Source organism: Spermophilus citellus, assembly GCF_964194105.1.
Source record: "Spermophilus citellus genome assembly, chromosome: 17".
NCBI classification, from domain to species: domain Eukaryota; kingdom Metazoa; phylum Chordata; class Mammalia; order Rodentia; family Sciuridae; genus Spermophilus; species Spermophilus citellus.
The window spans coordinates 72637914-72898750 of record NC_138199.1 but is presented as its reverse complement, the minus strand read 5'-3'; the positions used below and the strand labels follow the sequence as shown (position 1 = coordinate 72898750).

The window sequence follows — 260837 nt, the reverse complement described above, 5'->3', positions numbered from 1 at the left end:
ACTTTGACCTTCCGTGTTTGGTACAGAAGCATTCTTCAGTCCTGATTTTCATACTGACATGCAAGTTGTAGATTGAGCAAATTTCAGCGAAGAAGTGTGTACAGCTCACAACCCTAGGACAAGGACTTGGAGACAGATGGTGGGTCACATTAGCTTGACCTAGGTGTTAGGTGAAATTATTTGGATTTTTTTTTTTTTTTTTTGGTACTGGATTGAACCCAAGGGCTCTGTACCATTGAACCACATCCTCAACCCTATTTTGTATTGTATTTAGAGAGACAGGGTCTCTCACTGAGTTGCTTAGTGCCTCTATTTTTGCTGAGGCTGTCTCAGCCTCCCAAACCACTGGGATTACAGGTGTGCGCACTGCACACAGCTAGGTGGGCTTTGAAACTCCTGCCTCTGCTGGGATTACAGGCACATGTCACCATGCCTGGCTTCCCCCCCCCCTCCATATAACAATAATTGAACCCAGGGGTGATTTGCCACTGAGCTACATCCCCTTTTATTTTTTGATACAAGATTTATACCAAGGCTGGCCTCCAATTTGGAATTCTCTTGCCTTGGCCTCCTGAGTTGTTGGGATTGTAAGCATGCATCACCACGCCTGACTATTTGGGCAGTCATTAATAGGACAGTAGGGCTGGGATTCAACTCAGTGGTAGAACATATGTTTACATGTACAGGGTGCTGGACCAATCCCCTGCGCACGCACACACAAAAGACGGTAGGCCTACAGGGCAGGTGGGATGGTGTGGACACAGTTCCTGGAGACAGCTCAGAAGGCACCTGAGCAGCCCTCTGCTGGGGTTTGTGAGGCCTTGAAAGCAGCTGCACAATGCTTACCCTCTTCTGTTCACTCCGAAGGCTTTCATTTGTCTTTTAAGGAGCACCATGGATCTCCTGAGTTGCAGTAGTGCCCAGAACAGAACCTTGGAAAACCAAGAGGCCAAGTTCACATTAGCTTAGGAAGTAGGAAGCTGGGTGGAGCCTCCCAGTCACCCAGCTCGGCTTTCTCTCCTGGCCAGTCAACTGCACAGTATGCCCAGCCTCAGTGTGTGTATGCATAGCTGTGTGCTCGATGCTGGCATGTAGTATGTAAGCGACGTGTGGTTAGCCATGTGTACCAGGGACTGAACTTGGGTGCTTAACCACTGAGCGACATCCCCAATCTTTTCTATTTTTTACTGAGACAGGATCTCACTAAGTTGCTTAGGGCCCTGCCAAGTTCTGAGGCTGGCCTTGAATTTGTGACCCTCCTGCCTCAACCTCCCAAGCTGCTGGGATTACAGGCTTGCACCACTGCTCCCAGCCTGCACAGATTCCTTACTGTCCATATGCTGCCTCCTACCCTGGCTTCCCCAATGGACGGTAAGCCCTACAGGGCAGGAATTCAGTCACTGTGGCTTCCCTAGAATAAATAGTTCCTGAAACAGATGGGCTGCTCCACAGTATTTACCATCTGAGTTAAGAATCGTATGTCCCAGACACTACAAGGCCCATGGTGCCACATTCCCAGTCTTATGTGCAGAGAAAGCCAAGCAATGACACCTGCCATGGGGCAGCAGCTCTTGCCTGCCAAAGGTCAAGGAAGACCGGCGGACAGGAGTGATGACTGCAGACCTGGAACGGTGCTCTGGAAGGAGTATATGCCAGGTGAGACGAGCACCCGCCCCCAGAAAGGGCTGTGTGCAGAGAGGAAGAGACAAGGGGGCCCTAGAAGATGCTGGTGCACCAGGTAGAGGCCAGACCTAGTGGTCCTGGAAGCACAGGAAGGAGCTAGAAATGCACAGGCCCCTGAAACAAGTCCGTTCATTTGTTTGGGTTTGGTTTTGGAGTCTTTGTTTTGAGTTTGGTACTGGGGATTGAACCCAGGAGTGCTCTATCACTGAGCCACATCCCCAGCCTTTGTTATTTTTATTTCCAAACAGCGTCTCACTAAATTGTTCAGGCTGTCAGCTTGCTATCCTTCTGCCTCAGCCTCTTGAGTCACTGGGATTACAGGCATGTGTCATCGTTCCTGTCCATTTCTTTGTTTTTAAGAGAAGCTTTAGACCTTGAAGAGTTTTTGTTTGTTTGTTTTAAATATTTTTTTAGTTGTTGATGGGCCTTTGTTTTGTTTATTTATTTATATGCGGTTCTGAGAATCAAACCCAGTGCCTCACACATGTGGGCAAGCGCTCTGCCACTGAGCCACAAACCCAGCCCTAGATCTTGAAGTTTTGCTTAAAGTTTCAAAGCTATTTGTTACTACCATAACATATTCCAAATCCTTTTTGCATCTCCAAGTGAGCACTCTAAGGTTTATATTCAACCTGATAAAAGACAGATAGCCAGGCTCGGTGGTGCACACCTGTAATCCCAGCAACTCATGAGACACGAGAATCGGGAGTTCAAAGCCAGCCTCAGCAATAGCGAGGCCCTACACAACTCAGTGAGACCTTGTCTCTAAATAAAATCCAAAACGGCTGGGGATGTGGCTCAGTATTCGAGTGCCCCTGAGTTCAATCTTCAATACCAAAAAAAAAAAAAGAAAAGAAAAGACACAGATAACAACGGCAGCCCCAGATGTCCTCAGGGACCAATTCAGACCTGTATCTGCATTCTGCTGGGACTTTACAGCCCCCAAGTCCCCCTCACCATCCCAGGAATCTGAAAATGAAAATCGAGTTTTCTTCATGAAAGGGCTCATCCCTGTTTGAGAGGCAGAGCTTCTATCTTTAGTTGTTCAATACGTCATTAAGTGCCCCCCACACACAGTTTGAGTCAGGTTTTGCACCACGATACAGATAGCAGAAAAAAAATGGGTACTATATTCATTCACACACACACACCTGAAGAAACACCTCAGTATGCTAAACCCCCTCAAGGATGGAAAAATCATAAAAATCATTTCTGAGGTGTGAGACTGCTGAACATGATTTCAGCAAATTTGCCTAGCCTCTTAATGCATCAGAACGTGGAAAGACTATTATGTGCCTAGCCTTAAACTGCAGTCACGGGCTTCTCTCTCTTACCTGCTGATGCTAGGCTGGCTAGGTCATGGATTTTGTTTATGCCCTAATTGTAAGCATACATGAGCAGGAGATATGTCTCAAAATTTACTTCTATGCTTGCCTTTTAATTTCTTCCCATTTTTTCTTCTTAGACACTGTAACTATTTATAGCTCTTGAATTGCCTCCTTTGCTTACAAATTCTTTGCTTTACTATCTACTAATGCAACTTCTGTTCAATCCTGTATCACCATTTTAGGTGCACAACAAGTCATCATGAACTGGGTTTGGAAGCTACCTGCATAATTACATCCTGTGATTTATATTGACCCCTGGGTCTTTTTTGACACCTACCTATGAACCATTTTTGTTTTCACTCTTTTTTTTTTTTTTTTTTTTTTTTAGAATTTTTAATATTTATTTTTTAGTTCTCGGCGGACACAACATCTTTGTTTGTATGTGGTGCTGAGGATCGAACCCGGGCCGCACGCATGCCAGGCGAGCGCGCTACCGCTTGAGCCACATCCCCAGCCCTGTTTTCACTCTTAGGTTCCTTTTCTAAGGTGATCTTAGGTTCCTTTCTTACTGCTTGAATGTAGTCTTCCTCATTTTAACATGGCAATCCATAACAAAATAACATGATTCCAGAAAATAATCAACAGGGTAGGACCTTTATGTGTTGGAAAGTGTGGAACATGAAAGTCTTATGGTAAACTTTACAGTAAATGTTAGGAAATTCTTCCCAGGTTTATTTATTTTCTAGTCTCATTATGTATTCATTATATAAAACAGCTTTAGCCTGGCATGGTGGCACAGGGCTATAATCTCAGTAACACAGGAGGCTGAAGCAAGAGGATCATGAGTTCAAAGCCAGCCTCAGCAATTTATTTACGTATTTATTTATTTTTGGTGGGAGGTACTAGGGATTGAATTTAAGGGCACTCAACCACTGAGCCACATCCCAGCTCTATTTTGTATTTTATTTAGAGACAAGGTCTCACTGAGTTGCTTAGGGCCTCGCTATTGCTGAGGCTGGCTTTGAACTCGTGATCCTCCTCCCTCAGCCCCCCAAGCTGCCGGGATTACAGTTGTGTGTCACTGTGCCCAGCCAGCCTCAGCAATTTAGCAAGGTTCTAAGTAGCTTAGTGAGATCCTGTCTCAAAATATAAGACACTGGGTTGTGGCTCAGTGGTAGAGTGCTTGCCTTGCACATGTAAGGCCCTGGGTTAGATCCTCAGCACCACATATAAATAAACAAATAAAATAAAGATATATATATACACACACACACATACATACATAAAATATATATACACATAAAAAGGGCTGGGTTTGTGGCTCAGTGTCCCTGGGTTCAATCCCCAGTACCAAAAAAAAAAAAAAAAAAAAAAAAGAAGAACAGCTTTATTCAGTTACAACTAACATATCATACAAGTCACTTGTTTAAAGTGAGCCATTCGGGCTGGGGATGTGGCTCAAGCGGTAGCGCGCTCGCCTGGCATGCGTGCGGCCCGGGTTCGATCCTCAGCACCACATACCAACAAAGATGTTGTGTCCGCCGAGAACTAAAAAATAAATATTAAAAATTCTCTCTCTCTCTCTCTCCTCTCTCACTCTCTCTAAAAATAAATAAATAAATAAAGTGAGCCATTCAATGGTTCTTAGTAATTTTTAGTTATGCAATCATGACCACAATCAATATTAGAACATTGAAAGAGTTTTGAGCAGAGGAGCAGACAGGATCCTGTCCAGCAAACAGTGGGGAAGGAGCCCTGTGGAGACAATGCTGTGTCCTGTGGGAGAGGCCGGTCATGATGACTAGAAGGCTCCTTGCTTGGGCAGTGGAACTGTGGCTGCTGTTGTAGGCCTGGGGGACCTCAAGGAGGAGCCTGGGGGCAGGAGGAGAAAAAAGGTGAACTTGTGCCTGAGGATGTGCCTGGGAAGCAGGGAGGTGCATTCACCTGAAGGCCAGGAGAAAGCTGAGCAAGGGCTCCAGCTCAGGGCTGGTCCGCATGTGTGTCACCCTGAGGTCAAGGCCATGGCAAAGCCTCCTGCTCCTCAATCCATGAGGAAGCACTGTTCCTGAGGAAGCAGGAAGCCACAACGGAGCTGGAGACAGGAGGCAAACCAGGAGCAGGCAGTACCCAGAAGCCCAGGCTCCAGGAAACACTGGTGCCATCACTGCCTAGGCGAGAGCCTCTTCCTGTCTTCCCCCTCCGCCCTGTGTCTTCCCCAGAGAGTGGAGAGGACAAAGTCCAGACTCCAGGCCCACAGGAACAGGAGAGGGGAGGCCTAGACCTAAGGCTTTATTCTTGGCTGTGTGACCAGGGCCTTCAACATTCCATCCCCTGCCTTCAAAAATCTAAAAGCTAAACCAGGCCTGGGAGTGTCGCTCAGGGTAGAGTGCTTGCCTAGCAAGAATGAGACATGAGGCCCTGGTGTTCCATCTCCAGCACCTCCAAACAAAGAAAAGAACAAACCAACTATAACGTCGCTGGGTTGGTCTGAGGGTCCACCATGATCTGTCGTTGATAAGATCAGGTGCTGACTCCGATCTTGGCATTCAGTTTGCACCTGGTCTAATTCTCCAACTTTGGCCTGCCCAGTCCTTCTGGACCTTGGCTTTAGCCAGAATCTGCTTTTCTGTCAGATCCTAAGCAAAGGCCTCTTCTGACCCCTCTTCCCCCTCCAGAGTGTCCTCTCTACCTCTCTGCCCTGTCCTCTCTGTCTCTGCCCTGTCCTCTCTGCTTTTCTACTTATCCCTCACCTGTCAAGAGACCTGACTCAGGCTGGAGAAGTAGCTCAGTGACAGAGTGCTCGCCCAGCATACGCAAGGCCCTGGGGTCAATACCCACTTCCAGAGAGAGAGAGAACGAGAGCCGACTCCACAAACCCCTCTCTCCTGAACAATCCCGGACGCCCACTCCTCTGTAGTCTCAAAGCCCAAGTGCATGGCCCTCCTCCAGGTTATGTGTCTCTGCTCACTGAGGAGCTGCTCTCCAACCTGTCCTGCATTGTCCTGCCCTCTGGCCTCATTACTGTGTTGCTGGTGGCCCGGAGCAATAGGGGAGTGGTCAGGACCCTGGACTCTACAGTAGCCTTGGGCAGATTGCTTCCTAGGCATTTAGAACACGTGCCCTTTCTAAGTTTCGGGTGAAGAAACTTCACTGATAAGAGAAACTGAGGATGATTGACAAGATGACACAGGGTGATGCCTGAGTCACTAGCAGGAGGCGGGCTCCTCAATGCTAGCTCCCCTCAGCTGAAACGGGCTCATCCCTGGGCTTGCTCCATTGCCTTGTGTACGTATTTGTTTGTTATTTAAAACTTCCATCCATTTTGAGAGTTGTCCTGTGATCTGTGGGAGGTACGGATCCAGCTCTCTTTTCCAGATGGCTGCAGAGCTATGCAGATTGTATTTAGCGTAAGGACCAGGGGTGAGCAGAGCTCAGTGACAGAGCACTTGCCTAGCATGCATGAGGTCCTGGGTTCCAGCACCACAAGGAAAAAAAAAAACACACTCTGATTTGAGAGGATGCAAGTCACATACCAAGTTCTGGACATCAGGGTCCTGATCCAGGGCCTTCCGTTCTGTCCCTCTGTCCCTCTGTTCCTGGCCAGTGTGGGCAGCTATGCTAAGTCCCAAGGCAGCAGGTTTGGATCTCCCATTCTTTCCTCCTTGTTCCTCCTTCTCCTAGATTTTCCTGGCTCTATTTGCTTGTTTAGGTTTTCAATGTAAACTTTGTCTTGTTCCAAAAAAAAAAAAAAAAAAAAAGATACAAAGAAACCCTTGGTGTTTTTGTTTGGATCCTGTTCACTTTGTAAACTCCCTTCAAAAGAAGTGACGTCCGAATGATGTTGAGTCTCCCTGTCCAGGAACCCAGCAGGTCTTCCTGGTCTCCTGTCCTTTGGGAACGTCTCAAAGTCTTCCTCATAAACCTTTGGCTTGTCTCTTGTGATGTTCATTCCCAGATATGTAGTCTGCTTTGTTGATGTTTTAAATCAGAACTTCTCTCACATCCTGTTGTCTGGCTGGCTGTTTTCTGCGTGTGGAAGGGTATTGATTTCTTACTCCCCTGCTAAATTATCTGACTGCACTGGTTTGGTGGTTGATCTCACACAGACAGAATTGTGAGTAAACATCATGTTTAAGCTCTTCAACTAGATGAGCTCCAGGAAGCTTTCTCTACTGCTTGTATTTATTGGGGGGAGGGGAGGGCAGTACTGGGGATTGAACTCAGAGGCACTCAAACACTGAGCCACATCCTCAGTCCTATTTTGTATTTCATTTAGAAACAGGGTCTCACTAAGTTGCTTAGCACCCCGCCATTACTGAGGCTGGCTTTGAACTCCTGATCCTCCTGTCTCAGCCTCCTGAGCAGATGGAATTACAGGCATATGCCACCACACCCAGCTCTCCACTGCTTGTAGCCCTTCTTGTACCACCAAGATGTCATTAAGGGAGCGAATAACTGCTGCTAAGAGACAGCACTTTGTCTCAGTGTGGATGACTGCTTATTCCTATAAGTAAGTCTGTTTAAATCTGTCAAAAAAGTCTTACTTGAACAAAATTTAAAGCATTTTTTTTAGCTTGACCCAGTAGTACACAATCAAAATCCCAGCAACTCAGGGGGCTGAGACAGGAGGATTGCAAATTCAAAGCCAGCCTCAGAAACTTAGTGAGATCCTGTGTCAAAAAATTAAAAGGAGTGGGAATGTGGCTCAGTGACAGAGCACCCCTGGGTTCAATCCACAGTACAGACAAAACTTTTTTTTTTTTTTTTTGAGGAAGGGCTATGAGTCTTTTGCCAACATTCTCTGACTGATGTTTATTCCTCTCAGTTCTGGAGGCTGGGAAGTCCAAGGTCAAGGTGCCAGTAGACTCGGTTCTTTTTCTTTTCCTTTCCTTTCATTTCATTTATTTATTTGCTTGTTTGTTTCTTTGTTTGTTCTTTGGAATCCACGTTATTCTAAGTCCTTAGGGCCTTGCTCAGTTGCTGAGGTGGATCTCAAATTTGTGATCCTCCTCTCTACATCTTCCATGTCCTTGGGATGACAACTGTGTACCATTGTGCCAGGCAAGACTCAGTTCTTGGTGAGGGCTCTCTTCCCGGCTTGCACATAGCTGCTTTCTTATCACGTCCTCACACAGCAGAGAGCAGAGGTGAGGGAGAGGGAGAGGAAATGAAGGCACTCTTCCTCTTCTAATGAGGGCACTTATCTCATTATGAAGTCCCCACCATCGTGATCTCATCTAACCCCGTTTAACACTCAAAGGTCCCACCTCCTAATACAATCACATTGGGTATTAGGACTTCATCATTAAAAAAAAAAAAAAAATTTTTTTTTTTTTGGTACTGGGATTGAACCCAAGAGTGCTTTACCACTGAGCTACAACCCCAGTCTTTTATTTTTTACTTTGAGACAGGGTTTTATCAAGTTGCTTAGGGCCTTGCTAAATTGCTGGCCTCAAATTTGTAAATCCTCCAGCCTCAGTCTTCTGAGTCGCTGGGATTACAGTCATGCTTCACCCCATAAATTCAGGGCAATTTTGGCAATTTAGCAAGACCCTGTATCAAAATAAAATTTTAAAAAGAAATAAAAATATTAAAAAGGATTGGGGATAGAGCTCTATGGTAGAGTGCTCTGGGTTCACTCCCCAGTACTGCTACATACATACATACATACATCTTTTTTTTTTTTGGATACAATACAGGATTTATTGGTGTTGTGTGTGATTAAGAAGGGGACAGTACAGTGGAAGCCCTCACGAATGCAGGGCCCGCCACTTGTCCAAGGGACCACGATTGGGGATATATTTGACCCCACAGCCATCAGGAATAAGCCGCTTCTCAGCCACCATGTCTTCAAATTCATCAGCATTAAATTTGGTGAAGCCCCACTTCTTTGAGATGTGGATCTTCTGGCGGCCAGGGAACTTGAACTTGGCCCTGCGTAGGGCCTCAATCACATGTTCCTTGTTCTGCAGCTTGGTGCGGATGGACATGATGACTTGGCCAATGTGAACCCTGGCCACTGTTCCCTGGGGTTTCCCAAAGGCACCCCGCATACCTGTTTGGAGCCTAGATGGGGGACATCATGAGATTAGAAATATGAACATCTACTCAAAGTGCTGTCTCCAAGGTCCCTTAGGGCAACCCATATAAGCAACAGGCTGCATACACTACCAAGGAGATTGCTGTTTGCAGCCATTGCACACTGGGCCACATACATACATCTTATCTAGTAGCTCTGGATAAAAATCCCCCATTCTTTCTCTTGAAAGAGGTAGGATAGGAGAAATAAGAATGGGTAGAAAGGAGCCAGGTGAGGTGGAGCATGCCTGCAATCCCAGTGGCTCGGAGGCTGAGACAGGATTGAAAGTTCCCAGTCAGCTGAGCAGCTCAGGGAGACCTTGTCTCTAAATGAGATACAAAATAGCGCTGGGGATGTGGCTCAGTGGCTGAGTGCCCCTGAGTTCAAGCCCCAGTACCCACCCACCCACCCCCAAAAAAGAAAGAATGGGTAGAAAAGACTAATAGGGAGGGAAGAGAAACTGTAATCGTAAATCTAAGAAGCTCCACGACCACCTTTGTCTTCTCCCCAGGCCTGTTTCCCACCAGACATAAAGTCTTTAAAGAGCCCTTGAATCTCAGAGTCTGGTGCCTCTAGATGGCTAATGACTGCACACCTTTCTTGCTTATACAACGTATTTTCTTTAGACTAAAAAAGCCAAGGGAGGGCTGGGATTTTGGCTCAGTTGGCAGAGCACTTTCCTGGCACATGTGAGGCACTAGGTTCGATCCTTGGCACCATATAAAAATAAAATAAAGGCACTGTGTCCATCTACTAGAAAAAAAAATATTTAAAAAAAAAAGCCAAGGGAAAAATACCATTAGATATTGATGGGCATATTCCAAATTTATCCATTGACTGGATGATATCAACCTAGAGATTTGAAAGATGACAACCAGGTCATTGTGACCCACCCTAAGCTTCATGACTAAGAAAACTGAGTTCACCAGGTTGACATCACCTTCCTCCCCACTCAGGTTCAGGATTCACGATTTACCAAATTTTCTTTAAAAGAAGAGCCTAGGGCTGGGGATAGAGCTCACTTGGTAGAGTGCTTGTCTCATATGCACAAGGCCCTGGGTTCAATACCCAGCACAAAGAAAAAGAAAGTCATTCTGTCCATGTACAACTACGAAAAATATTGAAAGGAAGAAGAGAAGAGCCTAGCTATGCACAGTAGCCCCAGAAATTTGGGAGCCTGAGGCAGGAGGATCACGAGTTCAAAGCCAGCCTCAGCAATGGCAAGATGCTAAACAACTCGGTTAGACCCGTCTAAACAACTCAGTGAGACCCTGTCTCTAAATAGAAAATACAAAATAGGGCTGAGGATGTGGCTCAGTGCGACTGCCCCTGAATTCAATCCCTGATACCAGAATAAATAAATAAATAAGAGTCTAGCCAAGCATGGTGGTGCTCACCTGTAATGCCAGCCATTTGGGAGGCTATGGCAGGAGGATAGCCAAGTCTAAGGCCAGCCTCAGCAATTTAATGAGATCCTAAGCAACTTACAGAGACCCCATCTCAAAATAAAAAATAAAAGGGCTGAGGATGTGGCTAAGTGGTTAAGCGTCCCTGGGTTCAATCCCTGATACCACAACAAATACATAAATAAGAGTCTGAGAGCCACAAGCACACCATGCTCTAGCCCCTGCACTCCTTCTCCCTTGAAGTACAAATTCTGCTCTATTGTTTGCTTTCCTGAATAAATTTCTCTACTTTCTTGAATAAATCTTTGTGCCTTTTTTGACATGTCCTGAAATTTCTTTTGGTGGCTTAAGAACCTGCCAGGACTGGGCTGAGGTCCTTCTTCTGCCTTCGGGGGTTTCTCTCAGACCTCTATCAGGTGATATTTCCATCCTTCCTCCCTCTGGAGCTCCTGCTGCTTTGGACAGCTAACAACTCTTTTTGGCAGGGGAGTGGGGGTACCAGAGTACTGAGGGTTTAACCCAGGGGTGCTTAACCACTGAGTCACATCCTTTTTCTTTTTTATTTCGAGACAGGGTCTTGCTTAATTGGTTAGGGCCTTGCTAAGTTGCTGAAGCTGACCTCAAACTTGCGATCCTCCTGCCTCAGTTTCTTGAGTTGCTGAGATTACAGGTGTGCCCAACTGTGCCTGCCCTATCTTGGACAAGTATGAGGTCTCCTCTGCTCACCTTGACCCACCCCTGACCCGGGAGTTCCTGAAGGTTGGTATTTTGTAACTTCCTTATTCATATTTCTGTTTCCAGCACCTGAGGCAGGCAATACTGAAAATGTTCAGTAGACACTGGGAAGGCACGGATGGATGACACAGTACCCCACATGGCTCAGAGTGACATGACTTCCTTTTCTGCATCCGCCTCTGCCCATGGAGGTATTTATAGGCAAGGGAATGTGGGAGTAGAAAGAATTCTGTGCATAGGAGAGCTGAACAGAGAAAAACTGCGGGGGCATCCTTGGATGTTTTTCCTTTGTTCACCTCTGAGGTGGGGATACACATGCTGGAGAGGACCTTGGATTTCAGAGACAAAAGTGATGTGGGCATTGACCTCTTGGGGGACAGGCATGAATGATAGTATATAAGGATTAGATTGAGCTGCCAAGAAAGTAGCAGAGTTCCACACTAATATTGGTTTCAAAGAAAGGGTGACTTCAGAGCTAAGGTGCTAAGAAAGAAGGTAAAGTAGTACATGAAAAGTACATGGGCATCCAAAAAAATAGAAAATGATGCACACTGACAAGGACGTGCAGGAATCAGAAGCCTGTGTGGGGCTGGGGGAATGTGAAACGTTGCAGCTACTTTGGAAAACAATTTGGTGGTTCCTCTACATGCTAAACAGAATTCCCACTAACCCAACATTCCACTCCCCAGTATCTACTGAAATAACTGAAATAGGGTTTGGTGATGCACATCTATAATCCCAACTCCTCCTCGGGAGGCCAACGCAGGAGGATTGCAAGTTTGAGGCCATGGAAATGTGGCTCAGTGGTAGAACAATTGCCTGGAAAGTTGAAGGCCAGCCTGGGCAACTTTTTGAAAACTTTAGCAACTTAGCCAGACCATGTCTTTTTTTTTTTTTCCTTAATTGTTTTTTTTTTTTAAAGAGAGAGAGAGAGAGAGAGAGAGAGAATTTTTAATATTTATTTTTTAGTTCTCGGCAGACACAACATCTTTGTTGGTATGTGGTGCTGAGGATCGAACCCGGGCCGCACGCATGCCAGGCGAGCGCGCTACCGCTTGAGCCACATCCCCAGCCCTCCTTAATTGTTGATAGACCTTTATTTTATTTATTTACACGTGGTGCTGAGAATCGAACCCAGTGCCTCACACATACCAGGTAAGTGCACTGCAGCTGAGACTGAGCCCCAGCCACTAGACCATGTCTTACAGCAAAAAAATTAAAAAAAAAAAAAGGACTGGGGATGTAGTTCAGTGGTAGAGTACTTGACTAGCATGCACAAGGCCCTGGATTCAATTCCCTATACTGCAAAAGAGAAAGAAGGAAGAAAGAGAGAGAGAAATAAAGAAAGAAAAAGGAAGGATAAATGTTGTATGATTGCAATTTACATGAAATATCTAGAATAGGTAAATCTATAGAGACCAAAAGTAGGTGAAAGGTTAGGAGAGAATGGAGGAAGGAGAGAACGGGAAGTTATTGCTTAATGGGTAGTTTCTATTCGAGATCATGAAAAAGTCTAATAGTGGTTTAAAAAAATAGTGGGCTAGGGTCATACCCAGTGGTAGAGTGCTTGCCTGGCATGTGTGAGGCACTGGGTTCAATTCTCAGCACCACATATAAATAAAGGTCCATAAACAACTAAAAAAAATATTTTAAAAATAGTGGTATACATTGCACCATTATGAATGGAATTACTGCCACTGGACTGTACTTTTGATTTCATGGATTGATTTATTTGCAGTACTAGAGATTAAACCAGGGGCACTTTTCCATTGAGCTATATATCCCCACAACTGCAGCCCTTTTTAAAACAATATATTTTTAATTTTTTTATTTGTTTATGTATATATGTGTTTTGGTACTAAGCATTGACTCCAGGAGTTACATCCCTAGCATTTTTATTTTTTTGAGACAGGATCTCACTAAATTGCTAAGGATCTTGCTAAATTGCTGAGACTGGTCTCAAATTTGTGCTCCTCCTACCCAACCTTCTGAGTCGATGGCATTACAGTTCTGCACCATCACACCAGTTTTTTTTTTTTTAATATTTATCTTTTAGTTATCAGCGGACACAACATCTTTGTTTGTATGTGGTGCTGAGGATCGAACCCCGGCCGCACGCATGCCAGGCGAGCGCGCTACCGCTTGAGCCACATCCCCAGCCCATCATCACACCAGTTTTTGCAATTTTTTTTGTGTGTGCCAGGGATAAAACCCTGGGGGCTAATCACTGAGCAGCATTCCCAGTCCTTTTTATATTTTATTTATCTAAAAAAAATTTTAGTTGTAGGTAGACATGATTTATTTATCTATCTATCTATCTATTTATTATGTGGTATTGAGGATCGAACCCAGTGCTCGATGAATGCTAGGCAAGCGTTCTGCCACTGAGCCACAACCCCAGTCCCTCTTTTTATATTTTCTTTTTTTATTTTTTTAAAGAGAGAGTGAGAGAGGAGAGAGAGAGAATTTTTAATATTTATTTTTAGTTCTTGGCGGACACAACATCTTTGTTGGTATGTGGTGCTGAGGATCAAACCCAGGCCGCACGCATGCCAGGCGAGCGCGCTACCGCTTGAGCCACATCCCCAGCCCCTTTTTATATTTTCTTAGAGACAGGATCTCACTAAGTTGCTTAGGAGTTGATAAATTGCTGGAACTTGCTTTGAACTCCCAATCATTCTGCCTCAGGCCTGACTATACAAACATTTTTGTAGAGATGTTTTCATTTCTCGTGGATAAATACGTAGAAGTAGGATTATTGGATCATAGATGTACATATTATTAACTGCATAAAAAACTGCCTGACCTTTGCCCAAACTGTGTCATATTATATTCCCATTGACAGCTGCTCAATATTCTTGCTAGGGTAGACATGGTGGCACATGCCTCTAATCCCAATGACGCAGGAGGCCAAGGCAAGAGGATCACAAAGATTAGATTTGAGACCCCTCCACCTGCTGCATCTTTTATCTTGAGGTAGAGTTGATTTAGCTGGTCCCATTCCCTAAGTTTTCTTTCTGAAGAATGAAACTTTATCAGATTGAAGAATCTGGATTGCTCAAAACTATATAGACGAGGCTGGATGTGGTGGTGCACACCTGTCATCCCAGCAGCTCAGGAGGCTGAGGCAGGAGGGCTGGGGATGAGGTAAAGCACCAGGGATTCAATCCCCCAGAACTAATAAATAAAACAAAACAAAGCAAAAGTCAATTTTAAAAGACTATACAGCAATTGCCCTAGAACTTTCTTATTGTAGACAGTTTAATTACAGTTGTAGGGAGGTTTATGCTGGGGATGTGCTCAGGGGTGGAACTCCTGTGCCTCTTCTGCCACCCACACTCAGCTGCCACTGCAGCTCTTTCCCGTACTCATCTCTCCCAGGGACTTCTGGCCTCTGTGGCTAGCTTGGGATGACACTTCATATGCACTGTGGCACCCAGATAATTTGATTCTGCCTGCTTTTTCATTTCCAGTAGAAAGCAAATTCTTTCTTTGAATTGGTTTATTTTCCTGATGCACTTAAGTTATTTCTCTCTTTGGTTGACTTTAGATCAAAACTAAAAATATTTATCTAGAGTATGAATTTAGGGGCTGGGGTTGTGGCTCAGTGATAGAGCGCTTGCCTAGCTTGCCATGTATGAAGCATAGGGTTCAATTCTCCGCACCACATATAAATAAATGAATATTTTTTTAAAAATGTGAATTCAGTCAGGTACAGTGGTGCACACTTGGAATCCCAGTGGTTTGAGAGGCTGAGGCAGGAGGATGATGAGTTCAAAGCCAGCCTCAGCAATTTAGCGAGACCTGTCTCCTCCTCTCTCTCTTTAAAAAAAAAAAAGGGGGCTGGGATGTGACTCAGTGGTTAAGCACCTCTAGTTTCAATCCCTGCTACAAAAAAAAAAAAAAAAAAAGACAAAGTACATCAAATTACTAACAGTGGTTATAGTAAGATGGCAGGGCAATAAATGGACGGCTTTATGTTTCCTCCAAATTTCAGTTCAATCCCAGGGGCATTTAACCACTGAGTCAGGTTCCCAGCCCTTTTTACTTTTTATTTTGGGACAGCATCTTGCTAAGTTTCTTAGGCCCTTGCTAAATTGCTGAGTCTTTGAACTTGTGATCCTCCTGCCTCAGCTTCCCCACCTGCTGGGGTTACAGGCACGTGTCATTGTGCCCAGCACTTGTGTTACTTTTTTTTTTAATATTTATGTTCTTTTTTAGTTGTAGTTGGACACAGTACCTTTATTTCATTTATTTATATGTGGTGCTGAGGATCGAACGCAGGGTCTCGCACGTACTAGGCGAGCACTGTACCACTGAGCCACAACCCCAGCCTCAACTTGTGTTACTTCTGTAATAAAATAATTTTTTAAATTAAAATATCTCAGGGCTGCATCGTGGCTCAGTAGAAGCACACGCGTTTGGCATGTGTGAGACCCTGGGTTCAATCTCCAGCACCACATAAAAATAAATAAAATAAAGGTACTGTGTTCATCTACAGTTTAAAAATTTTTTAAAAAAATTTTTTAAAAAATGCCTCAAGGGGGCTGGGGTTGTAGCGAGCTTGCCTAGCATGCATAAGGCACTGGGTTCGATTCTCAGCACCACATAAAAGTCCATCAACAACTAAAAAAATATTTTTAAAAAACCCTCAAAATCTGAAAAAAAAAAGAAGAAGAACGAATAAAAAATAGTTATTAACTCAGAGTACCTCTGAGTCACAGGTTTTAAAAATCTTTATCCTTAGCTGGGCATGGTAGTGCATGCCTGTAACTCCAGCAGCTTGGGCCACTGAGGCAGGAGGATCTCGAGCTTGAAGCCAACCTCAGCAACTTAGGGAAGCCCTATGCAACTCAGTGAGACCCTGTCTCTAAATAAAATATTAAAAAGGGCTGGGGATGTGGTTCAATGGTTAAGTGCCCCTGGGTTCAATTCCTGGTACCAAAAAAACAAAACAAAACTTTATCTTCCAAGTTTCCATCATGAGATTCTTAAAATAAAAACAAATTGTTTCAAATATTGGAAAAACTAGTCAGGTATGCTGGCTCAAGTCTATAATCCCAGTAACTCAGAGGCTGAGGCAGGTGGATCACAAGTTTAAGGCTAGCCTCAGCAATTTATTGAGACCCTGCCTCAAAATAAAAATTTTAAAAAAGGACAAGGGGTGTAATTCAATGGTGGAGTACTTTCCTCGCATGTGTGAGGCCTTGGGTACAATCCCCAGTACTGTCAAAAAACAACAACAACAAAAAAAAACCCTAATGGCAAAAGTCCAAGTGGATTGAGCCAAGAACCAATACCTTAAACTCCAAGTGAAGGAGGCTGCACTGTTTATTTCAGAGTCTGGCTGCGCCTTCATTTATCCCCGGACTCTCCTGGAGTGTCTTACCAGATGGCACTAGAGAGGCAGAAGATGTGTTCCCTGCTCACTCTCCAGGAGGTCCCAGATGCTAAGAACTGGGCAACTCGTGCTCACTGGCACAAGGTCCTAAGTGCTCCTGTAAGGTGTGTGCAGAGAACTGGGAAGCCACAGAAGGCTGCAGGCCCTCCCAGAGGTTAGAACTGGAGAGGGTCTGATACCTGGGGACGGTGGCCTCTCAGATGGGCCTTGGGGGACTGATGAGGGGAGAGTGCCAGTGACAGGCAGAGGGAAGGACCTCTCCGGGAGAAAATCCGTGTGTCTTGAGAGTGATGAAATGACCTCCCTGACCTGCTGTGGATTCTAGGAACCCCCCAGGCCCATTTTCTCTGTAAGTCCAGAAATGCCCCTTAGCCACAGATACATTGAGCCCTTGAGCCCTGACAGATGCCTGAAGCCGTAAGACAGCAGAGAACCTGCTTCTTAGATTTGGGACTCCCAGAAGTACCCTGAGTCAGGCAGAAGCATAAGTCGTGGGTCTGTGGAAGAAGACAGTTTGTGGTTGACCTGGACACGCCAACCCTTCCGCCAGGCACAGACACTTCCATCTTGAAGACAGGGCTGCACCCACTCTCTTCCTCTGTGAAACTGGGTGCAGGGTGGAGAAGGGCTTCCCACAGTCAGAGCAGAAAAGACCTTCTCAGGGAACCTCAGAAATGGGTAAAGAGTAACATGCTGATAATCTGGTCAGAGAGAACCAAATGCTGAAAACCAGAGAGCTTGAGCCTTGCCAGCAATCTCAAGATCCCTCCCTTTGGGGCTGAATCCACCCTCCCAACAGCCCCTGACACTGGGGTCTGCTGAGAAGTGCAACACGGGAGGTTGAAATGCTTAAAGAAATCAACTCTTAAAAGTCACTGGACAGTGAATATTTTTTGGTTAGTTTACTGGTGTTTGAGTCATTTGCTGAGTGAATCTGAAAGACCAAAAAAAGGAACTACCAGAAACACTCCTATCTTTGGCCTCCACAGCCTGTCAGAACTTCCTCTATAATCCTCCAACAGTGGCTGTTTTTTTTTTTTTTCATGATTTTCTCAGCATTATGGCCCTAAAGTTTAAAACAAAATAATAACTAAAATGATGGAAATTTACAGCCATGAAAAAACCTGCACATGCAGTTTATTAGCAACTTCATTTATAAATGTTAAAACTTGGAAGCTTGGGCTGGGATTGTGGCTCAGCGGTAGAGCACTCACCTAGCACCGGTGGGACCCGGGTTCAATCCTCAGACTCAGCACCACATTAAAATAAATAAATAAATAAATAAGGCATTTTGTTGTGTCCATCTACACCTAAAAAATAAATTTAAAAAAAAAAACAAAAACTTGGAAGTAACCAAGATGCCCTGCATCCTGACGGGGCTTTTCTTTTTTGGTGCTGGGGATCAGACTCAGAGCCTCACAACTGCACTCTGTCACTGAGCTCCACCCCCAGCCACACACAATGGAACGTTATTTGGCACAAGAAGACACAGAAGGGCCTTAGAAGCCATTGGTAAGGAAAGAAAGCAAGCTCCAAATGGGCAGGATTCCTAAGTGTTCACTGGCATGCCCAGCATCTAAAACACTGTCTGGCCAAAGCAGATCCTTAATAAATATAAGAAAAAAAAAAAGATGGAAAAGAGGCGCTTCATCTCATCCTAAGTCATGAGGAAGCAGAAAGAAACAAGGGCAGCCTTGGACATCAGCTAGGGGGTGGATCTCCAGTTCACCATCAATCCCAGGCTCATGCTTGGCTGCTTGATTAGGATGAGTGTCCTGAGGAAGAAGTCATCTACATTTTAAAATAAGCCTCCTAGATGATTTATTTTTTCCCTCTCTCCCTCCTTTCCCTCCTTCATTTCTTTTTTATGGTGCTTTTTTTAAGGGCCTTACACATGCTAGGCAAGGCAGGGGCTCTACCACTGAGCTACTTCCCAGACCCTTCTGTATGGTTCCTGTATCAGCTGAAGCTGAGAACCACTTGGGATGCCTACTAAAAATGCAGATTTGTTTAAATATTCATTTTTTAGTTGGACACAATATCTTTATTTATTTTTATGTGGTGCTGAGGATCAAACCCAAGGCCTCCCATCCCAGCCTGCAGATTTGTTTTTTTACACCTGAGGTAGTACAGGAGCAGCAAGGTTTGGACACCTTGAAGTTCAGCTTCTTCTTCTTCTTCTTTTTTTTTTTTTTTTTTTTATTAAAGAGAGAGGAGAGAGAGAGAGAGAGAGAGAGAGAGAGAGAGAGAGAGAGAGAGAGAATTTTTTAATATTTATTTTTTTTTTAGTTCTCGGCGGACACAACATCTTTGTTGGTATGTGGTGCTGAGGATCGAACCCGGGCCGAATGCATGCCAGGCGAGCGCGCTACCGCTTGAGCCACATCCCCAGCCCTTCTTTTTTTTTTAATATTTATTTTTTAGTTGTAGTTGGACACAATATCTTTATTTTCTTTATTTATATGTGGTGCTGTGGATGGAACCCAGGGCCTTGCACATGCCAGGCAAACGCTTTACCACTGAGCCACAACCCCAGCCCCTAACTCTGGTCTTATGGACAGTCACAGCAGAGCTAATCTCATTCAACAATGAGGCTCATTCACCTCCACATCAGCCCCAGCAGCTGTTAAATACTAACTCCATTTAGTCTAGGCCAAAGAGAAATTTCCTCCCTCTGAGGAGGCGGGGGAAGTCCAGGAACTTTTAACAGGTCTGTTTAGGGTAAGTGTTGATGAAGTCACAGAAGGTTCACTTCCCCAAACTGACGGGAATCCATTATTTTCCGGTTTCTCTTTATGCATGACATGATTTACTAAATATATGTAACTTAAAATGAAATGACCAGATTTCAAAAGGTCAAAAACTAGAACCAGGGCAAAAACCCAGGAAAACTGGTACCTGCTCCTAATCCCATTGGAACTCAGCTACAAATTTGCCATCTGACTGTAACAGACCTTGGATATATCACCCAGCCCCTCTGGGCTCCAGTTGGACTAAGTGATCTCTGTGATCTTTCCAGTTCTGATGATCTGTGGTTCCCTGAGTCCAGTTCAGTTTACAATTAGTCTGTGGTCAAAGCCTTTAATGACTTTTCTGTTGGATGAACACTGGGGAAGTCTTTGTAATTGTGAGCTTGGTGGAGAGTAATAGCACATACCTGTAATCCCAGTGGCTAGGGAGGCTGAGGCAGGAGGATCACAAGTTTGAGAGGTCATTTAGTGAGACCCTCAGCAATTTAGTGAGACCCTGTCTCAAAAAAAAAAAAAAAAAAAAAGACAAATCACAAAGTCAGGCATGTCTGGAATTCCATCAACCCAGGAGGCTGAGTCAGGCATGCAAGTTCAAACCAAGCCTCAGCAGTTTAGCAAGACTCTATCTCAAAATTTAAAAAAATTAAAAAAAAAAAAAAAGCTGGGGTGGGGGGTGCTGGGGATGTGACTCAGTGGTAAAGCACCCCTGGATTCAATTCCCAGTGCCAAAAGGGGTAAAATAAACTTTTCAGCAAAAAACAGATTTCCAGGGGCCGGGGATAAAGCTGAGTTGGTAGAGTACTTGCCTAGCATGCACAAGGCTCTGGGTTCAATCCTCAGCACTAAAAAAAACCAACAATAAAAACAAAACAAACAGTGTTCCACATGTTGGGATAATTAATATCTTCAGGGCTGGGGATGTGGCTCAAGCGGTAGCGCGCTCGCCTGGCATGCGTGCGGCCCGCCGGGTTCGATCCTCAGCACCACATACCAACAAAGATGTTGTGTCCGCCGAGAACTAAAAAATAAATATTAAAAATTCTCTCTCTCTCTCCTCTCTCACTCTCTCTTTAAAAAAAAATTAATATCTACATACAGGGGGAAAAATAACTTTAATCCATATCTCACAAAAAGTAACACAAAATGGATCAGACTCCAAATTGTAAAAAAAAAAAAAAAAAAAAAACCCTAACATTTATATTAGAAAATATACGAGAGGGGCTGGGGATGTGGCTCAAGCGGTAGCGCGCTCGCCTGGCATGCGTGCGGCCCGGGTTCGATCCTCAGCACCACATACAAAGATTAAAATTAAAAACGTCTCTAACCCCGTGCAGGGTAGCACACCTGTAATCTCGGCCACTTGGAGGCTGAGGCAGTAGAACCGCAAGTTTAAGGCCAGCCTGGACAACTTAGACCCTATGTCAAAAAATTGACATACACACAAACTTTGGGAGTAAAACACCCGCGTATAGGTTCTGGGCTTAAGAATCCAACTGTTGTCTCTCCCTCTCCTCCAAGGTTTTTGATGATCGGGGTTCTGATACAAAGAGGGTTTTAGGAATGCGGGGCAACTTCAGGGCGCCCTAACTTTCCACACCCTGCCCGCTGACTTTCCAAACTTCAGGGATCCCAGCGACCTCTAACGTCTCAGTACGCCTACTTGACCCGCCTTCTAGCGATGCATCAGGATCATGCGCGCGCACGCTCAGTAGGACTACATCTCCCAGGAGGCTCTGCGTCTCGCGGGTCGGGTAGGAAGCCCTTGAGAGCGGAAGACTACATTACCCAGTGATTCCTTGCGGGAGGCGCTGGCTGAGTCTCAAACGAACAACCATTGTTCCAGCCTCTGCCGGGCGCTGCGCGGTGATTGGCCTAGAGGTCCGTCAGTTTGTTCCAAGCGCTTTACAGTTTTGCTGTTAGACTGCGTGAGCAGGGCGGGAGTGCCGAGCGCGGGGAGTCTGCCAGCGCCCGCTGAGTAGGTGAGTGACCTCTACCACCTCCCTCCTCGCGGTCCTGTTGCGGACCTGCACACTCGCTCTCCCGGGCGGACCGCGGGCAGCACACACAAGCTGGTACTCACGCGGAGGCGGGGACTGGGACTGTACTCAAGGGCACACCTGACTCTAGAGGCATCTTCAGGGGACGCTGGAGGTAAAACTCCGTACCCCTCCTCCCCCGCACTTGCGCACACGGATCCCACATGGAAGGCGAGCTCTCTGACTTGGGGAAACAAGACACCTTGAGGCACACCTGGACACTGGTATCCCACGTGGGGGACCTCTGCAGAGTCCCTCAGCTGAGCACATGAGCGCCCAGGCACTCACCACGGTCACCTGTGTACTGGAGTACTGGGGTCTTCCTCGGAAAAGAAGCAGGGTGGAGAAGGCAGCTGTCACAATCCCACCCCACCCACTCTGCCACGCTCACCAGCAGTCTCCTGGTCTCTGGGTGCTACCTTATATCATGCATATTAATCATGTTTTTGTTCTTGGTATTTGATACTGGGCATTTAACCCAGGTGTACTTTACCGCTGAGCTACATTCCCAGTCCTTTTTATTTTTTGAGACAGTTTCTCACTCAGTTGCCCAGGCTGTCCTCTTGCCTCAGCGTCCTGAGTTACTGGGATTACAGGCTTGCACCACCTTGCCCAATGATAGCTCTAATTTCTTGAGCTCAGGTCTATATTATATCCAGCTATACAGAACTGCTTATTAATAAAAATCTCCACACACCCCAGCCTTCCCATCACCTTTCACTGTGCTTGTGAATCATGCAGTTATATCCTGAGCTTCCAGAGGAAAGAGCCTGATATCCTCCTGGTGACTCCTGAGACTAAGCCAGAACACCTGCCACTTGGGCTTACCCCTGTTTCTCTCCAAGAATGCAGGAAACAGATACTGTTCCGGGTGACCTGAACAGTCCCAGGGAAATACTGGGAGAGGTTTAACCATTAGGTCAGGTCACCTGCCTCTCACAGGTGCCTGGGAGGGGGTCCAGGGTGGGTGACAGGAGAAAAAAAATCAATGATGGGTTGGGGAAGTGGAGGGTCACTATGTAGGGCAGTGGCCTCCCCATTACTACAAGTATTCAAGAACTAGGTTAATTCTGAAGCCCATTCTCAAGTCATTACATATTTAGTTTTAGTTTAGTTTTGTTTTAATGCCAAATTAAAACAATATAGAACTACAGAGAGAGAGAGAGAGAGAGGTATCTTCCTTCTGCCCTTCTCCCAGGGCTAATTTACCAACCACCTGTCCTATATGTGCATTGTTACAGATTTTGTTTCTATATTTTATGCAACTATATGGGGCGGATTTAGATCTTGCTGCTTTTCTTTAATAAAAAAAACCATATTTCAGGCATACTATACTGAAACCTGTTTTGTTTTTGGTACTGGGGATTGAACTCAGGAGCGCTCCACCACTGAGCCACACCCCAGCTCCTCTTATTTATTTATTTGGAGGGGTAACAGGGAATGAACTCAAGGGCACTCAACTACTGAGCCACATCCCCAGCCATATTTTGTATTTTATTTAGAGACAGGGTCTCACTGAGTTGCTGGGCTGGCTTTGAATTTGTTATCCTCCTGTCTCAGCTTCTCGAGCTGCTAGGATTACAGGTGTGTGCCACCGTGCCCAACTGGACGTAATCTTTTAAATATTTCAGTTACCAACTTTAATCTCCCACACAGCATCCTCCCCAGCCCTTTTAATTTTTTATTTTTTAAAAATTTTTATTTATTTTTTTGAATTTTAATATTTATTTATTTTTTTTCTTAGTTCTCGGCGGACACAACATCTTTGTTTGTATGTGGTGCTGAGGATCGAACCCTGGCCGCACGCACGCCAGGCGAGCGCGCTACCGCTTGAGCCACATACCCAGCCCTTAATTTTTTATTTTGAGACAGGGTCTAGTTCAGTTGCTGAGACTGGCCTGGGACTTACCATCCTCATACCTTAGCCTCCTGAGTCACTGGGGCTATAGGCATGCACCACCACACCTGGTTTGGTGAAATTCTTACAACAACATAAAAATATGCTTATGACATTCACATTCTGTAAGCCAGAATATGGAGACAAAACCCCAAAAAGGAATATATGAAGTTAAAAATATTAAGATGGCAGGTTCTTTTTCTATTATCTCTTCTAAACTTTCTGTAAAGTTATAACTTCCATAATCTACAAATTCTTTGGGTTTGTTGGTTTTTTCAGACCTCTGCTAATCTCTGTGGTTCCAATATTAGTATATATGCTGCTGAAACAAGCAGTAGAAATTCTTTGGTTTTTAATCATTTATTCACTGACAGTTTTCTAAGCCTTTGCTGTGTCCCAGGCACTGTGCTGGTCTCCGGGGATGTAGATGTAGATAGGTGGCTGGGTCTTGCCCCTGTGGGTCCTCCTTCCTGTGGGCAGAGGTGGAGAACACATACTAGCAGTTGCTGGTGCTAGAAGAAAACAATGGCATCTCCAGGAGGGGATGCTCTGTAGTTAGAGCTGGTGGACCAGAGGAGCTGCCCTAGGGAAGAGAAGGGGCTGGGAGTGGGGCTGCCATTCGGACACTAGGAATTGTGCCAAGAGGTAAGGCTTGCAGTTAGGTGTCCCCACAGCATTTTGTGGAAACTGGTCAGAAGCACTGAGACCTCCCTGGTTAGGTACAGAAGGGAAAATGGTCTGGGGTGAGGCTGAAGGGGTCAGTAGGTCTGGCCCAGGTGGGGCTGGAACATTGTTTCATAGCATAGTACAGCTCCACTGTGCTGGGTGGGTCTAAGGTGTGTGTAAAGAATGGGAAACAGCCAGGTGTAGTGGCGCACACCTGTAATCCCAGTGGCTCAGGAAGCTAAGGCAAGAGGATCACTAGTTCAAAGCCAGCCTCAGCAACAGTGAGGCGCTAAGCAACTCAGGGAGACCCTGTGTCTAATAAAATACAAAATAGGGCTGGGGATGTGGCTCAGTGGTCGAGTGCCCCTGAGTTCAATCCCTGGTACCACCCGGGGGGTGGGGGGGAAGAATGGAAGGCAGAGTGAGCCATTTACCTCAGTGGTAGAGCACTTTTCTGGCATATGTGACCCTGGGTTCAATCCCTAGCATTGAAAAAAATGTAAAAAAAAAAAAAAAGAAGAAGAAGAAGGGAAATGCCAAGGGGCTCAGGGGTCACTTGGCTTCTCCTTTGGATAGTGAGGTGCTTGTAGATAATCCTTGTTCTCTGACACCATATGACTGACAGCCTCCCTGGGAGTGGGGCACATTACCTCAGGCAGGGTTTACCATTTAGTTGTCAGAGGTCATTGGAAAACCACCTGATCTCTGGACATGAATGATTTCTTATCAAGCCTGTTCATTCAGTCCCCAGATATTGAGCACTTACTATGATGGGCTCTATTCTAGTGCTGGAAGGGCAGGGGTGAACAGATGAGATGATGAGTTTTGCATGGTGGGGGGACAAGAAACAAATGTACAGTTATCAATATCTCATAAGGCTTCAAAGAAAAAGACTGGTGCTATTTTAGAAGGATTGGGCAGGGAGGGCTGCTTTGAGGAGGTGATGTTTGAAAGACCTTAAGAAACTTTCCTTCATATTTACTCCTTGTTTCTTGCACATAGCTTGATACTGATGGACGTTGGATGGACCAGAAGCAGGGATGGTGGGCTATGACCCCAAAGAAGATGGTAGGAGTAACTCCAAGTTTGAGGTGGCAGTGGCAGGGTCTGTGTCTGGATTTATCACTCGGGCACTGATCAGCCCGTTGGATGTCATCAAGATCCGTTTCCAGGTACCCTTTCCCCTTTTGCCTTGTGAGGGATTGGAAGACAAATTCAGTTTTTCTTGCAAAAGCAGTTTCTGAAACACAATTTTGTCAAGGTGAAGTGATTTGTTGCCCTCAAACTTTTATGAAATTTCCCCTTCTCACCCCACCCCCTCCGCCATTATCCTGACCTGTTCACTTTTTTTTTTTTAAAGAGAGAGAGAGAGAGAATTTTTAATATTTATTTTTTAGTTCTCGGCGGACACAACATCTTTGTTGGTATGTGGTGCTGAGGATCGAACCCGGGCCGCACGCATGCCAGGCGAGCGCGCTACCGCTTGAGCCACATCCCCAGCCCCTGACCTGTTCACTTTTGATCCCCAGCTTCAGATTGAGCGCCTGTCTCGCAGTGACCCCAATGCAAAATACTATGGGATCCTACAGGCTGGGAGGCAGATTTTGCAGGAAGAAGGCCCAGCAGCATTCTGGAAAGGACACATCCCAGCCCAACTTCTGTCCATTGGCTATGGAGCTGTCCAAGTAGGTGGCAAGGACCTGACCAGGCCCCTGGGGTCATGTTGCTCAGTGGAGGAGCAGAGGGAGGGTGAGGAGAGGCAGCTCCCATGCTACTCGCTTGAGGAATGTGACATCAGACTGAACTATACCTTGGCATTCCCTTCTCTATATCCCCAGGTCCATCTCAGTGACAAGTGTTGTACCTAGGAGACTGACATTCTGCCCCAGGCAGCTTGGCAAAGGGTGATACTAATGCCTTTCATTTTTCAAAATACCATCATCGCGCGCGTGTGCTTCATTTGAATTTCACAGGGGCATTGAGAGGAAGGTAGAGAGGTGTTGTGTGGACCACAGGGAGGTTACGTGAGCTGACGAGGCCATGTGGCCTACCCATGGTGGCCTTGGAGTAGAACCCAGGCTTCTTGACTTCTGGTCATTTGTTCCTTCATCTGATGCCAGTTTGTGTCATGGCATACAGTATATAGTTGTATGGTGGTTGCGGTGGTAATGGGCAGCCCTTGCAGTCTGTGGGCCTGGCCCCTATTTTAAGCATTTATATATACTATCTCATAGCTTTCCTGTGAGGCAGGTTCTGATGTCACTCCTAGTTTTCATATGAGAAGACTGAGACTGAGACAGAGCTTTCTTAATCCAACCAAAGTCACTCATGAGAAAGTGGCAGAGATAGGGCTAGAGATCTAGCTCAGTTGGTAGAGTGCTTGCCTCACATGTACAAGGTCCTGGGTTCAATCCTCAGCACCACAAAACAAAACAAAACAAAACAAAAAAACAAAGGTGGCAGAGATAGGATCCCCACCCAGGCAGTCAGTGCCAGAGTAATCCCTGCCTCCTCTTTGAATGACATCATAGTCCTGGCTCAAGTCTGATGCTTACCGGGCTGACACATGCCCTGTCATTCCATCTCCCCAGCTGGTACACAAGGAGGCATTGCAGTGTGGTGAATGAAGACTGCACCCTGACGACATAGGGAAGCTGAAGTGGCTGGGGGTGTCACCCTGTGAAACACTCTTCTGATAACAGTCTGAGGAGAGTGATTCTCAGACATTGCTGGTGCCAGCTGTTAGGGGGTCCTCTGCCAAGAATCACATGATGTCCATCTTTCCTAGTTGTCAGAAAACTAAGTGAACAAGTGGAGTTTTCTGATATAAAATTTTCTCCCTGGTGTGTGTGTGTGTGTGTGTGTGAGAGAGAGAGAGATAGTTGGTTGATAGGATAGAACCCAGGGCCTCACACGTGCTAGGCAAGGCTCTAATGCTGAGCTACACCCCCAGCTATCTCTGAATGCTTTCTTCTTCTTCTTTTTTTTTTTTTTTTTAAATATTTATTGTTTAGCTATAGGTGGACACAATATCTTTATTTTATTTTTATGTGGTGCTGAGGATTGAACCCAGTGCCTCATGCATACTAGGCGGGTGCTCTACCTCTTGAGCCACAACCCCAGCCCCTCTGTCTGCTTTTTTAATTCTTTGGTGTCTGACTCTACTTTAATGATTTATGAGTTTGTTTTTCTTTTTTACATGCATTGTGCTTAGAGATAAGGCATTTGAGTTTTACATAATTATAAAAGTATTTCTTGTGTTTGGTCACTGCTCAAGGAGTGTATTTCCTCAGCCCTTTCCCCCTCCCTGGGGAAAGGGAAGCACTTGCCTGGCATGTGTGAGGCACTGGGTTTGATCCTTAGCACCACATTAAAAAATAAATAAAATAAAGGCATGTTGTCCATCTACAACTACAAAAAAAAAAAAATGCTTCCCCAAAATGCTTCCCAATATACCACCTGCCACCCTTCCCTGGGTGGCAGGTGGTATATTGGGAAGCATTTGGTCTGAACCCTCACTCATCTTTTGGGCCATCAGTGATTTTCACTCTTTCTTGCAGTTTTTGTCCTTTGAGCTGTTGACTGAGCTGGTCCACAGAGCCAGCCTGTACGACGCCCGTGAATTCTCGGTGCACTTTGTGTGTGGCGGTCTGTCTGCCTGTGCAGCCACCCTCACCGTGCACCCTGTGGATGTTCTGCGCACCCGCTTTGCAGCTCAGGGTGAGCCCAGGGTAAGTGGCCAGGGCCAGGCATGGACCTGGATGAGGAAGGTGATGCAAAAGTTGGGGGTTTTGATTTTGGAGGAGGCCGAACTGGGGCAAACCTGGGTTCTCAGTGCAGTGGCCAATTTGTCAAATCTGTAACTGGTCAGCACCATGCAGATGCTCCATGTCCTGAAGGAATCCTCATGGATTCCCTGGGGAGACAGAAACTAGGGATGTGAAACAGAACAAATATGTGCCCAGTAGTGGGTTGGATGAAGATAGGCATCTGGAAAAGTAGGACTTGAAAACTTCTGCGTCTATTATTGTAAGGGTCTCCTTTGTTTCCACAAAGAATGGGTTGGAGGGAATGGGGTAGTTGAGTCAAGCTCAAGGAAGGACTTGCTGAGACAGACCAGGGGGTTAAACCCTGAAATAGTTTCTAGCATAATGTCTCTTTCCTGGTCATATTTAAGAATAGCTCTGTGTGTTGGGGCTAGGGTTGTGGCTCAGTGGTACAGCACTCGCCTAGCTTGTGTGAGGCTCTGGGTTCCATCCTCAGCAGCACATAAAAGTAAATAAAATAAAGATATTGTGTCCATCTACACCTAAAATATTTATATTAAAAAAATAGCTCTGTGTGTGTGTGTGTTGTTCTCAACAAAGAAAGAATTTCCCACTGTCTCCCTTCTGCATCAGGGCACCACTGAGGGGTTGAAGAAAAAAATAAGTAGTGACAGTGCCTAGTTCCTCTCCTGGCACTTTCTGACTTTTTATAAAAGTCCATGAGGCCATGTGCTGTGGCACACACCTGTAATCCCAGTGACTCAGGACATGGAGACGGGAAGATTGCAAGTTCGAGGCCACCTTCAACAACTCAGTAAGACCCTGTTTCAAAATAAAGAATAAAAAGAGCTGGGGATGTAGCTCAGTGTAGTGTACCTGGGTTTATTCCCCAGTACTAGACAGACAGACACACACACACACACACACACAGAGTCTATGAGAAGGGAAAAGTGGAGAGTGTATTAGGAGAATACCATTTTACCTCTACTAAATAAAAATTGCAGGAGGCCATTGTTTTGGATTAAGTTCCTGCCCAGGGCCCCAACAGACCAGACTAAAAATCTAAGTGGAGTCACTCACATTGAAATTCTAAGTCATGAAGCTGAAACTAAGCATATTATTGACCTTACAAGAAATCAGGATTAGAGAGAGAACAGCGAAAGTTTCCAAACAGGCCAGCTTCAGTTAGTGGGATAATGAAGTTCCCTCTACCTAATTGTATTATTATTTTTAAAAATATTTTTTAGTTGTAAATGGATCTTTTATTTCATTTGTTTATTTATATGCGGTGCTGAGGATCAAACCCAGTGCCTCACACATGCCAGGCAAGTGATCTAGCACTGAGCCACAACCCCAGCCCCTCTACCTAATCTTTTGATCAAAAAGTTAATGTAGTGGTGCTGGGGTTGTGCTCAGTGGTTCGAACGCTTGCCTAGCACATGTGAGGCACTGGGTTTGATCCCCTGCACCACATAAAGAAAATAAACAAAATAAAGGTATTGTATCCATCTACAATTAAAAATATTTTTTAAAAAAAGTTGATGTAGGGGCTGGGTCTATAGCTCAGTGGCAGAGCACTTGCCTGGCATGTGTGAGGCACTGGGTTTGATCCTTAGCACCACATAAAAAAATAAATAAAATAAAGGCATGTTGTCCGTCTACAACTATAAAAAAAATTTTTTTTAAGTTAAATGTAAAGTGACATGATGTTAACCAGTTGTTTTTCTATTGTTTTGTCTCCTATCCCCACCTTCCAAGGAAAGTACCTTGAAATAACCCATCCAGTCTTACTTTTGTTTCTGCATTCTTCAGAAAAGCAGAGTGGGAACTCCAGGCAGCATCTTTGCAGTTGCTAGTGGACTTCCCTTAGAGCTTGACACTTTCACAGAGCTCCCCAGGGTGGAATCCTTCAGCGTGACCACCAGCAATTTTGGAGCCACTCAGTGAGAGGGGCAAGTCTTCCCTCAGCCCCCACTTTCAACAAGATGCCATGCCATACCCCAGCTTGGCTGAGTCAGAGCCCCTCAGGCCACTTCAAATATCCTGGGGGTGCAGGGGGGAGACCAGGAATTGAACCCAGACAGGCTTAACCACTGAGCCACATCCCAGCCCTTTTTATTTTTTGTTTTGAGACAGGGTCTTGCTAAGTTGCTGAGGCTGGCTTTGAACCTATGATCTCCTACCTCAGCTTCCTGAGTTTACTCCCTTACTGGGATTATAGGCATGCACCACCATGCCTAGCTCAAACATGTCTTAATAGAAAGGAACTAAGAAGCAAATGAACTGTAGTTTTTCTGCATAGATATCACACTTTACCTATGGAAACAGCATAAAATTTGGGAAACGTTCTTCTTCCCCTGGCCCCTAGAGACACTGCACAGCTTCCTACCCTCCGTGGAGGCAGTTGCTGTTCCTGGCTTTTGTATATCCTTGGGGGTGGGGGGGGCATAATCTCTGTATATAGTTCATTTCCCTACAAATTCTGCCCCATTCTTGTGCATCCTGCTGTGTTTGTTTATCTGTTGGGGGATTATTCCACATCAATCATGTGGATCTCCTCAACCTGTTTTTTTGGTTGGTTGGTTTTGGGATTGGGATTTGAGCCCAGGGCACTTTACCACTGAGCCACATCTGTAGCCCTTTTTATTTATTTACTTACTTATTTTTGAGACAGGTCTTCAGCATATTGATAAATTGCTTAGGACCTCACTAAATTGCTGAGGCTGGCTTTAAACTTGGGATCCTCATGCCTTAGCCTCCTGAGTTGCTGGGATTACAGGCATGTGCCATTTTGCCCGGCTTATCATCCTGTTTTTTTTTTTTTTTTTTTAATTTTTTTTCTTTAGTTGTCAGTGGACCTTTATTTTTTTTACTTATATGTGGTGCTGAGAATCCAACCCAGTGCCTCACACATGTGAGGCAAGTGCTCCACCACTGAGCTACAGTCCCAGCCCCTCATTATCCTGCTACACTGTGTTCTCTTGAACCAGTGGATCATTATTTATGTAATCATCACCCACAGACAAACACTACTTTTTGCTCTTCTGCAGGATGCTCTGGTGTGGCCCTTTGGACATGTGCTTTTGTGCACACATGTGGATATAACAGTCACATAAATTTTTAGAAAAGGAGTTGCTAGAAAACTCTACCCCTGGCTCTTTGTCCAGAGTTTTCCTGGAGTTGGGCTGGGGATGTGGTAGAGTGCTTGCCTAGCATGCATGATGCCCTGGGTTCAATTCCTAGTACCATACACACAAAAAAACAAAAACAAAAACAAACAACTTTACTCCAGGGTTTTCCTGGACTGTCCTCTTGGCAGGAAAAATTATGCTCCTGGGGGCAGGATCTTTAGAATAAGGGGGAGAGAGATGATGAGCTTGGTTGTAGGGCAAAAAATAACTCACTAAACTTGCTCAAATTGCATCTGTGCTGTTCAGGTCTACAAGACTTTACAAGATGCTGTGGTGACCATGTATAGAACTGAGGGACCCTTGGTCTTCTACAAAGGATTGACCCCCACCTTGATCGCCATCTTTCCATATGCTGGGTTGCAGTTCTCTTGTTACAGCTCCTTGAAGCACGTCTTTGAGTGGGTCATGCCAGCCGATAGGAAGCACAGCGGTGAGGCATTCCACAAGTGAATCACCCTAGCCCAGCCTGCGCCATGTGTCTCTTTCTGAATCAAGAAGGAAATAGTTTTCTCATCAGAAGCTAAGGCACCCCTGTTTCCTGTACCGGGCTATATAGTGTAGCCAGCAAAATGAGTAAACCCAGCAGCTTAGAAACAACTTTATTTCTTCTATCTCTTGCCACACCAATCACTGGCATCAATGAGATTTATTTCTAGTGATCAGTCCTGGTTCCCCCCCCCCTTTTTTTTTGGTACCCAGGAGTGCTTTACCATACCTACCCAGTCCTTTTTATTTTTTTGAACCCAGGGGCACTCAACCACTGAGCCACATCCCCAGCCCTATTTTGTATTTTATTTAGAGACAGGGTCTCACTGAGTTGCTTAGCACCTCACCATTGCTAAGGCTGGCTTGGAACTCGAGATCCTGCCGTCTTAGCCTCCAGAGCCACCAGGATTACAGGCGTGCGCCACCATGCCCAGCCTATTATTTTTATTTTGAGGCAGGGTCTCACTAAGTTTCTGAAGGTCTCAATGAATTGCTCAGTCTGAGTGACTCTGCTGCCTCAGCCTCCAGAGTTGCTGGTATTACAGGCATGTGCCGCCACTGCACCCGGCCTGAATTTTTTGTTTTGAATCCAAGTTACAAATTCACTTTTTGTTGTTGTTGTTTTCTGGAAGGGACATATTCTGTTCTCTCTACAGCCTGGAACCATGTCCCATTGCCTAGCCTACTGTCCTTTATAGCCTCCAGTGGGAGACTGCTACATAAAGGCTCACGCCCTGCTGGCCTCGCCTGTCTAGCCTGAAGTCTGTTATCATTCTTGTTGAGAGTGACTCTTTCTGGTTTTGGCTCCTAGATTAAATTCCCTTTGGCATCCAAGGATGCTTGTGAGGCCTGGGTTTGTGGTGAAGATTAGACCTGATGGCATTTAAGTTTCCACTAGGGATTGCACTTCTCCTCACCTCTCCCCTCAATCTCATTTCTCTGGTGCAGAGAACCTCAAAAACCTGCTTTGTGGCTGTGGAGCCGGAGTCATCAGTAAGACCCTCACCTATCCCCTGGACCTCTTCAAGAAACGGCTGCAGGTTGGAGGGTTTGAGCAGGCCCGAGCTACCTTTGGACAGGTGAGCTGTCTCTGTGCAGAAAGCTGTGACTCTAGCACTCACATGAAGAAGCCAGAATTCAACTCCTGCCCATTGGGCAGCACTGGTCCCTCTACCCCCAGCCTGACCCCTGTAGTTTAATTTCTTTGCATAAATAAACACACATATACTTTTCAACAAAATGGGGTCATACACTGAATGTAAGGTTTTGTAACCTATTTCCATTAACCAACCTGTCTTGTAGAGACTGTTTGAATTTGGAATGGGAGAGGTGGAAGAGCCCAGGACAGAGGAGGAAGGTCTTACTCCTTACAGAGACTATTCTGTTTTGGCCATAATTGGGGGATGGCTCTTGGGAGGACCAGTGGGAACCAAGGTCAGGGAGGGAAGCCAGCCTCGGAGCTTGGACTTGACTGTTTATGATGTTGAAAGGGAGGGCTGTCCTGCCTTGAGGAAACAGATCTAGCAGCAGTTTGTGGTGTCAACTAGAGGCAAAGAGATCAGGCTGGAGGGGTGGCACTGGTCAGGCTAAGAGCTAGCAAGGGCCAGATTTAGATTTGTAGCCCAAGGAGAACCAGGTGGAATGGGGTGAAAGATTTGAGACACCTCTCGGTAGAGGGTCCAGAACTGTCAGTGGATCCCCAGAGCCACAGTCAGCCCTTGCCTCCTCTGCAGGAAGGAGCTCTGTCCAGCTGCTGGCTTCAGGCACTTCATCTGTGAAGTCTCACTTAGCCTACTTGGAGTGGAAAGAATGAAAGTAACTTACTTGCTGTTTTTGCTTTCATTCCTTCATCTGGCAAGCATTTATTGGGAACATGATGTCCTAGGTGCATCTCTGTTTTACTCACTTCATCTCTGCTCAACCTGAACCTTTCTCTCCCCAGGTGCGGAGATACAGGGGCCTCTTGGATTGCACCAAGCAGATACTGCAAGAGGAAGGTGCCCAAGGCTTCTTCAAGGGCCTGTCCCCCAGCCTGCTGAAGGCTGCCCTCTCCACAGGGTTAGTGTTCTTCTGGTATGAGCTTGTCTGTAACTTCTTCCACTGCCTGAAAAGGACAGACAGCTAGCTGTGGAGGCAGGAAGAGACTGAGGTCTTTACTGGAGGGCACCTCCTGAGAGAAGCAAAACCTGATCTCATGTGGCACTGAACGCTATTGTCCCACCTGCCCTCCTGGCCAGCCTTCCCAAGCATGAACAGTCACTGGGAGCAGGGTGGCAATCCTGACCCATCCGGATGGGATACCATCAGAAGGGCCATGACTTTCTCCATGATGGAACACAGGTCTGGGGCTGTGGGATGAGCAACACCGGTGAGAAGGAGCTCCCACTTGTTTCTTCTCAGTGCAGCCCAGAAACAAAGGAATCATACACTACCTTCCAACTCATGGCTGCATCCATTGGGGAACTCTTGCTTCTGGAAGGGGCTGCAGCTTGAGTGCAGAGAGCAAGGAATGGGCTCTTTGTAGGAGTTTGGTCCCCATCCTTGGGCTGTTTTCCCCAACAACTTTTTTAATAGACATTAAAGCAAAAAAGCACATTCCTTACCTTGCTCCTCCACCTTCCCTTACAAACTGCATCTTTGCTCACCCAGGATAAGGGAAGGGACTCTAACTTCCTCAAATTCCATTTTATCAGCTACAGCTGCTCTTAATAAATCTAAGGATAAAGTTCCAGGTGAGTCAGTCATTTTCAAAGCCTCCAGACCTAGACTTTATGTCTACAAAGGCACTAGCACCAGACCATGCTCTCCCAACAAGGCACTGGCTTCCAGGGAAGACATACCAGTGACCCTACAGGAAGTGGAGGGAATGTGCTGATGGATAAGATCTGGTAAAGGCACAGCCCTTCCCCCACTCTACCTTGGTTGGCTCCCCTTTCGCAGGCCCTGGGTTAGCCTTGTTGGGTGAGGAGCTTACAGCCAGGCCAGCTGGCATCAGGGCCTGCTCAGGATGTTCCTTCTCAGCTCAGCACAGCACTGTGTGTGTGTCCTCTGGAGCCCCAGAAGGGTCATGGCCTCAAAGCTGTCCAGTGAGCAGAGGGAGATGGAAGGGGCTGGGCAGACAGCCTGGTGATGGCACAGTTGGCACTCAGGGAAGTTACCAGAGCCCAGGTACCCACAGAGGTGTGTGTCTAGATGTGGAGGAAGAACTTCAGTTATAGGGGTATGACTGCCACCCTTTCCATCTGCCAGCTCTGCTGTGGGTTAGGCTCTGAGGAGGGAGGAGCAGCACCTTCACCTTGGCCTCACTTGGTACTCAGGCTATGATGCTCCAGCCCCTGCACCAAATTGGAGACACACCTTCAGGGAGTGGCCATAGTTTGAGGGTGCTGGGGCCTTCCCGGGTACCTTGTGATCCCCGAGTTCTTTCTCACCATCATGCTTCTTTCCTTGGACCTGGCTCTTTGTGGTCTGTTCAGACCTTCCGCTGATGAAGGTCCAGGCTACCGATGATCCCTCCAAGGCCTGGGCCTGCTGCAGGCAGCTGCATCATTGTATTTAATGAAATTCCATTGGAGTAAAGTTTATGCTCATCTCTCCTGCTCACAAGAGAATTTTTGCTGCAGCTGAGAATTCTCCATTTCCAGAGAGACTTTGGCAACACTCTTGACGGGGCTGTGGGGGGTGGGGCGGCAACTATGAAGCTCGCCCAGTCCCTGCCAAGAAAGGCCAAGAGCGCAGAGACATGGGCCGCATGTTGCCAATTGGGACCCTTCCCTTCGACTGCCCCTTTGACTTGAAACTTATTTTGTTAGTTTCGTTGGAGTAGGAGAGGGAGTTGGTAGGGTTTGACCCAGCTCTTACACCTGCCCTCCGCCTTCTCTACCTTGGTGGGTGGAAAAGGGGACACTGCACGACCCTGGAAGACGCTGCTCCTGGACCAAGCCACGCCCTCAACGGACTCCTCCCACCCGCCCAGCTGGTCGGAGTCTCTTGAGCCAGTCCACCTGAGTCCCGCGAGGGTCAGAATGACAGGGTTGAGGTGGGGACGCCACCACTCCAGTCCGAGGACTTCGTGCGGATGGAGGAGCAGGTTCGGCCCAGCGGCACGAGCGGCTGCGGTCCTGAACAGGGCCGCAGCGCACCGGCTGAGGAGAGGCGAGGCAGGGTGAGCTCTCCAGGCGCGACGGAGGCAGCTTGGCAGACATCCCGCGCAGCCCCACCGGGGATCCGGCCGCGGTGGTGCGGGGACCGGCAGGTGGCGCTGGCGAGCCGCTTCGCACCGCGCTGGGAGATGAGCTCAGCGGCGGCCGCGCAGCACTTTGGACGGGCGCGCGCTCCGTGGCCGCCGGAGTCCCCGGGCACGCGGGCGCGGCGCCGGCCCGGCAGGTGGGTCGCTGGGTCACGCAGCCGTTCCCGCTCGCGGGACACCGCATGGCGAGCTCCGCCGCCCGCCCTGCGCGGCGCGGAAGGGCGCTGCGGGCTGGGGGAGGCTGCCGACGTCTGCAGACTCCTAAGGTCGTTTCCTCTGGCCAGAGGGGAGGCACAGAGTCCAGAGAGGGACGCCTCATTCCGCTCCCGCTCTAAGAAGGATCCGGATTGCAGCACAGAAATAGGAGTCCCGATGGGTAGGGCCAGGTTTCTGCCACTCGGGAGGCCAGCTTAACCAGTCGGTTCCGGGCGGAAGCTGGCCGGGACAGTGGGAGCTCGGGCTCCGAGTGGCAGGGGCGGCCGACGAGGATCCTGCACCCACCCAGGCTGTCGACGCCTGCGGGTGGGTTTTGAGGACTGAGGACGACCCTGGTGAAAGCTGAGGGAGAAGGTTGGGAGAGGGCCTTGGATCCCGCTGTGCGGAGCCGGCTGCAGCTCAGAGCCCTCATTCTGGTCAGTGGCAATGGAGCTGAGCCAGCAGCCAGCAGGCCGGTTTATATGGGCAAGTCTAGCCTCCACCTACCCACGCCCCCAGCTCAGCGAACCCTTCCCCCAAATCTTCCCTGATATCGACTGAGAACAACCTGCCTCCTGCTGGGACTGGAGGGTAGGTGCATTCACCCTTCATCTCTCCTCTTGGGTAATAATCCCAGAAGCCTAGGGTTTCCTAAACTGAGCAGCAGGTGCTTGGCTGGTGCCCAGTCTCCGCCAGAAGCAGGCTTGGCGGGCTCTCAAGTCAACCACTGAGTGCCATGGACCGCTCAGTTGCACCTGTCCCAAGCACTGTTTGACCCGCCCAGGGCTGGAAGGATTAGGAACCCTGGGCTCCGGTCTCCACGCCTGAGTCCTCTCCTTATGCCTCTTCTCTCAGGTGCTGTCATTAATCCCAGACCATTAAAGAGCTGCTGGATCTGAATGGTCATGGGGGAAGCCAGTAGAGAGGAGTATAAAATCCAATCTTTTGATGCCGAGACCCAACAGCTTCTGAAGACAGCACTCAAAGGTGAGCACGAGATTCCACCTGAGCTGGGGCAGGAGCTGCAGAGAAGGGGCTGAGCCCTAAGGCCAGGGAATGTTCATCCCTCTCCCTTCACTTTCTGAGGAGTCACAATCTAACTCTTGAACTGGAAGATAAGCTATAATAAGGCTGATATTTGGGAGAATGGTTCAGAACCCTCTCTGACTGTAAAGCTTTATTTATTCATTTATTTATTTATTTTGAAATACCCATGAAAGAGGAGAGCAGTTCCTGTCTTTTAATCCTTTGTATTTGATTTGCTGGGTTCTGCATTGCTGAAGCCCACTCTTGGTTATATGGGGCTACCTGACTTGGATAGAGGATGGAAAACATTGATTTGCAGAGGAGATAATTACTGTGTCCCAAAGCTTTCCTTCTATAGCAATCAGTACAAAATGGTGACCCATCTTCCAATTAGCAGTGCCCATCACATGCCAGGCTAAGCCTGTGGAAAAGCCCTGCATACCTACTTATCAGGAGCTGTGTGTGAATCATAAACTTCCCCCCCTCCCAGTACTGATTAACCCAAGGGCACCCTACCACTGAGCTACATCCCCAGCCCTATTCTTAGATTTTAAGACAGGTACTAAGTTGCCCAGGATCAAACGTATGATCCTTCTGCCTCACCTCTGAGTTGCTGGGATTACAGGTGAGCATCACTGCTACATCTGGCTAAAAGAAAATTTCTTCTGTGAAATTGATGTAGACAGCTTAGTATAGTGTTCCTTTCTCAACCTAGTGCCATGGAGACGTGTCCTAAGAAGTTTTTGCTTTGTTTGGTCTCTACCAGCCACGTAACTCCCTATTTTCTCTCTTTGGGCAACCAGGGGTCTTATAGCTGGAGCTGCTTCTATGAGTGGTTACTTACCCCCTTCTGTAGGTATTCTCCTTTGTGGTGCTTGGGGTCAAAGCTAAGGCCTTATGCATACTAGGGAAGTTCTATATAACTGAGCTTCCCCTCAGCCTCTTCTTCATCTCTCTAAATTTAAGCATATAATGTGAATACCCTAAATATCTCAAATTCCTCTTGGGAGCAGATGGAGGCAAATGTGATCAGCAGGCAGCTCTAGACTCCCCTCCTATCTTTACCTAGATCCAGGCGCTGTGGACTTGGAGAAAGTGGCCAATGTGATTGTGGACCATTCTCTGCAGGACTGTGTGTTCAGCAAGGAAGCAGGACGCATGTGCTACGCCATCATTCAGGTTGGGGGGTTGGCAGAGGAAAGGGAGCTGCTTTGAGGAAGACTACTCAGTAGTGGGAAGAGGCTGCCAGCAGGACAGAGATACGAAGAGCTCAATGGCAGGGAGAAGTATAGGATAGGTGGGGTGACCACATCACTACCCCTGCCCCTTACCAGCCTCTCCCTGGCTCACAGGCAGAGAGTAAACAAGCAGGCCAGAGTGTCTTCCGTCGTGGACTCCTCAACCGGCTGCAGCAGGAGTACCAAGCCCGGGAGCAGCTGAGGGCACGCTCCCTGCAGGGCTGGGTCTGCTATGTCACCTTTATCTGCAACATCTTTGACTACCTGAGGGTGAGGCCCCAGCCACCCTGTGAGGCAGAGATGACCATTTCTCAAGTTTGAAATGCTCCATGGGGAGCATTTCAAACTTGAGAGATGGCTGCCACTCTGTCCCCTCCTTTTTCTCCACAGGTGAACAATATGCCTATGATGGCCCTGGTGAACCCTGTCTATGACTGCCTCTTCCGGCTGGCCCAGCCTGACAGTCTGAGCAAAGAGGAGGAGGTGGGTAGCCCTGGCACAGAAGGCTGTAGAGGGTTTGGAGGGCATCACTTCTGGGTAGCAGCCTGGTGGGGACATTTAAGGCCTGTTATAGTTACATGACAAGCTGCTGGGTCTGGAATTTATCCAGGACCGACAGCAGCCAAGACTGACTGGATCAGCAGCTTCTCCCCAGCAGGAAAACAAAGCTATGATAGGAATGGTGACAGCCATAGCCAGCTGTGGGCACAGATGGCCTAGAAACCAAACCAGGTCAGGCAGTCAGTGGGAAGCAGGAAAGTGGAGTTCAGAAGCAGTTTGGAGAACAAGCGAGGCCTGCCTGGCCAGATGTTCTAGGCAAGGTTCTGAACTCATTTCTTTCTCTTTGGAGGAGGAGGGTATGGGGGAGTGCAGTTACCAGGGATTGAACTCAGGGGTACTTGTTCACTGAGCCATATCCCCAGACCTATTTTGTATTTTATTTAGAGACAGGATATCTCACTGAATTGCTTGGTGCCTCGCTGTTGCTGAGGCTGGCTTTGAATTTGCAATCCTCCTGCCTCAGCCTCCCGAACCACTGGGACTATAGGCATGTGCCACTGTACCCAGCCACTTGTTTCCTTCCTTACATGTGGGTAACATGGTGGGAGGTGTGAAAATGAAAAACTAGAATAAAGGACCAGGCATGGGGGCCTGACACTCAGCAAGCAATACCTCTCCTGTGAGAGGCAGGTCCTACCCAGACTGATGAGGTATTTTCTGCTACCTCTGCAGGTGGACTGCTTGGTGCTCCAGCTGCACCGGGTTGGGGAACAGCTGGAGAAGATGAATGGGCAGCGCATGGATGAGCTCTTTGTCCTGATCCGGGATGGCTTCCTGCTCCCAACAGGCCTCAGCTCCCTGGCCCAGCTGTTGCTGCTAGAGATCATTGAGTTCCGGGCGGCTGGCTGGAAGACCACGCCAGCTGCCCACAAGTATTACTACAGTGAGGTTTCTGACTAGGTTTGGCTCAGTGATTGCTCACTGCAGCACTGGTCTTTACTCCACCCTCCTCCTAAGATGGCAAGACAGCTGCCTCTCCCAAAGGCTTTCCCTTTCTAGACTTCCACATCTCCCCGTTTATGCCATAGTCCTCTCATTCCCTTCCCCCACTCAGAGGTTGGCAGGGACACCAAACAGATCTGCTCCCTCGGCTCAAGACTGATCCCCTTTCCCCACAGCTCAGTCAGCCTCTCTCTTACCACCTTCCCCCTGGGCCAGTCAGAGAAGGGCAGTTTCTAACCACTGCACCCTATAATAATTGGTGCAACATAACCTTGGTGCCTCAGTTTCCCCATATGTAAAATGGGTAATCACAGTCATCCATAGGATGTTTTGGGATTTTGAGGAGCACAGAGCACAGCTCGTACCAGAAACTGCTTTTTATACATTTTGTATAAAAACTACTGTGGAAACCAGCCTATATCCTCCAGCCAGTTTTAATGAATGGTAGTTCTTACATAATGTGTTATACTAGTTCAGATTAAAGATTTTCTAATAATCATTTCTAATACAAAAATTTCTTCCTTTCATAGTATCTGAAGGCCCACTCTGAGGTGAGAGAAGCCTGGGCCCTGAGTTTCTTGGAGAAAATCAATAAGTTGACTTGTTCTCTCTTTACAAAGAGATGGGACAGGGAGAGCTATTCTAGCCCCAAAGGAAGAGGACTGATAGGCAACAAACATGCTGCTCCATTCTTCTCAAAAGGAACTATATCCTTAACCCACAGGTACTTTTCAAGAGAACAGTGGCTCATAAGGTTTTCTTGTTTTTAAATGGCAGAGGCCCTGGGCTCTGATGGGAACCTTTCCTCCCCCTCTACCACCAACGGTAGTGGGCCAGGGCTCGGTTGGCCTCAGCCATCTTGTGCATATCGTGCTTCCTCTTTATTACGGGGCCTTGGTTGTGAAAGGCCTGCAACAGCTCATGTGACAGCTTCTCTGGCATCAATGTCCGCCGGTGCTTATTCTTTCGGCATTCAGTGATCATCCACTTCATGGCTAGGAAGCGGCGACGTCGGTCAGCTAGGGGCACTGGGACCTGGGTGAGGGGACGGACAGGTAAGCAGGTCCAGGGGCTTGCCATGGCTGGGGACTCCTGACTCCCAAAGCTGTAAGGAATGGCTCTGTATTTTCTCTATCACAGTAAGGTTCCTGAAGAGAGGCCTGTCTTTTTTTCTTTGACCCTCATCTTTGGATAACCTCAGGGTAGCAGACATAAGTGGCTTTGCAAACCTCACCAAGTATTGGCCTTTTCCCCTCTAATGGAAGCTTTGATACAAGCACCGATTGGAAAAAGCCCTGTTTTCTGGGTGACATAGCTACTCTGGGTGACCAAGAGTGCCTAAAAACATGACCCCGTGTACAAGAATCATTTGCAAGGCTCTATGTGTCAGATACTAAAGGTGCAGTGAGAAACTTCATACCATAATGGAGTTTATACTGATAAGGCAAAAAACCCTTCTAATACCAAAGATTATTACAACCTATGCTAGAGATACCAAGTTCAATACCACTAAAAGTGATGAACCATCAGTTATGGGTCAAGTACTATGCTAGATACTGGCATATAACTTTGGGATATAAACATAGTCCCTTCGCCAAAAGAAATATATGGTTTAGGACAAACAGGATGCTAAACAGAAGGTGGGAGGGATGGGCTACCAGAAGATGTCAGTTAGCTACTTCTTTGCTCTCTTCCTTTTCCGTCTTCTGCTTATACAACTAAAGTGAGTAGATCCTGATGGTCTCCAGTCTAGAGAGCTAACAATCTCTTGGCCCAGCTCTGGGCCCTCCCACCATCTTTTTTTTTTTTTTTTTTTTTTGGTGGGGGAGGGCCTTTACTAGGTATGGAACCCCCGGCTTTATGAATGCTAATAAGCAAGTGCTCTGCCACCTAGCTACATTCCTAGCCTTCCATTCCCATTGTTTTCCATGTTGGCAGCCCCGCTTTCTTGCCAGACCACTCACCTGGTAGAAATGGCCACCCCTGAGGATGGGTACCAGCCCAATTACAGGCTCACAGTTTTTCAGTGCTTGGTGGAAGATGGTGTAGGGGTTGCGTTCAATGGTTGCCTGTTCCTCTCCAGAAGCAGCATGGTACTTCTCAAACTGCTTCCTTTTCACAGATTCCAGAGTCTGCAAAGGGAGACAGTGGAAGAAGTGCACCAGGCTTCATATAGAGTTGACCCATCCAGCTAGTACCTTGCCCTTTACTCCCACCACTCAGTTCTTCGGCAGTACAGTTGAACCCTCATCATGTACAATACAAAGTTTTTTGTTTTTTTTTTTTTTTTTTTTAGTTCTCGGTGGACAAACATCTTTGTTTGTATGTGGTGCTGAGGATCCAACCCGGGCCACACGCATGCCAGGCGAGCGTGCTACCACTTGAGCCACATCCCCAGCCCCAATACAAAGTTCTTAAGTGCCTCCTTCTTTTGCTAGACTAGGACAGAAAGAGTGGGCAGAGATTTGTGACATGGCAGGGAATGGCAGTTGTTGACTCCTGCAGGACCTCATTGAAGCCCCAAACCCTATACATTACAGGGGAGTTAATTTTATTTTATTTTATTTTTTTTAAAAAGAGAGAGAATTTTTAATATTTAGTTTTTGGCGGACACAACATCTTTGTATGTGGTGCTGAGGATCGAACCCGGGCCGCACGCATGCCAGGTGAGCGCGCTACCACTTGACCACATCCCCAGCCCACAGGGGAGTTAATTTTAAAAAGAGGCATATGAATCGATTCTAATATTTTTTGGGTACTGGGGATTGAACCCAAAGAGCTTAATCAGTGAGCCACAGCCCCATCTTTTTTTTTTTTTTAATGTTGAGACAGGGTCTGGCTAAATTGCTTAGAGTCTCCAACTCTCCTCCCTCAGCCTCCTGAGTTGTTGGGGTTAAAGGCATGTGTCATCATGCCTGGCCCATTCTTCTTGAAGAGAAAGATAACAGGAGGAACTCTTTACCTGGTTCATGAGAGATCTGGCCAGGACTTTGTTTCCTCCTTTCATCATCATGTTGGTGAATTTACTTCAAGGAGAAAAGCAACAGATTTAGCTTTCTAAGACTGTATTATGGTATCCTTGCTGCAGACCCTCCCTGGGATAATCCCAGTCCGTGGAACAAGAGTTTCCATCTAACCTGATCACCGGGTCTGCAAACACGGAGCTTGTTTTCGTCGCTGGGGCAGCTTTGATGAGCTGAGTTTTCTTGAGCTCCTGGTCATATTTCTCCTCCTCGGTGAGCTCTGCCACAGACTTGCGGTAATGTTCCTTGTCAATTAGGGGATCTCTGAATTCAGCACCATAGCGGCTCCACCTCACCTGGGTTTGCCTGGGAGCGGGAAGCAAAGGAGGCAGGCACAAGCTGACTCCACAAGTGAACAAGCTTGACTTAACAATAGGTATGTGTGCCAACCCGCCAACAAGGGTGAGCAGCACGGAAGCCGCGAGCTTTACCTGAACAGTAATAATTTTGGCTCTGTCCCAAGAGGTAGAAGGACCTCCCCCAAACAGGTCAGGAAAGCTTCCTCCTAGTCAAATGCTAACCGTAAGAACAAGCTCCCGCCAGCTCACCTCTCCACCCACCTCCAGGCATCTCAGCCCTAAACTCTTAACAGGGCTGCACTTCCAGCTCGAGTTACACCCCGACATAGCCCGACCTCCCAGCCAAGGGGCAGTCACTAAATCTTCAGATTGGCCCAAGGTTACGCAGCTGGTTAAGAGGCTTGAGGTGTTTCGACCCCTAGAGCCGCGCTCTCTCCAAGGTCCAGCGTAGGTCGGCCTCTGGTTCCTTTCTTTCCCCGCAGGTCCCTCCGTGAAGACCCAGGCGGTGCTCCCAGCTGCCCGCTGCCCTCTTACCCTAGAAGCGGACTGACAGTACGCAGCAAGCCCGGCGCCAAGCCTGACCAGCCTAGCTGAGCCTTCAGTACGGGGGCAACCATCTTGGCCGGCCACGAGGACCCCACAAGGACTGTCCTCGGCGTGCCTGAGCTAGGGACGGGAGACGGGATAAAGACGTCAGAGGGTCCTAAAACTTCATTTCATTTTCATTCATCTGCACATTAGAATCTCTCACCCCAAGGGCCAAAAGGAAGAACCCAAAAGAAACACTCGCGGTCCCAATATCCGTCGCAGTCTGGCGGACCCTCAATAACAGCGCTCACTCCTCTCAGGCCCCCATGCAGGCCCCGCCCTGGTTCAGCTCGTACGGACTCTCGCGAGGGTTGAGGCCGCGGGGTCGACCCGGGCGGCTGCAATATGGCGGAGGCGGAAGGGGAGAGCCTGGAGTCTTGGCTGAGTGAGTAACCGCGGCCGCTTCTGCCTGTCCTCGAGCCGCCGAGCGGTCCCTCTCCTCACCCCCCGTCCCCTCCCGGGCTCCGCGGCGGCGCCGCTTGGCGGCTCGCGCCCGGGCGACCCCTTGGCAAGCATCCGGCGATCACGCCCCTTCGCGAGCAGAGGGCCCCTCTCTGCAGCGCGTCCTCCCGCTCCCGCGCGAGGCGGCCGCAGCTTTGGGTCCTGTCGTGGCCCGACAGGCCTGGGGAGAGTGGCAAGGAAGTTCTCAGGGCTGACAGTCATTGGCGCTTTGGAGCTGATGGTAGGGCCGCTCCCGAGTGTGACTCCGGAATTCCTGCACCCCAGTCCCCTAGGAAGGGAAAAAGCTCCGTATTTGGGCTGAAGCTCGGGGGAGAGGTGGGTGCTGCCACCGGTACACACGCCTGGCAGCTTTAAAATCTTGACCATGGAGAACTGACAGCTTTGCTCAGGCAGAAAGCTTGAAGTGCTAATAATTTTCCAAAGATCGACGATAGACAACTGGTTTAAGTCGACATTGGGACTCCCTCACACGCACACACTTGATCTTCGCGACATAACACACTCTGAGTAAAGCGAAGAAGCAGTTGGAAGCTGTAACCATAAGCGATGTATTGCTGTAATTGTTAATTCACATTACTCTGAAAGAATGAGGGTTAACCTTAGCAGGCAGTATTTTGCTAAAGGGTTAATATGTGAACTTTCCTAAGGGCTAGACCCTCTGGGGGTCTCTTTCAGTGGAACAGATACTGGACAGGATAAGACAGAAAGATGTGGACATCCTGCCTTGTGCAGTATGCCTTACTGAGTAGTCTCCAAGTTCTTGAGGGTGATGGCTGTTGCCTCGAATTGCCTGACCTTTCTTAAGAAACCCATTTCAAGAGGTAGAACCTAGGCTTTAACAGAAGCACATTCCAAAAGGGAGAAAAGTAAAATTACATTTGCAAAGCCTGCTGTTGAAGGTAGGTCACAAAGTCTTTAATATATGTGGAACTAACTATTCTCCATGGAGATCAAAATGCTATATAGATATTCATTGAAATTGTTTACAAGTATCCTAGCAAAGAAGGTTATGCTGTCAAAAGTTTCTCAAAAAGATAATACCTTGACTGCAATCAAACTACCTGCCTAGAATCATATGTAGGATTTCACAGTGGAATTGGTTTGATTCAGATTTGGGGAGGGGGGCATATGGGAATTTGATTGGCAAATGATCCAGCAAGGAGATAGAATTTAAGCCAGGTCTTAAAGATTCAGAAAAATTGGCTAAGAAAACACTGGATTATTCTGAGTGCGTAATGCACGCAGGAGGCTGAGGCAGGAGGATCACATGTTTGAAACCAACCTGAACTACTTATGGAGACCCTGTCTCATTAAACAGAAGAAGAAGAACTGGGTATGGTGACACACACCTGTAATCTCAGCAACTCAGGAGGCTGAGGCAGGAGAATTGAAAGTCTGAGGCTCAAGAACTTAATGAAAAGGCCCTAAACAACTTAGACCCTGTCTTGATATTTTAAAAAAAGGACTGGGTATGTAGCTCAGTGGTAGGACACCTCTAGCTTCAATCCCCAGTACCAAAAGAAAGAAAAGGGGGGGGGGGGAACCACTGCATGGTGAAATGGAGGGAGCCAGTCTGTTTGTGGGCACAGAGAGAGCTGGAGTCACCCAGCACTGAACACAGTAATGTAGGTGTTTGGCTAGCTCAGGCAGTAAGCTCTTAGAGGGTCTGGTGAGAGATCAAGCTGGGAAGTTAGGGCCAGATTCTGGAAGAGTGGGTATTTTAGACCCAGAAGTTTAAATTTCTACAGTTATCAGGTCCCCACTCCTCTGGTACCATCAGTGTGTTAGGAGGATATAGGAGCTTTACATAGGATGTATTAGAAGTTAAGTAAACAATCGAGAATTAAGAAGGCAGGATTGGCACAGGAATAAAAAACAAATTTAAACAGATATTAGGCCAGGTAAGTGGCGCCACCTATAACCCCAGCAGCTCGGAAGGCTGAGGTAGGCAGGTTGCAAGTTTGAGGGCAGATTCAGCAATTGAGCAGGACCCTGTCTCAAAAAATTAAAAAGGCTATGGATGTAGCTCCATGGTAGAGCATCTGAGTTCAGTCCCCAATACCACAAAAAATGACATTGAGAAAGAAGGGACCCCAAGACTGGTGGGAATGGGTGAAGAAAGGCAAGGAATCATAAATGGGGTTTCAAGCCTGGATGTGTGGGAATAGGGGCCAAAACACATCCCCACCCCCAGAACTGATGATTGAACCCAGGGACTTGTACCTGCTAGTCAAGGAATCTACCACTGAACTACGCTCCCAGACTCCTTGCCACTTTTCTTGGTGGTGGGTATTGGGGACAGAATTCAGGGGCACTTGCCCACTGAGCCACATCCCCCGGCCTATTTTGTATTTTATTTAGAGACAGGGTCACAGAGTTGCTTAGCACCTTGCTTTTGCTGAGGCTGGCTTTGAACTCATTATCCTCCTGCCTCAGCCTTCCAAGCCACCGGGATTGTAGGCGTGCACCACCATGCCCAGCTTTCTTTTTTTTTTCTTTTAATGGTGGTACTGGGGATTGAACCCAGGGGTTCTCTATCATTGAGCTACATTCCTAGTCCTTATTTTTAAAAGTTTTTTTTAAATTTTGAGATGGTCTCGATAAGTTGCTGAGGTTCTTGCTAAATTGCCAAGGCTGGCCCGGAGCATTCTGTTCTGCCTCAGTCTCCTGAGTGGCTGAGAGTACAGGCCTGTGCCAACAAACAAGCTTTTGAATATGACACCAGTTAGAGAAAATAAGTCAGAAAGAATGAGTTTGCTTTTAGAGTCATATTTGTACCAAATTGGCGTTTGTAATTGTGTACGGTTTTGTCCAAATTTCCCTTTTTCCCATATATTAACCCAAAGAGCACAATTTCCTCAAGAGTGGCTCTGTGCCTTGAACTTCTGTAGTCCCTCCTGTGTAAAGTGCTGCTCATTCATATTCTCTGAACATCTCAGAAAGTTTCACCTGTGTTTCAAGACCCAACACTGCAGTTCATCCGTGATCCCTTTCCATCCTCTCTTATTTCTAAGTCACTGCTGTATGGAACTTGGCTTCCCTGGATTATCCGAGCCATGTTGGAATGGGGTACTCTGTGCTGCTGTCTTCATCCCTATGTGACTTTTGAGTTCCCATGAGAGTCAAGACTAACAATGGAATTAAGCTGAAAATGAGAGCTTGAAATCTAAAGGCACAGAGACAGAAGAGAATGAGATGAGACAAGTTTTCACCAGAGATCTGAAAATAGAAACCATGAGTCAGAACAGAGCCCCAGAGGGGCGGTTCTAGAAGGCAGGGTCTGCATGAGAGTCTTCACTGTCTCCCCTGCCAGATGAAAGAGAACGTTAAGTGGGTGGAAGGGCATGTTCCTCTGCTGGAGGAGCAGTAGGCTCATAGAGAGCTGGAGTCACCCAGCATCATCCCCAGCTGTTTCTCCCAGCTCCTGTGGTGACAGATATACCTTCTAAGCTGCTGGGAATCTGTTGCAGACACTGGAAAGTGGCACTGACCATGGCTCCAACTAGGGCTTTTTATGCCATGTGCAGGCAGAATGTTCCCTGTGGCAGTAAGAATGTTTTTAGGGAAGTGAGATTCTTAGAGGAGTGAACACATTGAAAAGTAGGTGGGAATGTTTCAGGAGGCAGGGATGCTGTAGGGAGAGGAGCAGGCCTGGGAAGAGTGCATTGTTTGGTGATTGTCCATTGTTTGTGGGATGGAGAAATCCACATTTTACTGTTTGGGAGATACTTTTCCCTTTGTGAACAGTGCAAACAGGTGGGCTAATCTTCTACTGTGAGGTTTGTGACTTTTACCAAAATGATAAAAGGGTGAGGGGAGGGGAGTTGACTCCTTAGACAATCTTATTTTTAAATCCTCCAGCTTCTTGGTGTTATGTGAAAACTTTAAAGCATCTGAAATGATAGCAATTAATAAGAAAATCACGCTAATGCTTGAGAAGATTTCAGAGAAGTGGTGGGGAGTCAGGCTTTTTTTGGGAAGGTGATAGCTAGGGGTTGGCTGTGGCAGTCTGTGCAGGATTGCTAGGCATTTCTTTCCAAATGACTGCCCTCGATTAAATTAATCTTCCTTCAGCTGGATGTGGTCTTGGTGCACACCTGCAATTCCAGCGACTCTGGAGGCTGAGGCAAGAGGATGGCAAGATCCAGGTCAGCCTCAGCAACTTAGTAAGGCCCTAAGCAATTTAGCGAGACCCTGTCTCAAAATAAAAAGGGACTGGCCAGGCAGGGTGGTGCTTGCCTATTATTCCAGTGGCTCGGGAGCGGGAGGCCGAGGCAGGAGGATCACAATTTCAAAGCCAGCCTCAGCAACTTGGCAAGACCCTGTCTCAAAATTAAAAAAAGGCTGGGGATGTGGCTTCATGATTAAGTGCCTCTGGTATTAATCCCTGGTACCAAAAAATAAAAAGGACTACAGGTGTGGCTCAGTGGACTATGCCTCTAGGTTCAATTCCCAGTGACCCCCCCCCCCACCAAAAAAAAAAAAATTCCTTTCCTTCAAGCTTGACATTTTGAAGGGCTTTCTAATTTTCTTTCAAGTTTGAGAGCAAACCACCTTCTTTTCCTCTAAAACACAAACTTTAATTGCCTATTTATTTATTTATTTATTTTGCAATGCTGGAATTTGAATCCAGGGCTTCCAGTCTGCCCTACCTCTCTTTTTGACTTCTTATTTATTTATTTATTTATTTACTTACTTACTTACTTACTTATTTTTAGTTTTGAGACAGGGTCCAATCGATTGCCCAGGCTGATATCCAACTTGAGATCCTCCTGGCTTAGTTCGGGGTTTTTTTTATTTAAGAAAACACTCACAAACTGGCATAGTAATCCCAACCACTCAGGAGAGGAGGTAGGAGGATCACAAGTTTGTGGCCAGCCTGCACAATTTAGCAAGGGCTGGGATGTACCTTAGTGGGTCAGTCCCTAGTATAAAACAAACAAAAACAATAAAGACCGCAGTCATGAGAAGTCGGAATGCAGAAATTTCTAACAGCATTCCTTGTTGGGAAGGCTGTTACTAGGTACAAGAGGAACATGGATGTTTAAGAGCTTGTACCTCTTAGTCTTCCATTTGTCTTCTGAGCTTAGAGGCCTAAATTTAGCAAACAGCTTGAGAATTCTTTCTGGAAAAAGGCAGACTCCAGATCTGAGTCAGAGACAGGAATCCATTTAAGCACCCTCAACTGGGCCATCCTCTATAAGCACAGATCCCAAGGCTAAAGAGGAGGAGGACCCAAACCAAATATTACCAAATTTTGTACTTAGCACTGGGATTTTCAACCCTCAATGACCCTCCCCTCAGAGACTCGCTATCATTTGTCTTTGTGTATAATTGTGGCAGGCTCTTTAAACCTGAGGGTGCTGTATACTCAAGCTAAGATTTTGTTTGTGTGGTCCCAGGGATAGACTGCACAGTGGTTGGTGTTTACTAGAGGCTCAATATGTATTGCTGGCCTGACAGTAATGAGAATTGTGTGCAATGTAAAAAGCATTTAAACTGGGCTAGGGATGTAGTTCAGTGGTAGAGTGTTTGCCTAGCATGCTTGAGGCCCTGGGTTTTATCCACCCCCCCCCTAAAAAAAAGTTTAAACTATTAAGGAAGGTTAGTTTTGAAGTATTTTTGCGTGTGTGGGATGGGTACTGGGGATTGAACCCAAGGGTGTAGCTTCAAAAGTGTTTTTGAAGGATCTATAGAAAATACATTTTGAGTTGGGTATGGTTGCACACACCTGTAATCCCAGTAGCTGGGGAGGCTGAAGCAGAAAGATTACAAGTCAAATTTGAGGCCATCTTTAGCAACTTTTACAAGAATGTAAACAACTTAGAGACCCTGCCTCAAAATAAAAAGGCCAAGGATGTAGCGCAGTGGTAAAGTGCCCTTGGGTTCGATTCCCAGTACCAAAACTAGAAAACTCAAGTTTTGGGGCTGGGGATGTGGCTCAAGCAGTAGCGTGCTCGCCTGTCATGCGTGCGGCCCGGGTTCGATCCTCAGCACCACATACCAACAAAGATGTTGTGTCCGCCGAGAACTAAAAAAAATAAATATTAAAAATTCTCTCTCTCTCTCCCTCTCCCTCTCCCTCTCCCTCTCCCTCCTCTGTCACTCTCTCTTTAAAAAAAAGAAAAAAAAAAGAAAACTCAAGTTTTTTAATGTAGTCTAGCCTGACTTTAGTTTCTCCAGGAAACACTTCTTGGTATCCCTACTTAATGGACATTTAGCTCATTTTTATGAAGCTGGAATTATCTATATTTGTTATATTTGCCTATTTTACAAAGGTATTATTTATTTGTGAATATTTTATTCATTCACGTTTATCCTTTGGATCCTGATAAGCTCTGTGAAGCTGAGGGTTTTTTCTTTCATGTGTGATTTCCAAAATACTCAGCAGAAAGCAGGGTTTATATTTGCTGCTTAACTGAACTATTGAGGCTTCTCTATGAGACAAGAAATTTGGAAGCAAACTCTTCTTGGTGCCTAAAAATTGTGAAGAAAAACTATCATGTCCTCCTTGTTCTTCGTAACTGTTGTCCTTTGTTCTGTCCCAAGATAAAGCTACCAATCCTTCCAACCGCCAAGAGGATTGGGAATACATAATTGGCTTCTGTGATCAGATCAACAAAGAGCTTGAAGGGTAAGTCTCAGCACTGCTAGGGGGCAGGTGGAAAAGCTAACAGGAAAAACCCAAAACTAGCCAAGAAGGGCTGGCCAGGTAGGCCTGGGTCAGTGCATTGACTATGGTCTACTTGTCCCCCAGGCCCCAGATTGCCGTCCGACTACTAGCCCACAAGATCCAGTCTCCACAGGAATGGGAAGCAGTACAGGCCCTGACGGTAGGTGTTCACTCTGAGTTGACAGCAGTGGCCTCACTTGCATGGGCCTTTCCTCATGTACCCATTGGGCCTTCCTCGGTGGTTCTCAGGGCTCATACCGAAAGGCCAGCAGAAAATTCTTGATACAGAATAGATGTGTCTAGAACATTTTCAGTCAGCCAATCCACAAGTGTGCATGCCACTGGGCCAGGCCCTGAGGCTTTAAAGATGACCAAGGTGCCACCTCTAGCAGCATGACTACACGGTTAGTGTAAGAGGTAGAGCTGCCAAGGGAGGGAACCCAGACCCAGAGCCTTGGGCCCAGCATAGGGCTTGGAAAGTCTTTTGGAAGTCTTGATAGTTAAGAGTTGGCCAGCTGAAGAAAAATGAGGTGAGCATAGTGTGTTTTGTAGCTGAAAGTACTGCCTGTACCAGTGGAGGTATTACCTTGTCAGGTGAGAGCTCTGGGTGATCTTAATTGAGATTAAGGGATTCAGGATGAGGTACTGCATGTCACTCCATTACCTCTCACTCCTCCCTAAACCAGAAAGCAATGAATTCAGGGGAACCCAGGATCCCCCTTGACTTCATTCATGTCCGGAAGAGGCAGAAGCTCCAGAGGGTGCTTGGAGGCCCATGTGCACCTGTCTACTGCAATCACTTAAGATAGTGATTCTTGCTGAATGTGGCACATGCCTATAATCCTATCAGTTCAGGAGGCTGATGCAGAAGGATTGCAAGTTTGAGGCCAGCCTCACCAACTTAATGAGATCCTAAGCAACCAAGTGAGACCCTGTGGCTCAGTGGTTAAGCAACACTGAGTTCAATATCTAGTACCACCTGCCCACCCCCCCACCCCCCCCAAAAAAAAAACACGTGATTTGCAAGATGGGCACTTTTGCCCCACAAGGAACCTTTGGCAGTGTGTGGAAATGTTTTTAGTTGTTGGGGGTTTGGGGATGTTATTGGCATCTAGTAGGTAGAGGTCAGGAGTGCTGCTAAACATCCTAGAATGCACTGGACAGTCCCCATAGCAGAGCAGAGTGACCAGTCCAAAACATCAGCCTATATTTGAGAAATCCTGCTTTAAAGAAACAAGCCAAGACGGGGGGCTATGGGTTGTGGCTCAGCAGTAGAGCGCTCAGCTCGCACGTGCAAGGCCCTGGGTTCGATCCTTAGCACCACATAAAAATAAATAAATAAATAAATAAGTTATTAAAAAAGAAAGAAAAAGAAACAAGCCAAGAAAAGGAGCCCCAGGCTTCATGGGGCACATTCCTCCATATAAACTGCAGGTACTGTTGGCCATGGGCAGCACAAGAATGCGTAAATGGAGGGCAGGGGAGGGAAATCATTTTGTCAACTAATTGGAAATAACATTATCTCTGCTGCACCACCCCACCCCCAAAAAATGTTGGTTACCTTGTGGAAAGAACTTTGGGCACTGTACCTGAACCTGTTTTCCTCATGTTTAACACACGAGAACAGTTTGAGGAAGGCACCTTCCAGGTCTGGCGGCCAGGCTGTCTTGGTGTCTGGGTCTCAGTGTTTCTTACTGTAGCTCCTGTGTAGCATCCCTAGCATAGGTGCTGTTTGAGGGCTGTGTAGTGGTAAGTGATCCTTGGGTTTGATTTGCACAGTTCCCCAAGGCCGAGTGCCCACTTCTTAGGATGGGCTCCTTCACCTAGAAGTATTTCCTCAGACAGTCTGGGTGCCAGCAGTCCAGGTGGTGCCTGAGCCCAGAGCCGCCACACCGAGCCCTATCCTCTTCGTGGCTACAGGTATTGGAGGCGTGTATGAAGAACTGTGGGAGGAGATTTCATAACGAAGTGGGAAAGTTCCGGTTTTTAAATGAGTTAATCAAAGTCGTCTCTCCAAAGGTCAGTTGATAGTAGTTCCTCCCTTATAAGGACTTTTTTCTGTTTCTCCCCATATCCCATCTTACTTTCTCTGCTCAGCAAACATCTCCGTGGAGCTAATCCTTCATGTCCTGTTCTTGCAGAGGTAGGCCCTGTAGATAGTGGAATGACTGAACAAGCCACATGGCTGGCAGTCTCCTCTGACAGGCTCCCAGTCTAAATGTGGCAGTAGCTGTGCATATGCCCAAGAACATGGTCCTGGCAGTGAGGAACTCCATACTCTGAACACACAGCAGTTGTGGCTCTTCTGACTTATCTTACAGGCTATGAGGAGCTGGCTGCCCTCATTGCTCAGCTGTCCAGGTTCTGTTGCCTAACTCCAACTTAAAGCAGAGGGAACAATTTTCATGCAGTGACATTCTTGTCCTTTAAGATAAAATTAAATTAGCTAGGTGTGGTGGTACACACTTTAATCCCAGCAACTTGGGATGCTGAAGTCCCAGCCAGCCTCAACAGCTTAGAGAGACCCTGTCTCAAAATAAAAAACAAAAAGGGCTAGTGATGTAACTCAGTGGTAAAGCACCCCTGGGTTCAATCCCTAGTACTGCAGAAAACAAGATAAAATGCAATTGTATTTCAGGTAGCTTATGTGTGGGGCTACAGTGACAAGCTCCTGGCTTCCCAGCTAGCTACACAGCCATGCCATAGGGAGGTCCTTCCCCTCCCCTGTTCTGTCACACATCTTCACACCTGCTGGGCTTAAGTAGGCTTGGGAACTATCTAATGAGTGATTATGTAGTTGCTGTGAAGAGAGCCTAACTCTTTGCTTCCAAACTATAATTACTAGGTTTTCCCATTTTCTTTTGCCTCCTAGTACCTGGGGGACAGAGTGTCTGAGAAAGTGAAGACTAAGGTCATCGAGTTGCTTTACAGCTGGACAATGGCCCTGCCAGAAGAAGCAAAAATCAAAGATGCCTACCATATGTTGAAGAGACAAGGTACATATCTACCTTCTCTCAGTCTCAAGGTAGTCCTGGAAGACTGGAAAGAGGAAGAAAGCTCGAGAATGTTGAGGTCCCCAGACTCACTTTCTTCCTCCGAAGAGAGTAGGGCTTTTGTTAACAGAGCAGGGGTTAGCTGGGATTATGGTGGGCTTAGATATGAGAAACTGCCCTATCTCTGGTCTTAATCATTTGATGTGGCCTTGATGTGTGAGGAGTAGGGACAATGTGACTACATCCTAGTGCATGCTCTGCTGCTTGTGTCTCCTTTCAGGCATTGTGCAGTCTGACCCACCAATCCCCATGGACAGGACACTGATCCCTTCTCCACCACCTCGTCCCAAAAACCCTGTTTTTGATGATGAGGAGAAATCTAAGGTAAAGAACATTCTGGACCTCAGGATCTCTCAGGGAGCAGGTGGCAGCCAGGAGAAACATTTGGCTTGGTGCTGTGGGGAGCTCCGGGTTCTCCCTGGTGGTGGTGAGTCAGGGGTGGTTACGCAGTGCCGATTCTGCCTTCACTTTAGTATTCTTCTCTTCTAGCTTTTAGCCAAACTGCTGAAAAGCAAAAACCCAGATGACCTGCAGGAGGCAAATAAGCTCATCAAGTCCATGGTGAAGGAAGTGAGTGGTCCTTGGTCCTCTGGGTGTGGGTTGGAGGAGTGGGTGGCTACAGAGCAGAAGTCTTCCCTGGGACAGTTAGGCCATTTTCCCACTGCCACCAGCCTTCACCTGGAGCAACTGAAAAGAGAAGTGTTGTAGCTCCCTGGAGGAGAATGGAGTAGAAGAGAGGAAAGACAGAGGGTAGGGATGTTGGGAGTGGGGGTTGTCACTGTAAAAATATGACTGTACGGTGGGTCCCAAGGCCTGTGGTCCCAGGAACCATGCACTGGGTATGGCCTTTTGTGCCATGGGGTAAGCAGTTAGCCTCCCCTCATGGGAGTGGGAAGACGGGCCGTGTGAGCCTACTCTCTCCTGGACCCTCTTGGTTGAGGCAGGATGAGGCTCGTATCCAAAAGGTGACCAAGCGCGTGCATACACTGGAGGAGGTCCACAACAGCGTGAAGCTGCTCCATGAGATGCTGCTTCACTATAGCCAGGAGCACTCATCAGAGGCAGACCGAGAGCTCATGAAGGTAGGCCGCCATCCGCTGGAGCTGTCCTGTCAAGGGCACGCTTACTGTTGATGGGCCTGTTTATCTGCATGACAGCAGGAAACTGGAGGGTGGTGCCCTGCCTTACACATGACATCAGCTAATGTGCCCTAAATGGAAGAGCTGGGCGTGAACCTGAGTCTGTGCCTCTAGAGATGGCAGCCTTAGGGATGCTGATGCTAATGTTGTGGCCCCGGCTGTAACTGGGTAGACACTGAGTTCTGAGACCCATGCCAGCCTGGGAGGCAGGAAGGGGCTTGCTTCAGTAGCCAGTGTGTAGGCTAGCTACACGAGGGTGTGCACTCTGGTCCCAGCTCTGTAACTTTGTCCAAATCTCTCTAGGAGTTGTTTGATCGGTGTGAGAATAAGAGACGGACATTATTTAAATTAGCCAGCGAGACAGAGGACAATGACAATAGTTTGGGTGAGTGAAAAGGAAAGCAATTGGCAATAATGAGCCAAGAATTTGAATAAGTGTGTGGGAGTTGTCATTGCCAGGAGTGACAACTCCTCTCTCTTCTGCTCTAGGGGACATCCTGCAGGCCAGTGACAACCTCTCCCGGGTCATCAACTCTTATAAAACAATTATTGAAGGGCAGGTCATCAATGGTGAGGTGACCACCTCAACCATGCCTGACTCTGAAGGTAAAATTTATGGTTCCTCATACCCTCTAGATAGCCTCAACTCCCCTCCAAGGAGCCCTGGGTACAGGTTGAACGTATGCAACCCATAGCATCTGAGGGGATTCTAAGCCACTCCAGTGGTCCTCCAGCTTTCTAGAGGTCTGGATAAAGCAGGTCCCTACCTGCTTTATCCGGAGTGTTCCCTGGAAGAAATGCCATTGAATTAGGCCCAAGGCTAGAGTGTCAGCTGTTATGCCCAGGGTCCTGCTCCTGCTGTTGCACAGCCATTAGATGATTCGATTATTCTTATTCCCCTCCTGTTGACCCATCCAGGAAACAGCCAAGGCACTCTCATCGACCTTGCTGAGTTGGAGACACCTAACAATTCATCCCCAATGTTGGCCCCAGCACCTGCCCCACTCCCCTCAGGCATCCCTGTCCTCCCTCCACCCCCTCAGACCTCTGGACCTTCACGCAGTCGCTCATCCAGCCAGGCCGAAGCTCCCACAGGGTTCAGCAGCACAAGCAACGCCCTTTCCTTGCTGGATGAGGAACTGCTTTGCTTGGGTATGTCCTGGAGGGCAGCTATATGGGACTCCTCCTGGTAGGTCCCTTAAAGAAAGAAAGGCATGTGGAATGAAGAGGCCCAGAGCCTCTAGTGTGTTTATTAGTCAAGTTCAGTGTCCCTCAAGGGCACCAGGTCTATGTCCCAGGGGATTCTGGGGTAGACATGTGCACTCAAATCTTGTTCTGCTGCTCTTTTCCTGGGCGACCTCTCAATATCTGTATGTGAGAAAGGAAAGGGATCCCTACCCCTGGAGCTGGTGCTGGGCCCAGAGCCTCTTCTCATCCTATTCTTCTATATTCTCAGGCCTTACTGACCCAGCCCCTACTGCTCCCCCCAAAGAATCAGCTGGAAACAGCCAGTGGCACATGTTCCAGGTAGGGGCCCATTCCTGAGGATGTCACTGAAGTACCCAGGGACCCTCACTTATCAGTATCCTCTCTCCTGACCTGTGCTCAGCTGCATTTAGTTGGAGCCTGGCTGTCCTTGCCCTCCAGAGCACTACCCTCTGCAGCTGGAAACATGTTTCTTCCAAGTACTTGTCTCTGGCCCTGTCCTTGGAGGGCACCTGGTCCAGCAGGCTGTGTGATAGGGTATGGGGGAATAAAGTGTCCCTGGTATTGGCAACAGGCCCTCCCAGCCCTTTGCTCACCTGTCATTTTTCTTGCACAGAATCAACAGTCCAACCTGGACTTCTTCTGCCCCAGGCCAGGGCCTGCTGTCTGCAGCTCCTCAGATGGGACCCTGCTCCCATCCTCAGCCCCTGCCTCAAGTACCTCCCAAGCTCCACTGCGGCGTCCCTTCCCAGCTCCCATGGTCCCTTCCAGTGTACCTGCCCCCAGTGCAGCCTCCTTCATGTTCTCTTCTGGACTCACCCCAGCTCTGACTCCAAAGGCTGAACCTGTGGCCCCAGAAAGCCATGGCTCAGCACTGGGTGACAGCACCCTGAACCACCTGGATGCCCTTGATCAGCTTCTGGAAGAGGCCAAAGTGTAACGAGTGGGAAAAGAGGTGGGGTGGCTGAGGGTTGGGCCTAGTGTACAGAGCCAGCAGAATGGGGATCCTTTTGGGTTCTATCAGGACTGGAAGCTGGAGTTTGGGGTGGCTAAAGGCCATTGCTGTCCTGGAGATCTTTAGTGAGGGGTTGACCCAGCAGCTCTGGCCCACTCTCTGATTTACTTTCTCTCCTGCTTCCCAGGACCTCAGGCTTAGTGAAACCTGCCTCCTGTTGCTTTTCGCCCGGAACCACCGCCTCCCCACTGCTCCCTACTTCCACCCCAGCCAAGCCTCTTCTGACCTTCTCCACTGGGCCCGGCAGCCCTCTCTTCCAGCCACCAGCCTTCCAGTCCCAGGGCAGCCCCATGAAAGGGCCTGAGCTCTCCCTGACCAGTGTCCATGTGCCCCTGGAATCAATCAAGCCTAGTAGGTGTTGGAGATGGGAGGTGGGGCCACAGCCATGGTGTTAGAGGGTGTGGTGTGGTGTTTGCTCATGTGCATGCTCAAACGTTCTTGGAGCTGAGTGTCTGCTTTCCTCCTGTCTCAGCTTGTTTGTTGCAGCTGTATGACCTTAGGCCCCCCTCAACAGAGGGCCTTTCTCTGACTCCATAAGGGAGCACTGTACTTAAAGGCCATACTGTAGCCTTTTTGCCACCCACTTGACTACAGCAGGCACCACCGGGCTCCAGAATGTCTTTGGCACTTGCTCTTATCACACTTAATATGCCTCTTCTTGCAGGCAGTGCCCTTCCTGTGACAGCCTATGATAAAAATGGCTTCCGCATCCTCTTCCACTTTGCCAAGGAGTGCCCACCTGGACGGCCTGATGTGCTGGTGGTGGTGGTGTCCATGCTGAATACAGCTCCCTTGCCTGTCAAGAGCATTGTGTTGCAGGCTGCAGTGCCCAAGGTACTCATGGACCCCTGGGTCTTCCAGAGACCAAAATTGCCTTTGTCTTGAACACAGCTGTACCTTGAGGGCCTCTTGGTAGCCAGCAGATGGCAGTATGTGTGTATCCACTGGGACCAAACTGAGTTCTATCTTGGGTACCTGCGAGCTCTAAAGAGAGTTCTGGAAGAAGCTTCTCTTTATTTTCAGTCAATGAAAGTGAAGTTGCAACCACCTTCTGGGACAGAACTCTCTCCATTTAGTCCCATCCAGCCACCTGCAGCCATCACCCAGGTCATGCTGCTAGCCAATCCAATGAAGGTGAGCAATGGGAGAACCCAAAGGTCTCAGCTACCCTAAATTAGGATCTTGAGACAACCTCCCAGCCTGCAGTGTGTCACCTACAACATAAAACCCCTCCCTTTGCTGCCCCAGCAATAAGTGCCTGAGTGTGGGTGGACATGATGGGTACAGGGATTGGCCCTCAAGCACAGAGGACCATGAGAGGGTAGCAGGGAAGAAGGCATCCTGCTGAGGGACTCCCTGGCCTGGATCTCACCTGCTGCCCTCTGTCACAGGAGAAGGTGCGGCTTCGGTATAGGTTGACCTTCGCCCTGGGGGAGCAGCTCAGCACAGAGGTGGGCGAGGTGGACCAGTTCCCTCCTGTGGAGCAGTGGGGGAGCCTATGACCTCAGAGGACGCTGTGATCTCTACTTTGAAGCCAGGCAGGCTGCTTGAGACGGAGAGGGCTCCAGTCCACTTATTGACGGCAATGCTTGTAGCTTTGACATGGAACAGGGGCGTTTCTACTGGGAGCCAAGCTGCAGCTGTGATAATCTCTCCTTCTTGGGCCCCTAAAAGGACCTGTTTTTATCTACCTGTGTGACTTGAAGTGGCCATATACCGTCAGGGGTGGGGAGTGGCCCCTGGCTTCACTGCTGTCCTGGGAACATGGGCTCCAGGCATGGAGTAGGTTTTCCTTTCTACTGGCATTTCCTGGTGCCCAGGGGTGGGCTCTAAAGAGGTTTCTGGGCCACCTCAAGAACCAGGTCCTCACTCTGCAGAGGCATGGTGTGAGAGGCTGCTGCCCCTATTGCTTCCCCTGCCATTAGGCTCTGCTGGTACCCTCAACGAGGTGGGCAAGGCCAGTGGCCCAGTGAGGAGCTAGAATACTCCAGGTTCTCCACCCTGTCCTTTGTAAGCAGCGGCAACCTGCAGTGGCCCCTGAATGAGTTTTATGCTCATCCCTGGCAGTGGCAGACTGTCCTATGAACATCTCAGCAGGACATGGAACCCAGCCTTGCAGAAACAGAACTTGGCCTCATCACAGCCTCAACTAGGGATAGGAAAGAAAATGGAAGAGAACCAGTTTCCCCTTCAAAAGCAGGTACTGGAGCTTTCTGGGAAGAGTAAATCTCCTGCCATACAGACAGGCCATCCTACTCACTACCTCTTGCTTGGCATGAAACAAACTGCTGTCCTTCCCTTAGAATCTCTGAAGGGGAGGACAATTCGTCCCAACCCCCTGCGTCATCCTGCTTTGGCCTTCCCCTCTTCCCACCAGATGGTGTGTGGTGTGGCACTCATGGGTGGACCCAAGAGGCCTCAGGGTCAGGCACACTGCACTAGATTTATGTCCTTGTGTGGTACAGAAGCCTCAATGTCCCCCAGCTATGAAGGGGTACTGTCAGCAAAATGTTGGGTCTGGAGGTGATGAGATGAGAGCCATGCTTGAACCAAGTCACCAGACCCTATTGCTTCAACAGTGCTCAGTCCCAACTGCTCCTGGGCCAGGGACACTAAGCCTCACAAGGCAACAGGAAACTACCACCAATTGCCACAGAAGCTGGGAAAGGTCAAACAGCTCAGTTGGACAGGCTCAACTATCCAGCATCTGTGGGGAATTGAAGGTGGCACAAACTGCATCCCCTGGTCCCTCTGCCCCCACCAGGCTTCCTTGCTATATATTCAGAGGTCATCTCACCTGTCCGTCCCCTGACTGTAGCAAGCAGGTTCCACTGCTTCATCAGGACAGGTCAAAAATGAATTCTTTTCATAACTTAAGGAATAAATCCAAGAGCTTTTCAGAGACTGGCTGCTATAGCCCTGGGAATGTCCATGGGATTACTATGTGGACATGTACATTTATAATATGCTTTAGACATTAAAGTTATATGAGTGTTACCCGTTACTATTGAGGTCACTACTTCATGGCAAAAAGCTGTACTGAATGTACCAACTCCACTGCCCTTGTTTTGCTGCATGTTGAATAAAAACCATTTTCTCCCTACATGGAATCCTTCTAATACAGACACCAATGTTGAAATTGTCTGTGTTAAAAGTATAGGCTTCTGAAGCCATAAAGGGGAAAAAGAAAAAGTTGGATGATGGAGTTTTCCAGATGATTTGAAGTAAGCCAAGGTCTCTGAACCATAAGTAAAACACTAAGGGCTCTTGTTTGAATTTCCACTTACAAGCAGAAGGACACCACACTCATTGTTCCTAAATCGGGGTGGCTTCTTTAAGGAGATAAGGAAAGACAGTTCTGTGTCACTGAGAACACAAGCCAGGTACAATGGCACACACCTGTGGTCCCAACTACGTGGGAAGGTAAGGCAGGAAGATCCTTTGAGTCGAGAAATTTGGGGCCACCCTGGGCAACATAGCAAGACCCACCTCAAGAATGAAAAGAACATAAAACAACCATTTTCTTCATTTTTGTCACCTCAGGTTCAGAGTAGACACGAACAGAAAGATTATAAAAATTTGCCTTGTACTTGCAAAAGAAAACGTTTAATTATTTTTAAAAATCTATATATACATTGCCATATAGTTGCAGCAGTTCTCAGCTGACCTCAAGAACCTTCCAATGAGCCTTCTCTTATAATTGCCCGAGCAAGATTCCGGGCCAGAGCGAGTCTCAGCATTTCCACCTTAGTGGTTTCTATATCGTCGTCCTGAAAAGCAGAGAGCCAACATGTGTTGCAGAAAATCTTCAAAGATACACAGAGTAAGAGTATGCAGAGGGCCACAATGCAGCTCATCAACAGGGGAAAAACATGGACCACTGCCCCCTAAAATGTGGCACGTCGACTACAGGCTAAGCAGAAACCAAGAGGCACACGTGCTAGACCAATGTTTTAGGGGTACAGGGCAGGGGAAGGAAAGCCAGACAGCCATTTCCTGTCTTCACTGTGGAAGCATCAAACTGGAAGTTAAACTGACCTGTAGTCGCTGGGCATCAGGCTCTGCACGCTCTGGCTTCCCTGAGCTCAAGTCCTCCAGACATCGCATCAGCTCGTATGTTTGTTCTGCTGAGAAAATCACCTGGGGGAGAGAAGCTTCTTCACTTAGCTGCTCTCCAGCCAAGGCCAGAGAAAGTCGGCCCTCTGTGCCCTTAAGAGAAGTACTTTGTATGTGGTGCCATGGAGGATGGAGCAGCATCAGAGTCTTGACATTCAGCCCTCTAAGCTTCTACTCAGGCCCTGGACAGAGGACTGTTATGGACAGCTGCTGTCAACATTTTTTTGGAGTGACTACTGGATTTGTAGCATGGATGCTTGGGGAGAATACACAGGCAAACAACTACTTCAGAGAAAACATGAATATGGGCCATGACTACAGAACAAAGCTGTCAGGAATTATAAAAGGCAGAAAAGAAAATCCCCAGGAACTTAAGCCTTACCTGTTTCTGTTCCAAAAGGGGCAGGGCATCTGTGAGCAGAGTCATCCAGAAAGAGCGGGGTGCAATCTGGGAAGTCATCAGAGACAACAGGAGAGACGCAGCATCCCCAAAGCGCTTCTCTCCATATAATCGGTGGAACTCACGGTATTTTCCTATCAAGCGGAGGGAAAACCAGGTCACCTGCAAGCTCCCAGGTGACATGTAGATCACTCAGGACCCAGACAAGAGGAAAGGGATCCTAGATCAGCCATTCCACAGAACAGGGAGAAGTTTCCAGAGCTGTCTCTAAGTTCGCAGATCAATGATAATCAAATTCAGAAGTTCCAAAATACTGGCTTTGAAGAGCTCCCAGAGCCAAATGTGGGAAACTTATCAGCATCAAAAGAAGTCAAGAGTCCTGGATTATAACAGACTGATGATATTCCACAAATCCCCAATCAAATAATAAAGAAGGGAACACTTCCTTACAGTAAGACACTAGCTAATACACAGGAGCAACAATCTAGAGGCAGAAGTGTAGTGAGGAAAAGACATTCAAATCACCCAAACCATCTTCCCACCAATCTCTAAATCACAGGGGAAAAGAGTGCATCATGAGCCACCCAGCCTACTCTACTCTAGCTACATGCTCAGAACACCACCAACAGCAGTAAGGGAACAGACAGCTCACCAATTCCATTCACAACATCTCAGTGTGCATTCCTGCCTCAAACAGCATTGAATCTAATCGGGAAAAATCTGATAAACCCAAACAGAACATTCTACAAGGGTGGGTCTGTGCCTTCAAAAATATTAAGATAAGCTGGGGGCTGGGGATATAGCTCAGTTGGTAGAGTGTTTGCCTCACAAGCAAGACCTTGGGTTCAATTCCCAGCCACATGGGAAAAAAAAGATGGGCAAAGTGACACAGCAGAATTACAAATCAGAGATCAGCCTCAGCAACTCGGCAAGACCCTGTCCCCCAAAAACATTTTTTAGGGGCTATGGCTATGGCTCAGTAGAAGAGCACTTGCCTAGCACATGTGAGGCACTGGTTCAGTCCTTAGCACACATAAAAATATAGGCATGCTCTCCATCTACAACTACAAAAAAAAATTTTTTTTTTTTAAGGACTGAGAATGTAGTTCAGTGTTAAGCACTCATGGATTCAATACCCAGTGTACCCCACCAGGAAAAAAAAAAAAAAAAAAAAAAGGAAGATGAAGAAGCACAAAGAGGCTGGGTGTGGTGGCACATGTCTGTAATCCCAGAGACTTGGGAGGCAGATCAGAAGTTCAGGGCTGGCCTGGGCAGCTTAGTGAGACCCTGTATCAAAAAATAAAAATAGGCTTAGCATTGTGACTCAGCGGTAGAACACTTCCTAGGTCGTGTGAGGCACTGGGTTTGATCCTCATCACCACGTAAAAATAAATAAAGGTATTATGTCCATCTACAGCATTTTAAAAAAAAAAAAAAAAAAGGCTGGGATTGTAGCTCAGTAGCTTGCCTGGCAGTTGTGAGGCATTGAATTAGATTCTCAGCACCACATATAAATTAATAAATAATAAAGATCCATCAACAACTAAAAAAATTTTTTTTAATTAAAAAAATAAAAAGGACTAGGGATGTAGCTCAGAAATATAGCACTGGTCTATCATGAGTGCAATCCTCAATACCACACACACAAAAAAGCACATAGAGATGGGGCATAATGGAGTACTCCTGTAATCCCAGCTACTCGGGGGCTGAGACAGGAGAATCACTTGAGCCCAGGAGTTTCAGGCCAGCCTGAACAAAATAGCAAAACCCATGTCTTACCAAAAAGTAAAAAAAGAAAGAGGCACTAAGGGTTTTGGGGTGTAACTCAGTGTTCAAATTTTTAAAGTGCCTGCTTAGCTAGCATGCATGTCACTTGTGGTTCAATCCTCCTGCCAAAAAAAAAAAAAAAAAGGCATAAAAAAAGAGGCACTAAAGAAACATGGCAGCTAAATTCGTGATCCTGGATACAACTAAGAAAATTAATGGGGCAACTGAATACAATCAGAATGTGGATTATGGATTAGATCAGAATACTGTATCAAAAATGGATCTCTTGCCCCCACCTTTTTTAATGGTACTAGGGTACAGGGGTGCTTTATCACTGAGCCACATCCCAATTTATTTTTTATTTTGAGACAGGCTGTTGCTAACTGCCCAGGCTTGCCTCAAACTTGCCATCTTCCTAAGGAGCTAGGATTACAGGTATGTATCACCATGCCTGGGAGGTTTCCTGTTTGTGATAACTATTATTCTTACACACTGAGGAATTTATGGAGAAAGGGGAACAGTATCTTCAACTTACTCTCAAACTGGTCCCAAAAGAATTGATCAAGCAAGAAAGAATGATAAATGAGGCAAAAAATAGGTAATTGCTGAATCTGGAAAACCTGTACATGGAAGGTCCTCATTTCTCATACTAATTTTGCAACTTTTCTCTATTTGAAATTGCTGGAAAGTAAAATGGTACTACAAACTGCAGAATCTAGCACACAGAATTCTATGTGGTTTGCTATATGGGTTTACCAAGAGAAAAACACCTGGACAAATGTAGAACATTCCATCCAATCTGCACAAGTGTCCACATTTTTTTTTTTTTTTTTTTGGTACCAGGGATTGAACTCAAGGACACTCAACCACTGAGCCACATCCCCAGCCCTATTTTGTATTTTATCAGAGACAGGGTCTCGCTGAGTTGCTTAGTGCCTCGCTAAATTACTGAGGCTGGCTTTGAACTTTCGATCCTCCTGCCTCCGCCTCCGCCTTGCACGTGCTAGGTGAGCGATCTACCTCTGAGCCACAACCCAGCCCCACGAGTATCCACTTTTTTTTTTTTTTTTTTAAAGAGAGTGAGAGAGGAGAGAGAGAATTTTTAATATTTATTTTTTAGTTCTCGGCGGACACATCTTTGTTGGTATGTGGTGCTGAGGATCGAACCCGGGCCGCACGCATGCCAGGCGAGCGCGCTACCGCTTGAGCCACATCCCCAGCCCACAAGTATCCACTTTTAACCAGTGGACATAACACAGAAGACTCACCCAGGAACGTTAGCCGATCACTAAGCATCATGGCTGGCCCCAAGTTGTCAATGAGATCCAAGTCGGAAAAGCAACCTCGCTCACAGTAATCCTTGAGGAATCTGTAGCACCAACCAGAGAAAATCAGAGCAGCAGTCCTGGCCCCACCTCCTTAACCTTCAGTCTCCCAAACAATTCCTGGGAGCCAGCACCAGCTGCACCCACCTGTCTGACACAAGTGTGGCAAAGGCGGCATCTTTGGCACGGATGCTCCAAGAGAGGGCAGAGCCCAGACGGTTGTTGCGGACAGCCTTCATAGCCAAGATCTTACAGATGCTGCGGACTTTCAGGGTAAAAGACAAAAAGTGAAGCCTTGCAGCCCTTAATCCATTCAGGACCTCTGCAGGGCCAGGTTTTCCCACAACATCACTATAACTCAAAGCCTATGAGCTCCAAACACAGGCAGGTCATTAGAACAAAATGCTCCTGTGTTTGTAAACAACGGTGTCCTTGCTTTGTTAACAGCATATTGAAAGACATACCCTATGGGATTTGCTTTATGAGTGGCTATGCTTTCAGGGGTGGCAAAAAGATGTTTGCTCCTCCCCACATGCCAACCCCTCCATTATCTGTCCATATACTTAAAAATCTATCTTCCTTTGGGTCTTCAACACCATGTGCTTTCAGAGATGGTCATAAATGTGCAAGTTCCTTTGAGAAGAGGAGTAAAGTAGGTTTTTATCATTCAGAGTGGGGGAGGAGGGCAGATCTGCTCACATTCAACCCTGTGTTCCTGCTGAGCTATGAAAGGCCTCTGTATCATTTCCCCAGCTGTGCTTGGCCTAGCTGGCAGCAACCTAGACAGGAAACAGTGTTGACTCTAGGCCTGAGCTCCTAGACTGAGAAGTGGGACAAGATCTTTACTAAAAAAATGAATGCTAGTGTTCTTCACGTCCCAGGTGTGACTGGTGAGAAAGCTGGTGTGATGTCAGCAGAGTTTGGCCTCAGCGTGCCCAAACATCCCAGAGGGTAAGCTAGGAGCATGGCCAACTCACCCTGTTCAGTCATCTGCCGCTGTTCACAAATTCGCAGCACCTTGAGGGCTTTCTGCTCTGTGTTGAGAGGGATTCTCTCAATGTGCAGCTCCAAAGAAACTCGGCCCAGTTCAGGACAGTAGTCAAAGTAATCCACCCCTAGCTGCCAAAGGCTGCAAAGATCCAAAGAGAAAATGTGGTTAGCTCAGGGGCTGCCCTGTAGATGTGAGGTCTGGAGGCAAAGCCTCACTTCCCCAATCCTCTGTAACCCCCAAGAAGTCAGAAAGAACAATCCAAGAGCCACTGGCACTGATGTGCTGGAAAGCAGCCTCCCTGTGTGGCCTTACCTGTGATGAGCAAACAGTCCTGAGGCATATTCCAATAGGAGGAATTCTCTCATGTTGGAACCAAAACTGGAATAAGACATAACACAAGACCAGACTCCAAGCCTGCTCCATTTGGACCCCATTAGTAGCCCAACCTCCCTTCCAGGCATTCAGCCTGTACTACACTTGAAAACCTGGTGGTGGCAAGAAGAGGTTTGCAGTGTCAAGTTTACTTACTAGAGGTTGTGTGCCTGGAGAAGCCTACAGTGATCCAGCAGGTCTGTCAGGTGGGCCACAAACCACCAGTTGCTCAAGGCAATGCTGCAGGTTCAGACATCAAAGCAAAAAGGATATCAGAGAGAAGCCACATCCCCCGTGAGTGGGGTATGAGCAGAACTCCACATCCTGCACTTCAGAAAGATGGGGGGATATCACTCCTACATGTTAGGATGGCTGTTATCAAAAAGTCAAAAGATAGAGCAGGTACAATGTCACCAGCCTGTAATCCTAGCAACTGGAGAGGCTGAGGCAGGAGGATCATGAATTCAAGGCTAGCTTCAACAACTTAGGAAGACATATCAAAATAAAAAGGACTGGGGATGTAGCACCTAGGCTCAATCCCCAGTAGGAATTGGGGAAAAAGGAGAAAAGGGAATCCTGGCACACTACTGGTAGAAGTGGAAACTGGTACAGCCTTTATGAAAGACATTGCAGAGATTCCTCAAAAAATTAGTAAAACAACCAAATCACGTGGCTCAGTGGTTAAACACCCCTGGGTTCAATCCATGGTAACAAAACAAACTACCAAATGATCCAGCAATTCCACATGTGGAAATACATCCAAAGGAACTCACTATCTCAAAAGAGCATATTCAACAGTCAAGGCACAGAAACACATCCACTGATGGATGAATGGATAAAGGAGATGTAAGAGACAGACAGATTGACTGATAGACAGATTTCCATATATGTATATACAAATATCATTTAGCCTTTAAAAAAGAAGGAACTCCTATCACTTGTGACAACATGGATGAACCTGAAGGACACTGTGGTAAGTTAAATAAGCCAGACACAGAATGACAAATGCTACATGATCTCACTTATATCTAAAAACAGGACAGAGTAGAATGATTACCAAGGGTTCTAGAGGATGTGGGAAATGTGGAGATGTTAGTCAAACTTTGTTAAAAGGTGAATATGTACTGAAAACCTAATGTACAACTTGGTGACGATAGTTAATAAAGTACTGAATACTAAAAGCTGTTGATCCATGTACAATGGCAATGCCTATAATCCCAGTAGCTCAGGAACCTGAGGCAGAAGGATGGCAAGTCAAAGCCAACCTCAGTAACTTAGTAAAACCCTGTCTCAAAATTCAAAAATAGCTATGCACAGTGGCGTACGCTGGCAAACCCAGCGGCTTGGGAGGCTGAGGCAGGAGGATCGCAAGTTCAAAGCCAGCCTCAGTGAAAGTGAGGCACTAAGCAACTCAGGGAGACCCTGTCTCTAAATAAAATACAAAATAGGGCTGGGGATGTGGCTCAGTGGTCAAGTGCTCAAGTTCAATCCCCAGTACCTGCCCCAACCACAAAGAAATTAAAAATGAAATAAAAGGGCTAGGGACATGGCTCTATGGTAAAGAACCCCTGGGTTCAATCCCCAGTACCCATAAACAAACAAACAAATAAAATCTGTTGAGAGATCTCAAGTCTTCTTAACACACACACACACACACACACACACACACACACACACACAGGACAACTATATGAGATGATGGATATGCTAATTAATTTGACTGCCATAAATACTTCACATTGCAAATGTCCATAAAGATCAAAACATTATGTCTCAGGGCTGAGGATGTAGCCCAGTGGTAGAGCATTGACCTAACATGTGGAAGATCTTGGGTTGGATCACCAGCATTACAAAAAAAACATAACAAAAAACATGTCTGGCCTCTTGTGATGGTGGCAGGCAAACTATAATTCCAGCTACTTGGCAGACTGAAGCAGGAGGATCTCAAGTTCAAGACTACCCTGGGCACTTAGCAAGAACCTGTCTCAAAATAAAAAAGGACTGACAATGTAGCTTGGTGGTAGAGCACTTACCTAGCATGTGTGAGGCACTAGGTTCAATCCCCAGCACCGCACACATACACAAAAAATTCTTTTTTATTTTTAGGTTTTATTTGTACTATGGATTTAACCCAGGAGCACCTAACTACTGAGCCACATTCCTAGCCTGATTTTTTTTTTAAATTGTTTTAATTTTTATTTTTTTAGTTGTTAATGGACCTTTATTTTATTTGCTTATTTATATGTGGTGCTGGGAATCAAACACAGTGCCTTACACATATGAGGCAAGCGCTCTACTGCTGAGTGACAGCTCCAGCCTGATTGATTTTTTGAGACAAGGTCTAAGTTGTTTAGGGCCTTAAACTTGTAATCTTCCTGCCTCAGCCTCCCAAACAGCTGGGATTATAGGCATATGCCACCCTGCCCAGCATAAAAATCCTAATTCTGAAGATATGTTCAACCAGTATTCCTCATACTTGGATATACATATGAATTAGCTGGGGATTTCATGTTTGTTAAAAATGCAGATTCAAGCTCCTCAGGAGGCTGAGGCAGGAGGACTATGAATTTGAGACCAGCTTGGGCAACACAGAAAGACCTGTACTCAACAAAGCAAACAAACAAAAGAAAAGCAGGTTGTGGTAGATTTCGTGGCTATATGCATAAATTCCTTGGTTCCCCAACACCAAATTTTAAAAAGGCAGCAGGGGAGTGGAGGTGACAAGGCATCAAGAGGAAAGGTCTCCTAGCCTCCAGGAACAGCAGCTGCTGCCCAGACTTCTAGTTGACAATTATGTCCAGAGGCCAGGAAGTGGTTATGGGGGGACCCCAGACTGAGAAGTCACCAGACATGCTCTAGTCTGCTCAAATGCCACCTAAAAATGGAACAAAGGGCTGCATGGTGTTTCCTGAAGGATCACAGCAGCCAACGATGCAGTTGATCAGTGACTACTGAAGGCCTCAGCAAACTAACAGCATGGTTAAAGTGACTGATTCCAAACTAAGAGCTGACCAAGGCCACCCCATCTCCCTGAAGGGTCAGGCAACCACAGAGCTACATTTGAGATCTCCTCATACAAACTCTGGCTATTTCTAAGACGGCAGCTTATATGCAGAGCAGGTGGAGAGCCTGGTGTCCAGATGGGGAAGACTTAAGGAAAAGCTCCAAAATAGTTGCTGGAAAACAGAAGAACTGTGGAGGCAGAAAGAACACCTACAGTGAAGGTGAGGACCCTGTGGACGCAACTGTAACCCCCAGTGGATAGTGGGACCCACACTGAGGCCAATATCACCTGACTCCAACTCATCTTGCTTTCTGGTGGCTTTATAGTAATCATGGTTGTCACTCCCTTTTCCTGACCCAGCCCTACTTTTCTGGAAATGAGTGAGGTCTGCAAAGTACTGCTGCACCGATTAAGGTTACAAACTGGGCCAAAACAAAAGAATCTAGATTCAGCAGATTTTAAACTGCACATCTTGCTTTTTGAAGGAAGTCCTATTGCCTTTTAGTTCAATATTTCTGGAGAACCTGAAGGGCAGTAAGAAACTACGAACACCTTGGCTAACTCACTTAAGTGCTTGCCAGTCCTACTTCCTTTGGCAAGTCTCTCAAGGCAGGCAGGGAGGAAGCTAAACTTCAGAGGACCCCTGACATGGCTTTCCAACTCTGGGTTAACAGGCAACCATGGCTACACAGTGCCGACCACAAACTCATGGCCCTCAAGCAGAGCCTGAGAAACCAGGGCCTCTGATTCAGAACCTCTGGCTACTCTTTCTGCCCCTGAGGATCTTTATTTATTTATTTATTTGTTTATTTATTTATTTATTTTTAAAAATTTTTTTAGAGAGAGAATATTTTAATATTTATTTTTTAGTTATCGGCGGTCACAACATCTTTGTTTGTATGTGGTGCTGAGGATCGAACCCGGGCCGCACGCATGCCAGGCGAGCGCGCTACCGCTTGAGCCACATCCCCAGCCCTGCCCCTGAGGATCTTGCAGTTTTCGTGGGGGTTAACCACATGCACAAAGGAAACCTCCCTTCTCGCACCTTTAAAAAGGATTCCTCTCATCCACCTATAATGGAGCAGTCACGAACCAGCTGAACCCCAAGCATCAAGGCTTCCCACACCACCAGCCACATTCCATGAAGACACTTTCTGGGAAACTGTTCCTGAATCTGAACAATTGAAGCCATGGGAAACCAAGTGCTCATAGGACCCTGACTCAATCATTGCCCATCCATGAGGACATGGTTTCTAAAACTCCACTACTGCTCTGAAGACACTATATCCTAAAAGTTCTGAGGAGTTCAATTCCTTGTCCACAGTGAACAGGAGTTAGCTTCTTGCTAAGACACAGGCAAATACTGAGGTGTACACCAGCAGACCACAGATCCTGTACTGCTTATGAGGCACAGGCGCCTGGACAGCGCTACAAGCCTAACACCACCTTCAACACAACTGCTGTGATTATGTGATTCAGAAAATCCACTAATCTACTGCCACTTCCCTCTCTTTCTTCTGTCACTAGGAATGGCAGGGTGGTCTCCCTATCTACTGTCCCTGCACCTAAGACAGTTGGTCTGCTCAAATCTGTTTTATTCCTAAAATTCCAGATCTGGCTTATGATGGAAGTCCTGGTGGGACTCACTGCTGAAAGGGAGAGCAGATGCAGGAAGACCTATGGCTTAGAACTGCTGGAACAGACACCAGTGAGGCCAGATGATGAGGTGTATGCCTCCGTGAATACATGTGTGTCTTTTGAAGTTATTCTAACTATATAAACACTCCCTACCCCAGCATCACCTATTTACAGGCTTGTGAAAACAACACTGACATGAAATTCATACACCTGTAATCCCAGCAACTCTGGAGGCTAAACTTAGAAAGATCTTGTCCCAATTCTAGTATCATTTTTGTGAAGCTCTTGGCTTTCTTTTGGCCAAAACAAGAAAAACATGTGACAAAGGGAAACCCTTCCCACATCTACTAAAACAGATCCAGTCGAGGTCAGTGAGCTTGCTACTAAACAAAGCCTATTGATACCCCTTCCAACCTCATCCCTTCCCAGCAATCTTCAATACAACACCCACTGTCCAGGAAAGGTAGATGCTTATTGACTTACTGTATATGATACTTCTGGAAAGCCTTCCTTCAATTCATTATGTTAGACACTCCCTTTCCTGCCTCACCAGAGGCTTTCCAATGATGGGACAGCCTTTGGGGAAAAGGCTAGAAATCTCAGCCCTCAGCCCATTAGTTTGATTCCCCTGATAAAACTAGAATGAGACTGCTGGGAAACACTGTCCTGTAACAGGGTAGTATGCTCAGTTGGTGCCAAGAACCAGGTTTGTTTTATCTAGATTTTAAATATCAAAGTAATTTCCTACAATGTTATTTTAAATAAACATCCCCAAAATAGAAAGAACAGGACTGGGATACAACTCAATTGGTAGAGTGCTTGCCTCATCTGCACAAGGCCCTGGGTTCAATCCACAGCACACCAAAAAAATAAAAAATAAAAAGGAAATAGTTACAAACACTATAGCCCTCAAGCCTCAGGGAAGCTCCCAAATTCATCCATAGAGAAGCTATTATCTGCCTGCATCTGGACAGGAAGGGGAGCTGGACACGTGTCTCTTCCAAATTTCAGGCACTGCCAATGTGAGAATCTTATTAAGGCATGCACCTGTAATCCCGGCAACTCTGGAGGCTAAACTTAAAAAGACTTTGTCTCAAAATTTAAAAAAAAAGGGCTGGGGATGTGGCTCAAGCTGTAGCGCGCTCGCCTGGCATGTGCGCAGCACTGGGTTCGATCCTCAGCACCACATACAAATAAAGATGTTGTGTCCGCCAAAAACTAAAAAATAAATATTTTTTAAAAAAAATTTAAAAAAAAAAAAAAAAAAAAAAGGATGTGGCTCAGAGAACACACACCTAGGGTCAACCCTCAGTATTAAAAAAAAAAAAAAAGTGGGGGCATTCAATAGGTGATTAGGCCATGAATTTACAAAGGGGTTTGCTGGAGGAAGTTTATTCCCTTCCACTTTTCACCATGTGAAGGACACAATGCTCCTCCTCCCTGCACAGCATTCAAGGTGCCATTATGCAAACAAGAGCATCCCTCATAAGACACCAAATCTGACAGTGCCTTTATTTTAGTCTCCAAAACTGTGAGAAAATAATTTATATTCTACATAAATTACCCAGTCTCAGGTATTCTGTTTTAGAGCACAAACTAAGGCAGCTGTCCTATAAGAGAAAGGATAAAAAAACCCAGAATGTTCTAGAGATGAATGGTGGTGACAAAATACAACACTATTAATACACATAATGCCACTGAATTACACATCTAAAAATGGTTAAAGTGGCTGGCTGTGGTGGCACATGCCTGAAATTCTAGCTACTTGGAAGGCTGGGGCAAGAGATCTCAAGTTTGAGACCAGTCTAGGCAATCTATTAAGACCCTGTTATGGCACACATTTGTAATCCTACCTACAGAAGAAGATGAGGCAGTGGGAGCCCAAGTTTGAGGCCAGCCTCACAACTTAGCTAGACCCTATCTCAAAATAAATTTAAAGAAAAAGCTGGATGTGGTGGTACATGCCTGTAATCCCAACAACTCAGGAGGCAGAGGGGGCAGATCACAAATTCAAGGTCAGCCTTAGCAACTTAGCATGGCAATAAGGAACTCAATGAGACCCTGTTTCAAAATAAAAGGGGCCGGGGCTGGGGATGTGGCTCAAGCGGTAGCGCGCTCGCCTTGCATGCATGCGGCCCGGGTTCGATCCTCAGCACCACATACCAACAAAGATGTTGTGTCCGCCGAGAACTAAAAAATAAATATTAAAAATCCTCTCTCTCTCTCTCTCTTTTCACTCTCTCTTAAAAAAAAATAAAAAATAAAAATAAAAGGGGCCGGGAATGCGAGACTCAGTGGTTAGGCTCTCCTGAATTCAATCCTTAATATAAAAAAAAAAAAAAGAAAGAAAAGTGCTGAGTACATACTTCAGTGGTAGAGCACTTCTGAGTTCAAGTCCCAGTACACCCCCCAAAAAAAGATAAAGTGATGGGATTGGAGGGTCCTACCTGCATTCCTTGATCACTTGGTGGATGTCAAACTCAAAGGCCGCCATCAAGATGTTGTCAAGGGGCTCTGGGCTGCTCTCACCTCCCAGAAACATGTCCAGGCTGGACTGTGGAAAGGTGATGACCCACTCAATCCCCAGCATGGAAGCAGAGATTTAGGGGAGCAGTCAAGACTGCTATACAGGGACCCCTGGAGAGGGATGATGGGTTCCTTCAAAAAGGGCTAAAAGAGCCTTCCTATTCCTGGAAAAGCTCAACTCAAAGAAATGCACAAATAGACCCCAGGATTACTGCCCCCATGAAGAGCTCACTCACCTGGGCATAGAAGTGCAGATCAATGGGTTTTACTGTGGGATGAGAGTACAGAAGCCGAGTGACTAGGAAATGGTACCAATTACTCAGAAGTTCCTTCTGCTCTAACAAGGTGGCCTCATCTCCCAGCATGATCTGAGGAGAGAAATTCCCTGAGCTCCACTTCCTCTAAGGGCAGCTTCTCTGCGGTTTTGCTAATCTCAGTTGGGGCCCAAGCTTTCAACTAGAAGCCAAAAGTTCCTTCTTTCCCAGCATAGTGAGGGACAGTCCTGTCCAGGGGATGCCACAGCCCTAGGGAAGGCCATCAGGACCCAACCAAACTGCTTCCCCCAGACCTTGCAGAGAGACTCTAGGCGGGGGCTGGAGGCAAACGTGCCATCCTGCAGGTGCCGCTCACACTCCTCTCGCCAGTGCTGCCACTTCAGCTCCAGCTCAGTCAGCGTCTGAGTGTTGCCAGGCTAAGGGGAAAGACTGTATGAGATGCCAACCCACCAAACCCTTTATATTTCAAGAAATCATTCCCAATCCCATGACCCAGCAAGCAAGGCTAGTTCCACATACACTGAGAATAGGCATTGTCCTCATCAGGTCCCCCAGGATTCGACACATGCCTGCAGAGGTGGGGCTGGCATCTGCCTCCTTGGACAGCATCTGTCGGGCCTCATCTAGCCGACCCTGAAGCACCAAGACAGTCACCTGCAAGGAGATGGCACAGGTCTGGTCCTGAGAGGTTTTACAACTCCTTGGGCAGTTCTCTGCTCCATGGATGACTTTTTCCTTTTTTCTAACCCTGAGCCATATCCCCAGCCCTTTATTTAAAATTCTGAGAAAGGATCTCCTTAAATTGATGAGGCTGGCCTCGAACATGGGATACTCCTTTCTCAGACTCCTGAGTTGTTGGGATTACAGGTGTGTGCCACTGCATTCAGTTCCATGGATGGCCCCCTTCAGAATCCATTTATCACACGAGTCTCATAGTTTTACCCTGACCATTTTTATCAAATTGCCAGTTATTGCCTATTGGTAGTGCACACCTATAATCCCAGCTACACTGGAGTCTGAGGCAGGAGGATCTCAATTTCAAAGCCAGCCTAGGCAATATAGTCAAACCTTGTGCCAAAAATAAAAAATAAAAGGGCTGAAGAGATAGCTCAGTGGTACAGCACTTACCTAGCATGTGCAAGACCACAGGTTCAGTCCCCAATATCACCAAAAAAAGAAAGAAATTGCAATTCAAGTACATTTATGTAATACACATACTCAGAATAAATATAGCAGGTCCTCTACTTGTGAATTAACATTCTCATTAAAATTTACTTACAACCCCCAAATCAATATTCAGGCACTTTCACCACCATTCAAATGACAAATGCAGTTGAGCCCAGTGGCACACTCCTGTAATCCCAGTGACCCAGGAGGCTAAGGCAGGAGCATCATAAATTCAAATCCAGCCTCAGCAACTTGGCAAGACTCTGTCTCAAAATAAAAATAAAAAGGGCTGGGGATGTCAACTGCTTTTGTATGATCTTCCTGTCTTCTCTTCCTTAGATCCAAAAAGAACTCAAATCCCTTTTCCACTAGAATATCTATGAAGCTTTTTTTAAGCTCTGCCCTAAAGCAGGGAAGGAAAAAATATCTCCATGATCAGTCTTGAGGAGCCAGGCAGGAGCCTGAGGACAACCTCAGAGTCACTCAAAAAGCATCCAGGCAGCAGAATGCAAGGCGGGAGGAAGGGGAGGCCTGCACGAGGTCCCTTACCAAGTTCCAAAAGCTCTCGTGTTTGCTTGGATTCTCACTGCCCAGAACGTCTGCTGACAAACTGTCCACTTCGCACACATGGAGTCGGACCCAGTCGAGGAGATGGAGGAGGAGAGGGCCAGCTGGGAGGAAAGAGTCTCATCATGCACGAAAACTTCACTTCACCTGCAGCAAGTTCTACTTTAACCCAGGTAGGGAGAATGTGAAAACGGACAAGATGGCATTCCAAGAGGGGCTCATCCCTCCTAAACAGGCACACATGGTGCTGCATCAAGTGCTATGCTAGGAAAAATCAAGTGGAACTTTTACAAAATCCTCCCTGTGCCAGTCAGCTTCATCCTTCACTGAATCCTGGAAAGGGTTGAAGCTGGGATGCACACCTCATCACCCCTAGCAAGATTCTTCACAAAAATCTAATGGCTACGTGGTTAATGGCTATTTAGGGACCAGTACTGACTAGATGTTACATGCAGTGAAGTGAAACTGCAATCTCCTCAAAATCTACTAGAGAAAGTAGGTATCTGATCATCTAATTTAACTTTCAGGTTGCTCAGTGCTTCAGTAGTAGAATGAATGAACTGCTATACTGCACAGAGCTCAATACTCATGTATGGATACTAGCAAACAAAACCATTTCAAGAAATTAAAAACAGCCAAGTGCAGTGGCACACACCTGTAATTCCAGTGGCCTTGGAGGCTGAGGCAGGAGGATCGTGAATTCAAAGCCAGCCTCAGGGCTGGGGATATAGCTCAGTGGGTAGAGTGCTTGTCTCAATCCCTACCACCACCACCAAAAAAAAAAAGGCAGCCTCAGCATAAAGCAAGGTGTTAAGCAACTCAGTGAGATTCTGTCTCTAAATAAAATATAAAATAGGGCTGGGGATGTAGCTCAGTGGTCAAGTGCCCCTGAGTTCAATCCCCAGTATCCCCCCCCCCAAAAAAAAAAAAAAAAAAAAAAACAGGAAAAAAGCCTACCACACTTCCACAGAGTACATATTCAAGCCAGGACACTATATGACATAATTCAAGATCAACAAAATAGGGCTGTATAGATACAGCTCAGTGATAGAGTGCTTGTCTATCATGTGTGAGGCTCTGGGTTCAACTTCCAGCATATATAAAAAAGAAAAGGAGGGAAAAAAAAAAAAAAAAAAAAAACAAACAGAATAATCCCACCTAGACATGGATCAGATATAGGGTTGCCCAGACCCAATCATTAGCTATCAAATTCTCAAAGCAACTTTTGACTCTCACCACCTAACTCCTCTTCACATCTTTTTTTTTTAAAATATTTATTCTTAAGTTTTAGATGTACACAGTATCCTTATTTTACATTTATGTGGTGCCAAGGCTCGAACCCAGTGCCTCGTGCATGTTAGGCAAGCACTCTACCAGGGAGCCACACCCCAGCCTCCTCTTCACATCTTTAAAACTTTAAGCTTCACCTATCCATAACATAAATACTAATCACTACTCTCATGCACAACTTGAATATTTGTTTACTAAGTACTTGGGTGTTGGGGAACACCAGGGATTGAACTCAGGGGTGCTCTACCACTGAACTACATCTCCATCTCCCGTCCTTTTCATTTTATTTTGAATCCAGGACTCACTAAGGTACCAGGATGACCTCGAAATTGTAATCCTCCTGCCTCAGCCTCTGAAATGGCTAGAATCACAGGTGTTCACCACTGTACCCTGCCTGTTTGAGGGAAGGTACTTCATGACTATTTTCTGCACATCTAACAAAATGACACATTTCTTGGGGTGTCTTATAATGACTTCTGATGGCTATTATGAAGAACACTGGAAAAAAACATTCCTAGCAGCAAAACATACTGATTCATAGGACAGATGAGGGATGATCAGTGGAGGGCAGGGAGCTCTCTAATATGATAGGATTATTCCAGGCTCACCTGGGGCCACTTCAATAAAAAGAATCTCACACAGGTTCCATATGAGCTCCATTGCTGACAAAATGGAGACCTTAGGAAGAAACAGAAACAGGTTTTAATATTCCTCAGGTTTGTTCTCAGAACAAAGAAAGAAGGGCTTGAATCCCATGATGGTCACTCACTAACCTAACAACTACTGACATGTCTATGGCAGTATTTCTACAGGACATTCCTTATGAAAATTTTCAGTGATGATATTATTATTTTTTTAATTGAACTCAGGAGCACTCAACCACTGAGCCACATCCTCAGCCCTATTTTGTATTTTATTTAGAGACAGGGTCTCACTGAGCTGTTAGTCCCTCGCCATTGCTGAGACTGGCTTTGAACTCGTGATCCTCCTGTCTCAGCCTCCCCAGCCACTGGGATTAGAGGCGTACATCACTGAGCCATGTGGTGGTGATATTATTTTAATGGTTGTGATTTTATTTTAATGTTCATTAGACAAATAAAAACAGAACATCATACTGATACTATTGAATTGTGACTTAGGAATGGTAGTATTTAAATAAAAAGGGAGAGACAATATTTTAAAAAGACTAAATAATAAAAGCATACAATTAGGCAAAAACTGTGAAGTTGGTATTTCAGTGACTCAATTTTAAGAAGTAGTGTACTAAAGGCAAATCTTAGGCTAGGGTGCAGCTCAGAGGTAAAACATGTGCTGAGCATATACAAGGCCGAGTTGAATCCCAAAATCACAAAAAAAAAAAGAAGAAAAAAAAAAAGTGGACATCAGGGGTGGTGGTACACGCCTGTAATTCCAGTTACTTGGGAAGCTGAAGCAGGAGGATCACAAGATGTAGGCCAAAATGGGCAACTCAGTGAAACCCTGTCTCAAGACAAAATATAAAAAACAGTAGGCGATATAGTTCAGTTGTAAAGCACCCCTGGGCTTATTTCCTAATACCAAAACAATAAAGCCCCATACAATACCTAAAAATAAATCAGACTTGGACCCTGCCCTTAAGAATACACAGGCTCGGGCTGGGGATGTGGCTCAAGCGGTAGCGCGCTCGCCTGGCATGCGTGCGGCCCGGGTTCGATTCTCAGCACCACATACCAACAAAGATGTTGTGTCTGCTGAAAACTGAAAAATAAATATAAAAAAAAAAAAAATTCTCTCTCTCACTCTCTCTTTAAAAAAAAAAAAAAAGAATACACAGGCTCAGGTTGGGGTTGTGGCTCAGCAGCAGAGCACTCACCTAGCATGTGCGAGGCCCTGGGTTCAATCCTCAGCACAACATAAAAATAAATAAATAAAGTGAAGGTATTGTGTCCAACTACAACTAAAATATATATATGAAATTAAAAAGAAAAGAATACTCAGGCTCCTCTTCTCTACCACTCTTCCATCCAGACACCATCATTCCTTGTTCATAAGAGGAAAATAAACACTTTGTAGACGAGAGATAGGACACTTTTCCCTACTGACTACTGAGTTTAAAAAATACCAAGAGTCTACCAAAGAAAGAAGATTTCTGCAAGTCATCTTCCAGCTCTAACTAAAGCACAACCATTTGCCACTCAGCAAAAATTCTGAGTTCATGATTTGTTTTTATAATAAGCACTGGTTCTGAACGTACAACTATCCGTCTCAAGTGACAACTCATATACACTGTGTGTTTAGGATTTATAGTTCTCTGAAAACTCATATGGTATTTATCAAGGTGATCCTTGTGTTCCAATGTGCTAGACCTTGAAGGATGACTAGCAGGATCTCTGTCGCCCCAAATGGCTGCCCGTAGACCTGGAAAGAAAGGGTTCCACCCTAACAGTGGCTGTAGAGCTATCCTAAGTGGGTCCTGAGGACACAAATAGATAGTAGTGCCAATACGATAGGCAGGTCCCCCTTACCTGGCTGCTGAACTGGCGACCACTGGCTGGATCCTTTGCAGCAACTAACAAAACACAAAACATTTTAAGCAAGCCATGGAAATGAAATGTTATGCTATGGAAATGTTATTCCCATTGTTCTAACTTCATATGTCAGTTCTATAGTGTATTTGTTTCTTTTGTTTCTCTTAATGACCAGCATTTTCTAGATATTTCTTTTTTTTTTTTTAAGAGAGAGTGAGAGAGGAGGGAGGGAGAGAGAGAGAGAGAGAGAGAGAGAGAGAGAGAGAGAGAGAGAGAATTTTTAATATTTATTTTTCAGTTCTCGGCAGACACAATATCTTTGTTGGTATGTGGTGCTGAGGATCAAACCCGGGCCGCACGCATGCCAGGCGAGCGCGCTTGAGCCACATCCCCAGCCCCTAGATATTTCTTGATACTAAAAACTGAACCCAGGGATACTTTACCACCCTACCCCTTGTTTATTTTTTATTTTGAGAGAGGGTCTCACTATTTCCTGAGGGCCTCACTAAAGTGCTGAGATTACCCAGAATTATAGGCATGTGCCACTGTGTTCAGCCCTACATGTTTTTTGATGTCTCATATCCCTTTGTTGTACTTCAATGCCTCTCAAACAAAACTACTCAGGTTATAAAGAGCACTTTCAACTATAATGCAGCCACCTTAAAGGCTTCTGATTCCAGTTGTGGTGGCACACACTATAGACAGAGTACTTGCCTAGCATGTACCAGGCCCTGGGTGCCATCCCTAGAACTACAAAAAAAAAAGAAAAAAAAAAAAAAAAGCCTCTGTGTTATGATTTGGATGTGAGGTGTCCCCCAGAAACTAACATGTGAAACAATGCAAGAAATTTCAAGAAAAAAATAGCTGGGGGGCTGGGGATGTGGCTCAAGTGGTAGCGCACTCGCCTAGCATGTATGAGGCACTGGGTTCGATTCTCAGCACCACATAAAAACAAAATAAAGATATTGTGTTCACCTAAAAAACTAGAAAATAAATATTAATAATAATAGTAATAATAATAATTGGGTTACAAGAGTCTTAACCCAATCAGTGAATTAATCACCCAATGGGATTGAGTGGTTAGGAAGGCAGGTAGGGTGTGGCTGGAGGAAATGGGGCATTGGGGATGTGTTTTGGGGGTATATATTTGTATCTGGCAGGTGGAGATCTCTCTTTGCTTTCTGATGAGCATGAGAGTTGCTTCCCTCCACCATACTATTCCACCATGTTGTTCTGCCTCAGCCGGCTGTCAATGAACTGAGACTTCTGAAACCATGAGCCCTCAAGTAAACTTTTCCTCCTTTACAACTGCCCTGGTTGGGTCTTTCAATTACAGCAGCGAAAAAGCTGACTAAAACACCCTGAAAAAGACTTTGTGTTATATAAAACTGAAGACTCATCCAATTGGGTGTGGTGTCACATGCCTAAAATCCCAGCATCTTGGGAGTCTGAGGCAGGAGGATTGCATGTTTGAGGTTAGCATCAGAAATTTAGCAAGACTCTGTCTCAAAATAAAAAATAAAATGCAGGGCTAGGGATGTGGCTCAAGCGGTAGCGCGCTCGCCTGGCGTGCATGCGGCCCGGGTTCGATCCTCAGCACCACATACCAACAAAGATGTTGTGTCCGCCAAAAACCAAAATAAATAAATAAATATTTAAAAAAAAAATAAAAAAAATAAAATGCAGGTAGTTACAATATAACAAGAGTTTTATAGTAGTTTCCCCTTCTTAAAGCATTTGAAATATTACTATCTGTCTAGTTCCTTTCCATAAGACAGAGATTCTTGATATCAAATTTCTCCTTGAGTATTACCATGAAAATTGTGTTACCTACTTGTGTGACATTATGTTTTTTTCCAAGGAAAAATAAATAAAACAACAATTAAAATTTTAAAAAGGCCTGGGGATGTTGCTCAATGGTTAGGTGCCCCTGGGAAAACAAACACTGATCCTGTTACTAATGAATCATGTAACTCTCATGGTTATGGTGACTTTAAATAAACAAGGTCAGAGAACTGGGAACGTAATTTTCAGAGAGGCTTAATTTTGTTTATTAGCCTGCCACCCTCAATAAGTAATTCACTGTCAATATGTTATAATTTGAAAAACATACTTTAGATTATTATCAAAAATTTAGGGATTAGCCGGGCCTGGTGGAGCAAGCCTGTAATCCTGGTGGCTGGGAGGCTTAGGCAGCAGGATCATGAGTTCAAAGCCAACTTCAGCAATGGCGAGGTGCTAAGCAACCAGTGAGACCCTATCTCTAAATAAAATACAAAATAGGGCTGCGGATGTGGCTCAGTATTCGAGTGCCCCTGAGTTCAATCCGCAGTACCAAAAAAAAAAAAAAAATTAGGGATTGTGGTCTGGGGTTGTAGCTCAGCAGTAGAGCGCTTGCCTTGCACGTGTGAGGCACTGGGTTCGATTCTCAGCACCACATAAAAATAAATACATAAAATAAAGGTATTATGCCCAACTACAACTAAAAAAAATTTTTTTTAATTAGGAATTGTGTAAAATTGGAAAGAATTTGAAAATGCAACATCAGACTTTACTGTTTAGTATTCGTAGCCAAATAGATACCATGAATATGACCACAAACATACATAACAAAATTCTTACTTGCAAATTGGTGCATTTCCTCCATACAGGCTCTTATGACTGATCGATAGTTTTTACTCACTCGAACCAATCTACAAAAAAATGAAATGACATACACAAGATGAGCTTGGAACATCTCATATCAGAAAGGGAGCACTCAAATCACAAAGGAATTTGCTGGAAAAAAAAAAGTGGGGGGCATCAGCCAACCTGAAAGATTCACATGCTCCAAACCTGGAACAATCTGAATGACAAAATAAATGATTATGATAGAGAGGCTGGGGTTGTGGCTCAGTAGCAGAGCATTTGCCTAGCATGTGTGAGGCATTGGGTTCAATTCTCAGCACCACATATAAATAAATAAAGGTCTATTGACAACTAAAAAATATTTTTAAAATATTAATTATTAGGGTCTGGGGCTCAGTGGCAGAGCGTTTGCCTTACATGTGTGAGGCACAGGGTTCAATACTCAGCAACACATAAAAATAAACAAAATAAAGACACTATGTCCATGTATAACTAAAGAAAACAAATTTTTTAAAATAATAATAATTATTGTTATATAATCAGGATAAAACAAACATGAGGTTACACTAATGTTTATCATTGCAGATGATTTTAGGTGTTTTTGTTTTTGTACTAGGGATTAAACACAGGGTGCTTTACCACTAACCCCCATCCTCAGCCCTTTTTATATTTTATTTTTAGACAAAGTCACACTAAGTTTCTTAAGGCCTTCTTAAATTACTGAGGCTATCTTGGAACAATTGCAAATCCTCCTGCCTCAGCCTCCCAAGTCTCTGAGATTATAAGAGTGCACAATTGCACCTGGATATATTACTGCAGATGAGACACAATGATGGACACTAAAATTAGTGGGTGAAAAATATGAGGAGAAATAGGATTTATTCAGTCTCAAACTTTCGCCCCTAATACATATATTTATATCACCATATATTAGCAGCAAGGGAAAAATGGTAACCTGACAGCAGAGAAGCCGAACAGAAACCACATAATCAAGGTCAGCATCCTCAGTAATGAAACATCAGTATCATGAACCTGTGTGTAAAGACACACCTCCATTTCTGTGTTCTTCTTGGTAACAAATGCTATACATGCTTTGTCAATTAGGAGAAAACATCTGACAAACCCAAACTGAGAGGTATTCTACAAAACAGTCATCAATATTCTTCAAAAGTATGAAGGTCAAGAAAGAGACTAAGAAAAACACACACAAACTCACGGGCAAAATTATAACCTGTTATATTTTTAGTTGTAGAGGGACACATTACCTTTATTTATTTATTTTTATGTGATGCTGAGGATTGAACCTAGTGCTTCACACATGCTAGGTAAGTGCTCTACAGCCAAGCCAGAATCCCAGCCCTCAAAATAAAATTTTTAAAAAAGGCTGGGGAGCCAGGCATGGTAGTGCATGCCTGTAATCCCAGCAGCTCAGGAGGCTAAGACAGGAGGATTGAGAGTTCAAAGCCATCCTCAGCAACATCAAGGAACTAAGCAACTCAGTGACACCCTGTCCTTAATCAAATACAAAATTGGGCTGTGGGGCCTGGGGTTATGGCTCAATGGTAGAGTGCTTGCCTAGCACCAGTGAAGCACTGGGTTCAATCTTCAGTGCCACATAAAAAATAAATAAAGGCATTGTGTCCATCTACAACTAAAAAAAAAATATTTAAAAATATTGGGCTGGGGATGTGGCTCACTGGTTGAGTGACCCTGAGTTCAACCCTGGTACACCCCTCCCCCACAAAAAAAGAGGGGGTGGAAAGCTGGGTACAGTGACACATGCCTATAACGTCAGCGAATCAAGAGGCTAATGCAGGCCTCAACAACTTAGCAAGACCCTGTCTTAAGATTTAAAAAAGTTTTAAAAAGGACTAGGGATGCATTGCAGTGGTAAAACACTCTAGGGTTCAATCCCCAATGCCTCCGAGAAATAATAATAAAAAATAATGGGGGCTGGGGATGTGGCTCAAGCAGTAGCGCGCTCGCCTGGCATGCGTGCGGCCCGGGTTCGATCCTCAGCACCACATACCAACAAAGATGTTGTGTCCGCCGAGAACTAAAAAATAAATATTTAAAAAATTCAAAAAAAAAATAAAAAATAAAAAAATAAGACTTGGGGCTGGGATTGTGGCTCAGTGGTAGATCGCTCACCTAGCACGAGTGAAGCCCTAGATTTGATCCTCAGCACCACATAAAAATAAATAAATAAAATAAAGATATTGTGTCTAACTACAACTGAAAAATGAATATTAAAAAAAAAGAATAAGATTTTAAAAGAGCTGTGTATGTAACTCAGTGTTAGAGCACTAGCCTAGCATGTGTGAGGTCCTAGGTGCAATCACCAGTACCATCCACACACAAAACAAAAATAGTACATATTCTGCAAATGGTCTATACAGAATAAAATAATTTCCTAATTATCTTCCCAATCCTCACTATTGCCCATTTTATACTAAAGAGTATAAAGACTCAGGGGGCAGGGGATGGAGCTTGGTGGTACAGTGCTTTCTTAGCATACATAAGGCACTAGGTTTCATCTCTACCACAGAAGGAAGGAAGGAAGGAAAAAGAAAGGAAAAGAAGAAAGGCAGGCAGACAGGCAGGCAAACAGACTCAGTAAAGGCTCAAACAAGACTAATTTACCTAGCCAAACAACAAGGTAATGGGCAAGCCCCTGTGGACAAAACTAGCTTCTCACAATTAGAACATTCACATGTATATTCGTTCATTGAACATACTAAACAAAACACCAATTGTACTGACACACTGGAGATGAAGGAACAGATAATCTATAGAAAATCTATAGAAGTTAAGACAAGGTCCCCTGCCATCAAGGACTTACAGGACTTTTAATATTTTTTCCTAGAAATAGTAACAGATTTCTCTGAGTCATCATATTCTGTACTACAGCCTCTTAAACCAGTGATATTCTCCCCCGCCACACACACACACACAATTGATAAGGGTATTGCCCAGAATGACTCATTTGTGAAAAGCTTAGCTAGGAAGTAAGATACAAAAAATGCCCCGTGCCCTAAGAATATGACCAGACATAATAAAAATCTAACATAGAAGTTCTCAAACTCCGGTGTGCTTAAGAATCACCTGGAGATTTTCAGAACCAACCCCAAAGATTTTCATTTTGTTGATTTGAGGTGGGACCCAGAATTTGCAGTTAACAAGTTAATACCCTGATACTGAGAGAGTTAAGCCTTGAAACATGTTCAAAAATTCTTAATCTGGGCTGGGGATGTGGCTCAAAGCGGTAGCGCGCTCGCCTGGCATGCGTGCGGCCCAGGTTCGATCCTCAGCACCACATACCAACAAAGATGTTGTGTTCGCCGAGAACTAAAAAATAAATATTAAAAAAAATTCTCTCTCTCTAAAAAAAAAAAAAAAAATCTTAATCTTAGAAAAAAATAGTTTTCTTGTCTCAAATGTTAAGAAAATTCTCAAAAGTAATTCTTTTAAGACTAAACAAAGTAGGCGTGATGGTACATACCTACAATTCCAGCAACACTAGGAAGGCTGGGGCAGGACCATCACAAGGTCAGTCTGGCAAACTTAGTGAGACTGTCTCAAAATAAAAATGGCTGGGGACAGAGCTCAGTGGTAGAGTATTACTTGCCTAGCATGTGTAAGGCCCTTGGTTTGACCCCCGGTAATGAAAAAGGAAAAAAAAAAAAAAAAACCCTGCCATTTGGATAACAAATCTTAAAACAACAGGACCTCATTCAATAATTCTTCAAGTGTTGCTTTGGCCCAACTGCTTTCTTTGGAGGGTAAATGAAGTAGGAATACAAACAGCAAAAGTGCAGCAACTCAGTGTCAACCAACAGCATATGAACATTTCCTGTGGGACCTGTATTCTAGTGTACAGGGAGGCCATACACCAGAACCAGGAGCCACTCCTTTCTTTAGGCATCCCTTTCATCACTCAAAAGGACAAGAATGCATTTCATACGGCTTTTCACAATAAAGCTATAAATTTCAGCATCTACCAGCAGCCTACTTACTGAGCTTTTCTGGACTTTCCAGTCAATTCTTCTTCAATTCTCTGGAGACCCACAAAGATTCCATGGGATTCATTAAAGAGTTTTCTCAAAATTTGAGAGTAAACATCTACATCTTTCCGGATGATATAGATAAAGGGACAGTTTGGGGCTGTCTCTGATTTTTCTGGGGGAAAAAAACCCAAAAAAAAAAACAGGAAAAAACATTAACATCATTACCACCTCCAAAAGAGAATCCATCCTAAAAATTTGAATTGAGTATTTAATTATAAATTAGCTTCTGTGCTACTGATTTCATTTATAAAAACTAAAGTGTGACTTGGGGTGTAGTGACTTGGGGTGTAGCTCAGTATTAGAATACTCACCTAGCATGTGTGGCTGTGGTTTTAATCTCCAACATTGCAAAACAACCAATGAAGCAAAATAAATAAAGTAATATAGATTACCATTTATAAATCATTTAGATATACAATCATACAAAGGGCTGTGGATATAGCTCAGTGGTAGAGCACTTGTCTACCATGTGTAAGGCCCTAGATTAAATTCCAGTACCATATAAGAAAGACTGGGGATGTAGCTCAATGGTAGAGTGTTTGCCTAGCATGTGTAAGGGCCTGGGTTCGATTCCTAACATCACCGAAAAAAAAAAAAAAAGTGTATCAGAAAAAAAGATCAGGAGCTGGAGTTGTGGCATGTGGTAGAGCACTTGCCGGGCATGTGTGAGGCCCTAGTTTTGATCCTTAGCACTTCATATAAATAAATAAATAAAAGATCCATTTACAACTAAAAAAAAATAAATAATTTTTAAAAGATCTATGACCAGTCACTGACGGAAATTAGGAAAACCAAGCCAAGGATAAGCCATCTGCACCTCTTCTGCTGTGGATATAAACCACCATTTCTACAAAACCACCATTCAATTCACACTGTGAATGCAAAAGTGATGGCCACAGGACCAAAGTTTCACAACAAGGGGACTTATATTTGCAAGGCCTTGGGTTTGACCCCCAGCACAAGATAGGAAAGAAAGGAAAAGGGGAAAAGAACAGTTGAGGTTTTAAAACATAAAGGAAATCCTTTCTGAGCTGGTGCACACTTGTAAGCCTGTAATCTAAGCCTGTGACTAAGGAGGCTCAGGCAGAGTGAGTTCAAAGCCAGACTCAGTGAATTAGCCAAGCCATAAGCAACTCAGACCCTCTCTGTGAATAAAATCAAAACAGGACTGGGGATGTAGCTCAGTGGTAGAGCACCCTGGGTTCAATCCCCAGTCCAAAAAAATAAAATAAAATAAACTTTCCCATAAAACAAGGAGACATTTTCTTCCCTTGGACTTAACATCTTCCAGGTCTCATAAATGAATGCAAAACTAAAACAATTAGTTTAAAAATGAAAATGGTGCAAAATAAGCACAATCGTTTCATGTCTCTGCTAGTCAAACATGAAAGAAAAACAACCAAATATGCCAAGATAATCTAGTAGGAAAAAATGACTACCTTTTTTGTTGAAGGAGGTTTCGCACACCAACATCTCCCCAGGACCCCAGTCAAAACACATTTGCTTCTTCTTGGAATTCATACCTGGAATCAACTAGAGAAAAATAAGAGTAGGAAATGTTACTCCTACTGAAGGCTTTGCTTTTCAATTGATTTTTAAGTACAATCCTAGAAATAAGTGGTTATGAAAATTATGAAGTGTTAATCCACATGCCCAGCTTCAGGGACCACTGAGTCCCCGAACCTTGCTGGGCACCTCAACCCTGCCTGCCAAGCTATACACCAACTTGGTTTCTTCCCCGCCCAGTACTGGAGTCAGTCATGCTCATGTGACCACTAAGCTATTTCACCTACTCTTTTTAATTTGGGACAGGGTTTCAAGAAATTGCCCAGACTGGCCTCAAATCTGCCATCCTCCTGCCTCAGCCACTTCAGCAGCTGGGAATACAGGCCTGCACACTGTGTCCAGTTCACCCTAATCAACTCTTACTCTGTAATTAGCAATCTATGGTTTGGAAAAAGGAGTTCAAAAAATAAAAGGTCAGAAGCTGTGGCAAATGCCTATAATCTCAAGTACTCAGGAGGCTGACGTAGAAGAATGGAAAGTCAAAGGCCCTGGGCAACGAAGTGAGAGAGTGTGTCAAATTATTTAAAAATGAAGGGTTTTATTTGTTTTGGGTGGGGGGGTGGGGGGAGTACTAGGGATTTAACCAGAGCCTTGCACTTGCTAGGCAAGCCCTTAACCAGTGAGCTACATCCTCAGCCCTCAAATAAAAATTTTTGAAAGGTTAGGTGAGGCTTGGGGGTACAGCTCAGTGGTAAAACACTTGCCTATCATGTTTAAGGCCCTGGTTTCAATCCCCAATAGCACAAAAATGATAAAAATGAAAAATAAGTAAATAACTGAACTGTTACTAAAAAAAAAGAAAGAAACTTCCAATCCTATAGCTTCTGTGCCATCTCTGTAATGGTGATTTTTTTTTCCCTCAGGCCAATCCCTTTGAGTGTCAGCTTCACACACACACACACGCAGCTGCCTAATCCACAGATTAATCTATAGAGCTATATCTATAACCAAAAGCCAAAAAGTAAATCTTTAGAAATTTTGGTTTTTAGTTATAGATGAACACAATGCCTTTATTTTACTTATTTTTATGTGGTGTTCAAGATGAAACCCAGTGCCTCACACATGCTAAGCAAATGCTCTACCACTGAGCTACAACCCCAGCCCCCAAAGTAAACATATATAAGATGGGGGTCTTGCTGTTACCCAGGTAGTTCTTGAACTCCTGGACTCAAGCAATTCTTCCACCTCAGCCTCTCCAACAGCTGGGACCACAGGTGTGTGCCACCATGCCCAGATTAAAAAAAAAAAAAAAAAAAAGGATCCCATGATGTCTAGCCTTAGCCCAGAACCTTTTTCCATACTCACAAATGAACAGTCTTCCCACTTGTTAGAAATAATCTGTGCTTCTTCTCTTTCCCTCAGCACCAAAATCCAATCCACCAATGACTCCAGTTCTAACCACTTACCACCTCTATCTGTGTAACCCTGTATAACCCAAGCTCTCATGAACTCTCCTCTGAACACTGCATCTCTGTCAGCATCCAAATGACTCTCTTACATGGTTATTATCTGTCCTGTAAGTAGACAAAAGCTCACAGGATCAGGGGACTCTAGGATTCTCATTCACTGCCTACAAGAGACTGGTACAGATGGCATACCATAAATATTTTTGACAATGAATTTTGACTGTCAATAGTCTAGTCTTGATACAAGTATATTCAGTTCTTAGGAAGTTCTAATGCAGCCAAACAAAGCAAGAAGAGGCTGGGAGCTGTCGTGCACACCTATAATCCCAATTTAGGAGGCTGAGGCAAGAGGATCATAAATTGGAGGCCAGCCTCAGTAACCCAGTGAGACCATCAGTGACCTGGAAAGATCTGTCTCAAAATAAAAATGTGGGGACTGGGATTGTGGCTCAGCAGTAAAGCGCTTATCTAGCACATGTGAAGCCCTGGTTTCAATCCTCAGCACTACATAAAATAAATAAACAAAATAAAGGTATTGTGTCCAACTACTTCTAAAAAATAAATATTTTTTTAAAATGTGGGGGCTGGAGATACAGTTCAGTTGGTACAGTGCTTGCCTGGCATGCACAAGGCCCTGGGTTCAATCTCCAGTACCATAAATAAATAAATGAATAAAAATAAGGCTCAGTGGTAAAGCACCCACAGGTTTTACCAGACTCAGTGGTTTATTTATTTATTTATTTAAGAGAGAGGGAGAGAGAGAAAGAGAGAGAATTTTAATATTTATTTTTTAGTTTTCGGCGGACACAACATCTTTGTTTGTATGTGGTGCTGAGGACTGAACCCGGGCCGCACGCATGCCAGGCGAGGGCGCTACCGCGTGAGCCACATCCCCAGCCCCAGACTCAGTGGTTTAAAAAAAAACAACAACTTCACAATATACACAAAAATGAACTAAAGCTTTTTTGTGCGGGGGGGGGGGGGGGAGTCTAGCTCAGTGATAGAATGCCTGCTTGTATGCACAAAGTCCTGGGTTCAATTCCCCAGCACCAAAACAGAAATTAACAAATAATTAGATCATAGACACAATGTAGAACAGTATCTGTAAAACTTAAAGGCCAGACACAGGGACACACTCCTGTAATTCCATCTACTTGGGAAGCTGAGGCAGAATTTTAATTATGAGGCATGTTTGGACAACTTAGTGAAATCCTTGTCTCAAAAGAGCCAGGCAAGGTCTCCCAGCAGCTCGGGAGGCTGAGGCCGGAGGATCACAAATTCAAAGCCAGCCTCAGCAATTTAGCCATGCCCTAAGCAACCTAGCAGACCCTGTCTCAAAATAAAATACAAAAAGGGATGTGACTCAGAAGTTTAGCGCCCCTGCGTTCACTCCCCAGTACCAAAAATAATAAAATAAAATGGAACTTTTGAAAAGCTACAGTGAGCAGATATTTGACCTAGTCAAGGGGGTTAAGATAGGCTGCTGGAGCTTCCATTTGAAAAATGAGCAGCAGGGCTGGGATGTGGCTCAAGCGGTAGCGCGCTCGCCTGGCATGCGTGCAGCCCGGGTTCGATCCTCAGCACCACATACCAACAAAGATGTTGTGTCCGCCGAAAACTAAAAAATAAATATCAAAATTCTCTCTCTCTCTCTCTTTTAAAAAAATAGAAAAAAAAAGAAAAATGAGCAGCAAATAAAGCAGGGAAGAGACTAGCATTGCAGGAGTCGGAAATGGAAGGCATCTCCTCCCTAAAGCTCAGGAATTTATTACAGATCATACACACTTGACATACTCTCTTGAGAGTTCAAGCAAGAGAATAAATACGTTTCATAATCGTAGAGCCCGCACAGCACGATAGGTGAAAGGCAAGTTCACGGCGCTGTGATGTGGAGCCTAGTTTGGCTGGAAAGTTTAAAGCCCCGGGTCCTTTGCTTGATCTGAGCTCGCTGGAATGCCCTCGAGGATACCAAGAAAATAGGTCGGAAAGACAAGGGAACAGGAGGCCTCCAGGCCGAGGCTTGTGAGTATACCAAGGCGCCGAAAGGCAGTGACCACTACCACCCAACCCTCTACCTAATCAACGCAGGCCGCCTCCGCTCAGGACACCTGAGTCCAGGAGGCGGGCTGCGCCCGGCGGGGAGGTAGGCCAGCCTCAAGTGACATCGCAGACGCAGTCCTCGTGCCGAGCAAGCGAGCCCGTTCCGGGCGCCCTTACAGTGACTGTCGGCTCGCCGTCCAGCTCCTCCATGGTGCCACCTGGACCTCGCGGAGCCGCCAGCACTGCGCGGTCCAGACTCCCGCTCAGAGCCGGCTGCGAGAGAGGACCCCGCCCGGGCGCCCCCTGCGACGCCTGCAGGCCGGACTCGCCGGCGCTGCAGAGGCCTTTCGTCTCAGCCACGACCCGCTCCTTAGCGGCTTTCTAGGCGTCTTTCCTCCCCGGTCGCGACAGTTCGCCAAGAAAAACAGCGCCAGAGACCGCCAGTCCTCGCCGGAACGTTCTCGGCGGGTCAGGCGGCGCCGCGGACAGCCCTGCGCCGAGCAGCGGAAGGCCCCGGGGGCGGCGGGGCGCGCGTGGGTTAGCGCAGCCCGGCGGAGTCACGGCCGCAGGTGTCGGCGGCTCCCAGGGCTCGCTGGGTCCTGGTCTGGGGCGTTAGTGTCGTCGAAGCCGCTTCTTCAAACTCCGATCGTATAACGGGGTTTGTGTTCACAGGCAGCCGCCGCCACTCCCACCTCAAAATGCAGGACGCACGCGGCCCAAATCGAGGCAGCTGGGCTTGCTGAATTACAAAGACTGGTGTGGGTCCCTCTCCGTGGAGAAGCAGGCAAAGCTGTGAAGTCGGGAAACCCTGGCGAATTGTGCAAAATTCGAAAGTTCCGGAAAACTTCAAGGAGTTAAATTTCTATTTTTTGAATAGTATGTAACACATCAAGCAAGAATAGTTCTGATTCTAAACTTCCAAACGACCCAACTTTAGTTAATTAGTGATTTAAAAGTAATTCTTAAGAAGCAATACCAGAAAATGTAACAGCTTTTATTTCAGAACAAAATTTGGCCCCTGAAAACAAGACAAATGTATCCATGTTTTACCTGTGGGAACGTTTCCTTTCCCTGAGATTTTTCCAAATGACCTATAGGAATTGGTGAAAAGGAAATTAGTCAGAATGGATTAGTAAAATCCTGTCATTCTGTAAAGAATTTGTTCATGTAGCTGGGCACAGTGGCCCTCACCTGTTAATCCAAACGATGTGGGAGGCTGAGATAGAAGGATCACCAGTTTGAGGCCAGCCTCAACAATTAAATTAGCAAGAAACTTTCACGGTGAAAAATAAAAAGGGCTGGGATGTAACTTGGTGGTTCAATCCCCAGTACCAAAAAATTATAAATAAAAAATTCGTCCTTTTAAAACATAAATAGGCCCGTGGTGGTGGCGCTCACCTGTAATTCCAGAGCCTTGAAAATGACGGTTTGCCTTTGCTGAGGCAGGAGGATCCCAAGTTCAAAGCCAATAAGACCCTGTCTCTAAATTAAAAAAAAAAAAAAAAAAAATTTTTAAAAAGGGCTGGAGGTGTGGCTCAGTGATTGAGGGCCCCTGAATTCAATCCCCAGAACGCCCCCGCCCCCCCTCAAAAAAAAAAAAAGTTCAAAGGCACACCTGTAATCCCAGTGGCTGGGGAGGCAAGAGGTTATTGAGTTCAAAGCCAACCTCAGCAAAAGGGCTGAGTCAGGGGGATCTTGAGTTCAATGTCAACTTCAGCAACTTAGGCCCTAAGCAACCCAGGGTGACCCTGAATCTAAATAAAATATATATAAAAGGGCTGGGGATGTTGCTCAGTGGTTAGGCATCTCTAGGTTCAATCCCCTGTATTCCCCCCCAAAAAATTAATTTTCTCTTCCCTTTCCTCCACCAGTGACTCCTTTCTCCTTCCCCCCACCCCTGGAATGGTTGGTTTAACTCTTAGATTGTATCTAATTTGGGAGAGTCTTCATTTATGCAAGCAACATAAACTCTTAGTAACACAAAAAAGAGAAAAATACTTCTGGAACAAAATAAAAATTACTTATAACAATACCTATTGGCTTAAATCAAATGTATGAAATATGATATGTCAAGAGCTTTATAATGTTTTGAACAACTAATAATAAAAAAAAATTAAAAAAAAAAAACCTATTGCACAAGAGTCAAACCCCAAAATCACTTTTAAGTCATTCCAAGCTTAGAATCTGCCTCAGATCAAACCACATTAACTGTGCAAAATGTAGCCTGTGTAAAGTGCTAAGTAGATGTATTTTAATAAATCCTAATAAAAATAATGCTTCCTAATTTGCAGAGAAATAAATATATAACCATTTCAAGAGATAATTTAAACCAGATGTGGTAATGCAGGCCTATAACCTCAGCTTCTTGGAAGACTGAGACAGGAGGATCTCAAGTTCAAGGCTAGCCTTGGCAACTCAGGCCCTAAGCAATTTATTGAGACCCTGTCTCAAAATAAAAATTAGGGGCTATGGTTGTAGCCCAGTGGTAGAGTGCTTGCCTAGCATGTGTGAGGCACTGGATTCAGCCCTCAAAATAAATAAATAAATAAATAAATGTATTGTGTCCATCTATAACTAGATAAAAATCTTAGTTTGGGGGGGATATAGTTCAGTTGTAAAGCAGTAAAGCACCGCTGGGTTAAATCTCCAGTACAAAAAATAAATAATTTAAATAGAAAAGAGAGGTGGGAATAAAACCTGATAATTATTTTGGACAACAAGGTAGAAATCTATTAACAGGAGCCATACAAATATTTACATACCTTAAACTAGGAAGTCCTGTCTAGTACACATGTGAGGCACTAGGTTTGATCCTCAGCACCACATAAATAAATAAATAAATAAATAAATAAATAAATAAAATAAGGGTATTGTGTTCATCTACAACTAAAAAATTATTAAAAGTAATAATAATAAAATAAAAAAACACAAAAATGCTAAGCATGTATACTGGGTATATACCTGTAATTCCAGCAATTCCCAGGGACTTAAGAAGCTGAGGCAGGAGGATAGTCAAGTTTGAGACGAGTCTAGGCAATTTCGTGAGACCCTGCCTCAAAATAAAAAAGCAAAAGAACTTGGGATGTAGCTCAATGGTAAAGCACCCATGGGTTCAACCCCCAGTACCAGAATTTTTTTGTAACTAATAAATGTGACAAATTTATTATTGCAGGGGTGAAAATTATACTACTAATTAAGGGTTGTTGTTTTTTTAATTCAACGTAGTACAGGGGATAGAACCCAAGGATACTCTACCACCAAACTACACCCCAGTCATTTTATTTTACTTTATTTTAAGAAAGGATTTCACTAAATTTCAGAGACTGTCTTGAATTTGACATCCTCCTGAATCACTGGGATTGTGGGTGTGTGCCATGGAGCCAAGTAAACCCAGTGGTTTTCCAACTTTGTCAACTTTTGACTTATCTAGAGGCCTTTTTTTAGTATTTATTTTTTAGTTATAATTGTCAATATCTTTTTTATTTATTTATTTTTAATGTGGTGCTGAGAATCGAACCCAGGGCCTCCCAGGGCCTCCCAGGGCCTCGCATGCCCTAGGCGGGCACTCTACTGCTGAGCCACAACCCCAGCCCTTCTAGAGGGCTTTTTACTACTGATTTTTAGGCCTTGTCCCCAGAACTTCTAATTCAGTAAATCTGGGTGGGGCCTGGTATTTGTATTTCTATTCAGTCCTTAAGTGCAATCCTTGTCCATTGAAGGACTACCATAAGATCTTTTCAATTCTGTCTTCCCTACCTCAGAGTGAGAATAATCAATAACAAAAAAGAGCTTGAACAGTACAAATAACATCTATATTACAAACTACAGCTGTGTTCACTTTGTCTTTAGGTGTTTTTTTTTTTTTTTAAAGAGAGAGTGAGAGAGAGAGAGAGAATTTTTTTTTAATATTTATTCTTTAGTTCTCGGCGGACACAACATCTTTGTTGGTATGTGGTGCTGAGGATCGAACCCGGGCCGCACGCATGACAGGCGAGCGCGCTACCGCTTGAGCCACATCTCCAGCCCAGGTGTTTTTTTTTGGGGGGGTTGTTTTATGTGGGAGCTGGGGATTGACGTCAGGGTCTCACATATATATGTAGTTTACCACTAAGTTACGTCCCCAGCCTTCTTTATTTTTATTTATTTATTTATTTATTGGTTTTGGTACCAGAGATTTAACCCAGGGGCGCTTAACCAATGAGCCACATCCCCAGCCATATATATATATATATATATATATATATATATATATATATATATATACACACACACACACACACATATACATATATATATCCTGTCTCTGGTAATAGATATATATAAATAATGTTAATATTTATATTACATATAAACATGTGTATATATATATATATATATATATATATATATATATATACTTTTTTTTTTTACTTGAAACAAGGTATCCCTGAGTTGCTAAGTGCCTTGCTAAATTGCTGAGACTGGCTTTGAACTTGCGATCCTTCTACCTCAACCTCTTGAACCACTGGGATTACAGGCATGTACCACGAACCCAGCCACAGCCCTTTTTATATTTTATTTACAGACAGGTTCTAAATTGCTTAGGGCCTCACTAAATTGCTGAGACTAACCTCAAACTTGGGATCCTCCTGCCTCAGCCTCCCAAACTGCTGGGATTATAGGTATGTGCCACCATGCCTGGCTCCTTTTTCTTTTATTTTGGGACAGGGGTTTCAGTAAATTGCTAGGCTGGCCTTGAACTTACTATCCTCCTGCCTCAGAATTCTAAGTAGTGGGAATTTCAGGCATGTAATATCACACCCAGCTATTTCTGTTTATTTATGAAACAAACCACTTTGAGTCACTTAGCTCATTCCCACTGCCCTGCTAGAATTCAGTAATGAACAGAAAATTAGGATTGGAACATTAATAGAATAAGAATAACTTGAAATTGTCATACTGCCGTCTTCTACCCGCACAGACAGCTAACTAAAAGTCACTCGAGGGAAATTCCCAAGGCATCAGAATAAAACACAGACACACAATTTACCTTTAAATCAAGCCCCAAGACGGCTCCTCTGGCTTCAGCCTCAAGCTCCCCAAAGGGGAGAGCAAGGAAACACACCAGAGGCTGGCGAGAGAGAGTGAGCACATTTCTGAGTGCACTTTTATTGGGGAGACTCTAGATTCTTTAGGAATTTCCATCCAATGAAGGTCAGGGGGGCCAGGGTTACAAGGACAGGTGAGGTAACTCAATCTCTGGGGATGTGGGAAGGCATGCCCATGCACGAAGACAATTTGTGTTTTCTGGTCCCTAAAGATCAGGGCTACTGTCTGGGTTACCTGGGCAACCAGATTACAGAGTGACCAACCAATCAGAAGGGGAGACAAACGCTGGTCACGTACTAGGTGAGCCTCCCACATCATACTAATGGAAAGGCTGTATAACTGAAAGATATTTCAAAACCCTTACTTAGACATTTTTGGTATTCTCATGAAGAGTACTAGAATTTACTACTACAGCCAGGTGTAGTGAAATCCCAGTGATTCAGGATGCTAAGGCAGAAGGATCACAAGTTGGAGGCCAGATTCAGCAACTTAGCAAGACCCTGCCTCAAAATAAAAATTAGCCAGGTGCCATGGCGCATGCCTGTATAACCAGCAGCTTGAGAGGCTGAGGCAGTAGGAAGTTCAAAGCCAGCCTCAGCAACAGTAAGGCACTAAGCAACTCAGTGAGATGCTATCTCTAAATAAAATACAAAATAGAGCTGGAGATGTGGCTCAGTGGCCAAGTGCCCCTGAGTTCAATCCCTGGTATCCCCTAAAAAATAATTTTAAAAGACTGGGGATGCAACTTAGTGGTAAACTACCCTTGGGTTCAAAACCCAGTACCAAAAAAAAAAAAAAAATTACTACTGCATTGATAAATCAATGGTCAATGTATTCATCACTGGCTCCCAGGACTTTGTTATTTGCAGAAACTACAAAGATAAAAGGTGATGGTACCTATACACAAAAGATTTACAGGACTATTCTCTTAAATTATGTTTGTTCAATATACATAGCAATGGTCAGGTAATATTAAGTATATTACCAATGTACACATTAACATTCAGTGAAATGGGACTGGGGGTATAGCTCAGTGCAAGAACTAGCATCTGTGAGGCCCTGAGTTCAACCCCCAGCACCACACACACACACACACACACACACACACACACACACACACACAATCAATAAATGTATACTATTGTGAACTGGGACAATATTTCCCTGTATTCTATATCCCAGTTGATGTATTTATTTATTTAGGCAGTACTGAGATTGAACCCAGTGACTCTCTACCACTCAGCTACATCCCCAGACGTTTTTATTTTTTTATTTTGAGAGGAGAGTCTCCCTAAATTGCTCAGACTGACCTTGAACTTGCAATCCTCCTGCCTCAGCCTCCCATGTAGCTGAGATTACAGGCATGTGCCAGTATACCTGGCTCTTGGGGTGATGGATTTACAGAGGTGTATATATAGGTTTTTGGCATTGATGACTGATAGAATTATGGGTCCCATCTCCATTCCATGATCCAAGCTAGAAAGTTGAAAGGTTTCTACAACATTTTTACCATTATGTCTCCAGATTTTCTGCAGATTTGAGGAATTCAGTATTTTGTATTCCTGCAGTATTCACAGAGAAAGCAAGGACTTAACTGTTAGAGCAAGAAGGAAACAACATTTAAGTATGCACAGTTTAGTCATCTGTATCATAAATTTACATGCTTATAATGCATTTCAGCAAGGATTTATTTTATTAATTTTTTTGTTTGTTTTTGTGGTGCTAGTGTTTGAACCCAGAACTTTGCACAATAGGCAAGTGCTCTACCTCTGGAGCTATAACCCAACCTTTCTATTTCTTTTTTCTTTTTTTAAAATTTTTAAAATATTTTTTAGGTGTAGATGGACTCAACACAATGCCTTCATTTTTTTAATGTGGTGCTGAGGATCAAACCCGGGTCCCCCTGTGCTAGGTGAGCACTCTACCGCTGAGCCACAATCCCAACCCTATCCTTTTTATTTATCATTTTGAGATATAGTCACACCAAACTGTTGAGGTTGGTGTCAAGCTTCCAGTACTCCCACCTCAGACTCCCAAGTAGCTGGGATTACTGGCATGTGTTATAGTACCTAGTTTGGCAAGGATTTAAAGCTCTAAACAGATTGTATAATTCTTGTTCCCTGCTCCTTTTGAAAATGATTTTTTTTCTTGGCACTTGGCTTTGGGCAGTATGTTCTGGCTGATTCACTATTTTTATTTCTACTTCGAATATCAACAATACCAATTGTTGATATTTAATTAGGTTCCAAGAGGAGTTAGGCTTTTCTTGTATAAATCTCTAGTGAAGTCCCTAATAGTGAAAACTTCTCACTACACAACTCCCTCCTTATTCATTCCTTTGTGTAATCCAAGAATTGCACTAAGTATTGGGAATAAAACTGTGAACAAGCAGGGTACAGTGGTGCAGGCCTATAATTCCAGCTACTTCAGAGGCTGAGGTGTGAGGATTGCAAGTTTTAGGACAGGCTGGGAAATTTAGCAAGACCTTGTCTCAAAAAACAAGAAGAGCTGGAGGTATAGCTCAGTGGTGAAGGACCAATGGGTTTAATCCCCAGTACTAAAAACAATAAACAAATAAAGACCCCAAAACCTGTGAACAAGATAGATATTTTGCTTTCATGGAATTTCCATCTTGCTGGGAAACATAAATAAGAATTCAAATCAAAATGGTGCTTGTCTATTCTAGGATTTTTCACCTTTCTTTTTTGTTGTTGTTGTTAGTATGTATGTATATGTGTGTGTGTGTGTGTGTGTGTGTGTGTGTGTGTGTGTGTGTGTGTATATATATATATATATATATATATATTCCCTCTGTGACCTTCCACTACAGCCCCTGTGCTAATTAAGCTCTGGGTTCTAAGTCAGAGTCCTAAGATCCATAGTGGCTCTACCACTTCAAGTTGGGTGACCAATTGGTCCAACCTCTCTGTTTTATTTTCTTCATCTGTAAAATAAAGATAATTAGCTACTTGGGAAGCTGAGGCAGGAAGATTGAAAGTTTGAGGCCAAGCTAGGTAACTTAGTCAGACTCTATCTCAAATACAGTATTTTTAAAGGGCTGGGGATGTAGCTCAGGTGTAGAGCACTTGTCTAGGATGTGCAAGACCCTGGATTCAATCCTGAGTGCCACAAAAAAAAAAAAAAAAAGATAATTATTAGAGGCTTTGTGAACACTGAACAATACTCAGTTAATGATTGATGTATGCTATTGCTATTCTTTTCTGGGTAGACTTCTTTTTTTATTTTATTTTTATTTCTTAGTTATGTAGGTGGACACAATATCTTTATTTTATTTTTATGTGGTGCTGAGGATTGAACCCAGTGCCTCATGCATGATAGGCAAGTGCTCTACCTCTGAGCCACAACTCCAGCCCCTGTGTAGACTTCTTACACTTTATTTATTTATTTTTGTGGTGCTTGAACCCAGGGCCTTGTGCATGCAAGGCAACACTCTACCAACTGAGCTTTATCTCCAGCCCCACTTCTTGCATTTTTAAAATTTTATTTTGAGACAGAGTCTTGCTAAATTTCTGAGCCTGACCTCAAATTTGTGATCCCTCTGCCTCAGTAGCTGTTTTACAGGTGTGCTCCGTTGTGCCTGGCAGTCCTTTCTGTTTCTAAACATCTTTCTTAGTGCACAGCTACCTGCCTTTCCCACCCCAATGAAAATGATAGAAAGAAAATTAATAATGGAAAATTTCTTCTTCTTCTTCTTCTTTTGCCTTCTTCTTTTCCTGTAGTTCTGGGGATTGAACCTAGGGTTGAACATGCCACTGAACTACATGTTCATATCCTCAGCTCTATCTATCTATCTATCTATCTATCTATCTATCTATCTATCTACCTACCTACCTACCTATCTATCTATATATCTATTTCTGAGACAGGGTTTCACTAAGTTGCTCATACTGGTCTCTCTCTCTCTCTCTCTCTCTCTCTCTCTCTCTCTCTCTCTCTCTCTCTCTCTCTCCCCCTCCCTCCCTTCCTCTCTCTCTTTTGGTTCTAGAGATTGAACTCAGGGGCACTCAACCAGTGAGCCACATCCCAGCCCTATTTTGTATTTTATTTAGAGACAGGGTCTCACTGAGTTGCTTAGCACCTTACCATTGCTGAAACTGGCTTTGAACTCACAACCCTTTTGTCTCAGCCTCCAGAACCACTGGGATTAGAGGCCTATGCCACTGCACCTGACTCAGACTGATCTTGAACATATGATCCTTCTGTTTCAGCCTCCCAAGTAGTTGGGATTACAAGCATGTGCAACTGTACTCACCGATGTTGGGAAATTTTATTTTATTTTTTTTATTAGTTGTTCAAAACATTACAAAGCTCTTGACATATCATATTTCATACAATTGATTCAAGTGGGTTTTTTAATTCGTTGATTTGGGGGGGGGGATTTTAAATTTTTTCCCCTGGAAATTGGAAAAAGATCTTCAGTAAATGACTTCAGTAAATTCCTTAAGCCCAGCTTACATCATTCCAGTCTGCCATTGGAATACAGATTACTCACACATTTGAATATGCATTGTATACAGAACTCTCCTTTGTCTATAGGTGATAGCATAACATTGGAGGGAGATATGGCAGAGAACCACAGGACACACAGAAGCCAATAAGTAAATAATCATTCAATTATTGAAGGCCCCACATGTTAATGAGAGTAAATTTTATATGATATACTCCTCTTCAATAGGTTCAATAGTCCTACAAGTTTAGAAGATGTTATAGCAACAAGAAACCTGGATTTAGGATAGCATCCTGGACAGTGATAGCATCTCTTTTTCTCTCTCCCCAAGACCTATCTGGGCACCCAGGATGTTCATTCCCTGGTATTCAGTAGGAGCTCAATCAACATAATTTTTTTTTTTTTTGCACCAGGGATTGAACTCAGGAGTGCTCAACCACTGAGACACATCCCAGCCCTATTTTTGTATTTTATTTAGAGACAGGATCTCACTGAGTTGCTTAGTGCCTTGCTAAGTTGCAAGGCTGGCTTTGAACTTGGAATTCTCCTGTCTCAGCCTCCCCAGCTGCTGGGATTACAGGTGTGCACCGCCGCGCCAGGCTTTCAACACTAGTTTTGAGCTGTGTGGTATTGGGCAAGGTATTTAACTGTTTCAAGATTTGGTAGCAAATAAATAGGATACTCTCTTAAAAGGGTTTGTGTGAGAAGAAATTGAGCTAACATTAGTACAGCCCCACTTGGTGCAGGTGCCCAAAAATTGTTCTCTTTCCCGTTCACTTTTTGTGTATTTCCTCTGCTTCCTCAACTATGCTATTAGAATCAAGGATTTTTTTCTTTTCTTTCTTTTTTTTTTTTTTTAAAGTACTGAGGATTGAACACAGGGGCACTTTACCACTGAGCTACATCCCAGCCTCCACTCTCTTTTTTGAGACGTGTTCTTAGAAGGTCCTTACTTAGCATCTGGACCGCCATCTTAAGTGACAGCCCCCATTTTAAGGAAAAAGTTTCACTTTCCTGCTGAAGGGCCTTTCTGAGAAAGGCTCACCACTCTCTCATAACAACCCCACCCTTAGCCACCTGCATTAAGACCCACCTGGCTCTGATTCCTGAGTCTCCCCCATAAAAGCCCCCGAACTGAAGCCTGTTTTACCTCTCTCCTATAGAGAGAGGGCCTTTATTTGTCAGCTCTGACAAATAAACTCTGTGTATATCTCTGCCTGGTCTCCGTCTTTCATTTCTCTGTTTTTTTTTTTAAAGAGAGAGTGAGAGAGGAGAGAGAGAGAGAGAGAGAGAGAGAAAGAATTTTGAATATTTATTTTTTAGTTCTCGGCGGACACAACATCTTTGTTGGTATGTGGTGCTGAGGATCAAACCCGGGCCGTACGCATGCCAGGCGAGCGCGCTACCGCTTGAGCCACATCCCCAGCCCTCATTTCTCTCTTACTGGCCTTGCATTCCTTGCTTTCCCTTCATTTTGGTGCCGAAACCCAGGATTAGATTCTCCGGTGTGCCCACTCCCCTCTTCAAGGGTCGCTGAGCATTCCCTGGACCCCAATCCGAATTCCATTATGGGACCAGGCCTTCCATTCTGCTGAACACCCTCTCCACACCCACCACCAGGACATTCCAAGTAAAACCTGCCTCTGGTTGACCTAAAGGACCTCTGTCTGGGTCCTGGGAAATGACTGTTGAATGTCTGGCATTCCCAGGGTTACCATGTGGTTGGGGGCACCCCCAGCCACAGCTTTCACAGCTACAACTGATTCCTACTGTCGACTGAGTCTATAGGTGATCTTTTATTTGGGTCCTCGGTTTTCAGAAAAAAATACTGAGGATAATTGGAAGTTGTTCCTAGTGAGACTACCTCTTGGTTAACTTCTATGGGCTTTTGGCACTTCTACCGGTGTCTGCCCCTACTACAAAATCCCACCTCAGTGCCCAAGTGCCTATACAGGCTCCTGCCAGGACGCTTACCCAGCAGTGGTAATGACCTCCTGAGCGTAACCTTCCTCTTGACTAGGTGATACTAGAGATTGAGGGATGCCCCACCTCTAAACTCACCTCCTACTTCTTACCAGGGTTGGCTCCTCATCCATTCCCTCCAATAGTCCCCTCGGCTGCTTCCTGGCTAACCTAGGGGCCCTCTCTCTCTGTCTCTCACCCCAGACCTAAACCCCCCAAAAATTATCCACTTATGCAATCAGATTTAGCCTCAATATCCTTTGGATTACAACTCTAAATGGCTGCTTAATGGCACTCTAGATCCCAATATTATCAGGGATCTTTTCAACTATTGTGAGCATTTGGGAAAATGGAAAGAGATATCATACATTCAGGCCTTCTCCTCTCTATGTTCTAGCCTTCGCTCTGAAACTCTTGCTCTCCTGTACTAGTCCTCTTAGCTCTCACCTCCCCTATACCTACTTCCAAAGGAACAGGAGATCCTACCCAGGACTCTTCCTCCTTCAACTCAGCAGATGACCCCCCACCATAGCACAATTCTCCTTCTGATGTAGCCACCACAGCAACTGTCCTCTCGGCCCCTCTACCCTTCTCTCCTTCTGCCACACGCTCATGGGCTGCTGCCTCCCAACCCACATCTCTGCATCCTCTATGTGAGGTTGCTGGGGTAGATGCTGTAATCCGGGTTCATGTAGCTTCTCTTTGTCAGATCTCTCACAGACAGAAAAGTGGCTTGGGTCCTATACTTCAAGCCCTACCACATATATCAAAGAGTTTCAATATCTGACTCAATCATATGATTTTTAAAAAAATGTTTATTGGGTTTATTTACCATGTAATGAGATAATACATTGGGACATAGATTTTTTAATGTTTATTCTTAAATTTTAGGTGGACACAATATATTTTACATTTATGTGGTGCTGAGGATCAAACCCAGTGCATGCTAGGAGAGCACTCTACAAGTGTGCCACAACCCCAGCCCCAATCATATGATTTGACCTTCCACAATGTCCATATGATCTTGTCTAACATCCTCCTGTCTAAGGAGCACAGGTGAGTTTGGGAGTAAGCTAAAAATTAAGCTGATGAGGTACATCAGACCTCCCCTGCCCATCCAATTGGCACTGAAGCAGTCCCTGATCAGGACCTCATTGGGATTACAATTTGCCTAGAGGAGTAACTAGTAGAAACCAATTCATTACTTGCCTCATGGCAGGACTTAGAAAAGCATCCCATAAGGATATTAATTATGAAAGGCACCAGGAAATCTTTTTTTTTAATATTTATTTTTTAGTTGGACACACTATCTTTATTTATTTATTTTTATGTGGTGCTGAGGATCGAACCCAGGGCCTCACATGTGCTAGGCAAGCGCTCTACCGCTGAGCCACAACCCCAGCCTTCCAGGAAATCTTCCAAGATAAGAATGAAAACCCTTCAACATTTTTAGACCACCTGACCAATGATTTATTGTAATATATTAACCTGGACCCTGAAATTCCAGATGGGAGATAACTCTAATGACCTACTTTTTCTCCCAGAATTTACTGATATTAAGGCCAAACTAAGGTACCTCCAGAGGGGCCCCTAACTCACCAAACTGAGGTTCTGGAAGTGGTCTTCAAGGTGTGTAACAAGAGAGACGAGAAGGCTAGGAAGCAAAAATATTAGATGCTTGCTCAAGCCGTCCGTCCAGTCTTAGCATCTGTCCCTGGTTCCACTGGCCCTCAGGACTGCCAGGACTCTGTTTTAAATGTGGTCAGACAGCGCTAGGGATGTGGCTCAAGCGGTAGAGCGCTCGCCTGGCATGCGTGCGGCCTGGGTTTGATCCTCAGCACCACATACCAACAAAGATGTTGTGTCCGCCGAGAACTAAGAAATAAATATTAAAAATTCTCTCTCTCTTTCTCTCTCTCTCTCTCCTCTCTTTAAAATAAATAAATAAATAAATGTGGTCAGACAGGTCACAGGGCTTGTACATGTCCTAAGCCTCACAAGCCTCTGTGCCCTTGTCCTAAATGCCATCAGAAGGGACACTGGGCCGTTGACTATCCCCAAGTCTATAGCGGCCCCCAGCCATCTGGCCCTTCTGGTTCCCCTTTCCAACTCTTAGGACTCGCTGCAGAGGACTGATGAGGCCCACCCAGGTCCTCATCACCTGACACTACCATCACTCCTCTAGAACCCAGGGTAACTCTTCATATTTCAGGTAGGCCTGTCTCCTTCCTCCTAGACACTGGGGCTACATATTCAGCCCTCAAGGGGTTCTGGGGTCTACTACTCATTCTATGACCTCTATTGTCGGGGTAGAGGGTAAACCTTACCAACCCTTATAGACACCTAACCTTGTTTGAGCTTTTGGTTCTCTAATTTTTACTCACTCTTTTTTGGTTATTCCACAGTGCCCTGTTCCCCTTATGGGAATGGACATCCTCACAAAGTTGGAGGCTATGTGTTCCTTCTCTCCTCATATAGGCTTCCATCCAGACTCACCTGCTGCTCCCCTGATCCTCATCCTGACCTTAGGACCATCCCCTATTCCGTCTGCCAGTGCCTTCCCATTACCCCTTTCCAAGGTGGACCCTACTGTCTGGGATGTTTCAAGTTCTTTTTTTTTTTTTTAATATTTATTTTTTTTTAGTTCTTGGCAGACACAACATCTTTGTTTGTATGTGGTGTGAGGATGGAACCCGGGCCGCACGCATGCCAGGCAAGTGCGCTACTGCTTGAGCCACATCCCCAGCCCTCAAGTTCTTTATTGCCTCACACCATGAGCCCATTCACATCTGTCTCAAAGACCCCCTCCATTTTCTGGCCTAATTACAATACCTGCTCTCCCAACAAAAACTCCTAGGCTTATAGTGTATCATTCAAGACCTTTTGCAAAAGGGATTCCTTAGACTTATCCATTCCTCTTACAACACCCCCATCTTGGCAGTAAAAAAGCCTATTGGTTCCTACCACTTGATCCAAGACCTCTGCTCCATCAACTCTGTGGTCATATCAATCCATCCCATGGTAACCAATCCTTATACCCCTCTCTCCACCATTCCTCTGGGACCTCTTACTTCTCAGTACTAGACCTGAAAGATGTCTTCTTCACTATTTCCCTCCATTTTGACTCTAAAGACATTTTCACCTTTACATGGACAGACCCTGAGTCTTATAACTCCACTCAGCTGATGTGGACAGTTCTCCCCCTCATATCTTTGGACAGGCCTTGGCTAAGGTCCTAGCATGCATACATCTCATTCACTCTATGGTGCTATAGTTTATTGATGACCTCCTTCTTTGCAGTCCCTCCATTGAGGTCAGTCATCAGGACACCTGTAAACTTCTTCACTTCCTTTCTGCCCGTGACTATAGGGCTTCTCCATCCAATGTACAGCTTTCCTTGGCAATAGTAACATACCTAGGCCTCTTCCTGACCCCTACACACAAAGCCATTATGGTTGACAGAAAGAGCCTTATCACTAATATACCAACGCCCTCTACTAAGGAAGAAATTCTCTCCTTTCTAGGTATGGCAGGATTCCTCAGAGCTTTCTTTCACCCTAACATCACATCTTTAAAACAATTTCTCACTTCCCACCTTAAACTCTCTCCAGAGGACCTACAATTTCTCTCTACCCTCTCTGCTTCCTGTAAAATCAACCAAAAACCCAATCCTACCTCCAATCTCTGCCCACCTGCCTTCACTTTACACCAGGCAAGAGGACATCTCCCTTGCTCTGATTGGCAGCTGGATTTCACCTATATGCTCCCAGTCAAGGGGTACAAATTTCTTTTGGTACTCATTGACACCTTCTTGGGATGGGTTGAGGCTTTTCTTAACACCAGTAAATGTGCCCCCACAATGGCCAGTATCCTCATTGAACACATTCTTCCCCGATTTGGCCTCCCCTCCTCGCTCCAGTCTGATAATGGTCCTGAATTTACTTGCCATGTTTCACAGTCTGTAGGTAAGGCACTCAATATCTCCTGGCATTTTCATATCCCCTACCAACCCCCGTCCTCTGGCAAGGTAGAATGTACCAACAGAACTTGAAGAACATTTTCGCTAACCTATCCCTTGAATTACATTTAGATTGGACAAAATTCCTCCCTTTGGCTCTTAGGTTACAAGCCCTCCCAAAGAAGACAGTCAACATCTGCCCTTTTGAGCTTCTATATGGATGGTCTGTCTCCCTGCTCAACTCACCTCCCTCTAATTTTCCACTACCCCTTACTCCTCATCTTTTGTGGCCTCTTCCTTGCATACATTAGGAAATTTCTTTGGCAATACAGTAATGCTGTTCTGGCAAAGCCTAGTTCTGCCTCTTCCTCTTCTGCCACTCTGTCTCCTGGCGACCTGGTACTTTTTACCGCCCCACCCCCAACAACGGGCCCTCCTCTCTTCCTCTCAACTCTCCGCAAAATGGACTGGACCCTAATTAGGTCATTCTTACCACTCTAATGGCGGCCTGCCTTGAGGGCCTCCCATATTGGCTCCGTAACTCCCATTTAAAATGGTTTTCTCTGCCCTTTATTATATAGTGACACCCACAGGCCCTGTCAAGTTGCGTTTCTCCAATCTTGGAACCCCCAATCTTCCTTCGGTCTCTGAGGACCACGAGGACACTGCAGAACCACGAGTACCACCCTTCCCTTTTTCATTTTTGTCCTCCTACCTTATTCTGCACTCACCTCCCAGTGGTACCATTACCAGGAATTACCATTCCAATTTCTAGGAGATTTACAGCAACTTCTCAAACCATACTAACCATACAATCCCAGCTCGATTCTTTAGCTACTGTGATTCTGCAGAATCAAAGGGGCCTTGACCTTCTTATGGCTGAAAAAAGTGGACTTTGTCTATACCTACAGGAAGAATGCTATTTTTATGTCAACCAATCTGATATAGTAAAGGACAAGATAAAACAACTCCAACAAGACCTTGAACATCAGAAAAAACAGCTCTCTTCTACTGAAGGATGGCAGCTAAGTAAAGCTCTTCTCCAGTGGGCACTTCCCTTCCTGACCCCTCCCCTTGTCATAGGCCTTCTGTTAATGCTTGCCCCCTGCGTCATTAGATTGGTCCAAGATCAGATCCAAAAAATCTCTAATCAAACTATAAACCAGCTTTTGTTACAGGAATACCAATCCATCACCAAAAATTGGGACACCAGGGACAGCATTCCACCACCACCCAACCTCCATCATCCTTCCAATGACATCCTGCACCCCTAATGAAGGATTCAAATGCCAACCCTTCCCAGCAGGAAGCAGTTACAGAATATTGACCTACATCCCTGTTCCCTAAGGAGCCAAATAAAAACAAAAAAGGAGGGAATATAAGGTCCTTGCTCAGCATCTGGAGGCCCATCTTAAGTGACAGCCACCATTTTAAGGAAAAAGTTTCACTTTCTTGCCTAAGGGCTTTTCTGAGAAAGTCTTACCACTCCCTCATACCAACCCAACCCTTAACCACCCCGAATTAGGACCTGCTTGGCTCTGATTCCTGAGCCTCTCCCATAAAAGTCCCAGAACTCAAAAGCCTATTTTGCCTCTCTCCTATAGAGAGAGGGTCTTTGTCAGCTATGAAAAATAAACACTTATGTGTATCTCTGCCTGGTCTCTTTCCCTTCATTTCTAAGTTGCCTAGGGCCTCAATAAATAGCTGAGGCTGGTCTTGAATTTTTGATTCTCCTGTCTTCAGTCGCTGTAATTACAGGTGTGCACTACTATGTCCAGCAGAATCAGAGACTTTGCCCTTTTTTGTATCCCCACTGCCATAGGACTTACACAGTGATAGTTTTAATGTATTTACTCATTCTTTGAGCATTTACAATGGACAAAAGTTTAGCATTGGGAAACTACAGGCACATTCAGTAACCCCAATTAATTGATTATGACCCAAGCAGAATTTCAAGGAGGAAATGATGAGAAAGGAGGCTAGAGTGGTTGGTCTACATTAATTCTCAAAGGGCTTTGTAGATCTTACATGAATTTTGGAGTTTATCATGTAAGGCAGAGGATTGCCACAGAACCAGAGAGGACTTCAAGAACTTCTTCTTTTTTATTTTAGAATGGTCTGTGGTTTTCAAACTTTAGTATGCTTAACAATCTCCAGAGAGACACAGAGGAGACCACATGATGTGGGCAGAGACCGGAGTGATGAAGCCAACAAGTTAAGAAGGACTGGAACCATCCAAAGTTGGAGGTTACAGGAAGCACAGTGCTGCTAATACCTTGATTTCTTTCTTTCTTTCTTTCTTTCTGGAAGCACAGTGCTGCTAATGCCTTGATTTCTTTCTTTTTTTTGTGTGTGTGTGTGTGTGTGTGGTGCTGGGGATTGAACCTAGGGCCTTGTGCATGTGAGGCAAGCACTCTACCAACTGAGCTATATCTCCAGCCCTAATACTTTGATTTCAGACTTCTGGCCTCTGAAACTGAGAGAATAATTTTTTGTTGTTGTTGTTTTAAGCTTAAAAAATCATCAGAGAAGCTTGTTAAACAGCATATTTCAGGACCACTCTGCAAAGGACCCTAAGATTCTTATTTAAACCAACACTGTAAGTGATTATGACTCATTTAAATACCATGGGAGTCAAACAAAACAGGACAGTTAAAAAACAACAACAACAACAAAAAACCAAAAACAAGAATACCACTTAGAAGGGCAATGCAGTAGCTCTGAGGAGAGGGTCCCTGGACCAGATGGAATTAGATTTCCCTGGCATCTCTGATCAATCTGCCTGCCTTGGCTTGTCTCACATCTAGATATCTAGGTCTTTCCTCCTCTTCCTTCCCAAGTAGAAAGGGCCCATTACATCCAACTTCACTCAAAGGCAATGGCTAAAAGGAAGTAGACAGATTTGGTAGATATTTAGAAGATGGACTAGTAAAGAATTAGAAGTTGATTGGATGGGGAGTGTATGGAAGGAAAGGAGGGAGATAAGAATGGCCCTGGGGCTTCTGGTGTGGAGAAGCTGTTGTAATGGTTTATGCAATTAAGTATAAGGCTACGGGTCTGGAAGAGGATAGGTCCCTGAAGTAAAATGAGTTTTAGTTGATATCTACTGAGTTTGAGTTTGTCTGAGCTCTCCAAGTGTAGATGTTCATAGTATGAAGCTTAAAGAAAGATCTGGCCTACAAATACAGTTCTACCCACTTCCATATGAGAATCATTAGGAAATAGATGGTAATGGAAGTGGGTAGAACTGTCTCAGGAGAGAGAATACAATAAGAGCAAAGGAGTTAGAACAAAACTCAAGAACAGTCAAGGGAAGGGTTGAGGAACAAAACAAAACAAAACAAAACAAAACAAAAACCAATCACAAGGAGTGCTAAAGGACAGGCCAGAGGTGAGAGGAAAACCTACTTCCTGCAAAGTTTCTAGGAATTCAAGAAAAGGGATGACAAATGGGACGCATGATGGATTTGGCTAAGGCGATTTTTGGTGGCGCTGGGTGGGTGGGGCACAGTACCACATTTCAGAGGACTGAGGAGTGAGTGGGAGGTGACGGGGTTGGAGACATGGGTCTTTTTTCAAGCTGTGTGACCAAGAAAGAAGACGGCTAGGGTGGAAACCTAACAGAATCGAATTGTCCCCGCTCCCCCGGGGGGGAACTGAGAGAATAAACACAGGACTCAGAAGCAGAGGGTGGACTGTGAGGCTGTGGACCGCAGCACCTCGGCCATGGCCGTGGGGTCACTGGGCCGTCGGGGGAAGCGCTTGGTGTGGGAGCTTCGTATTGGTGTGCTCCTGATGGAGCCTTTCCTCTTGGAGCTGGAAGGCTGGCCTGGAGCAAGGAGGTCCTTGGAACGATAAGCGAGTCCCCGTCGAGGGCTCCTAGCAGCGCGGAAGCGGTCGTCGCAGTGAAGGCGAGAGCAGGTGGCAGCCTGTTGAGGGTGAAGCTTTAACCTTTAGGGATGGGGCTGGCGGGTAGGACGTGTGATGCTCCCCCAAGCCAGCGAGGGCTGCGCCTGGCTCACGTGACAAGAATATGTCTCTGAGAAGCCTCACGCTGGGCTTGATTTAGGCTCCCCCTTTCACGTCTAGTAGGGCCGCCTTCTCCGGCCCAAGGCTCACGTCGAAGGCCTCGAGCCTCTCCCGTCCTCGCCGAGGACCAGCTGGAAGCCATTTTGATTATGCTCCACCACAGAAGGAGGACAATACAGCCCCGCCCAGAGCCAGGCGCGCCCCCGCGGCAGCCCGGGTGCGCGTGTCCGCGCCTCTTCCCGCCGGCCTGGCGGGCGCCTGGCCCAGGCGGCGGCAGCGCGGGGCGGGGGATGGGGGTGGTTATGTAAGCGTTGCGCGCTCCCGCGAGGCTACAACCAATAGGAGGTCCCGGCGGCTCGTGCTCGCGCACGCAGGGTGGGGGGAGGGAGCGCACGACGTGCGCGCGCCCTCTCCCTCGTCCAGCGCTGCCGCCTCCTTCTTCTGCCGCTCCTAGAGCTGCTTGTGTGCTCGTTCGGTGCGGACCTGGTACCTCTTTTGTGAAGCGGCAGCTGAGGAGACTCCGGCGCTCGCCATGGCCGACGAAAAGCCCAAGGTGAGCTTGGCGCCGGCCCCTCGCTTCGTCGGGGGACCCGGGGACGCCGGCGCCTGGGGGCCGGCCGAGCCCGCCGCGGCTCCTAGCGCCTCCCGGGCCCCCCACAGGGCCGGCCGCGGCTCAGGCCCGGGCGCTCCGCGCCATTTTCCTCCCTCCCTCTCTTCCTCCCTCCCGCGCCGGAGGAGGCCCGTCGCCCTCCCCCGCCCCCCGGGGCCTCCGCGCGCGCGCGGCGCGAGGCGGGCGGCGGATCGCGAGCGCCCGCGAGCCCCATCCCCGCGCGGGCTGCTCGGCCGGCCGCCTGCTCGTGAGGAGGACGTTGGGCGCGCGGTGCCCAGCCTCCGCGGACCCCGCGACCGTGCGGTGCTGCCCGCCGGTGGCGAGACTCCCCGGCCTTCGACTGCCGCACTTGGGGTGGGGGGCGGCGGGCGCGCGGGACCCTTGCCCAGGGCCGCGGCGGCCGGCGGGGCTGGGGAGAATCAATGGACCGCGGCCGCGCCGGGAGCCGGATGCCGGCGGCCGGGGGTTCCCGGGGAGAGGCTCCCACCTCCGTGGCCTCGGAGCCCGAGGGGGAGGGGCGTCGGCCCTGCCGGGTGCCAGCTGCCCCCGAGGCGCAGGGGCCATGTGGCTCTGCGAAGTTGGAGGCCGAGGTCCGAGTGGAGCTTAACTTCGGAGCGGAGCGCGGCTTGGAGGCACGGGAGACTTCCCTGGAGGACCAGGGACGCGCATCTCCAGGCCACAGGGGACCTGCCACTTGGGGTGGTTTGACACGCTCCCCTCCCTCGGCACTGCTTTCTGGAGTGACTTAGGGGCTACAGAATTCTTTCCACACTTGGTTTTGGTGAACTTGGGGTCGGGTCGACATCTATACAGAAGATTCGGAAGAAACCTGTATGTTTGACCCGTGACAACGAAGGGGAGGGGAGGAAAAGCGCTCCTGACTAAAAATAAACAAAATGATGCTTCTGATCCCCACGGTTACTCGTGGCTCTGAGCTAGTACCGAGGCTCGGGAGAGACCGGAGGATTTACCTCACTGGAGTTTTTTAACGTGGAGGTTGGAATTGGATTTAAGTTATTAAGTCGAGTTTGGTAACTTTTTAACAAGAGAAGCGAGTTGAGTTTTGAATTGCAATTTCCCTCCTTGCACTGTTTCAGCAATTGTACTTAAAGCACTTTGTGAAGAGAAAGGACACTTTTTATTTTTATTTTTATCTTTTTTGGGGGGGTCGGGAGAGATTTTGGCAGTGACAGAAGATGTGCCATTTTAGACAGTTCAGCCTGAAGAGAACGTTGTAATAAATTGAGTGGGACCCATATTTTAAAATGTATTGTTGTCATTGATAGCATTTCATGTAGGTTTTTCTGCTACAGCTATCTAATACTGATGCTGCAGAATTTGTAGTATTTCAGATTAATTTGGGGGTCTAAAAATAGCTGTATGCTGCTTGATCATACTGAATAAGAAACCTGTTGATTTTTTTTTTTTTTAAAGCAACTTGCACTGCTGCTGCTGCTACTGTTTTTCACATTTTCCAAATACTACTTTATTTTTCTTTCAACAGGAAGGAGTCAAGACTGAGAACAACGATCATATTAACTTGAAGGTGGCGGGGCAGGATGGTTCTGTGGTGCAGTTTAAGATTAAGAGGCATACACCACTTAGTAAACTAATGAAAGCATATTGTGAACGACAGGTGAGGAATTGATATGTGTACTTACCCTAAATGCACTTATTTTGAAAAAAGTTTCTAGAGACTATTATAGAGAGTAGACTGGCATATTATTACTATGACTACATATATATATATATATATATATATATATATTTTTTTTTTTATTGTCATATCAGTTTTTGATTATTGATTATTCATGAAAACCCTTAAGATGCTTTGGTTAGTATTATGATTCTAATATTAAACCAGAAATAAATCAAATTATATTCACTTGGCTAGTTCCCAAGGGTGTGTGATTTTACTTTAATAAGAAAATGAGTGAACTTGGAAAAATTTTTTCTCTGGTTCTCTTTTTTAAAATTTATTTATTTTTTTTGTTGGAACCTTTTGAATATTTTAACCACTTTAGAAATAAAGTTAAATGTGGTTATAAGGACAAAGCATTAATCTCTACCACTTACATTCCTAACCCTAGAGGTCAGAAAAATTATAATCCTGCTGAGCCAAGCATAAATTTTGCTATAGGGGCATTTGCATTTTATTTAGAAAAAACAGTATGTAGATACCATGAAAAAGAAGTAGTAGTACTTTGAATGCTGGGAAGTCAATATAAGCTTTTACTAAGATAAAGAAGATTCCTTTTGGGAGCTTGAGTCTATAATAAGACAAAGACAAGTTTAAAGTGGTTTTTGTGGATGGGGTATTGGGGATTAAACTCAGGGCACTTGACCATAGAGCCACATCCCCAGCCCTGTTTTGTATTTTATCTAGAGACAGGGTCTCCCTGAGTTGCTTAGCACCTAGGGCTTGCTGAGGCTGGCTTTGAACTCATGATCATCCTACCTCAACTGCCTGAACCACTGGGATTACAGGTGTGCACCACCGCACCCAGCTTAAAGGTGGCTTTTGCAAGTTTAACCAAAACACTGAATCATAGATTGGTTCATTCAACCTGGCAGCTTTTTTTTTGTCTTCCTAAATGTAAAAAAGGTGGGAAAAACAACGACGACAAAAATGCCAAGCTCCCAAATAGAGTTTGAGCTGATGCTTGACATCTATGACACCTAAGGACATTTGAAGTCACAAATGTTTTGAGTTTTTTTTAGAGAGAGATAATTTTTTAATATTTTTCAGTTTTCGGTGGACACAACATCTTTATTTTATTTTATGTGGTGCTGAGGATTGAACCTAGCGCCCTGCACATGCCAGGCAAGTGCGCTACTGCTTGAGCCACATCCCCAGCCCGTTTTTTTTTCCACAGCTTTAATTTATATATATATTTTATTTTAATGTGAAAGGAGAATGATGTGCTCATTGTTTTTTTTTTTTTTTTTTTTTTTTTTTTTTTTAAGTACTGGGAGTTGAACCCAGGGGTGCTTTGCCACTGAACCACATCCCCAACCCTTTTTTATTTTTATTTTTTATGTTGACACAGGGTCTCACCAAGTTGTTTAGAACTGTGCTAAATTGCCAATACTAGCCTTAAACTTATGATCCTCCTGTATCGGCCTCCCAAGTCACTAGGATTATAGGCCTGAGCCACCCCATATCTGTTTCTGTGTTCATAATTTTGCTTTTTGGGGGTGGGTACTGGAGATTGGATTCAAGGATTCTCTACCATTGAACTACATCCACATTATTTTTTACTTTGAGATGGTCTCATTAAATTGCCAAGGCTGACCTTGAATTTGCCATTTTTCTGCCTCATCCTCTAAAGTTGCTGGGATTACATACTTGTGCCACCCTTCCTACTTTTTGCTCATACTTTATTTTCATATACAAATTTAACCTAGGAGCGCTTTTTATCACTGAGCTACATCCTCAGTCTTTGTTTTTGGAGACAAGGTATTGCTAAGTTGCTGAGGTGAGCCTCAAACTTGTCATTCTCCTATCTCAACTTCCTGAGTTGTCAGGATTACAGGTGTATAGCACCAGGCCCAGAATAAATTTGAAATTTTTTTGGGGGTGGGGTGGGTATAGGATCTTATTGGGGGGCACTCAATCACTTAGCCACATCACTTAGCCACATCCCCAGCTCTGTTTTGTATTTTATTCAGAGACAGGGTCTCACTGAATTACTTAGCACCTCACTCTTGCTGAGGCTGGCTTTGAGCTCCTCAGCCTCCTGAACCACTGGCATTACAGGCATGTGCCACTGTACTAGCTACATTTGCAATTCTTTTCAAAGATATTTAATGTTCTCATTTGAAGAATTTTGGTAAAATCCCTCCCAAGTTATTAAGCATAAAGTTTGTGTGTGTGTGTGTGTGTGTGTGTGTGTGTGTGTGGTGGTGGTTGTATTGAGGATGTACAACTAAGCTTTCCCACAGTCCAAACATGTACTTACTGTGCTAAAATATTTATGCACTGGCATCTTCTGTATTTGAATACTACTCCCCTCAAAATATGGGGAAATTTTAAAGGATGATAGCAAAACCTTATGCAAAGGGGATAAGTACAAATATAAAATACTTTTAGAAAGTAAAGGGTTCAATGGTGCCAGCCTGTAATCCCAGTGACTATGGAGGCTGAGGCAGGAGGATTGAAAGTTTGAGGCCAGCTTTGCAGTTGATTGACACTGTCTCAATAAAAATAAAAGGCTGGAATTGTAGCTCAGTGCTAGAGTGCAACTGAGTTCAATCCCTGGTACTGCAAGAAAAAAAAAAGAAAAATAGGCTTTTATTTGGCTGTTGGTGAAAATATGGTCTTCATATATTTTCTGTAATTATTACAAAATTTTAGTTTTGTTTTTGGGGGGTGGGTAACTGGGGATTGGACTCAGGGGCAGTTGGCCACCAAGCCTCGTCTCCAGCCCTGTTTTGTATTTTATTTAGAGAGGGCCTCACTGAATTGCTTAGTGCCTTGCTAAGTTGTTGAGGCTGGCTTGAGTTTGTGATCCTCCTGCCTAAGCCTCCTGAGCAGCTGGGATTACTGGCATGTGCCATCATACCAAGCTTAGTAATTGTATCTTGATGTATCATAATGTCTGATGAGTGTGATTTGGAAAACTGCTTGTTTGGGGCAAGAAGGTTTACCTTTTGCGGGGTTGAGGTTGTAGCTGAGTGGTAAAGTGCTTGCCTCGTATGTGTGAGGCACTGGGTTCAATCCTCATCACTACATAAAAATAAATAAAGATACCATGTGTTCATCTACAACTAAATTAAAAAAAAAAAGTTTACCTTTTGCCAGGTTCAGTGGTGTGTGCCTATAGTCCCAGTGAGGGAGGAAGATCAAGTTCAAGGATTACAGGTGTGCCAAATTTTAGGTTTTAAATTGTCATTGTTTAATACTTTTTTTAAAAAGATTTTTTTAAAGGTGGACACAATATCTTTATTTATCTTATTTATTTTTTATGTGGTGCTGAAGATCGAACCCAGTATCTCACAAGTGCGAGGCAAGCACTTTACAGCTGAGCTGAAACCCCAGCCCCATCATTGTTTAATACTTTAGAGAGTGAAATTGAAAGAATTTTTATGAAGACTATCCATCACCCAGTTCAGCAATTAATGTTTTATTAAATTATTGTTTTTATTCATCTGCTATTTACTAAATTCCTGCAAGGTAGTAGGGGCATCAAACTTAGTGCCAGAAACAAAAAACATAGCACATCCTCTATATTTCAGATTGTTCTTACAGAAGATTATTCTAAGACCAAGACTTAATTAGGTCAGTCCAAAATTTTGTGTTTTCCTGCTTTTAAAATCAAATTTAGCCTATTACAATTTTAGCCTATTTTCCTTGAATTTTTCTGGTTATTGGGTCCTAAGACTAAGATTGGGTTACATTTGATTAAACTTATTACAGTCACTCGTTGACTTGCAGTAGAGAAGACAGAAACACTGGTTGTCCATTAAAAAATAGGCACGGTGGCACATGACTATAATCCCAGTGATTCTGGAGGCTGAGACAGGAGGATTGCAAGTAGGCCAGCCTCAACAATTTAGTGAGACCCCCCAGCAACTTAGTTAGACCCTGTCTCAAACAAAAAAAAAAAAGGAAGAAAAAGAAAAGAAAAAATCTGGGGATTGGCTTATTGATAAAGCCTCCCTGAGTTAAGATCTGATCCAGAAAGAGCTCTGAAAGATATTTATTCCTATTTTCTCTTAAGTTGGGAATGACCTCTTTAGGTTTGATTTTTTTTTTTTTCCCCCCAACTTGTGACTGAATCTAGGGGGACTTAACCATTGAGCTACTACATCCCTAGCTCCCTAGCCCTTCATTTTTTTTTTTCTTTTAAAATTTTTAATTTTGCTTATTTATTTTTGGGCATCAAGAATTGAACTCAGGGGCAGTGATGCACTGAGTCACAATCCCAGTCCTATTTTTGTATTTTATTTTGAGATAGGGTCTCACTGAGCTGCTTAGGGCCTTGCTAATTTGCTGAGGCTGGCTTTGAACTCACAATCCTGTCTCAATCTCCTGAGCCACTGGGATTAAGGTGTGCACCACTGTGCCCTGCTTTACCTCTTGAGTTTTGAGCAAGATGATCCCTGTTTGTTTTTCAAAAGAAATAAAATTTTTAAGTTATTGTATATTATATACATATATATATATATATATATATATATATATATATATATATATTTCTTTTGTTTGGTGCTGGTGCATGAAGAGCAAACACCAACTGAACTATATCCCCAATCTAGTTATTAGAGCTTTATAGTTACACATAGTGGTTTGGTTCATTCTGGCAAACTCATGTGTGCATGGAATTTGATTTCGGTTCATAATCCCCTTTTTCTCTTCCCCCTTTCCCTCTGCTCCCTCATTCTACATCCTTTACTGGACTTTCTTTTGGTTGTCTATATTTAACTGGTTCTTTTTATTCATGCATAAAGGTGAAATTCCCTGTGGTACATCTATATATGCGTATAGCATGATTTTTTTAAGAATTCATTCTACATTGACTCCCCTTACCCAACCCTCCACTGTGCCTCTTGATCTCCTTCTACATTACCAATTTCCCTTTATGCTTTCCTATCCTTCTCTCCCCCTTTCCTTTATTTTTTTAAAATTACTATATTCTTCTGTGGCACTGGGAATGCAACTTGGGTGTCCCACACATGGGGCAAGTGCTTTATTACTGAACCACATCCTTAGTCCCCCTCTTCTGTTATTTTAGCTTCCACATTGAGAGAAAAACATTCAACCTTTGAGTTTCTGTGTATTTCTTTGTTTTTACTTGTAGATGGACATAATACCTTTATTATTTTATTATTTATTTTTATCTGGTGTCAAGGATCAAAGCCAGCCCCTCCAAGTGCCAGGCAAGCTCTGGCTTATGTCACTTAGCATGATATTCTCCATTTCCATCCATTTACCAGCAAATGACATGATTTTATAATTTATGGCTGAGTAGAACTCTTTGTGCATGCGCGTATCTCAGTTTCTTAATCCATTCAACCTGTGTTGATTCCATAATTCACCTATTGTGAATTTAGTTTCCCTTGTCTAAGGAAGAGTTTAAAATGTCACATAATTGATCTGATTGCCTGCTTCTTAAGAGTAGGTACAGGCTATCAAAAGACTTTATCTAGTCCAATTTGCAAAGCTAAAGTTTTTTGGCAGTTGTGAATTACTAATCAAGGATTTGTGTGTGTGTTACTGCTGATTGAACCCAGGGGCACTCTACTATTAAGCTATATTCCCAGTTTTCTTCTTTTTCTTTCTTTCTTTCTTTTTTTTTTTTTAAGAGAGAGAGAGGAAGAGGAGAGAGAGAATTTTTTTTTTTTTTTAAAGAGAGAGTGAGAGAGGAGAGAGAGAGAGAATTTTCAATATTTATTTTTTAGTTCTTGGCGGACACAACATCTTTGTTGGTATGCGGTGCTGAAGATCGAACCTGGGCCGCACGCATGCCAGGCGAGCGCGCCACCGCTTGAGCCACATCCCCAGCCCAAGAATTTTTTTTTAATATTTATTTTTCAGTTTTCGGTGGACACAACATCTTTTTTTTTTTTTTTTAAAGAGTGAGAGGAGAGAGAGAGAGAGAATTTTTTAATATTTATTTTTTTTAGTTCTCGGCAGACACAACATCTTTGTTGGTATGTGGTGCTGAGGATCGAACCCGGGCCGCACGCATCCCAGACGAGCGCGCTACCGCTTGAGCCACATCCCCAGCCCCTAAAACATCTTTATTTTTATGTGGTGCTGAGATTCGAACCCAGCACCCCGCTCATGCTTGAGCCACATCCCCAGCCCTTCCAGTTCTTTTCATTTTTAATTTCCAGTCTGGATCTTGCTTTGCTGCTGAAGGTGGCCTTGAATTTGTAATCCTCCTAGTCTCCTACCTCAGCTTCCGGAGTCCTTGGGATTATAGGCATGTGCCACGTCTCCCAGCTCTGACTGAGGATTTTTTACTAGGGCACATCAAATTTATATATATATATATAAAATTTATTACTGGGAATTGAACTCTGGGCACTCAACTACTGAGCCACATCCCCAGCCCTATTTTGTATTTTAGTTATAGGTAGGGTCTCACTGAATTGCTAAGCACCTCACTATTGCTGAGGCTGGCTTTGAACTCGATCCTCCTTTCCTCAGACCCTGGAATTACAGACGCTTGGCCTGTATTTATGTTTTAATGGGTGCTAAGGATCGAACCCAGTGCCTGGTGCATGCAAGGTGAGCACTGTACCACTAAGCTACAACCCCAGCCAGCCTCAGCAACTTAGATCCTGTTTCAAACTAAAAACCAGGCTGGGGGTGTGGCTTAGTGGTGAAGTGCCCCAGGTTTAATCCCTGGTACCTACGAATCTTGGACTCATCCTTGATGTTGCTGTCATAATTTATAAACTCTGCAGCAATTTCTGTTCTTTTATGTATGCTGTATAATATTGTAGCCAGAAGCCACATGTCACTATTGACCATTTGGAATATGGCTAGTATTGAGATGTGCTTTAAAATGTAAAATGTACAAGAGCTAGTGTTGTGGCTTAGCGAGAGAGCTCGCCTAGCATGTGTGAGCCCTGGGTTCCATCCTCAGCACCAATATAAATAAATAAAGGTATTGTGCCCAACTGCAACTAAAAAATATTTTTTTAAAAATGTAAAATATACAATGTGAAATTTTGAGGACTTGGTATTAAAAAGGAAAATCTTAATTTTTAAATGTTGATTGATGTTAGAATAAGTTTTTTTTTTTTTTTTGTACTGAGGATTGATAAGTGCAATCTGTCACTCACTGTGCTATGCCCCCAGCCCTTTTTATTATTTGAATCCAGGGTTTGATCGCTGAGCAACATCCCCAGCCTTTTTTTAAGACAGAGAGAGACAGACAGAGAGAGAGAGAGAATTTTAATATTTATATTTTAGTTTTTGGCGGACACAACATCTTTGTTTGTATGTGGTGCTGAGGATCGAACCCGGGCCGCACGCATGTCAGGCGAGCGCGCTACCGCTTGAGCCACATCCCCAGCCCCTTTTTTTTTTTTTTTTTGGACACAGGGTTTTGCTACGTGCTTAGGACTTACTAAGTTGCTGAGGCTGGCCTGGAACCTGCAGTCCTCCTGCCTCAACTTCCCAAGTGGCTGAGATTGCATGTGTGCCCTGCTGAACCCAGGGCTTCAACCTCCTGAGTAGCTAGGATTACAGGATTGTGCCATTGCACCCATGTAGCTAACATTTTTATGGATAGATGAGGTAGATGGTCACATGGCTTACAGCCATTTTATTTTTGTTTTTATCCATTACTTCCGAAGAGCTTTAATTGTCTCCACTAAAATGTAAGCTCTTTGATGGTGCAGTTATCAAACCCAGGGCCTCAGTCATGCTAAGCAAACACTCTACCACTGAGCCTCATTTCAAGCCCAATAGGGACTTCTTTCTCTAAACCAGTACTTTATATGTAGAACAAGCTCAAACAATGCTTGTAAAATGGTAGAGTACATTCAAACTAATAAGTTTAGACCCTACCTCTAAATAAATTACAAATAATTTTTTTATTTGTAATAAACATATGATTGACATCCACTGTCAATCATATGTTTCAGCTGAGAAAGCATGCTGTTTCATTCTAGTATGGTTTTGTTTTGATTTTATCTTGGAGCGTCTCGTGGTTTCAGAAAACACAGAATCACCAATTTATTCCAGTTTATTTTTGTGAAATTGAAAATAAATAAAGAAATTGAAACTCTCAGGTCATAGCTAATTCAGGGATGATATATATATATATATTTGTAGTTGGACACAATACCTTTATTTTTATGTGGTGCTGAGGATCAAACCCAGAAATCCAGTGCCTCACACATGCTAGGCAAGCACTCTACCCCTGAGCTGCAAATCCCAGCCTCAGTTTGCAGTATCTTAAAGGCACATCTTCTTTAGATTTAGAACTTTTTTGAGGAGGAAAAGCAGGAGTTAAATTATCTGAGAAAGCTATTATGGTAGATCAATGACTACAAGTAACTTAATATTTCATGTTGGGTCTTTCAAAATTCCCAGTTTAGCCATTGTATGGTGGTGCTTGCCATAATCTCACCTACTCAGGAGGTTGATATAGGAGGTTCACAGGTTCAAGGCCAGCCTCAGCAAATTAGTGAGACCTTAGATAAAAAGGTCTGAGGATATAGTGCAGTGCTAAAATGCCCCTTCACTTATTTTATTTATTTATTTGTAGTTGTAGATGGACAGAATACTTTCATTTTGTCTGTTTATTTTTATGTGGTGCTGAGGATTGAGCTAAGTGCCTCATGAATGCCATGCAAGTGTTCTGCCACTGGGCTACAGCCCCAGCCCTCTGTGTACATTTTTTAATGCTCTAAAATAAGGGGGTCCCCACACGGTGGCACATTCCTGTAATCCCAGCAGCTGGGGAAGCTGAGGCAGGAACATTGCGAGTTCAAAGCCAGCCTCAGCAAAATCGAGGTGCTAATGCAACTCAGTGCTAAGACCCTACCTCTAAATAAATTACAAAATAGGACTGGTTGATGTGGCTCAGTGGTTGAAACAAGAATCCCAGAATACAGAAGGTGCTTAGTATTTTATTGAAGCAAGGAGTTTCTTTAATGGAATATTATTTGTAGATACAAAATACTGGGGCTGGGGATGTGGCTCAAGCGGTAGCGTGCTCGCCTGGCATGCGTGCGTCCCGGGTTCAGTCCTCAGCACCACATACAAACAAAAATGTTGAGTCCACCAAAAACTAAAAAATAAATGTTAAAATTCTCAAAAAAAAAAAAAAATACTGAGCAGTTGATGGCTTGGCATTGAATCCTTCCTTTTTAAAATTTGTTTTTATTTTTCAATTCTTCAATTGCAAATTTGTTTTTTTTTTTTTTTAATTTTTTTTAGTTGTAGATGGACACGATTTCTTTCTTTATTTTTTATGTGGTGCTTGTGAGATGAGTACTCTACCACTGAGCTACAGCCCCAGCCCATAAATTTGTCATTTTGAGGGGTTGGGGATGTGGCTCAAGCGGTAGCGCGCTCGCCTGGAGTGCGTGCGACCCGGGTTCGATCCTCAGCACCACATACCAACAAAGATGTTGTGTCCGCCGAGAACTAAAAAATAAATATTAAAAATTCTCTCTCTCTCTCTCTCTCTTCCCTCTCTCACTCTCTCTTTAAAAAAAAAATTTGTCATTTTGAATACTTGACTAAGATTTTAAAGGAAATCATTATGATCTTCCTATTTATGGATATATTTAAGCACAGGTTCAGTGACTCCTTGTTAAAGGGGAATGCAGATGTTATGCAAATGTTTTATTACTTTGTTTCAATATTTTGAATACTTCCTTTTAATTCTTTGAAGTATCAATTTATATTTAAGGGTGTTTATGTAACAAATTTGTAATAAGTTTAAAATTGAACATGATACAGGAGTGACTAAGTTAATTTATCTCCAGCCTGCCTCTAAAGATACTTTATTTTCTTGTTGTCATTTGGCTGTCATTGCCAACAGCTTTGCTGCTTTTCCCTTCCCCCCATTCTTGCCACTTTATCAGGTAAGTAATGCTTCTCAAATGAAACACTGGAATTAGGTTTTTTTGTATGGTTTGGTTTTGGTACCTGGGATTGAAGCCAGGGGCATTTAACCACTGAACCACATCCCCTAGCCCTTTTTTATGTCAGGATCACACCGAGTTGCCAGAGCCTCACGAAAATTGTTGAGGCTGGCTTTGAACTCAAGATCCTTCTGCCTCAGTGTCTGGAGCCATTGGGACTACAGGTGTGTGCCCCTGTGTCTACTTTGGAATCAGTTTTGTAGAAGGGGCTATATATCTTGAAGCTAAACTCAATTGAGGGGGTGCGTACCAGAGGTTGAACCCAGAAGTGCTTGACCACTAATCACATCCCTATTCCTTATTATTATTTTTTCAACACCTTTATTTCACTTATTTATTTTTTTATGTGGCGTTGAGGATCAAACCCAGGGTCTCACATGTGCGAGGCAAGCACTCTACCACTGAGCCACAACCCCAGCCCCTATTATTTTTTTAATATTTTTTTTTTTTAGTTTTAGTTGGACACAGTACCTTTATTTATTTTTATGTGGTGCTGAGGCTCGAACGTGCTAGGTGAGTGCTATACCACTGAGCCACAACCCAGCCCCCCAAGTTTTTTTTTTTAATTTTACTGGGGATTGAACCCAGAGCCCTGTGTGTATGAGGCAAGCACTCTACCAATTGAGCTATAGCCCCAGCCCCACCACCTTTTTTTTTTTTTTTTTGGTCTCCTCAGTTTTGTTTGAGATAGGGTCTTTTTTAGACAGGGCTTTGCACTGAGTAGCTAGCCTTGCTTTTGCTGAGGCTGGCTTTGAATCTGCGATCCTCATGTATCAGCCTCCCAAGCCGCTATGATTACAGGTGTGCACCAACACGTCCAGCTGGGGGACTTTTTCTCAAGGGTGCTTCACCACTGAGCTGTATTCCCAGCCCTTTTTATTTTTTGAGACAGGGTCTCACTAAGTTGCTGGAGCTGATCTTGGATTTATAATCCTTGTTTTAGTCACTGAGTTTCCAGGATTACCAAAAACAGGTGTGTGCCACTGCACCTGGCTTCCCACCTCAATTTATTCTTTTCAAAAAAATCAAACATGCTGCATTTTAAAGAAAGTAAGAATCATCTCACATCTTTTTACCCACATAAAAATGTTAACTTATTGATGGTTATTTATTAGATATCTCTTTTAATATTCATGGCTAAATATTTAAATATGTGTATAGTTTTATCTAAATGGATTTTTTTCTTTACATGCTGCTTATTGCTTTTAAACTCTTGTTCAGGGTTTGTCGATGAGGCAGATCAGATTCCGATTTGACGGGCAGCCAATTAATGAAACAGACACACCTGCACAGGTAAAGTCTCTGTTATTTAGAAAAATTGTGCTTTTTTAAACAGGTTTGTGTATCAATTTGCAAACTTTTTGACTTGGAGAGTAATTGTTGTCTCCAAGGGACATTAGAAAGGGAAAAATTGGACTAGATTGAGGAAATGCCAATGTGGTTTTTAATTACCCAGTTACCACTTAGTAAAGGGTTATTTAATTACTTAATAAATCCCATTTTTCCCTTGTTGTCAGCATTATTTGGAAAAAATAATTAAAACCATTGTCTCTTTCTTCAGAATATAAGTTTCATTTGTTTTTGTTGTTGTAGCCCTTGATCATATCCAGGGTTCTCCACAGGTAATTGGTTGGCTATTGATCCTGCCCACTTAAATTCCTCATGCTGAAGTGAATTTGTTTTCATCTATTCTCTTAGCTGCAAAGTCTCCTGATACCTTAGTTTGACAGGAAGAACTCTTGATAATAAGAGATTTTTCAAACACTTTGTAAGAAAGGTGATGATCTCTGATCCTTAATCTTTTTTACATATCAGTTTGTTCTGTGACTTGTATGGGATTGGTTGGTCTATCTCCTATGGCAGAACACTTTGTTTCTATTTACCATTTCAATTTAAGACTTTAGTCCTGGAAACAAATAATTAACTTGCTAGCAGAAATTTAAATTGCATCATTTATACTTTTGAATTTCAATTTTGTTGCCAGTGTAAGAAAGATAAGTGTGGCATTAATGAAGTAGCACATCCAGATGTGGTTTTGTTGATGATCTTCAAAAAATTGACATCTGAGTTCTCTAGGGGAGAATATTTTGAAGAAATTTCCATTGGTGAGTCTCCATAAAACAATTGCATAGTGTAGCCGCTAGGAGGTGCTATAGTCTCTATAAATGACGGCCCTTTTTTGGAAGGCTTTTACAATTTTAGTAAAAAATGTAACAATTCAAGCTGGGCACAAGCCTGTAATCCCAGCGTGGAGGCAGGAGGATCACAAGTTCAAAGCCAGCCTCAGCAATTTATTGAGGTGCTAAGCAACTCAGCAAGACTGTCTAATAAAATACAGAATAGGGGCTAGGGATGTGGCTCAGTGGTGGAATGCCTCTGAGTTCAATCCCTGATTCCCCCCCCCCCCCAAAGAAAAGTGACATTTCAGTATGAAAAGGTAAGCCTTAATTAAAGAGCCTTTGATCTTAAGGTGGGCTTCGTGGTGTATATCTGTAATCCCAGCAGTTTTGAGAGGTGGAGGTGGGAGGATTGCAAGTTCAAGGTCAGCTTCTGAAATTTTGCAAAACCATGTCTCAAAGATATAAATGTCTGGGGATGTGGCTAAGTGGTAAAGTCACAGATTTCAGTCCCCAGTACAGGATTGGTGGTAGGGGAGAAAAACTCCCCGTGAGGGATTATAAAATGTTTAAGTACAGCTTGGAATTATTTTGGTTCATTTTAGAACTCTCACAGTTTTTCTCAAATTACATAAAAAGTTCTATTTAAGAACACAAATGATTAGTATGTGCCCCTCATTCTGCTAAATGGTTATGGTTTACTTTCTTGGACTCATTTTTAATTGTTATAACTGAGTGATATTTTATAGAAGTGGGAAATGAGAGTCATGGATTTATTTTATTTAGGTACTGGGTGTGAGCAATATATCCACAGGTGGTTTTTTTTTTTTTTTGGAGACAGGTTTGTTTAAATTGTTAAGCCTGTCCTTGCTTGAATTTGTGAACTTTCTACCTCCTGCCTCTGCTTCCCCAATACAATCCTTGGGATTATAGGCAAGTAGCCACCACACCCAACTAGAAGAACTAGCGTTAAGAATATTTTAATATTTAATATTACCTCTACTTTTAGTCTATTTGTATCTACTTAGAACGAGCTTCCTTTCTTGTCTTAAGGTATCCAAGGGAACTATTTTATTTTAAAAAAATCACTATTTAGCTGAGTGCTGTGGTGTTTTCCTGTAATCCCAGAAAGTCCTAAGGCTGAGGCAGGAGGGTCACAAGTTCTGGGCCAACCTGAACAATTTAGTGAGACCCTGCCTCAAAAATTTAAAAAAAGGGCTGGGGAGGTAGAGCACCCCTGGTTTCAGTCCCCAGTTCTGAGGGGCAGGGTGATCAGTTTTTAGAAGGAATGGTTTAAAAGTTAATTAATTTGCAGCATAGTAAACAATTAAAAAGCTGATTGACTTTACAGTGTTTCAATATGTGCTAAGACCTTCCTATCACCATGGTTGTTTTACAGATAGTGTGTGGATAGTAAATCTTTAACTAAATTTTTGAATATAATTTGGAATTTTAAATTGTTTTTTTCTATATAAATAAACTTGCATGATAAAGCAATTCAGAACTCCTATTGCCTATTATCTACACTCATTTTTATAAACTCATAAAAACAATCTAATCATACTATAAGCTATTAATTTGCTTAGTTTTTAAATTTTATTTTTAGCCTTATCTTTGGGATATAAATGTATCATGTTTTATTTCCTTGAGTTTCTATTGACAAGTTATTCCCCATCTTTTTCTGATCTAAATATTGCAGTAAGGTCCAGTGGACATATCTAGCTTTTTAACTTAAAAAACAAGATTTCTGTGACATTCATTTAAAAAGAAGGCCAAGTGAAAAATTACTTAAATCAAATTTGATGCCTGATTAATCCATGACATCTAAATTAATCAGTGGTCTTAAATTTGTTTTTCTGTTTTATACTAGTTGGAAATGGAGGATGAAGATACAATTGATGTGTTCCAGCAGCAGACAGGAGGTGTCTACTAAAAAGGGAACCTGCTACTTTACTCCAGAACTCTGTTCTTACAGACCAAGAATACATTCTCAATTAGAAAACTGCAATTTGGTTCCACCACATCCTGACTACTACAGTATAGTTTTCTTTATTCTTTCATTTTCCCCTTCCCCATTCCTTTATTGTACATAAAGTAACTGGTGTATGTGCACAAGCATATTGCATTTTTTTTTTTAAACTAAATGGCCAATGATATGTTTTGATTGACATCAAATGGAGATGGGATGGGGAAAAATACTGGTTCTGTGAAAATATCCCCTTTCTCCATTAGTGGCATGCTCATTCAGCTCTTATCTTTATATTCCAGTAAGTTATTTTGCTCTCACTGTTTTAACAAAAAACAAAAAAACAACAAAAAAAAAACCTGAACAACATAAAAATCCTTGCATACCTTGTTCGATTGGAGAATTTTAATGTTTTTCATTTATCATTGTAAAACCAAGGACAATTTTATAACTTTTTTGTACGTAGCTGTTACATGTAGGGCAATCTGTCTTTAAGTAGGGGTAAATTACTCTTAAAAAAGATTCCTAGATAGTTTTCCCTTCAAGTCAAGCGTCTTGTTGTTTAAATAAACTTCTTGTTTAAAATGAGCTGTTTTCTTTATTCTGAAGAGTATTAATAAAAAGTTGAAGCCTAGAATAAAACATGATTTGAATGGGCCTGCTGGAAGTAACATTTCAGGAGAAGAAATGAAATTATTAAGCATTTCTGAGCGAATCATATAAACAAGGAGTAGCAAAGTTGTATAAATGACTGGCATCTTCAAAAAAGCTTGGTACTTCTGTAATCCCAGCATCTCAGGTGCCTGAGGTAGGAGAATCTCAAATTCAAACTAGCCTCAACAATTTAGCAAGGCCCTTAGTAATTTAGTGAGACATTGTCTCAAAAAAAAAGGGTTAGATGTGGCTCGTGTTTAAGCCTCTGGCAGCCTCTGCTACCAAAAACAAAACAAAAAAGGAAGATAAAGCTTTGTTAAGTCCAGTTCCAATAATGCAACATACTAGCAAATTATTTGGGTCATAATGTTATGGCATTCAGTAAGAATATTCTCTTTTGTAACCACTACCCAAGGCAGAATAGGGCAGTTCCTGTATTAAAAGATTCTGATTTTGCTTTCTCAGCTAGTCACCTCATAGTTTGAGTAAAATATCCTTAACCTAACACAGTTTTTGTTCCTCATTTATAGATGTTGAAGGATAGAAAATGTCTACATTTCTACTCTTAGAGCTTAAATACTTCAAGACACTATAGTTTTTAAAATATATGGAGAAAAATTATAGCTTTATAAATGGCTTGTCCAGTTTTATCCTTTTCCTTGGGGTGAGGGTACTGAGGATTGAACCCAGGGGTGCTTAACCACTTAGCCCACATCTCCAGCTCTTTTTATGTTTTATGTTGAGACAAGGTCTTACTAAGTTGCTTCAGATTCACTAAATTGCTGCTCCTGAACTTTTGATCCTCCTGCCTTAGAGAGGAATCTTGGTAAATTGTTCAGGTTGGCCCAGAAATTGGCAGTCTCCCTACCCTTACTTAGCCTTCAGAGTCCCTGGGATTATAGGCACGCTCCACCACATTCCCTGAAGGGTTTTTGTCACATAGTCATAACTGGGACTTGGGCTGGGTGTGGTAGTGCACCATTATATTCCAGCTACTCTAGAGGCTGAGACAGAAGGATTGCAAATGGGAAGGCAGAGTGGTCGATTTAGCAAGACCCTGTCTCAAAAATATTTGAGCCAGGCATGGTGGTACACCTCTATAATCCCATTGACTTGGGAGGTTGAAGATCACAAGTTCAAAACCAGTGTCTGCAATTTGTCAAAGCTTAAGCAATTTGTTGAGACCATGTCAAAAGAAAAATGGGCTGGGGCCAATCCCTGGTATTGCGTAAAAATAAAAAAGCAAACCTAGAATTTTGAGATTGTGTTTCCTGATGCCCCTCTCGTTTTCCCCAGTGACTATTCATATGACCTTTTTTGGTCAATTCTCCAAGTGCTATCATGTAATACTTCACTTAATTCACTCTACTGTGTTTCAGTGTGGTGTTTACATTCCCATTTATGTAGTTGATGACCCTCCCCAGAGACAGGAGGGATTCAGTAGGTTTTTTAGCTTTGTATATGTATGAGTCTGCAATCAAGTGAATTTCAGTTTCTTTTCTGTGTAGTGGTATCTGCCTGTTTTTCCAAAATTTATACTATAAAATGGGAAACTTGGACAAGAATTCTCAGTATGAAAACTCTAGCATGGTTGAACACATCTATATATGATCTCAGCTACTGGTGGGTAGGACAAGAGGGTCGCAACTTCCAGGTCAACCTGGGCAACTCCGAAAGACTGGGTCCCCAGAAATATTGGAGTTATAATAGCTTAGTGGTAGAGGCTTGCCTGGGTTCCATACCCTGTGTTGAAAAAAAAGTTCTTGGTATGAAGAAATCAGATAAGGATAGTTCTCTTTACTTGATACTCTAGAATACTATTTTTTTTCTTTTTTTTTTTTTAAAGAGTGAGAGAGGAGAGAGAGAGAATTTTTAATATTTATTTTTTAGTTCTTGGCGGACACAACATCTTTTTTGGTATGTGGTGCTGAGGATCGAACCCGGGCCGCACACGCCGGGTGAGCGCGCTACCGCTTGAGCCACATCCCCAGCCCTCTAGAATACTATTAAATATTGGAATTTGTGGTGTCCTTAAAATTAGATGACTGGGCATAGTGGTACATCACATGTAGTTGCAGTGACTTATGAGAACCAGGCAGAGGGATCTCGAAATTCCAAGTCACCTTGGCAATTTAATTAGATCCTGTTTCAAAAAATAAAAAGGGCTGGAGAGTGGTACAGTGCTCCTGGGTTCAGTTGCCACCAGTTCTGCAAAGAAAAGGAATTAAAAGTTGGTTTTTTTCCTTTTGCATGGGTCTTTTTTTTTTTTTTTTTTTTGAACATTTTTAGTTGTAGACGGACTCAGTACCTTCATTTTATTTATTTTTATGTGGTGCTGAGGATCAAGCCCACTGCTTCACCCATGCCAGGTAAGTGTTCTATCACTGACCTAAAACCCTAGCCTCTTGCATGAGTAAAGTTTATATTTTATGGTGCTTGGTATAGAACCCAGGGCCTTGCACATGGGAGGCAAGCTTCTACCACTGACCTTTAACTACTGCCCTTTTTATTTTTTTTAAGATAACGCTTAGTTTTTTGGTTTTTAACAATTATTAGTTGTTGAGGGACCTTTACTTATATGTGGTGCTGAAAATCTAACTTAGTACCTAATACACGCTAGGCAAGGGCTCTACCACTGAGCCACAATTCCAGCCCCAATTGCTGCCCTTTGTTAAATTATATATCGAGACTGGATCAGCTTGGTGATCTTGTCTGCCTCCCAAATGGGATTACAGGTTTTTGCCACAGGGCACATCTGGAAACGTCACAAATTTGTTTTATGCAGTGCTGGGGATAGAACTCAGAGGCTTGCACATGCTATGCATGTGGTCTGTAATTGAGCTATATCTCCAGCCCAAGAAGATAATTTTAAAATTCTTTCATAGAGAAACTTTTGGGAGAATTAAATTTAAAAATTTAAAAGAGAGGGAAATGCATGGAAAGGCCACTATTTGATGATAATGATATTTGGGACTGCTACTTTTTTTTTGGGGGGGGTACTAGGTTTGAACCCAGGGGCACTTAACCACAGAGCCACATCCCCATCCCTTTTAAATATTTTATTAGAGACAGCGTATCACTGAGTTGCTTAGGGCCTTGTTAAATTGCTGAGGCTCTCTTTGAACTTGTGATCCTCCTGCCTCAGCCTCCAAGCCACTGGGATTACAGGTGTGTGCCACTATACCTAGCTGGGACTGCTACTTTTTACCTTATTTCTGTTTTCAAACTTGTTAAATGTTGTGTTTTGTATTGTTTTGTTTTTCTCTCTAGAAAAAGGAAAAAAAGTTTAATGTTTTTAGTTGTTCATGGACACAGTACCTGTATTTTACTTATTTTAATATGGTGCAGAGGATTGAGTCCAGTGCTTCCCACATGCTAGGCAAGTGCTCTACCACTGAATCCCAGCCCCGGAAAAAAGTGTATTGCTTTTCTACCAAAGGAGAAATAAACAAGCTGACTCCCGTCCCAGGGTCTCTGATTCTCCCCATCAAGGGAAATAGGATTTAAAAGAGGTGATTCAAAAGAATCCTGATATTAGGGAGAGGAGAAAAATTCATCCATTTAGAGCAGCAAGGATTATGTTCAAAGTAGGAAAAGGGCCACTGTTAAATTTCCCACTGTCAATTTCTGTATTACCTTTCCTTGGAAAAGTGGGCAACAATATCTCCAAGCTGCTTCCTACTGAGAGAGGGCAAAGTTGGGGGGAAGTGACCCAATTTTCTCCAGGTAGGGCATACCTATTTAAAGGTATTTTTAGCATCAGGCCTGTTTAGAGGTCCATTGCAGCAGTTGGCGGGTGACTGGACCAGGCATACATACATAGGGCAGGGAATCATTCTAAGACAACAATAAAATAGCATTCCTTTTTTGTAAACAATTAGCACAAAAGCAATTAGTGTTTCAGCCACTCAACATTCAGGACAACTTGGGAATCTATAGATAACAACTATTGGCAGGGTGGGGATGTGGCTCAAGCGGTCAAGCGGTAGCGCGCTCGCCTGGCATGCGTGCGGCCCGGGTTCGATCCCTAGCACCACATACAAACAAAGATGTTGTGTCTGCCGAAAACTAAATAAATAAATATTGAAATTAAAAAAAAACTATTGGCATATTATAACAATTATAATTACAACAGTTATAGGCATTCCCACACAAGAACCCCTCCTTGCCAAGGTGCAGTGGCACACGCCTATAATCCCAGCAGCTTGGGAGGCTGAGATAGGAGGATTGCAAGTGCAAAACCAACCAACCCCAGCAAAATCAAGGCATTAAGCAACTCAGTGTGTCCCTGTGTCTAAATAAAATCCAAAACAGGGCCAGGGAGGTGCCTCACCAATCAAGTGCCCCTGAGTTCAATCTCCAGTACCAGGAAAAAAAAAAAAAAAAGAAATGTACACTTTAAATTACATTTTAAAAACCCCAACCATTGTCTTTCCTTTGAAATGTCCATGTATGATTGTGCTTTTATTATACTTTACTTTCAGAAATTTAAGATCAAGTTGATCCAATTTGACCTTTTTCTTATCTACTCTTTGGGCCAGCTGAGATTCCTCAGACATCACTTTTGGGGATCTGTGAGAAGCCTTTGGTTCTTCTTCCTCTACCAGTCCTGCCATCTCCCAGGATGCTGACCATATGTGACTTCCTTTTGAAGCATCAGGGACATTTTCCTCTCCAGTGATCCTCTCTTTACAGAATGTGCACTGGTTGGTTTTCTGTTCTCTAGGATCCTCTTGATCTCCCTGATCAAGAGGTCAGGTGACTCACAGCCTTACAGGGGCCTTAGAAGGGATTCTGTCATTCCCTGGGTCCTAGCAGACCTAAGAGGGCAAGGGCCAAAATGTTGACAGCTTTTTCCTTGGCTGTTTACTTCCTTCACTTTTGATCTCCAAGTTTTAGGCCAGCTTCACTAGTCTTAAATTGGGAGTAATAGGTTATTCTCTCCTTATTTAATGTAAGTAGCTACTGAGAAGACAAATAACTCTATGGCACTAAAAATAGTACCCTTGAGTATCAAAATTATAAAAAATCAGTAATCTTTGCCTTTTTATTGAGCTTGGGAGGAAAGGTTGAAATGATGGCAGTTACAGTGCCATTTTGGCTAACTCTTATTACAACTTAGCTAAACTCTTACTGCTACCCTCATTGAGTCCTATATGTTGGTCAGGTGTGGTGGCACATGTCTATTATCACAGTGACTGGATGCTGAAGCAGAAGGATTACAAGTTTGAGGCCACCTTCAGCAATTTAGCCAAACCTAAGCAACTTAGTGAGAGAGACCCTGTCTCAATATAAAAATTAAAAAGGGTGGGATGGGGCTCAGTGGTTGAGCACTCCTTTTCAGTTCCCAGTACCAAAAGAAGAACAACCAAAAAAAAAAAAAAAAAAAAAATCCCATGTGTTGTTTCTTAGGAGTGACCTAAGTGTATCTAAATCATTTTCCACAGAAAGGTAACAATTTCATGTAAGCTGTTTGAAGCCAAAACAAGGCAGTAGCAACTTTCCAAAGACTTCAAGTTATTTAACTCAAGTGTTTTTTCTTGCTCATGTTTGAATGGGAATTTGATGATCGAATTACATTTTATCTAAAGGAAATGAGATTGAGTGGAAGATATGAAGGAGCAAATCCTGTTGGAAAAGTTGAAGGCTCAGACCAAAGCATGCAGTTGTGTGGGAGATTGAGGCACCATGAACTCAGTAGAATCCCACAATTTGAGAAAGGCCTGTTGGAAAGTTTTTTTTTTCAAGATCCCTATGAGGCTCTGGTGCATTGGAGAGGAGCAGCTGTGCAGCTGGGGGTTATTTTTGAGTTAGGATGATACTGCTTTTAAATATAACAGATTGATTCTGGACTGTAGTTTTGCATCAGAATCCCCTAGCAATATTTTTTAAAAAAATGTCTCAGCCTGGGCCCCACCCCAAAAATGTATCTTCAAGCAATAAGGAATTGACAAGCAACCTGAGAGTCATCATCACCACCCTAAGAGTTAAGCACCTTATTGTGGAGCTTAAGTGAGGCAATGTATGTTTTAAATGCCTTACAGGGTATTGGGTCAGTGTTTTCACTATGGAGCAATCCTCTAAGGCAGAAAGGGTTCTGAGCCTTCAGCTGTGCACCAGAGTCAACTGAAGGTCTGCACTCCATGCAAATGAGAAACCAAAGACCAGGCCAAGAGTTTTCTATTCATTTTTAACACTACATAAAATGGTTTTCTTAGGGGCTGGGAATGTGGCTCAAGTGGAAGCCCCTTGCCTGGCATGCATGTGGCCCGGGTTCGATCCTCAGCACCACATACAAACAAAAAGATGTTGTCTCCGCTGAAAACTAAAAAAAAAAAAAAAAAAATGGTTTTCTTAGTTACGTTTTCTAATAAATACTTAATACTAAGTTGTCTTAAACTTTAAGGTAAGGAAGAACATTTATCAGGATTATAATGGTTCTCTGATACCTTAAGAAGTAAAAAATACTTTAGTGTTTTATTACCTAGGTGGTGATTTGAAGATGTAAGGGTCCGGCGAAGCGTCGGAGAAAGAGACCACACGAGACTAGCTCCATGCAATGGCAAGGGGGATTTATTAGGGATCCGTTCTAGCGTGCTGGGGCTCCGTGCTCACTCAAGAAGGGAGAGCAGCCCAGAGCCCAGAGCAGAGGTCAAGCAGAGCTTAAGTACACTTTTTTGGAGAGGGTGGGGGGCTTTGCATACATCAGAACAAATCATCATGAGGCGCGGGAAAATTGAACAACAATTCTGATACATGATTAGTCCATTCATTGGCGGGAACAGTTTGGGCAGGGGTGATTGGTCACTTCTAAATGGGGTACACATTTAAACTGATTGGTTCTGGGGCCTATATGCTTACGTGCCATGCTACCTGGAGCCCTTAGCTATTAAACAACCAGGGAATCAATGGAGATAGTTACTGGGCAGTTCCCGCATTGTCCTAACAACTTTACAGAGATTACGGGTTCCGGGGATAGCAGAGGAATTGTAACAATAGACTTTTACCTTTTAGCCCAGGCCTTGTAATCTAGAAGCTTTACAATGCCCTAGTCTTTTACACTTTAACTCAGACTTTTGCAGCTTAGAATCAGCTTAGAAATTTTACCTTTACAAAGACTGAATGTGTAAGAGATACACAAGTGCTATAATAAGACTGGTCTTTTTTTTTTTTTTTTTTTTTTGTAATTCTGTGGATTGAACCCAGGGCCTTACACATGCTAGGCAGGCAAAGTGCTCTACCACTGAGCTGAGGATGGCATTGAACTTGTACCTTCTACCTCAGCCTCCTAAATTGCTGGGATTACTGGCATGCACTACTGTGCCCAGCTGTAATTCATATATTAAAGACATATTTTATAGCTAATTTGGTAACAACTTACAGAGTTTGGAATATTTAGGAAAGAATTCCTCTGCATTTTTCTCTCTTTTTTTTCTATTTTTGTTATTGTTATGGGTTATGAACCCAGGGGCACTTAACCACTGAGCCATTTCCCCAGCCCCCCCTTAAAAATCTTCCTGCTTCACCTATAATCCCAATGACTCAGGAAGTTTTTTCTTTCCTAGAAAAGGTGTAACACAGGAACTCCTATTCTTTTTCTTTTCTTTTTTAAAAATTGTTAATAGACCTTTATTTTACTTATTTATTTTTTCTTTTTTTAAAATTGTTAATAGACCTTTATTTTATTTATTTATTTAGAAAAGGTCTGGCTAAATTGTTTATGGCCTTGCTGGCCTCCAACTTGGAATCTTCCTGCCTTAGCCTCTTGAGTCTGGACTTACAGGCATGTGCCACTGGGCTCTGGCCCTCTGTTTGTTTTATTTTTTTCCTTCTCTGTCTCTCTCTCTGTCTCTCTCTCTGTCTATCTCTCTCTCTCTCTCACACACACAAGGAATTGAACCCAGTGGTGCTTAAAAACTGAGCCACATCCCCAGCTTGAGAGAGGGTCTTGCTAAGTTGCTCAAGACCTCCTTAAATTGTTGAGGCTGCTTTGAACTGACTATCCCTGTCTCAGCCTCCAGAGCCACTGGGATTACAGATGAGTACCACTCGCCTCTGTTTAATTTCTCAAAGATATCTATGACCTGTCTCTGGTCCCAGAAATTGAATTCAGTAGATCTCAGGTGGGACTTGGGATTCATTTGTATTCTTAGAAGCTCTAGGTGATTCTCATGTGCAGCCAGTGTGGGGCACCTGTAATAGAAAGTTTTACTCCAGGAAGTACAGCATTCTTAAATTTATCTCATTCCTATCCATACAACTGAGACTAATTGTTTCCTCATTTTGCAGATTAAATAACAAAGCTTTAGGACATGGGTGTCTAGAATATATTATATTGGAAAACGGTAAAACCAGAACCTAGGCCTTTTACTTTTACATAGTGCTGTATTGTACTAAACTTATCTTTTACTAGACACTAAGAAACTAAGGCATATCAAGACTGGGGAACAAAAGTGACCAAATCATATTGTTTGTATAAATATATATATATATATATATATATATATTTATATATATATAAATATATATATAAATATAAATATAAATATATATATATATAAATATAAATATATATAAATATATAAATATATATATATATATATAAATATAAATATATAAATATATATATATATATTTATATACTTTTAAATAAGACAAATCATATATAAATATATATATTTAATCATATATATTTAATCATATATAAATATATATATTTATATACTTTTAAATAAGACAAATCAAGTACAAATTCTAAATTTAGGTCAAAAGGAACCTTAAGCATCTTATTCATACTGCTCAATTAACATAAAAAAGTGCCACTCAACCACACCTGTAATCCCAATGACTCAGGAAGTTTTTTCTTTCCTAGCAAAGGTCTAACACAGGGACTCCTGTTCTTTTCCTTTTCTTTTTAAAAAATTGTTAATAGACCTTTATTTTACTTATTTATATGTGGTGCTGAGATTTGAACCCAGTGCCCCATACATAGCAGGTAAGTGTGCTAACGCTGAGCCCCAACCCCAGCCCCAGGGACTCCTGTTTCAGAGGCTGTGATTTTGCCCATCAGGGCAACAACAAAAAAAATTTTTAATACCTTTATTTTATTTATTTATTTAGTGTTGAGGATTGAACCCAGGGCCTTGTCTATGCTAGGTGAGCACTCTACTGCTGAGCTTCAACCCTAGCCTGAAATAGCAAATTTTTAAAGAGGTCTACATTCTAGGTATTCCGTGTAGAGGGACTGTAATTCATTTGTCCTTTCGGGAAACAGTCATTTCTTAGATCTCGGAACATCCCACTTCTGTGGTGGCTGTGGGCTCAAGGACAGATAACTGGGCCTAAAATGGGAAGAAAGATAATCTTATTTCCCTGGAGGTAGCTCATCAATTTAAAACACTATGGAGGGGTTGAGGATGTGGCTCACTGGTGGAGTGCTTGCCTAGCATTCATTGAGGCCGTGGGTTCAATCCCCAGCACCACAAAACCTGTTGGGGGCCACGGCCAAGTCGGGATGGCGCCTGGCATTTTGCCAGAGAGAGTAGTTGAGAGGTAACACCGGCAAGCCATTGGGATGATGATGATTAATTTAAGCTGTGTATAATTATTGGGATGAGGACTGATTGCTGTAACTGGATGATGCGAAATTGAAACAAGCTGTGTATTCAGTTGTGTATATAAACCTCTGCTGTCCGGCAATAAGGCGGCTCCTGCTACCTCGGGTGCCCGCTACTTTTGAGTTCCCGTTGAGTTCTCGCGGAGTTCCCATTGAGTTCCCTTGGTTCTCGCGGAGTTTCAGTGGAGTTCTGTAGAGTTCCCGTTAGATTCGGGCAATAAAGTAGTTCCTGTTGGAACCTACAAGTGGCTTGTGACCTCCCGATTATTTTTGTGCCCAGCCAGACTGTGGCATTTGGTGGCCCGTGCGGGGAAGGCCTGAAGCTTGGGGGTAAGTGAAAGTGCTCCCCCTGAGGGCAGGGCAAGAGAATGGGTGACCATTTCAAAAAACAATGTGTTCTTGTTTTGATTTGTTACTTTTCTGTTTCAAGCTGCCTGCCCCTAGAAATAAATAGGATGCTAGAAAAGTTGTTCAGTCCTGAGGAAGAGATAGAGATAGACCATGGATACACATGTCAAGAAAATAGAAAAACTGATACAACAAATTTTTGTTCCGTTTTTGTTTCGGTTTTGTTTTGTGTTATCTTGTTGGGTTGCGTTATCTTTGTAGCAAAAATATGGAATTAAAAATTAGTAAAAAACTGGGCTGGGGATGTGGCTCAAGCGGTAGCATGCTCGTCTGGCATGTGTGCGGCCGGGTTCGATCCTCAGCACCACATACCAACAAAGATGTTGTGTCTGCCGATAACTAAAGAAAAATAAATATTGAAATTCTCTCTCTCTAAAAAAAAATTCTTAAAAAAAATTAGTAAAAAACAAACCGAAAGAGTTTTAAGTAAATTGCTAGAGGAAGGAGGCACCCCAGTAAAACCAAGAATAGTTAGGGCATATGTTGATATGATACAAAAATGTAGCCCATGGTTTCTTAAGGAGAGGTTGTTAAGTATATCACAATGGAACCATCATGGTGAAGATTTTAAAAAGATAGAAAAGGAAAGCCCAAGAACTCTGCCAGTTGGCACATTACCATTATGGACATTGGTACGATCTTGTTTGCTTAGTCTAGGAGAAGACATCTTAAAAGAGGAAGTCTCTCGAGTTATTCAGACAGGGGAAGAAAGTTTAGAGAAGGAAGGGCTATCGGGAGAATTTACAACGAGAGATTGCTACTAACACCTTTCTATCACCGGAGGGCGTGGGTGTCCAACCAACAGCTCCACCTATGTATACAGAGACAACATATGCTGAGTGGCTCTCAACCCCTGTAGTTGATAGATGGGATCCTGAGACAGGACCTCAAAGATTAGCATGCCCTGTATTTGAGTAGACAGGAGGGCAGTGGATTCACCATGCTTTAGATACAAAACAGTGAAGCAGCTGAAAGAGGCTGTAACAACCTATGGTCCTCCAGCACCCTTCACTGTAAGTATGGTCGAATCCATTACCAACTTAAACATGACGCCAGCAGATTGGGCTAGTATGTGCAAAACTGTGCTAAATGGAGGACAATACCTGTTATGGAAGGTTGCCAATCAGGAATTTTGCATGGAGACAGCTAGGCGAAATGAAGCAGCCGGTTATCCTCAGAGAAATCTAGATATGTTGTTAGGAGAGGGACCTTATGAGGGTCAGCTGCAACAAATTAGATATGATCCTGCCATATACTCACAAATAGCTTCAGCTGTGGTTAGGGCATGGAAAACTTTACAAGGGCATGGAGATTTACAAGTTCAATTATCTAAGGTAATACAAGGAGCTAATGAACCTTATGCTGAATTTGTAGATAGGCTTATACAAACAGCTACCAGAATCTTTGGGGATGTAGAACAAGCGATGCCATTAATAAAACAACTAGCCTACAAACAAACAAACAGATGGTGCAGGGAGGCCATTAGACCATGGAAACATAGAGATTTAAACACATATATTAAATTATGTACAGACATTAATGAACAGGGGCAAGTCTTTGCAGCTGCAGTTCAACAGGCTTTAGGTGCCAGGCCCAAAACATGCTACAATTGTGAACAAACAGGACATTTTAAAAGGAGTTGCCCCATAGGAGGGAGGTTTAACAAAACTAGGTACCAAAGGGGTAGAATACCGGGTATTTGCCCATGATGCCATAGAGGGAGACATTGGGCTAATGAATGCCGTTCTCAAACCACTATAGAGGGTACTCCATTATCAAAAAACGAACAAGGACCAGGTGTTTACACACGATATCGTGGAGAAAAACATTGGGCTCCATTGCCAAAAAACGGACAGGGGAGCCCAATGCTCTGGGGCCTATGACCACAAATATACGGGGCATTGGAGGAACCCAGCAACACCATCAGGGTAGTGCCCAGGACACATTACCCATTAGATCCCTTATTAGACAAACCAGAGGGAGCGCAGGGTTGGACATCTTTGCCTCCACTAGAGAAGTACTAATTCCAGAGATGGGAATTCAAATAATTCCCACAGGAGTAAAAGGACCTCTTCCCCAAGGATCAGTAGGCTTATTATTAGGATGCAGCTCTTCTACTCTAAAAGGACTTATGATAAGTCCTGGGGTAATTGATCCTGATTATGAAGGTGAAATAAAAATTATAGCTAGCTCTCCAAGGGGTATATCAGTAATTTCACCAGGAGATAGAATAGCACAGTTACTAATAATACCCAGCCTACATGATAAATTTTCCAGTTGTACTATAGAAAGAGGTTCCAGGGGATTAGCTCTACAGGTATAGATTGGGCTATGCTTTCTTTAAATTTAGATTCTCGCCCCATGCTAAAACTAAATATTCAAGGACATGAATTTAATGGGCTACTGGATACAGGTGCAGACCTGAGCATTATCTCTTGTCAAGAATGGTCAAAACATTGGCTGTTACAACAAGCCACTCAAAGCCAAGAATGGCCAAAATATTGGCCGTTACATCAAGCCACTCAAATGCTTCAAGGCCTAGGAGTGGCAACTAATCCCCATAGAAGTGCGATGGTATTAGATCGGAAGGATCCCGAAGGATGTGAAGGAACTATATAGCCATATGTATTGGATCATCTTCCTATAAATTTATGGGGACAAGATGTCCTAGATCAATTAGGACTAACATTAACAAATAACATCAATTCAAATGCACCCACTATTATGGCTGGACAAGGTTTTAGGAAAGAAAAAGGATTAGGAGAACAAGGACAAGGTTTAGTGGCACCAATACAAATAGATCAAAAAAATAGATAGACATGGATTGGGTTTTCAGGAGGGGTCACTGAGACAATAAAAATTACATGGAAATCAGAAAGGCCAGTATGGGTTCCTCAGTGGCCCCTGACTAAAGAAAAGACACAAGCAGCCCAGGGGCTGGGAATGTGGCTCAGGCAGTAGCGCGCTCCTCTGGCATGCCTGTGGCCCAGGTTCGATCCTCAGCACCACATACAAACAAAGATGTTGTGTTGGCCAAAAACTGAAAAATAAATATTAAAAATTCTCTCTCTCTCTCTCTCTCTCTCTCTCTCTCTCTCTCTCTCTCCTCTCTCACTCTCTCTTTAAAAAAAATTATTTAGAGTTCTATTATCCTCAACCATGGTCCATCCACCAAAAATTCAAATACGAGTAGATCAACTCAAATCACTTAATGACTTTCAAAAGTTATTAGGAGACATAAATTGGATAAGGCCTTATCTAGGCATACCAACAGGAGAGTTGGGACCTTTATTTGATATCCTAAAAGGTCCATCAGATCCAAATTCACCCCGAATGTTAATGCCTGAAGCAAGAAAGGCATTAAAAATCATTGAAACATATATGGAAAATATGCATTTGGATAGAATCGATATAAGTTTGCCTTTATTATTTACCAACAAAAAATATTCGTTACAGGAGTATTTTGGCAAGAAGGTCCATTATTATGGATACATTTATCTTATTCTCCTAACACTATTCTTACTAGGTATCCTTAGGCTGTAGGACAATTAATACTCAAAGGAATAAAAGCAGCAAAGGGAGTGTTTGGAATTTCTCCCAATAAAATTATTACTTCATATACTATGGATCAAATTGATGAGTTAGCTAATGAGTTAAATACTTGGGCAATAATCATGTGCAAATCTAATGTTTCATTTGATAACCACTTACCATCTAATCCTTTGTTGTCTTTTTGGTCTTCCCATCCTGTAGTTTTTCCAAAAATGACAAGAAAAACACCTATCATGAATGCTCCAAATATATTCACTGATGGTCCAAATAATGGTACAGCAGCAATAGTTACCCCTGATCAAACTTTTTACATTTTTAGTACCCAAACAATCAGCTCAAAAGGTAGAGCTTAATGCAGTATTACAAGCTTTTGTGATGTTTAAAGATTCTGTATTTATTTTCTGATAGTTGTCAGTATATAGTTAATGCTATAGTATCCCTTGAAGATGCTGGTAGGATTTCCCCTTCCTCTACTGTTTTCTCTTTGTTTTCCACTATACAAAGTCTAATCTGGGACAGAAAAGATCCATTCTTTATAGGACATATCAGGGCACATACAGGATTACCTAGAGCCCTTAGTTTGGGCAATAATTTAGCAGATAAAACTACACATGACATACATATTTTCTCTACACTAGAAGAAGCTACAAATTTTCATAAATCCTTCTATGTCAATGCAAATACTTTAAAAATGCATTTTAAAATAACTAAGGAACAAGCTAGACAAATAATAAAACAATGTCAAAATTGTGTGACTTTTTTTTTTGAATTTTAATATTTATTTTTTTTAGCTTTCGGCAAACACAATGTTTTTGTTTGTATGTGGTGCTGAGGATCGAACCCGAGCCGCACGCATGCCAGGCGAGCGCGCTACTGCTTGAGCCACATCCCCAGCCCATTTGTGTGACCTTTTTACCACAAGTTAATCTTGGAGTCAATCCTAGAGGACTGATACCTAACCATATTTGGCAAATGGGCATCACACACTTGCAAGAATTTGAAAAATTAAAATCTTTGCATGTTACAGTTGATACTTCTTCTGGATTTTTGATGGGCTCCCTTCATGCTGGAGAAAAAACTAAAGATATTATAGCTCATTGCGTACAAAAGCTTGCCACTGTGGGCGTTCCAAAACAGTTAAAAACAGATAATGGCCCTGGCTATACTTCTACCTCTTTTTTATTTATTTATTTTTTTATTTATTTTAGTTCTCGGTGGACACAACATCTTTGTTGGTATCTGGTGCTGAGGATCGAACCCGGGCCGCATGCATGCCAGGCGAGCGTGCTACCGCTTGAGCCACATCCCCAGCCCTACTTCTACCTCTTTTAAGGAATTTTGCTCATCATTTGGCATTATTCATATAACAGGAATCCCATACAATCCACAGGGACAAGGCATAGTTGAAAGAGCTCATCAAACTATTAAAATGTACTTATTAAAGCAAAAAGAGGGAATTGGGAAGGGGTAAAAATCCCCCAAAGATAAAATAACCCTTTTTACTCTAAACTTTAAAAATTTGGATTCATCAGGGCTTAGTGCTGTGGAAAGGCACATTTGTCCAAAAAAATGTACATAAGCCCAAGGTACTTTGGAAGGATATTCTCACAGGACAATGGAAAGGTCCTGACCCAGTGATTGTCTGGAGTCAGGGGTCTGTTTGTGTGTTTCCACAGGGAGAACAGCAGCCGATTTGGATTCCAGAGAGACTAACTAAAGTGATTTCTACAGACCAAAAAGGAGATGACTTGGCTCAAATCCATAACAGCTGATATCCAGAACTTCAGTTTAGCTATCCTTACATCTGCAACAGTGGTTCTCCCACACTTGGAGGCTAATGAATAATGAACACCATTAAGGCCTATTTCAAATGTAAAAAACCTTGGGGCTTGATTGTGGGAATACCTTCAGACCCATATTCAAGTTACATGAAGAAGGATGGGATATCAAAAGAAGAGTCAAACCCAGGTGGTAACCAGGATGCTTTTTTCTTTTTTTTAAAAAAATATTTATTTTTCAGTTTTTGGCAGACACAACATCTTTGTTTGTATGTGGTGCTGAGGATTGAACCCGGGCCGCCCGCATGCCAGGTGAGCGTGCTACCGCTTAAGCCACATCCCCAGCCCCCAGGATGCTTTCTTCAATATCTATTTTATTATTGCCCTCTCCCACACCATGAAGTTCTAATTTATTTTTTGAGCTCATACAGACCTAGGTTAATGTTTTTCTGATCAGTTCTATTTTTTGACTGTGGAGTTTTTAAACATTGCAATGGAGATTTCACCTGTGAAAAGCTACAAGGCCTTTACTATTATGTTATGTGTTGTATGTATTGTGTTATGTGTACACACTTGTGTTTTGTGTTGTATGTCTGTATGTGCATATGTCCATATATTATATATGAGGTGCGCTCCTGAAAAAATCGATCCAAATATTTTTTTATTCACGTTATTTAAGTGGTTTAATTTAAATTGGGTAAACAGCTGTTGAGGATTGTTTTAAAATGTGAACAAAAAAGGAGGTTAACAGATCTGTTTATTTTTACCTTTCCTTTTCATTATATCTAGTTCTATTCAGGATACTAAATTGTTTAGAAAATTGCTTTTTTTTAGTGCCTGCTGGAATGTTACATATTTTTTTTTTAGCCATCATTGCCAGAATTCCTATCTTCATCCCAGTGTCAGTGAAGACAAAGATAAAACCAAACTACAGCTTCTGTGATAGCTATCACAACAAACTGTATAAACTGATGCATCAATGAATAATGTAACTCAACAAGTGATACTCAATCGAGGAGTCAATTTACTTTGGGAGGAAATGGACGTATTAATGGATTCCTCTGCTTTGAACTACTTGCAAAACTTGCCTGGACTATGTATCACTTGTATGCATTGTAAATTATCTGTTGGTACAGCAAATTGTGGTAGTGCTGGGATATCTTTGCTGATGGTGTCATTGATGGTACAATTTTTCCAAAAGGAGCCGTCAATGGCTTGATATCATGGCATTTTGTATCCTCCCCTTTCTGCTTGTAGCAGGTTGTTTATGGTGTTTGTGTAAAAACCACTATCCACAAGTATGGCTAAATGCTGGGCCGGTAGTCAATGATGGGTAAGATCCAATTGCAATGGTACCAACCTACGACAGGAGGCTGATGCCTTGAAGTAAGCTCATCCGATAACGGGTAAGGACCATATGTAGTATTGGACAACTTAAGACAGGCACGATCCCTAAGCCACACACTTGTTTAATTAAACAGAGGGGGGGAGATGTTGGGGTCCATGGCTAAGTCTGGATGGCGCCTGGCATTTTGCTAGAGGGAGTAGTTGAGAGGTAATGCCGGCGAGCTATTGGGATGATGATGATTAAGTTAAGCTGTGTATAATTATTGGGATGATGACTGATTACTGTAACTGGATGATGCGAAATTGAAACAAGCTGTGTGTTCAGTTGTGTATATAAACCTCTGCTGTCCAGAAATAAGGCGGCTCCTGCTACCTCGGGTGCCCACTACTTTTGAGTTCCCGTGGAGTTCCTTTTGAGTTCCTGTTGGTTCTCGCGGAGTTTCAGTGGAGTTCTGGAGAGTTCCCATTGGATTCGGGCAATAAAGTAGTTCCTGTTTGAACCTACAAGTGGCTCATGACCTCCCAGTTATTTTTGTGCCCAGCCAGACTGCGGCACCACAAAACCAACACAAAAAAGTCAAAAACTAAGGAGACCAGCAATCCTAGCTACTCAAGAGGATGAAGCAGAAAGATTGCAAGTTTAAGGTCAGCCTGGGCAATTTAGCAAGGCTTTGTCTCCAAATAAAAATGGTGATAAAGTGCCCCAGGGATCAACTTCCAGTGCCACCAACAAAACAAGGGTAAAAACCCCCACTAGGTACCCTTTTAACCTTATAAATGAGGAAACTGTAACCCAAAGCTTGGTCCTCTACACCAATCCAATAACGAAGACAAGATCCTGAGAAAAAGGAAAAAAGAAGGTTTATTGCTTTGCTAGCAAAGGAGAAACACAAAATAGGGCTGAGGATGTGGCCCTGTGGTTGAGTGCCCCTGAGTTCAATCCCCAGGACTAACAAAACAAAAGAAAACCAACCCCATCAGACCAATCTGGTCAGTAAGCATGACCTCTTTAGAAGTAATGTTAACTATGGATCAGGTCACAATACTGTATTGTAATTTGCCACTGGGATTACAGGTATGTGCCACCCCACCAGGCTGTTTATATATATATATATAAATTTAATTTTAGGTGGTCACAATATCTTTATTTTATTTTCATGTGTGGTGAGGATCAAACCCAGTGCCTCATGCATGCTAGGTGAGCATTCTACCATTGAGCCACAGCCACAAAACAAAACCTCAGCTCTGGTTTTGTTTTTTTAAAGTTTTGGAAAACTTAGGCTCAGCCTTTAAGAATGGGAAGATTCTAACCCAAACAAATGATGTGCTTCATGGTGTTGTGGTGAGCACATAAATGCATGATCATGCTTTCTAGAGGAGAGGAACTTCCCTCTGTTTTTTCATGAAAGCCTACTGGGAGGGCTTTTTAACTAAGACTGCTAAGAAAGAGACTTTCAACTGTCTGGAAGAGGGCCACACAAAGAGGAATGTAGTTCAATTTGTGTGGAAATACTGAGACTAGGAAAAGGCATCAGCCTTGGGGAAATATGCATGACATCAAATGCCTGCACTCCTTTACCCAAGACTTTCCTATTATGATCTTGTAAACAGTCATTCCTGAGTCTTCCAAGTGTGTCTGCATTTGTTGCAGGGATAGATTTACCCAGACAGGTGGAAGAGTCATGACTTAAGGGTTATAAACAGCTGCAGAAGCCTGGCTGATCCCATAGTCTTGGTGGATGGGAATGCGGCCATTTCAAGTCGCCGGGTATTAACTAGTTTTAGAACAGGCCCCCAAAACGGAATGACTGTAATTTTGGTTCAACTCATGCACCACTCATTATAGCTAAATAATAACATTAAAATGTAAAGAATTTCCAGTCGTTTAAAAAAGGATCATCTTGGCGTGCTTTCTGTTGCTGACTCATAGGGCTATTGCTTTGGAATTGTTAGGTTTCCAAATGGGACACACAGTAGGTATTCAATAAAAGTAAATGTCAACTGGTAGCAGTAATTTTCGTCCCTTAAAGAGAATGTCCTTTACTATCCCACCGTAAATGTAAATGAGTAAATGGTAACAGTGACAAATCTGCCCTCGGTTTGCCGGTTCTAATTCTCCCAGAGCGAGTTTTTCCTTCTACCAGGTAACTTTTTTAATTGACAGTGAGTAGGACTTGTACCCAGCACAGGGCAGGTTCGACTCGTGCCCAATCAGCTCCAAGATTTTGGGGTGGGGGTGGGGAGAATGTCTCTAGTCCTGCCCTGTCCAGGAAGCAGGCGGGCTTAGACCCAACCCTGGCCACTGCAACCCGTCGTGAGTGTGAGCGGTGCTTGACACTCCAGGAAGCCAATAGGAACAAAGAAATCCATTTAAATCGGCCAATGCCGATGGCTAGGGGGTGGGGCTTGGGAGCTCTATAAAAGCGTCGGCCGGCCAGCCAGGCGGTGGCGGAGGCTCCTGCGGCGGTAACCGGTAGTGGGTCTGGAGCTCCTCTGGGCCAGTCGCGTCCGACGCTTTCGGCGTTCTGCTTCCGCGCCAGCCTACCTCGCTCCTCGGCGCCATGACCACCACCACCACTTTCAAGGGTGTCGACCCCAACAGCAGGAATAGCTCCCGGTGAGACGGCAAGGCGGCGCCCGAACCGCACGAGGTTAAGGGGCCGCTAGGCGGCTGCCAGCGGGCCGTGTTGGCCCGGCGCGGGTCGTTGGCGATAATGTCCCCGGTGCGTCCCGCTCGCGCTGGTGCGGGCTGCGGGGCTCGGCCGCTGGGCTCGGCCGCGGGCGTCGCTTTGTGCGGCGGAGCGAGGCGGCCCCGCCCCGATCCCGCTGCTCTCTCCATTCATTCCTCCCACAGAGCGGGGGCCGGGGGGCCGGGGCCAGCCGCTCCCTCGGCAAACGGCGGGTTTTCGTCATTCGCAACGTGCGGGCGGGTTCGCTTTCCGCGCTCTGCGGTGAGGCTGGCCCAGCCCCAGGGTGGTGGTCTTAGTCCCCTGAGTGCCCGGGGGGTGGGGCCTCCAGGACGCCTTCGGTCAGGCCCCATTGTCCCACCCCCGGGCCACGCGCTCGAGCCACTGGCCCGGGGCATGTGCTTACCCTGGGCTGAGGCTCAGCGATGTAATCCTGCGACTGTGTCTGCCGAGTCCGGCAGGCTCCTGCACTCGCGGTGCCCCATTCCCCATCGGGCCCGCCTGGCAGGTGTTTGTGGTCGGGCGGGGCTGGTCATCGCGACCTTTCACTCCGGTTCAGGACTCAGGCGCCCAACCCCTCTTCGAAGTGCCTACCCTCTGCTAACAAAGAGACCCCGTCTCCTCCCCCTTCCCCGCGCCCACCTCTGAGCTCAGGGAGAGTAGCAGCCAGCCAGGATGGGTTTTCTGCGCCCAAAGCTTCGGACCTCGGTTTTTGCATCCTACCTTCTTCACATCCCTTTTTGACGTTTGCCAAATGAGTTCATCCCTGGCCCCAGTTCCTTTGAGAAGGAGGTTTCCTGTTCTTGGGCGGGGCCGGAGAATCCATTGTCTCTTCTCTAGTCTCTCCACCTGGAAAGCTGGGGCCTTTCTTGCCATTCATCCTATTGCATTTTGGAGATGGGGGCACAGGGCATGGTGTTTGAACAGGAACCTTTTATCAAGCCCTTACTTAACTTGGTGGAAGGGTTTGGGTTTATGGAAGGTGTCCACATTGTCTCAGCTAATTGCATCCTGTTCTGTGAGGTGGGTTATAGACATCTCAGGGATCTTCCTCGAGGCTTGGATGAAGCTTAGATTCCACTTTTTCTGGGCATCTGCTCTCTATTGATCACGACGTGCAGTCATGTGTGGCCAGCCTTGGGGTCCTGGCCAAGTGGCACAAAGGGAGCCATTTTGTAGGGCTAAGAAGACAGAGATGAAATAGCAATATCTCACAAGGGTTAGAGAACTTGAGAACAAAAAGCATGCCTCAGCAGAGGAGTCTTAGGAGAATTCGTGCAAGTGACATTCCCTTTCAACTAACTCTTTGCAGTTTTATAATGTAGAAGAGACTAGGTAAAATTGAAAAAAAAAACTAAATCAGAGGTTACTGGGAGGGCGGGGAATTTTAGTAGTTGGACATAAGAAAATACTGGTCACTCCTTCTTCTCTTGTCATCCTTCCAATGAGATAATTTTTTTCAGAGGACACTGGGACAAATTGAACCTTGGTTTTTCATTGTGTGTGATGAGGTCAACTTTCTCATGGTCAGATTTCAGTTGGAATGATAATGTGTATCTGGAGTTTTGTCCTTTGGGTTGAGTTCAGTTTGGTGCTTTGTAAAGAATTTTGGTACCCAGTGGGCTGGGGTTGTGGCTCAGTGGTAGAGCACTTGCATAGCATGTGTGAGGCATTGGGTTTGATCCTCAGCACCTCATGTAAATAAATAAAATAAAGGTATGGTGTCCATCTACAAATAAAATTATTAAAAAATAATTTTAGTACACAGATTAAATGAATCCTGCTTGTTTTTTCATATGTATATCTGAAATGAGAAAAAATAATTTTTGGTTCTGTAAAATAAATATTTTAAATATTTTTTTCCATAATTTTCTTTCCGATCTGGGTACTGTAGTATTGTCATTTTATTTACTTCACACCTTTCCTTCTATAATCTCACCTAATTCTCCTAAACTTCTTTTCTCCAGTAATATTCTCCCGGTTCTTTAGCCTCATTATAAATTTAATGTGGTAGGGAATGATCTGCAAGAACGTATGAAAACTCGGGGATTTGAAGAGAGAAGCAAGGAGCAAATTTTTTAAAAATTACTCTCTCTAATATGTGGACATGTTTTTGTTGACTCTTAAATAGATAATCTTTATTTAGTTATTATATGTGTGTTTCAGAAAGAATAGTAAAAAATAAAATTGCAATACTTTGCCTTATGATCAAATCCTTTGTTTGGGGATGTCTGGCTGTTACAAATGGTCTCCACAACACTGACGTCATTGGAGTAGGTATCACCTGCCATTGCGGGAGGAAAGCTGCTGACCTGTCAAAGTTGGACTGGCCATAGCTTTGACTTGCTTTTAAGCTGTTGTTTGGGTACTAGTGTCTCTTTCTTTTTATTTTTTATTTTTCAAGGCCAAAAATATTTCCAAGCAAAAGAGGATTCTGAGGAATTTTATCGGGCTAAAATAATTCATGAGGTTTTAATTATGATTAGCAAAGAAAATAATTCTAATCTCTAGGGAATGAAGGGGATAATGAAGAAAGTTGATTTTTATTCTAATAATTTTAAGTGTCTTTGTTGATTTTAAGATGTAAATTATAAAAACCTAATCCCTTCAGAGAGAAAGCTTAAGAATTGATGACATACCTTTACTTGTGATTTAAATAACTAAATTAAGCTTAAAATTATCATCTTTATAAAATGTATGCCTGAACCCATATATCTTAATTTATAAAATAAATTTAAGTGGATATTTAATATCTGAGACTTTTTTATGTTTATTTGTTTTTTTTAGTTGCAGATGGATCCAATGCCTTTATTTCTTTATTTTTATGTGGTGTTCAGGATCTAACCCAGGGCCTCTCACGTGCTAGGTGAGCGCTCTACCACTGAAGCACAACCCCAGCCCAATATCTAAGACTTTTAAAAAATTTTTTTTTGGTTGTAGATGGACATAATATCTTTATTTGGTTTTTACTTTTATGTGGTGCTAAGGATTGAACCCAGGACTTCATGCGTTTGAGGCAAGTGTTCTACCACTGAGCTACAACCCCAGCCAATAATATCTGAGACTTTTTAAAAATGGAGTTTTAAATGTTATGTGTGGTTAAGGACTATAATGGGACCTTGAGGTGGGTAGATAATGAAATTGGTGTGAATTTAGTATTGTGTTTATGTTTAAGGAAGGAAGCTAGAAAGACTTCATATTTAGAAAACAAGAAAACCCCTATCAAAGCATAATTCTACAGGTTTGTAGTTTAAAGAGAAAAATGGCATTTTGTGATTTCCCCACAGAAGTCATTGGAGCACTCACTGTTCAGTGCCTGCCCTGAGCTGAGGCTGGGCTTTGCACTCCCACTAACTAATGCTGGACAGTTAGAGCTTCTCAAGGCCTTGCTCCCCTGGAAGGAGGATGTTGAAATGCCTATAGCAGACTTCCTGCAGGCCTGACCCAGGCTCTCTTTTTGTAAGGCCTCTGAACTGTGAATGAAGTTAACATTGTTCAGTACTTAAGAAAAACAAGATTCATGATTTATGAATATAGTGGCACACACCTGTGATCCTAGCTATTTGGGAGGCTGAGCAGGAGGATGGCAAATTCGAGGCCATCCTGGGCAATTTAGAAAGACCCTATCTCAAGATAAAATAAAAGAGGGCTAGGGATGTGGTTCAGTGGTAGGGTGCTGCATGTTCAGGGCCCTGAGTTCAATTCCCAGGACTACAAAAGAAAAGTTTCAGTGTACATAAATACGTGTTTATGAGTTTTAAGCCACACTTGTCTTCATATCATCGGTGGCTGCCTCCATGCAACATGGCAATGAATAGTTCAGGGAAGACCTGATCACAAAGCCAGTAGTATTTAAGGCTGGCCCTTTACAAAAAGAGTTGGCAGCTCCTGGGAAGTGGAGCACTAATCTCCCTGTCCTCTCTCTGTTCTGGCTGCCTCTCCAAACTCAAGGAGGTTGCAGTTTCAGAGATGGACTGGAATTTGAGTAGGAACTGAGGGAAACGTAGAGCCTAGTCCAGGCTGGAGGAAATAGGCTAGCAAAGGCCCTTGCTGGAGCTAAACTGCCAGAGTGAAGAAAGTAGCAGGACTTGGTTGGGAGGGAGGAGGTTGGATCCATTTTGATTGCATCTGCTGGATTGTGGAGCCTGACACAGAGAGGCAGGGCAGGGGTCTCCCCTTGGTGCGGGAATGGACAGTGTGTGGGTTCAGTAAGATGGCAGTGTTAGGGTGCTGAGGCTGGGGTACCAGCCTAAATGCAAGGGAGCTAAGAAGTCAGGATTTCTGTCTAGGGATCCAGAATGGACATAGGTGCCCACTAGTGAATGAATGATCGTTTAGAATGGACAGTGGGAAAAAGTAGTATTGTCAAGAGAAACACTGGTAGGAATTTCTAGAACTCAGAAACAGTTTTTAAAAGAATTTTAGATTAGTAAAAACTCAGAAAAACATCAAGTGTAAAAAAGACTTCAAGAATCACCTGAAATTGCATTAGCGAGTAGGCGCTCCAGGTAACTTAGTTGTGGTGACATTTATATGGTTATAATAACTAATGTGCATGATTGCCATGTTGCAGATGAAATGATACCCTTATAATAATAGTCTTATGAGGTAGATATTACTATCCTCGTTTTACAGAGGAGAAAACCGAGACATAGAGAGGATAATGTAACTTATCAAAGTTCCCTTTAGAAAGTTTGTACAGATTTTATACTCTCATACCATAATGCTGAATGTTGGCTTTTTACATCCCATTTTCCCAATCTAATCAAATGATATATCCTTTTTCTTTTTTCTGCCTGACCTATATAGGATTGAACCAGGGTCTCCCATGTGCTAGGCAAGTACTGAGCGACAACCTCCTGCCTCAGCTTTCCAAGTGGCTGGCTTTCAGTGTGGGCTGCGGATCCTTAGATTTATTTATTTTTTAATTGTAGATGTACAGAATACCTTTATTTTATTTATTTATTTTTATGTGGTGCTGAGGATTGAACCCAGGGCCTTACACGTGCTAGGCAAGCACTCTACTGCTGAGCCACAACCCCAGCCCCGATCCTTAGTTTTAAATTGCATTTGTTTGCTAGTCTGAATAGGATCAAACCACAGCAGTCAGCACAGAAGACTTCAGTGACCTCAGAAGGTGTGGTGCTTTCCCCACTGACAGGCAAGCAAGCAGTTCTGCAGCTGGGTATCCCCTAATCCAGCTCAGTTTTGATGCTGTCTTCAGCATCAGATCCCACACACATCAAGTGCTCAGACCCCAAGTTGGCCTCAACCCCTCTTTAAATTCCAGGTTATTTTTATCTGTTTCTGACTGACTGTAAGTTGAATTTCCCATAAACCCCTCCTCACATTTAATTTGCTCGTGCAACTCATGAAGCTCAGGGATATATTTGCTTCTACTTCCTGGTTTTTTTTTTTTTTTTTGTGAAGGATACTACAAGGGACAGACAGGAAGAAATGCGTAGGGCAAGGTGTGGCAAAGGGATGCCTAACTTCCATGCCCTCAATGGTTGTGCCACCATCCAGGAGCCTCCATGTTTTAGCTTTGGAAGCTCTCTGAACTCTGTCCTGGGTTTTCATGGAGACTTCATTGCATGGGCTTGATTGAAGCATGAATAACTGTTGCAGTGGGATTGGTCAAAAAGGGTGTAATCTACTGGTAGTAGACGGGAAACTCAGCAGGCCTGTCTGCTTCAGCATTCTGGTTTCTGGGCAGGACCCTGCTGGAATGAGGAAGGTCTTATGACCTACTGTGCACAAGGGTAGGTCAGAAATTTTCTTGTTTCTTTTCCTGGCCCCAAACTACTGGGCCCAAGGGATCTTCTGGCTTCAGCTTCCCCAGTAGCTGGGACTGGAGGGATGGACCACTGTGCCCAGCTTCAAGGTTGGATTTTTAATGTTTGGGAGCTATTTAGATTTGTTTGTGGTACTGGGGATTGCATCTGTGGTGCTCTACCACTGAGCTACATCCCCAGCCCTTGTTATTTTATTTATTTTATTTTGCTAAGCTGCCAAGGCTGACTTTGAACTTGAGATCCTTCTGCCTCAGCCTCCTGGGTTGCTGGGATTACAAGGTATATATGCCACCACAGCCAGCAAGAGAGTGTTTCTTTCTTTCTTTTTTTTTTTTTTTTTTCTTTTTTTGATACTAGGGATTGAACTCAGGGGCACTTGACCACTGAGCCACATCCCCAGTCCTATTTTGTATTTAATTTCTTTTCTTTTCTTTTTTTTTTTTTTAAAGAGAGAGTGAGAGAGAGAGAGAGAATTTTTAATATTTATTTTTTAGTTCTCGGCGGACACAACATCTTTGTTGGTATGTGGTGCTGAGGATCGAACCCGGGCCGCACGCATGCCAGGTGAGCGCGCTACCGCTTGAGCCACATCCCCAGCCCCCCTATTTTGTATTTAGAGCCGGTCTCACTGAGTTGCTTAGTGCTCTGCTGTTGCTGAGGCTGGCTTTGATCCTCCCGTCTCGGCCTCCCAAGCTAGTGTGATTACTGGCGTATGCCACCGCACCTGGCAAGAGACAGTGTTTCTTAGTCACTGATTTAAAAAGTAGAAAACCATTATACTGGGCTGGGGTTGTGGTAGAGCGCTCGCCTCGCACTTGCAAGACCCTGGGTTCAATCCTCAGCACCACATAAAAATAAGTGAAATAAAGGTATTGTATCCAACTACAATTAAAAAATAAATATTAAAAAAAAAAGAAAAAGAAAACCATACTGCTCCTATCCCCAGTAAAGGAAATGAATCAGTAGTTAGAAAGTTGTCTCATGAAACCATCTCAGTTGTCTTTTTTTTTTTTTTTTTTTTTTTTGTGCCAGGGATTGAACCCAGGAGTGCTCAACACTGAACCACAACCCCAACCCCCACCTCCCTTTTTTTTTTTTTTTTGTCTTTTGAGACAGAGTCTTGCTAAGTTGGTTAGGGCTTCACTAGCAGCCTGGCTTTTAACTTAGGATCCTCCTGCCTCAGCCTCTTGAGCTGCTGGGATTACAGGCATCAATTTTCTGTTTTGAGAGGTAGCAAGGGGAGTTGAGTTTAGTTTTTGCAGGGAGGAGACAAATTGATCAACCCATGGCAAGAAGATCTGGAAATGTGTACAGCCTGTATTTCCAAGTGAAACAGAAAGCCGTGGGTGCCATCCTGAAGAACATGGGTACAGAACATGCTGTGGAATTGCACATTTAATTTCTCATATCAACTTGGCCCTTGTGGCTAATCATCCGTGTTTATTATTGAGCATAGTGGGGTACAAATACAGAAGCAGGCTCATGGGTGCTGTGGAGGTAGTTGATACTGTTGAGCTCTCCTTTGGCTTCTAAACTGGTCCAGGTAACTTCTATGTGTATATTCTTCCTTTTTTTATTTAGTTGAAAATAAAATGGAAATGACTTTCGAATGAATAAATGATAAGATGTTCTTCTAAACTTGTTTGCAGGTATAGTCAGTTAAGCCCAGTAGAGCAAGGGCTATTTGGTCTCTTACCATTTCTGAAAAAGGGAAACCAACCAGGCCGTGACTATAATTGTGAAATGTGATAAACTAGTACTTTATCTTGGAATCTTTTTTTTTTTTTTTGTATGGAGAATTGAACCCAGGGGTGCTTAACCACTGAGTCACATCCCCAGTCCTTCTTATTTTTATTTTTTATTTTTTGCGGGGGGCACTAGGGATTGAACTGAGGGGCACTTGACCACTAAGCCACATCCCCAGCCCTATTTTATATTTGAGTTAGAGACAGGGTCTCACTGAATTGCTTAGCACCTTGCTTTTGCTGAGGCTGGCTTTGAACTTGCTATCCTCTTGTCTCAGCCTCCCAAGCCTCTGGCATTACAGGTGTGTGCCACTGTGTCTGGCTTATTTTTTATTTTGAAACAGAGTTTCGCTAAGTTGCTGAGGCTGGCCTTGAATTTGCAATCCTCCTGCCTCAGCCTCCAAGTAGCTGGGATGACAGGCATGTGCTCCCACACTGGGGAGTACTTGGTATCTTAACATTCAGCACTGAATTCATACCAGGATGAGTTATTTCCTTTTTCCATGAACAGCTCTCTTTGGGGCAGCAGTAAGGGAGGAAGAATGGGTGTGGGAAAAGAAACAAAAGATATAAGAAAATATTTATGGGGCTGGGGATGTGGCTCAAGCGGTAGCGCGCTCGCCTGGCATGCGTGTGGCCCGGGTTCGATCCTCAGCACCACATACCAACAAAGATGTTGTGTCTGCCGAGAACTAAGAAATAAATATTAAAAATTCTCTCTCTCTCTCCCTCAAAAAAAAAAAATAAAATATTTATGCCAAGAAATGCTTTGATATGATTTGAAACTAATGTTTTGCCATAATTTCCAGGGTTTTGCGGCCTCCAGGTGGTGGATCCAATTTCTCATTAGGCTTTGATGAACCAACAGAACAGCCTGTGAGGAAGAATAAAATGGCCTCCAGCATCTTTGGGACACCTGAAGAAAATCCCCCTTCTTGGGCCAAGTCTGCAGGTACTACTTTCGCATGTGGTCACTGGAGGGCTGGGCCAGCAGAGCAGAGCCCAGCTGGCTGGTACTAGTTTAATGGTAATGAACAGCTGCTGAAGTTTAACTTGAGAAGAAAGATCTGGGAACTATGCATGTATGTGGTGGATGAGAATGAGAACTGCAGTCAGACTGCGAGTCTAGGTTGGGATGTGTACGGAGGTGTTTTATTTTGGCATTTCTGTTGTATTCCTCAAGAAAAGTATTGTATTTTGGTTTCTAGGTGCCAAGTCTAGTGGTGGCAGGGAAGATCTGGAGTCATCTGGACCACAGAGGAGGAACTCAACTGAAGCAAGCTCTGGAGACTTCTTAGATCTGAAGGTCGGTGTGAGCCCACTAGGAAAGCCAGGCCCAGGGCAGAGAGGGTTAGAAGTTACATTTCCCCTTTGTTTACTAAGAGTTTCAGTACTGCTGCCGCAACTGTTGGTCACAATAACTAAAAAAGGGACTGGGTCATCTTGCTGATGGAAGACCCCTAAGTAGAAAGTAGGTCAGAAAAGTGACTTAGCCTGCCAGGTGGCTCTGACCAGTAGAGTCGGCTATAGGCCCTTCACCACCATTGGCTTTGGGAGCCTATGGGTCTCGCTCCCTCTGTTTCCTTTAAGAGGAGCACATCTGAGTTGAAGGATGGTTGCAGCTGTTTTCCAGTGTCACCTTGAGGTGAACTACAGACTGGACCCCTGGAGTCACCATCAGGTGTCTGCAGATGAGTACTGCCACCGAGCCCCAGTAGGAAGTCCTCCTGGCTAGTGGCCTCAAGCATATTGAAGCATTGGAGTGTAGGGAGTGCTGTCTGAGGACTCTGGGGCTTAGAGGGTCCTTCAAAGCCAGATAAGGAGAAAAAAGATGAACAGAAGGGTGGGTTTGCCCATTCCCATTCTGATGAAAGATCCTCTGAAGTGTTAGTTGGTGTCAGTCTGTGGCCATGCCACCATGAATGTGCCTATCTCGTTTGAAATGTTAGTTGGTGTCAGGTCATCAGAGCTTTTTGTTTGTTGTTTTTGGTGTTTAGTTGTGAAATTTATTGTGCAGGATTGCTGTATGGCATTGTTCTCAGTTAAATAAAGGTCTCTGCCTGACTCTGTGCTTGATTGCATCAGAATAGGATTTGACATTTGATTTCAAATAGATGTTAGCTACTCTGAGTTGTGACAATTAGATTTGTGTGATGCAAAATTGTAAGTTTTTAAATCTTTTCTTTTGCAGGGTGAAGGTGACATTCATGGTGAGTACTTCTAAAGACTAAATTGTTTTTTGGTTCTATAATGCTTTTTGGACAGATCTGAATTGTAATTCAAATCATGTCTTGGTGAAAGAGAACTGGGTGTGCCCCAAGAAAGTGCCATCATCATACTCTGGGCGGAGGGAGAAGAACAAAAAAATTAGAAAGTTAGTAAACATGGCCACATTTTAAATCTGCTAGCAGTGAAGAATGCTGGAAACCTAGACAGAAAAAGACCTGGAGAACCCAAGGGCACACCACTGAGCTAACCCTTACCAGCTCCATCCCCCTCTTTAAATTTTTTTACTTTTTTTTGAGATAGGTTCCTGCTAAGTTGTAGAGGCTGACTTTGAATTTTCCGTCCTCCTGCCTCAGCCTTCCAGGTCTCTGGGATCACAGGGGTGTGCCACCACACCCAGCTGCTAGACCTTTTTAATTAATAAAAGACTAGCATTTCCAGTTCAGCTCATGGCATTCCATTTGCGAAGTTCATTTGATTTTATATTGAGGTACTTATTTGTAAGACATTAGTTACCCTCAAGTGATTTTGTAAGTGGTGATTTGGGGGGCAGATGTAAATTTCCAGCTAGTCATCCAGATTACCAATTATAGGTGGAAATGAGCTGTAATCATTTGCTTAATTACTTTAAATCTTTGAAGTATTTATTGGCACCTCTTATTACAAGGGCCAGAACGGTGCTGATGAGTACTCTAAGGCTTCCAGGTGTCACTGCAACAGTCAGTCAAGTTGCTGGTGACACACACAGTCACAGGCCCTGAAGAGCCTTTTCCTACTGTTATGTTTTGTGATGTAGCATGTGGACTGGGGATATAGCTCAGTTGGTAGAGAGCTTGCCTCACATGCACAAGGCCCTGGGTTCAATCCCCAGCACACACACAAAAAAGAAAAAAAGCAACCCTACAGTGAATAGTTGTTTTGGGGCTGGGGTTGTGACGGAACCAAGTTCCTCTCCTGCCTCTCAGTCTTTCCTGGTGGATGTGATAACAGGAGAAGTTCCTGAGCCTTCAATCAGACCAGTCACTCTTTCCCAAGATGAAGTTGTGTCAGTTACTGTTTGTGTTCAGTTTATGTAATTTGGAAAACTATTTTGGAGGTGAAATCTAGACTTTGCAGTCTTGCTTTTCATCCTCCCAGTACTTCAACTGTAAGACTGAATGTAGCAGAATCAGCTAGTATTTGTTTAATGACTAGGGCCAGTGGATATAACTGAAGATATGGCCCTTGTGTTATGGTATTCAACTCTAATCCCAGTGACTTGGAGGCTGAGAGAGGAGGATCTCAAGTTCAAAGCCAGCCTCAGCAACTTGGTGAGACTCTGTCTCAAAAAAAAAAAAAAAAAAAAGTGTGTGCGGTATGGTGGTGGTGGTATGCACCTGTAATCCCAGCTACTCTTGAGGGTGAGACAGGAGGGATCGAAAGTGTAGGCCAGCCTCAGCAACTTAGTATGACCCTTTCTCAAAATAAAAGTCTTATAAAAGGGCTAAGGATGTAGTTCAGTGCTAGAACACTTGCCTAGCATTTGCAAGGCCCTGGATTCAAACCCTAGTACTGGGAAAGAAGTGAGGGGGAAGATTTGGGGAGCCCGGAGAAGTGAGTGAATCCTCATGAAGATACAAACGGTGCAAGTTATTAGTCCTACCAAATAATTCTGTTCCCTGAGCTTCCTTCTCCAGTTCAGTTCATTATTGATTCTTTAGATAAATGTCATAGCATACAACTCAATATGCTAAGTTCTCCTTTTAATTTTTCTTTTTTTAAACAATGGCCATCAATTTTATTACCAGATTATTCTGTATTCCTGACTGCTACAACTTTTAGTTCCTTTGTCATGAATTGACAAGGGGCAGCCAGGCACTGGGGCGTGTGTCTATAATCCCACCAATTTGGGAGGCTTGAGGCAGAATGGCAAGTTTGAGGCCAGTTTCAGTGAGACCCTGCCTCAAAATAAAAATGGAAAAGGGCTGGGAAAGTAGCTCAATGGTAGAGCATTCCTGGGTTCAATCTCTAGTACCAAAAAAAAAAAAAAAAAAGAAAAAAGAAAAAAAGTGACAAGGGTATAATAATTCAAGATGTATCTGGTATATTAAAGGTTGACCCCAATTTGTTGCAATGTTTCAAGTTAGATAGTCTGCTAGTTTTCTTCTTGTTCTGATTCTTTGATCATTACAATGAATCATTTTTTTCTATTCAGACATAGGTGTCTTTGTTCAGTTTTTTGTAGTTGTGGAGATTGACCCAAGGCCTTGCACATGCTGGGCAAACACCCTACCACTGAGCCCCATCCCCACCCTTTTTTAGTTATTTGAGACCTTTTTTTTTTTTATTTTTTAGTTATTTGAGACTGTTTTTTTTTTTTTTTGGGGGGGGGGCGGTGTGCTGGGGATTGAACCAAGGGCCTTGTACATATGAGGCAAGCACTCTACCATTTTTATTTTTATTTTTTAGTTGTTGATGGACCTTTATTTTATTTTATTTTATATGCAGTGCTGGGAATTGAACCCAGTACCTCACACATGCTAGGCAAGTGCTCTACTACTGAGCCACAACCCCAGCCCCTGGCCTAGTTTATAATCCTCTTGTTTCAGCCTCTTGAATAGGTGGGACTACAGGCGTGTGTCAGTGTGCGGTGCTGTTACATTATCAATGTGCCAAACAAAGACAAGTTAGGAGCTCATAAAATATATTTTGATGAGTGAGGCTCTGGGGTTTGATCCCTAGTACCACAATCCATCAATTAGTACTAAAATGTATAAAATTGGAGAAGTATTTCCTTTAGAGCCTTTGACATCATAATTATTAGACTCAATAGGGACAGGCAGTACCTGTCAAATTGCTATAAAAGTTTCTAAATGTTTAATCACAGTAACTCTATTTATCTTATTACAGACTGGTAACAAATAAGCTGCCCTCTTCTGGCCACAATGTTTCTAACCTGACAAACAAGCCCTGCCCTTAAGACCTGGGCTGCTTTCTTTGGTCTGCTTCTATTTTCCTTTTCATTTTTAGCATGTTATTATCTATGTGAAAAATAAAACACTTCCTTTAATGATGTAAGACAATTAGGAGATTCGTGGGATGAGCCTTTTATGAAAATTAACTCCAGTGGGAGAGCTGTGGGGTTTTTTTGTCCTTCAGAATATTCATTGACTCCTTGATCCAGTCAGACAATGGAGGGTTCAGTTAGATCTTGTATATGTAGAATGAGGCCGAGGCCACCTAGTGGAAATGAAAAAACTTTAATTGAAACATTGTGTTAAGTGTTTCAGGCTGAATTAATGGTCTGTATTCTCTTGTTGTTGCTGTTTTTAATTTTTCTTTTTCTTAGAGGGATTTAACCTGAAGGCACTTTACCACTGAGCCCCCAGTCCATTTAAAAATCTATTTTTTTGGGGGGGGGTACCGAGGATTGAACTCGGGGGCACTGGCCCGCTGAGTCACATCCCCAGCTCTATTTTGTATTTTATTTAGAGACAGGGTCTCACTGAGTTGCTTAGAACCTCACCATTGTTGAGGCTGGCTTTGAACTCACAATCTTCCTGCTCAGCCTCCTAAACTGCTGGGATTATAGACATGAGCCACTGTGCCTGGCACCCCCAGTCTTTTTATGGTTTATTTTTGACATGGGGTCTTTTTTTTTTTTTGTACTGTGGATTGGCACTGACCCACTTGAGCCACATCCCCAACCCTGTTTTGTATTTTATTTGGGGACAGGGTCTCACCGAGTTGTTTAGCACTTCACCAATGCTGAGGCTGTCTTTGAACTCACAATCCTTCTGCCTTAGTCTCCGAGCTGCTGGGATTATAGGCGTAAGCCACTACATCCGGCTTTCTGACATAGGGTCTTGACAAGTTGCTAAGGCTAAGTTACTAAGGGTGTCCCTGAACTTGCGATCTTCCTGCCTGAGCCTCCGAGGTGCTAGGGTTACACCCAGCCCTGTGTATTCTGCTAACACTGTGCTGCTTGTTCTGTTACTACAACCTACACATAGCTGTGTATATTTAAACTTTGACTCAGACAAATTAAAACTCCTGACCCTGTGGATTGAGTGGAGCCATGTGTGGCTGCAGTGGACAGCACAGACACTGAGCATGCCCAGGGTTCAGGAGTTCTGTGGAGCAGACACACTCACTTTGAATTTCATTATAATTGCAACATAAGAAGACACTGGTCCACTTGCCAGGCAGAAAAGGGAGGACGACACTTTGCTGTAGTTCCACGTACTGCTGGTTAGTGAAGAAGGACCTTCCTAATGCGTTGGTCATAATAACACAGCAATCTTTTTTTTGTATTGTTTGGTCTTTTTGGCAAATTATTGAAAAAGGACTTCTGTGGAATGTGTATAATTATCTATGGTTGTAGAAGATGCAACTAATTTTAGTTTGATGATTTATTTATTTATTTATTTTACAGAGGGAGAGAGAGAGAATTTTTTTTTTTTTAAAGAGAGAGTGAGAGAGGAGAGAGAGAGAATTTTTAATATTTATTTTTTAGTTCTCGGCGGACACAACATCTTTGTTGGTATGTGGTGCTGAGGATCGAACCCAGGCCGCACGCATGCCAGGCGAGCGCGCTACTGCTTGAGCCACATCCCCAGCCCTAGTTTGATGATTTAATACTGAAATAAGCCTGCCACTCAAAATTTAATGTTTAATATGCTTTAAAATATTAATATTCTTAGTATGGGCTGGGGTTGTGGCTCAGCGATACAGCGCTTGCCTACTACTGAGTGGGAAGCCCTGGGTTCGAGCCTCCGTACCACATAAAAATAGATAAATAAAATAAAGGTATTGTGTTCAATTACAACTAAAAAAATAAATTTAAAAAAGTTAATACTTTTAGTAAACATTGAGTTTACTTATTTATTAATAAAAATAAGGGATTTTTAAAATTGTGATTGTTGTTTTTTGTTTTTGCAGTCACTCTTGAGTTCATTTGAAGAAATTAATTTTCTGTGTTTGCAATCTATTTGCTAATAAGACAATTGAGAATATATACTTGTTAGCTGGGTTCAATGGGGCACACTTGTAATCTCCGTGTCTGGAGAGGCCAGAGTAGGAGGATGACATATTTGAAGCCAGCCTCAACAACTTAGAGAGGCTCTGTCTCAAAATAAAAAATAAAAGGACTGGGTATGTGGCTCAGTGGTAGAGCACCCCTGGGTTAAATCTGTAGAACCACACACAAAAAAAATCTACTTGTTGGGAATCCACAAATCAGTCAGTGACTTGAGCAATATGTGCTGTAGTGAATATTACTACTCATGCTTACGGTGTTGAAAGTAGGAAGTGCCCAGTTCATTTGAATAGGAATCACCAACTGGATACAGTGGTGCGTGCCTGTAATCTCAGTGACTTGGAAGTCTGAAGCAGGAGGATCTCAAGTTCAAGGCTAGCCTGGGCAAATCTTGCTGTCTCAAAAAGTAAAAAGGGGTGGGGTTTGGGTTCAGTCTGAAGTACCTAAGCAAAACACTGAACTGATGTGACAAAACATAAGACAGTGATCAATTCTGGACAGTAGGATCATGGTTGATGGGGTGGTTTGTTTGGGGTTTTTTTTTTTTTTTTTGGTGGCACTAAGGATTTACCCAGGGTACTATACCACTGAGCCACATCCCAGCCCTTTTACTTTTTATTTTGAGCAGGATCTCACTAAGTTGCTGAGGTTGGCTTTGAACTTGCAATTCTCCTGTCTCAGTTGCTTGGATTACAGACGTGTCACCATGTCTGGCTGAGTTTTTTAACTACTTTTCAGTATGTTTTAAACCACGAAAGTAATAAATTTGAGACTCTTTGTCTTATCCAGAAATAACTATTAGGTTCATCTCTGTTCCGTTTTCCCAGAAAACATGGACACAGACCTGCAAGGCAGCCTGGGGCAGAGTGAAGAGAAGCCCGTGCCCGCGGCGCCTGTGCCCAGCCCCGTGGCCGCGGCCCCTGCACCGTCCAGAAGAAACCCTCCTGGTGGCAAGTCCAGCCTGGTCTTGGGTTAACTGACTGTCCTGAACTCTGTCGTTTTGTTTGTTTGTTTTCTTCATGCTTGTGAACTGCACAACACTTGAGCCTGACTCTATATCTTTTGAATTTGTTTCATTAAAAAGAAGCACTTTATGTACTGCTGTCTTTTTTTGTTTGTTCGTTTTCTTCCTCCTTTTTCTTTTTGAAGAACAGGATTCTCTTTCTTTGTCTGACTCCTGGGTCTGTGGGCCATGGCATGAGTGTTTTCTAGTAGTAGATTGAAGGGAAAGCTTTGTGACACTTAGTACCGTGTTTTTAAGAACAAATCATTTGGTTCCTGATGTGGTAGAGGCTCTTTTGTATGAGGTTTTTGACGCACTGTTCTTGGGTTTACCATGGTTGGACAGACCTTCTGCAGTCCACAGGCACCACCCCGGCAGCCCCACCACACATGTGGTCTGTATGCAGAGCTTCTCTGTGGCGCTGCCCTACTCTCTCAGTGCCCTTAGCTAAAGCATCTTCCTGTGCCATATGGAAGAGGCCTGAGCCTCACAACCCGCTGCCTGAAAGCAAAGAAGCTGCCTTTTTTTAACCTTCAGAAGTGAGCCAGGTACTAACATGGCTGGCTGGCCGATGAGCAAGAGGACGGCTTCAGACGCACAGTCAAGCCACCGGGATGAAGTGGTGACGCAAGCCAGGGAGGCGAGCACACGGGTGGCCCCATGCAGGAGCGGGTCCCACAGGGGCACTGTTCTTACTAAGTAACTTGACGCTGTGTGCATGATGCTGGTGCTTGACCATGAAATGAAAGTCTCATCTTTAAAATGTGTGTTGTACCTCGCGATCCTGGACTGTTGCTTACAGTAAACAATGCCCACATTTTGAAACATTGTGTCCTGTGTCTCTTTCATATTGTTTCGTGCTTCCTTTTACTTTTTTCTTTGCCACTATAATCCTGTCCAATGATTGGATTAATTGGATCCGTTTAAAGGTTCAAGGCCAGCTTGGGCAACTTAGCCAGACCTTATATCAAAATTAAAACAAGGCCTGGGGTGTGGCTCGGGTGGAGCCGCCACGGGTGCAATCCCCAGCAACAAGATTAAAAAGTTTGATTCCATTTTGTGAGGTCCTTATCAAGAGGGCGTGGTGGTTAAACAGAAGAGGACAACAAAGGAAGTGTCCACATAATCAGAAAGTGGTGGTGGCCAAGGCCCCACAAGTGCTCTTTGGGGTCTAGGCAGAAGGTTCCAGGTCAACATGTCAAATGTCCAAATCAGGCAGTAAGGCCTGTTTTTGCGTCACCCATGCTACTAACCTGCCGTGCTCCTCTGGGCCTCAGTTTCCCCATTGGCAAAATGAGCCTTTGGAAGTACTAGGCACATCTTTTGGAAGAATAAGGGAATACCAGATAAATCAATCATCAGTATATTGAAACCGGCTTGCCCTATAAATACTGGCCTATACCAGTATAGGCTTATACCATCGACCTGAAAAGAAGGGAAACTGCACCCTTCTCTTCCTACTAGTAAGGGTGGGGCTCCTGGAAAAGACTGGAAAAGAAAGGTCTTTGGTTTTTGTCACCACTTGATAGTTTTTTTTTTTTTTTTTAGAGAGAGAGAGAGAGAGAGAGAATTAGAATTTTTAATATTTATTTTTTAGTTCTCGGCGGACACAACATCTTTGTTGGTATGTGGTGCTGAGGATCGAACCCGGGCCGCACGCATGCCAGGCGAGCGCGCTACCGCTTGAGCCACATCCCCAGCCCGATAGTTTTTTTTAAATTTTTTGTTCTATGAAGATAAGCAAACACTTAAAATGAAAGCTGTTCTGGGGTGGGGAACAGTTGAACCAGTCACTTTGGGACTATTAGAGCAGATTTAACACTGGAATGTGTTATGGGTGTTCAATTGCTAGTCTGGAAAGTGAAGTTTTTTGATCTTCAAACCGTGACAAGATGACTACAAAGTTACCCAAGGAGCAACTTCATTGGCAGACCTCTTGGCCTGTTTGTGTGACTAAAGTACCTTGGTGAAGGAGGCCAAAGACGCAGTTGGGCACTGAGTACATCTGGCTTAATGCTTCCTACCTCTTGCACAGTTTGAAACTGACTCACCTTAGATCAGGTTCCCCCTATGTGCTGCTTTTGACCCATTGGTGTGGGAGTGGCAGGGTCCTCAGATGGAGAACACCGAGATGGAAGGATGATAGAGGCTTCTGCTGTATGTGCCATTTCCAGAGAAAGAACAGCCCTGATTAGCAGTGCTTGAAGGAAATCGACTCCCCAAGTGAACAGGAGGTTTGAACTATATTCTCCCATGTTTCAAACCTATTCTGGTAAGGCTGGGCCTGTAGATCAGTGGTAGGATGCTTGCCCAGTGCTACAAAAATAATCGACTCACAGACCCCATTACCTTCAACAGTTTCATTCATTTCACATTAACGCGCAGCCCCCATGATTCAGGCCTTCAAGCATCAGGGGCTCTGGTCTGGGGTCTCTGCATCCAGCCTCCTCAAGCAGTTAGGGCAGAACTGTCGGTGGCCTCAGAATTTGAGACTTCAAATTTAATATGTGCAGCCAGGCCCACAGATTTAAAACGCGTTGCTTCCTTGTTAGAAGGTGCTTCACAGGCTGGGCACCGTGGTGCACTCTTGTAAACACAGCGACTCGGGAGGCTGAGGCAGGAGGATTACAAATCTGAGGCCAGCCTGGGCAATTTAGCGAGGCTGTGTCTCAAGAAATGAAAAGGGCTTGGGGATGTAGCTCAGTGGTAAAGTGACACAGGTTCAACCTCCAATACAGAGAAAAAAGGACGGGGGAGAAAAAAAGATAACTTCCAGTATTTTAGATCGTGCCTTTTTTGGGAGGACGAAGGGTGGGTCACGAAAAAGCTGAAGATCATAAAAGAGATCGCCTTCAGCCGTCCTGCCCTGGTATTCCAGAAGGGGTTCCTGCCACCGCAGGTCGACAGGAAGACAGGTTTGAAGACCTGTGCCGGGTGTCGCCCTGCGTCCCCACCTGCGGCCTATGCAAATTAGCCGGGCTAGTCTGACTCGGCTCCGCCCACGGCTCGCGGCCCGGAAGCGGCGGCACTCGGCGCCCAGCGCTCGGCGCTTCCGGCCGGCTCAGCCCCTTGGGTCCGAGACCCTCGAGACCCCAAGACCCCCGCAGCCTGGAGGCGATGGCAGCGCAGCGCGCGCGGCCCGTGCGCGTGCTGGTGGACATGGACGGCGTGCTGGCCGACTTCGAGGCCGGCCTCCTGCGGGGCTTCCACCGCCGCTTCCCCGGGGAGCCGCACGTGCCGCTGGAGCAGCGCCGCGGCTTCCTGGCCAGCGAGCAGTACCGAGCCCTGCGGCCCGACCTGGCGGTAAGACACGGAGCCCGGAGCCTCGCCGCTTGGACAGGAGCTCCTGGGCTTCGTTCCGGGGACACCCCTTTTGTTTGAAATGAACTCCCACTTTTGCACCCATAGTTCACCCCGGGACAGGAAATGTCGGGAGAGTGTCCGCCCACCTTCCGCGACCACCACCCTCCCCAACCCTCCTCTCTCCGAAGCCCCGGCCTGGGGAGCTTAATGGAGACGTCTCCGGGGCTCCATCTGCTGGAGGCGAGGCCAGGACCGAGAACTCTTCTCTTGCAGGATAAAGTGGCCAGCGTGTATGAAGCCCCAGGCTTTTTCTTAGACTTGGAGCCCATCCCGGGGGCTTTGGAAGCCTTGCGGGAGATGAACGCCATGCCAGAGTAAGGAGGGAGGGGCGGTGACGCCCGCGGGACAGCGGTGGCTTCTGCGGATCTAACTGGGCCCCCTTCATGGGCTGGGAATATAGCTCAGTTGGTAGAGTGCTTGCCTTGCATGCACAAGGCCCTGGTTTCAATCCCCAGCACCACACACACACACAAAAACAAAAAACAACTAACTGGGCCCCCTTCTCTGCAGCACCGAGGTCTTCATCTGCTCCAGCCCTCTGCTGAAGTTTGACCACTGTGTGGGTGAGAAGGTGCGGCCGCCTGAGCTAACTTAGCTTACCAGATCATGATTTTGAAAATCAAGTCAGCCCATGAAGACAGCACCAGCTTTGGCCTCCTGGGGGGGCGGGGGGGGGCTGGGGGAAGGAGAAACATTTCAAGGACTGCCACTCAGTCTGCGCTGTCTCTGGATGCAGGGTTCCTCAGGCCCCACTGATTGACCTGTCTCCCATACAGTACCGCTGGGTCCAGCGACACCTGGGACCCCAGTTTGTGGAGCGCATTATCCTGACGAGAGACAAGACTGTGGTCTTGGGAGATCTGCTCATTGATGATAAGGACACCATTCAAGGTTGGACCTGTTATCCTTGGCACCTCCAGGCATCTGGCCTGCCTGGATTAGGTAGAGGGTAAAAATAACCAGATTACATGTTCCATGTCTTTCCTTCCTAGGCCTAGAGGAAACCCCAAGCTGGGAGCACATCTTGTTCACCTGCTGCCACAATCAGCACCTGGCCCTGCCCCCTTCAAGGAGACGTCTGCTCTCCTGGAGTGACAATTGGAGGGAAATTATAGAGAGCAAGCGGGCAGCTGTGTAGTGGGAATGAGCTGGACCTGCAGGCGACAGTGCTGAAGTGAAGGCAGGCAGGCTGGCAGGGAATCCCTGAAGAGCCAGGGATTCCTGCCATGCAGAATGGAGACCAGTAACCTCTGCTTGCACAGGCCCAGCCACCTGGCACCTCCAGAGACGGCTGTACCTGGAGCACGACTGGCACAGAAATACAATGGAATATCAGCTAGTCAGGACCCTTTTAATAAAAAAAAAACTTGGGCTGTCTGGTCTCTTAAAATCCTTTATTTGAGAAAGGAGAGGGATAAGAGTGCCGGGTGGGTGCAGCTGGAACAAGGGCTTAGGAGAACGGCCGCTTCCTCCCTTTTCCATTTTGTGGCTCCTGCCCCTGCTTCCACACTCACTTGAATAGCATTCCTCTAGAATGACCTTTGTGTGGCCGTCTGTCTAAGGGGTGCACCTCAGAGGCCAGGGCCCTCCATTTTTCCCAAACCACAACTTTCCACTGGGACCGCATTCCTTTCTCTGTTGACCAGCATCAGGGGGTGCACACATACCTCTTCATACACGCTGGCCACTTGAGCAATCACCCTTTCATTTGTGCCCCTGAAATCCATGGGCCTGTGGAAACATCTCAGGGCAAGCCTTACCTCCCTGGCTGCTTCCTGTGACAGCAGAGGAGGGCCAGGCTTTTAGTTGGAAGCCTTGGAGCAGTGAGGGGAGACTATCCCGCTCTAAGGGGTCCTGCCTTTATTCTGTATTCTGAAGTGTCATCACCCTCAGGGCCTTGGTCTTAATGCTTGCTGGCCATGTTAACATCACAAGGTTTCATCCTTGAAACCCTTATACAGTGCCTACCAGCTAGAAGGGCTGAGGAGATACTTTATCCCAGGCCATAGTTCCACAGGTCAGTGTCCACCATGGCCAGGAGCCCAGCCTGGAGACTTAAGGGGGAAGTGTGGTCTTCCACAGCCCTGGAGGGGGAGGTGTGACACCTCAGCTTCCCAAGGCTCAAGTTCTTTTTCCTCGTATTGCTGGGGTCACACCCAGGGTCTCATGCATGCCAAACACACACACCTCCACAGCTACACCCCTGCTGCCCCCCACCCAGGTCCTTTTAATGATGAGGCTTCTCATATCTACCTCAAAATTACTCCAGACACTTCTGTTAAGGGCTAGTCCCTCATTGCCTCAGGCCCAGGCCCAGGGACCAATCCTAAGCCTCAGTTCCAGCTCTGCTCCCCAGCAGGCCCTTGTGCTACATCTGGATTTAGGGCCCGTGCTTTTGACATGAGTGTGAGCCTGGAGGTGGTGGCACTGGGGGTAGGTCCCTCACTTTCAGTGTGTCGAGTGTCAGCTCATGAAGACAGCACCAGCTTTGACCTCCACAGGTCTCACGTCCCTCCAACTGCCTTTTCAGCACAGTGTACACACTTGTTGTGCTGAAAAACTTCACCTTTAAGATGGTAGAAAAGGCAACACTTTGACAGACTGTGGTCCCCTACTTCCCTGCCAGGACTGTGGTCCCCAGAAATAACGGTGCTGCGGCACTGGGAGCTGCCTGGGTCAGGGTTGCTGCGGGGCCTCAGTCCTTGGCAGTGGGATACCCATGGCAGAGTGGGCCTGCCAGCTGCGAGCTTCAGCCACCTGACTTGGGGAACAGTAGTCCTCCAGGAAGATCTGGGCCAGGTTCCGGAGCCTTGTGTTGGCAGAAAGAGAGAAGCGCAGCATGCACTGGACCACAGGTGTGGAGGTCAGCTCGGGGTGGGAGCCGGCACCTGGTGAACTCAGGTACATGAGCGTGGTAACTGCGGACAACACTGTCTCCTCGTTGGGATTGGACAGGCAGTTGGTGATGAGTGGGATGCCACCTGCTTGCAGAATGTGGTCCTTGTTGGCCCTGTCTGAGCACAGGTTGCAGAGGCCCCCTGGGGAAAAGCAAGGATGGGTTCAGAGTCTTCCTCCTATCACCTCTCCCAGTTCCTCTCCATCCTGAGTCCCAAGGAGGGGCTCAGGCGTATAATAAGGAGTTGGCCCAGGGAAAAAGGGATGCAAAGCTCATTCCAGGCTCCAGCCCACTCTCTCAAGGTTCCAGGAAGGCCTGCCTGCTATTGCCTAGCCTTTCAGAAGTGGCACAAACAGCAAAGCATGGTGGCGTATGCCTGTAATTCCAGGGTCTTAGGAGGCTGAGCCAGGAGGATCACAAATTTAAAGCCAACTTCAGCAATTTAGCAAGACCTTGTCTCTAAATTAAAGATTTTAAAAGGGCTGGGAATGTGGCTTAGTACTTAAGTGCCCTGGGTTCAATTCCCTGTACCAAAAATAAGGTCTGTGGCCCAGTGGTTAAGTGCTCCTGGGTGGGAAAAAAAAAAAAAAAACAAAAACCCACAAACACCCTGGGTTGAGCATGAAGATGGAGCCAGAAGACCCAGGAGAAGCCACAGCCAAGGCTACTTTGAACTCCCATCCTCAGTCTACCTATGTGTAACAGCCCTGAAGAACTAAGGAAGGCTGTGGGACAAGAGCCTCACAGAAGGGCCGAGAGTGTAGCATAGTGGTAGAGCTAAAGACCTCTGAGCTCAATCCCTGGTACCAAAAAACAAACAACAAAACAACCCACAAAACAACAACAACAGGGGCTGGGGGTGTGGCTCAAGCGGTAGCACGCTCGCCTGGCATGCGTGCGGCCCGGGTTTGATCCTCAGCACCACATACAAACAAAGATGTTGTGTCTGCCGAAAACTAAAAAATAAATATTAAAAAATTCTCTCTTTAAAAAAAAAAAAACAAAAACCCAACAACAACAAAACCACCAGGTCAAATGAAGGAAACCAGATATAAGAGTACATCCTGCATGATTCCATTTACACGATGTTCAAAAACTGCTGGTGCATGCCTATAATTCTAGGTATTCAGGAAGCTGAGGCAGGAGGACCACAAGTTCAAGGTAAGCCTTAGCAACTTAGTGAGACCCTGTCTCAAAGAAAAAAATAAAGGGCTGGGTATGTGGCCCAGTGGTTAATTCCTGGTACCAAAACAAAAAAATAAAAACATGAAAAGCCCTGGGATGTGGATCAGGGGAAAAGAGCCCCTTGTTTCAATCCCTGGTACAAAAAATAAATAGGCAAAGCAATCTACAGAGACAGTGGTTAGGGCTGTCATTAGGTCAAGGTGGGAGGGGGCATGCAAGAACCTCTGGTAGAGGAAACATTCCCCACATCTTTTTTTTTTTTTTTTTTAGTCGTAGGTGGACACAATACCTTTATTTTATTTTTATATGGTGCTGAGAATTGAACCCAGTGCCTCACATGTGCTAAGTGAGCGCTCTACCACTGAGCCACAATCCCAGCCCCAACATTCCACACCTTAATTTAGGAGTTGCTCCATGGAGGTGCACATAACTTAATGAACTGCATTGCACTGAACTGCACTTCCAATATCTGCACACTTCACTGTAGGCTGAGAACAATGCAATTTTAGGAAATGACTACAAAACAAAAGAACAAGTTCTGACAGGCTAATGAACTTGCTTTGGACAAACAGAAAAGACAAGGAAAAAATAGAACAAAGACAGGAAGAAAAAAAATAGAACAAAGCAGGACCCTTCTAGACATCAGGATCCATGGATACCGCTGAGGAAAGAAACCTCAACTGCAGCCTGGGATAAGAAAACTGGGAGAGGCCAGGGGCAGTCTGGTCCACAAGGGCAGAGTCTGAAGGTTGTCCCAGGGATTAAATGAGGAGATGCTGACGAAGGCTTGGTCAGCACTTGGCACCTAGCCACTCAATGAGCTCTTCCAGGTGTTCCAAGGTGGTATTATTACACTTAAGGCCCTGCCTACTCTGGGGTACTGAGTTGATGCAGCCAGGTCTAAATCTTCACTGGGGTTGGGGTCATGTGCACCTATAGTTCCAGCTACTCCAGAGCTAAGGCAAGAGGATTGCTTGAGCCCAGGAGTCAAGGCTTGGAAAACATAGACCCTATGTTATGGTCTATTAGGAGCCCCCCAAAAGCTCAAATGTGAGATCACGTAACAACATTCAAAGTGAAATGATTGAGTGATGACAGCTTTAACCTCATTAATTAATCCCTTGATGGGGATTAACTGAGTGGTAACTGAAGGCAGGTAGGGTGTGGCTGGAGGAGGTGGGGCATTGGAGGGCATGCCTTTGGGGTGTGTACTTTACATTTGACAAGTGTAGTCTCTCAGCTTGCTGGTAATGTCCTGAGCTGGGTTTTTTCCCTGACTCATCCTGGGCCCTGAGGAATGGAGCCAGCTGTCTATTGACTGAGGCCTCTCAGTCTGTGAGTCCCAAATAAACTTTTCCTCCTCTAAAGTTGTTCTTGTCAGGGTTTTTTGTCACAGCAGCAAAAACCTGACTAAAACACCCTGTCTCAACAAAACAAAACAGAAAAACTTCTGGGCTTGGTGGCTCACCCCTGTAATCCCAGCAACTTGAGGGGCTGGGGCAGGAGTATTACAAGTTCAAGTTCAGCCTGGGTAACTAAGTGAGACCTTGTCTCAAAATAAAAAAGGGGTGAAAATGTGTGGTGAAGTACCCCCTGAGTTCAATCCCAGGACCAGTAAACAAACAAATGAACAAAGCAGCTCTTTACAGGTATGTCAAAATATGTTGCTAAATTGGGGAAAAAAAAGAATGAATATAGATTCCTCATGTGTAGATGTGCCATGAAAACGACACATACAAATTACCTATTTGTTTGTAAATCCTAAAAAAAAAAAAAAAAAAAATCTCTGGAGAGCATCCAAGCAACTAATAACAGTGGCTGCCTCTAGAAAAGGCAAACAAGGGGACTGGGGCTGCAGCTAGGGTAGAAAGCCTGCCTAGGAGATGTGAGGCCCTGGGTTCTATCCCTAGCACCAAAGAAAGAAAATGGCTACTGAAGGAGTGATACTGTTCACTACACACCATTTGAATTGCATACCATGTGAAAGAATTATGAATTTACATACATCAATAAAACACAAAACAAACAGTGCTGCTTGGGCCTAGAGCTAAGGGAAAGGGGCATTGGTCTTTCCAAGTCACACAGGGATGACAGAGGTGGCCTGGCCCAGGTAGAAGCAGCCTGGAGCCAGCCTTCTGAGCGGGGAGAGAGGAATGGACCAGAGATTCTCATATCACCTCTTTTCTGTGATGGGACAGAATCTTGACACAGGTAAATAGCTGGGGGATTTATTTTAAACAGCACAATGTGTGAGCCCAGCTGATCAGCACAAGGAGGTGCAGGGAGTCAGTCACCAAATATAGCAACAGCTTTGTGTCTGACAGATCCAATTAGAACCTCAGTACTGCTACTTAGGGAGGACTAGGGGACCAGAGCAAGCAACTCGGCTCTAAGTTTCAGTTTCTTCACCAGTAAAATGGGCAGAGAGAATTAAGTGATGCGATTAGGGCACCTGGCTGGCACAGGGTCATATCAGCAATCCACATGTACAGAAAAGTGCTGGCACATCCAGGTAGGGTTTAACAATGAAGAGGCAAGTGCCCACATAGCCAGCATGAGGGGAGTCCTCAAGCCTCTGCACATCCCTTTCTGATCCAATCCTCTCCCTCCCTCAGAGGTACAGTTCCCTGATCAGGGCATGAGTTTTATATGTATCTGGCATCAATTATTTAACATTATGTTGGAAAGATTATTGCACTCGGTGCATGCCTGTAACCTCAGCAAGTTGGGAGGCTGAAACAGGAGGATCACAAGTTCAAGGTCCACCTCAGCAATGTAGAAAGCAATTCAGCAGAACTCTGTCTTAAAAAAAAAAAAAAAAAAAAAAAGTCGGGATGGGGGGGACTGCTGGGGATATAGCACCCTGGGTTCAATCCCCAGTATAAAGAAGGAAAAAAGAAAAAAGAAACTGAATCTAGCTGTAGATTTCATTTTCATTTATTAATAGTATGAATAGTTGATGACATGGGTATCCATTTTATTGTTCAATCATTCCAGTTTAGGATTATTACAGACAATGCTGCTAATGGTGTTTTTCTGCATGTATCTGGATGTGCATGTCTCTAACCCTATGAACAGAAGTGCTGGATCATGGGTTACATTTATCTCCCATTTTACTAAACAATATTTTCCAGAGAGGCCATTGAGGGCTTATTTACTAACCTTTATATAAACATTGCTACCATCTGGTGGCAGCAACATGTATTGCAGGAAACGGAACATAAAAAAGCCATTTAAGGGCTGGGTTGTGGCTCAACACTAGTGCAAGGCCCTGGGTTCAATCCTCAGCACCACATAAAAATAAACAAAATAAAGCTCTATTGTGTCCAACTACAACTAATAAATAAATAAACAAATAAATAAAAAAGAAAGCAATTTGAAATGAATTCTGGAGGGCCACTTATTTAAATCCCACTTTAGTAGAAAAACTGTCAAGAATTCTATATTTTAGGATTTAATCAGTTTTACTGGGAGCAGAGAATTCTCTCCTGATTCTTTTACATCTTCAGGTAGCATCTAGGATGATGCAGGAGTATAGGGCACCTGAAAGTCACCCATTGGTGCTTTGGGCAAACATTCCTAAATGAATACAAGGCCACCAATGTTGTAAATTGGGGTTTCAGTTCAGAATTCTTTCAACCAATTAGTAGTTACTTTACATCTGGTTCCCCATAATTCATCCACTTCCCATCCAATATCTCAAGTTGGGGCAGCTCTGGCTTGATCAAAGCCATCTTCCAGTGGCAGTTCCTCTATGACACTGACCAGATATGGCCCTGGGGACTGTGGGTACTACCAAGTTCAGGGGGGGTGACTTCCCATAAGAACTAGTTCAGGGATGTGAAGGAGGAGGCCAGGTGCAGCAGAAACAAAGAACTGGGGAAGCTGATGCCCTGGGGCCTGCATATGGGTTGTCAGCTGGGTCCCCTGGGAGCACAATCTTCCAGAACTAGGGTAAAATTGTGGCTCCAGTCATCATTAACAGTGTGAACTTCCAGTACTAGACTTAACTTCCCTAAGTAGTTCCCTGATATATAAAGAGGGCTCAGCACCACCTGCCTAGTAGGTGGTGACAGATTCAGAGACCTTGCAGGCAGTGGTACAAGGTGAGCTGTAGTGGTATGTGGTGGCAAGGGACCAAAACAGCTTTCAGGCCATTGCCACAACTGATGGAAATAAGTACAGTCAGAATGAAGCTCCCAGCAGACACCTGACTTCCAACCTCAGACAGGAGGCAAAGCCATTGGACCCTGGAGCAGATCTCAGCCCTGCCTCATCAGAACTGACATAGATATCTGCTACTGTGGTGGTCTTCAGGGACTGATGGAAGGAAGCCTGCATTCTGACCCTGCCCGCTGTTTGCCAGAATAGTTGCAGATATCTGTGCCTCAGATTCCTTTTTTTTTTTTTTAAATGTTGTAGATGGACACAATACTTTTATTTTATGTGGTTCTGAGGATCAAACCCAGTGCCTTCTACATGCAAGGTGAGCACTCTACCACTGAGCTATAACCCAGCATGGCAAGAACTCTTAATACTGAGCAACACCCTCAACACCAGGCTCCTCTTTTCCCCTATTACTCAGTGATGTTTTTCCAGAGAGCAAAATCCCTGGAACAGATGGGTGGCTCCTTTGATAGGGTGTTATCTAATTCCATCTCATTTTTCTGAGAGAAAAGGAATCTGTTTACCCTCAACCAGGTTCTTGGGTGGAGGCCAAGGGGATCAGCTGTAGACACCGACCCTAAAAAAGCATCATATTTCATTTAATTCTCTCAATAATGTAAAAGGGAGTTACTGATACTGTTCCTGACAAATGACTAGAGAAGGGAAATCACATATTCAGACAATAAAAAGGCAGAGCAAGTCTTGAACATACCTGTATGACTCAAAGCCCAGCTCTACCAAACCCACTATGTTACTTGCCAACAGACAGACACTGGTTTTGGTTTTGTGAGCCATGACTAAGGGCAATCTGATCCAGTCCTTCTCTCTGCTAGTTATTCCAGAAGCAATCTCGTTCAGGGCCAGGACTGCACACACCACGTTGGATGAATCCCCCCTTCAGGTGTCCCCTTCTGTTTTCCTCTGCCAGAGACAAAACACTCAAAGTCTCAAAGCCCAGAACAGAGCTTTTTAGCAGCAGAATAGGTATTTGACAGTGTATCCACCCAGTGCTGGAGACATTATGAGAAAGGAAAATGACAGAATTCACTAAGCATGTTAAGTACCACTGGGACTCTCTTTTATAGTTATATATGATAAACATACGAGAAATGTAATCTGCAGAGGGGCACATGGAAGCATTTGATACTGAGATAGTCACTGCATTTGGGACTGAGCACCTAGCTCTAGTAGAAAAACCAAGGGGGAAAAAAAAAAAAAAAAAGAAGCTTAGAAAAGCCCAGTCCTGGGCTGGGGATGTGGCTCAAGTGGTAGTGCGCTGGCCTGGCATGCGGGCGGCCCGGGTTCGATCCTCAGCACCACATACAAAGATGTTGTGTCCAGAGAAAAAACTAAAAAATAAATATTAAAATTAAAAAAAAAAAAAAAAGCCCAGTCCTTTCCCAAGGACTGGCTTATTTATTTTTAGCACCAGGGATTGAACCCTGGGGCCCTTAACCACATCTCCAGCCCTTTTTCATTTTTATTTTGAGACAAGGTCTCGCTAAGTTGCTGAGGCTGGCTTTGAACTTTGATCTTCCTGCCTCAGCCTTCCAAGTCTTAAGGATTACAGGTGTGGGCCACGTGCGCGGTCCAAGGGCTCATTTCTTTTTTTTTTAAGATGTCTTTTTATTTTTATTTACTTATTTACTTTAGTTGTAGATGGACACACTATACCTTTATTTTTATATGTGGTGCTGAGGATCGAACTCAGTGCCAGCGCTCTACCACTGAGCCCCAGCCCCAGGCTCATTTCTAACACTCTCCCCTGCTCATCAGGTATCTAGGTGACCAGCCCCAGGCTTACCAATAGCGAACTCCACCAAGGTCTCATTCTCTTCCGACAGAGAATCGAGAAATAAATCCACGACTTGTAGTTGCCGCAGATACTGGTAGTTGCTGGGGTCATAGGCGAAGTTGGCAAGGTTGGCGAGGACTTGCTCCTTGGCGTCTGCGAAGGAAAAGAAGCGCTGGAACCAGGCCCAGAAGGCGGTCGCGGCCGGACTCCTGAGGGTCCCCCTGGCGCCCACCCGCGCCTCTCACCTTGGCTCTCGGTTTCCTGGAATTCCGTGACCAGTGCCTGCAGATACCTCAGCCGCCCGACGTGGGGGTCCACCTTCGGCTTCTGGGCCATGGTCGGGGCCGCGGAGGGCTTTCGCGGGACCGATGGGAGAGGGGAAGGCGAGGCCCTAAGCCGGGCGAGAACCTCACCTGGCTCTCCACGGGTGGACAGGCGGCACGTGGGCTTCTTTCCTGGGTTCAGGTTCTGCTGGAACTTGAAGATGGAACTGATGTGAAGGCCGAGGAGTTGGGTTCGAAAATCCAAACTGGGAGACTAGGGGGCAGCGGCCAATTGAAGCACCGACTCCGACTCCTGAACCCCGGGCGGAAGCCGCGCTCGACCAGCTCTCAGGGAGCGGAAGGGGCGGGGCGGCCCCGGAGGCGGGGCTTCCGCTGAGTTCCGCCGAGCGCGGCTCCCGGTGCTGGGGCTGCTGCGGTTGGGCACTGTGCGGCCTTGTAAGAGGCTGCGTGGTGAGAGGCAGGTGGCGCCTCCAGGGCGCTTGGGAGCGCGCACAAGTCGAAGCCCACGCGGCTGAAGCACGTCCATACGCCCCACGCCCGCCTTCTCGATCCTCTGGGGCGCGGGGGTCGGCTCTCTGTGCCCCCATAGATCTGTTGCCCTTACGGTGGCCCCTCCAACCCCCAAACCCCCGTCGGGACCCGTGAGGATCCGCCACCTCTGGCCAGAAATCACGGGGACTGGTCAGTCCTAAGGCTCTTTGTCAGCCAGGCGCAGCGGGGCAGCAATGACGAGCCCTGAAAAGCGCCTCGTTTTGCACAGAGGTACAATTCTGGATATTTTGGACGCTGGAGCCCATTGACCTGATTCCTGTCAGGGGTTTTCGGGAAAGTTTGATTGATGGGGGTCTCATGATCACAGATGATAGGGCTTGTGGTGGTAGAGGTTTCGTTTGTGAGCTTTCTGAGGACAAGGGACCATGTACCTTCAGCTCTGAGCCTGCATTAAAGCAGAGTGGCCTCCACACTCTGAGGTTTAAGATCCCTGTGATGGGCCTCTGCATGACACACAGCCTCAGGGCAGGGGTTTTGACCTCAGTCTGGGTGCTTGGGTTCCCTGGCTGCTCAGTGAGGGCTCCAGGCCTTTGGGCTTCTGTGCAGGCTCAGGGAAGTGCATCTCCGCTCAAGGTGGCCAGGGCTCTTCTCTGCCTCTCCCTGGACAATAGAGGCAAAGGCCTGGAGTTCAGGCCTGAAAGGGTGAGCCCCACCCGTCCTCCAGGAATTGTCCCAGTTTCCATGTAATCAACTGAGTGGGTTCTGGAGCCATGTGGGTCACTCCAGTTTCCCTGTTTTATGTTTGGTTGCTGGGTTTGCTCGCCACTAATACACTCAGGGGTCATTCCAGGGGAACTGGGCTAATTGGACTGCGGAAAATAACCACACAAGAGACAGAAATACTTTTTTTTTTTTTGGGGGGGGGGTGCTGTGCCTGCTCCTCTGACCTTAAGGGTCTACAGAAAGAGAGAGAGAGAATGTGCTGACCCCTTTTATGAGGAGAAGCTATTCAAATAAGGCAAGGGGTCATGTTTCAAGGGGCTGAGTCTAGCTTCACGATGTCTGCTGTCAGCAGGTTTACTGACATCTAGGAAGGCCACACCCAAGGGCACAGTAAGAGAAGGGGACATACAAAAGGCATTTCCGTGGAACATTCTATCCTAAACAGGGCAAGGGGTAATATTACAAAGGAACAGGTGAGCATAGCTCCACCCATGGGGCTGTAGGAAGGCACACCCATGCACGAGTCACAGTCACCCTAGAAGACCAAGGCTATCCAGCAGCTTGACCAGTGACCACCGCTGGCCACACCGCTCAGCAGGGGAGTCAGACCCAGTCACATGCTAGTCAGCCTCCCACATTTGGTCTTATCCTCTTCCTAAGGCTTCAGGGACCCTCCTCGTAAAAGAATTCTTAGTCCTTGGTTTTGGGCTGATGACAGCAACCAGGTCTTATTCCTCTACCCAGTCTGTGGCACAAATAGATTTTTTTTTTTTTTGTGATGCTGGGGATTGAACCCAGGACCTTATGCATGCAAGATGAGCTATATTCCCAGCTGAGCTATATTCCCAGCCCCACAACAGATGGTTAATTAATATTTTCTTATTTATTGGACCATTCCACTCCTCTTGCTTTTTTGCTACTCTTGCGTGGAGACAGGAGAGGTCAGAATTCCCTATACTGAAGGTTCCTGGATATATTTTTTTCCTTATATGGTTTCAAGAAGTAGACCATTTAGGAAATACACAGCATCTTAAAACCTGATGGACCTACCTACCAGCCACACTTCTCTTCTTCACTCAGTTGAGATGGAAAAATGTATCCCTTCAGAACACAAGCTACAGCTATTGACCAAGCTCAGTTGGGTGGGAGGTAGAAAGGCAACAGGAATCTTAAGTATACTCACATAATCAGACTTTTCAGATTGGAAGAGATGTTGGCTCATCCAGAGATAAACAGTTTGCCCAAAGTCACACAGTAAATTGTGGCTGAGTCAAACCTATTTCCCAGCCCAGTGTCCCTTGCCATATCTCTGCACTACCTTCTCTGGCCATAAGAGGGCACTTGTGATGGGTCTTGGGACACCACAGCCCCAAGGATGGACATTCAAACCAGATGGACAGGTGGAGGAGGAAGGCTGGCATCAGGTCATAAAAACAAAATAATTTTTCTTGATAAGGTTTTCTTGCTGGAGCCTGGTTGAGCCTGAATCAACAAACATGGTCCTAAGCCCAAGCAGCCCCTGCCAAGCTGGGAGAAAGGAAAGGGGAGGGAGGAAACTACTCCAGACCTGTTCTCTGCCCTTATTAGTTCAGAGTTTATGACCCACTGCAGGGAACATTTTTGTGTATAATTCAAACAAACCCTGTTTTCCTATTCCCTGGGGTACCCTGCTGGGACAAGCCTAGGCTGATGACAGCCAGTCCTAGGTGATGACTTCAGAGAAGGGCAACAACAAAGTGGGGAAGCCCTGGCCTCCAGCCTGCAGGGCCAGGCCAGCAGGGAGTGGGAATGGACTGGCAGCTGGCCCAGGCTACTACTTGCCCCAGAAGTGACACTTCTAAGCACCAGGGAGAAAAGGGTTCTCTGGAGTCAGGGAAGGTTACATGAAGTCTTCTGTTGCAAACAGCCCTATTTCTCACAGTGGTGCACTGCCTGGTGAGATTTCGCCTCCCTGGGTCAGCCAGATGTCCTGCTTTCCCCTGACCCAGCATCACTTTTCCCACCAAGGCTATAGGGTGGGCCAAAGGAGGAGGAAAGCCCTGGAGTAACCTACTGGGATGACAAGGCACCCCTCAGGCTTTCCCAATTCTGGGGCCCAAGCCAGGGATTCCCCTCCTCTCTACATAGGTACCAGGATGGATACTCCACCCAATTTTAATCTGTCTCCATCCTACATCTAGGCCCACTCCTCAGCCCTGTCTTCCACTACTGCCTGTCCCAGGGCTCCAGTCAGCCAAGCCCAGCCAGTTGTGTGGGGGCAACCACATCCACAGTCTTGGCTGCCCTAAGGGTGAAGATGGACAGGAGGGTGAGCTCTTCAGAACTGTCTGGAAGCCATGGAAAGATAAGCAGAGCTGATGTTGGCAGTATAAAGGTTTGGCGTGAAGGTCCAGTGTGCTGGATTGTAGGAACGTCATTCATGGCCCAAGGCCCACTGAGCTTAACTGGCCCTGATGCATGGAGCAGGGATCAGACCCACCTTCCGGGCCCAAGGAGGAAAGCCCATTCCTGGTTTCTGCTGACTGGAAGGAACTTTGTGTCTTCAGAGACTGGCCTCCAAGTTTCCAGGTCCTGGCTGAGTCCCAACTTGCAGAGCCTGGACAACATTTAATCCAGGCCTCCTGGGCTATCTTCTATACCAGCACCCTTCAAAGCAGCTGGAAGCCCTGTTCCTGGGTTGAGAAAAGGTTCACTGAAGGCTCAGATGCTGGTCACACATGTGACCCTTGAAGCTCAGACACTGGTCACATACATGACCTCAGAACACAGATGCTTCTTGGGATCGTCCTTGTCTTCCAGGGTTGGATCCTTTACTGGGGTGGCCTCTGAAATGGCTCCTTTGGCCTTGGCTTCCCTGCCCCGCCACTCCTTCTTCTGCAGGGTATAGAAGCTGCCACCCATGAAGAGGGCAGCTGAGATGAGGAAGAAGCTTGACATGAAGAAAACATAGCTGAAGTTGTTGCTGGTGTCCAGGAGGAACCCTGGGGAGCAGAGAGCAAGTTAGGCTACTGTCTGGGGCTACCACAACCCACCCCCACACTGTAACTGTTCCTTAGTGATAGGAGAGATTTTATTTCTGACTCTGCTAGATAAGAAATTATTGCTGGCACCCACCAGGGACTCATTAGATTACTGAATGGAAGGAAGGGAGGAAGCAGTAGGCCTACCCTGGCCTGTTCAGGAGTCCTCAGACTGGAAGAGAGATTTCAGGCATGACTCCCTTACCCTTGGTGTCAGGGAGCAAGGAGACAAGGCTAGCAGAGTCTGAGACGTCTGCTGAGCCTCCTCCCAGTCCCATCCTTATCCCCTCCTGAAGAGCTCCCTCCTCTTACTTGCTTGGGGAACCCCTTTGGAAATCTAGACATCTAACACACACTGTCAGAGGACTGGACAAATCTTCCCCCGTTTACTATCAAAGTCACTCTCAGCTGCCCAGCAAGCTGTCCCCCGTGGGTCTCTCCTTCCAAATCATGTTTTTCTTCCCACATAAGCCACCACTGTGGTCATAACTGTCTCTTTGCTTCTACTCTCGACTCCTCCATCAGGAGGTAAGCCCCATGAGGATGGTTTTGGCCATGTGCACTCAGTGACTGGCCTAGGTGAATGAATGGTCAGAGCAGGTGCTCTCTTCTGCATTTTTGCAGTCTTCATTGTGGCTCAGAGAAGGAAAGTGACTTGCTTGGGTCCCACAGGTAGGAGTAGGGGAACCAGGATGCTAATAACAGTAAGTGTGGGCCCAGCCCTTATGCACTTGGCTCTCTACTAAGTTCTTTACTGGGAGCCTCACAGCAAGCCCATGAGGCAGATCCTATTATCATTCCCACTTCTCTGAAAAGAAAACAGAGAGGAAGGTGGAGTCAGGTCTAAGTCTGGTGTGCAAATCCATATTTTCAACTCTTCGTACCCTGTGTGCTAGGTGGGGAACAGGCTATAGCACAGTTCCTGGGTGCCTGGGATAACCACGAATCCCAAATCCCTGCCCTTGGAAATGAGAGTGGACTAGGCCCACATCTGTCTGGACTGTTCCCCTTTGCCCCGACTCCATACCCTGCCCACCCAGGCCCCATCTGGGCACACCTGGCTGCCCACCCTCCCAGGGCTTACCAGCCAGTGGCGGGGAGATGAGGGAAGCGATGCCACTTAGGATGGTGAAGAGGCCCAGGGCACTGGGGAACCGATCCATGGGGACAATGTCCATGAGGACCTGGAAGATGAGGATGCCAATGCCACACATGGACACGCTGTACACCAGGCAGTAGCCCACCAGCACGCGGAAGTCGGCGGACACTGTGCACACCAGGTTGGTGAGCCCGTTGAGCAGCACTGCCAGGCTGAACAGGTACTTGCGGTAACTGGCAAATCTCTGCCGGCCTACCACCAGACCCGCTGTGGGCCGCAGGAAGATGTTGCAAAAACCGAAGATTGAAACAAGCAGGGCTGCCCTGTCCTCATCTACCCCATGCCACCTGGCATATGGGACCAGGAAGATATGTGGCAGCAAGAAACCTAAGCTCATCCACGTCACGCCCAGTGTATACACGCAGTAGCCCGTGTTGTGCCACAGGATGTCAAAGGCCAGGTGGTGCCGGATGATCAAACCACACGTTGCCAGGCAGCCACGGGCAGTTGTCTTAAAAGGTGGAGCGGGAGTTGCTGTGGTCTCAGGGGCTGTGTTGGTGGCCACGGGCCTCATGATGGCTCCACAGACACAGCAGTGGAGAAGGATCCCGCCGATGACAAGGAAGGTGCCCCTCCAGCCCAGGTCTTCCAGGAGGTAGTTGGCAAATGGTGGCCAGAGGGTGACGCCCAGAGAGACACCCATGGAGGCCAGTGCATTGGCCAGCACCCGTCGGCGGATGAAATAAAAGCCCAGCATAGTGATGCTTGACTGGAAGCTGAAGCACATGCCCAGGCCTGCAGGATGAGAGAGGCGACAACTCAGGGGTGTTCTGGGGCCTTCCACCTGCATCCAGAGTGGCCACGTCCCACATCTGCCTCCTCACTTTTAGCCCAGACTGACTTCCAAGTTCCCATGCACTGAAGATGGGGTCTGCCTGTCTCTCCACCTCCCTGTAAGCACCCCACCCCTCAGGTCTGCCCTCCCTGGGCTTCCAGTGGCACCCCACTTAACACCTTCCAAACACTTCCCGTCACACTTGGAAAACATCCAAAGTATTTACTACGCCCTGGCAAGCTCTGTGCAGTTTGGCTCTGGCTCACCTCTGGGATGCCATCTCAGGCCACTCCCTGTCGCTCACCAGGATCAATCCACATCAGCTTCTTTCTCTTCCTCTGGATACCAAGCTGCTCCTACCTTAGAGAATTTGCAGTTGCCATCTCCTCTGCCTGGAATGTTCTCTACTCAGACATTCCACTTGCATCCCAGCTCAAAAACTACTCCCCAAAGGCCCTCCTGCCTCCTCACCTGCTCTGTTCCTGTTTAGCTGTGCTGCTAGAGACAAAATTCAAGATGATGCATGACTACTGGCCCCTAATGGGCCCTTGGACAGCTCCTAACAACTCTACGGGCTTCCTTGGTCATTCACTCATCTGCGCCCCCTAGGTGACCATTTGGGCCTCTTCTTCCTCTGTGTGTTCCAACACCTCTTCCCCAGCCTCACACTCAGTCGCTCATCTGGGATTATGACCCACCAATGCAGTCAGAGGCCAACCCTCTACTTCTCCCTGCAGCTTGTCCACTCAGACACATGTCCAGCAATCCCCTCTCTTCTGCAATAGCCTTTCTTCCCATCTTTACTAGATCATTCTCCTTTATTGTATTTCCCCTATTATTAAAAAACCAAACCCTTTTGATGCCACAACTCCTTTTGGGTTCTAGCCCATTTCTTTGGTCCCTTAACATAGAAATGCTGGAGTAGGAGTTGGGGATGTAGCTCAGTGGTAAAGTGTGTGCTTAGCATGTGCAAAACCCTGGGTTTGATTCCCAGTACCACACACACAAAAAGGAGTTGTGTTCATTCAGTGTTGCATGCCTATAATCCCAGCTAATTAGGAGGCTGAGGCAGAAGGATCATAATATTGAGGCCAGCCTAAGCAGTTTAGCAAGACACCATCTGAAAACAAGAATTAAAAAGGTTAGGCCAGGGGGGCTGAGGATATAGCTCAGTTGAGCTTGCCTCATATGCGCAAGGCCCTGGGTTCAATTCCCAGCACCACATACACACACATACACACACAAAAAAAGGTTGGGCAGGGTGCCATGGCACATGTCTGTAATCCCGGCAGCTCAGGAGGCTGAGACAGAGGATCACAGGTTCAAAACCAGCCTCAGCAAAAGCGAGGTGCTAAGCAACTCAGTGAGACCCTGTCTCTAAAATACAAAATAGAGCTGGGGATGTGACTCAGTTGTGGAGTGCCCCTGAGTTCAATTCCCAGGACCAAAAAAAAAAAAAAAAGATGGGTTGTAGCTCGGTGGTAGAGTGCTTGCCTAGCATGAGTGAGGCCCTCAATACCACACACATACAAAAAAAGAAAGAAAGAAAGAAAGAAAGAAAGAAAGAAAGAAAGAAAGAAAGAAAGAAAGAAAGAAAGAAAATAAAAAAAGAAATGCTGTAGAAAGTTTTTTGGTTTTTTGGTGGTGCTGTGGATGACCCCAGGGACTCACACGTGCTAGGTGTATATCTGTTATCTTTAATCCCCCTCCTGTATGCTCTGTTTTTTTTTTTTTTTTGTTTTGTTTTGTTTGTTTTTGGCGATGCTGAGGTCCAGGTATGCTAGGCAAGCACTCTCCCACTAAGCTTCACCACCACCGCCATCACTACCGGCCACTGGCTGTTTTCTTTTGGACTTGATTGATCAGACCTTGACCCTCACCTCGGCCCCAGACTAGCTCTTATCAAGGTGTCCAAGGCCTCATTGCAGCAGGGCTCCTCTGGCTCTCATCTCATCTGACCCATCAGCAGCCTGGCACACTTCAGCACTCATTTTTTATTTATTATTATTATTTTTTTTGGTGCTGGGGATTGAGCCCAGGGGTGCTTGACCACTGAGCCACATCCCTAGCCATTTTTTTTTTAATTTTAAATTTTGAGACAGGGTCTCACTCCGTTGCAGTGGCTGGCCTTAAACTTGCAAACCTCCTGCCTCTGCCTGTGGAGTTGCGGGGATTCCAGGTGTGCAGCACTGTGCCAGGAATTTTGTCACTCTGGAGAAACTCTCCTGACTCTTCTGCCTCCCAGGTCACTTCTTCCTGCCCAGACCTTTGAGCTGGGGAGAGCCTGGGCTCAGGCCTCTTCAGCCACCAACTTCACTCCCTCTCTGACAGGAAGGCGATGTCTCAACTCAAGACTTTGCTCCCACCGTGTGGGGGACTCCTGAACTGCCTGCCCCAGCTCAGGTCTCTCTCTGGAGCTCCAAACTGGACCTGTCCGAACCTGAGCGTCCCATCGCGTTTCCCTGGTATAGCTAATGACTGCTCCAGTCTTCCAGCGGCTTAGGGCAAAAATCCCTTGTGTCACCTTTTTGACTCTTGGAACGTGGGGTCACCTTTGGCTCTTCTCTCTGCCCGTCACAAGCATCCAGAGACTGACTTCTCCCCATCACTTCCATCTGCTTGGAATGCTCTTACTCAGAGAGCCTCAAACTAGATTCCTTCACGCCTGTTCAACCTCTGCTCTTTCTGTTTTGGCTTAGTGTCCCCCAAAGGCCATTGTTGAAGGTTCAGTCCCCAGCATGGTGCTATTGGGAGATGGTAGAAACATAAGGGAGTGGGGCCTAGTGGGAAGTCTTTGGGTCATTGGAGGTATGATCTAAAAGGGGACAGTGGGACCCCAGCCCCTTCCTTTCTTTCTCTTGCTTCCTGACCATTAGGTGAGTGGTTTTGCTCTGCCATGCTGCCTCACCACATGCCCCAAAGTAACAGGGTCAACTTGATCATGACCCTGAAACTGTAAGCCAAAAGAAAACTTTCTTCTTTATAAGTTGATTATCTCAGGTATTTGTTATAGTAACAGAAAGCTGACTCAAATGTCACCTTCTTTTTGAGGCCCTCCCTGACTATGACTCCCCCTGCCTGGTTGTATTTCCTGTACTGGCTGTGCTAGATATTTATCTCTTGTTTCACATTTGTCCATGCCCACCCAGGGCCATGATGCCTTCACATCCTCCATCCTATCTTCTCATGCACCGTTAAGATTAGGAACATCTAAGCCTTCTTATATATCTGTCCATTGTCCATCTTCCAGTGGACTGAAAGCAGTTTCAGAGAATTAAGAGGCTTGTCCATCCTATCCACACCTGCCTGCCCCTTCAGAGAAGGCCAGTTACCTGTGATTATTCCTGCTGTAAGGTACAGCTGGCTGAGGGAACGGGAGAAGGAGCTGGCCACCATGCCCAGGCTGGCCAGCAGCCCACCCAGCATCATGGTCACTCTGCAGCCAAAGCGTCCCACCAGGATGCCACACAGAGGTCCTGTGGGGAGGAGACAGTCAGTAAGCGGCAGTGGATGAGAAGGCCTGCAGTCCGGGGGAGAGGGTTTCAGTAGGAACTACCCAGGTGGTTTAAAGTGCACCCTCCTGGCATCTCCTACCCTGCTACAGCCTGGCAGTGTGGCCCAGGCAGATCTTGGTCCTGCCCTGTGCCTCAGTTTCTTCCCCAACAGAGGGAGGTGTTGGGCTGGATGATGCTGACCTCGATAAACATCCCCAGAGGGGCAGACCCAGGCCCTGCACTGTGCCCCTGAGACCAGTCCTGTCCAGATGAAACTGGACTGGTTCATGGCCATATCCAGGGACGTCTAAACCATGGTGGGCACTTCCAGTCCCACTTCTATGCTGCCCCCAATCCTCTGGAAGTCTGGCCATCCTCCCTGCCTTTCGATTATGTAGTTGGGTGGGGCCCTGGACCACCCAGTACCTCCTTGCTCTGGTCTCTGGAGTGTTCTGGAGAAAATCAGGCTAGGTACCTTCTCCTCTCTCCCATAATCTCCAGCCACCATCAAAATCCACTGCTAGGGCTGGGGTGTAGATCAGGAGCAGAGTGTGTTTAGCATACACAATGCCCTTGGTTCAATCAAAAACAAAAAATGCCCCAAACCCCCACCTAGGCTCTACTTAGCTCTATGTGGAGAGGGCCTGCCACTCTATCCCAGTGGGTTTTTTTTTTTTTTTTTTTTTTTTTTGGCAGTACTGGAGATTGAACCAGAGGGAGCTCTACCACATCCTTAGCCCTTTTTATTTTTAAAAATTTTGAAACAGGTTCTCATGAAGTTGCTGAGGCTGGCCTTGAAGTTGTAATCCTCCTGTCTCAGTCTCCCAAATTGCTAGGATTACAGGTGTAAATCACCACACTAGGGCCCCAGTGACTTTTTTTTTTTTTTAAACCAGCCACACCCTGCCAGGTAGAAAGCAGCTAGTCCAGCCTGCCGATCCTGGGGAAGGATTTGGTTGCCTACAGGTCTTCCCGCCCACCCTACACTTTCCCCAGGATCTGGCTCCTCTGCTAAGGCCCTATAAAAGCCCCTCTTGGGGGTCAGATGCCATTTGCCTCCATGACCTGGCTCTGCCAAGGCCCTATGAAAGCCAAACCGTTGTGGGGGCCAGATGCCATCTCCCTCAAAAAATGTTCCCCTCCGGTGCTGAATAAAGCACCACTGGTCCGTGAGGTGTTCCTCCTTTTCTTTTTTTTCTTTCCTCTTTCTTTCTTTCTTTCCTTCCTTCTTTCCATCTTTCCTTCCTTCCTCCTTCCTCCCTCCCTCCCTCCCTCCTTCCTTCCTTCCTTCCTTCCTTCCTTCCTTTCTGTCTTTCTTCCTTTCTTTCTGTATTCTCTTTCATGCGCTTTCACTGGGCACGTGGCAGGGGCCACATTCACACAGTGCCCTGCCCCCAGGCACACATAATGGAGCTTCTCCAAGTTACTCTCCCAGAGTACAGCCAGAGGGACAGAGAGAGCGTGTGTGTGCATGGAGTGGTGGCGAGGGGGCATGTGGTGTGAAACAGTGAGGCATAAGAGCCACGGTGAGCCAGCAGCCTGACCTCGAGGCAGTCAGGAGGAAGCTGTGGCCCGCCATCCACCCGCTGCGCAGGGAAAGGCAAGGCTGCCGGTGGGTGTGACCGCTGGTCCTTGTTTCCTTCCTGCCAAGGAGACTTTGGCCTGACAGGGAAAGGTGACTTTGGGAAAAGCCCTGAGTCACTGACTAGGGGGTGGGGCTGGGGTGGGGACCTGGAGGCAGGTGTGTCCCTGCAGGGGCCACTGCTGTTTCCCCACTCCCGCCTGCACTCCACCTCTGGGGAAAGCCCTGCACTTGGTACTTACTGCTTAGGTGAGCGAAAGGATGATGATGCTTTCGTTCAAGTTTAAGGTTTCTATAGGACTTGGACTGAGTATGGGTTAAAGATGTGTGTGTGTGTGTGTGTGTGTGTGTGTGAGAGAGAGAGAGAGAGAGAGAGAGAGAGAGAGAGAGAGATAGAGAGAGACAGAGACAGAGACAGAGACAAAGAGACAGAGAGAGGGACAGACAAACAAAAATCTCACACTGATGGAGATATTGGTGCTCTGGGCTGCAAGGCCTAAAGCTGGCTGGGGAGTGGCGGTCCTCACAGGATGCCTGATCCCCAGCCTCTGGCCCAGGCCCTTCTCTACCTGCATGAGAAAGAAAGATTCCCACTGCCCACCCCAAACTTGGGTCATGCTGAGTGGGCCAAGCATGGCCTGTCCCCTTGCCCTGAGTCCAAGCTTGGGGCAGCAGATTCAGGGGTCATTTTGGAGGGTGCTGATTCCTCCTGGTCTCCTCACTCCCAGTGCCAGGAAGGGAAGGACCTGGAATAGCAAGCAGGCTGCTGGTGCCAGGTAGAGGGAGTGGCAGAGAGGGACGCAGGAGCCAGGGCTGCTAAGGTAAGCAAACAGGCACCGGGAGAGCTCTGTGGGTGGTCAGGTCTGGATTCTGTTGACCAGTCACCCTCCCACTGGGGTCGCCATCTGTGGAGGATCCCTGGAGAGCTCCCAGGAGTTCAGGGCAGGACCTGCATCCAGGGCTCCCGCGAGAACCCTGCTGGGCACTTTCTGCCCTGCCTCCATCACTGGGGTCAGAGTGAGGAGGGCACATTCCTGGAGCTGCCAACCGGGCTCTGGGGCCTCTGAGCAAGGAGCAGGGAAAGTGGGGACGGCCTTCCCTCCAGGCTCCAGCCCTTGCAGCCTCCTCTCTGCAAGGATCCCTGGGGAGAGGGGGGCCCTTGGCCTGCCCAGTCTTGTTCCTGGCATTGTCCTTAGGTCCCTCTTCCCATCCTGAAGCCCTGAAGAAGGTCTATAAAATACTAATGATTCACAGCTCCATATGTTTCCCCAGAGCCCACGTGGTCTTCCCTATCATCCCATGCAGCAGTGGGAAGGATGCGGGGTGTTACCTCCTTGTAGCAGAGGGAGAAAAGATGTTCCAAGAGATAGTCCAGCTGCAACATGGTGGAGCCATGTCTGCTGGCCCCAGTCTGGTGTTGAGCGCCCCTGCATACCTACAGTCTGGCTCAATCCTCCAAGGGCCACCAAGAGGACTCTCTAGGCTCTTGGCTGGCTTTGCACCTCAGGTGCCTCCCCATTCTCCCCATCCCCAGTCCAATCTTCTGGGGACACTACTCAGTCCCACCGAATTCCAGTCAGCGGGGGCCAGCCTGCTGAAATTAGATGAAATTTTAAGAAGGTACCCAGGAGAGAAAGCTTCTGTGACTTCCTCCCCATCCCAGGCCCCTTTTGTCTCCACCTCACCCCATCCCCAGGCTGCTCACCCCCAGCATGGAGCATAGCCATCAGGATGGAGGGGAACCAGGAGGTCTCACTGTTGCTGGCCTGGAAGTCTCGCTGCAGGTCGGTGAAGAACACGCCTATGCAGGTAGGGAAGGCCAAGGTGAGAGCCTGGGTCACCAGGGTGGCCAGCAGTACCACCCAGGCCCAGCTGCCGTCTGCGTGCTCCAGAGCCTGGGGCATCCTCTTCTACCAATACGGCCACAGTCCTGTTCCGCCTAGTGACCACTGCCTGGAGAGGGGACAGATGGAGCCTGGTGGTGGGCAGGCTGCCAGCCCTCCCTCAACCCACTGCCGTCTTCCCCGGGTGGCTGAATCTGTCTCTTCCTCATGCTCCAGCACCAGGTATCACAGAGGGGCACCACCCCCTGGGAGGTGGCTAGAGGCCATACCTTGGCCTTGGCATCTCCTTTCACCCACTTCCCAGAGACAGCCTGGCAGGAGGAGGCAGGAAGTGCTGCAGGGGTGGGGCAGGCAGTGACCAATGGCACCAAGCTGCTAGGTGGAATTCTTTCCAGTAGTTATGTCACCTGGCGGTCAGCAGGTAGAACCTCCTGAGACCACTCAATAAATACTTATGAGCAGGATTGAGCAGGATGCAGGTGGTGCCTTGGTAATCCCAGTGACTTGGGAGGTTGAGGCAGGAGGATCACAATGCTAGGCCAATCTGGGCAATTTAGGGAGACCCCGTCTCAAAACAAACAAACAAACAACAACAAAAAAATATATATATATATTTTGTACCAGGGTTACTTAACCACTGACCCACATCCCCAGCCCTTTTCATTTTTATTTTATTTTTTAAATTTTGAGACAGGGCCTCACTGAGGCTGGCCTCAAATGTGTGATCCTCCTGCCTTGGCCTCCCAAATTGCTGGGATTATAGGTATGCACCACCATATCCAGCCAAAATTTTAAATGTGGCCTAATAGTATAGCACCTCTGGGTTCAATCCCCAGAAACAAACAAACAAAAAAGACAAAAAAGTACTGATAAAGTGCACTTCTAGGGCCAGTGAAATCCTAATGTCCCCATAGGTGCACACAGATACATTTTCAAGCATTCTTGACCAGGCTTCCTAAATATTGAATAGATTTTCACAGTGCCACACGAATTGCCTAAGTTCATTGTCAACACTGCTGGGAAGGCCAGGGTGAATGGGCAGGCACTGAGTGTATGCATGGAGTACACAGTTTGGCTTGACAAGGACATGTGACTCAGTGCTGACCTGCAGCTTTTAAAGATAAGGCAGGAGGTTCACTCCAAGGCTACAAAGAGCTCAAGGCCAAGAGTCAAGTTCCATGATCTGTTCAGTAATGATCTGCCACCTGCAAAGGCTCCTCTGTCACCCCTACCACCCCTACACACAGAGCCACACAGGCATGGATACACACAGTCACACACAGACACACACAGGTACACAAACTCATATGAAGACACACGCTCACATAGACACACACAGAGAATTCCAGACACACAGACACATACGTCACTGACACGGTCACACACACTATGCAGCCATATGTACTCATCCAGAGGCACACAAGTAGGTACACAAACACATTGGCAGTCACACACACAGTTACACACAGAGATAAACACACACGTGCGCACACACACTCACATCTTTGCTCTGAAAGAGCGAAGCCGGGCATACCTCGTTCAGCACCACTGCCCAGCTCACTGCTCCCCATCAGAGGAGCCTCAGAGAGCTTTTCCGTCAGCTCCAGTCCTGACTCACTTCCTGCTCCCTGCCTCGGCCTCCGGATCTCACCTACGCTCAGGCCTCTGGGCTGCAACAGGTAGTGAGGGAGCAGCCCCTGCCTCAGGTAGGACCTCAACCTGCTGGTCCTACAGCCCTCCTCCCTTTGGCCCCAGGCCTTAGGAGGATCCTGAAAACTCCAGAAACTTCCAGGGAAGTTCTTCTGCCTAGCCCGGCACACTATACCATTTCCCCAAACCCCAGAGAGATATTTTTCTTTTCTTTTCTTTTTGAGGTGGTGTCTTAAACTCCTCAAGTCATCCACCCACTCAGCACCCCCAGGTTTAAATTTAAAAATAAATGTATATTTATTTTTAAAAATATTGTTTTAGTTACAGTTGGACACAATACTTTTATTTTATTTATTTATTTTTATGTGGTGAGGATCAAACCCAGTACCTCACACGTGCCAGGCGAGTGCTCTACTGCTGAGCCCCAGCCCCAGCCCTGGCCCCTGGGTTTTAAAACAGCATCAAAGCTGCTCACACCAAGCTGTCTTCTTCAAGGTTCCAAACCTCTTCCCTCCCAGACGGCCCCAGAACACCTGCCCAGGTAGGAAGCACCTTACCACAGTCTCAGGGTGTGAGCTGAGCATGTGTGAGCCTGTGAGTGGGGCAGGGCATCTATCTCCTGCTCCCCTGGGCCTGCATGGCACACTCAGCTCTAGAGACATCCCAGCTCCGTCTTCCTCTGGTGGTCCAGGTCGGCAGCGGATGAGGTGCCTCATGTGGGGCTCCTCCAGGAAACTGGTTCTTACCTCTCCCAAGAGCTCTGTTCCACCAGCAAATGGTAAGGCACCAGGTGCTGCTGGATTCCCTGGTGCAGCCCCAGTGCCACGTTCCACAGCCTCTCCTCAGGTAGGACCTCGACCTGCCTCCCCTACCGCCTACCTACTGCCTACCTACCGCCCCTCTGCCCTGCCTTCACACCCAGCACCCACCAGCCTCGGGCTCCGCCTGCCCCTCCCAGCTTTCTCTCCTCACCCACCTGCTCTGGTCCTTCTTGTTCTTTCTTGTCTTGTTCCCTTGGGGGAGAAGGCTTATGAAACTGTCACTTTCCTAAGCAGCCTTTTTGGGGACTTGGCCCATGCTGCTGGGATCTTTTCTCTGTTACCTTCCCCCATACCTGTCTGTGGGTGGGGCTGGCTCCTTCCTGGTGTCTCCTCTCCCTAGGTCTCTGGAGGCCCGATCCTCTGGCAGCTAGGACACCAGAATCAGGGGACCCTTTGCACTTGACTCAGTTTGTACCCACAGGGAGCTGTGTCCCAGCTCTGAGGTCCCAGTCTCCCTCTGGGACCCCCTGCACACTCCACCTTCCACGAGGGGACTGTCCCTTCCCGCATTGCCAGAATTCCCTGGTCACAAGCATAGCATTTACGTCCAGTTGGCCCTCCAGTCCCCTCCCTCGGCCAGATGGTTCCTCCTTGGCTGCCAGAGAGAATCTGGTTGTCCTTCAGGATTCAGCCTTTGAAGCACCCCTAGGAGCCTTCCCTGACCCCACCACAGGTGGGCCAGGTCCCTTCCTGTTTGCTATTCTGAATAGTGGCCTTCACGTCACACTGAGGGGAGTCATCCCTTGTTCCTTTCACTAACATCCCTCCTACCCTCTTCTCACTAGGAGCAGGCCTGCTGCTGAGCACAAAAGATCATGTCCATGTGACCCACTGTGTTTCTGGGGGCAGACAAGCCCAGGACCAAGGGTGACCTGGCTTCCTGGAGGTACATTCCAGAAGACTTAAGTGGGACAGAGAAGAGCGGAGCCTGGGGGCTGCTCTCATCTCTGCCCTGGCAGGAAAGTGGTCTTTCCTTCCCACTGGGAACCATGAGTCATGGGCATTGATGGGGCAGGACTGGAACAAGGAGGGAGACAGAACCAACACAAGGTCCGTGCTTAGCTTCTAGATGACCATCTTAAGTGACAGCCGCCATTTTAAGGAAAAAGTTTGGCTTTCCTGCCCAAGGGCCTTGCTGAGAAAGGCTCACCACTCCCTCATCACAACCCCACCCTTAGCCACCCACATTAGGACCCGCCTGGCTCTGACTCCTGAGCCTGCCCCATAAAAGTCCCAGAACCCAAGTCTGTCCTGCCTCTGTCTCCCATCGAGAGACGGCCTTAGTTTGTCAGCTCTGACAAATAAACTCTCTAGTGTATCTCTGCCTGGTCTCCGTTTTTCGTTTCTCACTCGCTGGTCCCTCATTCCTCGCTTTCCCTTCAGCCAAGGCACTTTGGTCTCACTTCCTGGGAGTCGGCGTGAAATGGGCCGCAGGAGCTGCCAGCCTCAGCTCTCAGGGACACCCCACCCAGTGAGACCAGCTCCATAGACAAGTACCTTGAAGCTGGGTTTGTGGGCAAGACAAAAGCTCAGATGTTTCTGGTCCTTCATGTCATGTCACAGTCTAGTCTGTGTCTTCATCAGATGGCGGAGCCCTAAAGACATAGATGAGCAGGGTCATCAGAGAACCTGATCTCCAAGGCCTTCATAATCCTTTCCTTGCCTCCTTGAAGCTTGGAAGCTTCGTCACAAGGGTGAGCTGATGCTCTCAGACAGGGCCTTGGGGCCACCTATTGTCCAGAGGGGAGGGGCAGCCTCTTTCCAGCCACAGTGGACAGCCCCAAGGGCAGGCAATGTGGAACCACCCTCCTGAGAAGTACAAAAGGCTGGGCGGCCTGGCGAGCCCCGGGACTCTTCCCTCCCGAGATCTCATATTGAGCAGGCTCTGGTGCCTGGACCAGGACACAGTGGGGAACAGAAGGGTTCCCACCCATCAAGAGAGCTTGGGACTGTCAACTCCCTGAGCCTGGTCTGGGAATGGAAGGGACAGAAGTGGTCAGAGGTTGGGGAGCTGGGCAAGTCACCTCTCTCCTTCTCCTGCCCCCAAAGCATACCTCCTGCTGTTCCCTGGCAATGGGAACTCTGACTCTGATCCCAGCCTCGCTGTCCCACCTGGGGTCTCCTGCCTTCCTTCCTGTGCTGGGGATGGAACCTAAGACTTCATGCATGCTAGGCAAACTGCCACTCAACTATACCCCAGCCTAGGGATCTGGTTCCTGCCCTTTCTAGAATAGATCTTCTCTGGGCTGGGGCTCTGGGGTACCCTGGGAAAAGCCTGCCTGAACCCACCTTGAACCCAAGGTCTTGGAGGTCAGGGATGGTTCCGAAGAGCGCCCTCCTCAGGTGAGAGAGTTTCTGGTCACCCCAGGTCTGAGGCTGTGCAGAACCTGAAGAAGAGGAAGACCAAGTCATATAGCCAGGAACCCTAGAGGCACTCACCTGTCAGCCAGCCTAGACTGGGATGTTTGCATGTCATTCGCATGTGGTTTGCATAACCCAGAAGCACACTTTCTGGTTTCCCCACTCTAGGCTTTAGGGCGCCAGGAGTTCCCACTGAGAAGTCTTATTCTCCTTCTCCTCTTCCTCCTTCTCCTCCTTCTCCTCCTTCTCCTCCTCCTCCTCCTTCTCCTCCTTCTCCTCATCCTCTTTCTTCTTTTGTTTTGTACTGAGGATTGAACCCAAGGGTTGGCACACATTAAGTGAGTGGTCTGCCACGAAGCTACATCCCCAGCACTTTTTATTTTTTATTTGAGACAGGATCTTACTAGCTGCCAAGACTGGCCTTGATCTTGTGATCCTCCTGCCTTAGCCTCCTGAGTCTCTGAGATTCCAGATGTGCACCTTCTCCTGCCCCTGCCTGGCTTGAGAAAGACCTTCAAGAAACTACATGGCTGGGTAGAGCCCTTGCCTACTGGGCGTAAGGCCCTAGTGCGTACCAACACCACACACACACACACACACACACACACACACACACACACCAGACTTCACTTCTCAGCGTCTTGGGTTACACACTAATCAGTTCCTAGATGAAGACTGTTCATAAAGTGTGATCCTGAATGAAACTGAAAGGGGAAACTAGCTACCTCCCTTATCTCCTGCCTTTAGGTGCAAAGGAGCATGCTCACAACATCTGCGGAACTCCACCTGTCAGGCGGCAGTGACTTAGCCCATGCATCCCCCCTGCTGGTAGGCATGGGGCAGCCCTCCATTTTGTCCTAGCTCTGCTGCCACGAGAAGAACTTGAGTAATAAAGCCTCCACTACCTCTCAGTTGAGTCCTCCAAATTCTCTGGGATCGGTAAACAGTCCGCTGGGGCATTTGCAATCTTGGGGCAGAACACAGCTGGGGTGGGGTGCGGTGGGGACAGAGGCCAAGGTGGAGGATTCCCTTCTTGCTGACTTCAGCTGCCCAGGAGTCCTTCCAATGAAAACCTACAGCTTGGAGGCCCGTACCCACTGGCATGCAGGCAGACAGCAGTGGGGAGCAGGGCAGGCTTGTCAGGACACCTGTCACTTCCACTTGGGCCCCTCTGAACTCCAGGACCTCCTGGAGCTTCTCTCCCACCCAGCCAACCCTTGATGTGCATTATTTAAAACCTGTCCGATCACTGCAAAGTTAAAATAATCAAGACAGCGTGGTGCTGGGGATACCGTGACTGGAACTTCTGCCCTAGTGACAATAGGTTTACCTCTAGGAGAGGGGGGACAGCCCGGAGGGAGACCAGTCTGCTCCCTGAAAAGGGACAACCCTTTCCCTGGTGGCTGGGGTGGGCAGGGTCTGGCTGATGCTACCTCTGTCCTGTTCCGCCAGGTGGCTCTGGAGGGGTCCTTATCACTCCTGTGGGCAGCATCCATTTGTTTTGTGAGGTGTTATCTATTAGACCTGTGCTCCTGGAGGGGGATTCCACTCCCATGCGGTGACCCATCCCGCTTCGGGGGGCCAGTCTTGTGGAGGGCTGTAGGCCTGCGAGGCTGCGCTGTTCCCGGAATGTACAGGGCAGTGAGTGGACACCTCTGGATGCCCCTCAAGGGGTCTGGAACAGGACGTTGTAGAAACTGGAAGTGGAGTGTCCCTGCAAGTGTTGAAAATACCTTGGTGACTCTTTCCTTGCTGTCTCCAGCCTCGAAACGGGAGGAGAGATGTGGGTAAATTTAGGGCCAACAAACCTTGTTTTACCAGTTTTTAGATGAACGTTCCTTAAGTGATTAATGTGTGCAGAGCTGAGCAGGAGCCTGATCCACAGGTTAAGTAATAAAGGAGACAGGTGCAAAAAGAAGACAAGGTGCCAAGATTTATCCTGGCTTTAGTCACCGGTGGGGCATCGGGAGGCCCGAGTGAAGAGCAGGTGCTTTTCAGTAAAGGCAGCCTCTCTAAGGCTCTGTTATAATCGGGGGTTTGGGCTCAGTTTTCTTTTTGTGATGCTGAGGATTGAACCCAGGGATGCTCTACCACACAGCCCACATCCCCAGCCTTTTTTATTTTGAGACAGCGTCTCCCTAACTTGCCAAGACTGGCCTCCTATTTGTGATTCTCCTGCCTGAGCTTCCTGGGTTGCTGGGATTACAGGGGTGAGTGTGTGCCACAGCTCTGGGCGTGGATTCTTGGATACCACACCAAAAGTACAAATGAAAAAGGGAAAACACATCAACTAGACTCCTTCAAAATCATCACGCTTCACCAGGTGCAGTGGTACACGCCTGTCATCCAGTGACTCAGGAAGCTGAGGCAGGAGAATGGCAAGTTCAAGGACAGCCTCAACAGCTGAGTGAGGCCCTAAGAAACTTAGGGAGACTGTGTTTCAAAATAAAAAAAAATAAAAATAAAAAGATCTGGGGATGTAGGTCAGTGGCAAAGTATACCTGGGTTTAATCACCCATACCAAAAAAAAAAAAAAAAATCAGGCTTATGGTCTTCAAAAGATATCATCCTGAAGGTAATGGCTACCTCACAGAATGGGGGCAAATATCTGCAAATTACATTTCTGATAAGAAACTTGTATCAAGAATATAATAGAGAACTCTAACAACTCAGTAAAAAAAAAAATAGCCCCATTTAAAGTTGGCCCAAGGACTCAAATAGACATTTCTCCCAAGAAGCTACACAAATGCTTCGTGAGAATGCTCAACCTCGTGAGGCAACAAGGAAATGCAAATGAAAGCCACAAAAAGCTGGCACTTCACACCAGTGGGATGGCGCAGCACTGGGCAGTCGCGCAGGAGATGCTGTGCTTGTACCGGGCTTGAAGGAACATTTTATTTTTATTTTTAAAATATGGAATGCCTCGTGAATTTGTGCAAGGACCATGATGACCTTCTCTGGATCCTTCCAGTTTGTTCTATGTGCTGCCAGGGCAGCTTATTAGACAGAGGTCACTGTGTTCTTGGGGTTCATCTTCTAGCTGACAATCTAAGGGATGGTGTTGGTTGTTGGCCTCCTCCTCCTCCTCCTCCTTCTCTTCCTCCTGGGATCAAACTCAGGGCCTCAAACATGCTAGACTATACTCTACCACTGAGCTACATCCCCAGTCCTTTTTAAAATTTTTATTTTGAGACAGGCTCTCAGTAAGTTACTGAGGCTGGCCTCAAACTTGTGATCCTTCTGCCTCAGCCTCCCAAGCTGCTGAATTACAAGTGTGTGCCACTGTGCCTGACTCACTCTGATCTTTAATTGCCAAAGAAGAGTTGCTTTTATATGAGGGATATTCAGCTTAGTTCTAAGTCCCCTGGAGGAGGTGGGACCCTGTAAGATTTGCCTCATCATCCTAAAGAGATGGTCCCTGGTTCCCGTATGGGGAACAGTGAGTCACACAGTGGCACCACGGCACCACCCCTGTGCCAGCCTCTCCCAGTCCTGTGAGAACACCTTCAGAACAGGCTGGATCCAGCCTCCCCTCTCCTGATCCCTGGCTGCTCTGGCACACTCAGGGACTTACCCTAAAGACTCCTTCCCCTCCATGAAAAACATCAGACACAGGGGGTGGGGGGTGGGGGTGGGGGGCTTAGTGGTAAAACACTGGCCAGGCATGTGCGAGGCACTGGGTTCCATTCTCAGCACCACATGAAAATAAATAAATAAAGTCTATAATCTGATTTTTTAAAAAATATCAAACAGGGGAGTTTTCACAGGTCTGTGCTCTTCGAGCCCCACCCTGAACTTTGACCTCTGCTTCATCAAGATGAAGTTGACAGAGCTCTGGGGGCCCCTCCCTCACCCTCCTGGACTCTGGTGCCTCTCTAGGGTGAAGTTCCCACTGGGCTGGGCATGGTCACTGTGGCTTCATGCCGTATGCCTGTGGAAGGCAGCTGCAGGAGGCGGCGGGCCAGGGGACATAGTGTCCACAAAGCAAGGGTACTGCCTGTGGGCGCGGTGGCACACATCTGTAATCCCAGCAGCTTGGGAGGCTGAGGCAGGGGGATCGTGAGTTCAAAGCCAGCCTCAGTCATTTAGGCAGGCCCTAAGCAACTCAGTGAGAGCCTGTCTCCAGATAAAATACAAAAAAGGGCTGGGGATGTGGCTCAGTGGTCAAGTGCCCCGAGTTCAATCCCCGGCACATAAATAAATAAATAAATAAATAAATAGGTGATCCGGTGGGTGGCTGCTGAGTCCTGGTGTCAGCTCAGTGACTGGGGCCCCCAAATAATAAATCCTTAGGATTAATAATGAGCAAATAACTAGTGATTAACAGCAGAAAATTCACTAAGAGTAAGAGCAACACCACCCAATTGTTGCTCTGCCTGGTCCCTGGAGATCTTCATGTGGTTGTCCTTCTCCTGGGACAATTTGCCCTGATAATCCTTTAGGTTGGCCTTCAGGTGTCTGCTTTGAGGCCTCTTCCTCCAGGAAGGCCTCCCAGACCTCAGGTTGAGGCCCCACCCTGCTCACTGTGGCCTCACACACCCACCGAGCTCCTGAGGCTCAGCAGCTTCCTTTTCCTGCACTAGGCACATCCAGTAACCAAGGTGATCCCAGCCATGGTAACGAGGCCAGCAGGATGGAGCTCGGACCTGAGTGCTGTCCAGGTACTGGTTCCTGGGCTGGGTGAAGGAGCCAAGTCCTGTCACCGAGTCACTCGCCTGTGACTGTATCTTAACACCCCAAGCCCAGGGCCTGGGGTCCTTTAGGGTTACTTTAACTACTTGAGAGTTCCAGATGGGCTCCTCGTCCCTCTGGCCTCCACCCTAGATGGGCTCCTCCTCCCTCTGGCCTCCTCCCCACCTCTTGGCGTCTGATATGACATCCCTGGCATGACCAGAGTGCCCTCTGCTGGGGTGTTGGGGCCACATCTGCCTGGGTTTGGATGCTGCTGAGTGGCTGGAGCCCCCTCAGTGCCTTCTTGTCTCTAGGTCCCTCCTTCTGCCCCTGCTGCAGGGACAGCTTCTCTATCCTCTCTCCACGGAGTCCTGCTGAGGCTGCTCCTCTCGGCTTCGCTGCTGCACTTTCGGATTCATCTCCCACTTTCCAGGTCTTCCCCAGGAAGCTGCCCCGGCGTTGAGCCCCAGCCCTGGCAGAGCTTCTGGTCTGTTGCCCTTTCCCAGCCCACCCAGGCCACCCACCCATCAGTTCCTCCCTACCTGCCGCACCACACTGCCCCTACCCGGCTGCCCGTGCCCCCGCCTCACCTCCAGCGCCCTCCTCCCCCAGCCTGGCTGGCTCCCGGCTCACACACTGTGTCCCCACTCCAGTCACCTCTCTGATGCCCCCCACAACTGTCCTAGGACCAACCGGACATGCTGCTCCCTGAGGGCCTCCTGTGAGCTCAGAGTGCTCCAGAATCAAGTCCAGGTTTCTCCTGGCCCCTGCCTCCTGCCGGTCCTCTCCTGGGCTGCTGTCACCTGGTGCTACTCCAGGGCTCTGGGCAATACCCACTGTCTGCTGTGACCACCTCCCTGGGGACCCCTCCCTGGTGGCTGCTGCTGTCACAGTTTCCCAAGGGCTGGGACCCCTGGGGCTATCTGCTCTGGCACCTCCAGCCCTGGCGGAGCACACCGTGAGTGACACACAGGGCTCGCTGGTTTCTGGAGCTTCCCGAACACAGTACCTTGCCCTCGGTGACTTACAGCAGCAGAAGTGTATTATCTCGTGGTCCTGGAAGTCATAAGGTCACGATGGCAGAAGTCATCAGACTAGAACCCAAGTGTTGGCAGGGTTGGTTGCTCCTTGAATCTCTGAGAATGACGCCATGCCAGGCCTTTCAGCTCCAGTGGTGACCGGTAGTCCTTGGTGCTCCCTGGACAGCGCACACGCCTTCCTATTCTCGGCCGGCGTCTTCCCTCTGTGCCTATTTTACCTTATAAAGAATAATCCTAGATCCTATTCTAAAGAAGGTCACATTCCAGGTGGATATGAGTTTTGGGAGGACACTGTCCAATCCCATACAGGTGTCCAGTGAGCGCTTGTGGCTCTACGGCTGCCCCCCTTCCCTGAGGGGCCTTCCCCAGTGTCCCTGGCCTTGCCCTCTCCTCCTTTTTCCCCTGTGGAGGGTTGCAGCATTTTCTTTCTTTTTTGGGGAGGGGCACCAGGGCTTGAACTCAGGGGCACTCAACCACTGAGCCACACCCCAGCCCTATTTTGTATTTTATTTAGAGACAGGGTCTCACTGAGTTGCTTAGCACCTCACTTTTGCTGAGGCTGGCTTTGAACTCGTGATCCTCCTGCCTCAGCCTCCCGAGCTGCTGGGATTACAGGCCTGAGCTACCGCGCCTGGCATTTTCTGACACCACAGACTCCTTCCCCTCCACTTCCTCCTCCTCCTCCTCTTCCTCCTCCTCCTCCTTCTTTATACTGGGGACTGAAACCAGGGCACTTTACCCCCTGAGCCACATCCCCAGGCCTTGTTTTCTATTCTCCCTCCAGGGGAGTGCTGCGTCACCAGGGCCTTGCACATGCCAGGCAAGTGCTTTACCCCTGAGCCCCAGACACAGCCCTTCCTGTGTTTGACAAATTGTGGAGGCTGGCCTTGAACTTGCCACCCTCCTGCCTCAGTCTCTTGAGTCACTGGGATTACAGGCATAGTTCACCATGCTGCCCTCCTCCTCCTTAAAACGCACTCTCCTTGACCTGCGTGGGGTAACTCTCTTCTGGGTTTCCTCCCCGTTGTCTGGTCACTGGTCATTGCTCTGCTCTTGTTTACTCTTATTTTTTTTTTTGGGGGGGTGATACTGGAGATTGAATCCAGTGGGGCTTTTACCACTAGCCACATCCCAGCCCTTATTGATTGATTGATTGATACAAGGTCTCACTAAGTTGCTGAGGCAGGACTTGAATTTGTGATTGTCCTTCCTCAACCCTTGATTTTTGAAAGGTGAACCTGCAGCTGACCTTCACCCTCCCTGTCTCAGCCCATCCACCACCCCTCTCCCACCACCCCCCTCCCACCACCCCCCTCCCACCTGCACACTGACAGTTCCACATCTAATAAGTCTGGACCTGATAGCCAATCTGCACCTGTACTTGTATGCCTGGGAGGCTTTTTTTTTTTTTTTTTTAAATACTATTCCTTGAAGGACAGCAGACTGACATTTTTTTTTTTACATAACTTTGTTTTATTTACTTATTTCTTATGTGGTGCTGAGGATTGAACCAGGGCCTTGCACGTGCAAGGAGAGCGCTCTACCGCTGAGCCACAACCCCAGCCCTGCCTCAGAGGCTCTTCAAACCCAGCATTGACCAGAACTTGTGTGGACATTGCCCTTCTCTGCCATAGCTTCTCTGTCTCTCTTTGTCTCTGTCTCTCTCCCTCGCTAGTTTTTTTTTTTTTTTTTTTTTTTTTTTTGGTGTGTGTGTGTGTGTGGTGCTGGGAAATGGTAACAGACCAGAAGCTCTGCCAGGGCGTGAGCAGAGCGGTCTGGGGGCTCAACGCCAGGGCAGCTTCCTGGGGAAGACCTGGAAAGTGGGAGATGAATCCGAAAGTGCAGCAGCGAAGCCGAGAGGAGCAGCCTCAGCAGGACTCCGTGGAGAGAGGATAGAGAAGCTGTCCCTGCAGCAGGGGCAGAAGGAGGGACCTAGAGACAAGAAGGCACTGAGGGGGCTCCAGCCACTCAGCAGCATCCAAACCCAGGCAGATGTGGCCCCACCTGGGGTTGTGTGCACACAGGCAAGTGCTCTACCACTGAGCTTCATCCCAGTCCTTTTAATTTTTTGAGACAGCTCTCAGGAAGTTGCTGAGGCTGACCTCTAGCCTGCAATCCTCCTACCTCAGTCTCCCTGTTACTGGATTATAGGCATGTGCCACCACGCCCAGCTCCTGGCTCCCGGCTCCCAGCTCCCTCTATTTCTCATGTTTCACAAAATATCCTGCTTTTGGTTTTTCATCCAACTGATAAAAAAAATAGAAAAACCATTATTAACTCACAAGTCACACAAAAACAAGTGGTGGTCTATAATTTGCTGATCCCTGATTTAAATAATTCCATGATTATTCTCTGCATCACTTGATCACAAGCTCTGTGAGGGTAGGGACTAGTCTCTTAGCTCACCAGTGGGTCCCTACGGCCTGACACATGGTATGAAAGAATTGTCCCCTCCTCAGTCTTTTTTTTTTTTAAAGAGAGAGTGAGAGAGGAGAGAGAGAGAGAGAGAGAGAGAGAGAGAGAATTTTTAATGTTTATTTTTTAGTTCTCGGCGGACACAACATCTTTGTTGGTATGTGGTGCTGAGGATCGAACCCGGGCCGCACGCATGCCAGGCGAGCGCGCTACCACTTGAGCCACATCCCCAGCCCTCCTCAGTCTTATTTGTTGAATGAGGAAGTCCAGTCAGTACACAGGTCGACTTACTAAATCTGCTGTGAGGTGGATACGGTCATTATCCCTCCCCCCCAAGAGAGGCACAGAGAAGTTAAGCTAGTCTGCTTAAGGTCACACAGTGGCAAGTGGCAGAGCCATGATTTGAACCAGGCTGCCTGGTTTTGGTCCACATGCTTTCCCACCATCTCCCCTCCCATCCAGCAGGGACCTCCTCCCTAGCTCAGGTCAACCTCAGCCCTGACACCTCCAGTTGGATGGCTCCATGGCCACCTCTTCATCCTTGGTGTGTAGCTCAGTGGGGTCACCACTGTGACTGATGTCCAGTGTGCCCCCCACCCTCGAAGCTGTCCTGGGGCAGGGACTGGGTCTATCTTGCTTCCTGCCATACCCTCTGTGCCAAGCTTCATGTCACCCAGGGGACACGAAGCCAGGAGCTACTCAGCATACTTGTATGGAACACTGGAGCAGAAATCTAGCCGAAGGTGTCATCTCCAGGGGTTGCTGTGTGAGACACAAAAGCAACAAAGACACTTGTCCTCCAGGTAGGAAGAGCCTGTAGCCGCTTCATGAGGCAGATGCCGCCTCCAGAAGCACTTGGCAGGACACCAGAAGCTGTTAAAACTGTGCCCTTGGGCTTCTGGCGTTTGGATTGCTATTTATTTTGGCAAACGGGAACTGCAGACGATGTTATTTGAACTTCACTGCAGCAGTGCACGTGCGTGCTAGTAAAACCAGGGTTGCCCTCAGCATTTAGGTTGTTCTGTTTTTGCTTTTGTTTTTTGATGCTGGGGATGACACCCAGGGCTCCACACGTGCTAGGCAAGTGCCGTGCCATTGAGCTGCATCCCTAGCCCTGGGGCGTGACCTCTTTCCCCTGCAGGACAGCTCCCCATCATCCAGCCACTCAATTCTGTGAGCATCTTCCAGAACTGTGTCACCTCCAGCTAGGGTGAATGGGCCAAGCCACTTGCCTGGGGCTCAGTATGAGGGGGACACCAAAAAGCTCAGTGATCAAGGTGGAAAAATTAATGCAAACCATGGCCCAGGAAGTGGTGACCTGGTTTTGTGAATAAATTTCGTTGGTACCAGGGCTGAGATTAGCGTCAGTGGGTAAGGCATGGTGTTCCAGCGCCAGCTCAGGCCTGGTCTTTATTTACAATTTTAATATTTTGTCTGCTGTGGGATTTTGCGTTGTTTAGAGAAATGTTACATTAAAATATTACTTAGGTTGAATGTTGAGTTCACACCTTCCCTGGCCTCACCCGTGGTCCCTGCCTTGCCCAAAGCGCCGCTTGTTTCCCAACTGCCAGGTCTGAGAAGCCCAGGGAGTCAACCGTCCTCAACAGGTATGAATGGTGTCCCTATATGTACTTTTTTGTTGTTGTTGTTCTAGGGATTGAACCCAGAGGTGCTTAACCACTGAGCCCCAGCCCCAGCCCTTTTTTGTATTTTGAGACAGGTTCTCAGTTGCTTAGGGCCTCCCTAAATTGCTGAGGCTGGCCTGGAACTTGCCATCCTCCTACCTCAGCCTTCTGAGACGTGAGGATTACGGGCACTCGCCCTCATGCCCAGCCTCTATGCATGCCATTTTGTAGGTCAGGAAATAGGTTGGTAGAGGTGGGTGTCTCTCCCCTCCCACACCTGTCCCGGAGAACCTTCAGGCTCTAGGGGAGGTGGAAATGGGGACAGACACAGGCAGGTCCTTTGCCCCCACCTAGCTCAGCCGGCACAGTGTCTTAGCTTCATGAGGAGGAAAGGGGTAGTGAAAGAGAAGGAAGTAGGGAGCTCTGTGTTTGGGCCACCTACACCTGGCCTCACCTGACCCAAGAAAGGATCCAAGTGGTCCCGCCCTCCCACTGGAGGGAGGGGGATTCCTTCAGTCCTGGTATCAACTCCTATTAAGCACCGGCTGTGTCAGGCAGCCATTAATGGGGAATTCTTATTCAAAACACCATGCAATGTCGGTGCCAGGAGGGGCGCATGCAGAGTGCATTTTGGGCACAGAAAGGAGGGAAACAATCTGCCTTCCTCCCAGGAAGAGTGTAGAGGTGAGTCTAAGCCGTCTTGGAGACCTCCCACTATGCCTGGCAGGGCCTCTGTGGGGCTCCCACGGACTCCTCCCCCCACGCTCAGCCCCAAGCATCCCACCCTTGGGTGGAGAGAAGACCAGAGCTTCCTGCCCAGGCTCTTGTCATTTGGTCCTGCTTTTGTCCATCTGTGGGAACGGATGATGACATACTGCCACCATCCTTTGGCCCTGCTAGCACCCTCCTGTGTGTGGGTGGGTGGAACTTGGAGTAACATGGCTTTGGCTGGGTTGCCTCTTGCCACCACCTTTAGTGGGAACCAGGAAGAGAGATAAAACAAAGCCATAGGACTCATTTGTAGCTTGTAACATTATGCATTCTACAATGAACAAATTATTTTTGCATTTTGAAGGTAACTTAGGAAAACATATGAGTTGTAACTGTTTCCTGGTGTTCTACATCTCCAGCTGACCCACAGCTCTGTCTTGACCCACAGCTCTGTTTGCTCAAGACTGTAGGAAACACTCCAGGAGAGGGTCTTGAGGGGGTAGAACATGGGTGGTTTTATTTTCATATCGTGTGAGAGTTCTCCACAATGAACACATTATACAAGAGGCTGTGTAGCATAGTGGTTAAAAACAGACTGCTCCTTGGTGTGATGGCACATGTTTGTCATCCCAGAGACTTGGGAGGCTGAAACAGGAGGATTGCAAGTTTGAGACCAGCCTAGGCAACCTAGCAAGACCCTCAGCAACTTAGTAAGACCCTGTTTTAGGGCTGGTGTTGTGGCTCAATGGTAGAGTGCCTGAGTAACATCTAGCATGTGTGAGGCCCTGGGTTCAATTCTCAGCACCACATATAAAAGTCCATCAAAAAAAAAAAAAAAAAAGGCCCTAGGGTTTGAGAAAGCCAGTAAACCACACACCCCTTTGGAGGGGCACTCCAGGGGCCCTGACTGCTTACATAGCACCCTGTTGAATCCTTGCAGCCCAGAGGAGAAGGGGCCCTCCTTTGCAGCCCCCTGTTGAGGGAGGACTGGGAGATCCGTGTGGCCCTACTGTGTTCATTAGCCTCCTGGGCATCCCTTCTCTGGTTTCCCCTTGAGTCAGGAAGAAGGAAGGTGGGGTGTGTTATGGGGGCACACACAAAATCTCTTTAATAAGGAGAAAGGCTTTCATCTCACTACTTGCTATATGCAGGGACAGCAGCCTGGAGAATAAGTCACTAGAGGGGCTGGGGCTGTAGCTCAGAGGTAGAGCACTTGCCTAGCACATGTGAGGCACAGGGTTCGATCCTCAGCACCACATAAAAGTACATGAAATAAAGGTGTTGTGCCCAGTCACTAGAGCTGGAGCTTAGTGAAGACTCCAGGGAGAAAGGTCACCATGAGGTCACAGCTAGGGCTTGCTCAGAGGAGCCAAAGGGACTGCACCTCCAAGAGACCTTCAGAGCACACCCTATGTCCCCGTTCTCTTCCTGCTCTGCCTGCTCCAAAATAAGTGCCTCAAGGGGAAAACTGGGTCACTTATTCCTTAGAAACCAGCGAACCCGGGTGGAATTCCGGAACACCTTGTGGGGTGCCATCTAACCTGGGTGCCTACTGCTTTGCCCTGGGGGATTTTCTCCCCGTGACTTGTAGGGTTTCCTTTTGGGAGTCAAACATTAACTCAACTGAGAGAGCCCTCACTGTGGAACCTACAGGAACCGGGGCTGGTTGAAGCTGGAAATACCAAGGTGGTTTCCTGCTGGACAGAATCCTTAGCTTCCCCAGGGGGGCTGAGACCCCAGTCTTGGCCCTGCCAGGGTGCGGAGGCAGAGAACTGTCCTGGGTCCAGCCTGTCCTTAGACTTCCATCCATCCCATTGGGCAGGTCCCACGGCAGAGGCCCCCATGCTGTTGGAGCCCTGAGCCAAGTGGGCTCATGGCTCAGGGGGCAGGGAGCTTCTCTTAGGAGCCTTAGGGGCGGGTGGAGGATGGTCTAAGTTTACCCACCCAGCATGGCATCTCCAGGCTTGAAGACACCAGCGGTCAGAGAAGCCCTGTCATGGGCAATGGGGTCAGCAGCCTGGGCCTCTGCTTGACCCTTGGTCTTCAGCCTATCAGTTCTGCATCCGAGAAAGAGAGTCCTGGGTTCCTCCATCTTAACCTCCTAGCTCCCAGCTAAGCCAGGGCTCAGACCACCCCTTCCCAACTCTGTCCCTTGACACTTCTACCTTTGGCCACCTAGGAAGGTGAAGCCAGAGAGAAGCCAGGTGGCCCAGTCTCAGGCAGCAAGGCATTCGGGGACAGGCCCCAGTGCTGAGTGACCAGGATCAGCCTGAGAACCAAGGCAGGAGCCTCGGCTGGGGTGAGAGATGAGTGTTGATCCCAGCATCGGGCGCAGAAGTGTCCTCTTCGAAGGCTCCAGGACTTGTCCCCATCCCCAGGGGAACTCCAGCCCGGTTCTTGTAGCCATGGCCCCTTTGCAGTTCCTGGGACTGCCTGGCCGGCGCTGCAGCGGGAGGCAGGCGGGTCACCCACCCTCCACCCTGGACGCAGGGGACCACACGGGGCCGGCCACCCTCCCTTTGCGGCTCTGCCCAGCCAGCGCTCAGAGTCCAGCTTTATTGGCCGTCACCCTGAGCCGGCCGGGTGCCGCCTACGCGTCGGGGCGCTGCTTGAGCGTGACCGAGGCGCCGCTGCTGACCATGACCGCGGGGAAGAGGGGCTCGAGGAAGGTGGCGAGGAAGCGGTAGAGCAGGCTCACGCCGCCCGCCACGCCGTAGAAGGAGAGGCAGCCGGCGGCGCAGTCGAGCGCCACGCCCAGCGTGCGGTGGTAGGCGCCGTGCAGCACCGTCTGCGTGTTGTTGTGCCACACCGAGAACTTGAGCGAGTCCCACTCGAGGCACCACGAGTAGGGGTTGCGGCCCAGCAGGTAGACGATGTTGCGGCGCGGGACGCCGTTGAGCTGCGGGCTGCGGCGGTAGGTGACGCCCAGGCACATCCACGAGTTGGACACCTCCGCCTCCCAGTAGTAGCGGCCCTCGGACAGGCCGCGGGAGCACAGCACCTGTGGCCACTGCTTGAAGCCCGGGACCGGGCCGCCCGTGGCCGAGGGCTCCAGGAGGATGCCCAGGTTCAGCACCGAGTGGGTCTCCTTGAACAGGAACAGCTCCTCGCTGGCGGTGGAGGGGTCGAAGTTCAGGTTGCAGTAACCTGGCGGTGCGGGGAGTGGAGCCTGGGTCAGCGCCCTCGGGGAAGAGGGGTGGAGGTCTCTGGGGGAAGAGGGGTGCTAAATTCCATGGCTCCCAGGAGTGGCCCCTCCATCCAGCCCCGTTAACCCCCCAACTCTGGCCTGGCCACCCCAGACACTGTCCGGAGGAAGGATGACCTGGTCACTCTCCAGTGTTCCACTTTCTGGGAGGGGCCGGAGCCAGGAGTCCCCCTGCCTCTCCCACTAGATCCCCATGTAATCTCCCTCTTTATTTGTTTAGGAAACAAAGCTAAGTAAAGACTGAGGGAGAGTGACCCAGAGGGGGACAGCAAAGACAATACAACCTTTAAGCTCAGCATCTCAGAGAAGCCTTTGGGATTTGGCCCCAGGCCAACGTGGGTGAGGGGCTACAGGAACAGCAAATGAATGGGGAGTTTGTGTCTCAGGAAGACGTGGACAGAGCCTATTCACTCTGGCTCAGCTTAAGCCCCAGCTGGAGGCAGATGTCCTGCCACACAGGGTCCAGGAAGCCACACCAGGCAGGATGGGACAGGGTCTCCTCCCCTTCCTACCAGGACCTAGGGCCCGGGACAAGTCCTTTTGAGATCTCCAGTGTGGAGTGAGAGGTCAGGCCACACCCTGGAGGGCCTGGCCTGAATGCAAGTAGGACTGGGTAGTTGAGGCATCAGGGACCCTGCTCCCCTCTCCCTCAGGCACGGCGGGTTCCAAGGACTCACATTGGAGGAGTGTTTTCCTGTCCATGGTTAGTGGCAGCACCTCGTAGGAGTTCATCCTAATGCCTGGGGAGATGGAGGAGCTTTGCTGAGGACCCTCTTATAGCCCATCCTCCTGGAAAGAGGCATGGGCTCCAGGAGACTGTGTCACCTGGGGAAGGTGCACTCGGGCAGGAAAGCTCCATAACCACGGCCCTGCAGGGCGGCCCCACCCCCCCGAGAATGCAGGCCCCAGGTCACCAGAGACTGACCCTTCATCAGGAGCTGGTTGACGAAGCCGAGACCCATGTCCACCAGCTGGGTCCGGAGCTCAGCCAGGGTCTCTGGCAGCTGGAGGAAGCTCTGTGTCTCCTCACAGTTGGTGCCCATCAGGGGTTCCGCGGAGACTGGGATATGCTTCAATTTGGGGAACTCCTGCCATGCAGGGAGGGGCAGGTGTTAACACTGTCAGCCAGGGACCAGGCAGATGCCAGGGGCTCTCACTCACAGCAGGGGCCCAGTGACCCCCAGGACCACAGGCAGATGGAGGAGTTGTCTGTTTTCAAACCCGGACACTTCTTTCCCCTCTTCCTAGTTGTTTGGACATCTGAGGTTAGGATTCTGCCAAAGACCAGAACTCTGGTTTAGGGCACTGAGGGAACGATCGGAGGATTCCCTTTAAACCTTGACTTGCTTATTGAAAACCACTGCTAAATGTGTCCTGTTGTTTGGGGATGGGGGAGTAGGGGGCAAGGTGAATAGTATTCCTAGAAATCTGCCCAGGTATGTGGTAGCAGTTTAAGAAAGGGGGTCTAGGCTGGGGTTGTGGCTCAGGGGTGGAGTGCTTGCCTAGCATGTATGAGGCACTGGGTTTGATCCTCAGCACTGCATATAAATTAAAGAAAAAGATAAAAGGTTATTGACAGCTAAAAAAATTTTTAAAAAGAAAGAGAGAGAAAGAAAGAAGGAAAGAAAGGAAGGAAGGAAGGTCTATGAGCAGGACTTGAGCCCCACCCACTGAGAAGACTGCTGCCACCTTCTGGCCAGCCGCATGCCTCGGTACACCAACCCACTACATTCTTGCAGCAGCACCACCAGGCCATGTGGCCAGGGCTGGGGAGGAAAAGGGATTTTGATCAATGGATTTTCCGAGTCTCAATCTGGCACTGGAAAAACTTAAGATACCCAGAATCCTAGGGCATACCCACCGTTCCGTGGAATTCAAGGCAGGAAAGGAAGGATAAGGCTGAGCTGTGTGGAGAAGCAAGAAGCTGAGAGTGTCGGTGTATGCTCAGGATGGTGACCTGGGGCTCCCCGAGGCAGGGGAATGGACAAAGCGATGCAGCCCCACACGCTGCTCACTTTTTCTGAGGTCTGGGCAGATCTGGTGTGTTTGAGGGTGGAGGGAGCATGGAGAGGCGGCAGGGCCGGAGCCAGGGTGGGGTCTTGCCTGCAGGAATTGCTCATCACTTCTGTTGGTGAGCAGGGTGTGGAGCCAGACACTGTCCCCCTCTAGCTTCAGAAGCCGGTTGTGGCTCTGCTGGATGGAGCTGCCCAGCTTCCCCAGGGCAGTTGCCTCCTCTTTCTCCACGAAATCCAAGACCTTTATCTGCAGCTGTTTGACCTCGTGGATGATCTCGGAGAAGCAGGTGTTCACCTCATCCCGCATCGTCTGGATGAGTTTCTGGGTGGGTGAGTTGACAGGCATCTTTGATCCCCACTCCTGTACCCTACTTTCATGGCCCTGTCTGTCCACCTGTTCTTCCTACCCTACCATCCTACACCTAGACCCCCCTTTTCAGGTCCCAAGAGGGCCCTCAGCCTGATGCAGGGTGCTGGGGCAGCCTGGGCCTGGGGTGGGGACAGCTCCACCTTACCGAGAGAAAGGTCACTCGCCCCTGGTGCTTCTGGCTGTCGGAAGCAATGATTAGCATCTCGTTCTCCACGTTGGCCTGGACTTTCCGAACCTCCATCTGGGGTAGGGGGAGAAGGATGGGCCCCGATTCAGAGAAGGGCCTTGGAGAAGCCCTGCTCCAAGCATCCTCTGTCCAAGCCCAGAAGAGACAGACGTACCTCTTGCATTCATCTGCTGGCCTCAAGGGGAATGAAAAAGACCAGAGCCAAAGGGTGGACGGCGCCTGGCCCACTACCCCTCTGTTCCTGGCACCTATTGAGAGCCTGTGCCATTCATAGGAATGAGGTTCACTGCTCCTAGCAGTGATGACCATGGTTTCAGGCCACAGGAAGGGGCTGTGAAGGTTTCACTGGGGCCTGGTGAGGGATAGCAGTCACACAGCCACCTGCATTCCCCAGAGCCATACTCCAGGCCCAAGTCCTTCTACATGAGCCTATCATTTCCACCTCTTCCAGCAACTGACATTTGCATTGTTAGATTATAGAACAGTGCTTTGGCAAGTGTCTGTCCACAGACGGTTGCTGGTCAGACTGTAAACTGATGTGGTGGCTGGGGCTGTAGCTGAGTGGCAGAGCCTCTGTCTGGTTGTGAGGCCCTGGGTTCAATCCTCAGCACCACATAAAAATAGACAAGTAATGATTTACAGTAGAGGGGGTAGAGAGAGAAAAGGGGAGGGGAGAGGAGGGGAGGGGAGGGGGGATAGTAGAGAATAGGATAGACAGCAGAATACATCAGACACTAGAATGGCAATATGTAAATCAATGGAAGTGTAACTGATGTGATACAGCAATCTGTATACAGGGTAAAAATGGGAGTTCATAACCCACTTGAATCAAACTGTGAAATATGATATATTAAGAACTATGTAATGTTTTGAACGACCAACAATAAAAATAAAAATAAAAAAAAGAATTTTCTAAATAACCAAAGTTGCTTCTATTAAGCCTCAAAAAAAAAATAGACAAGTAAAATAAAGGCACTGTGTCCATCTATAACTACAATTTTTTTTTTAATTGACATAGTGCTTCCTTCTTTGAGACAGTCTGGCAATGGGAAAAAAGTGTTCCTCAAACTAAGTGGTGAATTTAGTGATGCATCGGTTTACATCCTGACACAAGTGTCTTGTCTGGTTGAGCAGTGGCTCTGTAGGAGTAGCACTGTTGTATAATATATAAGTCAGGGTATGTAAAATATAAGGATTTCTCTTAAAAACTCATCCAACTATATTCAATAAAATTCAGAAGTAGGGAAAAGGACAGATGTGTTTGTACTCTTGTATTTTTTTATTGTAATAGTAACGGAAGCTAGGGGCTCTCTACTACTGAGCTACACCTTCAGTGCTTTGACTTTTTAAACTTGAGACAGGGTCTTGCTAAGTGGCTGAAGCTGGCCTTAAACTTGTAATCCTCCTGTCTCAGCCTCCCAAATTGATGAGATTATAGGCATGTGTTACCATGCCTGGCTTTATTTGTACTTTGATAATATTGAAATAGACTGAAAAGTTCTTGGGTCCCTCCCCAATACAATTCTGCATCCTATTAACTTAACAGTGCCTTTTTTTTAAAGTTGTCAATGGACCTTTATTTTATTCATATGCAGTGCTGAGAATAGAACCCAGGCCCTCGCATGTGCTAGGCAAGTGACCCCAGCCCCCTCAACAGCCTTTTCATGTCATGACACAATCCTGCTGACTTGCTTCATCAACTGCGGGATTTTTTGTTTGTTTTTCTTTTTGTTTTTGAGACAAGGTCTTGCTCTGTTGCCCAGGCTCTGGAACTTGTGATCCTCTTGCCTCAGCTCCCGAATAACTGAGACTGCAGGCCCACACCACCACCTTCAGCCTTAGCTGCATAATTTTCCTCTTAGGATGTGAGCTGAGAGCCCCCCACTCCCTGGTCCTGCCACCTCACCTCCTTGAGGGCTCGCTCCTCCTCCAGCGGGGCCGTTTCGTGGTTCTTGTGTTCCTCTAGTAGGCAGGTGCCACACACGCAGCAGCCTTCCGTGCGACAGTACAGCTGCCGGAGCTTGCGGTGCTTGCGACACAAGCGGGTCTTGAGATCCTGCACAGGCTCTAGCAGCTGGTGGCTCTGGAACATCTGGTCCTCAAAGTGGCTGCGCAGGTGCTTCTCACACAGAGAGGCCACACAGTGCAGGCACGATTTGACAGACCGGAGCTTCTGGGGGGAGCAGAAGTCACAGGGCACGTCCCTGGGCCCAGCTGTGTTCCACAAGGGCCCCGTGGCCTGGTTCTTACCCTGGGTGAAGCAGGCCACCATCTCCCCTAGGATGACGTTCTTGCAGAGCCGGGGCCTGGAGGGGAAGCTCTCTCTGCACTGGGGGCAGTAGTGGGTCTCCCCCGTGGCAGCCTGGTGGTCCCAGAAACTTTGGAGACAGGTCATGCAGAAGTTGTGGCCACAGGCAGTGGTGACCGGATTATGGAACACCTCCAAGCAAATGGGACACAGGACTTGGTCCTCGAATGTGCGGAGAGCGGTGGTGTTATTCAGCAGGAGCTGGCCTTGGGAAGGTCTCAAGGGCAAGGCGGGGAGCTGTGGGGCTGGGACTTGGTCCTGGGCTGGCCCTGGGGAGACAGAGCAAAGCCTCACTGGAGTCATGCTCCTCTTGGCAGCAGCTGTTTGCCGTGGGGCAACTGGACTGTGTCACTAAACCAATGGGAGGCATACACTGGGGACTGTGTTCTTGTCCCAGTCCCAACTGTGGGCAAGAGGGCAGAGGGGCGGTAGGAAGGTGTTTCACCCACTGCCTTGGTGCTCGGAGGAGGTGAGAGGCACAAGGACTCACGTGAAACTTGCTGCATGTCAGGGAGAGCCATATCCGTTGCTGCCCTGTGTTGAGAAGGGGAGGACCTTGGGCACTCAGCGTGGGCGCCTCGCCCCAGCCCCACTCACCAGGTCCCCCACCCTGAAGCAGAACAGGTACCCCCACCCAAAAGACCCTGGCCATAAGTAAGCCTCTCTTCTTGTCAGAAAGATTTTTATACAGAATACCAGCAAAAAACTTCTGCAGAGGGCATTGTGATTTGTAGCTTCCTCCTTTTGTAAATGCCGGGTTTGCAGAAAAAAAAAAACAACTTGTAAAACCTCTGTCTAGTCTAAAAAAGGGGAACAAAAAGCACTTTTCATGTAAACCTTCAAGCCACTCCTCTCACTGGGTATAAAGTTCAAAGAATTTCCAGACTCATTGTCCAGAGGGTTTTAGGGATGGATCCTCTGGGCCTCTGCCCCTGCTTCCTGCAAGTCCCTCGGGTGTGCAGCCTCTTCCGTCCTACAGCAACCCACGGGCCTCGCTGCTCTTGGGGCCTAGTGACCACGCTCTTACCTTTTCCTTTGGCTGCTGGTCTGTAGTCTCCCTGTCAAGGTGGCTTTCCTCCTTAAGGACTGCCCCAGCTTTGCTCCCCGATGTCACAATTAAAGTGCAGCCTGCCCCTGCATTCTGCTTGTGATGTCAGCAGAGCATGGCCCTGTGCTACCAGAGGTGCTGCAGTGAGGCCGCAGTCCGCCCCCTCACCAGCAGCAGGTTACTCCAGGACCCTCGACCCTGGAGGCACAGTAGCCAGTGGACCTGGGGTCACTTGCACTGGATCTCACAGCCCCTCATATTTCTCTCTACAGAAGGAAAAATGGCAAGTAAGTCACAGCAGGATGTTGGGCAGCAAGCGTGTTCTCCTTGGACCATGATCTTCTCTTGTGAGTCAGCGGGAGGATGGAGGGCATGAAGTGTCAAGGCCCCTTCTTGTCTAAAGTATGTTGGTCCAAGCATTATCTGATTAGAGATCTTAAAGACTGGGGCTTCTGATCCTGGGGGGGTGGGGTAGATAGTCATTAGACAGGGCAACGAGGTTCTTCCAAGGGGCAATGGAACCTCAATTTGGCCCAGGTTTCTATGGCTGCTGAAAAGAATTCCAGGATGTGTCAAAGGCAAGGCACAAGTAAAGATTAATTAAAGGCCACCAAAGGTGTACATGCCCCAAAGGCAGGTTGTGGGCGTCCCTCTCCTCTGGCATCTTGAAGAGAAGTGACACAGGATTGAGCTTCCTGACTCTGTACGTGATTGCGGGGGAGGGGTGCGGATTACTAAGGATGGAACCCAGGACCTTGACATGCTGGGCAAGCGCTCTATCCATTGATCTGCATCCGAGCCCTTTATATGATTTTCCTGCAGAGAAATGTGCAGGTTTTCAGGAAAGCTTCTTTGAAAGTCAAAAATCCCTTGTCAATCTTCTGGTGTTTGTGGTTCAGAATGTTTCTTTGTGGTTCAACAGTCTATGTTAGGCAAATGCTCTACCACTGAGTAACACCCCCAGGAATGTAATTTTTAACATAACATAAAATATGCGCTTTTAACCATGTTTTGTATATAATTCAGTGATATTAGATACATTCACAATGTTGTGCAACCATCACCACTATCTATAACTGCTGTCAACAGAATGTTTGTGCCTACTGAAAATTCCTATATTGAAATCCTGACCTTCGCTGGGTATGGTGGTGCATGCCTGTAATCGCAGGGGCCCGAGAGGCTGAAGCAGGAGGATCGCAAGTTCAAAGCCAGCCTCAGCAACTTAGGCTCAAAGCAATCTAGTGAGACCCTGTCTCTAAATAAAATTTTAAAAGGCCTGGGGTACATAGTAGTAAAGTGCCCCTATTGTCAAAAAAAAAAAAAAAAACAAAAACAAAAAAACAGACTCCAAAGAACTGGGAGCTTTTCCCCTTTCTACCATTTTCTACCATTAGAGGACACTGTAAGAGCCAAGAAGCGGGTCCTCACCCTGGAGTCTACTGGTGATTTGATCTTGGATTCTCCAACCTTCAGAACCGTGAGGAAGAAGCACTTATTTAAGCTCTCTGTCATGGGCTATGCAGCCCCTGGGATTACAGGTGTGGGCCAACGTGCCCGGCTCCTGGCTGAATCTTAAACATGAAGCGTCCTGGTGATTCACCACGGTCCCTTCTGTTGGTCCTTGTTCTCTGGCCCTTTCCTCTGGACTGGGAAGTGCTATGCAGACACGTGACTCTTCTTCAGAAAGTGGCGCTTCTTTCATGTATTTCTTTTCTTCTCAGCACTGGGGATTGAACTCAGGGGCACTCTACCACTGAGCTACATCCCCAGCCCCTCTTATTTTTATTTTTTATTTTTGAGACAGGGTCTTGCTGAATTGCCCCGGGGGCCTCCAACTTTCCATCCTCCTGCCTTAGCCTCCTGAGCTGCTGGGATTACAGGTATGCACCACCACGCCTGCCCACATGTTTCTTCTTATCCTTTTACTTCTTCATAGAAGTCTCCTCTTACCAGGAACATCTCTCCTCCTTCTCCTCCTCCTCCTCCCACTTTGATTTTAATCTTGGCTCTTGACTTTCTTTTCAATAACACCCTCCTCTTTACCTCCCTGGTCTGGTGAGCAGATTGGCGGTGCGACTAGTGGGAAGGTAATGGTTCTTCACTCTTCTGTGTGGGTTTTCTGGTTTCACTAACGCCTTTTCTGTTCCCCGTGTTCTTTTCTCTGTATCCTCCAAGGTCCTCAGTGTTTGACCGTCCTCAGCTCCCACACAGGACAGGCGTCCCCACCAAAACCATCACGATGGAAGCCAAGACACTTAGGCCTCCAGCTTTTAGGGAAGCTCCCCTCATGTCAGGCCGCGAGTGAGGCCTGACACCGAAGGCCACCCTCAGGGAGTCTGTCCAGGTCTGAGGGCTCCAACGGCCGCAGCCTCTTGAGCTACGGTTTGGTGGAATTCCAGGGAGAACCTGACTCTCTGCTCCGACATTTGCCCAACCCTGACTGTGCCACTGGGTGCCGGGGCCCACATCCGATTTGGCAGAGAGTCATCAAGCTGCTTCTGTATTCTGTGATCATCGGAGAGCAACTGTATTTTTAGTTTTAGAAGAATTTCTGCTTCGTTTTGACAGTTTTTAGTTTTCTGTTAAATTCCCCATCTTGTGTTTTATTTTTTTATTTTTTTTGGATATTGTGCATACTTATTTTTAAATCCATGCTTAATGACTCCATTATTTGTATCCTCTATGGATCTTTATTTTCCATTTTTTTCTTCCTAGTTCTCACCCAGATTGTCTTTTGTCCTCATATGCCTGTAGTTTCTCTTCATAATTTAAAAAAAAAATTTTTGTAGTTGTAGATGGACACAATGTGTTATTTATTTATTTATTTTAAATTTTCATGTGGTATTGAGGATTGAATCCAGGGCCTCACACATGCTGGGCAAGTGCTCTACCACTGAGCCACAACCCCAGCCCTCTCTTCATGTATTTGTGGTTTTATTATAAAAATTATAAGTATACTTAAAAAGAGAGAGAGAGGAGTAAAACAAATCCCCATGTGTCCGTCACTCGTTTTTATCAGTTATTAACTTGAACATATTTTGTTTCACTTAGAGCCCCTCTCATTTCTCTCTCATCCACTAGATCATTATTATTAGTATTATTATTAGTAGTAGTATAGTAGTAGTACTGGTAGTAGTAGTAATAGTAGTACTGGAGATGGGACCCAGGGGTTGCTTAACTACTGAGCCACATGCCCAGCAATTCCTATTTTTTGAGACAGGGTTTCTCTAAGTTGCTTAGGGCCTCACTAAACTCCTGAGCCGCTGAGACTACAGGTGTGTACCACTACACCTGGCCTCCACTGGATTATTTAAAGCAAATGGAAACATGTATTAACTTCTATAAATAGTTACTTACTTTCTTTTAAGAGAGAAGAACATTCTCCTCACACACCTCAGTGCTGGGAATCCACCCCAGGGCCCATGCATGCTAGGTAAGTGCTCAAACTCTAAGCCACACCCCAACCCCTTTCTCCTTGGCAAACCATGGCAGTCTCTTCCTCTGCAGATGGTCCGCTTTCTCCCTTGAATTGTGGTTCTTTGCTTTACCTCCCAAGTGTCTCATCTCAAGATAGCCCACATTCTCCCTTGAAGAGCCTCTGTTTCCCTAAATAAACTTCCACATCTCTGAAAAAAAAAAACATGAAACCAAACCACAAGTCAGGCACAGCGGTGTGTGGCTGTGGTCCCAGCTGCTCAGGACACGGAGGCCAGGCCGCAGGATCATTTGAGCCTAGGAGTTAAGACCAGCCTGGGCAACACAGTGAGATCTTATCACAAAACAAATAAGTAGTAAAATAAAATGAAACCATGGGGGCTGGGGTTGTGGCTCAGAGGTAGAGTGCTCGCCTAGCATGTGCCGAGGCACTGAGTTTGTTCCTCAGCAGCACATACAAATAAAATAAAATAAAGGTATTGTGTCCAACTACAACTAAAAAACAAACAGAAACAACAATGACAACAAAAAACTTCTCTCTCACACACGTTCCTTTTTATCAGGCAAGATTTAAATGTCCCCAGTTGTCACATCCCTGTCTTTTTACTGTTGTTGGTTAGAATCAGGATCCATTGGTCCTCATGTTGTGTTTGGTTGATATTCTTCTAAAGGCTCTTTAAGTTTAAAACACTCCTTCTCCCACTCTCCTCTGCCACTTTCTTTTTTAATTTTTTTTTTGTTCTTCCTAGTTACAGGTGACAGTAGCTGTATTTGACATACCTCACATACATGGAGTAGAGCTTCCCGTTCTCGTGGCCGTACGTGACGTGGAGTTTCACTGGTCGTGTATTGATTCATACATGAACATGGGCCAGTGACGTCTGATTCCTTCTCCTGACTGTCCCACTCCCTTCCCCCTCCCTTCCCTTCATTCCCCTTTGTGGGAAGCCATTCTGACACGTGATTGGGTGACTCCCATTAAGGGCCTGAGGCGCTTTGGCTCTGTCGAAGCTTTCCCGACCCTTTCCTGATGAGAGAGCCCATCCGTGTGGGGGTGTGCCTGACCACTGACCCCGGGGACCCAATCACTGACCCTGACCTTGGAGTGCAGCCCCCCCTCAACCTTCATTGGATGGAATTCTCCCCTGAATCTCTTGTTCCCCAATAAAGGACTACTCCCAGGCGTGTTCGCTCTCTCTCTCTCTCCTGCTAGCCCTGAGTAATCCTCGCTGCCCTGCTGGGCGGCTAGAGGTGGGAACCAGAGAGGTGAGCCGTCTCGGACCTAGCAATATAAATAAGGTAACTGGTCTGTGTGTTTTATTTCGATCTCTTCTAACTAACTTTATGCCTAGAACCTCATTAATGAAACCACTGCGCAGGCCGCGTGGTAGAATTGGCGCCCAACGTGGGGCATTCTAGATTAGTTAGATTGAGTGGGAGCGCGCTATAAAGATAAGGAAAAAAGTAAAGATAAAGGAAGATAAGAAATAAAAATAAAGATAAAGGAAGAGGTGACAATTGGGTCACAAAAGTACCTGGAGATATTGAAGGAAAGAGACGTTAAATTACTTAAAATGGGAAATTCAACTTCTACGGATAAGGAAATGTATCTGACTATTTTAGACAGTATAATTAATCAGAAAGGAAAACAAATAAAGAAAACTCAGTTATTACAATTTTTAAAGATTGTAGATGAATATTGTCCTTGGTTTTGTGACCAAGAGTCTCCAAATTTACTTACTTGGGAGAAATTAGGAAGGAAGTTACAGAGAGTCTGTCTTTCTAATGAACTACCTGGAGGCATAGAAAATATACAGAAAACTTGGACGGCCCTAGAAGTTTGTCTTTTTAAATATATGGGCCAGAGTTCGTGGCCCCCTGAAGACCTTTTAAAAGGCATTCGAAGAGCTGTTAAGTCTATTCAAATGGAAAATCAGCCTGAGGCTAAGTTAATTCCCTTTCCCTTAAGCCATTTAAAAACAAAGGCACTAGGGGCCAAGCCAAAGGTTAGAAATGTGAACTTAAACTCGCAGCCCCATGCGGAGGATTCAGATGGCGCGGATCAGCCTGCCTTCTTGCCACCATCATTCCCTCCTAGCGGGAGCCGAACAACAATACGGGGAATTTCAGGGAAGGTCGCAGAGTGTGACGTCACTGGCGCCGACCAGGACAGCCCGCGATTTTTACCGGGACAGAGATCGCAGACAGTTTTCTTAAGACCTTCAAAGACAGTTGAATTAGATCCTGAAATGGGGCAGGAACAAATCCCTACTGGGATTTTCGGGCCACTTCCTGATTATACTGTAGGTTTGATTTTGGAACGTAATGAATTAAAGGGAGCCATTGAGGTAATACCTGGTGTGATAGATTCAGAATTTAAAGGACAGTTATATGTTACTGTAAAATCCAATTATGCCCTAAGGCTCACCCCAAAGGATATTTTTACTCAATTAATATTGTTGCCTTGTGTCTCAGAAAGGCACCTGTCGGTAGATTCAGTTTCTAAACCGCCGGACAGAGTATACTGGTCACAGTTAGTACGGCAAGAACGCCCTTTATTAAAACTTAGAATTAATAATAAAAATTTCCTAGAAATAATAGACACAGGGGCTAATATCTCGGTATTGTCCAGTAGGTTTTGGCCTAGGAACTGGCCTTTACATGTAGCACCAGCTAACCTAGAGGGAATAGGACAGGTTTCACAGCCTGCTCAAAGTGCCAACTATCTCCGTTGGGAAGATTCCGATGGGAACAGTGGAGTATTTAAGCCTTATGTGTTAGAGTCTTTACCAGCTAACCTATGGGGAAGAGATATTTTAGCCAAAATGGGATTGTTATTAGTTACTCCAAATTCTATAAGGTCAGTTGAGGAAGTTAATCAGAGGTATTTTCCTGGAGATGATAAGGAGACCCTTCAGAAAGAGTATCTGTTTACAAACCAGTCTCCACGACAAAGATTAGTAAATGCTCCAAACCAAAATTTTTACTAGGGGCCCTGAGTACTTCCCCGATCCCTAAGGCAGCTGAAAAAAATCACGTGGCTCACAGAGGAGCCTATATGGATTTCTCAGTGGCCCATCTCAGGGGAAAAGCTTAAAATAATTCATAGATTAGTTGAGGAACAACTTCAGGCTGGTCATATTGAACCAACGCTTAGTCCTTGGAACACACCTATTTTTGTTATTAAGAAAAAGTCAGGAAATTGGAGATTACTACAGGATTTAAGGGCAATAAATCATGCAATTCAGCCTATGGGATCATTACAGCCAGGACTTCCCTCCCCCACAGCCATTCCTTTAGATTATAGCTTGATGGTAATAGATTTAAAAGACTGCTTTTTCTCTATAAGGTTACATCCTGAAGATTGTGAAAGATTTGCTTTCACTGTCCCAGCAATTAATTTTAAGGAACCTGTTAAAAGATATTGCTGGAAGGTACTTCCCCAGGGAATGCATAATAGTCCTACACTGTGCCAAAAATATGTTGACCAGGCAATAGATCCCATTAGAAATAGTTTTCCTGATGCATATATTATTCATTTTATGGATGATATATTATTGGCTCATGCTAATCCAGAGGTACTTTCAGAAATTTTTACTCAGAGACTTCACTTACAGCAATGGGTTTATGTATAGCTCCTCAAAAAATTCAAAAGGTATCTCCTTTTCAATATCTAGGTCAGATAATTCAAGGACGTACAGTCCGTCCTCAAAATCTTCAGATAAGAGTTAAGGAGTTACGTACCCTTAATGACTTTCAAAAACTATTAGGAGATATTAACTGGCTAAGACCATCCTTAAAACTAACTACTTCTGAGTTAAGTCCTTTATTTCAGATATTACAAGGAAATCCTTCTCCAACCTCTCCACGTCAACTAACCTTGGAGGCTAAGACAGCCTTAAGAAAAGTTGAAATTGCAATTAAAAATGCACAGCTTACTAGAATAGATCCTAAAGAAATAGTGTATTTATTAATATTTCCAACTGAGCATACCCCAACAGGAGCCATATGGCAAAGATTAGGAGTTATTGAGTGGATTTATTTATCCCACTCCCCTCAAAAAACATTAATTCCTTTTCATGATTCTATAGCTCAATTAGTAATTAAAGCTAGAACTAGGATTTTACAATTAATTGGATCTGAGCCTGATATCATAATTATTTTATTCCATTTTCTGTTCAACAGACTAATTGGCTTTTTCAAACTTCTAGCTCATGGCAGATAGCTTTTGCAGATTTTCCCAGACAGATAGATAGCCATTATCCTCGTGATAAGATTGTACAATTTGCATCATTAACGTCACTTATCTTTCCAAAGATTGTACGAGGTTATCCAATAGAGAAAGCTTTATCGGTGTTCACGGATGGTTCCAACTCCGGTAAGGCAGGTTTCTTCAGCCGTGTTCACACAGAGGTAATACAAACTTCTTCTTGCATCATCAAAATGCTTCTAGCTTATGTAAAAAATTTAATATTACCAGAGAACAAGCTCGTCAGATTGTAAGCCAATGCCCTAAGTGTGTTATTCACACTCCATCTCTGCCATCAGGGGTAAATCCCCGTGGATTAAAACCAAATCAAATATGGCAAATGGATGTAACTCATATTCCTCAATTTGGTAAACAATGTTATGTGCATGTCATAGTGGACACTTATTCTAGATTTATTTTTGCCACAGCACGTACTAAGGAAAATACTCAACATGTAATTTCTCATTGCTTAGCAGCCTTTTCCGTTTTAGGGTGCCCTATACAGATTAAAACAGATAATGCTCCAGCTTACTTATGTAAGCTCTTCTTTTCAACAATTTTGCCAAGAGTTTAAAATTAATCATAAAACAGGAATTCCTTATAACCCCCAAGGTCAAGCCATTGTGGAACGAGCTCATTTATCTATTAAGCTTCAATTACAAAAATTAAAAGGGGGGAATAGGATTGTGACTCCCCAAAATAGCCTTAATCATGCCTTATTTGTTTTAAATTTTCTAAACTGTGACTCAGAAGGTCACACTGCTGCTGAGAGACAAATATCTCCCTCAGTAACAGGCCCTTTAGGCAGAGTTCTGTGGAAAGATTTACAAACTGGTCAGTGGAAGGGTCCAGACCCGGTAATAATGAGGGGAAAAGGCCATGCTTGTATCTTCCCAGAAGGTGCTTTCCGTCCTATTTGGGTGCCTGAACGTGCTATCAGACATGGAGGAGATAGAACCCAGATTCAAGCGACTGAGGATCGACCCGGAGGAGCCACTACCCAGAAGGAGGAGATATCGGAAAAAAATGAAGAAAGACCAGACTGAACCAGCCGAAAAGCTGATTTCATGGAAAGATGTGAAGAAACTAACAACCCAGGCTTCCCAAATACTTCGATGCCTAGAAAAGAGCAGGACCCCAGTGATGATGGTAACAACAGTAATTGCCCTACTGGGCTGTCAGGTAAAAGGGAATCAAGTACACACTTATTGGACATATTTCCCAGATCCACCCCTGGTACACCCAGCTGTGTGGACTGGAGAATCTATTCCAGTATTTACTAATGACTCATTCATGATGGGAGGATTTACAGATACTCATATTACTCCCAATCATGTGACTAGATTTAATTATTCTGGCTACAGTGCCCAATTACCTTTGTGTTGGTCACATGATAAACATGCTGGCTGTCTGAAAGTATCATTCGAAGAAAAGACAGCGATTGGTAGACCTAGACTGACAAATAATTCTATTTATGGGGACTTAAAACCTAATACTAGATCAGTAATTAAGATGGGACTTTCCCATAACAAGCCAGTCATTTCTGCAAAACCTCCACCAATACCCCACTGTCCAAATAGTTCTATAATTGAGATTGGCACCTTTCCTAAATGGATGGATTGTGTAAATACCTTTCCTGTACAACATAAGGTGTCTAAAGATAGTGGGTATATTTTAGACTGGTCTCCAAAAATTGATAAGAGACAATTACGAAGAAATTCTGCTATGACACCTGCAGGATTTGTTAGTAATATTTTGACTTATAGTGAAGGAGGTGTTCAAAAAGATATTTGGCGTTTAATTGCTGCCTCAGAATATTTACATTTTACAGATAAACCTTTACCAAAATTTGACGGCAAGAACTATAAAGAGGGATCTTGCTATGGCTTATGAGCTTGTGTCCAATCTCCTTATGTTTTAATTATTGGAAATGTAAAAGTTAAATGGATAGATGATAGATATTTTGTTACTTGTAATAAGTGCAACCTAACCAATTGTATTACTAGGTATAATAGAGGAAAAGGAGTGCTGATACTTCATCAGCCCTCTTTCGTTTTATTACCTGCTAATATTTCAGAGCCATGGTATGCTGATGTTGGTTTACAAGTCTTGCAGCAAATTCATGCCCAGTTAACAAGACCTAAACGTGCTATTGGAGTCATAATTGTTGGTGTTTTAGCACTGGTCTCTTTTATTGCCTCAACTGTCTCTGCATCTCTGACATTGTCTCAGAATATTCAGCATGCAAAATTTCTTAATAATTTAGCTCAAAATACTTCCAAGGCTCTGCGTAATCAAGTAAATATTGATGAGAGGATTGAAACTAAAATAAACGCCTTAGAGGCGACTGTTATAAACATAGGTAATGAACTTTCAGCCTTAAAATTTAAGGAAAGGCTTAAATGCCATGCTAATTATAAGTATGTATGTGTTACAGCTGCCAAGTACAATGCTTCTCTCTGGGATTGGGAGAAGGTTAAAAACCATTTATTAGGTATTTGGCAAAATAGTAATAATAGCTTGGATATTCTGGAACTTCATCACCATATCCAAGACATTCAAAATAATAGAGCTGATTTTTCAGATCCTTCTTCTTTGGCTAACCAAATATTGAAGGAGTTAAATGGATTCAACCCTGGAAATATTCTTAAGCACTCTGCTTGGTACATTATTGGATTATTCTCTTTGCTGTTAATTCTCTTTTGTATTGTAACTATAGGATGGCGATTCTTCCAATCAAGAATCCAGGAACTCCAGAAAGTGAACCACCGCCTCATTGTTAAGAAAAGAAAGGGGGGATATGTGGAGAGCCATTCTGACACGTGATTGGGTGACTCCCGTTAAGGGCCTGAGGCGCTTTGGCTCTGTCGAAGCTTTCCCAACCCTTTCCTGATGAGAGAGCCCATCCGTGTGGGGGTGTGCCTGACCACTGACCCCGGGGACCCAATCACTGACCCTGACCTTGGAGTGCAGCCCCCCCTCAACCTTCATTGGATGGAATTCTCCCCTGAATCTCTTGTTCCCCAATAAAGGGCTACTCCCAGGCGTGTCCGCTCTCTCTCTCTCCTGCTAGCCCTGAGTAATCCTCGCTGCCCTGCTGGGCGGCTAGAGGTGGGAACCAGAGAGGTGAGCCGTCTCGGACCTAGCAATATAAATAAGGTACTGTCTGTGTGTTTTATTTCGATCTCTTCTAACTAACTTTATACCTAGAACCTCATTAATGAAACCACTGCGCAGGCCGCGTGGTAGACCCCTTGGTCTAACCCACTGAACTTCTATCCCCCTCCCCACTTTCTTGTTGAAGAAGCCGAGGTGTCTGTCCTCTACAGTTTCCACATCCAGGATCTCGCTGAACATGCTCCTCTATTCCTTGTATTTCTTGTAAGCTGTTAGGATTCAGGTTGAGGGCCTGGGGTGCAGTTCAGTGGTAGGGTGCTTGCCTCACCTGTACAGGCCTGGGCTTGTGTGGTGTGGTGCAGCTCCTGTTGCTTCCTGTGGGCCGTACCCAGTGTCCAGCAGCCTCTGCCTGTGCGTCCATTGGGTTCTGAACATGGTGCGTGAGAACTTGGAGTGGTTTGAGGCTGGATGATGTTCCATTCCTTCAGAGTGGATTTCTGGCTGCTTCTGGCAGGCCAGGGCCTTAGCCCAGCCAGGGATGGAGATGCCCGCAGCCGTGCTCCGTTGGCCTTAGAGGTCTGATCTGTTTCTGGCTCATCCCCTGCTAGGATGTGCTCCCTGTGGTATCCTGACCTGCAGCCCAGGGCTTTTATCTGGGGCCCTTGCTTGGCACACCCTGATCTCCTGTATCCGTCTCTGCATCCCTGTGAGCCAGGAAAGCGCGTCAGCTTGCTCTCAGGTGCCTCTCCCTAAATTAGTCACTACCACCAGGAAAAGCGGCTCAAGACACTAGGTTCACTTCTCTGGGTTTCCTTCTTCCTCTGGATCTTGGCCTTGTCATTCCCTGCTAGAATGCCTGGGTGTGTGTGTGCACACGTATGCGCGTGTGTGCTCATGGGCATGAGTTTATGTGCATGTGTGCATATGTGCATCTGTGTGCATGTGCGTGTGTGTTCCATTCCCTGCCAGAATGCCTGTGCAGGTGTGTGTGTATGCGAGTGTGTGTGTTCTCTGTTTTTCATGTTATTTTCAAGAGAGAACGTTGGTCAGGATTATCCGGCTCATGATCGGAGTGTCTAACTCTGCGCTCCCTCTACCTCTGTTTATTCCAGGCACTTGCATCTTTCAAGCGCTGACTGAGCGCTGATGTGCTGTGACTCTGTATTGGAAGCAGGAGGCCCTTCTCCACTGGGAGCCAGGCTGACTCTCAAGGAGGATTTGCTTAACTTTTTTTTTTTTGGTGGTGGGGATTGAACCCAGGGGCACTTTACCACTGAGCTACATCTATAGTCCTTTCTGGTTTTTGTTTTTGTTTTTGTTTTTTGTTTTTTAATTTTGACACATGGTTTCCTTAAGTTGCTGAGGTTGGCCTTGAACTTGTGATCCTCCTGTCTCAGGCTCCAAAGTAGCTGGGATTATAGATGTGTGCCACTGGGCTTGATTTTTCTTTTTCTTTTTCTTTTTTTTTGTATTGAGGATTAAACCCTCTAAGTCACACCCCAATCCTTTTTTATTTTTGTTTTGATATAGGGTCTTGCTCAGTTCGTATATTTTTTTAAATTTATTTTTTTAGATGTGGTTGGACACAATACCTTTATTTTACGTATTTTTTTTTTTTTTTTTTTTTTTTTGTGGTGCTGAGGCTCGAATTCAGGGCCTTGTACGTGTTAGGCGAGCGCTCTACAGCTGAGCCACAACCTCAGCCTAGTTCATATAATTTTTGAATGTATCTTTTGGCTCTTATTTTTTTTCCATCGCCTTGAAAGTTTTCTGCACTGAGTTCTGTCCTAGGAGAGTTTCTTTAAACTTGAATACTTTCCATTATGGCTTCTACCCCAACAATGTTAAGTCTTTGTTATGTTATTGGTATGATGTAGCAGCTGAAGATTTCAAACTTTACCTACAACCACAGTGAGTGAGAAGGAGTGTTACAGCCGACCTAGGACACCTTACATGTGATGAACCCAGCCTAATTCCATTTTAAGATTGGGAGCCTCAGGGCTGGGGCTGGGGCTCAGCGGTACACACTTGCCTGGCACATGTGAGGCACTGGGTTTGATTCTCAGCACCGCATATAAATAAATAAAAATAAAGATCTATCAACAACTAAAAAAAAAGATTGGGAGCCTGGGTCTGAGACTGTGTCTCAGTGGTAGAGCACTTGCCTAATAAGTGTGAGGCACTGGGTTCGATCCTCAGCACCACATAAAAGTAAATAAACAAAGGTTTGTATACATCTACAACTAAAAAAAAAAAAAAAAAGATTGGGAGCTGTCTCATCATAAAGTCATGAAAAGTTAATTTCTATTTTACTATAAATTACTGCAATTTCTAAACTTGTTTGGAATTCCTGTCCGTGCCTTGAACTCACCCAAGCCTGGCTTTCCCTGACCAGATAACAACCCTCTCTAACACCTTAGTGGCGCCTCATAAATCCTGGCTCCTCCGACCAGATAACAACCTTCTCTGAAACCTCAGCGTTACCTCATAAACTCTGATGTTGGGATCTGAATTTACTACCTACCTTGAAATACCATGTAGATCATTAACCTACTATCTGCCTTTGTATTATGCTTGTCAAAATCCTGTTAGCTGTAAGTTCTCTTTGCAACTTTTTGTGCTATAAAACCTTGTTCCTGGAGAGCTGGGGGTGCTGATCTCTAGCTTGTGTTGGGAGAGACAGATGCTGATCAGCTCTTTGTGCACACAAATACAAGCTTGCTTTAATTTGATTTAAAATTGGAGTTGGTGGTCTTTTGTGTCGGGGTTCAACAACATGCTCACTTACAACTGTGTAGGCTGGTGACCTCTAGTGCCCATTTTTCCATATCCCTTTAATAATAAGACACCAAAAATTCAGGAAGGCACATATGCCATCAAACTAAAACTGTGTGACTTTTAATCAATGGGATCAGAGCAAAATTGTATGTGAAGCCCTCCCTATTTCCTTCCCCCTTTCTTGATGAAGGAAGGAGGTGCCATCTTAGATCACGGGGCGGATGCTATGTTTGAGAGTGGCAGAGAGATAAGAGAGGAGAGAGGGTCCCATGACTGGATTATTATGAGTAAAACAGACTTCTATTATATTTACATCATTGCTACTTTAGCTTTTGTGAAGGTAGTTGAACTGATATCTCAGCTCAATAACAAATAATAATTTAATAAATTATTGTACTATGGGCACAGAATACACTGCAATATTTTCTGATCTGTTATATTTTTAAAATGCCAAAAAGTAGGACTGTTTAAAGAACTGCAGCAGAGATATCAAATTGAAATGCCATGTGTGAATCTTGATAGGATTTTGGCTTGAAAAGAAAAAAAGAACACCAAAACTTTGGGATAATTGGGGGAAATTTGAATGTGAACTTGATATTTCTATATTATTGTGGAATTACTATTGATTTTCTTAGATGTGACATTGGTCATTACAGTCGTGGGGAGGATTGTCCTCATTTTCAGGAAATACCTGCAGATGTATTTAATGGTGAAGTGTTGCAGTGTTTAAAAAGTACTCTCAGAGGGTTCAGCAAAACTTTTGTAATACAATTATAAAGCAAATATGAAAAAACGTCAATAATGGTTGAATCGAAGTTGATGGTGTACAGGTATTCATTATATTATTTTTTCAGCTTTTCTGTGTGTGTGGGAATTTTCATAATGTTGGGGGGACAATATGAGTTTTGTCCTGATCAGCTGAGTTTCAGTGTTGTAGCTGAAGAGTGTGTGCTCTGGGGCCAGACTACTGGATCTATCTCAGGGCCAGTCCCCTTTGCCTTTGAACCTCAGTTTCCCCAGTCCAGGTGCTCAGTAGGATTTGGGTATGGTTTGAGTGTGTCTCCCAAGGTTTCATGTGTTGGAAGTTTGTTCCTCAGTGTGGAGGCGTGAGATCTGCAGAGACCTTTAAGAGGTGGGGCCTCCTGGGAGGTTAAGTATGGGGGCGTGCCCTTGGAAAGGGACTGAGATTCTTCTCCAGGGAGCCTGAATTTGAGCTGGGGTTGTAGCTTAGTGGTAGAGCGCTTGCTTAGCATGTGTTGAGGCCCTGGGTATGATTCTCGGCACCACATATAAATAAATAAAATAAAGGTCCATCAACAACTAAAAAAAAAAGAGAGAGAGAGTAAATGTTATAAAAGAGTGAGCTTAGCCTCTCCTCCTGGTTTCCTGTCTCACCATGTGCTCTCTCCCTTTTATGTTCCATGAAGGCATCTGCCATGATGTGATGATTTAACCAGTATTTTTGCCATGTTGTCTGGACTAGTAGCCTCCAACACTGTGTGTAATCTAAATAAACCTCTTTTCTCTATAAGCTACCCAATCTTAGGTATTTTGTTATAGTTACAGAACACAGACTAATATGCAAATTCAAGAGCTATGGGACCTGGGCCAAACTACCTAGCACTTATGCCCAGGATTTCTCATCAAAAACATGGGAATGCAAATAACTCATGTGGTTATATGAATGCACTCAGAGCAGTGTAGCTCAGAACTCAGAACTTGAGTACAGCTTTCTTCTATCAGGCAGGAGGTCATGGGGTTAAGTGAGAATGTTAGTTGAAACGCCTACAGAACCAAGCTCCAAGTCCACACTGGTGGTGATCACCATCCACCCTTTAAGAGCCCGCCTTGTGGAGACATTCACCTCTGTCCATTGTCTTGAACTTCTTATCTCATACCAAGTTGGCTCCACCTCATTTCCAGTCCTCATCTGCCCATGAGTCTAGGCTTCTCTGACACCCTGATCTTCCTCTTTAAATCCTACAGTCTGCCTTCTAAGTTTGGGGATGGGGCTTAATCAGGATCTGCATTGCCACGCCACTGTACCTCTGCCCAGGTTCTGTGGCTTTCTCCTGGTTGCGACAGCAGCTTCCTGGCTGCCTGCCTCCTACCCCTGACCCCAGCATCCCCTCCCCTCTGGTATTCTGCAGTCTTGGGCACTCAGACTTGAGACTTAGGTGTCTAGAGCATCTGGCTGGGTGTGTGTGGCACCTTCCAATTAGGTGCTTCTCGGCTATTTATCCCAATTGAGTACAGCAGGTATATCTTGAGATTTTTTTTTTTTTTTTTTTTGTATTGGGGATTGAGCCCAGGGGCACTTAACCACTGATCTCTTTGAACCTCAGTTTCCCCAGTCCACATGCTAGGACTTGGGTTTGTTTTGAGTGTCTTCCAAGTCACATTTCCAGCCCTTTTCTGTATTTTATTTAGATGCAGGGTGTCATTGAATTGCTTAGTGCCCACTGTTGCTGAGGCTAGCTTTCAACTCTCATCCTCCTGTCTTCTCCTGAACCGCTGGGATTACAGGTGTGTGCCACCTCGCCTGTCTCACATTTCTCCTTTTCCAGCTTGCTTTGGACAGCTCTGCAAACGGGGTGGCAAGGTGAGGGGAAAAAGAAGGGCTGTGCTCTTTCCTGTTTGCTTACTGTTACCAGAAGAACCACGGGGATCAATGGCAGCAGCTGGCTTGGCAACGGCTTTGGTTTCTTGCAGTTCTCAGTCCCAGCAGCACCTGCCTGCATCTCCTCCGCGGGTCCCTCCTGTCAGTCTGCACTCAGCTCCAGCTCTCTCCACTGCTCTGTCCTGGGAGTAAACTGCACTCTGCAGTCCCCATGGCTGAGGCACCTCAGTGCTCCTGGTCCTCAGCTGCCAGATCTGTTTTCCAAATGGAGGCATCTGCCTCCCGCAATCCCTAGTCTGCAAGCATCTCTCCCTACTTGCAGGCCCTGTGTGGGAAAGGGTTCCTCCAACTGTGCCAAAATACTCAATAGTAAGCTTTATATTCCTAAACCCCCAAAGTAAATAAAGGACCCCCACATGACCTCAGTGACAGACTTCCCACCACGCTGACTCATCTTCTTCCTGTGGAGAAATGGGCCCTGGTCGCTTCTCTTCCAGGGGTACATTTCCCTTAAAAACCTTCGCATACTCCTCCCATGTCCTTCCAGCTCTCTGGTAGGCAGCCCATCTGTCCCCACCTTCTGTTCCTCAGCACTCTCCTGGGCTTTTCAGATTCAGCAAAAGGACAGGGAGGAGGAAGAAGGCCCAGAGCCCCTCAGGCAGTTTTAACAGCAGGAGAAATGAGGACAGGGACAGTGAGCCATCTTCTGAGACCAGCTTGAGAACTGGGGGAAGGGGTAGGGAAGCCGGAGTGGCAATGACTGAGAACATGGCCAAGGACCAAGGAAGGGCATTTGTTTCATATCTTTATTGACAAAAAAAAAAAAAAAAAAAAAAAAGTCACAGCATTTCAAACACATGAGTAGTAACAAAGGGCACCCACAAGTGACAGGCATGGTCTGAAAGGTCCAGACGTCCAGACTAAAGGCCATGCTGGAGGGTGTGGGTGTGCCTTGGGCCCTATTCCCTCTCAGCCTCTCTACTGCTTCCCAGTCTTGCTGACACCCAAGCACAGTGTGACTATGCAGAAATGAAGTCACTTCCCGGGAGGCTGGGTGCCTTGCGGCCCAGCACGTGGGGAGGGTGGCGCTCCTGGGCCCAGCCAGCAGCATCTCAGCCGAGACCCAGGGCAGAGATAAAGGCAGAGATGCTCCCCACTTGGCAGTCTTGGCACAGCAGAAAGTGTGGGTCTCTGGTCATGTGACACCACCAAACCTACAGGCTGGCTGCTCTCCGCAGGGACCAGCAAGACTTCCAGGGAGAAGGCTTACAAGCAAGAACAGTGGCAGGGTTCATAAAAGGTTTGGGAAAATACTTCCCAGGAGCCATGAGAAATGAGCCATCTTCAGATTCCTGGAGCACGGGAACAGTTAAACTGACCTGGCTGCAGTAAGGAAGGAAAAGTTTAATACCAGCCCCCAAAGACAGCAGAAATGCCACTTGTCTGTGGCCCAGAGCACTGGGCCTAACACTCAAAAGCAGCTGTGGTACTCTACAAGGTTAAATGAAGATATCAGAGCACTCGCGAGGTACCTGCTCAAAATCTGCCCTCCAGCCTTCTGGCTGACAAAGCTGGGGTGGGGCCAGAGGCACTGGGACCTACCCCCAAGTATAAGCAACATAGTCCCAAACACTGCTGCTCCTCCCAGGCGGTCTGACATCACTTAACTCCATTTGGCAGAAGGCTTCTCTTCTGGGGTCTTCTGTCCTACGCTGAACAGAACATCTCTACTTGTCTTTGACTACACCCAAATCTTTTGTTTTCCTGAAAGGTGTGATAGGGTGGATACCTGTGGCCCTTTGGAAGAAGGGGTGTCTACTCCTCCTGTAGGAAGTTCACCTAACACATTACATACAGCTATGAGAACACCAAGCACAGACAGACTTCTGAGGCGCCAACATGTACATTTACACTGTGTTGACGCAGGTGCAGAAGGAGCCCTGTACGCACATTTCTACACCATTCTACAGAGAAGGAAAAAGTGAGACTCCTGAAAAAAGCTAAACCATCTGGGCATGGTCAGGCCACAAGGTCAATAGGCACTGGACTAGAGTCTAGTCCCTCCAGAAATCACTAACCTTGAGCCCCTGGCAAGGAGCTGAACTGTGGAGCGGAGAGAACCTCAATGGTACACCCTCCTCTTCAACCATGTGCCTGCTGAAAGCTGTCTAGGGAAAATAAAGGCTTCCCCAGCCCCTCTGCCTCCCCGACTACTCATGGACACTTGAATTACAAGTTGCAATTACAAGTTCTGTGGTCACAGCCTAAAGAGGCCTCTGTGGCATGCTGGTCAGAAAAGTACTCTATTCTCACCAATGTGGCAGTCCCCAGGAAGGAGCAGTGGTGGAGACAGAGACACAGGAAGTCTGCAGACTGCCCACCAAAGTGCACACACTGCTGGGGATGGTGTGGAGTCACTACAGTGCTGTGGGGCAGGTTTGCCAAGGTTAGATGACACCAAGGAGAGACAAAATATCACACGTTTGGTCAGGGCATTTTCAAGACACAAATCACAGAACACTTTTAGGTACGACATGACACATTTGGCAACTTCAAAACAGATAGTCTTCCCCACCCCAAGCCATCAAAGGATCCTCAAAGTCCTTTATCTTTGGTCCAGATTAAAAAGCCAGGGAAGATGGGGTCAATGGGTCTAAGAGGAGGCTGCAGAAGCAGCCATACCAACCACTGGCACTCCCCTGACTTGGTGCAGGATGACACCTGCCTCAAACCTCTTCCTGAGGAGAGGCTGGTCACACTGAGCCCAGCTGCTGGAGTCTAATCAGACAAAGCCACTTGTGGGAAAGCAGGAACTGCCACCCTCCCAAGGCAGAGGACACCCCAGCGTCTCCTGCCTGAGAGGCTCTGCTCACGAGAATGTGGGTCCTCTGGTGATTCCATCCTGTGTCAGAACCTCAATTTGACACACTGAAGCTAGAACCCTCTGCATCTGCTACAAATCTTGGAGGGTGCCCAGCAGGGGGAAAGAGTGGCACACACAGGTGAGACCAGGGCACGGCTTGGGACAGTCCTCCTTTGTCTGCTCCAGCTTCCCTGATGGCTAGGCTGTTTCCAAGGAGCTAGGCCTTCCTCCTTCTTCCTTCCCCCAGATCCCCAAAGGCTCCATTTGGAGACCCAGCATGCTGCTGTTGTAAAGATCTGTCACAACACTGGCTATAAGAACAAAAGCAGGTTCTGAAAAAGGGATCTGCAGCCAGAGGTGCGTCTGTCTGGAGTCCCAAGGGTGGGTGGGGTTCCTTTGGTTTTAACCAGGACACTTCTTCACTGGGGCAGGCTCAGCTTTGCTTTGCAGTAGCTCGGTTATCATACAGGTGTAGACTTAACTGCATGGAGCTATTTTGCTGAATTGCCCTCTTGCCTTTCTGGATTCTGAAATTTTGGATTCTCAGCTTACATCCGAGATCCTCTCTCCTGAAGAATCTGAAAGTGGAAAATGGGGGAAAAGGTTGAGGTGCTGAGGAGATGACAAAGGGAAGGAAAGACCTACAGAAGCCTGGGTGTGTAGCTCAGTGGTCAAGCATGTGCTTATTAGTACGCATAGGCCCTGGGTTCAAACCCCAGCACTAAAAATAAATAATAAAAAATTTAAACCAGTGTATATGATCTGATTACAGTGAAATTAAGTTATAATTTACAATAAAAATGATTTAAAAAAGAAAAAAGGAAAGACCCAGACTGCATCCACTGGACCCTGTGGGGGACATGGTGGTAAGGCAGACACTAAGCCTTGAGTACCCTGGGACACTTGCTGAACACAGTTGGTCCTGAGTTTCTGTGCCACTGGACCAGTCTTCCCAAGCTAAGAAAATGGTTCAAGCTCCTCTTACTCTGTAGTTTAGAAGTGCATGCGTGCGTGTGTGTGTGTGTGTGTGTGTGTGGTGTGTGCATGCATGTTTGTGGAGCACAGTGGAAGCAAAGAAGGAAGCAGTGTACAACAGATTTCTAGGAATGTAAGGGAGGAAAAGGTATGAAGAGACCTTTGTCCTTGAAGTGGGGTTAGAAGAACTGATACTGAGTTCTGAGATCTCTCCACGGAGTAATCAGTGCAATAAAACGTTGCTTTTTCACTGACTTGTCAAAGGCCAAAGAAACCTCTTCAGGTTCACATTTTCTAACTGAAAACCCCTGCCGTGGCTCCCTAAACCGTGATTAAAATTCAGCAGACAAAAGAACCCAAAGAGGGAAGCGCAAAGCTGCTGCAGGAGAGGGAGGCGGGGAGGAGCAGCAGCCAGGCTGCGGCAGAGGGCTGGGCCAAACCAGCACACAACCTGGACAAGTCGCTTCTTACCTTCGCCTTTTCACTTGGCTCTATGACGATGCCATTGGTAGAATTATTTAGTTCTCTGGAGACAACACAGAGGAATTCTGCCTGGTCCTCATTTCCATAGTTATAGGAAGATCCAATGCTGATCAGCTGGCAAAAGAAGATGGTGACCAAACAGGCAGTGATGTGAAGATAGTCAAGTGCACCCGTCATACCCTTCCCCAACTGGATTTTGTGGTTTTATTTCTCAAGGACAAAAAACCCTCTGACACTACTGAAGACCTGGGGGTTAACTGCACCAGGACATCATCAAGTAGGCTTCCCCAGAAGAGAAGTCTGAATTCTGTCACTGTTCCCTCACCCTAGCACTTGAAATCCTCCTAAAGGCAAACACAATCACTGTCTGTCAAACATGAGGTGAAGAAGAACGTTTCTGTGAATGAAAACGAACACTTGCTTCAGTCAAAACACAGACCGTCGATTTGTAAGTGGTAGTCCTAGACAGGAGGTGGAGGTGCAGAATCACTGAACAGCTCCCCAAAGGTGCACATTGCTGATACTTTAACCCTTTGGAGAAATGAATTCAGTGCCTATTCCTAAATCAGAAATACACATGCAGAGGGAGGAGCTGAGCCCAGGGTGAGGTCATCCTCACAAGTACACACGGCCACAAGATGGGAACTCCTTGCTGTCTGTCTGGGGTGGGGGCACTTCAGTTCCATGTTCAGCTTCCTCTCTAGATCATAGAAGCAAGAACAGATCGTCCCTCCACAGGGCATTAACAAGATGAGGAAGCAACATAAATTATCTATTGGTTTCACAAAAAAACATTCATTTATAATTTTTTAAAAAAAATACAGGGGCTGGGGATATAGCTCAGTTGGTAGAGTGCCTTGTATGCACAGGCCCTGGGTTCAATCCCCAGTACCTCAAAAAAAAAAAAAAAAATCAGCTTGGCTTAAGACTCTGTATCAGAGCAAATATAGAGAGGGTGGAGGGATAGTCAACCATGCATAGCATTTTGCCATCCACACCTGAGCAAAAGCCAGGCCCACTGGTCCTGCAGGGGGAGACAAGGGTGAGGAGCGTCCTAGCACTGGGTCTGAAGCCAGAGGCAGCTCTGCGTTTGATCTAGAACTGGGTAAGTTAACACAGATTCTAACTTTTATTTTACAAGGTGAGCTCACAGTGACAGCTCAGGTGGCTTCTTAACTCTACAAAAAAATATATTCCCTCTATTCACCCTCAGCCTTCCTGTGTTTTGAAGAGGATCGAAAAATTAAACAATTCTGCCATCTAATGGAAGAAAACAGTAAAACTTGACTCAGTAGTTTTGCTCTGATACTCAGACCTGAGCACAAAGCTGAAAGAAACAGCAGAGAGAAGCATGGGCCACAACTAAGCCACACTGGTCAGTGCATCTGATCCCCTCACGGCACCTGCTCACCAAGCACTTATGGGAGAAGATAGGCTTGCTGTTGAACCACCTTCTTTAGGGACTCATTACAGAGCACTTTATTTTTTAAACACTTATTTTTTAGTTGTAGTTGAACAATATCTTTATTTTAACATGGTGCTGAGGATCGAACCCGGGGCCTCACACATGGTAGGCAAGCACTCTACTGCTGAGCCACAACCCCAGCCCAACAGAGCACATTTGAAAGGAATCTCTCTGAGGGAAGAAAAACCAAAGGGAATCTCTTTGAAGCCTAGAAAACCTTGCTGGCTCTGTTGGAAATTGTCAAATTCAAACTCTGGATATGAAGCTGGGAGATGTGGCTCTCTCCTCTCCACCCTCCCCAACCCATCACATTATAAGCAAGTAATGGGCACCAAGTAACTCTCTCTTCCCACATTTTGGAATGGATCTCACCGGGCCTTACCCATTTCCCAGGGATAGCAATTGGTTGGATAGCAATTGAGGAGTTTGGCCCACTGGGTTGAGGTACCAGGATAGCTGTTCTTTGAGAAACATACCTGTTCAAATTTCCAGCCGTCAGACATGGTGGAGACCATCTGTGTGAGCTCTTCCTCTTGGCACTGCAGGACCCTGTACACATGCTTCACGGGGCCCTGCAACAAGCAGGCAGACTGAGCACGGCAGCATAGGGGGCAGCTGCTTGGTGAGGCCTGCAGAGGCTCTTGACCACCCTCATCCCACGACCACAGCATTGGGTTCTCAATGAAAACTCACCCAAGGAAAGAAGGGAAAAAGGGACCAAGAACATCAATCAGTGGGTGAACTAGTTCTAACTCGGGAGGGTGAATTATGAGAACAACCATGTTAACAAACTTAAGATTGCATCCATTTCCACAATAACTCTGCATGAGAAAGTCATACTTTTTTTTTCCCCCTGAAGTGGCTTAAACTGATGTGTATGCTACAAATATAACAGCATATTTTGGTTTATTCAGACTGATGTAAGTGATTATAAGAGTAATATATTAATATAAATATTTGGGGCTGGGGATGTGGCTCAAGCGGTAGCGTGCTCGCCTGGCATGAGTGCGGCCCGGGTTCGATCCTCAGCACCACATACAAACAAAGATGTTGTGTCCGCCAAAAACTAAAAAATAAATATTAAAAAAAAATTCTCTCTGTCTCTCTCTCTCTCTCACCTCTCTCTTTAAAAAAAAAAAAAAATTTTGATTTTTGTCTTAAATTTCTGGCAGAGCTCCCCAAACCCTTGGAACCTCCTATATAGTAAGAATCTTTGGGGGTTAGGGGTGTGGCTCAGTGTAGAGCTCCTGCTTAGCATGCCTGAGGTCCTGGATTCCAACCCCAACACTGTATAACAAAAACAAAAATGAAACACTACAAAGAGTATTGCATAACTATCATTGACCAAGGTATTAAAAATTTCCTCCCATATAAAATATATGACAAATCTGCTAAGGATTTCAATTGGCTCTATCCATATACCTGGAAACAATCAGGTATATGTGTATGCATTTGTGTGCATGCTGGGAATTGAACCCAGGGCCTTACACATGCTAGGCAATTGCTCTACCACTGAGCTATACTCCCAGCCCTTTTTATATTGTGAGACAAACTTTAAGATCAAGCTAAATTGCTCAGGTTGTCCTTGAACTTGTGATTCTCCTGTCTCAGCCTCCAGAGACGTAGAGATTACAGGCATGTACCACCATGCCCAGCCATTCCCCAGTACTTTATATTTTTTTGTTTTGAGATAGGATCTTACTAAATTGCTGAAGCTGGCCTCAAACTTTTGATCCTCCTATCTCAGCCTCTCAAGCTGCTGGAATTATAGGAGTGTGCCATTGCACCCAACTGGCCAGATGATTTGTATTACAAAAATGTTGAGCATCACCAAAGATCTGTGATACTAGCACAATTACCCAAGTTCCAAGTATTTAATATGGCATTATAGTGCCTCTGTTTTTCCTCCTCCAAAGTAAACCACAGGTGCTCCAAAAAGTACCAAGATTAATCACCTACAAAAATAACACTAATGACAGAAAAGCAGTTAGAATGGTAGCAGCCGCTAAACAAGCTAAGAAGCCACAAGAGAAAAGGTGGGTTAGAATCCCCACATCTTGGACTTGGCTGAATGTCTGCCATGTGTGAGGTGAGGGACTGCAGACAAATTAAAGGAGGTAATGTTTGGAAATCCATACACAGCCAACTTCATCTGAGAACCATGTGCACAAAGGCAAAAGAGGGCGTCTTTGAACAACATCAAATCCATTTCTCAGAGAAGAGATGGAAAGATTAACATCAAAAAGGTCTTGACAGTCCCAGAACAAAAAAGCTTCCAACTGGGTATAAATCTACAAGCCTTTAGGATCTAGGGGACTAATTAACTTAGTTGCTGTCATCAAACAGAAATCTTATAATGCTCCCAAGGAATTAGTTTATGGTAAAGAACAGAGAATGTTCGGATACCATGATTTGAAAACATTCAATATGTAGTTCATATGGTACCATCAACATTTCTACTAAGAAATCAAGTATTTTTTAGAATGTGGAAAAATAAGGATAAAACTAATTTCCAAAAATGTCTAAGCTATTAAATATCTATGGTAGTAAAAGATACCAGACATGTACAATGGCAAAGGGACTGGTGACACCAGATTGTGTCTCACATGAACATCTGCAAACCAACTACGAATTCACCTTTGAACATTAACAAGGAACCTTTTAGCAGTTGACCAGATGAGTCTTCTTTCTACCTTTGCAAATAGCCAGAGATAAAGGGGATGAGAGATTTATTTCATTTCTGGGTCACTCCTGACAGCTTTCATCCAGATATTCCATTTAGAGCCAGAAAATGTTGATACATGAAATCTGACGCAGAAAGAGCAGAGTGCTATTAAAGAGAAACCGATTGCCTTCTTTTTTAACAGCAGACAAGTCCTAGGCTGCAACAGATTAAATAAAACATCCACCACCAGTAGCTGGTGGGATAAGAGGCAATCGTGCTACAAAGCAGATGGCTGTGGTGGAAAAAAACTCAGCCCCGTTTCTGCAACTCTGCAGTTGTTCTTTCTTAAACAAAAGAAAGGGAGGGTCTGTTTCTCCTGTTAGACTTGGGGTCAAGGACCTTCTGTTACACACAGAATCCAAAAGACCTAATAGATCCTGAGTGGCCATACAGACATATGATGAATGACATGAGAAATAACAAGTTAAGTATGCTCTATTATCTCCCCTTCCCTCAAACTTGTGGGAAATTCTGCTTCATTTGTTACCATATATACTGAGTAAATACAAAGATCCAGACATCTTAATAAAAAGAGAGGCTTGAGGGCTGGGATTGTGGCTCAGTGGTAGAGCACTTGCCTAGCATGTGAGAGGCACTGGGTTCAATCCTCAGCACCACATAAGAATAAATAAATAAAATATATATCTATCAATAAAACATTAAAAAATAAGAGAGAGAGAAGCTTGAGTATCATTTTCTTGGAAGCATGAGTCATAGCTGATTTCAAGGGACTTGCAGGGGCTAGATGTGACATGCTTACAGGCCAGCAGGTAGAAGCAAGAGCTTGTTTAGGCTTTATGTTGAAAGTGATGGATCTTAGGTCAGAGAGAGCAGGCTTTGGACCTAAAATGGCCTTGGCCATATGGCGAGCAGTGACATTTTCTTCTCAAGGGACATGGCTGTTCTGTTTTATTATTCTTTTTGTGCTGAACAACCCTGGCCAAGTAGGGACCATCTGCATAGCAGACGGACAGTGTTCTATACAGACTCTAGCTCTGAGGGAAAAGCCATCCTTTTCAAGTCATAGCCAGACACTCAGACACAGAGAGCCACTGGGGACACTTTCCCCTTAACAGTTCAAAACACCTTACTTGTGAAGTTCTGTTCTCATTGTCTCGTATCCTTTCCTTAACCAGCCGCACGAGAGAGGCAATGTTGTAAAACTCTGCTTCCTCCAGCACACCTAGAACAAGGACCAGACTGGTCAGGAATATTTGAGCTCACCAGGAAAACAGCAACTAGAGGCTTGCCAAAAACTGCATTTGTCATATATAAATTCAGTCTCTCTCCTTCAGCTTTGGAAATGTCTCTTTGATGTTTAGGGTATACCCACAAACTTTTCCCCAACCAAGTCAAGTACCAGGGACTGCTTTGCTCACTGTTTCACCCCCACTGTTTATGTTTGGCCCCTGCCCATTAGCTACAGGACACCTTCCATATGTCACTTAATTCCTGGAACTAGTCACATTGGCCACCTCCTGAGCTTGCAATTTTTACCCAGTTTTCCCTTAAAAGGACTGGCAGATAGGTGTGTATAACCCTATGTGTATTGAATTTAATGGGATGCTTATTATTTTGAATAATATAAAAGGCAATCATTGAAAAACTCTCATGCGAAACAAAATCAAAGGCCTTAGAAAGGAAAACTATCAGATGTGTGATCCCGTACCAGGAGAAAAAATTTGCTATAGTGGCCATTATTAGAACAGTTGGTAAAAATGAAATATAAACTGCAGATAGAAGTATTTATCGGGGCTGGGGATGTGGTTCAAGCGGTAGCGCGCTCGCCTGGCATGCGTGCGGCCCGGGTTCGATCCTCAGCACCACATACAAAGATGTTGTGTCCGCCGAAAACTAAAAAATAAATATTAAAAAAAAAATAAAAAAAAAAGAAGTATTTATCTACATTAAATTTCCTAAGTTTCAAAGTAGGGTTATGTGAGAATATCCCTTGTTCTTGGGAAAAACGCACAGAAATATTCAGGGGTAAAGTTTGCAATCAGAAATTTAGAATTATGGGAGGAGAGGAGAAAGAAGAGAAGATGAAAAGAAGAGAGGGGGAGAATGAATGTTAGCATAAATATAATAAGAAATGTTAAAAATCAGTGAATGTAGCCAGCATTGGTGGTGCAGCCTATAATCTCAGAGACCCAGGAGGCTAGGGCAGGGGGATTGCAAATTCCAGATCAGCCTGGGCAACTTACTGAGACCCTGTCTTAAAATCAAAAATAAAAAGGGCTGGGCTGGGATTGTGGCTCAGGGGTAGAGCACTTGCCTAGCACGGGCGGGACCCAGGTTTGATTCTCAGCACCACATAAAAAAATAAAGGCATTGTGTTGTGTCCATCTACAAAAAAGATTCATATTTTTTCTCTCTCTCTCAAAAAAAGAATTTTTTAAAAGAGAGAGTGAGAGAGGAGAGAGACTGAGAGAGAGAGAGAGAATTTTTAATATTTATTTTTTAGTTCTCGGCGGACACAACATCTTTGTTGGTATGTGGTGCTGAGGATCGAACCCGGGCCGCACGCATGCCAGGCGAGCGCGCTACCGCCTGAGCCACATCCCCAGCCCATCAAAAAAAGAATTATAAAAAAATAATATAAATAAATAAAAAGGGCTGGGGATATAGCTCAGTGGTAGAGTGCCCCTGGGTTCAATCTCCAGCACAGGGGGTATAGGGGGTGCGGATTGGTGAACCTGGGTAAAGAGAGTTTTTTGTACTATTCTTGCCCTTTTTGTAAGTTCAAAATTATTTCAAAAGAGTGTTGTGGTTTTTTTCTTTTTTTAATTAAAGGCATTAGAAAATGTTAATTAGGAGTTGGTAATTGTTGAAGTTGGATGGCAGGTACATGGCAGGTACATGGAATTTAATGTTATTTTTTAAATTTTTTTTTAGTTATAAGTGGACACAATACCTTTATTTATTTATTTTCACGTGGTGCTAAGGATTGAACCCAGTGCTTCACATATGCCAGATGAGCTATCTACCACTGAGCCACAACCCCAGCCCAATATACTATTCTACTTCTTCTTATTGTTTGTTTTTTTTGGTACCTGGGGTTGAACCCAGAGGTGCTTTTTATTTTATTTTTTAAATTGTAAGACAGGGTTTCGCCAAATAGCTTAAAGCCTTGCTAAATTGCTGAGACTGGCCTTGAATTTGGATCCTTCTGCCTCACCTGGAGTTCCTGGGATTACAGGCTTATGCCACCAAGCCCAGCCTCATTATTTTTGTATGAATTTGAAATGTTTTTCAAAGAAGGACACTTAAAAAAAAACCCAAAAAAACACAGAATGTTTCCAAATCTCCCCCTACAAGAGAGCAACTCCTCTTTTTATTGCTTGAAATAGAACTGTTTTGCCATCACCTCATTAATGAGTATAGCCATTACAAGCTTTCTTACTCAGAGCTCAAGCTCCGACATCAGAGTGCCCTGGATTTAGAAAAGGAACCCAAACTTCAGTTGAATGCCTCCAGTGAGACCAAGCCAAGCCTTTGAGAGCTAGACCCACTTACAGTCTAAATGCTCTACAAATCAAAAAGATGAGGCAACCAATAACATACCTAACAATGAACTGGAGAATGAATTAGGTCAGCCTCAAAAATTTACAGGGAAGCATGAGACCAGAGTTTGAAAAAAAAAAAATGAGGCCAAGCCTTTATTATTTTTTTACAGCTGCAAGTTCAAAGTAAAATTGAAAATATGAATAATTGAATGTTAGAGATGTGGTGCTTCAGGCTATGGACATTCACTTCTAGCTCATAAGTAAATGTAAAAAAGGATTGTGACAATTCTGCAGGCTCAAAAAAAATTCCTGAAGCTATCTGCAAAGCTGAGCTACCTACCTTCCTTCTAACTGAGAAAGCTGAACAAAGCCCTATGGGTCTTCCTTCAACAAGATTCTCTCAAACAAGACTAGGCAACTGGAGGCTTCCTGCTCATTTCATAAACCTGTACACCTGTATATGAGCCCCACAAAAACCTCAAACAAAACTCAAGTCTCTAACAGCCTTAACTGACCTGAATTTTAAAAAATTCAGTGTAAACAGAGCTCTTACCTTCTTCTGCCAACTCCTTGGTAATGATGAGTTTCCCATGGCGGAGGTAGTTTAGGATAGGACCAAAGTAAGTGGGGTCTCTGTCAATCAGATAGGCTCCTGTTTCATCCTGCCAACCAAGCACAAGGGTATCACTGGAACTTTCAGTAACATTTTTAAATTGAGAGGGCTCCTTCTCTTTGCCAGTGCCCTAAGACAATTCAGTTCTTCAGCTAAAAAAAAAAAAAATGTAGCAAGGAGCTGGGGTTGTGGGTTCAGCAGTAGAGCTCTTGCCTAGCACATGACAGGCCCTGGGTTTGATCCTTAGCACCACAGAAAAATAAATAAAATAAAGGTATTGTGTCATATAACTACTAAAAAATAAATATAAAAAAATTTAATGAGGACAAATTTTGCTAGACATTTGCTTATTACAAACTATTGGCAAGTAGTCTGGCTTCGTGCATCTTGTGTTTTAAGATCATTTCAGGTCAGATGTCAGAGATGCACAGTCATAGCCATCATCTAGGTGTTTATTTACTGGTTTGAACTTCTACATTCCTGATTCTAAGAAAACCTCTGCTCAGCTGGCCACACTCCTGAGCTCCAGGCCAACACCAGTGGGAGTCTCTGCATTGCCAGCTGTAATCTCACACACCCAGAGATCTGTGCCCAGAGGAAGCGTGGTATTGCCAGGACTTGGCTCCAAGCAGCTTTAATCCTACTCATCTTTACAGTAAAAGGAACAAGATGAAACTGGTTTATACAGCCATAAGGAAGATTCAGGGTATATAAAAATAATTCCACATAAACAAGAGTTTTGGAATCTTTTTTTACAGTTAGGGCAGGATGGGTTTCCGTCAACCTGAGATTTATTAGGAAATGAAATGAAAAATGAAACAAATGAACGTTTACCCAATCCCAATTCTGTTACAAGTTAACTGGCTGAGTGCTGTGGAGGATATAAAGTGGTGTAAGTTATTGTCAGTGGCTCTAAGTTGGGAATTAAAGACGAATCTGTAAAAGTTAAAAACATTGATTCAAACAGTTCAAACTGGAAAAAGAAGTGTCTCATAACCTCTCAACCCTTTGGTTAGCAGCCATGCATCTTGTCTAGCAGTATTTCTGGGTCTTCATTTTTACTGTCTTAACCGAGTCAACCTAGATTTACACCGGATCTCAGGGACCTAAACAGCAACAGTAACCAGGTACAAGTTCTAGGACCAGGACTTTAGGAAAACAGAGTAATATAACAAGAGGGACTTCCTGGAGCGATGGAAGCCACTGCCAGACCCAGGTTTTAACCAGGCTTGGCACAGGGGTCGGCACGAAGTGTGAGAGAGCTACAGAGCTCCCTTCGCTTGCCCTGACCCAATTCTGGACGTATTTGGCATCAGCAGTGAGGGGCGGAAAGGCAGCCAGGGAAAAACTCGAGAGGCTGGGAGGACAGGGAAGCGGGTGTGGAGCCGGCTCTGGGGTGAGGGTGGGCAGCGTGGGGAAGCGCTGCTGAGAACCAAGGGCGGGGTCGCAGAGAACCGGGGTGTGCCCGAGGATGCGGGAATGGCGCTTCCTCCTGAGGCCTCAGGTGGCCCAGGGGGCGGGAAGGGGGAAGGGGCCCCGGTCTGAGCGCCCTGCCAGTGAGGAGCCTGCCCGGGCAGGACTCGGGAGACCGACTGGAAGCCAGGGAGTCCACAGGCCCGGGGGCGCGCCCGAGGGCGGGGCGCACCTTGTCCGAGTCCAGCTCCGGGTCCTCCTGGCAGCAGAGGCGGCAGAGGAAAGACTTGGGCTCCCGGCCTAGAGTCTGCCTGGTGGTCACGAAGTAGGTGCCGCCCACGTTCAGCCGGACCCAGCGGGCCGCGCCGCCGCCCCCCGCCCGCTCGGGCGGTCCAGGACCTGGGTCCAGCGGCTGCGCGACGGCAGCGGGCAGGCGGGCGTGTCCGCGGGGCGTGGGGCCAGCCGGCCGAGGACTGGGGGGCCCACGGCCCGGGCCGCCGCCGTCGCCCGCCCCGCTCCCGCCACCCCCTCCCAGCCCTGCCATCGCCGGGTCCAGCTGCAGCTCCGCCATCTTGGGCCGCCACCGCCGCCGCCGCCGCTGCCCGCGCGCCACCGGACCGGCCCATTTCTCGGCAGGGAGAGCTGGGCCGGCCCATCGGCGGGGGTGGGGCAGGGGGAGAGGGACGGGAGTGCCCCTAACTAGCGGGGACCCTGGCGGCGCAGGCGCCGCGCCCGCCCCCAGGGGCGGGACTTCCTAAACCAGCTCCGTCTCTATTGGCTGACATGTGAAGTGAGGACCGCCCCTTTGTCTTTGGGATTGGATGAGGGGAGGTCTTCCGGTGACCCACTTCCGTTACTTGCTGCTGAGGACTACGTTCTCCTGGGGTCGGTGAAGGTGAGTGGGGTTCGGGGCGTTGAGTGCGAACCCCGCAGAGTTCTTCTGCTTTGCCTCTTCCCGACCTCGCGTTTTCCTTGTTGCACCCCGCCGAGGACGCCGAGCTCTCGGGGTGTCCCGCTGGCAGAGTGCCCGGGGTGTAGCTGCGCTTTGCCCCGCATTCCCTTCTTCACTCCACCCCGCGCGCGAGGTCGCGGGCCCTAGCTGTCACCCGGCCGCCGCTAGTGTAGGCGCTGCCACAAACTGGCACAGTCTTCTGCTCCCAGCGCGGCGATCTCGGTCTTGTGGTTGTGAGGCAGGGACACACTCTACAGAGTTAATGCTGAGGGACATTTAGCAGGCTACGGGGCTGCGCCTTCCCCTGCATCTGGAGCGTTCCAGGATTCCAGTTTGTGCAGCGCTCAGGACTTCTAAGCTCCAGGGTTCATTCGCCCGTTGAACGAGTATTCATTGAGCACTTCCTCTACTTGTGACCTGTTCTAGGCGCTGGGGAATAAGCTATAAACGAAAGGGGGAAAGCCCTTTTCATTTAACTCTATCTTCAGGTGCTTGGAAGAACCTCTGAAAAAACATTGATTGTCTGGCATCTTAGTTTCCTAACAGTCTTAACCCTAACGCTTACGGGAGGGGAAGGAAGAGAGGTGTTGTTTGTTTGTTTGTTTTGGTACCAGGTATTGGACCCGGTGGTACTTAGCTACAAGCCATCTCCCCAACCCTTTTTATATTTTGAGACAGGGTCTTTCTGATTTGCCTAGGGCCTCCTTAAATTGCTGAGGCTGTGAACTTCTGATCCTTCTCCCTCAGCCTCCCAAGCCAGTGTGAATACAGGCATGCACCACCATGCTTGGAGAGTCAGGTGTTTTAACAACTTTCATTTTAAGATCCTGAGGAAGCTTTCTTCACCTTTTTCGAATCCACTCCATAGCTTGTAGAGAACTTTGACTTTACAGACTTCTAATTTCTGACCCTGATCTTAATTTAAATGAATTAAGTTTTCCTGTGTAGCCTTGGTGTAAGACAGCTGCAGCCAATTTTTATTTTCTCTCATATTCATCTCTGTATGGAATGCCTCTTAAAATGCAGGGCATGTAAGAGTGCAGTGGTGGATAATTAGATATTAATCAGAAGGGTGCAGGTCTATGACCAATCTGGTAGGGCATAAGATCATACTGCAAGATGATGTGCATCTTGATTGTTTTTTTGTTGGCAGTGGGGATTGAACTCAGGTTATGTGCAGGCTAAGTAAGTGTTCTACCACTGAGCTACATCTTAGTGCCTTTAATTTTATTCTGAGACAGGGTCTCCTAAGTTGCCCAGGCTGATCTGGAACTTGTGGTCCTCCTGCCTCAGCCTCCTGAGTGACTGGGATTACAGGTGTGCACCCCTACTCCTGACTGGGAGCTGGGCTTTTAAGGATGAATAGGAGTTGGGGGAATACAGAAGGACAATCTAGTGGAAGAGAACACATTTATATGCTGGGTTGTATGGTTAATTTGAAAAAATAAACTGCCCTTTCTTGATTTTATTAAAACTCATTCCTCTAATTGATAAAATAAACCCACCAAGCACTAAAAGGATGCTGATCTATTTTAAAAACTTGCTTGTTTCTAAAATGCCCTTCTTCAGAGGATTCACTCCAGGATCACTGTTTTGATCTAACCTATCTTCCAGGATCCCAAGATGGCTGGGCGCAAACTTGCTCTAAAAACCATTGACTGGGTAGCTTTTGGGGAGATCATTCCCCGAAACCAGAAGGCTATTGCTAACTCCCTGAAGTCCTGGAATGAGACCCTCTCCTCCAGGTCAGTATGTTCCTGAGAGGGAACCCCCTACTTTCCACTAAATCTAGAAACAATGTTTTGGGATTGCATATGAATTTTTGATACTCTTCAAACAAAAGAATAAAGAAATCCATGCATTTTCCAAATGAAAGTATTTTGGGGCATCATTGTGATGACAAAAGAGAAAAGTTGATGACACCCTATACCACAGGAGTAAAGAATAGGGAAATTATTGTGTGAATATTCTGTTTCTCATGGAACAAACCTGACTTTTGCATTTGTATGTGAGCAGGTTGGCTACTCTGCCTGAGAAACCACCAGCTATCGACTGGGCTTACTACAAGGCAAATGTTGCCAAGGCGGGCTTGGTGGATGACTTTGAAAAGAAGGTGAGACTTCAGATAACTAAAGCACTGATCTTGTTAAGTGGCTTGTGAATGGGGAGTAGGAAGGTACATATACATATGGAAGATGACAGGGTAGATAAGGTAGATATGCCATATGACGGTAGGGGAAGAAGGGTGATGTTAGCACTCAGATCCCAAAGGAGTTTTAGGAAAGATGGATGTGGCCAAAGCCCTTGCAGTGGTAGGATTTGAGAATTCAGGGTCTGTTCAGTCAAAGGAACACTATGGCCTTGCTGCCTGGAGCCAGACAACTGTTAGTTTCTTTCTAACTCTGCCTAAGTTCCATTTTAGCTTCCTGCTGTCTCCTTTTGATACAGACCAACATCTTTTCTGCCCTTTTACTGTTTCCCTCCTTTTTCTCTGCTCTTTTTTGTTATCCCTTAGAGCTGTAATTTCTTATTTATCTGTCCTCTCATGATATTTACACTTTAAGTCTCAATATCCAAAGTTCATTTGCTTCTCCACTTGAGGGTAGTGTTAAGTGCTAGGCTATAACATCAAGCAGTCTTCTAAAGACCATTTTTATCTCCATCATATATCATTACTTCTGCTGATAAGATCTCTGGGGTTTCGTGTCAAAGACAATTCAGGACTTCTTCAGAATGTGAGGTTATTTTTCTTGTTAAGTACAGCTGTCCTTTCCAGATGAGGAAACTGAAGTTCATTGTTATAAAGAAATATCCAAGGTCTTCAGTCAGTCAGTGATGGAGCTGAGAAGATCCTTGAGCTCCTCTTCCCAGTAAAATATTCTCTCTACTACAACATCTGAAATGCATATTGGTTTCTTCTTGGGGTGGAGAATATGCTTTAATATGATCTTTAAGGAATAACTTTGAGCCCTTTCTTTGGGCTTCTGGGTATATTGCTGCCAACTCACTGTCCCTGTTTATAGTTTAATGCCCTGAAGGTTCCTTTGCCAGAGGATAAATATACTGCACAGGTGGATGCTGAAGAAAAGGAAGATGTGAGTAATCGATGTTCTTTATTCTGAGTTTTTTTTTTTTTTCATATATATATTTATATATATATATATAGTAGTTGGACACAATACCTGTATTTATTTATTTTTATGTAGTGGTGAGGATCAAACCCAGGGCCTCACACATGCTAGGCGAGTGCTTTACCACTGAGTCACAACCCCAGCCCTATTCTAAGTTTCTTAACCCATTGTGCCCCAGCATCTCCTGTGTAGGACACATGTAAAAATTTTGAGCTGGATTACTAGGACAGCTATATATTACTTAGCAGCTAGTAAAAGGTAGAACAAATTAAATTGAAAATTAAGGTGTTGCTGGGCATGGTGGTGCACACCTGTAATCCCAGTGGCTCTGGAGGCTGAGACAGGAGGATCATAAATTCAAAGCCAGCCTCACCAAAAGCAAGGCACTAAACAACTCAGTGAGACCCTGTCTCTAAATAAAATACAGAAAATAGGTCTGGGGATGTGGCTCAGTGGTCGAGTGCCCCTGAGTTCAATCTTTGATACCAAAAAAAAAAAAAAAAAAAAAAAGTGTTAACAGTAATAAAAAGGAATGAACTGTTAATAAATACTACAACATGGATTAATATCAAAATAATTATGCTGAAAGGCAAGGGTGGTGGCACGTGCCTGTAATCCCAGTGACTAGGGAGGCTAGGACAGGAGGGCTACAAGTTCAAGGGTAGCCTCAGCAACTTACTGAGGCCCTGTCTCAAAATATAAAAAGGACTGGCAATGAAGCGTAGTGGTAGAGTGCCCCTAACTAAGTTCAGTTCCTAATGTCAAATAATAATAATTACTATGCTCAGTTTAAAAAGCAGCAAGAAAAAATGCAAATACCATATGATTCTATTTGTGTAAATCTCTACTAATCTATAGTGACAGAAGGTACATTAATGATTGCCTAGGGATGGGAGGGAGAAGGGTAATACATATGCTCACTGTTTCGAGCATGGTGATGATTTCACAGGTAGATACCTACATCAAATGGTGCTCTTTAAATATGTGCACCTTATTATATGTCATTTATACCTCAACAGAGCTGTCAAAGGCAAGGTATTGAAATTATGTAGAAAAATTATCCAGGTGTTCAGATACATAACTGAAACATTGGGACCTGATGACTCCCCCAAAGAGAAGTCTGGCTTGGTGGTCAGGTGTCTTGTCCTGGCTATTCAGTGCCCAGCCCTTATGAAACAGGCCATACTAACCTGTTTTTGTACCTGGGCTGCTTTGTGGGTATTAGCAAAAGCTGTGGTTTAGCTCTCAGTAGGCAGGCAGCTACATCTCCACAGGGCAGGAGAGCAAGAGCAGCCTGGGGACTTCCCATACCTTGGGAGCTTCAGGGTCAGGTTACAACCTGGTTTCACAACAGAATCTGTTGGTTCTTTTAAAGGTAAAAAGTTGTGCTGAGTTTGTGTCTCTCTCAAAGGCCAGGATTGAAGAATATGAGAAACAGGTAAGGATGAACCACAGGCTTTGCCTTTGGTATATTTTATATCTTTCTTAAATTCTTGTTTTGCATTTTGTAGCCCTATTTCCCCTAACACATTTCTGCTCTTTCCAGCTGGAGAAAATAAAGAACATTATTCCATTTGATCAGATGACCATTGAGGACTTAAACGAAGTCTTCCCAGAAACCAAATTAGACAAGAAGAAGTATCCCTATTGGCCTCACCAGCCCATTGAGAATTTATAAAACTTGAATCCAGGAGGAATCTCTGCCCTTGTATTACAAACTCTGCACGTTAAAAATATTAATTATATAGTTCTGAGTGTGTCATCTTCTCTGTGTTTGAGATATTTAAACCTCCCTCTTAGGTGTGGAAAGGTGAGCCCAAATGTGTCAGGCCAGTCATCTAAATTCAAACTGTGTAGGAGTCAATTACTGAGGCCTTAGGGCTGCTAAAATTTTAACAAAGTGTGTTTCCCTGGGATATGATAGGGAGGAATTGTCCACTGAGGCTCTGGAACTTCATCTTTGCTTTCAAACCACAAGAAGTGCCACCTTTGGCTTGTCCTCAGTAAATCAACAGCAGGTCCAAATTGCAGGTGTAACTGCAGGGACTGACTTCTGTGGCAATTTTTAGGCACAGAAGTGGTAGAAAAGTAAACTTTGTTACAACGTTAACTTGCAATTTTTGGTATTTGAAGTTAACTTTGAAAATTCTATTAACTGATAGAGATCCTCAGCAAAAAAAAAAAAAAAAAAATCCTATGAGGCCGAGGCAGGAGGACTCTTGAACACAGGTAGAAGCCAACATGGTGAGACCCTGTTGCAAAATAGATGAGGTAATGGAAAGAGTTGCCCTTGTTGTTAAAGGACCTGTTATGCCTGCCACTTAATTGCTGATTGTAGACTTATTGTTTACTGTCCTGGGACTTTAGTTTTCTTATTTACAAACATCAGAATTAAATGACAGAACCTGGGAAATGTTTAAATAAATCCTGTAGGAAAAGTGTGCATATGGAAAGGTAGGATACACGTATCAGAAACCTTGTGACATTCTTGCAGATGCTGCAGATGGACTTCATTAGAGAAGAGCACCAACAGCTGACAGCTCTTAGGAAGTTAATGTCCAGTGTATGTGAGCAGAGGAGTCTGGTGCCACTCTCCTGATTTGTAGGGGTATTTGGGCAGGGTCTAGTCCACCTAGAGTTGCTTGTGTCATAGTCGCACCCCTGCCCCCAGGCCTTTGAATCGCTCAGCTGGCACCCAGGCATCCAGCTGAAGATTTAGGGATTCAGACAACAGCCAAGTGAAAATATGGAGAAGTTGAAGAAAGAAAAAATTTAGGGCATAGTTAAAAACTTGGTAATTAGAGAAAACACCCACGTGAGTGCTGTTGAGTATTGTAACATGAAGGGAGATAAGCTGCTTTGAGGGAGCCCTTTGGAGGATTTCCTGTAACAGTGAACAACAGTGTTCAGGCCCTCAAAGGCATCTGGGTGGGTAGGGGTCACTTTCATTTTTTCTCTTATGCCCTCTTAGGCTGACAGTTTTGCATTGCATAAGCATTAATATATATATTTTTTTTGGTACTGGGGATTGATCCACGGTCTTGTGCATGCAAGGCAAGCACTCTACCAACTGCACTATATCCTGAGCCCCTAATTTTTTATGTTTTTGTTGCTGGGGATCAAACCTAAGACCCCATATATGGTATACTCATGCTCTGCCACTGAGCAATATTCCCGGCCCCAATCTTACATTTGAAAAATAAGTCACTAGCAGAATAGGATTTGCTTTGCAAAACACTAGGGGAGGAAGTTTATATAGATAGAAAGACAGATACACACACACATATATACTATATATATAGCAAAGTTATATAGTTAAAAATGCATAATTATGACAACGAAAAATCATCAAAGACAGGGCTGAGGTTGTGGCTCAGTGGTAGAACACTTGCCTAGCATGTATGAGGCACTGGGTTCAATCCCCAGCACCACATAAAAATAAAAACAAAGATATTGTGTCCATCTACAACTAAAAAATATTTTTTAAAAAAAGTCATCAAAGACACCCCACCCCCACCCCCATGGGAAGCAAAATTTGAGTTAGAGCAACCCAAAATGCAAGTACAAACTGTCCATCTTTGGGTAGGTTGAGTAGTTATTGGGGAAACTGACTCACTACTCTTAAAACTGGCGTTGAAGCTGGGCATAATGGTGCACGCCTGTTATCCCAACGATTGGGGAGGCTGAGATAGGAGAGTTGAAAGTTCAAAGCCAGTCTCAGCAACTTAGCAGGCCCTAAGCAACTCAGTGAGACCCTGTTTCTAAGTAAAATACAAAATAGGGCTGGGGATGTGGCTCAGTGGTTGAGTACTCGTGAGTTCAATCCCCAATATCCAAAACCAAACTGGCATTGAAGGGAAAAAAAAATTAAGCCTTTATCCTTCCTCAAGCAACTGTATTTCAGGGTATACAAATAGCTCAAAGTGATGAAGAAAAGCTCTTTACAAAGTATTCTAGCCAATAAATGTGGAAAAAGATTATATTGGAAAAAGATTATTTTGAAACTACTAATGTAATAGGTTATTCAGGCAGATTCTATCAGTGGATGAAACCACTATGTGAAAGGTTGATTGGTAACTTGGCAATGACAGATCAGGTTGTCACCTCCTAAGACCAAAAAGATGAACAGGCATTGTGTGTCTTTCCCACAAGCTGTTAAATACACAGCATCCTTTGAAAAAAATTTTGCCAAAAATTGCACTTGAATTTATTGAAGTCTTTAAAAACTAACTTCCAGTTTAGAAATAGCTGAGAGTGAAACAGATAAATAACACCATGGAGATATGAAGAGAGCTGGGCATAGTGGTGCACGCCTGCAATCCCAGTGGCTCAGGAGGCTGAGGCAGGAGGATGGTGAGTTCAAAGTCAGCCTCAGCAACTTATCGAGGCCCTAAGCAACTCAGTGAAACCCTGTCTCTCAATAAAACACAGAAAAAAAGGGGGGGGCTGGGGATTTGGCTCAGTGGTTAAGCACCCCTGGAACAAAAAAAAAAAAAGTAAATCTAAAATGGGAGGCATTCTGTAGGAACCCTTTTGTTTTCCATAAGTCGGTGGTGTCTGGAAGGGAAGGCAGCATTAGGTTAAAAGAATTGAGAAGACTAATGTCAAAATGCTGTCAGCCTCACTTGGACCCTCATTTGTACCAATTAACTGTGAGAAGGTATCTTTGAGACAATGGGAGCCATTTGAATATGGCCTGGGTATTTGTGAGTACAATAACGGCATTGTGGTGGTGGAGCAGTGGAATGTTTGCCAGGCACGCAAAAGGCCCTGGGTTCCATCTCCAGCACTGCAAAAATAAACACATGCTCACACTGTGGTTTTCCAAGGGAACACCCATGTTGGCATATGTGGGGGTGAACTGAAATGATGTCTGGAGTTTGCTTTAAAATACTCTAGAAAAAGAACAGAAAAGAGAGAGAAAAGGGAATAAGTGCAAGATAATCTTGATAACGGATGAGTCTGGGTGATGGGGATGGGAAGATTCATTTACTGTTCTACTTTTGTGTATATCTGAATACTTTTACAATAAGCAGTTTGTAAAGGAGGGACAAAAATGTGGAGTCATCACTAGCTAGCAAAGTTGAATTCAAGACAAAAACATGTGAGACCCTTTCTCAAAATAATAATAATAATAATAATAATAATAATAATAAAAGGGATGAGGATATAGTATGTATGCTGGTAGAGCACTCCTGGGTTCAGAAACTGGAAAGCCCCAGAACTGGAAAGCAAATTTAATTTTTCAAATGGTATTCAATAATAAAGGCAGGCATTTACGAAAGAAACTGTTAGAAACTTTTAAGTAGTGAGAAAATAGCATTAAATATATATAAAGCTGAAAAGAGTTAAAAAGAAATTGCTGAAGCATCTGTTGTAATGATTTTAGTATGACATATTTGCAAAACAAACGAGATTATAGCAGACTGTTATAAAAGGGAGAATCTAACAGCTCATTTACTAGACTTTATATCATTCAAACAGGACAACTATGGGAATTGATAATATGAGATGAAGAAGCCTCAAGTTTTGAAAAAAATCACAAACTATAGGTAATATTGACTGATCCCAGTGCAAATATTACAGAAAATCAATAATTAATAGCCACAGTATGAAAGACAGTAACAAAACAATTTTAAAAACTCTGGCTCTTAGAAATTAAACTTTTCTCTCCTAAACCATGAATCAATGAGAAATCAAGTTTGTAACTACAGAATGCTTGTAAAATAAAAATACAAACATTTCATATCAAAACAATGAACAAATTCATGATATGTCATTAAATAAAAACTTTATTTTGATTATAGAAAAATACTTAAAACTTATCTGCTTAAAACCACCCACTGGCTTCCTACTGTCACAGGACTAAGTATGGTCCCCCCACCATCTCTGCCCAGGGAAGATTCTTGGGCCTCCTCTGCGCTACTGTTGTCCACCAGCCAGGGCAGGTTGTAATCACACCTCCCACTCCCCCTATAACATCAGGCATTGGTAATTCCTGCTAATGCTGAATATTAGAAAGAACTTGAGAGTTCCAGAACATTCCTTGTGAGTACTAGTACTATGATTTGTATTTCCCAGGGCCTAGCACTACGCTCTGCTTTTAGAAGAACCTTAGTATTTGCCATAGTTCAGTGGCACACTGCTTGCCCAGCTTGTGCTAGGTGCTGGGTTCCATTCCCTAATTCAGCACCCCCCTCCCTCAAAAAAACTCATGACTTATCTTATGAAGCATCATTTACTATGAGAAAATGGGGTTTCAGCCCCTGAAGGGGTCATCTGAAGGTGTCGGGGTTATGACACTTTCGCTGTCCTCTGCACAGCAGCCTCTCCTTTTCATGTGCCTAATTCCTCCCCATAATTTAGAGCTGGACAAAATGGGCTCTCTACCTCTGAGCTACATCCACAGCCCCTTTTATTTATTTTATTGTTTTTCAGTTTTTTCCTGTGTTTGTTTTTGGTGCATTATAATTATACATAATGCCAGGGATTCATTGTCCTTTTTATTTGATTTAGTTTTGGTACTGGGGATTGTCACTAAGTTGCTGAGGCTGGTCTGGAACCTCTGATTTTCCTGCCTCAGCCACTAAAGTCGCTGAGATTACAAGCCTATGCCACAGAGACTGGCTTTAATGCTTTGAAAGAGGGCTCACTTAGTTGCCCAGGCTGGCTCACACTTGTGATCCTCCAGCCTCAAGTTCTTCGGTAGCTGGGATCACAAACCTGTGCTACCATGACCATCACCTCTTTACTTTGAAATTATCTGGTTTAAAGGAGGAGGAGAAGGAGGAAGAGGAAGAGATGATGATGAAGGTGATGATGATGTACCAAGGATGAACCCAGGAGCAGCCCGGAACCACATTCCTATTCCTTTAAAACATTTTTTTTTCTTTTTAATTTTGAAACGGGGTCTCGCTAAGTTAATTACTTTGCTAAACTGCTGAGGCTGGCTTTGGACTTGGGATCCTCCTCCAGAGCCCCTGGGATTACAGGCGTGCAACACCACGCCCAGCCTGGAAGACGGTTTGGGGGCAACTACATCCAAAACTCAGCCAAGAAGTAGTGGCTACCCTAGTCAAGGATAGGACGCGCTGCTGTCATCAAATGGCAGGCTTGGAAGCCACAGGTAGTTTAGACTGACATCCACCGAACTTTGGGGACCCCTTTGGGGTGGAGAGAACAGGAAGAATTCTAGATGGCCCTGGTGAAGGGAGCACAGAGTGTGAAGTGTCCCACCTGGAAAGGGCACATCCCTGGCCTTTGACAAGGGGAACGCACCTGTTCAGATAACAAGCAGACCTTCTGTGCACAGGCAGAGACATGAAAAGTCGTGCTCTTTGTGTGCACTACGTGAAATGCATCTGCTGCCAGGCATAACTGATTAGATTTAAAAAAACAAAGCCCACCTCTGCCGACTCCCTGACCCCTGGGCCGAAGCGACGTGCAGGAAACGCCATTTGGCCTTCTGACAGCAGACTGGTCTCTCCTACTCCGCCCCCAACGCCTTCCTCCCCTCCGCCGCGTCGCTCGTCCCGCGGCCGCGTCCCGGGGGTGCTGTCGGGGCTCCGGGTGTCGCAGGCACCGACCCTGCGCCGCCCCCGCTCGGCGCCGGGGCCCCGGCTGCTCAGGTCTCCGCGGCCCCCGCGCTCCGCCCCGCGCGGGCAGAGGTAAGGCGGCGAGGTCGGCCTCCGCCCCTGACTCCCTCCCTCCGCGCGAGACCGGGGTCGCGGCGGGCTCTCCGCACCTCTAGGCCCAACCCGGCCCTGGTTCCAGGCCTCTTCCTCCCTGCCCCTTCCCCTGGGGCTCGCCGGGGCGCTGGCTCCGCCCGGGCGTCCCGGCGCCGGGTGTCCCCGGCTCGAGCGGCGTGCAGGCCTTTCCCGCCGGCCGGGCCGACCCGGGGACGCGCTCCGCCGGTGCCTCGCGCACGCCTGGGTCCTCGCAGCCCGGGCGTCGGGGCGCAGCGGGCGACGGGCGTCCGACCTGTCCCTCGGGCTGGAGCGCTGCCCGCTGTTGAGTTTTACGGTGGACGGGCTTGGACACCTCGCTCAGCGACGTTTGCTGGGGCTTGCAGTCTGCGGGGCGCTTTCGCGAGTCGTTGACGTTGAGCTCGTGCTGGTGCCACTTGCGCTCCCGCTGACTCACCTCTCCTAGTGGGGCCTTGTCAAGAAGAAAAGGAAAATGAGTTGCAACACAGAAATGAAAAAACAGCTAAGTACCTTTTTAACAGAAAGTATGCGTTAGAATATTAAACTTAATTGGATTCCTTTAAAAATTCAAAGGACTTCACCCCAGATGGGACTCGAACCCACAATCCCTGGCTTAGGAGGCCAGTGCCTTATCCATTAGGCCACTGGGGCTTCACGCAAGCGGCGCCCGGTCACATGCCTCTTAAACTGTGACGCTGCGGGCTGCGTCATGACGTCAAATCCAGAAGATTCCAAACGCAAAAGCTGACCATACTCAGGGTGCATGGTTCAGAGGAGCCCAGAGGCCTTTCTTACCTAAAATGAGGGTTAAAACCATCGGGTTTAAAACGTTTCGACCACGAAGGGACTCGAACCCTCAATCTTCTGATCCGAAGTCAGACGCCTTATCCATTAGGCCACGCGGTCTCCTCCCGTTAACAGTTCCGCTAGAAAATATATTTGGTGACAATGAGACGCAGCGCTACCGGCGCGCCTGTGGATTCATGGTGCCTGCAATTCTCGCTGTGACAACTACGTCGATTCCTGCAGGAGTCACTGCACTACCACCTCCTAGGGGCGGCACCTGGACCTGTCTCCCCGCCTCCTTGGGCGTCCGACCACGTGGCCTAATGGATAAGGCGTCTGACTTCGGATCAGAAGATTGAGGGTTCGAGTCCCTTCGTGGTCAGCTTCATTTTGGGGCGAGCGCCGCGGGTTGCTCACTGCCCTACAGACTGCTGCGAACCTGACAGCGGTCCCCTTGAGTCAGCCTTCCGTTTGCCCTGGGGAGGTCGTTCTGCTAATGCTGCTGTCCGGCACTCAGTCTGGGCACGTGCGCCTGGAGGCGCTGTAGCGCCTTTTTGTCCTGCCCCAGTGGCCGAATGGATAAGGCACCGGCCGCCTAAGCCAGGGCTTGGGGTTCGAGGCCCTCGTGGGTGGCATCGGGGATCCCTCTCAGGAACCTCTAAGTGCCAGGGCTGTGCCCGCCTCCGCGCGGCGCCCGACTCCTCTCCCGCAGCCCGCGGCCCGCAGCAGGAGCGCACTTATTCATTTCCAGCTGCCCCGGGTCGGGAGCGTCCTGAAGCCTCAACACTCCACGGCCTCCATCTGGGGACTTTTCTACCCGGGAAGAAGCTGTGCGGCCAACTCGCTCGGCCCCCCCTCGCCGGAGTGGAGCCCCTTTTGCCCAGTGGAACCTACCTGGAGGCCGGGCTCCATTCGGAGCTTGGGGAAAGCTAAAAATAAAGGGTGCTACCCCAGGTGGGACTCGAACCCACAATCCCTGGCTTAGGAGGCCAGTGCCTTATCCATTAGGCCACTGGGGCCTGCGGCACGTGCCGCCTGCCTCTCCTCTGATGTGCGGTGCGACCCTGCCTGGCCGGGCAGGTCGCAGTCGGGCCGGCTCGGAGCTGCGGGAGGCAAAGGGACCGCACCAGGCTGGGCCAGCGCCACGCTCCGGCCCAGCCGCGGGCGCTCCTCGCAGCCTGGGGGCCGCCTCGAGGTCGCCTGGAAAACCTGACCGTAGATGCGTGAAGACCTAGGGCGGTGGCGTTTCCTGACCATTTTTGTGTACCTCTAAAGAACTGATGTAAAAATCAAGAATTTTAGGAGAAGGTAGTGCGGGAAGTGAAAGAGAACAGACACCAGGCACGGACACGGAGCCCGTCGTGAGAACGCACCGATCCAGCCGCAACAGGATCCTGTGTAGTGTGCACACCTGTCACGTTACCAACAGGGTGCGTGGAGGGCAGCCGGGCAGTTTTCACTCCAGTGTTTTCTTTAAAACTGTTAGTCTAATATTCCTTAACGCGCGCGCGCACACACACACACACACACACACACACACACACATGCACAGTGGGGCAAGGTGCACAGCTGTAATCCCAGGGACTCGGGAGGCTGAAGCAGGAGCATGGCAAGTTCCAGGCCAACCTGGGTAAATTAGGGAGACCCTGTCTCACAAGGAAATTAAGGATTGGGATGTAGTTTAATGAACCCAGAGTGTCTCTGGGTTCAACCCCCAGAACCAGGGGTCGGGGGGAGGACAAAACAAAAACCTTCAGCCAAGGACAAATGTGTAGTCCCATTGTGCCTACTTCCAGACTTTGCAGCGTAAACAGGAGGAGAGCATATTCCTCTTTGCTTCTCTCTAAAACAGAGTCTGCAGAAGCAGGTCTCCTTCCTCCCCTTACTAGAGCAAGAAGGAAGAATTTCGCCCATGTGGCTCCAGTCCACTGCCTTGAGGACTTCTGTCTGTGACTGCTGAGGTTTAAAGGCAGGCAGTAATTACAGGTCCTTAGGACGAGCTTCTCCGCCTGCCTGAGTTGTGAACCTGTCACTTCCATCAAGACACAGAACCTCCTGGCACCTGCAAGGCACCCTGTGCCTCCCCAAGTCAATGATCTCCTCCCTCATGCAAATCCTTCTCCGACTTTTATCACCACAAATGATTTTACTAGTTTTCAACTTCATATAAATGAAATAACTGTAGTCTATAATTTTATAGAGTCTGGCCTCCTTCACTCAACATTGTCTTTGAAATTTCGTTTTTATGAATGGGCTCTGCTCTCTGTCCCCAGTCCATTTGCTTCGCTTTAAAAAAAAATCTTTTTTAGGGATTGATGGACCTTTATTTATTTGTATGCGGTGCTGAGAATCAAACCCAGTGTGTCACACATGCTAGACAAGCGCTACCACTGAGCCACAACCCCAGCCCTTGCTTCGCTTCTTTACCTTTCCCTTCCCTCCTGTATATCCCAGGGTGTTTCTGGGTATCTTCACCTCCCACCAATGTCTTCTGAAGGCCTCTGGCTCTGCGCCATGCCCCAGGGTCTCTGCTTTCTCTCTGCTCCACCTAGCCAAGCATTCCCCAGGCTCTGCCTTGCCTCACTCTCAGCGGCTCTTGTCCATTCCCAAGACACAACCTGTCTGTGTGGACCTTGGATCTCCCCACAGCAACTTCACTCCCAGCTCCAGGGCTCCATTCCCTCCCAGTCCTGCTTGCATACAGCCCCCTTTGACTGTTGTCTCAGTACACAGCATGACCCCACCACACCCCTACTCCCATACCACCCAGGCCAACATTCTGTCCCCCTAATGCTCCAGAATCTGGTACTTCTCTCCAACTTGCTGTTCTCTCCCGTGTGAGGATGGATCATTACCTGCTGCCCCAGGTCCACTGGCCAACCCTTGCCCACTCCCCCGCAGTCCTTCTTTGTCCTTTCACGAGCAGGCCAGTCATCTCCTGACAGCCTCTGGAGGGGTGAAGTCTAAGTGTGTTGGCTGTCCCATTGAAATCTGACTTCCATTTGGTGTGGCAGACTCATCTTTCACAGCAACTTGTGCCCTGGGTTCCTGAAGAACTGGGCCAGAAGTCACAGCTGTCCTTCCCTGAGTGCTGGCTCAGTGCACTGAGCACTGGTCACTCATCTAGATGCCCTTCCCTTGCTTGCCTGAGCAGCTCCTGCCCTCCTTAGGGCCCATCTCAAGCACCTCAAGTACATCTCTCTGACCCACCAGCCAGCTCTGCTCTGTCCCCAGTCCATTTGCTTCGCTTGTGTCATTGACTATGCTTTAGGTCATGTGACTGTTACAGGAATCCATCTTTCCTTCTGTTTTGTCATCATCTGACAGATGCCAATTCTCTGGAATGATGGACTTTAGTTCACTGCTGACTCCTCACCTCACGTGGCACCTGGCATTCAGTTCTATTGAATTACTGAATGAATGTTATATGTCCTGCATACAGACTCAGCCCTGAGACTCTGAGTCCTATCTTCCACATCTTCTGTAGTTTTTTAAAAATATTTTTTAGTTATAGTTGGACACAATACCTCCACTTCACTTAATTTACTTTTATGTGGTGCTGAGGATCAAACCCAGGGTCTCGCAAGTGCGAGGCGAGCGCTTTACTGTTGAGCCACAACCCCAGCTCCACATCTTCTGTGTTTTGCCAGTCACTTGTAAATGACTTACCCCCTGGTCTGGACTTACCTATATGAACGATGAGGTGCCTACTCAAGTGTATATACTACTATAGTTCATTACCTTACACTTGGATCATCATGATCTGGTATTTATCAAATGAGAGAACTGCATCAAAATAATATAGAGCATTTGAAGAACTTCATACATACCAGAATAATCCACCACTATTATATTAGCCTAGGTCCCTAGCCTGGGTGCTTGTTCCTACAACCACAGGACTGCAAAAGTCTCTTTTCAATTTCAGTGCACTCTTCCTGCCTCTAAAGCCTACTGCCATATTTAATATACACCTTCTTAGTGGCTTCCTGCTACCTAATGTTTCACGAAATCCAAATCCTACCATGGTCAGGCATGGTGGTACACACCTATAATCCCAGCAACTCAGGAAGCTGAGGCAGGAGATCTCAAGTTTGAGACCAGCCTAGGCAATTTAATGAGACCCTGTTTCAAAAATTTAATGAGACGCTGTTTCAAAAATTGGTTGGGGTGGCTGGAGATGTAGCTCAGAGTAAAATGCCCTTGGTTCAATCACTAGTACTGCCCCAAATTAACTCTTTACCTTGAGTTCCAGGCTCTCTAATAGAGCCTCTGCCTTTCTAGATGGACTTCCGACAAGCCCCTGCAGGAATCTGCCATTCAGTACCAATGGCTTCCTTGTCACATCCTGCACCCTAGCTCTTCTGTCTCCTGGATTTACACTTTTCCTTTCAAATAGCATATTATACTCCCTCTCTACTGATTG

At 45.8% G+C, this 260837-nt stretch overlaps 13 protein-coding genes across 36 annotated transcripts; 7 read left to right on the top strand and 6 right to left on the bottom strand.

Moving 5' to 3' along the window:
* Positions 1 to 21235: 21235 nt before the first annotated feature.
* SLC25A19 (solute carrier family 25 member 19) lies at positions 21236 to 34023 on the top strand. 5 transcript variants are annotated; one of them, XM_081272725.1, is made up of 7 exons: positions 21236 to 21361; positions 24984 to 25153; positions 25511 to 25666; positions 27542 to 27712; positions 31186 to 31369; positions 32374 to 32504; positions 33368 to 34023. In XM_081272725.1, the coding sequence occupies exons 2-7, from the start codon at positions 25022 to 25024 to the stop codon at positions 33548 to 33550; spliced, it is 957 nt and encodes a 318-aa protein (XP_081128851.1). In that variant the 5' UTR covers positions 21236 to 21361; positions 24984 to 25021; the 3' UTR covers positions 33551 to 34023. The 5 variants fall into 5 exon arrangements, with proteins under 5 accessions (XP_081128851.1, XP_081128854.1, XP_081128852.1 ...); XM_081272726.1 differs by lacking the exon at positions 21236 to 21361 and adding an exon at positions 21378 to 21533; XM_081272728.1 differs by lacking the exon at positions 31186 to 31369.
* Positions 34024 to 34297: 274 nt separating this feature from the next.
* On the top strand, positions 34298 to 40150 carry MIF4GD (MIF4G domain containing). 5 transcript variants are annotated; one of them, XM_081272736.1, is made up of 6 exons: positions 34298 to 35590; positions 36725 to 36856; positions 37965 to 38074; positions 38248 to 38403; positions 38524 to 38616; positions 39367 to 40150. In XM_081272736.1, the coding sequence occupies exons 2-6, from the start codon at positions 36769 to 36771 to the stop codon at positions 39592 to 39594; spliced, it is 675 nt and encodes a 224-aa protein (XP_081128862.1). In that variant the 5' UTR covers positions 34298 to 35590; positions 36725 to 36768; the 3' UTR covers positions 39595 to 40150. The 5 variants fall into 5 exon arrangements, with proteins under 5 accessions (XP_081128862.1, XP_081128861.1, XP_081128860.1 ...); XM_081272735.1 differs by lacking the exon at positions 34298 to 35590 and adding an exon at positions 35599 to 35811; XM_081272734.1 differs by lacking the exon at positions 34298 to 35590 and adding an exon at positions 35818 to 36196.
* On the bottom strand, positions 39999 to 43610 carry MRPS7 (mitochondrial ribosomal protein S7). Its single transcript, XM_081272731.1, has 5 exons — positions 43493 to 43610; positions 42774 to 42965; positions 42599 to 42662; positions 41601 to 41768; positions 39999 to 40671 (listed from the first exon to the last, which is right to left on the bottom strand). Exons 1-5 carry the CDS (start codon positions 43573 to 43575, stop codon positions 40450 to 40452), a joined length of 729 nt encoding a protein of 242 aa, XP_081128857.1. The 5' UTR covers positions 43576 to 43610; the 3' UTR covers positions 39999 to 40449.
* Positions 43611 to 43791: 181 nt separating this feature from the next.
* GGA3 (golgi associated, gamma adaptin ear containing, ARF binding protein 3) lies at positions 43792 to 71771 on the top strand. Of its 9 annotated transcripts, XR_014019517.1 has the most exons (19): positions 43799 to 43931; positions 48083 to 48156; positions 50558 to 50642; positions 50766 to 50841; positions 52602 to 52700; positions 53554 to 53677; positions 53955 to 54058; positions 54224 to 54304; positions 54679 to 54816; positions 55177 to 55258; positions 55363 to 55479; positions 55792 to 56025; positions 56330 to 56400; positions 56696 to 57015; positions 57222 to 57445; positions 57759 to 57928; positions 58118 to 58228; positions 59162 to 59294; positions 59674 to 60098. XR_014019517.1 is itself a non-coding variant. In XM_081272715.1 (18 exons), the coding sequence occupies exons 1-18, from the start codon at positions 43813 to 43815 to the stop codon at positions 70847 to 70849; spliced, it is 2397 nt and encodes a 798-aa protein (XP_081128841.1). In that variant the 5' UTR covers positions 43799 to 43812; the 3' UTR covers positions 70850 to 71768. The 9 variants fall into 9 exon arrangements, 8 of the variants coding, with proteins under 8 accessions (XP_081128845.1, XP_081128846.1, XP_081128847.1 ...); XM_081272715.1 differs by lacking the exons at positions 59162 to 59294; positions 59674 to 60098 and adding an exon at positions 70682 to 71768; XM_081272718.1 differs by having other exon boundaries at positions 59162 to 60098.
* Positions 60730 to 91234, bottom strand: NUP85 (nucleoporin 85). Its single transcript, XM_081272724.1, has 19 exons — positions 90924 to 91234; positions 87174 to 87267; positions 85684 to 85846; positions 81662 to 81732; positions 79037 to 79080; positions 77141 to 77210; positions 75225 to 75346; positions 74028 to 74162; positions 73802 to 73924; positions 73470 to 73601; positions 73155 to 73261; positions 66222 to 66305; positions 66006 to 66071; positions 65680 to 65831; positions 64850 to 64967; positions 64646 to 64746; positions 61593 to 61744; positions 61133 to 61234; positions 60730 to 60864 (listed from the first exon to the last, which is right to left on the bottom strand). The coding sequence occupies exons 1-19, from the start codon at positions 90954 to 90956 to the stop codon at positions 60763 to 60765; spliced, it is 1971 nt and encodes a 656-aa protein (XP_081128850.1). The 5' UTR covers positions 90957 to 91234; the 3' UTR covers positions 60730 to 60762.
* An 18367-nt stretch (positions 91235 to 109601) lies between these two features.
* On the top strand, positions 109602 to 128471 carry SUMO2 (small ubiquitin like modifier 2). 2 transcript variants are annotated; one of them, XM_081271715.1, is made up of 4 exons: positions 109602 to 110804; positions 112366 to 112497; positions 123702 to 123773; positions 126468 to 128471. In XM_081271715.1, exons 1-4 carry the CDS (start codon positions 110784 to 110786, stop codon positions 126528 to 126530), a joined length of 288 nt encoding a protein of 95 aa, XP_081127841.1. In that variant the 5' UTR covers positions 109602 to 110783; the 3' UTR covers positions 126531 to 128471. The 2 variants fall into 2 exon arrangements, with proteins under 2 accessions (XP_081127841.1, XP_081127842.1); XM_081271716.1 differs by lacking the exon at positions 123702 to 123773 and having other exon boundaries at positions 109610 to 110804.
* A 17875-nt stretch (positions 128472 to 146346) lies between these two features.
* On the top strand, positions 146347 to 162486 carry JPT1 (Jupiter microtubule associated homolog 1). The gene is made up of 5 exons (XM_081273035.1): positions 146347 to 146535; positions 154955 to 155097; positions 155354 to 155451; positions 156337 to 156355; positions 162216 to 162486. The coding sequence occupies exons 1-5, from the start codon at positions 146480 to 146482 to the stop codon at positions 162362 to 162364; spliced, it is 465 nt and encodes a 154-aa protein (XP_081129161.1). The 5' UTR covers positions 146347 to 146479; the 3' UTR covers positions 162365 to 162486.
* Positions 162487 to 165026: 2540 nt separating this feature from the next.
* On the top strand, positions 165027 to 167125 carry NT5C (5', 3'-nucleotidase, cytosolic). Of its 2 annotated transcripts, none has more exons than XM_081271491.1 (5): positions 165027 to 165694; positions 165968 to 166068; positions 166265 to 166325; positions 166531 to 166645; positions 166701 to 167125. In XM_081271491.1, the coding sequence occupies exons 1-5, from the start codon at positions 165509 to 165511 to the stop codon at positions 166847 to 166849; spliced, it is 612 nt and encodes a 203-aa protein (XP_081127617.1). In that variant the 5' UTR covers positions 165027 to 165508; the 3' UTR covers positions 166850 to 167125. The 2 variants fall into 2 exon arrangements, with proteins under 2 accessions (XP_081127617.1, XP_081127616.1); XM_081271490.1 differs by having other exon boundaries at positions 165040 to 165694; positions 166747 to 167125.
* On the bottom strand, positions 167092 to 176431 carry ARMC7 (armadillo repeat containing 7). 4 transcript variants are annotated; one of them, XM_081271492.1, is made up of 3 exons: positions 176043 to 176429; positions 175807 to 175950; positions 167092 to 168792 (listed from the first exon to the last, which is right to left on the bottom strand). In XM_081271492.1, exons 1-3 carry the CDS (start codon positions 176131 to 176133, stop codon positions 168431 to 168433), a joined length of 597 nt encoding a protein of 198 aa, XP_081127618.1. In that variant the 5' UTR covers positions 176134 to 176429; the 3' UTR covers positions 167092 to 168430. The 4 variants fall into 4 exon arrangements, with proteins under 4 accessions (XP_081127618.1, XP_081127621.1, XP_081127620.1 ...); XM_081271495.1 differs by having other exon boundaries at positions 168505 to 168792; positions 175871 to 175950; positions 176043 to 176431; XM_081271494.1 differs by lacking the exon at positions 167092 to 168792 and adding an exon at positions 172764 to 175012 and having other exon boundaries at positions 176043 to 176428.
* Positions 176432 to 180029: 3598 nt separating this feature from the next.
* SLC16A5 (solute carrier family 16 member 5) lies at positions 180030 to 189230 on the bottom strand (the record flags this gene model as incomplete). Its single annotated transcript, XM_081271996.1, has 4 exons — positions 180030 to 180277; positions 181401 to 182210; positions 185583 to 185726; positions 189032 to 189230. The coding sequence occupies 4 exons, from the start codon at positions 189228 to 189230 to the stop codon at positions 180030 to 180032; spliced, it is 1401 nt and encodes a 466-aa protein (XP_081128122.1).
* Positions 189231 to 205484: 16254 nt separating this feature from the next.
* Positions 205485 to 212852, bottom strand: LOC308636380 (E3 ubiquitin-protein ligase TRIM65-like; the record flags this gene model as incomplete). Its single annotated transcript, XM_081271791.1, has 6 exons — positions 205485 to 207611; positions 208347 to 208409; positions 208595 to 208757; positions 209773 to 210006; positions 210200 to 210295; positions 212148 to 212852. 6 exons carry the CDS (start codon positions 212850 to 212852, stop codon positions 207055 to 207057), a joined length of 1818 nt encoding a protein of 605 aa, XP_081127917.1. The 3' UTR covers positions 205485 to 207054.
* Positions 212853 to 230588: 17736 nt separating this feature from the next.
* KCTD2 (potassium channel tetramerization domain containing 2) lies at positions 230589 to 244693 on the bottom strand. Its single transcript, XM_081272730.1, has 6 exons — positions 244072 to 244693; positions 242367 to 242475; positions 239399 to 239490; positions 236059 to 236154; positions 234106 to 234231; positions 230589 to 233237 (listed from the first exon to the last, which is right to left on the bottom strand). The coding sequence occupies exons 1-6, from the start codon at positions 244408 to 244410 to the stop codon at positions 233208 to 233210; spliced, it is 792 nt and encodes a 263-aa protein (XP_081128856.1). The 5' UTR covers positions 244411 to 244693; the 3' UTR covers positions 230589 to 233207.
* Positions 244631 to 249669, top strand: ATP5PD (ATP synthase peripheral stalk subunit d). Of its 3 annotated transcripts, none has more exons than XM_081272738.1 (6): positions 244631 to 244734; positions 246406 to 246536; positions 246808 to 246904; positions 247815 to 247886; positions 249298 to 249360; positions 249469 to 249669. In XM_081272738.1, exons 2-6 carry the CDS (start codon positions 246415 to 246417, stop codon positions 249598 to 249600), a joined length of 486 nt encoding a protein of 161 aa, XP_081128864.1. In that variant the 5' UTR covers positions 244631 to 244734; positions 246406 to 246414; the 3' UTR covers positions 249601 to 249669. The 3 variants fall into 3 exon arrangements, with proteins under 3 accessions (XP_081128864.1, XP_081128866.1, XP_081128865.1); XM_081272740.1 differs by lacking the exon at positions 244631 to 244734 and adding an exon at positions 244754 to 244871; XM_081272739.1 differs by lacking the exon at positions 244631 to 244734 and adding an exon at positions 246027 to 246108.
* Positions 249670 to 260837: the final 11168 nt, after the last annotated feature.

Bases quoted from the DNA above. Each gene is read 5' to 3' on its own strand.
- KCTD2 (XM_081272730.1), bottom strand. From the start codon at position 244,410: ATGGCGGAGCTGCAGCTGGACCCGGCGATGGCAGGGCTGGGAGGGGGT. The intron at 239,491-242,366 runs GTAAGAGCTCTG...TCCTTGTTCTAG, and splicing joins CAAGGAGTTGGCAGAAGAAG to GTGTGCTGGAGGAAGCAGAG. The intron at 236,155-239,398 runs GTAAGGTGTTTT...TGCTTGTTGCAG, and splicing joins ATGAGAACAGAACTTCACAA to GGCCCCGTGAAGCATGTGTA.
- NUP85 (XM_081272724.1), bottom strand. From the start codon at position 90,956: ATGGAGGAGCTGGACGGCGAGCCGACAGTCACT. The intron at 77,211-79,036 runs GTAAGGGGGACC...TTTCTTCCTAAG, and splicing joins GTCGCCAGTTCAGCAGCCAG to GTCTCCATTTTGTCAGCAAT. The intron at 61,745-64,645 runs GTGAGTCTTCTG...TCCGCTTGATAG, and splicing joins TGATCGGCTAACGTTCCTGG to GAAAATACCGTGAGTTCCAC.
- SUMO2 (XM_081271715.1), top strand. From the start codon at position 110,784: ATGGCCGACGAAAAGCCCAAG. The intron at 112,498-123,701 runs GTGAGGAATTGA...ACTCTTGTTCAG, and splicing joins AAGCATATTGTGAACGACAG to GGTTTGTCGATGAGGCAGAT. The intron at 123,774-126,467 runs GTAAAGTCTCTG...GTTTTATACTAG, and splicing joins AAACAGACACACCTGCACAG to TTGGAAATGGAGGATGAAGA.
- SLC25A19 (XM_081272725.1), top strand. From the start codon at position 25,022: ATGGTGGGCTATGACCCCAAAGAAGATGGTAGGAGTAACTCCAAGTTT. The intron at 25,667-27,541 runs GTAGGTGGCAAG...TCTTTCTTGCAG, and splicing joins TTGGCTATGGAGCTGTCCAA to TTTTTGTCCTTTGAGCTGTT. The intron at 27,713-31,185 runs GTAAGTGGCCAG...TGTGCTGTTCAG, and splicing joins CAGCTCAGGGTGAGCCCAGG to GTCTACAAGACTTTACAAGA.
- MRPS7 (XM_081272731.1), bottom strand. From the start codon at position 43,575: ATGGTTGCCCCCGTACTGAAGGCTCAGCTAGGCTGGTCAGGCTTGGCG. The intron at 42,966-43,492 runs GTAAGAGGGCAG...TCCCGCTCCCAG, and splicing joins ACTGTCAGTCCGCTTCTAGG to GCAAACCCAGGTGAGGTGGA. The intron at 40,672-41,600 runs GTGAGTGGTCTG...CCCCTCACCCAG, and splicing joins GGGGTGGCCATTTCTACCAG to GTCCCAGTGCCCCTAGCTGA.
- NT5C (XM_081271491.1), top strand. From the start codon at position 165,509: ATGGCAGCGCAGCGCGCGCGGCCCGTGCGCGTGCTGGTGGACATGGAC. The intron at 165,695-165,967 runs GTAAGACACGGA...CTTCTCTTGCAG, and splicing joins CCCTGCGGCCCGACCTGGCG to GATAAAGTGGCCAGCGTGTA. The intron at 166,069-166,264 runs GTAAGGAGGGAG...CCTTCTCTGCAG, and splicing joins GAGATGAACGCCATGCCAGA to CACCGAGGTCTTCATCTGCT.
- MIF4GD (XM_081272736.1), top strand. From the start codon at position 36,769: ATGGTCATGGGGGAAGCCAGTAGAGAGGAGTATAAAATCCAATCTTTT. The intron at 36,857-37,964 runs GTGAGCACGAGA...ATCTTTACCTAG, and splicing joins TCTGAAGACAGCACTCAAAG to ATCCAGGCGCTGTGGACTTG. The intron at 38,404-38,523 runs GTGAGGCCCCAG...TTTTCTCCACAG, and splicing joins ACATCTTTGACTACCTGAGG to GTGAACAATATGCCTATGAT.
- JPT1 (XM_081273035.1), top strand. From the start codon at position 146,480: ATGACCACCACCACCACTTTCAAGGGTGTCGACCCCAACAGCAGGAAT. The intron at 146,536-154,954 runs GTGAGACGGCAA...CATAATTTCCAG, and splicing joins AACAGCAGGAATAGCTCCCG to GGTTTTGCGGCCTCCAGGTG. The intron at 155,098-155,353 runs GTACTACTTTCG...TTTGGTTTCTAG, and splicing joins TTCTTGGGCCAAGTCTGCAG to GTGCCAAGTCTAGTGGTGGC.
- ARMC7 (XM_081271492.1), bottom strand. From the start codon at position 176,133: ATGGCCCAGAAGCCGAAGGTGGACCCCCACGTCGGGCGGCTGAGGTAT. The intron at 175,951-176,042 runs GTGAGAGGCGCG...TTTCCTTCGCAG, and splicing joins CCAGGAAACCGAGAGCCAAG to ACGCCAAGGAGCAAGTCCTC. The intron at 168,793-175,806 runs GTAAGCCTGGGG...GCTTTTCCCCAG, and splicing joins CTTGGTGGAGTTCGCTATTG to GGGGCCTCTGCAACCTGTGC.
- GGA3 (XM_081272715.1), top strand. From the start codon at position 43,813: ATGCAGGCCCCGCCCTGGTTCAGCTCGTACGGACTCTCGCGAGGGTTG. The intron at 54,059-54,223 runs GTAAAGAACATT...CTTCTCTTCTAG, and splicing joins ATGATGAGGAGAAATCTAAG to CTTTTAGCCAAACTGCTGAA. The intron at 57,929-58,117 runs GTACTCATGGAC...CTTTATTTTCAG, and splicing joins TGCAGGCTGCAGTGCCCAAG to TCAATGAAAGTGAAGTTGCA.
- ATP5PD (XM_081272738.1), top strand. From the start codon at position 246,415: ATGGCTGGGCGCAAACTTGCTCTAAAAACCATTGACTGGGTAGCTTTT. The intron at 246,905-247,814 runs GTGAGACTTCAG...CCCTGTTTATAG, and splicing joins TGGATGACTTTGAAAAGAAG to TTTAATGCCCTGAAGGTTCC. The intron at 247,887-249,297 runs GTGAGTAATCGA...GTTCTTTTAAAG, and splicing joins ATGCTGAAGAAAAGGAAGAT to GTAAAAAGTTGTGCTGAGTT.